The sequence below is a fragment of the Chiloscyllium punctatum genome, chromosome 42 (genome assembly GCF_047496795.1).
Source record: "Chiloscyllium punctatum isolate Juve2018m chromosome 42, sChiPun1.3, whole genome shotgun sequence".
Classification (NCBI taxonomy): domain Eukaryota; kingdom Metazoa; phylum Chordata; class Chondrichthyes; order Orectolobiformes; family Hemiscylliidae; genus Chiloscyllium; species Chiloscyllium punctatum.
The window spans coordinates 23,063,737-23,277,997 of NC_092780.1; the positions used below are offsets into that span (position 1 = coordinate 23,063,737).

General features: G+C 42.5%; 1 protein-coding gene and 1 pseudogene across 1 annotated transcript; one reads left to right on the plus strand and one right to left on the minus strand.

The window, feature by feature from the left end:
• The first annotated feature begins 41,005 nt into the window (after positions 1–41,005).
• Positions 41,006–96,663, plus strand: LOC140465827 (beta-1,4 N-acetylgalactosaminyltransferase 2-like). The gene is made up of 11 exons (XM_072561657.1): positions 41,006–41,165; positions 50,470–50,670; positions 54,595–54,723; positions 63,808–63,914; positions 64,005–64,042; positions 73,931–74,111; positions 76,609–76,695; positions 76,802–76,989; positions 84,200–84,340; positions 86,874–87,099; positions 93,086–96,663. Exons 1-11 carry the CDS (start codon positions 41,152–41,154, stop codon positions 93,295–93,297), a joined length of 1,524 nt encoding a protein of 507 aa, XP_072417758.1. The 5' UTR covers positions 41,006–41,151; the 3' UTR covers positions 93,298–96,663.
• Positions 96,664–101,678: 5,015 nt separating this feature from the next.
• LOC140465529 (beta-1,4 N-acetylgalactosaminyltransferase 2-like) lies at positions 101,679–165,094 on the minus strand (annotated as a pseudogene).
• Between the last annotated feature and the right edge of the window lie 49,167 nt (positions 165,095–214,261).

Here is a 214,261-nt window from a genome sequence, read left to right on the forward strand (position 1 = left end):
TCTATTGATTCAAATCACAACACATATATGCATTTATAATGGTCTGCTTCATTTGAAGGAATAATTTTTGATCATTGTAATTTTCTATTGTGCAAATTTTACATACTTAACAAAACCCCAATTAAAAAAAAAACCTGAGATATATTGTTCATGTAAGTCATGAGCTACTCTCTTAAATGCTATTGTACATCAACAACATTTTCTGCTAATCTCATTTGCCATTCCATTTCAGCTGACTTTGCCCTCATCCCTATGTAATTACCTTTATTTAAGTTGAGTACAGTTGTATATAACTTAGCTCGCTGAGCTTGAAGGTTTGTTTTCAGGTTTGTTTAGGTTCATTACCTAAAGAATCCATTAGGTACCACCAGCAAAACTAACGTCATTTACAAGATACCATGCAAGAACTGTAAAAAAAACTACAACGGGCAAACTAGCAGGAAACTTGCCACCAGGATACATAAACACAAACTAGCCACCAAAAGACATGACCCACTATCACTAGTTTCCCTACATACAGACAAAGAAGGACACCACTTTGATTGGGACAACACACACATCTTAGGACAGGCGAAACAAAGACATGCATGAGAATTCTTAGAGGCATGGCATTCTAACCAGAACTCCATCAATAAACGCATCAATTTAGATCCTGTCTACCTTCCCTTTGGATAAAAGAACAGGAAATGACATCACCCACCTTAAGAAACCATGACCTATAAATAGAGAGGTGGAGATTCTCATTGATGATGTTATCTAGTATGGTGATGAAATGTCCGAAAACAAACCTTCCAGCTCAGTGAGCTAACTTACATATTTAGATTAGATTAGATTACTTACAGTGTGGAAACAGGCCCTTCGGCCCAACAAGTCCACACCGCCCCGCCGAAGCGTAACCCACCCATACCCATACCCCTACATCTACAGCTACCCCTTACCTAACACTACGGGCAATTTAGCGTGGCCAATTCACCTGACCTGCACATCTTTGGACTGTGGGAGGAAACCGGAGCACCCGGAGGAAACCCACGCACACACGGGGAGAACGTGCAAACTCCACACAGTCAGTCGCCTGAGGCGGGAATTGAACCTGGGTCTCTGGCACTGTGAGGCAGCAGTGCTAACCACTGTGCCACCGTGCCGCCCATTCCATCAACCTGAGCTACAAATCTTCTCAAAAATCATTAGTACAGTTGTTTCTGATGGAAGTTCTCACTTTGTAACTGAACTTTGAAATCTAATATGTTCTGGTCACTGTTACCAGAAGATCTTTTGCTGTGATATCATTTATTAAAACTGTTTCATTACACATTACCAGTTCCAAAATACATTGATCTCTGGTTGAATCCACAACACATTGTTTTAGGAAACTCTCCTGAAGGCACTCTATGAATTTGTCCTTATGGTTACCACTGCCAATTTGATTTTTCCAATCTGCATAAAGATTGAAGTCATCCATGAATAATATGCTGCTTTTTTTACATGCTTTCATTATTTCCTGATTTATTTTTTGTCTTCTACTATTGCTGTTGATTGGGATGTCTTTTCAGCATCTGGTGCGCTATCAAATCTCAATTTGAAATGTTTCTGAGTTCTGCAGGACCCATGGCAAAACTGAGTGCAGCTGTCCAGCTTTGGAACCAGAAATGGTTTTATTTGATTTTGAAAAAAAATTACATTCAGAAAGATATTTTTCAGTCAAGGAGCTAAGAAGACTACAATATGAACAACATCAAAAAAAGGTAATTTATAAAAGACATTGTTTGTTTAAACAACTTTGTGTTTATTTGCATCACTTTCAGGACAAGAAGCAAGGCTCAGGAGGCAGTGCCATAAGAAAAGATCCCTACCTGAATGTAACCAAACTTATGCTGTTGAAAACATGCGTGTAGGAATGGGTGAAGGTGATTGCACCTTCTGTGCCAATGTGCATTAACTTTCAAAATAAAATCTCTGCAAACAAATGTTAACAAGGATGACCTTGGTAAAGAAAAGGTGCTTTGGAATTTTTATTTTCTGAAGAGAGTGTTGGGAGGTATATTTTTATCCTCTGGTCGCAGATTTATTTTTTGTTCATCTCCGTGTAACTTCTCAAACACTTCCATTGTATGTATAGTGTCATTCTGACTTCCAATGAAAAATTCCAGATTTCTAGTCGACATTTGATGATTGACAGTGATTATAGACAAAGGTAAGAAAAAGGGTGTGTTCAGAGTTTTATTGTTCTGAGATGAATTTGTTTTCTTTACAGAATTGAATCAATCATGAAGAATATAATCATAGCTGAGCCCAATTCTCCTCTAAGCTATCCAATCCAAGGAGTTGAGGTCATGCCCCTGTATTCTACTCTCACCCAAGGTTTTGTGTTTTAGTTTCATGTTTCAATCAACAGATTTAAAAAATACATTTTGATTTCTCACCACTTCAAAATTAATCTTTTAAAATCTACTTTGCTTTAGGTCTCAGGAAGAGAAAAGAATAGGGTACGTGAAATGACAGTGAACATGCAGAGAATTAATTTTGTTGACACAATTTAAGTGAGAATAGTACAGGTGGAATCTTCTGCCCCCTTTACCCAAAGTAAGACAGGCACGTTATGGAATAGGATAGTGGTGCAACAGACCCAGATACCTTCCTGCCCCCCACCTGAATTACATTCTGGACTGGAAGGTCCATGGTTGATGCACCCCACATCTGAGGCATTTAAGGGATCACTTCAGGCCTCATTCCACCGCTGCTGTGATTGACCCAGCTGCAGCTGAACCTGTTGCCATGTAGCGTCCATGACAGCTCAAACCCCATGCCCCTCCCCCACAAGGGAGTCCCCCCGCTCAAAGGTAATCACTGTCTGATTGATGGACTTGACATTAGACAGAGTTTGGGTGAGCAACCCTTTGCATTTCCTACGAATCCTCTTGCATTCCCAGAAGGAAAGCCAGTAAAAAACCTCCTGATGGCACGTAATTCTGTAACTCAGCTTGCTTACTTCAAAATGGAGCTTTCACAGAACCATTACTTTCTTTTCCAAGCGTTACTGGTTTTTAGGGGGCTTTCCCTTTGGGTTTCACACCCGCAACTCAAGATTGTTGAATCAAGACTATGGAACGCCATTACTCCCCCTTGCCCCCATCCTAGCCCATGTGTTGTTTTCTGTGTTCGGGATCACTTCATGATCCTGGGATTCCAGAGATTTCTGTGATAATCAATAGATGACATTTAGGCCATTTAATTGTGGATCTTGATTCATAATTCTAAGTGTCTTTATCCTAGGGCACGTTCCTCCAGTCGCCTTGTCACTGCTTAATAAGCTTGGAGTTCATTGGGCTTTCTCAAAAAAGGGGAGAATGGGCCTCTTGCTGGTTCTGCCCACACGCCCTGCCATGCCACAACAAGGTTCCACTTCATTTCTGCTTTATTACTGTGACAGACATAATGTGAAAAGGTTTGGAGAATTGACAGTATTTATAAGAATAAATTATTGATTTTTTTGTGCCAAGGTCGAACTGAAAGCCACACAAGGGCTTTTCAATGCAATTTTTGAAACTTCTGATGGCTTGTTAAATGGAGTAGGTAAAAATGAATTGACTAACAAGCCCAAGTTTGGAAATCATCAATAGATTACTCAAACATGTCACATACACAAGTACAAAGTACCAAATTGATGCTGTTGATTTAGGTAAGCATAATATATTTTTATTTTGTCTATAAAATATCTCTGAACCCAGAAACAATTTAAATCTCCTGGCAAATGCTGCCAAGTTTGGGGTACAAAGATAGAACTGGAGCACACTTTCTGAACGGTGGCTCTGTGGTTAGCACTGATTTCTCACAGTGCCAGGAACCCAAGTTTGATTCCAGCTTCGGGCAAATGTCTGTGTTTTTGGGCACAAAGATAGAACTGCAGTACAATTTCTGAATCAGCTTCCTGCCATAATTATTTTGACTTTCCATTGCAAATTTTGCTAATTTTGGAATGAGAGTAAAGGATGTCAGGAATGATGATAGATAAAGCTTAAGGAGATTCATTGGAGTGATTGTAACAAAGCTTAGCCAGGTGGAACTCATAGAGTATGAGTTCACTGACTGGGCTGTTAATCTGGTCCAGTCAGGGACTCCTGGCTGACAGATAAATAGAAACTGTTTTCTGTTTATTGTCAACTGTATTTTTTAATGTTTAATAAATTTAAAAAAAGTAAACTGGCCATAAACAGGTCCGGGCAGTGGGCCGTGGAGGGGGTCGTTAGGGCCAACTGCCTGCCCTTCTTTCGTGGTTACGTTAGAGCCCGGGTGTCCTTGGAGAAGGAGCATGCGGTGTCCACCAACACCCTGGAGTTGTTCAGGGAGAGGTGGGCGCCGCAGGGAGTGGAGTGCATTATTTCCCTCTCCAACTCTATTTTGATTTAGTCCCTACCCTCCCCTTCACTGTTTTGATCACACAGCACTGCTCTTTGATGTGAAGGGCAGTGCTTGTCACTGGCCACTTGAGTGTTTGCCTATCTTCCTGGTGGTGGAAATTGAATAAAGATTCGTGCACCTTGTGTCTTTCACTGTGTCTCACACCTGCACACACACACCATGGGTGCTGGGGAAAAAAATAAGCACTACTGCAGTTAGGCAGTAGTGTGGGGGTTAAGAAAAAAAGAAGAAAAAATAAAAAAAATAAAAAAAACAGGAATGTAAAAAAACATAAACATGGGACCTGCCCTTTGATGTGAAGGACAGTGCTTGTCACTGGCCACTCGGGTGTTAAAAAAAAATAGAAACTGTTTTCTGTTTATTGTCAACTGTATTTTTTAATGTTTAGATTAGTTTTTTTAAATTAGATTACTTTAGATTAGATTAATGGGCGGCACGGTGGCACAGTGGTTAGCACTGCTGCCTCACAGCGCCAGAGACCCGGGTTAAATTCCCGCCTCAGGCGACTGACTGTGTGGAGTTTGCGCGTTCTCCTCGTGTCTGCGTGGGTTTCCTCTGGGTGCTCCGGTTTCCTCCCACAGTCCAAAGATGTGCAGGTCAGGTGAATTGGCCATGCTAAATTGCCCGTAGTGTTAGGTAAGGGGTAGATATAGATGTAGGGGTATGGGTGGGTTACGCTTCGGCAGGGCGGTGTGGACTTGTTGGGCCGAAGGGCCTTTTTCCACACTGTAACTGTTTTCTGTTTATTGTCAACTGTATTTTTTAATGTTTAATAAATTAAAAAAAAGTAAACTGGCCATAAACAGGTCCGGGCAGTGGGCGGTAGGGGGGTCGTTAGGACCGACTGCCTGCCCTTCTTTCGTGATTATGTTAGAGCCCGGGTGTCTCTGGAAAAGGAGCACATGGTGTCCACCGACACCCTGGAGTTGTTCAGGGAGAGGTGGGCGCCGCAGAGAGTGGAGTGCATTATTTCCCCCTCCAACTCTATTTTGATTTAATCCCTGTCCTCCCCTTCATGTTTGATCACACAGCATTGCCCTTTTGTGAAGGGCAGTGCTTGTCACTGACCACTTGGGTGTTTTCGTATCTTCCTGATGGTGGAAATTGAATAAAGCTTCGTGCACCTTGAGTCTCTCACTGTGTCTCACACCTGCACACACACACACCATGGGTGCTGGGGAATAATAAGCACTACTGTAGTTAGGCGGGAGTGTGGGGGTTAAATAAAGACAAAAAGGAAAAAAAAAGAAAAAAACCAGGTATGTCAGGGTTCTGCTCACTCTGAGAGGTGGCTCTGAGGGAGCTGGATCAGTGTCAAGGACTATGCATGTGTAAATAAAAGGTGACTTGGTGATGGGATACTGGCCTCTGTGGAGTTATTTAATCCAGTTATTTCTTGAGTGTTGAAAAAAAAAGAAACTGCTTTCTGTTTATTGTCAACTGTATTTTTTAATGTTTAATAAAATTAAAAAAAAGTAAACTGGCCATAAACAGGTCTGGGCAGCGGGCCGTGGAGGGGGTCGTTAGGGCCGACTGCCTGCCCTTCTTCCGTGGTTACATTAGAGCCTGGGTGTCTCTGGAAAAGGAGCACATGGTGTCCACCGACACCCTGGAGTTGTTCAGGGAGAGGTGGGTGCCATGGGGATGGGAGTGCATTATCTCCCCCTCCAACTCTATTTTGATTTAATCCCTGCCCTCCCCTTCACTGTTTGATCACAGCATTGCCCTTTGACATGAAGGGCGCTGCTTGTCACTGGCCACCCGGGTGTTTCCTTTCTTCCTGGTGGTGGAAATTTGAATAAAGATTCGTGCACCTTGTGTCCTTCACTGTATTTCACACCTGCGCGCACACACACAACATGGGTGCTGGGGAAAAATAAGCAGTACCTCAGTTAGGCGGTAGTGTGGGGGTTTAAAAAAAAGAAAAAAAAAAGAAAATAACAGGATAAAAAAAAAGCTGTTTTCTGTTTATTGTCAACTGTACTTTTTAATGCCAGGCAATAATGTGGGACAAAAGAAAAAAAAACAAAAACAGGTCCAGGCAGCCGGCCGTGGAGGGGATTGTTAGGGTCGATTGCCTATCCCTCTTCTGTGGTTATATTAGAGCCCGGGTGTCCCTGGAAAAGGAACACACAGTGTCCACCAATACCCTCGAGCTGTTTGGGGAATGACAGGCACCTCAGGGAATGGAGTGTTTATTTCTCCCTCCAACTCTCTTTTGATTTAAACCTTGCCCTCCCCTTCACTTTTCTTTTGATCAGGCAGCATTGACCTTTGAAAGGGGCACTGCTTGTCACTGGCCACTTGGGTGTTTCCTTTCTTCCTGGTGGTGGAATAAAATAAAGATGTACACACTTGTTGTTCTTCACTGTGTCTGACACCTGTACACACACACACACACACACACACAAGGGTGCTGGAGAAAAATAAGCACTATTGCTGTCAGGCGGTAGTGTGGGGAAAATAAAAGAAGAAAAAACAAAAAAACAAAAAAAAGTAAACAAGCAGGAACGTCAAAGGTTCTGTTCACACAGAGCTGTCTGGACCACAGTCAGTGTGTTACTACTGTTGGTTTTCTATGAAGAAGGGTTTTCTTTGTCTCTCCTCCTTGTTTCAGGTAGACTTTTTTGATTTTTTTTGGTTTTCTTTATTGTTGCGGTTGTTTTTCTGGGTTTCTTTCTGTTTATTTCCTTTAATTTGAGCTGTGTTCGGCTGCACAGGCAGCTCCCACCACCACTGCTGCAGCAGCCTGGGCCTTGTCTACACCTCAGCGCTGCTACTGCTGCTGGGGATCCACTCAAACCTGGGACTGCTGCTGCTGTCTGGGCCACATATACACCCAGGCCTACCTCTACTAAAACTGCTGGGGACCACCTACACTTGGGACTGTTGCTGCCTGGGCCTGCCCCTACTGCTGCTATCTGGGCCCCACTGACACTCCGGACTGGTTGCTACTGCCTGGGTCTACAGACACCCTGGACTGTTGCTGCTGTCTGAGCTTGCCTCTACCTCTGCTGCCTGGGCGTGCCTTTGTTGCTGCTGCCTGGACCCCACCTAACTCAGGACTGCTGTTGTCTGGGCCTGCCGCCACTGCAACTGCCTGAGCCCCACCAACACCTGGGACTGTTGCTGCTGTTACTGCCTGGGCCTAAACCCTCTGCTATTGCCAAGGCCCACTAATACCCAGGACAGTTGCTGCACCATTCCTGGCTGCAAATACTTCCCTCTTCAGGCACCTAAATATACACCTGGGGGTTAAGGCCTATCCCCACCCAAACATGACCATAGAGACTTGCAGTAAGACCATGGCTAGCGAGGTCAGCTGCTAGCCATTTTCACTGCAACCCGAATGTATGGGAAGGCTGTATTTTTCCTGAGGACTGAGCAAGTGCTCCACCTGGTCGTGCAGGAGGGGCTCACTGTAGGTGGGACATTCCTCCCTGTTGACCCATTGGAGGTCATGGTCCAGAGGGTCGTGTTCTCCAATGTCCTGCCCTTCATTGCCAGCGAGCTCCTTCTCCCCCATCTCCACACCCTGGGGGAGATCCAGTCATGGGTCCAACTACTCCTGCTCAGTCTGAAGGACCCTGCCCTCAAGCACGTTTACTCCAGTTGGCGCTAGGTATTCATTTGCCTGGCCCGGGAGGAAGTCTCTGAGGTCTCCAGGAGGGCGTGGCTTACCGCATCTTCTGGGCAGCGGATGGTGTGCAGTGCCACTTGTACCACAAGGTGTGACTCATAAGAAAGAACTGCCCCTCCAGAAGGGAGCCCAGCCCACACCAGGAGTTGTAGGTGGCATCACTGCACTCGTTCCCCTTCCCCCTAAGACAACACCAAAGGCCCCATCAGCAGGGTCTAAGCCAGGGGCTACGAGTGCTTTGGTCTCTGGCAGGAAGGGTGAGCATCCAACTGGGCAGAAGGTGCTGAAGAAGACACAATATATTGAGCCTGCTCCTGTGGAAGTAACCCCATCCCCTACCTCGGAATCGGACCCTCGCCCTGGCCCACCCCAGCATGACATCACATCAGCATCACCCTGGTGTGGGAATCCTGAACCCCAGCCCCCCGATTCTGTTCCTGATCCCTGCCCCTTTGTGGCGACCCCTGTGGCATTTGTGACTGACCCTCGCCCTGCGACACCTGACCCCGGGATCCTTGAGGCTAAACCCTGCCCCTCTCCTCCAGGCCCTGGTTCTGATCCTGGGGGATCTGTTGCTACTGCTGCTGCCCTCCGTCCTGCAGTTGCTGTGTCTCTGGGCCTTGCCCCACCAACCATCACCTGACAGCCCAGGGGCGGGACAGGAAGTGACATGAATGGCTCTCCATGCCATCGCCACTCTCCCAGTTTTCCCCCAGGCAATCATATTCCGAGACAAGTTGGGGGGGAGGAGCCTCAGACCCCGTGACCAGGGCGATGGGGAGGGGAGAGTGTTCCCCATGGCCACTGTTACATCAGGGAAGAGGCGTTGTTCCCCCCCCCCCCCCCCCCCCCCCAAGGAGGGCAGGGCTTTTCTGTGGCACGCGAACGGTGCTACCCTTTCCCTGCATAGGTTCCCCTGCTGCTGCCATTCCCTGGAGCTGAGTCTGTGCCCCACGTAGGCTGTGGTGCAGGCTGTAATTATAATTTTAACACCATTGGGTCATCGAGTGGTGGAGGGGAAAAAGTTGTTATCCTCACTCCTTTCTCCCAGACTGTTTTTCCGGGCGCCTTGGTCCTGGGGGAGGACCTTATCTCCCGAGGAGCTGGGTGTCCTGGTGTCAGGAGAAGAGTGAGGCCCCAAGCTTCTGCTGCCTGACAACTGAACTTTGGGGCATTCTGGGAAGGGATGCACTGAGGAAGTTACCATCAGTGACCCTGAGGGTGGGATCACTGGGGGTTCGAGGCAGTGCCGGACCAGCCCCCACTCTCATGGTGAGGGAGAGGCTGGTGACCGAGGGGACATCCCAGATGAGGGTTCGGGCTTGTTGTGCACTGAGTACAACGTGGAGTCCGTCTGCAGCGAAGGTTTTGAGTCCCAGGTGACCCCACTGAGCTCCCCCTCTTCTCCCTCGAGGAATGCTGGGAATTTGTAGAGGAAACTCGAAGTCGCTGAATAGAGCCCAACTGGCACTTGACCACTGGAGCTCCTTCGAACCAGTGTACTGGTTGGTCCAGGCTGCTCGCAAACGAGCAAAAGCGTGTCAGGAACTTCCTGGCTGCACTCCTGGTGAGGGCGAGGGGTTTCTGCACCCCCTCCTTTGTCCTCCCAGTAACTGTATATGTAGGTTTATGGTAGTGGTTGCACAGTACTGCTGACATGAAGACCACTATAGCCAGCCTCAACATCAACAGCAGCAGGGAGTCACAGCGCAGATTCCAGACCTTCTCGATCCTTCGGGACAGGAGGTATGCGGTGTGCTTCCTGCAAGAAACCCACACCCGAGGAGCTGGAGCTGCAAGAAACCCGGAAGATGAAGCCACCTGGCTCCTGGAGTGGCAAGGAGGGGTCTACATGAGTCACCTCACCCGCAGATCTGGCGGGCTGGCTATCTTGCTGGCCCCACATTTTCTGTCAGAGATCTTGGGGGTCAAGGAGCCAGTGCCATTTGCTTCACCTGACAGTTCAGCGGTGGGAGGGGCGTGCGTGGTGCTTCACTTAGTGAACGTCTACACTCCCTTGGCTGGGCCAAGGCAAACATGCTTCGACGGAGAAGTGTCCACTCATCTCGCCTCCATCGACGAGAGCCTCGGGGAAGATTTTAACTGCATCCTCAAGGAAAGGGACCATGGCAGGCCCAGACTGGTTGGGCGTCGGGGAGGAGGTTGGGGGGCTTGATCAAGTCCTTCAAGCTGGTGGATGTCTGGCAGAATCTCCATCCCGACTCCATTGCCTTCACCTTCGTGAAGCCTGGGGTCGGAGCGTCCAGAATCGACCGCCTGTCCCTTTCGCGGGCATACGTCTCCTATTTTCTGATGGCCTCCATGCAGCAGATGTCGTGCACGGACCATCACCTGGTGTGGGCGGAACTCCTTCCGTTCGGCGCCAGGCTCGGCTCCATGTACTGGCACTTTAACAACCGGCTGCTGGAGAACGAGCGGTTCCAGGACTCGTTTTGTCGTTTCTGGGCCAGCTGGTGAAGGAAGTGGGGAAGCTTCCCCTCCCTGAGGCAATGGTGCGACATGGGCAAGGCTCATGTCCGCGTTTTCTGTCAGGAGTACGCGAAGGGGTCAACAAAGAGTTGGAAATCCAGGATCGAGGAGTTGGAGACGTAGATGCTCAACCTGGAGTCACGCCTCGGTCAGCCCGACGCGGACCCGGCCCTGCGCAGGGTGTACGAAGAGAAGAAGGCTGGACTCCGGCACCTGTAGCTCGTCTGGGTGCGCACATGAGGTCGTGGATCCAGCTCCTCCAGGAGGTGGACCGCGGCTCCCTCTTCTTCTACTCGCTAGAAAAAAGGCGTGGCACCCGTCAGCAGCTCTTTGTGCTGCTGGCCAACAACGGGTTCCTTGTCTCAGTTCTGGAGGGTAACAGGGCCCACGTCTGCTCCTATTACACAGCTCTGTTCTCTCTGGATACGTCCAGCGAGGATGCTCACACAGCTCTGTGGTAGGACCTGCCGCAGCTCAGCCCGGAGGACGCCGGAAGGCTCGACGCTCCTGTTACCTTAGAGGAGCTGACCAGCGCCCTCGACTGGCTCTCGAGGGGCAAGCCCCCGGGGCTGGACGGGCTGATTGTGGAGTTCTTCAAGGCGTCTGGGACGTCCTGGGGAGTGACTACGCACAGGTCCTGGGGGAGTGTTTAAATGCCGGACAGCTGCCCTTTTCTTGACGCAGGGTGGTCATTGTCATGCTGCCAAAGAAGCAGGACCTTCGTTCACTAAAGAACAGGCGTCCGGTCTCCCTCCTCAGCATGGATTACAAAATCTTCACCAGGGTGTCGTCTTCTCACCTGGCTTCCGTGCTGGCCCACATGATTCACCCGGACCAGTCCTACACAGTCCCGGGCTGGAGGATACACGACAACATCCACCTGGTCCGGGATCCGATCCATTTCTGTCGACGGGCTGGTCTGCCGAGCGCCTTCCAGTCTCTCGACCAGGAGAAGGTATGCGACAAGGTCGATCACAAGTTATCTGCTCGAGAATCTGTGGGCATTTGGGTTCGGGACGCGGTTCGTCGCCCAGATCTGACTTTTGTACGCCGCCCCTTCGCTTCGGGAGAGGAGTACGTCAAGGCTGCCCCCTGTTGGGCCAGCTGTATTCCCTGTGCGTGGAGCCTTTCCTGCACCTCTTACGGAGGAGGTTGTCGGGGCTGGTTCTGCACGGCGCGGGCACAGGGGGTGGTCCTCTCGGCCCACGCTGACGACATGCTCCTCACATTCACCGACCCGGCTGACCTGGGGAGGATGCGCGAGTCCCAGGCCGTGTACTCGGCACCTTCTTCTGCAAGATGAGCTAGGCCAAATGTTCCGGACTACTGGTCGGTCCATGGCGGGTGGACTCTCTGCCGGAGGAGTTACGGGGGTTCAGCTGGAGCACCACCCATCTCCTCTACCTGGGGGTCTACCTCAGCCCGGCTGAGGAATCCTGGCCGGCCAACTGGCAGGAGCTGGAGGCCAAAGTCTCGGCTCGCCTAGGCCGCTGGACAGGACTCTCCGAGTGCTATCTTACAGGAGTCAAGTGCTGGTCATAAACCAGCTGGTGGCCGCCATGCTGTGGTACCGGCTGGTCACTTTGGTCCCTCCTCCTGGCTTTGTCACTGACATCCAGAGAACATTGGTCGACTTCTTCTGGGACAAAAAGATGCACTGGGTCGCCGCGCAGGTCCTGAGTCTCCCTATTGAGGAGGGCGGTCAGTCGCTGGTGTGCGTCCGCACCCAGGTCACGACGTTCCGCCTTCAGACCTTGCGGCGATACCTTTACGTCGAGCCTCCTCCTAGGTGGTGCGCCCTGGTGACGTATTTTTCCGCCAGATGCGTAACCTCAACTACGACACGCAGCTCTTGTTCGTCGACCGTGACGGTTTGGAGGTCGCCCTCAGGACGCTGCCTATCTTTTACCAGAACCTGATCACTGTCTGGAACATGGTCGAATCGTGTCGCGCCTACCCTCCGGCTGGAGTAGCAGCTGTCGTCAGGGAGCCGTTACTCAGGAATCCGCACCTCTATACTCGCAGGTTCGAGTGGTTGTTGGAGGGGAGGGCCATGGCGGCGAGGGTGACCAGGTGACCAGGGTCGGGGACGTGCCTGGCTACCGGGGGCCTGGGCTGGATGCTGCCGCAGGACATAGTGAGCAGCGCAGCGTTGGATGTCCGGCAAGTGGCCACTACCATTTGAAGCCTTAAAACGGCAGTGCTCAGACCCGAAATAGTGCACCAGTTGGAGGATGCTCAGGAATCCCATCCCCGCTCACCCCAGCCCGGACGGAATTTCACATTGGCCTCAAGATCCCGTACTTCCTGCGGGAGCCTGTGCCCCACAACCTGAGCTGCCTTCGGAGTTTTTGTTTTGCCCCTTTTAGTGATGTGTTATGGTGAGCTCTGTACAGACTGCTGCTGCACACAATCCATCCCCTTTGCCTCATCCACCGCCATCACTGGGCAGTGGGGATCCCCAGTGGAGAGCTCTTTACGTGGGAGTCCTCCCCCTTTCTCTCGGGGATCTGGAGTGGAGGGTGCTGCACGCAGCAGTCCCCTGCGACCGCAGATTGCGGTGGTTCATGGACTCCCAGCCCAACTGCTTGTTCTGTGGCGCTGTGGAGTCCGTGGACCATGTATATATTGGGTGTGGGCGTTTGCACTCCCTTTTTGATTTTCTTAAAAACCTTCTCTGCTTTTGGTCGTACTTCAGTCCCACGCTCCTGATGTTCGGGCACCCAGACCGGAGGAGGGAGGGCAGGTCTGAAGACCTCCTTGTGGGTCTGCTTCTGGGCCTGGCCAAACTGGCCATAAACAGGTCCAGGCAGGGGGCCGTGGAGGGGGTCAGAGCCTGGGGTGTCCCTGGAAAAGGAGTACACGTTGTCTACCAACACCCTTGAGCAGTTCAGGGAGAGGTGGGCGCCGCAGGGAGTGGAGTGTATTATTTCCCCCTCCAACTCTATTTTGATTTAATCCCTCCTCTCCCCTTCACTGTTTAATCACACAGCATTGCCCTTTGATGTGAAGGGCACTGCTTGTCACTGGCCACTCGGGTGTTTCCTTTCTTCCTGGTTATGGAAATTGCATAAAGATTTGTTCACCTTGTGTCTCTCACTGTGTCTCCCACCTGCACACACACAACATGGGTGCTGGGGAAAAATAAGCACTACCGCAGTGAGGCAGTAGTCTGGGGATTTGAGGAAAAAAAAGAAGAAAAATCAATAAGCAGGAGTTTTAGAGGTTCCATTCACTCCAAGAGTTGGCTCTGAGGGATCTGGATCAGTGTCAGGGACCCTCCACATGGAAATAAAGGATAGGATACCAGTGTCTGTGGAGTTATTTCACACAATGTCTTATAGGAAATGGATTGATTTAGGAATTCTATTTCTAACACCTTTGAAAATGGTGAAAAGACACTTTCACAGTTTACAGCTGTTGGTTAGGCTGAAGTGGCAAGAAATGGGGGGAAAACTTTCAAAAAACAAGTCCGCTGGGTCAGATGGGATCTATCCTAGGATCCTCTGGGAAACAAGGGAAGAGATTGCTGAGCCTTTGGCATTGATCTTCAAATCATCATTGTCTGCAGGAATAGTGCCTGAGGACTGGAGGATAGCAAATGTGTTTCCCTTGTTCAAAAAGGGTAGTAGAGACAACCCTGGTAATTACAGACCAGTGAGTCTCACTTCAGTTGTTGGTAAAGTGTTGGAAAAGGTTATAAGAGATAGGATTTATAACCATCTAGAAAAGAATAATCTGATCAGGGACAGTCAGCACGGTTTTGTGAAGGGTAGGTCGTGCCTAACGAATCTTATTGACTTTTTTGACAAAGTGACCAAATAGGTAGATGAGAGTAAACCAGTTGATGTGGTGTATATGGATTTCAGCAAGGCGTTTGATAAGGTTCCCCACAGTAGGCTATTATACAAATGCGGAGGAATGGGATTGTGGGAGACATAGCAGTTTGGATCAGTAATTGGCTTGCTGAAAGAAAACAGAGGTTGTAGTTGATGGAACATGTTCATCTTGATGTCCAGTTACTAGCAGTGTATCGCAAGGGTCGGTGTTGGGTCCATTGCTGTTCATCATTTTTTATAAATGACCTGGGTGAGGGCTTAGAAGAGTGGGTTAGTAAATTTGCGGACGACACTAAGGTCGGTGGAGTTGTGGATAGTGATGAAGGATGTAGTAGGTTGCAGAGAGACATAGATAGGATGCAGAGCTGGGCTGAGAGGTGGCAAATGGAGTTTAATGTGGACAAGTGTGGGGTGATACTCTTTGGACAGAGTAATAGGAATGCAAAGTACTGGGCTAATGGTAAGATTCTTGGGAGTGCAGATGAGCAGAGAGAGCTCGGTGTCCATGTACACAGATCCCTGGAAGTTGCCACCCAGGTTGACAGGGTTGTTAAGAAGGCAAACAGTGTTTTGGCCTTTATTAATAGAGGGATTGAGTTCCAGAACCAGGAGGTTATGCTGCAGCTGTACAAAACTCTGGTACAGCCACACTTGGAGTATTGTGTACAGTTCTGGTCACCGCTTTATAAGAAGGATGTGGAAGCTTTGGAAAGGGTGCAGAGGAGATTTAGTAGGATGTTGCCTGGAATGGAAGGAATGTCTTATGAGGAAAGGCTGAGGGCCTTGAGGCTGTTCTCGTTAGAGAGAAGAAGATTGAGAGGTGACTTAATAGAGACTTACAACATAATCAGAGGGTTAGATAGGGTGGACAGGGAGAGCCTTTTTCCAAGTATGGGAACGGCAAACACGAGGGGACACAACTTTAAAGTGAGGGGCGATAGGTATAAGAAAGATGTCAGAGGTAGTTTCTTTACTCAGAGAGTAGTAAGGGTATAGAATGCTTTGCCTGCAATGATAGTCGATTCAGGAGAATCGACGTTTCGGGCATAAGCCCTTCTTCAGGAATGAGGAGGGTGTGCCAAGCAGGCTAAGATAAAAGGTAGGGAGGAGGGACTTGGGGGAGGGGTGTTGGGAATGCGATAGGTGGAAGGAGGTTAAGGTGAGGGTGATAGGCCAAAGAGGGGTTGAGGGCGGAGAGGTCGGGAAGAAGATTGCAGGTCAAGAAGGCGGTGCTGAGTCCGAGGGTTGGGACTGAGATAAGATGGGGGGAGGGGAAATGAGGAAGCTGGAGAAATCTGCATTCATCCCTTGTGGTTGGAGGGTTCCTAGGCGGAAGATGAGGCGCTCTTCCTCCAGGTGTTGTGTTGCCATGGTCTGGCGATGGAGGAGGCCAAGAACCTGCAGGTCCTTGGCGGAGTGGGAGGAACCTCAAGGACTGGGAATCTCCTGCTGCTGCAGCCTTCCTCCACCATCACTGTTGATTCTGCATGAGTTCTTTCAACTGTGAAGGAGGGCAACTCTATAAATGAGGGTGACATAGTGAGGACAGGCACAAGTGCTCCAGAAGGGGAATTTTTACAATCACCACCACCACTCTGGCTTCAATCAGGGATGGGAAATGTGATAGGGGTCATGGTAAAGCAGTAGGTCAAGGGCTGAATAGAAAAATAGGTGATATTAACCACTTGATAAAAATGGTGGATGGGAGTAAAGGGAGCCTGATGGACATAAACTCAGGCACTTCAACATTGACATCACTACCCTGCAGAATGCTCAAAGAGTAGGCAAAGGGCAGCTGAGGGAAGAAAGTATACCCTTATACCTTTTCTTGGACAGAAAAACTCAACGATCAACCCAAGACAGATAGATTTGGATTTGCTGTCAAGAACAAACTTGTCAGCCCAACTCCCAGATGACCCCGTTGGCATCAATGATCACCTCATGACTCACCATCTACAATCTGCCAAGAACCAACAGGCAATGGTTGTGAGTCCCTGTGCTCCAACCTTTAATGCTATAGATGAATCCAAAGAATAGGGTGTAGGCTTCCACCCTGGGCATCATACTCACCAGCATCCCCAAGGAAGATAGAATTATCCTCCTTTTTGGAGAAGTCAACACAAGGATTGGAAAGGATGCCCAACCATCAGAAAGGAGGAGGTTAGGAATTGCAATTCCAGTGGGATGATCCTGCTCATCAAGTGTGTGGAACACCAGCTGGTAGTCCCCATTACACCATTCCACCAAAAAGACAAGTTCAAGACTTCTTGGATGCATTCATGATCAAAGCACTGGCACATGATTGACGATGTAACTGTTTGATCTCCTGAGAAGAAGAGGAGTTCCCCTTGATTAAAGTGATGACCATGTATGTGATTGCTGGACAGACACCGGCTTATCTGGTCCTCAATGTCCATCAAGTGCCACCAGAATTAGCTGAAAATCACGAAACAGTTAAAAAAAAGGTCAACGTTGAGAAACTTCAAGAACTGAGCAGATTGGCAAACTTCCAACAATACTTTCACCAAAGTCTCCAAAATGTTCATTTAAAGGAGTGGAGGAAATCTGGAAAGAGCTGACGACATCTCATGCTGTGAGGACACCATTAATGACAAAACCAGGAAACACCAAGACTGGTTCAACAAGAATGATCACATCATCTAATCCTCATCAACAATGTGATGATACTACTGATCTGACAAGGCTAATCTCTCCTCAGTTTTCGGCTGAGAGGGTCATAAATGCAAAGGCTCTAATGTGTCTGGTTTGTGTGTGTTTTCAGGTCAATTTGATTATAACTAATAGATTCTGCCTCAGGAAAAAGACTTTCAGTTAAAATTGAAACGCTGTATAATGAAAGGGGAGTAGCCTGTTCTCCCAGTTCAGCTTGTCTCTGGTTTGTTTGGTTTTAGCAGTCAGGCTGTTTTTGACACCTGCTGGTCAAAGAAACAGCTCCATGCTGATCCTCTCTCTCTCTCTGACATCTCTCCTGTATGAACCTGTGTTTGATTTGACCTTTTTTTTGCCCATGGGATGTTTATGGGGATGTTGCCAGGATTTGGAACAGCATTATTAAGTTGCCATAGAATCAGTTGTGTTTTCAGATACATTATGTTATTCTATGTTCTGTTCTCTTTTGTTTGTGTATAAATAAATTCTGTTTTGTTTAAGCCTGAGTGCTTGGGACAGCTGCATCCCTCCCGGAATATCCACTCTACACCTGCTTAAAACAACTAGAAAAGTTAGGGTCTGGGCTACGCTTTTAAAATGTTTTGAGGGGGTTTGGCCTGGTCCATAACAGACTGGGGGCTCTTTGCAGGATTTGTTCTGTAGTTCCAATTTGGGATTAGGCTTATTAGACTCAAAGGCTGCAAGTGGTAGGTGTTAGTGTGGTTTGTTGTATTCAGTTAGATTAAACAGTGCTTACTGTAATAATGGCTCCTTCAGTCTCGAAGAGCTTTCTGGGGGGTGGAAGAAGGTGACCGAGGAAAAGCTGCTGGAAGTGTCAGGTAAACTGGAGTAGGAGCCACCTCGTTCTGTGAGGAAAAGAGAGATAATTATAGCAATTGTTAAGCATTTAAAATTTGCTGGAAACACCATCAGAATCTATAGGTGTGGTAGTGAGAACTCATGTGAAAGAGTGGAGAGTTAAAACAGATTACCAGCTGAAACAGCAAATGATTCTGAGTAGGTTCATAAATCAAAGTTTGGCTTCCAACATCAGTTTCAGTCCATGAAGGATAGGAATTGGGGGAAAGAGAAATCTTCAAGTGGAAAGGGAATGGTAGGTCTCAGTGAAGATTATAAGGACAACTTATAAAAGGAAAAAGGAAGGGGAAAAAGAAGTTTAAAAGTTCTGGTGTTTTCACTGCAATAAAGTAGGTCACTTGAAAATAGTGTTATTGGTTTAGAAAAAGCACTGGGACGCCAGATGAAGGAAAATAGGTTAGGTCAGTGAACTTTGTTGGAGTGGTAACAGAAAGCACAGTAGAGGCTAATAAGCTGCACCAGAATGCACAGCCTGGTCGGAGGGTGGTTAAGGAGGAAGTGCCAGATCTTCTTAAACCATATGCCTGCAAAGGTAAAGTTACTGGCATTGGTCTGGAGCATCAGGCAAAGGGGTTACAATATTAAGCGAAATGCGATTCTCTCAGTATTTGATGTTAAAAGTTGTGAGGTTATGTACCTTTGAAGGACAATTGCCAGAAAAGGTACTAATAACAGGGATTCGCGGTGAGGCCAAAGTGAGGACTGCAGATGCTGGAAATCAGAGTCTAGATTAGAGTGGTGCTGGAAAAGCAGAGCAGGTCAGGCAGCATCCGAGGAGCAGGAAAAGCGACATTTTGGGCAAAAGCCCTTCATCAGGAATTCCTGATGAAGGGCTTTTGCCCGAAACATCGATTTTCCTGTTCCATCAGGAATTCACAGTGAGACAAGCAGAGCTCAATTATGTAGAGTGAAGTTAGACTGTACAGTGAAGGATGGTGAAGTTATGGCTTTCCTCCACTTTTTTTGGAATTTTTCTGCATTTAAACAGTAGTGTATTATCATTCTTCCAACCAAAGTGATCTTACAGTTTCGTACACCAAACTCCATGTGGGATGTTTTGTCTACACAATCAACTTAGTTACAGAGGAACCTTGATTATCCAAATACCAATTGTCCGAAAATCGGATTATCTGAAGGAGATTTCGAGGTCCTGATAGAAACATTACATCAAAGACGTGTTTCCAACAGTGATCACATCTTTTGTTGACAGTGATTCAACAGGCACCATCTCCAAATGACTGACCTACCGCCCTTTCTCTCTCCTCACACGTTCACTGGAGTTCTACACAGGGGTGTCGCCTAAATCACCCTGTTTTTCCCAGATAATCTGACCAACATTGTTCTGTACAGGGCAGAGGTGGAACCTGTTACAAAATTGCAGTATGAAGGTTTGTGTGTGTGTGCGCGTGCTATTTGGAGACTTCGCCCACAAAGGCAGCAGCAGCAGCAGTCTTATTGTTGGTGTCCAGTCCAACTGCCCTGGAGAGCGATGGGGACATTGTTGGACGGGGATGGGAGGGTCGGTGGGGGCAGGATCAGTGTTGGACGGTTTGGGGTGGTGTCGGTGGGGGCGGGGTCAGTGTTGGACGGGGTCGGGGGGCTGTGTTGGACGGGGCTGGGGGCAGGGGGAGAGGTATTGGATGGGGTGGGGGGCGGGGTGTGGTGTCGGCAGAATATGTTGGATGCTTGAGGAGGCTGTGTTGGGGTTGGGGTCTTGCCTGCTGTCCTGCTGCAGTCTCCTGAATGGGGAGCAGTCTTTAAAAACTCCGAGCCCCACAGGAAAGGCATTTAATCGATTAACCGAACAGTCGGTTATCCGAATGAAATAGTGCCCGCCCATCTCGTTCGGATAATCGAGGTTCCCCTGTATATCATCCTGATGTCTTCATTTTTTCAATGTCTTCCATCTATTTTTGTATCATCAGCAAATTTAGACACATAATAATCTATTCGCTTCTCTAAGTCATTAATATACCTATCCCAGTGAGCAGATGGATAAATATGGCTCTAGAGATTGGCTAATGTAGTGGCATTATTTAATATTTGCTGTAATGAAAAGCCAGGGAACTTCAGACCAGTTAGCCTAACGTCAGTGGTGGGTAAGTTGATGGAGAGAATTCTGAGGGCTTACATGCATTTGGAAAGGCAAGGATTGATTAAGGATAGTCAACATGGCTTTGGTCATGGGAAATAGTGTCTCAATAACTTGATTAAGTTTTTTGAACAGGTGAGAAAGAAGATTGATGAAGGCAAAGTGGCAGACATTGTTTAATGGGAGTTCAGCAAGGTGTTCAACAAGGTTCGACAGGGTAAACTGATTAGTAAAGTTAAATCACATGGGATCCGGCAGAGCTAGCCAATTGGATAGAAAATCAGCTTGAAGGTACAGGAGGTAGAGGGTGGCTTTTTTGGATTGGTTGCCAGTGACCAGCGGTGTGCCCCAGGGATCAGTGCTGGGTCTGCTGCTTTTTGTCATGTACATCAATAATTTGATTTTGAATATCGGAGGGATGATTGGGAAGTTTGCTGGTGACACCAAAATAAGTGGTATAGTGGACAGTGAAGAAGATTATCTCAGAGTAAAATAGGACCTTGATCAGGTGGGCCAATGGACTGAGGAATGGCAGATGGTGTTCAGTTTAGATAAATATGAGACATTGTATTTTGGTAAGGGTAACCAGGACAGGAGTTATATAGTTAATGGGAGGGATCTGGGGAGAATTGCCAAACAAAGAAACCTAGGGGTGCAGGTACATAATGTGACACATAAAGTGGTTTTAAGTAATGCACTTGATTCCTTTTTTAATGAAGAAAAGTTGAGGCAGAAGTACCGAACAGCCTGCTAAATGCCAATAGAGTAAATAGCTTGCGAGACCTTGGGTTTTTTTTTAAGTTGGAAGAAGAGAAGCAGCCTGAATAGGTGGGGACAAGCTCCCATGAATGAAGGACTTTTAGTTTTAGCGTTCTGTGCTTGCTGTTGGAGTCATAAAGCTGGATGTGGAAGTTCTTATTCCTCTCTCTTTCACAACTAAAAAGTTGGGGTTCTCTTCCGGCTGCTGGAATTACACGTGACACAATCTGTTTTATTGAATTTGTCTTTTGTATTTATGAGGGTAAAAACAAGGACGCAGGCACTCTGTTTCTATTCCTGATGAAGTGCTTTTGCCCGAAACGTCGATTTTCCTGCTCACCGGATGCTGCCCTTTTGTATTTATGAGACAATGAACACCATTTTGAGTCTGTCCCTGATCAGATAGTATCTAACAACTGACAGCGGCATGCCGGCAAATATTTCCAGATGTAGGTGGAGAGCTAGACTAAGTCGTAAATGGAGAGTCAGCCATATCAGGGACAGAGAGAGAGTGAGAGTACGAGAGAGAAAGAGAGAGAGAGAGAGAGAGAGAAGCTGAATTACAATCGAAAGAGGAAGAAACAGAAGATGCTGAATGTATCCTGGAATGTTACTATCTTAAAAATAAAGTCTTGATGAAGAAATAGAGACCATCACATATTCAGGTGGATACACTTAACTTTAAAATTAAAAAAAAAATTAGGCGCTCGACTATATTCTTTATACATTTTGAGGGTGTTTGGTTTGGTCCATAACAATAATTTCTTGAAAATGGAGTTGCAGGTAAACAGGATATTGAAGAAGGCATTTGGTACGTTTTCCTTCATTGGTAACTATATTCAGTGTAAGAGTTGGGCTGTTATATTGTAGCTGTACAGGACAATGGTGAAGCCACATTTGGAATACTGCATACAATTCTGGTCACCATTCTATAGGAAGGATATTGTTAAACTTGAGAGGGTGCAGAAAAGATCTACAAAGATGTTGCCAGGATTGGAATGTTTGAGCTGCAGGTGAGACCGAATAGACTAGGGCATTTTTGCCCTGGAGTGGTGGAAGCTGAGGGGTGACCTGAAAGAAGTTTATAAAAACATGAGGGGCAGTCAAACTCTTTTACGAGGGTGGGGGAGTCTAAGACGAGAGGGCATAGATTGAAGGTAAGGGGAAACATTTAGAAAAGAAACACGAATGGCATCTTTTTCAGACAGAGGGTAATGTGTGTATGGAATGCCAGAGAAAGTGGTGGAGCCTGGTACAGTAACAGCATTTAAAAGGCATCTGGGTGGGTACATGAATCGGAAAGGTTTAGAGGGATTGAGGCCAAATGCTGGCAGAGAGGATGAGATCAGTTTGGAATATCTGGTTGAAACAGACCAAATGGACCAAAGGATCTGTTTCCGTGCTATATGAGTCTATGGCAAGTGCAGTCATACTTAAATATATTGAAGAGGCTTCAGGAGTTTCTTAAAAAGTACTATTCGTGTGTCTGGAGTGTTGCTTGCTTGGCCAGCATTTGTTGCCTTTCTTTAGTTGACCAGAGGATAGTTGAGAGTCAACTACATTGCTGTGAGTCTCAAGTCATATGCCAGACCAGGAAAGTATGGCAGATTTCCAATGTTATAGGATGTTACAGAACCAGATAGTTTTTATAACAGGTGACTTTAGTAACATGGTTGACTTTAGTAACATGGTGAACTTTACATTGCAGATTTTTGTTGAATTTGGATTCCAACATCTATCATGGTGGGATTTGAACCCATGCCCCAAGAACATTAGGGCGGCATGGTGGCTCAGTGGTTAGCACTGCTGCTTCACAGTGCCAGGGACCTGGGTTAAATTCCAACCTTGGGCGATGTCTGTGTGGCATTTGCATGTTCTCCCCGTGCCTGCATGGGTTTCCTCTGGGTGCTCTGGTTTCCTCTCAAAATCAAAAGGTTAGGTAAATTGGCCATGCTAAATTGCCGATAGTGTTCAGGGATGTGTACGTTAGGTGCATTACTTAGGAGTAAATACGGTGTAATAGGGTAAGGGAATGGGTCTGGGTCTTCAGAGGGTTGGTGTGGACTGTTTGGATTGAAGGGCCTGTTTCCATACTGTAGGGAGTCTATGAAACTCTATTAGTTTGGTGTTCAAAAATGCAAATCTCATGAAATTCCCATCAAGTGAACCCCCTTCTTCCCACCTTGTCTTTGTAGTGGGTTCAGGAATTGATAGAGTAAACTGGGCCTTTATTGCCTAGAATCTTGAAGAATGCAAGGTGGCCTCAATGAAATTTATGAAATTCTTATAGGGATCACAGAGTGGATACAGGTAACATATTTTCCCATATATTCGATAACCATTGTCTTGGAAATGGTGTTGGCTGTTTACTGGTGAGGTGAGGAGGAATCTATGAAACGTTTTGTTGAGAAGGTGGTGAATCTTTGGTATTCTTTACCACAGATTACAGTGCAAGGTCAATTATTAAGCATGTTCAAGACAGCAATCGATTTTTGGAGACATCTAACATAAACGGAAATGAACTGTGAACGGAAAGTGGCAAATGATGCAGATGATTATCCATGATCTAATTAGATAGCAGAGCAGCTCAATGGCTCAAACAGCCGCCTGCTTTCCCAATAGTTGAAACAGAAAATAATCAGATGGTAGATTTGACCAATTCCAAGGAGAATGATTCAGTATTATTTTTCTTTAGGGTTTCTGACTTCAATGTCGGCGAATGGGTCTGAGGCTCATGTTATATTTTCCCATGGACTATTTAAAAGCCAGTTTATTGGTGAAATAGGGGAGGATGTTTCAAAGTCACTGCAGTAAGAGGGAAAGAAAATGATAGCTGCAAGATATAGAAATCGTAGTAGGCCATTCAGTCAATCGCATCTCCTATCCATGCTTCTGATAGTCCTCCTCTAATCTAATCCCAACAACAGAAGTTAATAAGACCATAAGACCATAGGACAAGAAATCAGGCCATTCAGCTCATCACATTTGCTCCACCATTCAATCAAAGCTGATAGATTTTTCAATCCCATTTTCCCGTTTTCCCTCATCACCCTTGATCCCCTTGGTAATCATGAACTTATCTATCGCAATCATAAATATATTCAATGACCTGGTGCCCATAACCTTCTGTGGCAATGAATTCCACAGATTCACCACTCTCTGGCTGAAGAGGTTTCTCCTTATCTCTGTTCTAAAAGGGCCTTCCCTTTATTCTCAGACTGCGCCCACCGTCCTCATCTCTCCTGCCTGTGGAAACATCTTCCCAACAACCCCTCTGTCCAGGCCTTTCAGTGTTCTGTACATTTCAATCAAATCCCCCTCATCCTTCTAAACTCCATCGAGTATAGTCCCGGAGTCCTCAAATGTTCCTCATATTTTAAGCCTGTCATTCCCGGGATCATTCACATGAATCTCCTCTGGACCTGCTCCAGGGCCAATATATCCTCCCTGAGGCCCGGAGCCCAAAACTGCTCACAATACTCTAAATGTGTCCATATAAAGCCTCAGAAGTACATTCCTGCTTTTGTGTTTTCATCCTTGTGAGTTGAATGACAACGTTGTATTTACCTTCCTAACTACCAAGTCAACCTGCAAGTTTACCTTAAGGGAATACTGAACAATGACTCCAAAGTCCCTTTGTAGTCCAGAGTTATGAATTTTCTCCCCAGTTAGAAAATAGTCCATGCCTCTATTCTTCTTACCAAAATGCATGACCTCACACTTTTCCACATTGTATTTCATCTGCCATTTCTTATCCCACTCTCCTAACCTGTGTAAGTCTTTCTTCAGCCTCCCTGTCTCCACAATATTATCTGCCCCTCCACGTATCTTAGCATCATCTACAACCTGAGCCAGAATGCCATCAGTTCCTTCACCCAGATCGTTAATGTATGAAATGAAAAGTTGTGGTCCCAACACTGACCCTTGTAGAACACCACTAGTCACCATCTTCTATCCTTAAGAAGACCCTTTTATCCCAACTCTCTGCTTTCTGCCAGATAGCCAAACTTCTATTTATGTTAGTACTGGCCTCTAACATCATGGGCCCTTATCTTACTCAGCAGCCTCCTGTGTGGCACCTTATCAATGGCCTTTTGGAAGTCAAAATAGATAACATCCATTGGCTTTCCCTGGTCTAACCTGTTTGTTACCTCCTCAAAGAATTCTAACAGACTTATCAGGTATGACCTCCCCTTGATGAAACCATGCTGACATTACTTTATTTTACCACGTACTTCCAAGTATTCAGAAATCTCATCTTTCACAATGGGCTCCAAAATTTTACCAATGACTCAGATCAGGGTAATCAGCTTATAATTTCCCGTCTTTTGCCTTACTTCCTTCTTAATCAGGGGGTAACATTAGCAATTTTCCAGACATCTGGGACCTTCCCTGACTCCAGTGATACCAGAAAGATCACTACTAAAGCCTCCACTATCTCTTCAAATATCTCTTTCAGAACTCTAGGGTGTAGCCTATCTGGTCCAGGTGATTTGTCCACTTTCAAACCTTTCAGTTTTTCTAGCACCTTCATCTTGGTGATGACCATCTTACTCATTTCTGACCCCAAAATCTCTTGAATTTTTGGGACATCACTCATGTCTTCCACCATGAAGACTGACACCAAATACTCATTCAGTTCCTCAGCTATTTCTTTGTTCCCCATTACCAGTGCTCCAGCATCATTTTCCAGCAGCTCAATGTTCAGTTCTGCTTCACCTTTGCCCTTTATATGTCTAAAAATACTCTTGCAAACTTCTCAATATTACTGGCGATATTACCTTCATATTTAATGATCTCCCTCCTAATTTCTTGGTTTGTTGTCCTCTGTTGGTCTTTGAAGGCTTCCCAATCCTCTGGCTTTCCACTGCCTTTCACCAAATTATATGCTTTCTCTTTTGCTTTTATGCTGTTCCTGACTTCCCTGGTCAGCCATGGTTACCTCTTCCTCCCTTTGGTATGCTTTTTTTTGTGGATGAATTTTTGCTGTGTCTCCTGTATTACTCCCAGAAACTCCTGCTATTGCTGTTCCACTGTCCTTTCTGCTTGGCTCCTCACCCAGTCAATTTTGGTCAGCTCCTTCCACATGCCTCTGTAGTTCCTTTATTCAATTTTAATATAGTTACATCTGATTCCATCTTCTCTCCCTCAAGCTGTGGGTCACTGCCTCCTTCATGTGCCTTCACCAAAAGCTCCCATATTAAGCCTGTCTCATTGCACAGCACTAAATCCTGAATTGCCTCTTCCCTTGTGGGGTCTACCACAAGCTGCTCCAAAAAGCCATCTCATAGACATGAGTTAAGCTCACTAGCCTTAATTTACCTGTTTTTTGTCACTTTCTCTTTTTAAATAAGGATGTTGATTTGGCAGTCTTCCAATCAGCTTGCACTTTTCCAGAATCTAAAAGTCAGTGGAAGATACCAAAAATATAACCATTACCTTTGGAGCTACTTTCTTTAAAATCTAAGGATACAATCCATCAGGTCCACGTGACTTGTCAGCCTTTGCCTCCATTCGTTTCCCTGGTAAATTTTCCCCCAGTTGTTGTGTTTATTTTCTCTTTGGCCCCTCTTTAACCCCTTGATTATTTTGTATTTTGGGGATGTGTCCTCGTTGATGAGGACTGATTCAACTCTTCTGCCATTTCCTACCTTTGCTTATTATTTCCCTCGCCTCGTTCTCTAAGGCCCCTTTTTGCTGCCTCTGTCTTCCTTGTTTTAAATATATTTTCAAAGGAGCTCTTACCATCTGTTTCTATGTAGCGTGCTAGTTTGCCTTCATAGTTTACTTTCTCACTGCTGTTACTTTGGTCATCCATAGTTGGCTTTTAAATCTTTCCCAATTGTTTCCCACTGCTCTTTGCCACATCATATGTTTTCTCTTCCAGTTTGATAGTGTCCTGAATTTCCTCAGTAACAATGATCAGGTCATCACCCTCCTCAAATCCTTCTTCCCCAATTCAATATATCTTTGCTGCAAGTCATGAATTGTTCTCTTACATGTCCAAAGGTAATCAAGCACCTTTTCTGCTAACACCTATCCAAGTCCACTCCAGTCACCTCTGCTCACATTTACATGCAATTATCCTTATTTATGTTTTGCATAGCTGTTTCCAACCCGTTTCTCAACCTCATTATCAATCTATATGATAATTCAACCATACTATGGTTACTGGTCATAGGGGATCTTTTACTATGGGATAATTTATTAAATATGTCTCCTTACAGTTACTAGATACAGTAACTAGTTTGATCTCTTGATGCATCCACAACATATTATTTGAGGAAACTACCTGGAGTATACTTGATAAATTCTTTCTTTTGGCCACCTCTAACATCTTGATTTTCACAAACTATCTGAAGGTTAACATCACCCAAGATTAACCTTTTGAATATGTCCCCATTATCATCTTATTTATTCTCTATGCAGACAAACAGCTTCTGTCGGCGGGGGGTGGTGCAGGTCTACAGACTACTCCTACTAGTGTCTCCTTCCCTGGATTATTTGCTACCTCCATCCATTTGGATTCTGCATCATCTGGTCCATTATCATTTTTTGATAACATATTTTTCCATCTCTTACTGACAAAGTAACCCTGCCACCCTTCTGTTCCTAACAGTGCCTTTAACATCTATTTGTGCTGTTTATTCATGTATTTTGTTCTAAATCCTTTGCATATTTAAGTAAAGCACCATTAATTTTGCCTTCTTAATTTTTGTTCCAATTTGTTGTCCTTTTTTATGTTTGTAATGTCTGCTCCTTTCTGTCTCATTCGGTGTATCATTGTGAAAATAGTTGCCCTGTAATGCTGCCACATGCAATTTGTATTGAAAGCTTAAGTATTTCAGTGCCGTCTGAATCCTCATCTCCTCTAAACAAAAGTCAAAACAACAGCACTTTTGAAAGGGAGAGGAACAGACAATGGAAGCACATGGTGAGGTCAGTGCTGGAGAGCGAGATAGAAAGAAACCCACATTGCTAACTGACACAGCAGTCTACCTCACAGTTACTGCCTTTGCTGTTTGAATTCATGTATCGCTGGACAACGGGTGCGTCTGGGAAAATTAACAAACATGAAATTCACAACTGATCTTGGAGGAACCCGTTTGGGAGAGGCCACAGCAGATAAGTGGATATTTTAAGCGTGGCCTTATAGTAAGCCTGCAGTAGTGAGTAGATTAGATTAGATTCCCTACAGTGTGGAAACAGGCCCAACAAGTCCACACCAACCCTCTGAAACGCAACACACCCAACTCCCATTCCCCTACTAGTGCACCTAACACTATGTGTGTTATATACACTATGGGCAATTTAGCATGGCCAATTCACCTAACCTGCACATCTTTGTGACTATGGGAGGAAACCCATACAGACACAGGGAGAATGTCGCAGACAGTTGCCCAAGGCTGGAATTGAACCTGGGACCCTGGTGCTGTGAGGCAGCAGTGCTAACCACTGAGCCACCGTGGTTCTTTCTTGATTAAATGTTTTATTGAGATATGTCTCTTGATTAAACATAAAATATAAGCCGTAAGTATTAATTTAACCTGGAACAGTGTTTTGTAGTGGAATAAGACAGTGCTATTTTCTGGGTATGTAGATTGAAAGAAGCAAAAATGGCCTTCAGTAAAGTGATATGCTCTTCTTGTCAGATGTGGGAGTTTAGGGAGAGTTTACATGTTATGAGGATTATATCTGCAATAGATGCTGTTGGTTGCAAATCCTATTATGTCAAGTGGATCGGTTGGAGAGACAGTTAGAGGCAATGAGGAATTTACAAGAGCACGGGGATGTGATGGATGGCAGTTTTTGGAAGGGGGAAATGTCGCAGATACAGTCACATAGATGGGTTAACACTAGAAAGGTAAGAGAGATAGGCAGTTAATGCAAGAGTCTTCTGTGGCTATCCCCATTTCAAACAAGTATGCTGTTTTGGAAAATATAGGGGTGATGGATTGGTGTGTTGCTTCCCTGGTGCCAGGATCAAGGATGTCTCAGAGAGGATGCAGAATATTCTCAAGGGGGAGAGGGGCCAGCAGGAGGTCATTACACATTGGAACTATTAACATAGGAAGGGAAAAGGTTGAGGTTCCAAAGGGAGATTACAGAGATTTAGGCAGGAATTTAAAAAGGAGGTCCTCGAGAGTAGTAATATCTGGATTACTCCCAGTGCTATGAGCTAGTGAGGGCAGGAATAGGAGGATAGAGCAGATAAATGCATGACTGTGGAGCTGGTGTATGGGAGAAGGATTCACATATTTGGATCATTGGAAACTCTTTTGGAGTAGAAGTGACCTGTACAAGAAGGAAGGATTGCACCTAATTGGAAGAGAGCTAACATACTGGCAGGGAGATTTGCTGGAGCTACTTGGGAGGATTTAAACTAGTAAGGTGGGGGAGGGGGTACCCAGAGAGATAGTGAGGAAAGGGATCAATCTGAGACTGGTACAGGTGAGAACAAAGATGAGTCAAATAGTCAGGGCAGGCAGGGACAAAGCAGAGAACAAGGTAGGGCTGATAAATTAAACTGCATTTATTTCAATGCAAAGGCCTAACTGGGAAAGCAGATGAACTCAGGGCATGGTTAGGAACATGGAACTGGTATATCATAGCAATTACAGAAATGTGGCTCAGGGATGGACAGGACTGGCAGCTTAATGTTCCAGAATATAAATGCTATAGGAAGGACAGAAAGCGAGGCAAGAGAGGAGGGTGTGTGGTGTTTTTTGATAAGGGATAGCATTACAGCTGTGCTGAGGGGGGATATTCCTGGAAATACATCCAGGAAAATTATTTGGGTGGAACTGAGAAATAAAAAAGGGATAACCATCTTATTGGGATTGTAATATAGACCCCCTAACAGTCAGAGGGAAATTGAGAAACAAATTTGAAAGGAGATCTCAGTTGTCTGTAAGAATATTAGGATGGTTATGGTAGGGATTTTTAACTTTCCAAACATAGATTGTGACTGCCATAGGGTTAAAGGTTTAGATGGAGAGGAATTTGTTAAGTGTGTACTAGAAAACTTTCTGAGTCAGTATGTGGATGTAACTACTAGAGAAGGTACAAAACCTGATCTTTTCTTGGGGAAATAAGGCAGGGCAGGTGACTGAGGTATCAGTGGGGGAGCACTTTGGGGCCAGCAACCATAATTCTATTACTTTTGAAATAGTAATGGAAAAGGATAGACCAGATCTAAAAGTTGAAGTTCTAAATTGGAGAAAGGCCAATTTTGACCATATTAGGCAATAACTTTCAAAAGCTGATTGGGGGCAGATGTTCGCAGGTAAAGGGACGGCTGGAAAATGGGAAGCCTTCAGAAATGAGATAACGAGAGTCCAGAGAAATTTTATTCCTGTTAGGGTGAAAGGAAAGACTGGTAGGTATAGGGAATGCTGGATGATGAAAGAAATTGAGGGTTTGGTTAAGAAGAAGAAGAAGGAAGCATATGTCAGGTATAGGCAGGTTAGATCGAGTGAATCCTTAGAAGAGTATAAAGGCAGTAGGAGTATACTTAAGAGGGAAATCAGGAGGGCAAAAATGGAACATGAGATAGCTTTGGCAAATAGAGTTAAGGAGAATCCAGAGGATTTTTACAAATACATTAACGTCAAAGGGTAGCTAGGGAGAGAATAGGGCCCCTCAAAGATCAGCAAGGCGGCTGTTCTGTGAAACTACAGGAGATGAGTGAGATACTAAATGAGTATTTTGCATCAGTATTTACTGATGAAAGATATAGAATGTAGGGAAATAGATGGTAACACCTTGAAAAATGCACATATTTCAGAGGATGAAGTGCTGGATGTCTTGAAACGCGTAAAACTGGATAAATGCCCAGGATCTGATCAGGTGTATGCAAGAACTCTGTAGGAAGCTAGGTAAGAGATTGCTGGGCCTCTTACTGAGATATTTGTGTCATTGATAGTCACAGATGAGTTGCTGGAAGACTGGAGGTTGGCTAACATGGTGCCACTGTTTAAGAAAAATGGTAAAGACAAGCCAGGGAACTATAGACCAGTGAGCCTGATGTTGGTGGTGGGCAAGTTGTTGGAAGGAATCCTGAGGGACAGAATGTTCATGTATTTGGAAAGGCAAGGACTGCAAATTTGATTGAGTTTTTTGAAGAAGCAACAAAGAGGATTGATGAGGGCCGAGTGGCAGATGTGATTTGTATGGACCTCAGTCATGTGTTCGACAAAGTTCCCCATGGGAGACTGGTGAGCAAGGTTAGATCTCATGGAATACAGGGATAACTAACCATTTGGATACAGAACTGGTTCTGTGACCACAAGGATCGGTGCTGGGCTCTCTACTTTTTGTCATTTATATAAATAATTTGGATGTGAGCAAAGGAGGTATACTTAGTAAGTTTGCAGATGACACCAAAATTGGAGGTGTAGTGGACAACAAAGAAGGTTATCTCAGATTACAATGTGATCTTGATCAGATGGGCCAATGGGCTGAGAAGTGGCAAATGGAGTTTAATTTAGATAAATGTGACATACTAAATTTTAGGAAAGCGGCACGGTGGGCGGCACGGTGGCACAGTGGTTAGCACTGCTGCCTCACAGTGCCGGAGACCCGGGTTCAATTCCCGCCTCAGGCGACTGACTGTGTGGAGTTTGCACATTCTCCCCGTGTCTGTGTGGGTTTCCTCCGGGTGCTCCGGTTTCCTCCCACAGTCCAAAGATGTGCAGGTCAGGTGAATTGGCCATGCTAAATTGCCCGTAGTGTTAGGTAAGGGGTAGATGTAGGGGTATGGGTGGGTTATGCTTCGGCGGGGCGGTGTTGACTTGTTGGCCCAAAGGGCCTGTTTCCACACTGTAAGTAATCAAATTTTAGCAGGATTTATACTAATGGTAAGGTATTAGGGAGTGTTGCTAAACAAAAAAACCTAGAGTGCATTTCTGTTCGCTGAGTTGGGAATTTGTCTTGCAAACGTTTCGTCCCCTGTCTAGGTGACATCCTCAGTGCTTGGGAGCCTCCTGTGAAGCGCTTCTGTGCTGTTTCCTCCAGCATTTATAGTGGCCTGTCTCTGCCGCTTCCGGTTGTCAGTTCCAGCTGTCCGCTGTAGTGGCCGGTATATTGGGTCCAGGTCGATGTGTTTGTTGATAGAGTCTGTGGATGAGTGCCATGCCTCTAGGAATTCCCTGGCTGTTCTCTGTTTGGCTTGCCCTATAATGGTAGTGTTGTCCCAGTCGAATTCATGTTGCTTGTCATCTGCGTGTGTGGCTACCAAGGATAGTTGGTTGTGTCGTATCCTGGCTAGTTGGTGTTCATGGATACGGATCGTTAGCTGTCATCCTGTTTGTCCTATGTAGTGTTTTGTGCAGTCCTTGCATGGAATTTTGTACACTACATTGATTTTGCTCAAGTTGGGTATCGGGTCCTTCGTTCTGGTGAGTTGTTGTCTGAGCGTGGCTGTTGGTTTGTGTGCTGTTATTAGTCCTAGTGGTCGCAGTAGTCTGGCTGTCAGTTCTGAAATGCTCCTGATGTATGGTAGTGTGGCTAGTCCTTTGGGTTGCAGCATGTCCTCATTCCGTTGTCTTTCTCTTAGGCATCTGTTGATGAAATTGTGAGGGTATCTGTTTTTGGCGAATACCTTGTATAGATGTTCCTCTTCCTCTTTTTGCAGTTCTGCTGTGCTGCAGTGTGTTGTGGCCCTTTTGAATGGTGTCTTGATGCAACTTCATTTGTGTGTGTTGGGGTGGTTGCTTACATACTTTAGGACTTGGTCTGTGTGTGTGGCTTTCCTGTAAACCTTTGTGGTGAATTCTCCATTAGGTGTTCTCTGTCCCATCACATCTAGGAATGGGAGTTGGTTGTCCTTTTCTTCTTCTCTAGTGAATCAGATTCCTGTGAGTGTGGCGTTGATGATCTGGTGTGTGTTCTCTATTTCTGTGTTTTTAATTATTACAAAGATGTCATCAACATATCTGACCCAGAGTTTGGGTGAATTTGCGGTAAGACTGTTTGTTCTAACTTTTGCATTACTGCTTCTGCTATGAGTCCAGAAATAGGTGAGCCCATGGGTATTCCGTTGATTTGTTCATATATCTGGTTGTTGAATGTGAAGTGTGTTGTGAGGCACAAGTCCAGTAGTTTAAGTATGCCGTCTTTGTGATAGGTTCAACGTCTTGTTGTCTATTATGTCTGTCCAGCAGGTTGGCTATTGTTTCTCTGGCTAGGGTTTTGTCGATCGAGGTGAACAGTGCCGTTACATCAAATGAGACCATAGTTTCTTCCTTGTCTATGTGTATATATCTGATGATGTCCAAGAATTCCTGTGTTGATTGTATAGATTGTCTGGATCCGCTGATCAGGTGTTTCAGTTTCTGCTGTAGTTCTTTGGCCAGTTTGTGTGATGGTGTCCCTGGTAGTGATACTATGGGTCTGAGTGGGATGTCTGGTTTGTGCACTTTGGGTAGTCCATAGAATCTGGGGGTGTTGTTGCTTTCAGGTTTCATTCTTTGTAGGTCAGACCTGGTTATCTGTCCATTTTTTTGTAGATTCCTCAGTGTGTTGTTTATCCTATTGGTGAGCTGTGGGGTGGGGTCAAACTCCCTCTTTTGGTAGGTGTTGGTATGTGCAAGTAGTTGTTGCGCTTTCTGGATGTACTCTGCTTTGTCCAGGATGACCGTCATTCTGCCTTTGTCTGCTGGTAATATGATTATGTTCTTATAATTTCTTAGTGATTTTAGTGCTTCCCTCTCCTTGGTGTTGAAGTTATGTGTTTGTTTTTTTCATGTTATCAGAGGTACGATACTTTGTCTCAAAGTTTGTTGTGTCTCTTCTGTCAATCCATTGTTCCTGAGTGTGCATTCTAGTGCTGCTAGGAAGTCTGCTGTCTTGGCGTCCCTGTGATTGTAGTTGAGTCCCTTGGCCAGTATTGTTCTTTCAGTGTCTGTGAGCTGTCTGTGGGAGAGGTTTCTAACCCAGGTGTGTGTTGTGGTGTCCTCTTCTTTGTGTGTTAGTTTGGCCATTTTTTCTTTTAGTGCCGTTTTTTTGCGGTTTTTGTCCTGTTCTGTCTTATGGTGACGGCCTGTTCTATGGTACGGGTCCATTCCTGATTGGTGGTTTTTGAAATTAACGATTTTTGGCGCGCAATTTCTTGTCTGTATTTGTGAAGTCTGTTGTGAGCGTCTGCAATTATTACCTGGATCATCCTGAATCTTTCGGCATTCATGCAGGAACCGGAGTTGTTCGTATGTGGCGCTTAGGCGGTTGGTACAGGATTCCCATTTCCTGGCTTGTCTTAGCGTCTCTCGCCCGTAGGTGTTCAAAGGGATCCAGTCAATCTATACAATCAACACAGGAAATCTTGGACATCATCAGAAATATACACATACACAAGGAAGAAACTATGGTCTCATTCGATGTAACGGCACTGTTCACCTCGATCAACAAAACCCTAGCCAGAGAAACAATAGCCAACCTGACAAGAAATTGCGCGCCAAAAATCGTTAATTTCAAAAACCTCTCCCACAGACAGCTCACAGACACTGAAAGAACAATACTGGCCAAGGGACTCAACTACAACCACAGGGACGCCAAGACAGCAGACTTCCTAGCAGCACTAGAATGTACACTCGGGAACAATGGACTGACAGAAGAGACACAACAAACAGTGAGACAAAGTATCGTACCTCTGATAACAAGAAAAAGACAAACACATAACCTCAACACCAAGGAGAGGGAAGCACTAACATCACTAAGAAACGATAAGAACATAATCATACTACCAGTAGACAAAGGCAGAATGACGGTCATCCTGGACAAAGCAGAGTACATCCAGAAAGCGCAACAACTACTTGCAGATACCAACACCTACCAAAAGAGGGAGTTTGATCCCCACCCCACAGCTCACCAATAGGATAAACAACACACTGAGGAATCTACAAAAAAATGGACAGATAACCAGGTCTGACCTACAAAGAATGAAACCTGAAAGCAACAACACCCCCAGATTCTATGGACTACCCAAAGTGCACAAACCAGACATCCCACTCAGACCCATAGTAACACTACCAGGGACACCATCAGACCCATAGTAACACTACCAGGGACACCATCACACAAACTGGCCAAAGAACTACAGCAGAAACAGAAACACCTGATCAGCGGATCCAGACAATCTATACAATCAACACAGGAATTCTTGGACATCATCAGAAATATACACATAGACAAGGAAGAAACTATGGTCTCATTCGATGTAACGGCACTGTTCACCTCGATCAACAAAACCCTAGCCAGAGAAACAATAGCCAACCTGCTGGACAGACATAATAGACAACAAGACGTTGAACCTATTCAACAAAGACGGCATACTTAAACTACTGGACTTGTGCCTCACAACACACTTCACATTCAACAACCAGATATACGAACAAATCAACGGAACACCCATGGGCTCACCCATCTCTGGACTCATAGCAGAAGCAGTAATGCAAAAGTTAGAACAAACAGTCTTACCGCAAATTCAACCCAAACTCTGGGTCAGATATGTTGATGATTTCTTTGTAATAATTAAAAACACAGAAATAGAGAACACACACCAGATCATCAACGCCACACTCACAGGAATCCGATTCACTAGAGAAGAAGAAAAGGACAACCAACTCCCATTCCTAGATGTGATGGTACAGAGAACACCTAACGGAGAATTCACCACAAAGGATTAGAGGAAAGCCACACACTGACCAAGTCCTAAAGTATGTAAGCAACCACCCCAACACACACAAATGAAGTTGCATCAAGACACTATTCAAAAGGGCCACAACACACTGCAGCACACCAGAACTGCAAAAAGAGGAAGAGGAACACCTATACAAGGTATTCGCCAAAAACAGATACCCTCACAATTTCATCAACAGATGCCTAAGAGAAAGACAATGGAATGAGGACATGCCGCAACCCAAAGGACTAGCCACACTACCATACATCAGGAGCATTTCAGAACTGACAGCCAGACTACTGCGACCACTAGGACTAATAACAGCACACAAACCAACAGCCACTCTCAGACAACAACTCACCAGAACGAAGGACCCGATACCCAACATGAGCAAAATCAATGTAGTGTACAAAATTCCATGCAAGGACTGCACAAAACACTACATAGGACAAACAGGATGACAGCTAACGATCCGTATCCATGAACACCAACTAGCAATGAAACGACACGACCCCCTATCCTTGGTAGCCACACACGCAGATGACAAGCACCATGAATTCGACTGGGACAACACTACCATTATAGGGCAAGCCAAACAGAGAACAGCCAGGGAATTCCTAGAGGCATGGCACTCATCCACAGACTCTATCAACAAACACATCGACCTGGACCCAATATACCGGCCACTACAGCGGACAGCTGGAACTGACAACCGGAAGCGGCAGAGACAGGCCACTATAAATGCCGGAGGAAACATCACAGAAGCGCTTCACAGGAGGCTCCCAAGCACTGAGGATGTCACCTAGACAGGGGACGAAACGTTTGCAAGACAAATTCGCAGCTCGGCGAACAGAACCACAACAATAAGCACCCGAGCTACAAATCTTGTCCCAAACTTTGAACACCTACGGGCGAGAGACGCTAAGACAAGCTAGGAAATGGGAATCCTGTGCCAACCGCCTAAGCGCCACATACGAACAACTCCGGTTCCTGCATGAATGCCGAAAGAATCGAATCCTTCCACCATGTGTCAGATACAGACCACCAGTCCACAATCCACAAGCCAGGGACACAGCCAGGTAGAACGGATTCAGGATGATCCAGGTAATGATTACAGACGCTCACAACAGACTTCACAAATACAGACAAGAAATTGCGCGCCAAAAATCGTTAATTTCAAAAACCACCAATCAGGAATGGACCCGGACCAGAGAACAGGCTGTCACCATAGGACAGAACAGGACAACACAACGCAAAAAAACGGCACTAAAAGAAAAAATGGCCAAACTAACACACAAAGAAGAGGACACCACTACACACACCTGGGTTAGAAACCTCTCCCACAGACAGCTCACAGACACTGAAAGAACAATACTGGCCAAGGGACTCAACTACAATCACAGGGACGCCAAGACAGCAGACTTCCCAGCAGCACTAGAATGCACACTCGGGAACAATGGACTGACAGAAGAGACACAACAAACAGTGAGACAAAGTATCGTTCCTCTGATAACAAGAAAAAGACAAACACATAACCTCAACACCAAGGAGAGGGAAGCACTAAAATCACTAAGAAACGATAAGAACATAATCATATTACCAGCAGACAAAGGCAGAAGGACGGTCATCCTGGACAAAGCAGATTACATCCAGAAAGCGCAACAACTACTTGCAGATACCAACACCTACCAAAAGAGGGAGTTTGACCCCCACCCCACAGCTCACCAATAGGATAAACAACACACTGAGGAATCCACAAAAAAATGGACAGATAACCAGGTCTGACCTACAAAGAATGAAACCTGAAAGCAACAACACCCCCAGATTCTATGGACTACCCAAAGTGCACAAACCAGACATCCCACTCAGACCCATAGTAACACTACCAGGGACACCATCACACAAACTGGCCAAAGAACTACAGCAGAAACAGAAACACCTGATCAGCGGATCCAGACAATCTATACAATCAACACAGGAATTCTTGGACATCATCAGAAATATACACATAGACAAGGAAGAAACTATGGTCTCATTCGATGTAACGGCACTGTTCACCTCGATCAACAAAACACTAGCCAGAGAAACAAGAGCCAACCTGCTGGACAGATATAATAGACAACAGGACGTTGAACCTATCAACAAAGACGGCATACTTAAACTACTGGACTTGTGCCTCACAACACACTTCACATTCAACAACCAGATATATGAACAAATCAGCGGAATACCCATGGGCTCACCGATCTCTGGACTCATAGCAGAAGCAGTAATGCAAAAGTTAGAACAAACAGTCTTACCGCAAATTCAACCCAAACTCTGGGTCAGATATGTTGATGACATCTTTGTAATAATTAAAAACACAGAAATAGAGAACACACACCAGATCATCAACGCCACACTCACAGGAATCCGATTCACTAGAGAAGAAGAAAAGGACAACCAACTCCCATTCCTAGATGTGATGGTACAGAGAACACCTAATGGAGAATTCACCACAAAGGTTTACAGGAAAGCCACACACTGACCAAGTCCTAAACTATGAAAGCAACCACCCCAACACACACAAACGAAGTTGCATCAAGACACTATTCAAAAGGGCCACAACACACTGCAGCACACCAGAACTGCAAAAAGAGGAAGAGGAACATCTATACAAGGTATTCGCCAAAAACGGATACCCTCACAATTTCATCAACAGATGCCTAAGAGAAAGACAACGGAACGAGGACATGCTGCAACCCAAGGGACTAGCCACACTACCATACATCAGGAGCATTTCAGAACTGACAGCCAGACTACTGCGACCACTAGGACTAATAACAGCACACAAACCAACAGCCACTCTCAGACAACAACTCACCAGAACGAAGGACCCGATACCCAACATGAGCAAAATCAATGTAGTGTACAAAATCCCATGCAAGGACTGCACAAAACACTACATAGGACAAACAGGAAGACAGCTAACGATCCATATCCATGAACACCAACTAGCCAGGATACGACACAACCAACTATCCTTGGTAGCCACACACGCAGATGACAAGCACCATGAATTCGACTGGGACAACACTACCATTATAGGGCAAGCCAAACAGAGAACAGCCAGGGAATTCCTAGAGGTATGGCACTCATCCACAGACTCTATCAACAAACACATCGACCTGGACCCAATATACCGGCCACTACAGCGGACAGCTGGAACTGACAACCGGAAGCGGCAGAGACAGGCCACTATAAATGCCGGAGGAAACATCACAGAAGCGCTTCACAGGAGGCTCCCAAGCACTGAGGATGTCACCTAGACAGGGGACGAAACGTTTGCAAGACAAATTCCCAGCTCGGCGAACAGAACCACAACAACGAGCACTCGAGCTACAAATCTTCTCCCAAACTTTGAACCTAGAGTGCAGTTGCATAATTCCTTGAAAATGGATTCGCAGGTAGGCAGGATAGTGAAGAAGGCGTTTGGTATGCTTTCCTTTATTGGTCAGAGTATTGAGTACAGGAGTTGGGAGGTCAAGTCCTTTCCCTGGGTGGAGGGTTCCAGAACTAGAGGACATAGGTGTAGGGTGAGAGGGGCAACTTTTTCACACAGAGGGTGGTATGTGTATGGAATGAGTTGCCAGAGGAAGTGGTGGAGGTTAGTACAATTGCAACATTTGAAAGGTATCTGGATGGGTATGTGAACAGGAAGGGTTTAGAGGGATATGGGCCAGGTGCTGTCAGGTGGGACTAGATTGGGTTGGGAATCTGGTCGGCATGGACAGTTTGGACTGAAGGATCTGTTTCCATGCTTTCGACTCTATGACTTTAATTAGTTTAAAGCTCACTCTATCGACCTTGGTGTATGTCACATAAGGATGCTAGTCCCATCAAAGTTCAGGTGAAACCTGCATGAAGGGAATCATAGAATCTCTACAGAGAAGAGCAGGCCATTGAGCCCATCAAGTCCATACCAACCCTCTGAAGAACATCTAACCCAGATCCTGTCCGCCCATCATATTTCCTTAACCCAGCATTTCCCATGGCTTACCCACTTAGACTACCATCCCTGGACATTATGGAAAATTTAAATAGCCAAACCACCTAACCTCCTTCATCCCTTCCTTCCCAATACTGGTGCTAGTGTCCCTTGAACTGTAACTCAATTCTTCTACACCAACAGTTAAGCCACTCATTTAAGTCCTTGACTTTGTTTCACCTAAGTCAGTTTATATGAGGCTCAGGTCATAATCCTGAGACGATCACCATAGTTAACATATAGAAATTAGTGAGGTCAGAAATATAGAACATGCAGCAGTTGCAATAATGGTTGTCCAATCCTTCATCCAGCAAGGCACTAAATTCCACAATTAACATCCTAAAACCTTTCACCTTATGTTCTCTCTAGCATCCTTTAAGATGCTACATCTTTGACCAACCTTCTGGACATCAGCCTTAATATCTCTATTACTTTCAAACGGTCTTGGAAATCACCTTGAGATGGTCTATTATATTTAGGTCACTACATAAACACAACTCGTTGTTTTTGATATTGTTGGTGATTCTTTTCGAATCATCCATAAAGCCATGGTTTAATTGTGTTCTATCTGCTTTGTTAAAGACTAAACAGAAAGTTTTATTTCAAAATTGTGAAAAAAACCTTAAAAGCAATTCCAATGTAGTTTCTTTTTATCTCTTGGTGATTAATATATTTCATACAATAATACATTATTAAAACTTAAACACTAGCTTTGAATTTATGCAAATGAGGGGGTGGGATGGATGACATTTAACCAAATTATCTCCATGTTGCTTTGAAAACATATTATCTTTCAAGTCGCAAAGCTACTTGGGGCATTTCGAAGGAACATTATGAAACAAATTTAGAATTAATTCACTGAAGTAAACATTGGAAGTGTTTAAACGCTGCCTGCTCTTCTACATTGCACAGTCTGTTTCTTTTTGAATAGATGAGGAGGACAAAATATGACAAATTTCCCAAACAGTTCTTGATGTTTTAGTCTTTCAATAACAATTGACCTCTGTCAGGTGCAGCAATCAACCAGACAAATAGACAATGCTTCAAAAGGTGAGCATCTAACAAAGCAGAATAGGTGCCTCCAAATCAGAAGGTAATTTTGATGAGGCGTGTCATTCCACCAATTCACCCAATTAGAATGAGTCTGAATGACTCCCATTTTGGTCCTTAGTTGGAAACTACTTCCAGAATTAATCCAGGGATTTCTGCTTACAGTAATTGTTTGGGAAGTTCTTTGGACATGTTGATATCTCTCTCTGAGTTTCCTGATTGAAGTTTTCAAATTATATTTTACAAGGTTGAATAAGTGGCCTGTAATCTTCTCCCAGAGTTGTATTTCAAGTATTATTCTTGGTATGCTTCACAGGTAAATTATATTGGAAAATCCATTCCTAAAAATATTCATGCCCAATTAAAATTCTAGTTTGTCTGCATTCCTCATACCAACATTACGAAATGGGGTGTGGAGATACAAGTATCAAGACAAATTGAAATCCTTTACAGTGCAGGAGGTTAATTAGGATTGATCACATCCTCAACAAGTTTGCAAAAACATTATGAAGGAGAAATCTTGTTCACACAGAAAGGAGCATTAATCCAAGGACATTAATCCAAGGACATTATTCCAAGAGTTACCACACTTAATGAAGAACCCATGCCAACATGAGGAAAATGCAGTAAGTGTTATCATTTTGAGTGTAGCTTAATCTGGAAGGGTGCTGGAAGCAAATAATATATAACAACTTAGAGAAAAGCATGTAGTGAATACTTAAAGATGAAAACTATTCATGTTTTCATGGCTCTTTCAAAAATATTTGTACCTGTACAACAGGTTTTGGGGTTCACGGGAAAGTTCTTTCAAGGAAGCTATTTCCAAACCTAAATCAACCTTAAATATTGAACTCTTAAGATCTCAAGTAGTCCATGACTTGGAGATATAGAAATGCAAGTTTCTTGTTTGAAGGTAATTAATACAATTGCTACTGCTTACTTGTTCAAGCACATCCTGCAGATGCTTGTTGAAATACAGTGATATGTTAAAGAGAACATTATGATTTCAGATGGTGTATACTTACTTGTCTAATGAAGTAATGAATATTATAATTTTTGTGTTCCTTTGGTAACTTTATTCACTGTAATCCAGTGATATTCAACAATTTGCAAGAACATAGTGCCTTTAATTTAAAATAGTACTTCAAAGTGCTTTACAGAAACATAAGGAAGTTTAAATATCAAGATGTAACGATATGTGAAATCGAACTTCAGAACAATCTTTCAATACACAATTTGTGGAAAACTCTGGGACTTAAAAATAACTTAGTTGAAGGTTGGTAAACATCTTGTTAGAAGGCTTGGCATTGAAACCAAAAACAATTGAACGGGATGCCACAGGTTTTAGTTTTAAGACCACTATTAGATTCATTACAACCTAGATTTAGAAACTAAATATAACATTGGCAAAAGTACAAACTTATACCAAGCTCTGAGTATGAGTCACAAAATTCATTATTGGTTGAGTAAAATGTGGGCAATAAAGTGGGTAGTGAAATTGAAAGACCATGCTAATGGTAGGTTCCCTGGGCAGTGCTGTCGAACAGAGAGAGACTGAGGGGTCAGGTACATAATTCTTTGAAATTTGCTTCACAAGTTGACAGGGTGGTGAAGAAGGCATTTAGTATGTTTACCTTCATTGCTCAGGCCTTGGAGTACAAGAGTTGGGATATCATGTTGAGATTATGCAGGAGATTGGTGAGGCCTTTTCTGAAGTACTGTGTGCAGTTCTGGTTGCCCTATTATAGGAAGGATATTACTAAATTAGACAGGATTCAGAAAAGATTTATCAGAATGTTGCCGGGAATGAAGGGTCTGAGTTAGAAAAATAGGCTGGATAGGCTGAAACTTTTTTCACTGAAGCATAGGAAGTTGAGGGGTTTATAAAATCATGAGGGGCATCGAATAACAAGGGTCTTTTCCCTATGTTGGGGAAGTTCATAACTAGGGGACATATTTTTAAGATGAGGAGAGAAGATTTAAAAAAAAATGAGAGTCTTTTTTTTACACAGAGAGTGATTCATGTGTGGAATGAGTTGCCAGAGGAAGTGGTGAATGCAATATTTCAAAGACATTTGGATAAGTGCATGAATCGGAAATGATTGGAGATATATGGGTCAAATGCAGGCAAGTGGGGCTAGTTTAATTTGGGAACATGCCCAGGGTGGACTAGTATGAGCAAAAGGTCTGTTTCCGTGCTGTATAACTCTATGACTCTAAGAAGGATCAAACATCAATAGTCCTGAAGAAGGGGGGACTCAGCCAGAAGATAGTTGACTTGGAGGCAGAGGTGAACATGGAGCAAGTTGGGAGAATAGATTCCTAAGATATAGAGGCAAAATTAGGCCATTTGGTCCATCGAGTCTGCTCTGCCACACGATCATGGCTGATATGCTCCTCACTCCTATTTTTCCTGCCTTCTCTCCACATCCCTTCAATGCATTTCCAATTAAAATTTTGTCTAACTCCTTTTTAAATTGATTATATGTACTCAAATAATAGTTGATCTCATGCAGAGTAGAGAGAGAGTATATTTTATTTGTCATTTCTACCACATGCAACTGATAAAGTAAAAATGAGACAGCGTTCCTCCAGTACTGAGGGTGCAAAATGGACAGGACAAACTACACAAGTGTACATGGCATATAGTGCATAAGAAGTGCAAAACACACAAGTTACAATGTAATAGAAGAATGATGAATAATAGACATTTTTCTGGCAGCAATTTGAAGTTGTGCAAAGAATTTCAACTGGGAAAGTCCAATCATACTGTGTTAAGGAGCCCAATGGCTTGGGGGAAGAAACTGTTGCACAGTCTGGCCGTGAGAGACCGAATGGTCTGGTATCTTCTGGCAGATGGCAGGAGGGGGAAGAGTTTCAGTGAGGGGTGTATGGGGCCTTTTGGATGCAACAAGTGGTGTAAATGTCTGTAATGGAGGGAAGAAGACCCCGACAATCATCTCAGCTGTCCTCACTATCCGTTGTAGAGTGTTACGAACCGAGACAGTGCAATTACCGAACCAGGCAAGGATGCAGCAGCTTCGGGTACCCTTAATGAACCCTCTGTAGAATGTGGTGAGGATGGGGGGTGAGAAGTGGCCTTTCCTCAGCCTGCACAGAAAGTAGAGACACTGCTGGGCTTTCCTGGCTATGGAGCTGGTGTTGAGGATCCAGATGAGATTCTCTGCCAGGAGTAGGCCGAGAAAAAGTCAATGCCCTATTTTTGTCCAAATAACCTGGAATTTTCCATATATCTTGTGTAAAAGTCGATCTTAGTTCTTCACAGATAACAGATCAACATTTTTGAGTCAGTGTACCAGCCGTCAGATCCGGCTCCAGTCTGTTGGTTGTTCTGTTCTATTCCTGGTCTTCCAGTCCACTGGCTGTTGAGATTCGCTCCAGATTTTCAGTATTACCATAATTCATTATGTATTTTTCTTTATTTGTTTTAAGGTCAGTTGGGCTTCTGCTAATGATATGGTATGAATTTTGTTGGGCATGAATTTCAGCCCCTCAAAAATATTATTCATGTAATAGTTGACCCTATAAATTTAACCTTAACAAGTAGTCAAAACAATTCAACGATGACTGGAGTATGTACGGTACTCACTGTCCCAGAATCCACTGCACTTTGGGATAGCAAATTCCACAGACTGACGACCCTTTGGGAGAAGTCGTTTATCCTCAACTCTGTTTGAAATTTGTTAACTCTTATCTTAAGACTGTCATGCTTCGTCCAAGAATACCCCACAAGAGGAAGCATCTGCTCCACGTCGATACTCTCCACACCTTTTATCATCTTGAATGCTTCAATTTGATCACCCTTCATTCTTCTTCAGCATTTTGTTATCCCTGTCTACTTTTCACCCTTAGGATCTGTGCCAAACCATCTGTCTTTTGTCTAGCTTCATCATGAAAGAGTGTCTGTATATTTAGGGTTGTTAATCAGAGGTGGAAAGGAGACAGGAACTTGGTGAAATCATAATCACAGTTACTGAGTAAACTGGGAGCTGTGGGGTGACAAGTCGTCAAGTCCAGACAGACTTTCACTGGCTATTTTAAGACCCTAAGATAATGAGGTAATAAGGTCATTGGTGCTAATTTTCAAAGCTTTGCTTGATTCAGGAAAGATTCCATCAGATTGCTCTATTCAAGAAGAGAGGGAGGCAGAAAACAGGAAATTATGGGCCAGACAGCTTGATGTCCATTGGGGAGAAGTGCTAGGATCAATCAATAAAGAGATTTTAGCTGGAAGCAGGGTAATAGGGAGGAGTCAGGATGGGTTTGCGAAAGGGAAATCATGTTTCACAAATTGATTGGAGTTCTTTGGCGAAGAAACATTTGTACTGACTGAAAATGTGAAGAATGAAGGCCAGTTACATCCCCCACATACATGGAGCTGTTGGTAGAGATCTCCTACTGCTGATTGCAACATCTAAGGTTTGAAAAATACATTGTGGCACCGACAAACCAGGGACAGGAGGAAAACAGTTCCAAGTAATTGAGGTGAGGGGCCTCATCCCCTGAGCTGGTAGTTGAGAAGGTGGGTGTAAGGACCATTTGCAGAGTCCCTCTTCACATTGCACTGCATCAGTGGCCTCCCACCTCTCCATCACCAGCCCCCACCTTTTCCCCCTCTCATCAGTCACTTTGTTGACTGAGATTTTGAAGATTTAAGGATTGAGGATTTTTCAATCATTCTAAAACAGAATAAATGCTGCATTCTCTACAGGAGATCTGGGAATGGTTTGAGTAATACAAGTGACTGCATGTTTCCTCCACAAATCCAGTTCAAGCATATTTACTTTGTTCTACCTTACTCACTGTTTTTGTTGTTCTGTTTGATATCTGAAGCCTGCAAAATGTGAGGAACATTGCAATTTATCCCTGAGGTGCTAATTATGGTCAGGGTGTTGCTTTGCTGTTGATTTTAGTATCTAGCAGGCAGTTACTGGGAACTGGTGGGTCAATCCGCAGCCATCCAGCTTAAAATCCATACCAGATTGAGATGAAAGGTAAACAAGAGAGAACAAACTTCAAAAAGAAGATGCCCTATCTCCAATTTATTAAAGTTTAAGTGAAATATCTTCTGTACTGCTGATGGAGAGCGAGCAGAGGAGGGATTGGAGCCCACCCTCAGGGTTACATGACCTGCTGCTGAAGGCAAGCAGACAAGTCACTTCTACATTTGTCTGTAACGCTGATACTCTACACTGTTCCCTAAAACTGAATGACTACGAGAGAGTCTGCCTCCAGGCAGCGGAACTGGCACATGCTACCTGCTGGAGCTTACAGCCCGTCCAAAACATAATTACAGCTATCATCCCTTAATTGGCTTTGCTCCATGTGGAGACAATTAACTGTGTAAAGACGATGTCCTTTTATGCTCTTCTCTACTTCTTGTTCTGAATAAGATGAGGAAATGACTTTTAAAAGCTGAGAATTGTTGAAGGATTAAGCACTGTTATACAAGCAAGTAACCTGACACTCATTGTAAATGTTGTTTACAGAGCTTGTTCAAGCAGAGGTGGGTGTTTCCAGATGAGCTGGAGCCAAAGGGCTGTGTATAAATGGACATTCAAGTAGTGGATTAGTCTGTAGACTCATGACCATTTCTCAATGACAAAGACTTGCCTGTCTGTCAAATCTACATCAGTGGTTCTCAACCTTTTCAGTTTCAAGGCACACTTCGATTAGATTAGATTACTTACAGTGTGGAAACAGGCCCTTCGGCCCAACAAGTCCACACCGCCCCGCCGAAGCGTAACCCACCCATAACCCTACGTCTACATCTACATCTACATCTACCCCTTACCTAACACTACGGGCAATTTAACATGGCCAATTCACCTGACCTGCACATCTTTGGACTGTGGGAGGAAACCGGAGCACCCAGAGGAAACCCACGCAGACACAGGGAGAACGTGCAAACTCCACACAGTCAGTCACCTGAGGTGGGAATTGAACCCGGGTCTCTGGTGCTGTGAGGCAGCAGTGCTAACCACTGTGCCACCGTGCTGCCCAGATGGGACAAGCAATTTCACGGCACACCTACTTTTTGCAGCAGGACTGATTGCTTATAGATATCATACTTACTTGTATTTTCTATGGTTATGACCATACTGGAGAGGTTTGAAACATTGTGCATATAACAAGCTCAAGAAAGATCCAAAACTTCAAAGTTTCAAATCCACCAGAAACAAATACACCATCTTCGACTGCACACACTGACACATTTTTAAAATCTGTTCAACTCAATTATTCCGAACTATTCATGAAGAATGGATCAGAGTCAAATGCAAAGTAAATGATATTGCAATTTTCCATCTTCATGGGAGCTTAGTGGGCCTGCTAGTGAGCGCAGAGCCCTTTGACCTGGAGGGGAATCGATGACAGGGCCACCCATAAATCTTAATTCACTGACACTGGGGGAACAGTGGCTCAGGGGTTAGCAATGCTGCCTCACAATGCCGGAGGCCCAAGTTTAATTCCAGCCTTGGGTGATAGACTGTGTGCAGTTTGCACATTCTCCCCATGTCTGTGTGGGTTTCCTCTGGGTGTTCTGGTTTCTTCCCACAGTCCAAAGATGTACAGATTAGGTGGATTGACTGAGTGAAATTGTCCAGAGTTTCGAGGGATGTATGGGCCATGTGAGTTACAGGGATAGAGAGAAGGGTTGGGTTTGGGTGGAATGCTCTTTGGAGTATTGGTGTGGACTCAATGTTCCAAATAACCTCTTTCCACATTCTTGGGATTGTAATAGAAGTGTGCTATCCTGTTATTTTCATGTATGCTAGAGCTAAAAAGTGTAACTCTTACAGGTATGTTGTCGCAAACAGCAAGAGTACAGCAATAATGTGGTCAGAGATCACTGGATTTTCAGGGATTGTAGAGAGTTAAAACACAAACAATGACAGTGGTCCAAACATCAGCTTCATCGAGCAATCCATTGCTCTTTTCTTTTCCGTCAGTAAAAATGGTATCTTAACGTTTTTGGTATCATCGCATTATTTACCAATTTCTCTCTACAGATGAGACATTCAGGTAAGGGGCAGGCCGCATCTCCTGTCTGGGAAAATCTAAAGATTCCATTGCTTTTTATTGTAACGTTTCTGTCTCATTTTGTTTCTTTTGTTTCAGATTTTTTATGATTGAATTTGAAGAGGAATTACTCCTTTTGTCAAGAAACTTATCCATTTCTTCTTTGACTCTATTCTAAGACTTAGTGGCTTAACTAAATAAAATCCAACAATGTACACCTTAAATTTCAGGATAAACCGGAAACATGTCTAAGCAGGCAGGCCAGTTTAGGCGTTGTTCAATAATTGTGTGTGTGCCTCCTGATTGCACATGGCAGTTTTTCCTCATCCAGAAGATACGAGCCTTGATCATTGTGTCTAGTCAGACCAAATGTTTGGGCCTGAGCATGTGCAAGCAGACTGCTAAATGAACAACTTTCTCATCTTTTGTGCATGGTAAGGAATCTCCGTCCACATGCAGTATTGGAAATCTACAAGAAATGGTGTTGCTTTCCAAAAATACTGCGGCACATTTCTCAACCTGCCACCTCTAAGGTCCATGATTGGCTCCTAAGTAGTTGAACAGTATAAGGAGAAGCCATAATCTCCATAAACTCAGGAACAGTCAGGGAAAATGACTTTAAGCCTGAAGAAAAACAGTTTGTATTCCTTCAGCAGTTCCTATAATTAAAGATAATGATTAATTCAGAGTTAAATGTATCAATCAGCCAACCTGTGCTTTCTTCAAACAAGTAAAAGCACGTGGAGATGGAAGACTGTGAAGTAGCAATCTGATCAGCAAAGTGCTTATGAAGACAGCTGACTGAACTGCTTTCCCCAGTTTTCCCTTTCACCTATGTTTTTATTTCTGTCTTTATTTAGGTGTATGGGAGGAGTTTATAAGGAAGAAAGGTGTTTTATGATTAGATTAGATTCCCTACAGTGTGGAAACAGGCCCTTCAGTCCAACCAGTCCACACCGACCCTCTGAAGACCCAGACTCATTTACCCCTGACTAATGCACCTAACACTATGGGCAATTTAGCATGGCCAATTCACCTGACCTGCACATCTTTGGACTGTGGGAGGAAACCAGAGCACCCAGAGGAAACCCACGCAGACACAGGGAGAACATGCAAACTCCACACAGACAGTCACCTGAGGCTAGGATCGAACCTGGGACCCTGTTACTGTGAGGCAGCAGTGCTAACCACTGAGCCACCGTGCCACCCAATTATCTAGTAGAGTTATACGCCAATAAGTAATAATTCTTGTAAAGTTCAGAAATCAGGTCTTGGCACTTTCAGCAGAGGTCATATGACTGCAGCAAGTTAGAGTCCAAACAAGTCTAAAGTGGTTGTTCATGAGCAGAGTCAGCTTCTCACTGTGTGTGGACAGGCATCTCAGTCAACCCACATACACAAGCTCAGGGCGAAACACAGGCACATAGGCTGTCAGTGTTAATGTGAAGACATTCTCTGCAGTGTAGCCTACAGGTCAAGGCAATCAAATCTAAACCAGAAAGCATGGTTTCAGAATGGTTAGTTCAGGTTAAAGTCAGGAATGAAAAATGAAATAAGATTAGAAAAATGATGTCATCAAAAAAGGAGAGATGAACTGAACAATTGCAGCTTTCTGTAAAAGATTGATGTTTCTAACTTTGGCAATGATCAGTAAAATCTGGCGTGCTACTTCACATTTCTAAAAGAAAATTTATTGCTTTGCTGAGAAAGCCCTTGAGGATATTTGGTTAATGACAGCGCTCTTTTTAGATGATGGCTGCGTCCAAACGTCTCTAGAGAAACGAGGGAAGAAGCTCAGCAGGTCTGACCGGGTTTTTCCAGCACCTGTAAAATGCACAATTGGATGACATCAGAAAGAATTAGTGAAAATTTACTGTAACATTGACCAAGAAAATCATGGAAAAGGAACAGAGGCAAAATAAAAGTACCAATCAGTCCAGACCAACAAAAGCCAACAAGCATTGCTCATTCCCAAGAAATGGTGTTGCTTTCCAAAAATACTGCGGCACATTTCTCAACCTGCCACCTCTGAGGTCCATGATTGGCTCCGAAGTAGCTGAACAGTATAAGGAGAAGCCATAATCTCCATAAACTCAGGAACAGTCAGGGAAAATGACTTTAAGCCTGAAGAAAAACAGTTTGTATTCCTTCAGCAGTTGCTATAATTAAAGATAATGATTAATTCAGAGTTAAATGTATCAATCAGCCAACCTGTGCTTTCTGCAAACAAGTAAAAGCACGTGGAGATGGAAGACTGTGAAGTAGCAATCTGATCAGCAAAATGCTTATGAAGACAGCTGACTGAACTGCTTTCCCCAGTTTTCCCTTTCACCTATGTTTTTATTCCTGTCTTTATTTAGGTGTATGGGAGGAGTTTATAAGGAAGAAAAGTGTTTTATGATTAGATTAGATTCCCTACAGTGTGGAAACAAGCAAGTAACTAAAATCCTGAACAAGAACAGAATTTGCTGGAAAAGCTCAGCAGGTCTGGTTTACAGCTTCTGCAGTTCTTTCAGTTTTTAAAAAACATCCTGAGTTTTCTGAATAGATGACTCAAAAGATAATCGAGCAGAGACTCGTACTGATGGTAAAAAAGTTCTGTTTTGTTATGTCATTCAGTGATGCTGGTGTTAGTTTGATATTTCAGGCTGTTAATGTAACCAACTGAGGTGTGTACATTGTGACATCCCTCTCAAATCGTAATATGTATTTTAGTGATGCATTATATTAAGCTAAAAGCCTTGTTAATTTGGATAAATGAAAGCAAAGCAAATGGGAAATTTTCATTCGTACTTATCTATCTCACAATAATATATGATTTGTTCTAAAGTTTACCTGAACTGCTGATACAAATCTTTAAGACTTAACTTTGCCTATGCTTTTCAACAGGTACAGATCCTCCAATGCATCACTCTTCAGCCTATTGACTTTGCTGGTGGCATTTTTGCTCGCAACACTCTTCTTCACAAAATATATTAAGACATGCAATTTAAACACTGTTATGAAAATCAAGAAACAGATTGATAACTGGCATTTAAATCTTACACCACCAGAAAAGCTAACTTTTCTGTCTCCATATGGAGGAACTTGGTAAGCCATGTCAGATAATATTTCTACTTTAAAATAATTCGCATCCAGAACTGACTAAAAAATTTCATAATTCCGACATTTAATTATGTAAGACGCTTTTAATGTCCAAGATGCTTCCTTTACTGAGAACCGAAACTGTCAGCAATAGATTTAACATTATATAAATGATTTGGATGAGAATATAGGAGACATCGTTAGTAAGTTTGCAGATGACACCAAAATAGGCAGTATAGTGGACAGTGAAGAAGGTTATCTCAGAGCATAATGAGACTTTCATCAGATGGGCCAATAAGCCAAAGAGTTTAGTTTAAACAAATGTGAGGTGGTACATTTTAGTACGGCAAGCCGTGGCATGACGTACACGGTTAATGGTAGGGCCCTGGGGCATGTTGTGGAAGAAAGAGACCCAGAAGTACAGGTGCATATTTCCTTCAAAGTGGGGTTGCAGGTAGACAGGGTGGTGACGAATGCACTATGCACACATGCCTTCATTGGTCAGTCCATTGAGTATAGGAGCTGGGATGTCACTTTATGGCTGACATTGATGAGGCCGCTTCTAGAATACTGCATGCTATTCTGGTTGCCCTGCTACGGCAGGATATTGTTAAACTGGAAAGAGTGAAGAAAACATTCACAAGGATGCTGCCAGGACTGGAGGGTTTGAGCTATTGGAAGAGGCTGACGAGGCTGGGGATTTGTTTGCCTGGAGCATTGGAGGCTAAGGGGGTGACTTAATAAAGGTGCGTGTGTAGAATGAGATGCCAGAGGAAGTGGTAGAGATGGGTACAATTATAACATTTAGAAGGCAATTGAATGGGAATATGAATAGAAAGGGGTTAGAGGGATATCAGCCAAATGCTGACAAATGGAATGAGTTCAGATTCGGATATCTGGATGAGTCTGTTTCCGTGGTGTATGATTCCCTGATTCTCTGACAGTACTTTTCACATGCGGAGATCCACCCCATACCTTACACCACTCTGATGACCTCTTAATAGCGAAATGAAATTGGCATTGGAGACCCCTTGCTTCTTGCTGGATCCTATGTGAATGAATGTTGCGTACTCGGAGCTGCCATGATAACAACAGGAAAACATTCCAACTGCAGATCAATGTCTTTCTCAATACTGGCCTTAACTTTATCTGCTGATGTAGAGTCTTCTCTGGCAAGTTTGCTTAGATTTCCTAATTGGAAACCATTCCTCACCTTGATCATAATGCCAAGTTTTGTGTGGTCTTAGGGAAGCAATGCTGTGTATTACCATGAGCAAAAATGTTGATGGTTTGGCAGGGATAATTCAAAAGAGCAGGATCATTGTGACTGTCAGACTAATGTCTGATAGTGACTAGAAAGAGCCAGTAAATTACTCAAGAATCAACAGCTGATGATTAATTGCTTCAGAATAGTTGAAGACATAGATATTAATATTTCCAAATACAATGGTTCATTGACAGTAAACAATTGACAAAAAACAAGATCACGCATAAATATTGAATTTTGTTTAATCGAGGCAATGGATACTGCAGGATTATGGCTGACAAAATAAATTTTCTGATGTAGCTATCGGCAATTATTCAGCTGTTGTATTTGGAAACTTTCCCTACAATTACGAGAAGGTCCAAGTCATAAGCACCTTCCGCACATCAAGCTTGAAGAGTTTGAAACAATCAATATTTGATAGGTTTATGACACCAATCATTCAGTGAAGGATGAAAAATTTGAGATGCGATAGAGTGCCTTTATTTAAAAAAAAGGTTCACTCACTGGATGCAGACATTGCTTGTTAGGTACATCCCTGACTGTCATAGAGTCATAGAGATGTACAGCATGGAAACTGTCATTGTGAAAGTGGTGATGAGCCATCTCCTTGAACTGCTGTGGTCCATGGGATATAGCTGCACACGCTGTGCTGTTAGGAAATGGGTTCTTGGGTTTTCAACCAGTGACTGTGAATGAATGGTGATGTATCTCCATTTCAAGGGGGTGAATGTTTTGGAAAGAAATTGCAGGTCGTTGTGTTCCCAGGTTTTTCTGCCTCTATGCTTTTGGGTGGTAGAGATTAGAGATTTTTAAGATGCTGTCAAAGGAGCCTTTGAATCTTTTATGTACAATATTATTCTGCAGTGGTGGAGGAAATAAATGTTGAATTGGAGGACAGGGTGTCCATTATATTGTCTACTTTACCTGGATGCTGTCTAACTTCTTGAGTGTTATTGGACCTGTCGAATAATTATGTTTGAACAAATATTGTTGTTTTTGTTGCCACTAATCACCAGATAGCCCCAAGACAAAGTGAAGATAAAGTATGATTGATTGTAATGAACAACTTCAAAAAGAACCACACCCATTATCATTTACTGCTAGAGGTGGAAAATACAGGTGACAAACCAACCATGGTTAACCAAAGAAGTTATGAACCATACAATATTAAAAGAGAAACAAGAGGATTTGGAAAGTCTTTTTTTAAAAAAACAATAAAAGTTGACGGAAAAGAAAATAAAGAAGGAGAAAATAACTTTCAAGGGTAAACAAGCTTGTAGTGTGAAAAATGATAATAAGAACTTCTTTAAATATGGAAATAGAGAGAAGACAGACAACATGGGCCCCTTAAGGAATGAGGCGAGGGAAATATGATGTGGAGGAGTTGGTGTTGGACTGGGATGTACAAAGTTAAAACTCACACTGTACCAGGTTATAGTCCACCAGGTTTATATGGAAGCACTAGCTTTCAGAGCGCTGCCCCTTCATCAGGTGGTTCTGGAGCAGAACCATAAGACACAGAATATATAGCAAAAGATCACAGTGCCATGCAACTGAATTGATACTTTGAACATACCATTTACCTGAGGTTACCAATAGTTACAATTATAAAGTCATAGAGATGTACAGCACAAAAACAGATCCTTTGGTCCAATTCGTCCATGCCACCCAGATATCCTAATCTAATCTAGTCCCATTTGCCAGCAATTGGCCCATATTCCACTAAACCCTTCCTATTCATAAATCCATCCAGATACCTTGTAAATACTGTAATTGAACCAGCCTCCATCACTTTCTCTGGCAGCTCATTCATACACGCACCACCTCTGTGTGAAAACGTTGCCCCTTCAGTCCCTTTTATATCTTTCCTTTCTCACCCTGAAACAATGCCCTTGAGTTCTGGACTCCCCCACCCCAAGGAAAAGACATTGTCTGTTCATCCTATCCATGCCCCTCATAATTTTATAAACCTTTATATGGTCACTCCTCAGCCTCTGATGCTCCAGGGAAAACAGCCCCAGCCTATTCAGCCTCTCCAGGAAGCTCAAATCCTCCAACCCTGGCAACTTCCTTGTAAAACTTCTCTGAACCCTTTCAAGTTTTACAACATTCTTCCGATAGGAAGGAGATCAGAATTGCATGCAATATTCCAAGAGTTTCCTAATCAAAATCCTGTACAGCCGCTATACTCAAAGCTCTGACCGATAAAGGACAGCATACTAAATGCCGTCTTCACTATCCTATCCACCTGCAACTCTACTTTCAAGTAACTATGAGCCTGCACTCCAAGGTCCCATTGTTCAGCAACACTCCCGAGGACCTTACCATTAAGTGTATAAGTCACTCTGATTTGCTTTTCCAAAATGCAGCACGTTGTAATCTGAGGCAACCTTCTTTACTATCCACTACATCTCCAATTTTGGTGTCAACTGCAAACTTACTAACTATACCTCCTAAGTTCACATCCAAGTCATTTATATAAATGACAAAATTGAAGACAAATCATTTCCAAACTAGTTTAGCAGAAGTCATAGCAATGTTTGAGTAGATTCGGATTGGGTTATGATTATGATTGCGTTGAATAACATTATGATGAGTAGACACATGTATTCTTTATATTTTACTTGTCAATTTGGCTAATGTTACCTTTAACTCCTTTACAGGTCAAATGGCAAAAGTAATTGCGGTTGTAATATTGGGAAACCATTACCTTTAATAATCTCTTCCAATCCAAAAGATGTATCCGCAATCAAAATAAGAAGAAGATTGCAGTATGAACAACATAGAAAGCGGTAACTAAATTTGAAAGTATTGATATTTGAAGAACAACTCTCACAGATGGTATATAAATTTACGTTATTAGTTATCTTTGAAAACTTGCTTAGCAGAACCATGCAAATCTTTTTACATTGATTTGTATTTCTGTATTATGTAGACAATAAGGAAGAACCTAGTTTCATTTTTGCGTTCTGTGAGAGGTGATGCATGTCTGTAAATGTGTTTGCATGCACTGTAACTAAACGTTTCAAAAAATCTTGCGCTGAACAGTTCAGTGGTTTAGAAAACAAAGAATGCAAAAGAGAAACAAACTGGGCTGCTGCCGACCAACAAGGTGTCCTGTGACACAAGGAGGAAGGAACAAAACCCGTTCTTTTGAATATCCAGAAGTTAAAGAGCGGAAGGATGCCTTTCAGCAAGTGTCTGACAAAGGTCTCTACAAAAGCATGAGTTGATTTATGGGAACAGACTTCCATTGGCTGATCAAGATGTTTATGTAAAGGATATGTGATAGACAGAATACAGAAGAATTAGTTCAAGCAAGGGAAGAGATTAAAGTCATGCTTTACAATGTGTAATGACTGTCCAGTTCTGTATTTGTGATTGTGAACTGAAATGGGACAAGGACGGTTGTAGAAACCAAAAGAGTGGAAGGGATTGCTACACTTTTTAAGAGCAGGTTACTGATCCACTTTATCAGAGCTGTTTGTGCTGCTGTTTGTTCAAGCATTGGGGAAGTTTATTATGGATGTGCTGGAACCAGGGGCTGTGTTTGAAGGGTATTCAGCAGACAAATTGCTGATTGGTGTGTCAAGTAGTGATCAGGTGTTGATGACAACAGCTGTCAACAATAATATGCAGCTGGCTTCCAAGTGGTTAAAAAGCTTGTGGCTGTTCACAGTACTCCCAATGTGATCTCATCAGTACCGTGTATAGTTTCAGTAAGACTTCCCTGTTCTTCTACTCTAACCTTTGAAATAAGAGCCAACATTCCATTGTAACCTGCTGCACCGATGTGCTAACTTCCTACATTTTATGTCTCAGTACTCCCAAGTCCCATTGTGTTCCAGTTTTTCTCCATTCAAATAATGTTCTGTTCTTACGTTCTCCCTTCCAAAATGGAACAACTTCACATTTTCCACAATATTCTCTATTTGCCAACATTTTGTCCACTTGCTGAACTTGTTAATACCTCCCTGTGAACTGTTCGTATCTCTCTTGCAACTTGCCTTTCTATCTATTTTTGAATCATTTAAGCAGCAGTTCTAGGGGTACAATGTTGGGATTATATGCTGTGGTCTGTGCCAGTGCTAAGAACTGTAAGATAGTAAATGCATAGCTAAAGGGTTGGTGTAGAAGGGAGTATTTCAGGTGTGTGGATCATTGTCTCCTGGGCACATGGCCTGTACAATAAGGATGGGTTGTGCTGAGACTGGCAGAGTACCAATAAGCAGGCAGGGAAATTTGCTAATGCCACTCAGGAGAGTTCAGACTACTGTGGTGGGGGTGGGGAAGCCAGAGTAGCAGATTATCAAGTAAAATGATCAAAGAGTTGTCAGAGACTAAGGCTTGTAAGACCAAGAGGAAAAACAAGGCAGGAAACATGTTCTGAGATATATTTGTTTTAATGCAATCTCAGGCAGAAGAACTTAGAGCTTGGATTGATATGTATAACTATGATGTTGTAGCTAGTACAGAGATTTGATTGAGAGAGAGACAAAATGAGCAACTTGATTTAGATGTTCCAGGCATGATAGAGAGGGGTGCAAAAGAGGTGAGGGAGTTGTGTTAGTGATAAGGGAGACTGTCCCAGCTGTACTGAGAGAGTACACCTTGAAGGGCTCATCCAGTGAGGCCATATGGAGACAGCTCTGGAACAGGGACGGTGTAGTCACTTTGATGGGATTGTACTACACACTCCCCAACAGCCAGCGGGTGATTGAGGTATGGATATGCGAATAGATTATAGAAAAATGTGAAACTAATAGGGTTGCCATGGTGAGTGGTTTTAACTCCCACCTAGATTGACTGAAACTTATTTAGTGCCAGAGGTTTGGATCGAGTGGGGAGTTTGCTGGGTGTGGATGGTTTTTGGAATAATACGTAAGAGGATCATACTAGACTTGGTTTTGGAGAATGAACTTAGTCGGCAGATTGAAGTTACAGTGGGGAAGCATTTCAGTAACAGTGACACTAATTCTGTAAGTTTTAAGTTACTTATGGCTAAGTAGTTGTTGGTTGAAAGGTTTAAATTGGAGGATGGCTAACTATCGAAGTACTCGGCAAGAACTGGGAAATGTAGATTGGAGTGGCTATTTGAGGGGAAGTCCACATCTGGAATGTGGGAATCTTTGAAAAGATAGTTGATTGGGGTTCAGGACCAGCATGTTCCTGTGAAAATGAAAGATAACAATGAACTCGGAAACCTTGGGAAACACGAGAAATTGAGAGTTTAGTAGAAAGCAAAAGGAGACAAGCATAAGGTTTAGGAAACGGAAGACAGAAAGAACCGTGAAACAATAAAAAGACAACAGGAAGGATCCTATATGAGGAATGAGGAGGGCAAAAAGGTCCATGAAATAGCTTTGGAAAAGAGGATTAAGGAAAATCCCAAAACAATTTATACTCATCTGAGGAGCAAGAGGTAGCGAAGGAAAGGATAGATCCACTCAATGAAAGAGGGGGAAACTTATGCATGGAGCCAGAGAAACTGGTTGAGATCCTTAACAATGGTCCTTTGCATCGGTATTCACAAAGGAGAAGGATATGATGGATGGTGAGTCCCAGGAGGGTTATGTTGAAACTCTAGGACATGTGAATAAAAACAGGAAGAGGTATTGGGTGATTTTAAAAGCTTCATGTAGAAAGGACCTAATGGGATCTGTCCCAGAATGATGAAGGAAGTGAGGGTGGAAATTGCTGGAGCTTTGTATTAAATCATTGTATCTTCTTTAGTCACAGGGAATGTCCCAGAGAACTGGAGAGTACTAAACATGGTTTTACTGTTTAAGAGGAGCAACAGAGATTATCTGGGAAATTACAGGCAATGAGTTTGATGTCAGTGATAGGGAAATTATTGGAGAAGTTTCTTAGGAATGGATTTACTCACATTCGGAAAAATATGCACTCATTAGCAATAGGCACGAAGACTTTGTGTGGGAAGATCATGTCTCATGTTTTTTGAGGAAGCACAAAGATGATGGATGATGGTGAGGTAGTTGATGTTGTCCATGTGGACTTTCACAAGGCATTTGACAAGACCCCTTATGGCAGGCTGATAAAAAAGATAAAGTTACATGGGATCCATGGTCAGCTGGTAAAATAGATACAGAACTAGCTTAGTCATAGAGACAGAGAGTAGCAGCAGAAGGGTGTTTTTCAGATTTCTGTAACCAGTGGTGGATCAGTACTTGGACCCCTAATATTTGCTATTGACATAAAATAATTGGGAGGAGAATGTAGGTAGCCTGATTTGTAAATTTGCAGATGACACAAAGATTGTGGGCACTGTGGATAATGAGGAGGATTGCCAGAGGATACAGCTGGATGTAGATAAGCAGGAGACTTGGGCGTAAAACATGACAGATAGAGTTTAATCCAGACAAATGCGAGGCAATACATTTTCAGAGATCTAATGCAGGAGTAATGTATACAGTTGCATCCTCAGTAGAACCCGAAGTCGCATCAACATACAGGTCTAGGCAAACAGGTTCACAGTTCCCTGAAAGTGGCAGCACTAGTGGATAATATGATCAAGAAGGCAGATGGCATGATTGTCTTCATTGATCAGGGCATGGAATATAAAAATTAACAAGTCGTGTTATAGTGAAACAGAACTTTAGTTAGACTATAATTGGGACATTGTGTATAGTTGTAGTCACCACATTCTCAGAAGGAGGTTTTGGAGAGGGTCCAGAAATGATTGACTAAGACCTTGCCTGGTTAGGAGGGTATTAATCTGAGGAGAGATTGGACAAAACTTGGTTTGTTTTCACTTGAATGTCAAAAGATGAGGGGCAATCTGATAAAATCTGTTTAACTAGCTACTATGGATTTTAAATAGTTTTAAAATGAATTGCTTAACTGCACTCGTCAGCTTTAATAAATGGAGTAAGGTCAGATGAGGTAACACGTTTGAGAGGGCAGCTGTAAGATCCATTATCATATTCAAATGTAGAAAGAGAGGGGATTCAGGGAGGATCAAAGGCCAGTAGCACAGAGCGATCTCAGAATGAGGATGTTGGGTTTACATGGAAGTTGGAATCACCAAGTATGCAAAGTTAGCAAAGAAACTGAGAGAGAAAAGCGGTGAAGATATCCCAGTGAGAAATTTAGAGCATCACTTGGGTGATTCACAAAATACAATTGGCTGAATCTTACATTTTCTTGGCTAAGTGTCAACTTCGTTGAGTCTTTTGGAAAATCTTTTGACAAAAGTGAAATCAATATCATAAAATCCCTACAATGTGGAAGCAGGCCCTTTGGCCCATTGAGTCCACACTGACCCTCCGAAGAACATTCCACCCTGACACCCCATCCCTGTAACTTTGCATTTCCCATGGCTAATTCCCATGCATACTTCTAGACACTTGGGCAATTTAGCATGGACTGTGGGAGGAAATCAGGGCACCCAGAGAAAACCATACAGACACTGGAGAATGTGCAAACTTCACACAGGCAGTTGCCAGAGGGTGGAATTGAACCCATGTCCCTGGTGCTGTGAGGCAGCAGTGGTAACCACTGTACCACAAAATCGCTTGCTGCATCTGACCAGATATTCCTCATTAACTGCCTATCTCACCCCATGGCACCCTTCTTGTCCAGTTTGAGCCCCATCTTACCGCACACCATTCCTAGAACAACTCTCTTGAAACTCACTACATACCCACTGGAAACCTGCATCTTGCCACATATTGAAAAGGTATTTGTGCAACTGGATGAGCATGGGCATTCTGTACCTATCCTGTCCAGTGACAGCATTCATTCAAGAATATGTTGGAGAAGGGAAGAACGGTGTTTCAATTCTTCAACAGGATCTCACCATCATCTCACCTTGACAGTGTTACAGCTGGTTAAGAAAGTCACGCCAAGCCACTGGTAATGGGCACACTGTTGGAGATGAAACAACTACTCAGTCCCAGGCATGAGAGGACCCTGTGGCCTCAGCAATCAGGGGTTTCATTCACAGGTGAGAACAGGATCACCAGACAAGTGTGTGCAAGACACTGGCCTTCATGGCATTGAAGCTTCTGAAGAACAGCTTCCCTGTGGAGATTCAGCTTCTCAAGGTTGCAATTATTTGGTCTTCATGAGCCATGTTCTCAGGCTTCCTTGGTGATACACACAGACCCTGCCCTCCACTGTCCTATTGGTCAATAGTCAATGGTTCTCAGGACCAAAGGCATCGTGACAGGGGATGGTGAACTGAGTGAGCAAATGAGATGCCCTTTCCTCAGAAGAAGATGAGGAGATGCCAGGAGGCAGTCAGACCGAGGAGAATGCATATGCACAGACCCTTCAGAAGACTTATTCAGTTTAATTCAGAAATTGCTGACCCCTTCACCTCCACCCTGACTGCCTCCCTCCAACCTTTGGAAATTCAAGGTGAGCAGGATCCCCTGGCCTTTGACAAGAAGACCCTCTGCATGCCTGGACTGTTCAGTCACAAACACACTCAGGGTCACCCAATGGGCATCACTGCCAAACAGATACTCTATCCCTCTATTCCTCCATCTCACCTGTGGACCCTGGGATGGGACTGAGACACTAAGAAAGAAAACAATACAATTGAGAATATCTTAGTGGCACGGGTAGCGTTGCATTTTATAAATATCACTACTGCATGAATTTTTTTTATTGCAACCAATCTAATTGTTTCAGTCTCTCTTGTACCCTGAATGTGATGGTGTCAACATCCCCAGATCAATGTCTATGTTAAGACCCAGCTGCTGTAGTATTGAAGCAAGTTGGAAAAGGCCGATATTAAGCAATGGGGTCTGCTCCTACCATTGTCCCTTGTGGTCAAATATTGCCACTCTTTCCCTGACCTCGATGTTCAGAAGTGTTTGCACAAATGAGGTGCTCAGTGATGTGTGGGACAGGGATGTGCAGCGTACAGGGAGCCAATGCATTCAGACAGGAGGCCTACAGGTCTGCTTTCTTGACAGGGCATAGGTCTATGTGTAATGTTGCTGTTCTCTCAAGGACATCTCATGAGTGCGTCTGGGAGTCCCCCTCCCCTCCAGGTCAAACATCTTAAAATGCCAATTCCAGGTGTGCCTGTAGCCATTTTCTTTCTCATTGCATGCTTTCAGAGTGAGGCAATGTGATAGTGACACTCTTTGGTCAATGGTTTCCAGTTCCACATGTCCAGTTCCAGGCCCATTCTTTCCTAATGACTGTTCTCATGAACCCCACAGGCACCATACTTCCCCAGGTGCACTCCCAAATCCACCAACAAGAACCTGCCCAATTTTCTCCCCAGTCTCTGGCATATGTAGTGACCATGCCAGGTAAAATCATACAGTGTCCCCTCCTGAAGCCAGACTCCTGCCTATGGACAAACTACAGCACACCCCATTTCATGCTTTATTGTAACCTGCCTTTCCAAATTCTGTTGCTCCCTTCAGAACTGTCATTCCTCCTTTTCCCCTCAGCCTACAGTTTCCAGTCCCAGAAACACTTTCCTGAGCTTTGTTCCCATGGCAACATGGCTTCCTGCTGTGTGTGAACCAACCCTGTATCCAGGTACCCATTCTGTCGCCATGTCGAGAATTCTCATTATCTCGTTTGTTCACAAGGGTGGTAAGATGGGATGCTGAATAGTATTAATGCAAGATGTGGAATTAAAAAGGCCATTAACAAGCCATAATCCCCTTTCAGAGGCAACTCACTTTTCGTTAGCGAGAATCTCACCTCGCACCCAGAAATCAGTTAAAAAGTGTAGCGAATTGCTCCTGACATCAAGAGAGGCCTCATCTGATTCTGTCACAATTTTTAAAGAAACTTGAAAAACTGATTTGCCAGTTCAAAAACTCAGCAGCTGGGCCTTAATGCATAATCCATTGAACATTGTTGTCCAGATGACAAGAAATTTGAACACCAAGCCTCATTAAAATTTTTATGGTAACCAAAGTAAGCAAGTACCAGTTCTAGATTTTACAGGTAAAACTAGATTACTATCCCTTTGAGAGAAAGGCCAAATTTTAGAAAAAGAGCAAAGTTCTGCTGTCTCCAAAAGAAGTCTCATAGAAATACATTGCCATTCATAGAACTGGCATCACTATTTACTTTTAATGGGAAGTAATTCAGCTGTTATGATAACATCAAGGGAATTTATATTTGCCAGGAATTGGTGTTGGAGAGACTGTTAGATCTGAAGGTTGATAAATCCCCGGGGCCTGATGGTCTACATCCCAGGGTACTGAAGGAGGTGGCTCAAGAAATCGTGGATGCGTTGGTGATTATTTGCCAGAGTTCGATAGATTCGGGATCAGTTCCTGCGGATTGGAGGGTGGCTAATGTTGTACCACTTTTTAAGAAAGGTGGGAGAGAGAAAGCAGGAAATTATAGACCAGTTAGTCTGACCTCAGTTGTGGGAAAGATGCTGGAGTCTATTATAAAGGATGAAATTACGACACATCTGGATAGTAGTAACAGGATAGGTCAGAGTTAGTATGGATTTATAAAAGGGGAAATCATGCTTGTCTAATCTTCTGGAATTTTTTGAGGATGTAACTCTGAAGGTGGAGGAGGGAGATCCAGTAGATGTAGTTGTACTTGGACTTTCAGAAAGCTTTTGATAAAGTCCCGCATAGGAGGTTAGTGAGCAAAATTAGGGTGCATGGTATTGGGGGCAAAGTACTAACTTGGATTGAAAGTTGGTTGGCTGACAGGAAACAAAGTGTAGTGATAAACGGCTCCATTTCGGAATGGCAGGCAGTGACCAGTGGGTACCGCAGGGATCAGTGTTGGGACCACAGCTTTTTACAGTATATATTAATGATATAGAAGATGGTATTAGTAATAACATTAGCAAATTTGCTGATGATACTAAGCTGGGTGGCAGGGTGAAATGTGAGGAGGATGTTAGGCGATTACAGGGTGACCTGGACAGGTTAGGTGAGTGGTCAGATGCATAGCAGATGCAGTTTAATGTGGATAAATGTATGGTTATCTGCTTTGGTGGCAAGAACAGGAAGGCAGATTACTACCTAAATAGAATCAATTTAGGTAAAGGGGCAGTACAAAGAGATCTGGGTGTTCTTGTACATCAGTCAATGAAAGTAAGCATGCAGGTACAGCACGTAGTGAAGAAGGCTAATAGTACGCTGGCCTTCATAACAAGAGGGATTGAGTATAGAAGCAAAGAGGTTCTTCTGCAGTTGTACAGGTCCCTGGTGAGACCACACCTGGGGTATTGTGTGCAGTTCTGGTCTCCAAGTTTGAGGAAAGACATTCTGGCTATTGAGGGAGTGCAGCGTAGGTTCACGAGGTCAATTCCTGGAATGGCGGGACTACCTTACGCTGAAAGACTGGAGCGACAGGGCTTGTATACCCTTGAGTTTAGAAGACTGAGAGGGGATCTGATTGAGACATATAAAGGATTATTAAAGGATTGGACACTCTGGAGGCAGGAAACATGTTTCCACTGATGGGTGAGTGCCGAACCAGAGGACACAGCTTAAAAATACGGGGTAGACCATTTAGGACAGAGATGAGGAGAAACTTCTTCACTCAGAGATTGGTGGCTGTGTGGAATGCTCTGCCCCAGAGGGCAGTGGAGGCCCTGTCTCTGGATTCATTTAAGAAAGAGTTGGATAGAGCTCTCAAGGGTAGCAGAATCAAGGGTTATGGAGATAAGGCAGGAACATGATACTGATTAAGGATGATCAGCCATGATCATATTGAATGGTGGTGCAGGCTCGAAGGGCAGAATGGCCTACTCCTGCACCTATTGTCTATTGTCTATTTTGAATGTAATCCATTTTTAATTAGAGATTCAGATTAATCAGCAGACATTTAATTCAAATTTGTTGCAGATGAAATAAATTAGATTACATCTATGATATGGCACATAATTAAATCTTTCTCAACAGGACTGAGTCACCTTTGAGGAAGGTAATCATTGCTCAACCCAATTCCCCACTAAGCTATCCTATCCATGGAGTTGAAATAATGCCACTGCAGTCCATTGTCATTCCAGGTGAGAATATCAACTTAAGTTTCATGAAAGCAATGAATGTTATTCTTTTTTACTTTCCCATTTTGTATAAAACACAATCTCTTCTTTCAGGTTTGGGTGTGTTTGCATTTGGTAGACAGAACTATATGGTAGGTACATCTTTGTTTCTTCCAAGTTTTTGTTGATCTTAAACTATGCCTGGCAACAATTCCACTGGGGAGCAGGAGAGTCAATATTTGGAGCATAAGCTCGTCAGGAATGTGGGGGCTAGGGGGGCGGTGTTGTGGGGTGCTCAAGCAGACTGAGAGATAAATGGGAGGGGGGTGGGGCTAAGGGGGAAGTTAGCTGGAATGCAATAAGTAGATGAAGGTGGGGGTCGATAGTGATAGGCTGGAGTGGAGGACGGGGCGAATAGGTGGGAAGGAAGATGGACGGCTAGGACAGTTCAAGATGATGATGCTGAGTTGGAGGGTTGGATCTGGGATAAGGTGGGGAGAGGGGAGATGCCGAAACTGGTGAAATCGACATTGATCCCCTGTAGTTGGAGGGACCCAATGTGGAAGATGAGGCATTCTTCCTCCAGGGGTCAGGTGGTTAGGATTTGGCAGTCGAGGAGGCCCAGGACTTGCATGTGCTTGGGAGAGTCAGAGGGGGAGTTTAAGTGTTCTGCCACCGGGCGATGGGGTTGTTTAGATGTTCTCTGAAATGTTCTGCAAGTTGGCGTTTAGTATGTGTCCCAACTTGCGGAACTTTTCAGAGAACATCCCTGGGACACGCACTAAACAACCCCTCCGCCCAATGGCCAAACACTCCAACTCCCCCTCCCATTGAATTGGATTATGGCTTTTAACACTTTAACCCCACTCCTGTTCATCCAACATGATAAAGAAACCTAGCTTTGTGTGGTTAAAATGCACCCGTTTTAAGTAAAGAGCACACGCTTGTTTGATCTGCACCTGACCAACCTGGAGATAATATTAGCATTGACCATGTATCATGAAGATGAATTATATTCCATTCATTAGACTGTTTAGCTTTGAGAAGATGAGTTTCATAAAACTTTCAGTTCTGTGCTCTGGGGAATTGTAACTCCGAAAGACATGCAGTAACAGGTTTAAGCTTAGCATAGGTGACATAGAATGTAAAGTTGTCGATCAGATAGTGAGTAACTTTGAAGTATTTTTACTTCATAATTATTCTTAAAATTACATTGTTCTCTTTAACTCCATTGCTAGATACAATAGGTACGGTAAGTAATTTTGAGATTTAGCATGACCATCTTCCAGATTTAATTCAATACCTTGTGGTTCGGTTATTCTGGAGTTCCATTTTCCAAACCCCCTGAGTAAGTTTGCTGATGACAGAGAGGCAAGGTGATAAAGAAGATCGTGGGTTCCAGGAGGATAATACACAGATTATTCCGGTGGAATTTAATTCTGATCAGTATGACACGATGCAGTTTGGAAGAAGGATCAAGACAACAGAGTACTCAATTAACTGCAGGATACTTCTCATCTCAGAAGAATGGAAGGATTTTGGGATGCTTATCTACAGGTTTCTGAGGCAGCAGGACAAGTTAGCAGGGTAGTTAAGAAAGCATACAGATTACTCACGGCAGAGATTATAAAAGCAGGGAAGTCATGTTGGAGCTGTACAGGACTTTGGACAGTTCACTGTGTGCAATTCTTGTCACCACATTACAGGAAGGATGTGATTGCACTGGAGAGGGTGCAGAGGAGATTCATCAGGATGTTACCTGGATTGGGCAGTTTAGCTATTAAGAGAGGCTGATAGTTTTTTTTTGAGAGTAGAAGGCTGAGGGGGAGCTGATAGAGGTGTACAAGGTTTTAGGGGTCATGGACAGAAAGTAGCTGTTCCCCATCACTGAAGGATTAATAACAAGGGGACATAAATTTGTGGTGAAAGACTGGATCCATTGTTATCCTCATGTCCTCTGGTACAGCCTTTATGGCCAGAGAGGAATTAAAATTTGGGTCTGAGCCACTGTAACTTGCTGCATTGTCTCCCACAGCAACTCATCCAGAGTTTGAGGATATGTTCAGTTTTAAGCCTGACAAATCCTCCATTCCCTCCTCACTCCCGATATTGTCCAAGATTCTCACAGTCCCGGGTGTTGAATCCTGTAACTACATCTTGCTTCTCTAAAGTGTGAAGGATTCATTAAACACCCTTTCAATGTCCTCCAGCTCCACACACAGATCATCTATTTGCTCCCTCATGAGCTACACTCCTTCCCAGGTTATCTTATTCCTTTGTTACGGAACATCTCCCTTTATTCTTAATCTTACCCCCCAGTGTTTCTTCGGGCCCCCTCTTTCCTCTCCTAACTATTTTCTTCAGTTCCTCCTGAAACTTTCCATACTCTACTAATGCCTCCATTGATTTGCTCCCTTTGTACCTGCGAAAAGCCTCTCTTTTCCTTCTTATCCAGTGCTGAAAATTCCTTGATATCCAGGGTTCTCCTGGCTTGCTGCTCCTATAATTCACCCTCAAGGAAACATAGTGGGGCTTGTACTCTTGCCAATTCCAATGTGAAGCCTCACTCCTCCCCTTCCATTGCATACCGACCAAGAACTAACTGTTCTCACCTATTCCCATCTGGGTCAGAGCCCACCTATTTGAATAAAATCTGCCTTCTCACAATCAAACACCGAATTTTGCAGACCATCTTTTTCCTTTTCTGTGGCACATGTGAAACACATTGTTTTGTAGTCACAATCATTAAAATGCTCTCCCACTACCACCTCAAACACCTGTTTAGCTTCACTCCCCAGAACTAGAACCAGCACAGCACTGTCCCTTGTTAGACCTTTCAACTGTGCAAATCTCAAGGCTGTGCTCCCTAAATTCCATCAGCATGAGGACTTTGTGATGAGAGGGGAGAACATGCTGGAACTGGTTTACACAAACATCCCCAATGCATACAGGACAGAGCCCTAGTCCCACCTTCGCTCCTCAGGCGACAGCTCTGTTATGTTAATCCCAGCATTCAAACCACTCGTCAGACGTGTCAAACCGATTCTGAAGCAGGTGAAAACCTGGCTGGGTGGAGTTATTTCTTCTCTTCAGGACTGTTTTGGGTATACTGACTGGCATGTATTCAAGGAAGTGGCAACCGATAGAGATTCCATCAACCTTCAAGGAGTACACAGTGCCAGGGATTTGCTACATTAACAAGTGTATTGACAGCATCACTGTATCCAAGACCAACACTTCTCACCCCAACCAGAAGCAGTAGATGAGCACAAGGGTGTGTGTGCAGCTGAGGCCCCGTGACACTGCCTTCAGGGCCGATGACAAGGCGGCCTTAGCAACAGCGAGGGCCAACCTGACCCGGGCCATCAAAGAGGCAAAGAGAGCACACGCACAGAGAATACACAGCCCCTTTCAGGTCAGCGGTGACACACACAGCATTTGGAAGGGCATCCAGGCCATCACCAACCACAGAACAGCATCGCCTGCTTGTGTTGGTGATGCCTCCCTCCTGGATGAGTTGAACAGCTTTTATGCACCGTTTGAGGCACAAAATGACATGGCAGTGAGGGAGTCCATCCTCCTCCCCACCCCCAATGACCTGGTGCTGTGCCTTACCACGGCTGATGTGAGGAAAACCCTATGCAGAGTTGATCCACAGAAGGCTACTGGACCAGACAGCATCCCTGGCAGAGTACTCAGGGCATGCTCTGACGTTCTGGCGGATGTTCTCATGGACATCTTCAACATCTCCCTGAGCTGTGTCATAGTTCCAATATGCTTCAGGGCCTCTCCCATCCTCCCCATGCAGCAGGAGTCTTCAGCATCCTGTCTGAATGACTACTGCCCCATTGTGCTTACACCCATCATCATGAAATGCTTTGAGAGGCTTGTGATTAGGAATGTTAAGCCCCTGCTGCCCCCCTCACTGGACACCCTGCAGTTCACCTGTTGTCCCAACCGCTCAACATATGACGCCATTTCTACCACCCGCCATCTGGCCCTCACCCACCTGGAGAAGAAGGTCAGACCACTGTCCATAGACCAGTTCTACATTTAACACGATCATTCCTCAGCACATGATTGGAAAGCTGAGTCTGTTGGGCCTAAACATGTCCCTTTGTAACTGGATCCTGGACTTCCTGACTGGGAGACCTCAGTCAGTCAGGATTGGGACCAGCATCTCCAACAACACCACGCTGAGCATGGGGCCCCCCCGAGGGCTGTGTGCTCAGTTGACTGCTGTTCAGCCTGCTGAACACACGACTGTGCAGCGGTGCACTGGCTGAATCACATCATCAAGTTCGCTGGTGACACGACTGTAGTGAGTCCCATCAGCAGGATTGATGAGTCAGCATGCAGAGAGTAGGGTGCAGCAGCGAACGGACCAGTGCAGAGCCAACAATCTGTCTCTGAACATGGACAAAATGAAAGACATGGTGGTTGACTTCAGGAGGGTTGGAGTGATCACTCTCCGCTGGACATTGACGGCTCCCCCGAGGAGATCGTGAAGAGCACTAAATTTCTTGGCGTACACCTGACGGAGAATCTCACCTGGGCCCTCAACACCAGCTCCATAGCCAAGAAAGCCCAGCAGTGTCTCTACTTTCTGTGCAGGCTGAGGAAAGCCATCCCCCATCCTCACCACATTCTACAGAGGGTTCATTGAGAGTACCCTGAGCTGCTGCATCACTGTCTGGTTCAGGGATTGCGTGGTCTTGGATTGTAAGACACTACAACGGATAGTGAGGACAGCTGAGAAGATTGTTGGGGTCCTCTTCCCTCCATTACAGACATTTACACCACACACTGCAACCAAAAGGCTAAGAACATTGTGGAAGACCCCACCCACTCCTCACTCAAACTCTTCTCCCTCCTGCTATCTGGCAGAAGATTCCAGACCATTCGGTCTCTCACGGCCAGAATGTGCAACAGTTTCTTCCCCCAAGCCATCAGGCTCCTTAACAAAGTATGCTCAGACTCTTCCCCAACTGAAATTCTTTGCACAACTTCAAATTGGGCAACTGGGGTGGTACCAGGGGACTGGAGAGTAGCGAATGTTGTGCCCCTGTTCAAAAAAGGGAATAGGGATAACCCCGGGAATTACAGGCCAGTTAGTCTTACTTCTGTGGTAGGCAAAGTAATGGAAAGGGTACTGAGGGATAGGATTTACGAGTATCTGGAAAGACATTGCTTGATTAGGGACAGCCAGCACGGATTTGTGAAGGGTAGGTCTTGCCTTACAAGTCTTATTGAATTCTTCGAGGAGGTGACCAAGCATGTGGATGAGGGTAGAGCAGTGGATGTAGTGTACATGGATTTTAGTAAGGCATTTGATAAGGTTCCCCATGGTAGGCTTATGCGGAAAGTCAGGAGGCATGGGATAGAGGGAAATTTGGCCAATTGGATAGAAAACTGGCTAACCGGTCGAAGTCAGAGAGTGGTGGTAGATGGTAAATATTCAGCATGGAGTCCAGTTACAAGTGGAGTTCCGCAGGGATCAGTTCTGGGTCCTCTGCTGTTTGTAATTTTTATTAATGACTTAGAGGAGGGAGTCGAAGGGTGGGTCAGTAAATTTGCAGATGATACAAAGATAGGTGGAGTTGTGGACAGTGAGGAGGGCTGTTGTCGGCTGCAGAGGGACTTAGATATGATGCAGAGCTGGGCTGAGGAGTGGCAGATGGAGTTCAACCCTGCCAAGTGTGAGGTTGTCCATTTTGGAAGAACAAATAAGAATGCGGAATACAGGGTTAATGGTAGGGTCTTGGTCAGGTGGAGGAACAGAGGGATCTTGGGGTCTATGTACATAGATCTTTGAAGGTTGCCACTCAGGTGGATAGAGTTTGTAAGAAGGCCTATGGAGTATTATCGTTCATTAGCAGAGGGATTGAATTCAAGAGTCGTGAGGTGATGTTGCAGCTGTACAGGACTTTGGTTAGGCCATATTTGGAGTACTGTGTGCAGTTCTGGTCGCCTCACTTTAGGAAAGATGTGGAAGCTTTGGAGAGGGTGCAGAGAAGATTTACCAGGATGTTGCCTGGAATGGAGAGTAGGTCGTACGAGGATAGGTTGAGAGTTCTCGGCCTTTTCTCGTTGGAACGGCGAAGGATGAGGGGTGACTTGATCGAGGTTTATAAGATGATCAGAGGAATAGATAGAGTAGACAGTCAGAAACTTTTTCCCCGGGTACAACAGAGTGTTACAAGGGGACATAAATTTAAGGTGAAGGGTGGAAGGTATAGGGGAGATGTCAGGGGTGGGTTCTTTACCCAGAGAGTGGTGGGGGCATGGAATGCGCTGCCCGAGGGAGTGGTAGAGTCAGATTCATTGGCGACCTTTAAGCGGCATTTGGATAGGTACATGGATGGGTGCTTAATCTAGGATAGAAGTTCGGCTCAACATCGTGGGCCGAAGGGCCTGTTCTGTGCTGTATTGGTCTATGTTCTATGTTCTATGTTCTAAATTGCAGTGAGAAACATGTCTATTATTTATCATTCTTCTATTACACTATAGCTTGCGTATATTGCACGTCTTACACACCATATGCCATGTACGATTGTGTAGTTTGTGCTGTCTGTAAAGTACCCTTGGCACTGGAGGAACACTTGTTTTTACTGTATCAGTTGTGATTTTTTTTAGATTTCTTACAGTGTGGAAACAGGCCCTTCAGCCCAACAAGTCCACACCGACCCTCCGAAGAGCAACCCACCCAGACCCATTCCCCTACATTTACCCCTTCACCTAACACTATGGGCAATGTAGCACGGCCAATTCACCTAACTTGCACATTTTTGGACTGTGGGAGGAAACCGGAGCACCCGGAGGAAACGCACACAGACACGGGGAGAATGTGCAAACTCCACACAGTCAGTCGCCTGAGGTGGGAATTGTACCCTGGTGTCTGGTGCTGTGAAGTAGCGGTGCTAACCACTGTGGACCGTGCTGCCTGTAATATGTATATGGTAGAAATGGCAAATTAAAATGTATTCTATTCTTCTCTCTCTGCTCTACGTCATGATATTAAAAAGCTCTCTCTGCCCCCCAAAACCTTTTACAGTACCTGCTCCTCTATTGTGCATGGTCTGTACCAGGATGTATAATACAGTCCCAGCAGTGTGACTGCCCCCTTTTTATTCCTAAGGTGTACCCACAAAAGTTCATTTGAAGACCCTTTCAAGATATCATCCCTCCTTACTTTCATCACCGATTGCTTAATTATTAGTGCATTTAATAATAGTTAATAATAATTAATCCTCTCTCACACCCTCCACTATCTTGCCTGAAGATCTTATACTCTGGACTGTTGAATTGTTCAGTCCTGCTTCTCACTTAGTTATGTCTCTGTGATGGCAACAACATCACAATTCCACATGTCAGCACACGCCCAAACTCATTAGCCTTACTCTGAGCTTTAAAGTAAGGGACAATCCAGCTTTGCCTTTCTCACCTGAAAGGTAAAAACAATGACTGCAGATGCTGGAAACCAGAGTCTAGATTAGAATGGTGCTGGAAAAGCACAGCAGTTCAGGCAGCATCCAAGGAGCAAGAAAATCGACGTTTCAGGCAAAAGCCCTTCATCAGGAATACAAGCAGAGAGCCTGAAGGGTGGAGAGATAAATGAGAGGAGGGTGGGGGTGGGGAGAAAGTAGCATAGAGTACAATAGGTGAGTAGGGGAGGGGATGAAGGTGATAGGTCAGGGGGGAGGGGGTGGAATGGATAGGTGAAAAAGAAGATAGGTAGGTAGGACAAGTCATGGGGACAGTGCTGAGCTGGAAGTTTGGAACTGGGGTGAGGTGGGGGAAGGGGAAATGAGGAAACTGTTGAAATCCACATTGATGCCCTGGGTTTGAAGTATTCCGAGGCGGAAGATGAGGCGTTCTTCCTCCAGGCGTCTGGTGGTGAGGGAGCGGTGGTGAAGGAGGCCCAGGAACTCCATGTCCTCAGCAGAGTGGGAGAGTGGGAGGGGGAGTTGAAATGTTGGGCCACGGGGCGGTGTGGTTGATTGGTGCGGGTGTCCTAGAGATGTTTCCTGAAGTGCTCTGTTAGGAGGCATCCAGTCTCCCCAGTGTAGAGGAGACTGCATCGGGAGCAACGGATACAATAAATGATATTGGTGGATGTGCAAGTAAAATTTTGATGGATATGGAAGGCTCCTTTAGGGCCTTGGATGGAGGTGAGGGAGGAGGTGTGGGCACAGGTTTTGCAATTCCTGCGGTGGCAGGGGAAGGTGCCAGGATGGGACGGTGGGTTGTTGGGGGGCGTGGACCTGACCAGGTAGTCATGGAGGGAACGGTCTTTGTGAAAGGCGGAAAGGAGTGGGGAGGGAAATATATCCCTGGTGGTGGGGTCCGTTTGGAGGTGGCGGAAATGTTGGCGGATGATTTGGTTTATGTGAAGGTTGGTAGGGTGGAAGGTGAGAACCAGAGGTGTTCTGTCCTTGTTACAGTTGGAGGGGTGGGGTCTGAGGGTGGAGGTGCGGGATGTGGATGAGATGCATTGGAGGGCATCTTTAACCATGTGGGAAGGGAAATTGCGGTCTCTGAAGAAGGAGGCCATCTGGTGTATTCTGTGGTGGAACTGGTCCTCCTGGGAGCAGATATGGTGGAGGCAGAGGAATTGGGAATATGGGATGCATTTTTGCGGGAAGTAGGGCGGGATGAGGTGTAATCCAGGTAGCTGTGGGGGTCGGTGGGTTTGTAAAAAATGTCAGTGTCAAGTCGGTCATCATTAATGGTGATGGAGAGGTCCAGGAAGGGGAGGGAGGTGTCAGAGATGGTCCAGGTAAATTTAAGGTCAGGGTGGAATATATTGGTGAAATTGATGAATTGCTCAACCTCCTCACGGGAGCATGAGGTGGCGCCAATGCAGTCATCAATGTAGCGGAAGAAGAGGTGGGGAGTGGTGCCGGTGTAATTACGGAAGATGGACTGTTCTACGTAGCCAACAAAGAAACAGACGTAATTCAACTTGGGCTGATCTCTCTCTGCCTTGGTTCCTTTACTAAATTATGCTGTATCCCAATTGTACTAACACCCTGTGTTCTCAACCCCACCAAACCGGTTTAAATTCCTCCCATCAGCATTAGCAAACTCACCTGGAAGGATGCTGGTCCCACTCAGGTTCAGATGAAGATCATCCTGCTTATATGGGTGCCACCTTCCCCAGGAATGGTCCCAGTAATGTAGGAATCTAAATCTTCCCTCCTTCACCAGTTCTTGAGCTTTGCATTCATCTGCCTTATTTTCCTATTTTTGTATTTGCTGGCATGTGGCACTGGAGAAATCCAGAAGTTACAATGTTTAACATCCTGCTCCAGACTCCCAAATTCTTAATGCAAGACCTCATTCTTCATTCTATTAATATCTTTAGTACCAATGTGCACTATGTCCTCAGTCTTACGCCCAACAGGATGCCCTGCAGCTGCTCAGTGACATCCTTCACCCTGGCACTAGGGAGGGAGCATACCATGTTGGAGTCATGTCAGTAAGTACAGAAAATCCTATTAACAAATTTCCTATCACTATCACTCCTACTTTTTTCATCCTCCCCTCCTGGATAATCAGGATGCCATATTGTGCCAGAAGCTTGGCTGTGTCTGCACTCCCTTGATGAGCCAAGTCTCCTAAGAATTCCCAAAATGGAAAGCCAATATGTTGGCAGACCCCAGAGGACTCCTGCACGACTTGCCTGATTGTCTTTGATTGTCTGATGGCCACCCATTCCGTTCTTTCCTCCAATCCCATCAGCTGAGGTATGACCACCTTTCTAAATGTGCAATCCACATAACAATCAGCCTCACAGATGTGCCACATGGAAGCAGCCACTGCTCAAGCTCAGAAACACAGAGCTTATTTTCCTGCAGTTGGGAGGACTTCATTTTCATTATATTTCAGAGAGTAAATGGTGTAGTCCTTCACTCCACAGATATTAACTGTCACTAACTTTTTTAGATGTTGAATTGCACATGCATACAGCAACATTCTACGAAACTCACCACCATATTTCAATGCACAGGTTAATTATTCATTTTCTTGTTGTTTAGGTGAAACTAACAGCTACCCAAGGAGTATTTAACACAATTGCTGAGGTCCCAGATGGTGTATTGAAAGGTTTAGGTGACAAAACTTTAACAATAACAAGTCCAAGCTTAGAATTCATTAATGCTGTACTTAAATATATTATTTACACAAGTAAACAATATCACATCAGTACAACTGATATAGGTAAGTACAGCCTATAGTATTTTATTTGTTAATATAGTGTTAAACAAGCTTTGCAATTCTATCTGTATGTGAAATGAATCCTCTTTCTTGATAATTATTCCACGTTGTTCGTTCATGATGCAGGCATCAAAAAAAGTGATTCTTACAATTATTCTTGGATCATTATATCCTAAATTCAAACTGAATTCTTTTAGACTTGGCATTAAAACTTTTTATAGTTTTTGGCAGAGCAACTTATTTATACACTTGTTAAATGGTAAAAATAGCAAATCACCTCAGTTAGGTGTTTTTCAGTTAGAACTGACACAAATCCCGACTCTCATATCCTGCAGTTCTGTGGAGACTGTGTACCTCAGGACCAGTAATCCCAGAATACCAGTCTCATGTTCTGGGTGATTTAAGATCCACTTTTGCAGATCGTGAAATTTGAAATCAATAATAAAAACAACTGGAATAAAAAGCCAATTTAAAGGTGATCACATAACTTATATCTTTTATGGAGGAAGATCTGCTATCCTTAACTAGTCAACCTAATGCTATTCTGAATTAATCCTATCCAACCGTGCATGGTCCAAATCCTTCGATTCCCTGCCTGTTTTTCAGTCTGTCTAAATGGCCGAGTTTAAGATCGATACAACTCTCTAATTCTGGCTTCCTACATAACTCCAATGTTAATCCATATACAGTGAGGCTGGAGATCTGAAGTCAAAATGTAAAGTGCTGGAGAAATGCAGTGGGTCTGGCAGCACCTGCGGAGATAAAAATAGTTACCATTTCAAATCTGATGATTTCTTTGAAATTTCCAATATCAATCTCATTTATGGGTGTCTTCAACCAGTGGTGAGACCGTTTTTAAACTATTGTGTACGGTTCTGGTTGCCCTGCTACAAGAAGAAGGATGTTAAGCTGGAGAGCATACAGAAAAATGTACATGGATGTTGCTTCGATTGGATAGTTTGAGTTATAAGGAGAGGCTGGATAGCCTTGGATCTTTTTTGCCCTGGAACTTCGGAAGCTAAGGAGTGGCCTAACAGAGGTTTACAAAACCAAGAGGGGCATGAATAAGGTCATTGGACAAGGTTTTTTTTTAGGAGCAGGGGAGTCCAAAGCTATAGACATAGGTTTAAGTTGGAAAGGGAAATGTTTAAAAGGAATCTGAGGGGCAGATTTATCACACAGAGCGTGGTGTGTAAATGAAATGAGCTGCCAGAGGAAATGGTAGAAGCAGGCACAATTACAACATTTAAATGACATTTGGACAGGAACATGAATAGGAAAGGTTTGGAGGGATATGGATCAAATGTAGGCCAATGGGAATACTTCAGGTTAGGATACCTGGTCAGTGGGGACACGTTGGACCAAAGGCTCTGGTTCCATGTTGTCAGACAGTAAATTTGATTTGGAAGAACAATTCAATGATTTGGTATTATATGATACCATTCCTGATTTCTAAGCTATGCCGCCCATGTGCTGTAACTTCATCATTAACCGTTCCAAAGTGGACTGCAAGTATTGCACAAAAATCAGCTCCAGTTTATTTCAGATTATTTTCAAGGACCACCCAAAGTGTGGCTCAAGCTCGTCAAAGAATCAATCCATTTGGTCTATCATGGATTTTCTCAGCACTTTGACCTAATTACAATCTCCTGCCTTTCCTTATAACCTTGCCCATTTTCCATTGCCTTTCAGGCCACAAATACAGAATTATATCTCAAAACAAAACACAAAACCCACACTCAGTAGTATTCAGCACAGAATTCATCCTGGACCAATCCACTCATATAGAATCTTATAGGAAAATGTACAAATAATTCCGCAGACATAGCATTTACTGCAATACGTAAACATCAAGGTCAATGTAATCAGTGAATACTGATGTATGCCAATCTTCAGTCTGCACAGTCAATGAAATATCCACAGAACACAGGACTGCACTGATCAGGAAGGTAAAAGTGTCCTTTTCAAACTGGAAGACAGTTAAGTCGTTTAAGTCACTATCTCAGGACTGGAAGCCCATTGCTATTCCCACACACTGTACCAATGATTGAGAGGATTTAGTGTGTTTGCTAAACACGTCACTTCCATTGATGTTGCTTTGGGGGAGACATGAAGCAGAGACTTGATATTTCCCTGCAGATGAGTACTCAACCTCGAATGTAAAACTGAAGCTAAAATCATCCTGTTCCTTAATCTTGTGAAAGGAATTCAAAAGGAAGGTCAACAGAAACAAAATGTCTAAAAAAAACATTGATTTGACAACCCAGAAAAGACCAAGAGGTTAAATGGTTATGATGTTAACCACCTATTCTGTCATGGAATAACCAAACTTTTGGCACGAAAGTTTTAGTAATTGGTTTAACCTTAAGATATATCATTTGGAATAGACTGTTTTTTTGCGTTTCTTAAATATCTTGTGCTAAGTTTTTTACAATCAGTTTATATTTTATACATCTGAGAAAACTGTTTTGAACCTTATTTACATTTTCTCTGCACAAAGTGTCTTTTCAGTTTGAAGAACATGTTGCTGAATTTCCGATTATTATCAGGCAGCCCCCAATGCCACGGTTGTTTGATCCTGGACCAGGTAAACTTGGTTTCAATTTGGGTCAAAAAAACATTAGAGGTTTGATCAATATTTTCAAATAAAATTTGTTTCTCCAACTAACTTGGATTGTCTTCCCTTATTCCAGATAATGACATCAATTCCTTGGTAACCATAACAACAAAGACATTTTTAAGATATCATAAGCTTCGAATCTTGATAGACAGCATTCGGAACTTTTACCCAAACATGACGATAATCATTGCAGATGACAGTGAAGTTCCTGAAAAGATTGAAGGACCCCACATCGAACAATACATCATGCCATTCGCAAAAGTATAGTAAAGATTTCTGTATTCAATTTATACAGACTTCAAACAGAAGTTTGATTTGAAAGCAGAATTCAATGATTTAATATTATATGATGCCATTACCGAGTCCTCACTTTTGTTGCCCACATAGTGTAACGTCAACATTAACAAATAGTTGCAGTAAATCAACTCAGGTTTATGTGGGGTTATTATCAAATAGTATCCAAACTAAGGCTCAAGCCCCATCAGAGAATCAAGTCAGGTGGTCTATCATTTCTGCATGGGCGTTCTAGGCACTTTACCTTAATTCCAATCTCCTACCTTTCCCCATAGCCCTGAATATTTTCCTTTTCAAGTTAGAAATTAGTGCTCTCTAGACAATAGACAATAGACAATAGGTGCAGGAGTGGGCCATTCTGCCCCTCGAGCCTGCACCACCATTCAATATGATCATAGCTGATCATCCTTAACCAGTATTCTGTTCCTGCCTTATCTCCATAACCCTTGATTCCGCTATCCTTGAGAGCTCTATCCAACTCTTTCTTAAATGAATCCAGAGACTGGGCCTCTGCTACCCTCTGGGGCAGAGCATTCCACACAGCCACCACTCTCTTGGTGAAGAGGTTTCTCCTCATCTCTGTCCTAAATGGTCTACCCCATATCTTTAAGCTGTGTCCTCTGGTTCGGCACTCACCCATCAGCAGAAACATGTTTCCTGCCTCCAGAGTGTCCAATCCTTTAATAATCTTATATGTCTCAATCAGATCCCCTCTCAGGCTTCTAAACTCAAGGGTATACAAGCCCTGTCGCTCCAGTCTTTCAGTGTAAGGTAGTCCCGCCATTCCAGGAATTGACCTCGTGAACCAACGCTGCACTCCCTCAACAGCCAGAATGTCTTTCCTCAAATTTGGAGACCAGAAGTGCACACAATACCCCAGGTGTGGTCTCACCAGGGCCCTGTACAACTGCAGAAGAACCTCTTTGCTTCTATACTCAATCTCTCTTATTATGAAGGCCAGCATGCTATTAGCCTTCTTCACTACCTGCTGTACCTGCATGCTTACCTTCATTGACTGGTGTACAAGAACACCCAGATCTCTTTGTACTGCCCCTTTACCTAAATTGATTCTATTTATGTAGTAATCTGCCTTTCTGTTTATGCCACCAAATCAGATAACCATACATTTATCCACATTAAACTGCATCTGCCATGCATCTGATCACTCACCTAACCTGTCCAGGTCACCCTGTAATCTCCTAACATCCTCCTCACATTTCACCCTGCCACCCAGCTTAGTATCATCAGCAAATTTGCTAATGTTATTACTAATACCATCTTCTATATCATTAATATATATTGTGAAAAGCTGCGGTCCCAGCACTGATCCCTGTGGTACCCCACTGGTCACTGCCTGCCATTCTGAAATGGAGCTGTTTATCACTACTCTTTGTTTCCTGTCAGCCAACCAACTTTCAATCCAAGTTAGTACTTTGCCCCCAATACCATGCACCCTAATTTTGCTCACTAACCTCCTGTGTGGGACTTTATCAAAAGCTTTCTGAAAGTCCAGGTACAACTACATCTACTGGATCTCCCTCGTCCATCTTCAGAGTTACATCCTCAAAAAATTCCAGAAGATTAGACAAGCATGATTTCCCCTTTTATAAATCCATACTAACTCTGACCTATCCTGTTACTACTATCCAGATGTGTCATAATTTCATCCTTTATAATAGACTCCAGCATGTTTCCCACCACTGAGGTCAGACTAACTGGTCTATAATTTCCTGCTTTCTCTCTCCCACCTTTCTTAAAAAGTGGTACAACACTAGCCATCCTTCAATCCGCTGGAACTGATCCCGAATCTATCGAATTCTGGAAAATAATCATGAACGCATCCACGATTTCTCGAACCACCTCCTTCGGTACCCTGGGATGTAGACCATCAGGCCCTGGGGACTTATCAACCTTCAGACCTACCAGTCTCTCCAACACCAATTCCTGGCAAATATAAATTCCCTTAAATTCCGGTCCTTCAACTGTTACCTCAGTTGACACCAAACTTCCAGCCAATGCACAATAGATTCTAACTAATCACTGGGTTAAAAGCTCCTTCTCATCTCATAATTTTCTCAAGTATTTGCACTGGTTGGGAGCTCTAGAATTAGGGAGTACAATGAGACTTTGAGGAGCAGAGAAACAGGCTTGAACAGATCGAGATTGAGGAATTGATGTGTTGGAAATTTTGGCAATCATTAAAATTGATAAGTCCCCAAGGCCAGACCAGATTTATTCTCGGTTGCTCTGTGAAGCGAGAAAGGAGGTTGCTATGCTGCTGGTTAAGTTTTTTGCTTCATCTCTTTCCATGGGAGTTGTACCAGAGGATTGGAGGGAGGCGAATGTTGTTCCTCTTTTCAAGAAGGGGAATAGGGAAATCCCTGGCAATTACAGTTTTACGTCTGTGGTCAGCAAGATTTTGGAAAGAATTCTGAGGGATAGGATTTATGACTATTTGGAAAAGCATTGTGTGATTAAAGGCAGTCAGCATGGTTTTGTGAGGGGCAGGTCATGCCTTACAAATCTTCATGAGTTCTTTGAGGAGGTGATGAGACAGGTTGATGAAGGTCAAGCAGTGGATGTGGTGTATATGGACTTTAGCAAGGCATTTGATAAGTTTCCCCACGTTAGGCTCATTCCTAAAGTCAGGAGGTATGGGATACTGGGAGATTTGGCTGTCTGCATTCAGAGTTGGTTGGCTGATAGAAGGCAGAGAATGGTTGGAGATGGCAATTATTCTGCCTTGAGGTCAGTGGTGAGTGGTGTCCCACAGGGCTCTGTTCTTGGGCCTCTGTTCTTTGTTGTTTTTTAAATGAGTTGGATGAGGAGGTTGAGGTGTGGGTTAGTAAGTTTGTTGATGACACAAAGGCTGGAGATGCTGTTGATAGTATAAAGGGCTATTGCAGGCTGCAGCGCAACATTGACAGTATGCAGAGCTGGGCTGAGAAATGACAGATGGAGTTCAAGCTGGATAAATGTGAAGTGATGCATTTTGGAAGATCAAACTTGAATGCTGAATATAGGATTAAAGACAGGATTCTTGGCAGTGTGGAGGAACAGCAGGATCTTGGTGTTCAAGTGCATAGATCCTTCAAATTTGCCACCAAAGTGAATAAGGTTGCTAAGAAAAGATATGGTGGTTTGGCTTTCATTAACAGGGGGGTCGAGTTTAAAAGCCACAGCTCTACAAAACCCTGGTGAGGTTGACTGAGTGCCTACTTTCCTCGCTGGAGAGAAGGAGGAAGAGAGGTGACCTGCTCAAGGTGTACAAGGTAATGAGAGGCATGGATAAGAGTCGATAGCCAGAGACTTTTCCCCAGGGCAGGATTGACTGCCACTATGGGTCATAGTTTTGAGTGTTCGGAGGAAGATATAGAGGAGATTTCAGAGATAGGTTTTTTACGCAGAGAGTTGTGAGCACGTGGAATGCATTGCCAGTGGTAGTCTTGGAAGCAGAGTCATTAGGGACATTTAAGCGACTACTGGACATGCACATTGACAGCAGTGAATTGAGGGTTGTGTATGTTATTTTATTTTAGATTAGGCTTAATCCTCGGCACAACATCATGGGCTGAAGGATGTTTTATGTTCTATATTCTATAATCTGAGAATTAGGGCCAGACCATTCAGGAGAGATATTAAGAAGCACTTCCACACACAAAAGGTGGAAGATGTTTGGAACTCTTTTACACAAACAGTAGTGGATGCTGAATCCATCATTAATTTTAAATCTGAGACAGATAAATTTTTGTTAAACAAACGTATTAAGGGATATGGGCCAAAATTAGGTCTGCAGAGTTATGCCACAGATTAACTATGATCTCAATGAATGGCAGAACTGGTTTGATGGACTGGATGGTCCACTCCTGTTACAATTTTTTTGTATTCTTCTCTCACAAAACACTTGAAATTATGTCCTCTGGTTCTCGATCCCTTTATGAGCAGGAACAATTTCTCCCTACCTCCTCTACCACTGTCACCTTAAACCTTCCCTCAGATCTCCTTTTAGCCTTCTCCTCTTCAAGGAAAACAATCCTAATGTCTCTAATCTCTGCTCAATAACTGCAGTTGCTTATCTCTGACACCAATCTCATAAACCTCAGTCAAGCCAGATTTTCCATTTGTCCACTAAGAGCAGTATGATCCTGAGCCATCTTTGGTCCCAGGCTTAATACAATGAATCCAATAAGCTGCAAATCTCAAGTCAATGCCTTTTCCAGCTCACCTGATCTGGAGAGATGAGCACTTGGTCAGTTCACCAACTGAGTCAGCCAAGAGGTGATGCCAAGGGAACAGGAAGTGGGGTGTGATTCACATCAGAGTCCTGATTTTCTTGAGGTGCTCAGGTAAGTAAATGTGAAAAAAACTTCATCTTATATCACATGGAGCCTCAAGGTCTGATTCTCTCAACGTGAGCTGCTTTCAGTGCAAATCAATCTCGAATTGAGGATTCGAACAGCAAATGTGGATTCATATCGATATGTGCTCAGTAGCAAAGCAAATCCTTTGTCAGACTGTGTTCTAAAGTTACATGGTTGTGGATACTCTCACTTTGTTGCTGTTTATTCCTGTACAGTTTTCTTCTGAGTTCCCTATTGCTCTGGTGTACTCTGTTATCTTTCAGCACTATCAAGTGCTTAATCCAATTAACCCAATCAAACACTTTTTAAAATCTACGAGACAAATATATAATTCCTGTCTAACCCTTAAACTACATTCCCTCAATAGTCGTACAATACCAGTTGCATCTCTAGTCTCTCTTCCTCCCTGGAATCCAAAACTGGTTGTCTTTAATTTGATTCTGTGACATGTCCCCCATGCTCTTGGTCCTAACCTTATTATTGTTAGGTACAGAGTGTAAATAATACTTACCAGACTAGAGCTGGAATGGAATTGCCACTCAGTCCTTCTGAGTGCATGTCCTGCTCCAGCAGATGTCACAGTTTAGTGTTCTTGGCGAGGGACATCTTTCAGGGAATTGAAGAAAATGACAGCAAGGCCTGTCGATCCATGATGTCATCTTTCTCCTTTACCTCCTTGGTGGATCTTCACCTGCTCCATCTCCTTCTGGAGGCTGTGTGGCAGCCACTGGACATTGCTTTCCTTGTCATGCTTGCTGATGAAGTCACAGTCACCACCATCTTCTTCTGTTTTGTCTTCATAATTGAATGAAGTCATCTGACATTTAATTCTTATTTCAAAAAATATTGTGAGGGGTTTGCCACAAATAATGAAATTAATTCAATTTAAGACTACATGTGATCAAATTAAATGGGCAGTTTATTGATTTCCATAGTACCACTGGACACATGACAGGGAGATGAAGTGTAGCAGTGAACTCTGCAAGCTCTGCCTGATGGTATTTATCACATGGCAACCCGATTCCTCCAGGGTCCTTAATGGGGACAGGAGGTAGCAGGCAGGTCAGCAACGAGGTGCACATGTCCATCAGAATACTTTGCTCTGCGGTCCCATTCAGGACTTCATCTGCCACGTATGCAGTAGAACCTGACAATGACCTCACCCTGTGGCGAGCTGCCACATGAATGATCTTTTTCCCCTCACCCAGCAGCCTGCTCACTTCCTCCCCCCACAGCCCCCACCTCACATCACCCCCACTGAATGGAATTCTATAAAATCCTCTGAATTACATGCAGTCTCACAAACGGAGTAATTGTTTGTGTCTGATGAAGTGGTGAGATTAGGTGTTCAAAATCACGCTGTTCCTCTTACCATTAATCCTGGGACTCTGGTGGCTGGGCACTCAGTTCCTGGATGTTTGAAAAATGCATAATTAGAAGGGGAGGATTGATTTAGACAAAATGGGGCACAACATATGATGTCCAACGACGCACCATCAGCAATTAACTTGTCACATCAGATCTCAGCACCAAGATGAACCCGATGCTGAGAGCTGTATAAAGCATCCTTAATGTTCTCAGCAAAACCAAGTGACACAGGTTCTGTGATAGCTTGTCACAATGGTAAGAGCCACAATATCTGTCAGGAAATGCAGGTGTACTTACTTCAAGCCATTTCAGCTCTCCACCATTCTCTGGTCTGCTGCAACATCCTGCCATAAGAAAGGCAAAATGTCAGATGTTGTGCACCACTGTGTTTGTGAGGTTAGCCTGCCATTGTTATATAGCTGGAGGCAATCATTGGTGGGTGCACAGTGGGAACATCAGGAGGAATGTGCGTTGGAGTACCTGTATTTTCAACATGAGTTCTGACTAATGGGGAATTCTGCTGTGTAAGTATTAGGGACTTGATGATTTGATTGGTGCTTTGTCAGTGATGTAGTGGGAAAGAAATGGTCCAAAAAGATACATTCACTGACATTGAGCACCCACATGAGTTCATTAAGGTTCTTGTGACACTGCTCCTTGGTCCTCAAGATTAAATGGCAACAACCGACATCTGCCAATGTCCTGCCCTTTCTGAGGGTGGTCTTTGAGGACATCCTTTACCCAGGACACAATGGCATGCCTCCTGCTGACCACAGATACAATCAATACCTCAAGCACCAGATGTTCCTTCTGCATTTTTCTTCATTTTTCCATGTTTTAAATCATAGCATTGTTGTTTAGTGCCATTTCCCCTTAAAAGGGTCAAACAATCTTTAATAACACGTGACTGACGGTAACACGTAATGTTAACTCAATATCCCCCAGCCCTTGCTTATTGCAGAGGCAGCCAATCACACGGCAGATATTGAGTCCTACACTACATCGTAATTGGGTGTCCATCTATAATGAAACCAGTGCGACTATGTGTCCAGTTGTAACCCAGCACCTAAGCCAATTTTTAGGCCAGTTCTGCAGGTACTGGCAAATTGTGTCTTTACTCTGATATTTCTCTGAGATAGTTCCCTCATTGTAAAACTCAACAATTCTCCAAAAGACAAACTCTCGGTCACTGTCCACTGGTATGCATTCAAATTTTGGACAGGATCCTTCCAACATTGGACAATTTACAAGTCATTTAACTGAATTAGAAAAGTAGGAGAGAATGAGGGTGGAAGTAAATGTTGGAAAATAGATGAACTCCATGTCTATTGTTCAGACCACTTTAAGCTAGATACTTCTTGTAACATAATTGCGGCTAACCCAATTTCAAAGAAACAATTTCTCCTCATTTATTGAACCTGAAACTCTTGCCATTTTATTCTGCACAGGGATGGTTTGCTGGAAGAAACTTGGCAGCTTCTCAGGTCACAACTAAATACTTTCTTTGGGTGGATGAAGATTTTTTATTCACAAAACAGACAAAAGTGGAAAAGTTGGTGGAAGTATTAGAAAACACAAACTTGGACATGGTAAGAATGGAACTGGATAGAAAGTGGAACAATGTTTCACAAATACTTCAACCTGATGACATTTCATTTTTATGTTTCAAGAAATGAATTTTAATTTGCATATAAAATATTGTGATTGATGTTTTGTTCATATCTATACACACAAGTAAGTTTGACAGCAAGTAGCCTGTCATTCAACGAGAAAAATAACTCCCATCTTGCAGTTAGAGAATTGGAGGACATTTAAGAAACCCATCTTTCCAAGCTCTTAACTCATAAAGGTTAACAGAGGGAAGGAGAAAGGAAGGAAGAAAGTGAGGGAGAGGTGCAGAGATATTGGAAATAAGAAAAGGAGGGTGAAAGGAACAAAGAAATATCTGCCATTCAGAAAGTGTTAGAGTGTATTGCAAAGTGTATAACAGCAGAGCATTTACAAATACATAATATAACCAAACAGGATCAGCATGACTTCATGGAAGGGAAATCATCCCCGACAAATTCATTTTAATTCTTTGAGAAAGTAACAAGCAGCATTGATAATGGGGAACCAGTAAATGTAATTTATTGAGATTTCCAAATGGCGTCTGGGAAGGTAACACGCAGACTACATCATTAGATAAGTGCCCCTGGTGTTGGGAGTTGTGTATTAACATGGATAAAGGCTTTGCTGGTATATAGAAGACAGAGTTGGGATAAAGGGGGCACTTTCAGGATGGTTACCTATAACTGGTGGAGTGCTACAGGAATCAGTACTAGGGCCACAATAATTTAGAATATATTTTAAGAATATATATTAATAACTAGGATAATGGAAATAGATGTACTGTTACCAAATTTGCAAATTATATAAAATAGATATGAAGATAAGTAGAGAGCATAACACAAGAAGTTTATAGTGATTACAGATAGATGGAGTGGATGGGGAAACTTGCCAGATGGAATATTTTGAGGGAAATGTGAGCTAATGCACTTTGGAAGGAAAATTACAAGAGTTGAGTAGTATTTAATTAGGAAAAGACTGCAGAAAGCTGCACCACAGAAGGATTTGGGAATCTTCATGCATGCGTCACAAATAGCTGACAATAAAATTCAATAAGTAATCGAGAGGGCAAATGGAATGTTGCCTTTTTAATTCAAAAGGAAGGGATTAGAAAAATAGGGAGGTCTTGATAAAAATATACAAGACACCAGCCAGACCACAACTGGAATACCGTGAATGGATTTGGTTCCTTTATAGAAGGAAAGATGAAGTGTCATTGGAGGCAATCCAGAGAAAGTTCACTCGGTTGATTACAGGCATGGAGGGAAGGTCTTATGGAGCAAGGTTAAGTAGATGGTGCTGGCACACATCAGAGTTTAGGAGAGATAATCTTATTAAAACATAGTATTCTTAGGGGGTGTAACAGGGTAAATGGAAAGACATTTCTTCCTCTTGTGGGAGAGTCTGGGACCAGAAGGTGTAATCTCAGACTAAAGTGTCATCCATTAAGTCCAATGATAAAAAGGATTTTTTTCAAAACGCAGTGAATCTATTAAATTCTTTGCCTCAGAGGGCTGTCAAGGCTGGACCATAAATTATATTCAAAACCGATGTACTAAATTTTAATCAGAAAAGGAATCAAGTGTTATGGCGATAAGGCAGGAAAATGGCATTGAGGATTATCAGATCAACCACGATCTCATCAAATGATAAGGCAGACCTGATGGGCTGAATGGTCCATTCTGCTCCTATGTCTTCTGGTGTAAACATCTTAGAAAAGAAGGGAGAGAAGGCAGGGATATGGGAAGGAAGGAAGGAAGGAAGGAAGGGAGGAAATAAGGAAAAGAAGGAAGGGGCCAAGTCAGCAAGGAAGGGAGGCATGGTGGCCCACTGGTTAGCACTGCTGCCTCACAGCACCAGGGACCTGGGTTCAATTCCAGTCTCAGGCGATTGTCTATGTGGAGCGTGCACGTTCTCCATATATCTGCATGGGTCTGCTCAGGGTGATCCAGTTTCCTCCTGCAGAGTTTGGATGTGCAGGTTGAATGGATTGGCCATGCTATATTGCACATAGTATCCAGGGATGTTAAGGTGGATGAGCCATGGGAAATTCAGGGTAGGGGGTGATTCTGGTTGGGATACTCTTAAGTGGGTTAGTGTGGACTCAATGGGTCGAATAGCCTACTTCCACACTGTAGGTATTCTACAACTCTCGTAAGGGAGGAAGGAAGGATATTTCACACATATTTGGTTCTTTGACTGTGATCACGTGATGGAAATATCAACCCCAGCTTCCGAAAGTGAGTATCAGGAACCAAGTGGGGTCATGAGCTGAACATTTGGTGTCCTGGACCCTCATGAAGTAATGGATTGTCTCCCTCTTCCATGGTTCTCCAGTTCTCAGCAAGAGGATTGCTCGAAGACTCACAACAATTATATAGCCTTGAAGTGGGCTTACAACAGGAAACACTGAGGAAGCACTGACAAGGAGATCTTGTGGTAATAGAATGAAAAATCATTGAGAAAAGAAACTATATTCCATTTCTCTAATTGGATGTAATATAATCTTTACAGGTTGGTGGCTCAGTAAACGGTAATCGTTTCCACTTTAGGCTGTGGTATGAATATGGAAATCCTGATGACGGAGAATGCTTGTTCTCAAAGGGTGGGGGCTTTCATCCCTTGGATGGGTTTCCAAACTGTGTGATAACCAGTGGAGTGGTCAATTTCTTTCTGGCCAGGACATCCAAGATATTGAGTGTTGGATTTGATCCTCGATTAGCCAGGGTAGCTCATTCAGGTAAGTGAGCCATTAAGTTGTGCTGCTCTTCCATCGCTATGCTCATTAGAGTTGGTGATAATCAACTTTTATTCTGATTTGTTTGTTTTCATGTTTCAGTAACTCCCTTAAGGAGCCAAAAAGTACCATGAACATGGGTCAGGCGTTTGTGACAAAGTGGGGTGGGATCCAAGGACTGTGGGCACAAAGCATCCTTCCACCAGCTGCCCTGTCCATTCTCAGCACTGTGCCAGGCTGTGTCTAGAATGGAAGTGATCAATTAAAGCTCCTCTCCTGAACTGACTGGAAATTTCCAGTCAGCACATTGACCCGACAGTGGCCAAAACACGGCCAGAGAAAGGGAGCATCCAGATAGTGACAGGCCAAAGTCTAACCTTCCAGATCGCTTTAATCCCAAGCCTCCTTCACAAACCATCACTACCAATGATGAAGAATGACCAGAGTTACAGCTGCATTCCACCCTCAAAAGGTTTCTCCTTGGCAAAGATGTGACTTCGAGTCATAGAGATGTATAGCACGAAAACAGACCCTTTAATCCAACCTGACCAAGTGGACTAGATTTGGAAATTAATCTCATCCCATTTGCCAGCATTTGGCCCATATCCCTCTAAACCCTTCCTATTCATATACCCACCCAGATGCCTCCCCTCCCTCCTCTGGCAGCTTATTCCATGTATGCACCACCCTCTGCATGAAGAAGTTGCCCCTCTGGTCCCTTTGGAATCTTAGCCCTCTCACCATAAACCTGTGCCCTCTGGTTTTAGATTCCCCTCACCTGGGAAAATGACCATAGCTTTGCACTCTATACATGCCCCTTCGTGATTTTCTAAACCTCTATGAAGTTACCCCTCAGCCCCCTACACTCCAAGGAAAATAGCCCCAAACTATTCAGCCTCTCACTATTGTTGAAACCTTCCAACCCTGGAAACAGCCTCATAAGTCTTTTCTTAACCTTTTCAAGTTTCCCAATATCTTTCCTGTAGCAGAGAGACTAAAATTAAATGCAGTACTTCAAAAGTGGCCAATCCAATGTCCTATACAGCTGCAACATGACCTCCCAACCCCTATACTCAATGCATTGAGCAATGTATGCAAGAACACCAAACATTCTCTTCAATACTCTGTCCAGCTGTGACTCCAGTTTCAAGGAACTATGAACCTGCACTTAAAGGTCTTTTGTTGGCAACACTCCCAGGACCTTAACATTAAGTATATAAGTTCTGCATTAGTTTGCCCTATCAAAATGCAGCACCTCACATTTACCTAAATTAACCTCCACCTGCCACTCCTTGACCCATCATCCCATCTAAACAAGGTCCTGATATACTCTGAGGTAATCCTCTTCACTGTCCACTACACTACAAATTTTGGTGTCATCTGCAAACTTTTCAACAGTACTTCCTGTATTCACATCCAAATCATTTATATCAATGACAAAAAGCAGTTGATTTGATTTGATTTATTATTGCCACATATTGAGATACAGTGAAAAGTATTGTCGTGCATAATATCCAGACAAATCATAGCTTACATAAGTATATCAGGGCAATCGCACAGAATGCAGATCATAGTTTGTTACAGCTGCAGAGAAAGTACAGAGAATGGTTAACCTGACCATATGAGATGTCAGTTTGTAAGTCTGATAATTGCCGGAAAGAAGCTGCTCACGGATCTGTTGGTACTGTTTTCAAATTTTTTCTCTTCTACCTTTGGAAGAGGGTGGGAGAGAGTATAACCAGAGGGGGAAGAGTCTTTGATTGTGTTGGTGGCTTTCCTGAAACAGTGGGAAGTGTAGACAGAGTAAATGGAGGGAAAGTAGGTCTGCATGATGGTTTGGGCTGCATTCACTAATTTCTGTAATTTCTTGTCATCTTGGGCAAAGCAGTGCCATACTAAGCTATGATGTATCCAGATGGGATTATTTCAATGGTACACCCTCTGCAAACTGGTAAGGGGTTATTGTGGACATGCTGAATTTCCTTAGCCTTCTGAGGAAGTAGGGTGTTGGTGTGCTGTCGTTACTGTAGCATTGATCTGGATGGGCCAGGACTGATTGCTGGTGATATTTACTCCCAGGAACTTGAAGCTGTCAACCACCTCCACCTCAGCACCATGGGTACAGATAGGGGACTGTCCTCCACACTGTTTGCTGAAGTCGATGGCCATCTCCTTCATTTTGCTGACATTGAGAGAGTGATTGTAGTCTTTACACCATGTCACGAAGCTATCTTTTTTCATGTACTCTACCTTGTTGCTGTAATCAGCAAACTTGAAAAGCTGAATTTGACCGAACAGTCATGAGTGTATAATGAGTATAATACAGGACTGAGTGTGCAACTTTGCACCAATGTTGAGGGTTATCGTGGAGGAGGTCTTATCACCTATCCTCATTGATTGCTGTCTGTGGGTCGGGAAGTCAAGGATCCAGTTGGAGAGGGGGGAGCAGAGTCTGAGGTTTTGGAGTTTGGAGATGAGTTTGGTTGAAATTATGATACAGAAAGTGATTCATCAGCTGTGGATGTTTTTACTTCCTTACAGTTTACAACAGTATTCTTTCACTGCACAACTCCCACATATTGGCCCTTCAGTAATACCAACTGTCCTTATTATGACAGAGATTTCACCCTGAACAAAGAACAACGGAAATTACAGCACAAGAACGGGCCCTTTGGCCTCCAAGCCTGCGTCAATCCAGATCCAATATCTAAACCTGTCACCTATTTTCCAAGGATCTGTATCCCTCTGCTCCTTGCCCATTCATGTATCTTTTCCCTTTTCACTTTGAACTCGTGACCCCGAGTAATTGAGACCCGACTCTGGGAAAAAGCTTCTTGCTATCCACCCTGTCTATACCTCTCATGACTTTGTAGACCTCAATCAGGTGCCCCCTCAACCTTCATCTTTCTAATGAAAACAATCCTCATCTACTCATCCTCTCATCATAGCTAGCACCCTCCATACCAGGCAACATCCTAATGAACCTCCTCTGCATCCTCTACAGAGCATCCACATCCTTTTGGTAATGTGGAGACCAGAACTGTATGCAGTATTCTAAATGTGGCCGAACCAAAGTCTTATACAACAGTAGCATGACCTGCCAACTCTTGTACCTAATACCCCGTCTAATGAAGGAAAGCATGTTGTATGCCTTCTTGGCCACTCTATCGACCTGCGTTGTAACTTTCAGGGAACAATGGTCCTGCACACCCAGCTCTCTCTCTCTCTCTACATCAATTTTCCCCATGACCTTTCCATTTACTGTGTGGTTCACCCTTGAATTGGTTCTTCAAAAATGCATCACCTTGCATTTGCCCAGATTGAACTCCATCTGCTATTTCTCTGCCCTACTCACCAATCTATCTCTAGTCTGTTGTATTTGCTGACAGTCCCATTCACGATCTGCTACTCCACCAACATTAGTGTTATCTGCAAAAATGCTAATCAGACCACCTATACCTTCCTCCAGATCAGTTATTTATATCACAAACAGCAGTGGCCCCAACACGGATCCCTGTGGAACACCATTGTCACAGTTTTCCAATTTGAGAAACTCCCTTCCCCCACTACTCTCTGTCTCCTGTTGCCCAGCCAATTCTTTACCCATCCAGCTAGTCCATCTACTGGTCCCCATGCGACTTCACTTTCTCCATCAGCCTCCCATGGGAAACTTCATCAAATGCCTTACTGAGGTCCACGTATATGATATCTACAGCCCTTCCCTCATCAATCAATTACAGCACAAGAACAGGCCCTTCAGCCCTCCCAGCCTGTGCCAGTCCAGATCCTCTACCTAAACCTGTCACCTATTTTCCAAGGATCTGCTCCCTGCCCATTCATGTACCTGTCTAGATACATCTTAAATGACGCTTTCGTCCCCGTCTCTACCACCTCCTCTTGCAAAGTGTTCCAGGCACCCATCACTCTCTGCATAAAGACATATCTTCCTTAAACTTTTCCCCTCTCACTTTCAACTCGTGACCCCTAGTAATTTACACCCCATTCTGGGAAGAAGCTTCTTGCTATTTGCCCTGCCTTTACCTCTCATGACTTTGTAGACCTCAACATTCATCTTTCTACTGAAAATAATCCTAGTCTACCCAACCTCTCTTCATAGTTAGAGCTCTCCATCCCAGGCAACATCCTGGTGAACCTCCACTGCGCCCTCTCCAGAGCATCCACATCCTTTTGGAAATGTGGTGAACAGAACTGTATGCGGTATTCCAAATATGGCTGAACGAAACTGTTATGCAACTGTAATGTGACATGCCAACTCTTGTATCAATACACTGTCCGATGAAGGAAAGCATGTCGTATGCCTTTTTAACCACTCTATTAACCTGCGTTGCCACTGTCAGTGAACAATGGACATGAACACCCGGATCTCTCTCTACATCAATTTTCCCCATGACATTTTCATTTACTGTATAGTTCACTCTTGAATTAGATCACCTTGCATTTGCCCGGATTTAACTCCATCTGCCATTCCTACGTCCAACTCTCCAATCTATCTATATTCTGGTATACTATCTGACAGTCCCGTTCACGATCTGCTACTCCACCAATCTTAGTGTTACCTGCAAACATGCTAATCAGACCACCTATACCTTCCTCCAGATCATTTATGTGTATCACAAACAGCAGTGGTCCCAGCATGGAACCTTGTGGAACACCACTGCTACCGTTGTCCATTTTGAGAAACTGCCTTCTACCACTACTCTCTGTCTCCTGCTGCCCGTCAGTTCATTATCAATCCATGGAGAATGCATTTGCTGAATTATATTTGCAGATAACTCTATTTTGCACAAAAATTACACAATCTCCAGGCAGTCCCTGCAGGCAGTCAATCCATGCAATATTTTATAAAGCTGGAAATTGATGCTAAACCTGTAAAAAGCATTAGTTCAGCCCACCCCAGCTTGGTACCAGGGATTTGAAAAGATTTGAACTTATTGGAGAGAATAAAAATAAAGAAGTTTTCTTTATTCCCTTGTGGGATAGCAAGACCAGCATTTATTGGCTGTCCCTTGTTGCTCTTGAGAAGGTGGTGGTCTGCTGTATTTGGAAAAGATTGGGAATTTGCAAAGCAACATGTCAGGCAGTCTGGATGGGATATATCTTGGCTTATTGTGCAAAGTAAGGGTAGAAATTCTAATGACTTGGGCAAAATCTTCCAATCCTCCTTCAAGATATGGGTGATTCCAGAGGTCTTGCTGAGTGCAGATATCACAGCCCTATTTGAAAAAGGGGAAGGAATGTCAACCTTCACCCTCATGATCCTGGTTGGAACATGTTTAAAGACAATAATCTAGTGCAAGACTATTTACATTTGGAAAAGTATGGGTTAGTAAATGGAAGTCAGCACCGTACAGTGCACGGGTTGGGTTACGAGTATACAGAGCTTACTGAAGAGCAGGAGGTCACTTCATTTCCACCTGGACTCATCCATGATCACAGTCAAACCCCTGCCCTGAACTCCTCCAGTTACCTCTTCTCAGTGAGTGCTCAGAGTGTTCTCGCTGACCCTACCAGGAATTTCCCACTTCCAATAAAGGAGAGTTGGTGGATCCCATCCAGTGTTAAAGAAGATTTTGCAAACTTTTCTGTAAATGAGTGCCTGCCGTACAGATACGTCTGGTCTCCACAATTCTGCCTCTTGAGGCTCACATGCACCACTGGTACATTCTCAGTCCCCCACCTCCAGCATCACATTTTAAAATTGGGAACAAAATCTCAGAATACAGAAGGTCTTGTGGATCACAGCCAAAGTCAACGAAGTTGGTTTGACATTTTTTTTGAGGATTGGAGTTTATTAAACACAACTTTCCCAGGGAACATTTAATGGATGGTGAAGATCTTGTCATGGTGTAAATATTTCTGTGTTGTGTTTTGTGTTTGATACATTAAATAGCATTTATCATTCTGTGCTATTCTATCATTATGTTTGATTTTTCCACACCAATGTTTTCACAACTAAAATCTTTCCTAGAGTTTTTCATTGACGGACTCGGCAGACTGCTCGTGGGATCGTGTAATGATGTCATCGTTGGCCATCAGACGCACCAGCGTTCAAAAAATGACACACAGAAAGCAGTTGAAGAAAAATATGCAAGGTTTCGACGGCCTTCTGCGCATGAAACAAATTATAAACTTGCACTGCATTATTTCAAAAACCACTTAAAATGTTACACCAAGATTTAACCTCAGGTTTCTAATCAACACTGACAACATCAAGTTCTATCCCATTGCTTTCTCTTTCGGCCTCTCCACTCCCTCGGTGTTGTCAGGCTGTTTCTGTGACACTGCTTCTGGATGCAGTGAATTTTCCTGCAATTCAACATTTCTTCTTACTTGTTCCTGGAATGTGGGCACGAATAGAAAGGCCGCTAGTTTTTGACCATCACTAATTGTTCTTAAGAAGGTAGTGGCGAGGCACCTTCCTGTACAGAACATTGGTTAGACTATTTTTGGAACATTGTGTACAATTCTGGGTCTCCCTCCTACTGGAAGGATGTTGCAAACTTGAAAGAGTTCAGAAAAGATCTATCAGGGTGTTGCCAGGGTTGGACGATTTGAGCTATAGGGAAAGGCTGAATAGGTTGGGGCTGATTTCCCTGGAGGCTGAGGGGTGACCTTATAGAGGTTTATAAAACTATGAGGGGCATGGATAGAGTAAATAGACAAGGTATTTTCCCTGGGATGGGGGAGTCCAGAACTAGAGGACATAGGTTTAGGTGAGTGGGGAAGATTTACAAGGGACTTAAGGGGCAATTTCTTCACATATCGTGCGTGTATGGAATGAGCTGCCAGAGAAGTGGTGGAGTTTGATACAATTACAGCTTTTAAATGGCATCTGGATGAATACATGAACAGGAAGGGTTTAGAGAGATATGGGCCAAGTGTCAACAAATGGGACCAGATTAGTTTAGGGCATCGGGTCAGCTTGGACGAGTTGGACTGAAGGGTGTGTTTCTGTGCAGTGCATCTCTATGTCTCTATGGCAAACATCATCTCTCAACTGTAAATTCCTCCATCACCATGTCATCCAAACTGTTCAGAACCTTTGTGTCCTATTTGACCAACAGCTGAGCTTCCAGGAACATATCCAGTTCCTGCAACAGTAGTGGACCCGCTGATATTAAGGGCATTTAAATGGGCATTGGACATACATATGGATAATAATGGAACAGTGTAGGTTAGATGGGCATCAGATTAATTTCACAGGCTGGGGCATTGCCGAAGGGCCTGTACTGTGCTGTAATGTTCTATGCTGCATGTTCTATATCCTATCAATGACCATAATGACCTAGTTCTGCTGGATACTTTTGCTAACTCCGGCTTTGATTGTTCAAGTACTCTCCAGACTGCTTTCCCAGCTTCCACCTTCCATAAATGTGAATTTATTCAGAATTCTTTCGGCCTTATTGTGACAGGCTCATGTCCTGTTTATTCAGAATCCCATGTCCACACACCCTCAATGGCAGCTGATTCATCAATTCCTTCATTTTAAAATTCTCAACCCTGTTTCAAAATCACTTCATATTCTCACTCATTACTATCTCTGTGACCTCCTCAGGCTTGAAATCCCGCTAAGTATTCTGATTTCCTCCAAGTCTGTCCTCTTATGCATTCCCAGTTTCTTTATTTTGTGCTGGCAAATATCCTTCAACTTTCTTTCACAATAAACTCAAATGTCTCTTTAAATCGCCCCTTGAAATCTGAGAAGTTACCTTCCATTATTTACACAAAGTGATATTTTGTTTGTTGATGTTCTGATGAGGTGCCCTGGAACATTTCATTATGTCGGGAGCTACATAAATGAAGATTGTTGATGCTATCTGATTGTAATTCTTTGAAGCACTTTGGGCCATCTCACTATCCTAAAGGTGTATGTTACTTTTTTTTATAATTAATTGTCTTTGCAATTCATGACACAAATATACTTTGTTTTGATGTGCACAGTGAATACTGCAGTTAAGAAGGAACTCTTGCATTTTTTCCAAAATTCCCTGTGCCCTCAGAATCCACTGCATAGGTCAAGACCCAGGCAAATCACTCCATAATTCCATGGCATCAAAGGCTCACCATGTACACAACTCAACTGGCAATTACTCTTGGATGAACACAAATTGCAAATGTAAACATGTCATTTTCCATGGAGACAAGTTCAGCCAAGTTGAGTAATGTTTACATCTCATGTTCACATAGAAGAATTTTCCATCAGAATCAATGCAATGGACCAATAGGAGTTCTTATTGATATTTTCTTTGCTACAAAGGAATATCTCTCAATGTTAACACCTGAAAATAGCACGGGATGGTGCAGATAGATGAAAAGAAGATTGAGATATTGAGAACTTCAAATCTACTGGATTGTATACCTCTCAATGTTGGTTTTTACTAAAGACATTGTGAATTCCCTTGTTAGAAGTTGTGCTTGGTAGTATAGAACATCAGTACTGATGAAAATAAGACAAGTTGTTGAAGCTTTTCACCTCAGGTTTATCAAAACAGACTTCTAAGAACACTGAGGCATAATGTAAGACATTTAGAACACTGAATCATTGATTGGGAAGGAGAAAATAATACATTAAGAATTTGGCTGGTCACTTCATGTGTAGCTAGAGCATAATGACAATTGTGAAGATTTCCTCTATTTGTTACTTCTAGTGAGATTGTTGAGAGAGAACCAGGAACATTCTTAGTTTCTGGTTTGAAGATGAAGACTCCAACTCAGCAGATGAAATGATATGGTTATGGATTAATAATTCTAATATATAAAAAAAGCTTGTGGAGTTTAGAAGTTGAGTGGTCATGACAAAACTGAAACTGAGCTTCAATGATAAGATCATTCTGTTCCAAGACGCACATGACACCACTGTCAACAATACCTTCCACCACTTCAATGATGATCAAAAGTAGAATGACCATGCAATACTTGATTTGTACTGCTTTTGTCGACGACACAGATGTGGGCAATTTTCAACATTTTTAAGCCAGTGTTTTAACTGTACTAAAACAGCATGGTTTGGGATGCATTCAGTACTTGAAGCCAAGTCTTCAGTGCAGTTTTGGGCCTGTTGAAAGGTATTTGCAGTAGCCAGTACCTCCAGCTGTTCTTTGATATCATGTGGAGTGAATCAAATTGGTTGAAGACTAGTATCTTTGTTGCTGGAGAGCTCAGGAGGAAGCCAAATGAGATCATCCATTCAGCACTTCTGGCTGAAGATGGAGGCACATGCTTTAGCTTTGTTTTTTGCGCTGATGTGCTAGGTTCCTCCATCTTTGGGAATGATGACATTTACACACCATTAATAACTGGGTTTAAAATCTTGTCTCAGTAGTGGTGACCAGGAAGCTATTGTCAACCAAAATTTCTTTCTTTAGTCTGTCTGGAAATCATTCTCAGTAAACATTAACCAATTACTGCACATAGATCAAACAATAATTTATCATGCTCTATTTCTAGTAATATAAATACTGGGGTATCAATTATAACATTTATTAAATTTTAATGTCCTGATTTACTATGATGTTTAGAATGATCTGGTTTACATGAAACTTATATTTGCACAATATTAAAATGTTGAAAACATGTTCTTTCAAATAAAGTGTTTTCTTGATCAACATGAAGACATGATGTAATTTATGAAATTATAGTTGTTGATATGAGAAGATTGATATTGTTTCTTGAGTAGCTTTCTCCATCAGAAGACACAACAGAAACAAGTTTTCATCAACTGACCGAAAATATCACTCTCAATTAACGGAGTTCATTCTAAAAAGAAATTAAGTGTCAATTTTTGAGGTTTAATGAGCATCACGTAATATTTTGAACCTATTATTAGAGGCGCATAAACCCATAATTTTCTTGAATACCGTTTTTGTGAGCATGGTTCTAATATTGTTTCTGTCACTTGAATCAAATTAAATCAAAGCAAATATGAAGGAAGCAAAAATGTCTGATTTGCTGGGCTGACTCACCGTCCTGTTTGTTTTAAGACTTGACCATACTCTTCTTACATTGCAGAATAAAGGAAACACAGAACTGTTACGGTTCAAAGGGTGACCGTTTGATCCATTGTGCCAACACCAACTCTTCAAACAGGCATAATTTATCTACTGCCAAACTCCTGCTTTGTTCACATACCCTTGCACATAAAATCTATCCAAGAAAATCTTCCAGTGCCTTCTTGAATGCCCCAGTTGAACCTGCTTCCACCACATTTCCAAACCCTGACTATTTGCTACATGAAGAGCCTTTCTTTATATCACCCTTACCTCTTTTGGGCATCACTTTATATCTATGCCCTCTCAGTCTTTTTCAAGTGGGAATCCCTTCTCCTTATCTAATCTACCCAGCTGCTCATGGTGTGAAAATCTCTTGTCAATTTCCTCTCTGCCTTCTTTTCTCCAAAATGTACAGTCCTAACTTCTTCAATCTATCCTCATAAGTGAATTTTCTGAGTCTTGGGACCATTCTTGTAAATTGCTCTGCACTCCCTTCAATGCAAACCTTTTCTATAACGTGGCATCCACAACGGTACACAGTACTACAATTGAACATCTAGTATTCTCCACCCCAGAGAGTTGTGGAGATGAGATCACTGAAAGTAATTAAAGTGAAGATGTTTGAGGATTTTTAAAGTAGATATAATTTTGATATGTTGAGGAGTTGGGGGTTATGATGAGTTGGCGTGAAAGTGGATTTGAGGCCTGGGATAGATCATCTATGCTGAAAAATGTGCTGCTGGAAAAGCACAGCAGGTCAGGCAGCATCCATGGTGCAAGAGAATTGACGTTTCAGGCATAAGGCCTTCTTCAGGATTATGATTTTCTCATAGATCATCTATGACCTTGCTGAATGGCCGGACAGGCTTGAGAGTCTGAATTGCTGGCTCCTTCTCCTATTTTTCATGCTCTGATGTTCTTATGACATATGGCTAACCTCATAGAGCTTATGGGACAAATGGGATCCAATTGAGCCAAGAATTCCCAGGGGATCCTGGAATGCAGCAACTAAATTGATTATGGTAGTGAGGAAACCATTAAGATTTATGTTGGTTTTATTCAGACCAATATTGAAATTTACATTGAAACATTCACTGCTGAGTCTAATATCACATTTTGCCTTTTATTATAATAACCACTGTTTAAAAATTGTTTGAAACCTAAATTTAAATGAAGCTTCAGATCTTTTAGAATACTTCTCTCAGCTTAACATCACCTGGCTCTTCTTCTGGTGTTGCAGCTGGTGCCTTGGTCCCTCTTGGTGGTAAAGATTCCACAGAATCACTCTGTGCAGATAATGGTCTCAATGCAGAAAGTTAGAGTGAATCTGGAGCTATGGAAGGAGAGGACGTTAGGCTGCCCATTTCCTCCTTTTGGTTGAATCTAACAACAGTCTCAATTCTTTGAGGATATTTTGAAATAAAGAAATTGTGCTGAGTGATCAATCAGTTTGTGAATAAATGCTTGAGACAGTACTGAGTTTTTTGACTTTATAGATAAGCTAAAACAATAGAATAGTTGGAAATACAAATATCTCCCTAACTTCTCTGAAATGCACAAATACTCATTTTATTCACTTGTGTCTACTTGAAAAGCTCTCTGTCCTGACATGAAATTTCATTCCTCTTCCTTTGATTCTGAATATTCCTTTCTAAACTTTTTCACAAAATTGACATTTTTAGTCAATTAGTTACAACTAAAAATTTCGTGCTTTGTGGAACTGATTTATATAAAGGATTTTGAGATGGGTGAATAGTGAATTGCAAGAATGATGCTGAGTGACCTCAGATGGGCACTGACAAGTTGGCTAAATGGCAGAAACCTGGCAGCTGAAAATCAATGCAGAGAAACATGAGGTATTGCGTTTTGGCAGAAGGAACACAAAGGGCAATATAAGCTCAATGATACAACTTTGACAGGAGTACAGGAGCAGAGGGCACTTGGGATTCACATGTATGATTCTTCAGAATATGGCCAAGCAAGTTGAAACAATTGCTAAGAAGGCTTTCAGGATCCTTCAGACTGGAGGTCTGTGACCAGTGGAGTGCCACAAGGATTGGTACTGGTTCAACTGCTTTTCGTCATTTATATAAATGATTTGGATGTGAGCATAAGATGTATAGTTAGTAAGTTTGCAGATGACACCAAAATTGGAGGTGTAGTGGACAGCGAAGGTTACCTCAGATTACAACGGGATCTTGATCAGATGGACCAATGGGCTGAGAAGTGACAGATGGAGTTTAATTGAGATAAATGTGAGGTGCTGCATTCTGGGAAAGCAATTCTTAGCATGACTTATACACTTAATAGTAAACTCCTAGGGAGTGCAGGTTCATAGCTCCTTGAAAGTGGAGTCACAGGTAGATAGGATAGTGAAGAAGGCGTTTAGTATGCTTTCCTTTATTGGTCAGAGTATTGAGTACAGGAGTTAGGAGGTCATGTTGGGCTGTACAGGACATTGGTTAGGCCACTGTTGAAATATTGTGTGCAATTCTGGCTTCCATCCTATTGGAAAGATGTTGTGAAACTTGAAAGGGTTCAGAAAAGATTTATAAGGATGTTGCCAGGGTTGGAGGATTTGAGCTATAGGGAGAGGTTGAATAAGCTGGGGTAGTTTTCCTTGGAACGTCGGAGGCTAAGGGGTGACCTTATAGCGGTTTACAAAACCATTATGGGCATGGTTTATATTCTATTCATATTTTTCCCTGGGGTGGGGGAGTCCAGAACTAGAGAGCATAGGTTTAGGATTAGAGGGGAAAGATATAAAAGGTACGTAAGGGGTAACTTTTTCACACAGAGGGTGGTATGTGTATCGAATGAGCTGCCAGTGGAAGTGGTAGACACTGGTGCAATTGCAACATTTAAGTGGCATTTGGATAGGTATATGAATAGGAAGGGTTTGGAGAAATATGGGCCGGGTGCTGACAAGAGGGACTCGATTGGGTTGAGATATTTGGTCTGAAAAATGTGTTGCTTGAAAAGCGCAGCAGGTCAAGTAGCATCCAAGGAGCAGGAGAATCGAGGTTTCGAGCATAACCCCTTCTTCAGGAAGAAGTGTTTATGCCCGAAACGTCGATTCTCCTGCTCCTTGGATGCTGCCTGACCAGCTGCGCTTTTCCAGCAACACATTTTTCAGCTCTGATCTCCAGCATCTGCAGTCCTCACTTTCTCCTAGTTGAGATATCTGGTCGGCAGGGACAAGTTGGGCTGAAGGATCTGTTTCCGTGCTGTACATCTCTATGCGTCTATGACTCTACTAAAACTTCCACTACCTTTTCAGCTATGTCATTTAGAACTATAGGGTGCAGCCTATCTGATATATAAACAGTATTTTATCAATGACAACAAAACATCAAGTCTGCTTAAACAAGGTGGTCTGAGAGAGGAAGAGAAGGAACAACATTAAATCCTTCCCTGGTAAAGATTGATTAGGATCGTTACGCCACAGAAAGGTTGACTGGCTGAATTGTAAGGGGAAGAGTACACAGTAGCTATAGGATACTGTCAGTAGCAAGCTATACACAAATAATGTATGGGAGTAATAATTGAGTAAGATGGTTCACATCAGAGTGAGATTTCTTGAATGATATGCTGCAAAAAATGAGGTCAGAAGTACAAATGTAGAAATTATAGGAGCCCAGCAGTCAGAGCTAGAGGCTGTGGAAATCTCCAGGACATTTGTTAACCAACAAGATTATTGCAATTAAATGAAGGAAAGCAAATGTCATCTGGAAAGCTTTTTTTCCTTTATTTATTCTTGGGATGAGGCCATCACTGGCTAGGCCAGTATTTATTGCTTATCCCTAATTACCTAGAAGGCAGTTAAGTGTTAACCACATTCCTGTCAGCTCAGTCATATGGAGTGAATGTCAATGCTAAGATAGATCCACAACAGCCGTGTACATTCCTGTGTGTCAGGCGTCACATACAGGCTGGACTTGCTGCGAATGACAATTTCCAGCTTGTGCAAACTGGAGGAATAACATCTCATCTTCAGACTAGGCCCTTTAGAGCCTTCTGGACTTAATATTGAATTCAACACCTTCAGATTGTGAACCAACTCCCAATTCTTCTCGTTCTTTTACCTCGTTACATTCTGTTATTATTTCCTCTCTTCCCATCCCAGTGGGGCTGACAGTTCTTCCAAGTCTGGCAGTTAGACACACCATTGTTCTCACATTTTGATTACTTTATCTGAACCATCAACATCTTTTCTCCACCAGCACCCTACACCCACCATCTCCACCAGGAACCCCCACCCAATTTAATGCAAAAATGCTGTGCCCTCCACACTTCACTTCAGCTCTTGTGAAGAATCATCTGGACTCAAAATATTAACTTGCTCTCTCTCCAGGATGCTGTCTGACCCGCTGTGGTCTTCAGCATTTGTTGTTTTTAGTATAGATTCCAGCATCTGCAGCAATTGGCTCCTAAACCTACTGAAGGCTTGGACAATAGTCCAGTCCAAACATTGATGTCACACCACACCCAAACTAATATTCTGTTGGCAAAAACATCAAGTGAATCCAGAAGCAGTGATGGAGATATGGTGGAATGAGACCAAGACAAATGTCACTTTGATAAAACAGCCAAGCAGCTGAAAAAAACACATAAAACAATCAGAGCTAAGCACTGTCAAAGTGGAAATGTTCTTGATGTTCCAATTCAGCCCAAGTGAGAAATTAAGAACTCTGCTCAGCACCGTCAGCTCAGTCATATGGAGTGAATGTCAATGCTGAGGTAGATCCACACAGCTGCATGCATGCATGTACTTGTAGAGAAGCTGCTCAAATAAAAATAAAATGCTGCAGATACTGGAAATTTGAAATAAAGAAATGAAGGAGAATCATTGGGCCTTATGACAGCCTTGGTTCAAACATGACAAAAGAGCTGAATACCAGAGGTGAGGTGAGGGTGACAGCCCTTGACATCAAGGTTGTATTCGACCAAGATTAGTATCAAAAAACCTGAGCTAACCTGAATCAATGGGTACCAGGCGAAACCTCTCCGGTGGTTACAGTTATATCTGACACATAGGAAGATGGTTGTGGTTGTTGGAGGTCAAAGCTCTCAGCTGCAGGAGTTCCTCAGGGTAGTGTCCTAGGCTCAACCATCTTCAGATGCTTCATCAATGACTTCCCTCCATCAAAAGGTCAGAAGTTGGATTGTTCGTCCATGATTGCACAATGTTTAGCACCATTCACAACTCCTTAGACACTGAAGCACTCTGTGTCCAAATGCAACAAGATTTGGATAATATCCAGGCTTGGGCTGACAACTGGCAAGTAACATTCGTGCTGCACAAATGCCAGGTTATGACCATCACCAATAAGAGACGATCTAACCATGGTCTTGACATTCAATACCATCACTGAATCCACTGATATCCAAATCCTGGGGGTTACCATTTACCAGAAATGCAACTGGACTCTCCATATAAATGTAGTGGCACGAGCAGGTCAGGCACTTGGAATACTGTGGCAGGTAACTCACCTCCTACAAGGCGTAAGCGAGGAGTGTGATGGAATATTCCCCACTTGCCTGGATGAACACAGACTCAACAATGCTCATGAGGCTGAACACCATCCAGGACAAAGCAGCCAGCTTGACTAACAGTGCATCCACATGCATCTACTCTGTCCACCACCAACACGAATGTAGAGCAGTGTGTACCGTCTGCAAGATGTACTGAAGAAATCCATCAAAATCCTCACACCACACTTTCCAACCCCATGACCACTTCCATCTAGAAGAACAAGGGCAGCAGATTTATGGGAACACCATCACCACTTTCAAGTTCCTCTCCAAGCCACTCACCATCCTGACTTGGAACTCTTTCACAGTTACTTCATTGTGGCTGGGCCAAGATCCTCGAATTCCCTCCCTAATGGCATTGTGGGTCAACCCAGAGCAGGTAGACTGCAGTGGTTCCAGAAGGCAGCTCACAACCACCTTCTCAAGGGGCAACTATGGATGGACAATAAATGCTGGCCAAAGAGTGATACCCACATCCTACAGAAATGAATAAATGAATATTAAAAATGAATAAATAACTCAAAATGTTAACTCTGTTTCTCTTGCCACAGATGCTTCTCCAGCATTTTCTGCTTATTTTTTATGTCAGAGGAGTTGATTCTCTGAGCTTGTCTAACATGTTCTATTTATATTTTATATCAGGGCAGTTATTCTTGCCATGTTTCCCCAGCACTCTGTTTACATTTTTGATTAGAGAACCTGTTTTTTCACTGTAGACAGCAGATCAGGTAAAAGTGATCTCATGACCAGCACAAAGTAACCATCAGTTCCAGCAATTTACCATTCCTGAAATGGATCAGGAATAACAGTTACCACATCAACACCTGTCGCTACTGGATCAATACGCCTGAGTAAGAGATGAGGAGATATCAATTGAGCCATCAACAGAAAGGTGCATAGGTACAATTAGGAGACACCCACAATTTAAAAGCAAGTTATACAGAGTGACTAACAAGTATCACAGACTAGATTTAAACATTGTTCTATTAACGAATGGCCATTTTCTTTCTAATTTTGCATCCTGGCGACTGAGTCAAAGAATGGTAGAGCTGTAGGCAGCTGTCGAACTCGTCCATGTTTAGCGCTTTAAAATAAGAACGTAAGAACATAAGAACTAGGAGCAAGAGTATTCAGAATAGTCTGGTACCACTGCGTATTTCATTCCCAGTCATGACATTCTGCAACCATATTTCCATGATGGCTATCAAATCATATTCATTCATGAAGGGCAGCACAGTGGTGAGCACTGCTGCCTCACAGTGCCAGAGTGCCAGGTTCAATTCCTGACTCAGGCAACTGTCTGTGTGGAGTTTGCACATTCTCCCCATGTCTGCGTGGGTTTTCTCCGGATGCTCCGGTTTCCTCCCACAGTCCAAAAATGTGCAGGTTTGGTGAATTGGCCATGCTAAGTTGCCCCTAGTGTTAGGTGAAGGGGTAAAAGTAGGGGAATGAGTCTGGGTGGGTTGGTCTTTGGAGGATCGGTGTGGACTTGTTGGGCTGAAGGGCCTGTTTCCACACTGTAGGGAATCTAATCTAATCATGAAGCTTTGTGCCATTAACTCATCAACTTTGTTACAAATGCTATGAGCATTCAGGGTAAAGTGCCTTTATGCTAGCTTTCGTACCTCCATGATTCACAATGTCTCTAATATTCCTGAGTTATCCTTCATTTTTGCTTCTTTCATAGTCTACCTTGAACTTAAACCCTCTTGCATACATGCTAACCTGCTGCTTACCTTTGCATTTTTCACCATACCTCCTGCTGCTTTCCCTTTCCCTTCCTCCTGACTCACAAGTTTAAAGTCCGAGTGACTATGCTATTTATCTTTTTCGCGAGAACATTGGTTCCAGATCAGTTCAGGTGGAGACCATCCCATTGGTACAGATCCCATCAGTCCCAAAACTGATGCCAATGCCCCATTAAATAGAAACCCTCTTTCCCATACCATACCCTTAGCCATGTGTTTACTTCCCGAATTTTCTTGCCCCAGGCCAATTTCTACATGGCTTGGGTAGTAATCCACAGATTATGACACTTGAGAACATGTTTCTTAATTTTTTTCCTAGTGTTTGATAATCCCCAAACAGGTCCTCCATCCTACCCTTGCCAAGGTTGTTAGTCCCAATGTGGACCACAACAACTGGATCCTCCCCTCCCACTCCAATATCCTTTCAAGCCGGTCAGAGATGTCCTGCACCCTGGCACCGGGCAGGCAACACATGTTAAGTCACATGTAGGACCCCCAAGGAAGGATGGCAGTTTTCCTCTCTGAAGGATGTCAGTGAATGAGATGGATTTTTCCAAAAATCAGCAGTGGTTACATGGTAATCATTAGACTCTTAATTCCAGATCCTTGCTTGAATTCAAATTCCACTATACGCTGTGGCTGGATTCAAATTTGCATCTCCAGACCAGCAGGCATTAGAAAAAAGGGAAATAGATCACACACACACACACACACACACACACGTCCTTGCGCAAAATAATGTGTCGCCCTGGACACACAGTCATGGAGTTTTGGGTATTCTCTCCCACTGCTTAACTAGGGCAACACTGGAGATGCAATGCAGAATGGTGTTCTCTTTAAAACTACAAACTACAAACTACAAACACCGACTTCCACAGTTTCCTTGGTGCAAAGCAGTAACTTTTCCTATTTTTCAATCCATCATCCAAAAGGTAAAACTGGTCTTTCCAAAATCAGCACAGTGAGGAAGACATACTCTATAGTCCAGAAGCCAAAGACTGTGGGCTAAATTGCACACACCTGCATCTATAGTTAACAAATACAGAATGTAGAACATTTAAATAAATAGCCCCCCATTATGCATACAGAATAGAGCTTTCTTATCATACACTATCATTAATTGCCATAATTCAAAAGGCTTCACCATTCTGAAAATGTTTGCAATCATTAAGAGTAAAACATAATTGCAGTGGTAAATGTTATCCACAAAATTTGGTTTGACAATCATAACAATACTTTGCCCAATTTGAAAATACAGATCAAAAAAGAATGGATTCTGCTAATGATGGGTGGGAAAAATGGAAAGAATGTATGTTAGATATCTTTGAATTAGATCTGTTGAGAATTGAAACCTGAGTTTAACCTAAACAGATCAAAGTCTCATGTGTTTCCTGTTTTCCAAAGTTTCACAAGAAGGTCCCGTTTGAATTTGTTCCAAAATGGTTCAGATTATCGAGCTTGCTACAAAAAGCTCGACAGACGCACATGCTCATGTATTGTTAATGGAATTATTGACACAGTCTGATGTAACATGACAATGCACAGTCATACAGTAATTGAGATTGTTTGCAGTTTTATTAACTAAATATAGGATTGCCTTCTGAATGTGGATTAAATCAGTGAATGTTCAAAGCAACTTTCAAAAATAACACTTGACCAATGCAAGGATATTGAGGTTCATATGTGGAGGTTGCAGTATAGATGCCATGTTGATTTCCACTAGAACAACAGATCTGAAAGGTGGAATTGTTTTCCTGTGTATGACAAAGTGAACATCAAGTATTTCACAATAGACTACCATGAATTGTTGCTCCCAATTAAATATAATCATCTCTTCTCTTTCCCAAAACACCTATAAGACATGGAGTGCATATTTCTAATTAGGTAGTCAAAGGAAAATCATTAAATGAAAATACTCTATTCTTTGAACAGTGAAGTACATGTTCAAAAATGGAAGGCTCATACCTGTAAATACTTCCCCTTGTCTCAGATGAGCTTTCTGGATGACTTCCCTGTGAATCAGTTTTTGTTTTTTTGGGAAATTTAATTGCACAATGAATGAGTACCTTTTTTTAATGACAGCTTTAAGTTTCTTTTAGTGTTAAATGAAAAGACAGTTTCAAAAAAAATCAAAATTAGAAACTCCTTGAATGTCTATTTTATAACTGATTCATTTCTATAGTTGTTGAGGGTGGAATTATTAACTCATGAATGGAGAATCCCAGAGACTTTCAGAGATTCATTCAAACGAAACTGCACATTTTATGCTAGTTTTGGAGTTTTGAGCTTCTATCTTACTTCATACGTGCTCTGAAATGTGAAACTCAATTGTTTGATTCAGTTCAAACTGTAAACCACTGAAATTAATTTTATACTATGACACAATTGCAAGATGATGCCATCCTCCTCAACAATTATGTGCTGATTCTTTCCTGAATGCTTGGATCTGTATTTTCTGTGCTCTGCTAATTCCATGCCACAGTTTTATTCAATGGCACAGTGCCCACTGTGAGGGTGAAATTATTTCAAATGAACCACAAGTGGGACTCGGGTATATTTGACCACCATGTTGATAGTGCCATCTAATGATGTGTGGTGAGAATCAGGAGAATCAAATGAGGTAGGAACAGATTACAGTAGATTGGGGTGACTGGCAGTAGTGACAGGAGGAAGCAGGAGGTGAGAATGTGAGCAAAGTGAGGTTGAGGGTTTGAACATGTAAATGGGCAAAAAGATGCTGATAAAGAGAGGAAGGAATAAGGAAAAATAAAACCATCATTGGGAATAAAAAGTCCCATCTGCCGGTGAATGAAGTACAAATGAATCAAAGAGGATGTACTGCAGATGTTTGATGCTTGCTTTATTTCCCTGGTCTGGTCACATCATGGAAATATTTACAGGCACTATATCCACAACCTGGTGGTGACATGCCTGCTACTTGCCTCCTCTGTCACCATTAGCCACACGTTCGTTCTCACAACAGCAGGATTTGTCCATTGCTACTAAAACCAAAGACCTCCCCCTTGCCACTTGCTACACCCTATAGGGCATTCACAAAAGAGTCCATGAACCTGGACACCCATTTGCACTGCTTATAGTCATCCTGATCTTCTGACTTCCAAATATCACCAATGAACTGTGTCTTTAATTATTCAAAGCTGTTACAGCATAACACCTGGGATTGTACACACCAAGTGGAATCAGGAGCGGGCAAGTAAAATAATAAAGGGCTGCGTGCTAATGTTCAAATCTATGTCCCCACCCTGTTATTGCTTCAACTCTCCCAGTTGCTGTCCAATGACAGATTGATGTGCAAGCCATTGCACAACATTTGAGATTTTCAAAAGAGAGATTCTTATCCAGTGAGACATGCATTCATATATGCACAATAATCAGAATGACAGAGCAATGGGGAATATTCAGTGAGGAAATAGATCACTTGTGTTCAGTGGGAAGGTCAGCAGTGGATCGGCTTCATTGAAAGTTCAAATCAAGTTACATTTTAATTTTATTCTGCTTTGTTGATCTTTTCTTTTGCATTGCTCATGTAAAAAACAGAAGCCCTTCCTGTTAACAGCAACTTGATTCTCGTCAGAGGCATAAGTATGCCTTTTTCCATTTCATTTTTTGCTAATAATGAACGTGATCTAAAATGTTGTTTAAAAAATAGTTTTCTTTTATCCAAGATCTGTTAAAGTAATTCATTTGGAATCAGTCATCCAAAACACTGGAATTTGACTTTTTGAAGAGATGTAATAAAACTCTATTCTTACCTTCTCAATACAGAATTGGGGTTCTGATATTTTCATTGATTAAACGCAACCAGTTCTGCAATTCGATATTGTAAGAATCATGACTATTTTCGTGTGGGGAGAAACAGGCAATAGAAAAATTGCTGCTACCTGAAGCACATAAATACTCATATAACTCAATATAAGAATGTCAACTTCCAAATGCAATTTTTTTTTGTCAGCTAATATAACTGGAAAGAAAACTGGAAAGAAAACTGGAAGACAGTTGAATGTATAATTCTTGCTATTCGGTTATACAGTACGGGTTTCTCAAGTCCTCCTGCGTCTCTACAATGGTGAATAGAGATTACAGGCTAATTTAAGAGTGCCTACTGGACAGGATCAAAATTAAGCATCCAGGAACAAGTCTTAAGCAGTTTCTTTGTAGTTTGTTTTTTTCCGTGTGATCTGCCAGTTACTTTGTTAATAATAATTGGAAAATTTTGTTTAAGTTAGAAATTAGGAGCCAAGATATGTTATTTGTAAAGTCTGGCTAGGAACAATTGAGAAATGTTGGTGGTCATTGACTATTTTAATATCTCTGTGTGATGAAGCCAGTGATAGGGATAAGGAGGTTGACTTGTTTTGGTTTGCTCTCCCTGTGTCATAAATTGTGTAGGGCTGCCATTGGCTTCCCTGCGAAAGGCTGCTGAACTACACAGGTGCTGTGTTATTGAGTCTGACAGATGTGTTAGTACAGCGATGGCTTTGTGTAGGGGGATCTCAGCGAAGTCTGAGAAGCTGTAAAGCACGCCAAAGAAGGCTGTGTACAACTCATAGTTACACAACTGAATTACACTTGTTCTGCTTAGTTCGGGTCTCAGGGAAGCGCTCAACTGGTTGAATGACCTTCCAATTCGGCACCACCCTCTTGAACTGCCCTACCTGTCCATCTTCCTTTCCACCCATCCAATCCACTCTCCCCTCCAACCTAGCACCATCACTCCCCGACCTGCATCTTCCTATTGCTTTCTCAGCTATCTTCTCCCCTGCCCCACCCCATCCACCCATTTATCACTCAGTCCCCAACACCCCATTCCTGATGAAGGGCTTATGTGCAGAACAATGATTCTCCTGTTCCTTGGATGCTGCCTGGCCTGCTGCGCTTTTTAGCACCACACATTTCCACTCTGGTCTCCAGCATCTGCAGTCCTCATTTTCTCCTTTCATGAAACCATGCTGAATTGAGCTTTGTTCTTCCAAATGTTCAGTTATCTCCAACTTTAAGATTGACTCTTCAGTTATCTCTTCCTTTATGATAGTTTTAAGCTAGTTTGCTGTCGGTATGGGGCTTTGGGGTACAGAGTAAATGTAAAATCAGGAGCCAAGTCCAATCAGATATCAAAGGAATGCTAGGAGAGTGTGTTATGGATCAGGCCAGACCCCCTCAAAATGTTTCGAGAAGGTAACCCAGACCCTAAACTTTCTGGTTCTTTTGAGCAGCTCTAAGATGGATATTCCAGGAGTGATACAGCTGGTCAAACCACTCAGTTTTAAACAAAACACAACTTATTTACAAACTACCAAATGAAACACAAGCAAATGAAAATGTAGTTTAGAAGAACTTAACCTATCTCAAATCCCAAGTGAATGGTAACAAGAGCTGTTTGCATGACTGAGTATTACAAAGTATTACTAACCAACTTCTGAATTATCATTTAGCCGACTCTTCATTTTCCCACACCTCCCTGGCTATTGTGTACAATGCTTTCTAAAATAGTTTCAAGAATTTTGCAACCACTGTTTTATCTGATCCATGCATTCATTGATTACTCAGTGCATGAAGAATTTGTTGCAGCGTCAAAGAGATTTTTTTTCCATTTGGATCAATATCTGTAATCCTCCTTATATAGTGATTAGACAATATTGTTTCTTGGCTGACATGGAGGCAATGAAGTGAAATTGTACATAATTTAAAATGGGAATCAAGTGAATATATCTCACACATACTCGCATTGATAACAAGACATTTATTCAGCAACACAAGAGATGAAGAATTGTGTAAGCATAAGGTCACCTTGTACTTCATACAAATGGAGAATTGCTTAAACAAACAAAAATCACAAAAAAATTATGTGAATCCAAGCCCAGTTCAAGAATCAGGGTCTTATAAGGCTGTTTCTGGCCTCTTGCATTGATCTGTCCTGCTGTCCTGGACAGCCCTCTCTGTTAACAATTGACTGTCTTTATTAGATTAGATTAGATTTCTTACAGTGTGGAAACAGGCCCTTTGGCCCAACAAGTCCACACCGCCCCGCTGAAGCGCAAACCGCCCATACCCATACATCTACCCCTTACCTAACACTACGGGCAATTTAGCATGGCCAATTCACCTGACCTGCACATCTTTGGACTGTGGGAGGAAACCGGAGCACCCGGAGGAAACCCACGCAAACACAGGGAGAATGTGCAAACTCCACACAGTCAGTTGCCTGAGGCGGGAATTGAACTCTTATCCTCAGAAGATTGCTGTCAATCCATCATTTTGTCTGCATTCAGGACATTTCCTGTTCATTGGCTCCAGTTTCAGGATTGAGCATGTCAAAGGGGCACCTTGTACGGCCATTAATGCAAACACTCATAGAGTGGCCCAGATCCTTGTCTTCAGGAGGCCAGAGATGAGTTTCACTGTGACCCTGGTTGAAGTGTTGCTTCCAGTGTTGATTCGTTGTTCTGAATCAGTTTGAGAATTTTGCAAATGTGTCATCGGCCCTGTCTGGAGGTAGTACACTGATCACTCAGAAGCCTTTTCTGTATGGAACCTGGAAGGAGGCAAGAAATCATGAACATTCCAATATGTGAGAGTTAGGGCAACTCCCAATATATAATCACATGGACCTCCAAAATCTGGAATAGATGATCACAAATTATTTGAAAATTAAAGAAGTCAAAGCTTTCTATTTTCACAATCATGACAGAGTGGTGAAGAGATGCTGTCAAAGCAACATGAATGAAATTTATAACACCCTGCACATGGAGGAAGCCAGCAATGGTGGAAAATCCCAATGCCCCAACTGCTTGACTCTCATCAAGGGGGACGTACATGAATACACGAGAATGTGGCATCAGTAACATCCTGGATGTATTTATGGATGGAGAATTTAAAGAGACCACAAAGATTGCTATTCCCAGAAACAATTTGCTGGCATAAATGATCAGGACTGATAAGAGTTTGATCACCACCAGGATGGGATTTCTACCTTTTCCTTGTGAGTGCAAGTCTTCCTCCAGAAGATAAAACATTCAGAGAAAATGGGGTGGGCCATCACCTACACAGTCTTTTACAGAGTTGAAAACAATAAGAGAGCTGCATAAATCCTGGGTCTCATCATTCACATCCATCCCCTTGGTGGATCCCATCAGACCGCTATTCAGGCTGAAGGAAAATGATCATACTGCAATGATTTACGTTTCTCCCTCTAGAGACTGTGTGATAATTACTGTTTTTGCTGGATTTGCTGAAGATATTCTGCACAATGACAGCCAGATCCCTTTGCACTGATGCACTTTGAATCTAATTCCCATTTAAATAATATTTGCCCTTCTGTTTTTCCAGCTAAAGAGGATAACCTCGTCCTTATAAAACTCCATCTGCCAGACTATAGACCATTCCACTTGACTATCAATATCCACCTGTAAACTTTTTTACCTCCCAATCACAATTTGCTTTCCTACCCATTTTAGTATGATCCACAAATTTTGTTATGTTAACTCTGTCCCTTCTTATAGATCATTTATATAGATTATAAATAGTTGAGGATCGGGAAATGAATGCTACGGCACCTCGCTAGTTACTGTTCACCATCCGGAGAAGATCCCATTTATGCAAACCCTTTGCTTTCTGTCAATCAACCAAACTTCTTTTCAACTAATCCTCTGCAATCTAGACTTCTGGATTAGTATTTTATGTGTCACCTTGTCAAATGTCTTCTGGAAGCCTAGATATACTGCATCCACCAGATCCCCAGCATTCACCTTGCTACTCAAATCCTCAAAGAACTCCATCAAGTTTGTCAAGCATGACCTGCCTTTCATGAAACGATTCCTGAAGAAGGGCTTATGCCCGAAATATCGATTCTCCTGCTCCTTGGATGCTGCCTGGCCTGCTGCGCTTTTTAGCACCACACATTTCCACTCTGGTCTCCAGCATCTGCAGTCCTCATTTTCTCCTTTCATGAAACCATGCTGAATTGAGCTTTGTTTTTCCAAATGTTCAGTTATCTCCAACTTTAGGATTGACTCTTCAGTTATCTCTTCCTTTATGATAGTTTTAAGCTAGTTTGCTGTCGGTATGGGGCTTTGGGGTACAGAGTAAATGTAAAAATCAGGAGCCAAGTCCAATCAGATATCAAAGGAATGCTAGGAGAGTGTGTTATTGATCAGACCAGACCCCCTCAAAATGTTTCGAGAAGGTAACCCAGACCCTAAACTTTCTGGTTCTTTTGAGCAGCTCTAAGATGGATATTCCAGGAGTGATGCAGCTGGTCAAACCACTCAGTTTTAAACAAAACACAACTTATTTACAAACTACCAAATGAAACACAAGCAAATGAAAATGTAGTTTAGAAGAACTTAACCTATCTCAAATCCCAAGTGACTCTGTCACAAAGTAATGATGCTGCTCCACTTTCCTGCAATATGCCCATAAACACTGACTTGGCAAAAACAGTAAAATCAAACAGAGGTTCTTAAAGCAGAGATATCAGGGAGACAATCAGTCAGAAAACCTCTGTTGGATCAGGGCATCCTTTTCCCTGCAGCTTTCTTTGACCAGCAGCTTCAAACTAAACCAAACTAGAAAAAAATAACCTTGAGCTGGGAGAATTGGACTCTCTCCTTTCATTGTACAACTGTTTAAAAAAAAGGTCTGTTTAAAGACCTCCTCTGATTGTTGGTTTAGGGAGTATTATTAAAATAGCCAGTTCAGAAATACCCACACCTCTGCCTTTACAACCCCTCTTGAGAAAACCAAGAGCAAAATAACTTTGTTAAGGGGGCAGCATCATCACAAATGTAGGAGGCACAGAAGACATGAGCAAGACAAGACACATGAGTGGTGTAGAAATCTAAACTGTATTCATATTAGTGCAAGGAATTTGACTGGTCAGTAGATGAACGTACAGCATTGTCCAGCACATGGGACATGATATTTTTGCAGTCACTCAGACAAAATTGAAGGAAGGATGATTACCTTGCCGGGACTTTACTACAGGTCTCTGAACAGTAAGAGTGATAGAGGAGCAGATATGTAAGGAAATCACGGAAGGGTGTGAGAGAAACAGTAGTATACTTACAGGAGATATTAACTTTGCTAACAGTAAATGCGATCATCTTAGTGTGAAAGGTTTAGACAGGGGGAGTTTTTATTTATGCATACATGGGAGCTTTTTTTGTTCCAGTACAGTCAGTCCTACGAGAGATGGGGAAGTGAGAGACCTAATCTGAGGGCATACAGCCAGTCATGTGAATGTAGTTTCAATGGGTCAGCATTTTTGGGATATTGACCAAAACTCCCTCAATTTCAAAGTTATGATGGAAAGGGATAAGAATAGTGCAGAATTTAAGTCTCTAAATTGGGAGAAGGCTATTTTAATATCATTTGTCAGGATCCGGCAAGCATAGAGCGGTAACAGTTACTTGCAGGTACGTCTACATTTGGAAAATGGGAGTAGTATTGTGAGCATTCAGGACCAGCTTCCTTCTGTAAGTGTGAATGGCAATGGAAGCAAATCCAGGGTACCCTGGATGCCAAGGGATATTGAGAGAATAGTAAAGGAAAAGAACAAATCATATGTCAGGTACAGCACATTAAAACAGGGGAGGCCATTCAGAAGTGTAGAAAGTGTAGAAGGGGTGCTTAAAAAGAAATTAGGAGGGCAAATAAATCTTTGTCAGATTGGATAAAGGAAATCTGAAAGGCTTTTTCTAAGTATATTGAAAGTAAGAGGATTGTCAGGAAAGAGTGGGTGCTACTCAAGATAAAAGGGGCCATTGGATTTAGATAAGGTCTTAAATGAATATTTTTAATCCATGCCCACAGGAGAGAAAGATGTTGTAGCTGGAGATTTCAATTGGTATGGTGTTCTTCTAGAGCACATGAAGACTAATAAGGAACATCTACGAGATGTCTTAGCAGGCATGAAGGTGCAAAAAGCCCCTGAGATGTCTCCCAGGTTGCAATGGAAGGCAAGGGAGTAAACTGCTGGGGCTTGGTGACTGGAGGATAGCTAATGTCAAGAAGATCAGCAGCGATATGCAGGTAATTACAGACCAGTTAGTCTGATGTCAGTGGTCAGGAAATTATTGGAAAAAATTCGGAAGGATAGAATTTATCTTTCTTGGAAAAGTTGGGATTGATCAGGGATAGTTGGCATGAATTTGTTAGAGCGAGACCCTGTCTGACTAATTTAGCTGAGATTTTTGAAAAGGTGACAATGCACATTGATGAGGGTTGTGCAGTTGATGTGGTTTGTATGGCCTTCTGTAAAGTCTTTGATAAGGTCCCACGTGGAAGGTTGATCAAAAAGATAAGAGCCAATGGGATCCAAGGCAAGTTGGCAAACAGGATCCAAAACGGGCTTACAAATACAAGGCCAAAGAAGATGGTGGAAGTTGATTTTGTAACTGAAATCAGGTGACAAATGATATACCTTGCTGTTTATTATGTACATTAATAACTTGTATGTATACTAGGTTTGCAGACGATATGAAAATTGGGATTGCACGTTGATAATAAGGAAGATTGTTTCAAGCTAAATACTGACATTGATCAGCTGATAAATTGGACAGAGCAATGGCAAATGGAATTTATTCCCAATAAGCATGAGGTGATGTATTTTGGGAAGTCTAATTAAGGGAGGGAGATACACAGAGAACGGTGGAGTACTAAGGAACAAAGGGACCTTGGTATTCAAGTTCATAGATCCAAGAAGGTGTCAGCACATGTCAACAGAGTGGTGAGGAAGGCACAGGGGATGCTTGTCTTCATTAGCAGAGGCAGAGAATATTGGAGCAAGGAAATCTTGTTACAATTTTATAAAACATTGGTTAATCCACAGATGGAACACTGTGTGCAGTTCTGGTTGCCACACTCTAGGAAGGAGATGATTGTCCTGGAGACAGTGCAGAGGAGACATTACCTAAGATGAAAACTCTCAGTGACGAGGAGAGACTGGGTTGGCTGGGCTTGTTTTCCTTGGAGCACAGGAGGCTGAGGGGATCTAGTTGATGTAACAACATTATGAGAGCCATAGACTGTGTTGACCATGAGAATCCTTTCCCCATGGCAGACCAGAGGGCATAGGTTAAGAAGAGGATTATGTGGTTTAGAGGAGATCTGAGAAATTTTGTTTTACTTGGAGCATGGTAGATATATGGCATGTGCTGCCTGAGAGGATGGTGGAGACAGTTGCTCTCGCAACACTGAAGAAGCATCTGGATCAGCACTTAAAATGCCAGGGTTTCATAAGCTATGGACCAAGTGCAGGTAAAAGGGACGTAACTTGGTGTTTGTTGCTCAGCATAGCCATGATGGGCTGAAGAACCTGTTTCTCAGCAATATGACAATGACTCTCTATGATTCTAATTATGGATGGACAATAAATATTGCTCTAGCCAGCTGTGACCACACCCTTAAAATAATGAAACTAAGTGAAAGGGATAGTTGACCACTTAGAGTTGGCACTCCATCGGAAATCTAGGAAAAACAAAATTAGAGACAAAATATCTAGTGCTGGAATCTGAAGATAGTGAAACAGATAAATTCAAATTGGAACAGCAATGACTAGATTACAGTGTGGAAACAGGCCCTTAGGCCCAACAAGTCCACACCGAAGAGCGACCCATACACCTAACACTACAGGCAATTTAGCATGGCCGGTTCACCTAACCTGCACATCTCTGGACTGTGGGAGGAAACCGGAATAAACCCACGCAGACACGGGGAGAATGTGCAAACGCCACACAGACAGTTGCCTGAGGCAGGAATTAAACCCAGGTCTCTGGTGCTGTGAGGCAGCAGTGCTAACCACTGTGCCACCAGGCCACCCACCATAATGAACACAAGAATTAGAGGAAGGAAAAGAAAAATTCAGGATCAACAAAGTAAGAGATGGGGGAAAAAGAAAAACAAAAGGAGTTTCCAAGAAAGGGTAATGGAAAAAGGGAATTCCATGAAAAGGAACATGAAAAAGAAAAGGAGTTCATTTTGCAACAATTCAAGCTGAGAAAGGAAATAGAAGGACACTGTCTTGAGCGAACTGCACCCAACTTAGATCTAAGAATTAAAGTATTCAGATTTGTCATTTCAATCCCTGAGTTTGATGAGGAGGAGGTGGATAGCTTGTTTATCTCGACTGAAAATTCACACAGCAACTAGAGTGGCATATTAAGCAATGCACACTGCTATTACTAGAGGAAAGTGGCACTAACTACTCTGAGTGACACACTTGCAAATGGATTATTTTAAGTGTGTACCAGTTGGGGCCAGGCATGTATGTGCAAAACATCCCCATCCTAAAGAAACAGCCTGACCAGATATTCCTGGAATTTGAACAGTTTAAGCAGCTTGGCCTTGATCAGTGGCTATTGTATGGACTAGACTCACCCTCTCAACATACATTAAGAAGGTAGTTCCAGACCGTATCTTTGTTTTCTTTAAAAGGTAAATGTCAGGAGCTGTGTGTCTGATGCAATTCAATTGGTCAAACTACTTGATGTTAAGCAAAACACAATTTATTCAAACACTGTAGATGATCTACAAAAAGAAGCACTTGGAATAACTTAACTCTACCGGAAAACTTAACTAAATAATGGATTACTACTAAATAGTAATTGTTCCCATAAACATAAAGGCAAGTCCAGAAAAACAGAATTGCCTCACATGTAACTACCATAGCACACAGAGAATCCCCAGCTTTTGGCTGTATCCAAGAAAGGGGGAGAAAACATTCCACCTCTTCAAGACCCCAACAGCAACAGCTGAAAGATAAACTTAAAATTCCTGGTTCTGTTGGTGGGAACATGACCATACACATTCAAGTTGCTTCTTTTGTCCCAACTTGTTCAAAACACAGCCAAGGCTTCACAAATATCTTCTCATTGGTTGCTCGGCATCAGTTCCCCAATCTCTCACTAAAAGAAAACCGGACAAACCAGATCTCTGAAAGCTAGATTATCATCACATTATGTGCACTTAAGATTGAGGTCACCCGTGAAAAGCATTGTGTGGTAATTCCCCTCGAGGGATTCAAAAACTTCAAAAAAATCAAAATACTTCATTAAAATATTCAAAAAGTTTAAAGAAAAACTTCAAAAAAATTCAGTAACTTCAAACTTAAAAAACTTAATACCCTGACAAATCTAGGTGGATGTTGAGGAACAGTGAGTAACAGGACCCATACAAGCAGCAATTCTGGCTGACAACAAGAACAACTCATCGAACAATAAACTCAGGCATGCTGTCACAGATCAGAGTGATGTGCTGACGAGGTAAATATCTCTCAGACAATCTGGGGAGGAAAGAGAATCCAGGTCGAGCAAGCAGAAATTTCTTCGATGGTAAAAAGAAGAGATCTGATTCGGAGATCTGTGGGAAACCATCACAGGGGCTTCCACTGTGGAGAAACAGGTCAAGGAAAATCATTACTCTGGCCTTCCCCAGAAATTTAAGTTGCAAGGTCTGTGTCTGAGGCATTAAATGTGGTCAGTGTCTGTTCAGGTGTGACTGTTGATGAAAATAGCCATCAGGAGTTTGAATCAAATGAAATGGTGACCATTGGCCCCTTTAACAAACTTTGCTACTGAGGAAAGTAAGGGAGTTTCCACCTGGATTCAAATTGTATTCCAAGATGTTAATGAAAGATCTCATGTGATATATTAGAAGTGGCACTGGTCAAAGTTTACTGAAAGAGTGGACTTATTACAGGTCTGGGATTAGTCCAAAACTTACTGATGCCAAGGACAGAAATGCACTGGAGAGTAATTTAAGAGTGGCAAAATATTATCCTCTCAAGTAAAAATCTGCAGGTGAGAACAAGTGAAGGGAAGAGGTTGAAGGCAATAATGAGCACACATGAGCTTTGGTTGGAGATGCTGTGCATTCCTCCAGATGGCTGAGACTGCACTGAACGAGGTGGACTGTTTGGACCGGGCTGGAATGATGCGGTATTGTGGTCTCCACTGTTGAGCCTGGGAGAAGTGGACCTGCTGTGTCTGCACCAGGACTTCCAGATCCCAGCCTGGAAAGGCAGTTTCCCCATGTCCAGGCATATGGGCTGACAGTGCTTATCCTGGTGCACAACAGCCTTTTAAAGATGGCATTGGAGACAGGGATGTTGATTTATTTCGGGATACCCTGGCCGCAGTAATTTCAAATAAATTGAGTCAGAGAATGGGGATGGAATGAGATGAGAGGAGCTCTACAGGGGTGACGAGAGTAGTTCATGAGGTGGGTCTGGTAAGATGCAGTGAGAAACTCCATGAGGTCTCACAAAGAGAAACCCTCTGTGAAAACGACAATAAAAACAACACTCAGCCACAAACATGGAAGTTCAGTGCAAGACCAGCTGAGAGAGGATGAACAAGTTAGAAAGTCTGCCCTGGAAATATCATATTGCATTAAGTTCTGGAGGCAAAGGGACATTCTTCTTAGGGAGTTCTCACCAAGCAGACCTTGTAGGCAAGCGGTCTAACTGGGCTGTGCCCAATGAGCAGTCTTCATCAAGCAGTGCTCCTAAGGAAATGGAAGACAAATGAAGAAGAGCAGGAAGACCTGGGGAAGAGTGCCCGAACACCAACAACTAGAGAGTAGGATGGGTTCTCCACACTGCCTCCCCACATTAGTGAGACCAATCGGTTCTCCAATTACCTTTCTGTCTTCTGATATCAGTGAACTATCCCCAATTGTTATGCTTTTTAATCTAACTAACTAATGTATCATATATGACCTGCTGCTTCTTAGCAACCTCAATAAATTATCAGAAAATTGCTACAAATAATCAACTGTCTTTATTAGGTAACTGCGATCACAAATCCATTAAAATCAACATATTTTCATATTGGGGTAGTGTTTTGATAATGCTAACCATGGACACTCAATATTCAAATTTATCACCTGATTTAACCCCTGATATCTTCATGAACAAAAGTGATTTTTGATGAAGTCAAAAGCAGAACAAAAATGACTACTATGATTCCCTGATGACAGATTGAGACAAACTTTGTGAAATCAGTGTGAGAAAGGCAACATTCATTAGCACTGAAATTGTCATTTTAACCAAAAACAATTGATGCTGACAATTAGGTTGGTGTCAAGGAATTTGAATGTCTAGTTTATTTTGTGTTTCCATTGATATCAGGAGATGTAACGTTGTTTGCAGAGTACAGAGGAACCTCGATTACCTGAATGACACGGGCGGGGAGTATTTTGTTCAAATAATTGAATGTTCGGATAATCAAATGCTGGACAACACAGTTTAGCCAAGCATCGGGACCTTGCAATCCTGCTGGATATTCCAAATTTGCATAATCAAATGCTGGATAATCAAGGTTCCTCGTTATTCAGCTTTGAAAGACAAACCAGCTGGACTTACATTGTGTTCTATCGGCCGAGGTCAAAACTAAGTTTTCACTCAGGAAAAGGATAATACTGTAGAGGAGAAGAATTAGATATGAGATATTAGACTAGAAAGGATTGAGGTTCTTAAAGGTGAGGTGTTACCAATTCTAGAAGAAGTGTAAGTAGGCAAGTCCCCTGGGCCAGATGGGATTTATCCGAGAATTCTCTGGGAAGTTCGGGAGGAGAAGGTGGAACCTTTGGCTTTGATCTTTGAGTCGTCATTATCTACAAGTTTAGTACCAGAGGACTGGAAGATTGCAAATGCTGTGCCCTTGTTCAAAAAGGACTGCAGAGTCAACCCAGGTAATGATAGACCAGTGAGCTTTACGTTTGTTGTAGGAAAAGTTTTGGAAAGGATTATAGGAGACAGGATTTGTAATCATCTAGCAAGCGACAATTTGATTTCAGATAGTCAACATAGCTTTGCCAAGGGCAGGTCATGTCTCACAAACTTAATTGAGTTTTTTGAGAATGTGACCAAGCATGTGGAAGAGGGTAGGGCAGTTGATGTGGTTTACATGGACTTCAGTAAAGCCTTTGATAAGGTTCCACATGGTAGGCTGTTGGAGAAAATACACGGGCATGGGATTGAGGGACATTTAGCAGTTTGGATTAGAAACTGGCTTTCTGTAAGAAGGTAGTGAGTGGTGGTTGATGGAAAATATTCAGCCTGGAGTCCTGTTACTAGTGGGGTGCCACAAGGATCTGTTTTCAGACCACTGCTGATTGTCATTTTTATAAATGACTTAGACACAGACATAGGTGGATGGGTTAGTAAGTTTGCAGATAACACTGAAGTTGGTAGAGTAGTGGACAGTATGGAAAAATGTTGCAGGTTGCAGGGGGACTTGGATAAACTGCAGAATTGGGCTGAGAGGTGGCAAATGGAGTTCAATGCAACTAAATATGAGGTGATACTCATTGGGAAGAATAACAGGAAGGCAGAATACTGGGTCAGTGGAAAGATTCTCGATAGTGTGGGTGTGTAGAGGGATCTTGGAGTCCATGTACATAGATCCCTGAAAGTTGCCACCCAGGTGGATAGTGTTGTTAAGAAGGCATACGGTGTGTTAGGTTTCATTGGTAGAGGGATTGAGTTCCAGAACTGCAATATCATGCTGCAACTATACAAAACGCTATTGCAGCCACACTTGGAATATTGTGTACAGTTCTGGTCGTCCCATTACAGGGAGGACATGGAAGCATTGTAAAAGGTGCAGAGGAGATTTACCAGGATGTTGCCTGATCTGGAGGGAAGGTCTTATGAGGAAAGGCTGACAGTCTTGAGTCTGTTATCATTGGAAAGAAGAAGGCTAAGAGGGAATTTGATAGAGACATACAAGATGATCAGAGGATTAGATGGGGTAGACAGTAAAAGCCTTTTTTCTAGGATGATGAGGTCAACTTGTACGAGGGGGCATAACTACAAATTGAGGGGTGATAGATTTAAGACAGATGTCAGAGGCAGGTTTATAACTCAGAGAGTGGTAAGGGCATGGAATTATAGTTAACTCAGCCACATTAGGGAGATTTAAACAATCCTTGGATAAGCATATGGATGATGATAGGATAGAGTAGGGTAGGGGTATGAGATTAAGTGAGTTCACAGGTCGGTGCAACATCGAGGGCCAAAGGGCCTGTTCTACGCTGTATTGTTCTATGTTCTATGTCTTAAATTGGAAATTTGATTTAAATTGCAAATGACTTCACTTTTCTGCATTAATCACCGTTGAATGGTTAGACATAAGCAAAACAGACCTCTTCCTTTAATGCTGTCTCATTCTTGACAGAAGGATGAAGCTTTTCTTTGTGTTTTTAATTCAGTTAAAAATCACACAATACCAGATTATAGTCCAACAGGCTTATTTCAACAGGCTTTCAGAACGCTGTTCCTTCATCAGGTAGTTATTGGGGCACGATCATAGGACACAGAATTTATAGCAAAAGATCATAGAATCATTCAACTGATGTGATGTGTTGAACAAACCAAGATTGCTGTTAAGTCATTATTCACTTAAATGGGGTTGTAGGTTTTGCTTTAGTAATATGTAAATCCCAGAGCTTCTTTCAAGTCACAGTCCCAAGATAACTTTAGGTTTTATAAAAAAAGGTAACATCTTAGTTCAGATAATGCATTAAAAGTGTGAGGTTAGAGTCTATCTGTATTCCAACCTTGAGTCAGACCCATTCTATTTCCAAAGTAGGAATTCATAATCTGTCACATGGGCAGACTGCCTATAGATTGCCTGCTTTTTGAACAAAATAGAACATATCTGCAAGTACAAATCTGCAAATGCAAATTCACTCCATAGACCTATATGCATGTGTGCGTGTATGTGAGTGAGAGAGAGAGAGTGCGAGAGTGCGTGTGCGTGTGCACGAGTGTGATGAATGAGGACGTCCTTCAGCACCTTCAGGTGTCCGTCACATTCTCCCTCATCTAAGCTGATCCTTTGTATGCATTGGACTTGTCTGTCAGGGATGGCTGTTTTATTATATTTAGGGTGGAAGCGGGAGAAGTGTAGCATTGTGAGATTATCCATGGGTTTGTGGTCGAGTGAGGTACTGAGTGCCTGTCCTTGATGGAGGTACGTGCGTCCAATAATGAATTAGATTGAATTGAATTTATTGTCACGTGTACCGAGGCAATGTGAAAAGCTTTATCTTGTGAGCAATACAGGCAGATCACATAGTTGAATAGGATGGATAAGTAAATAATAGGTAAACGGCGGTAAAAACAAAAACATAGGTACAGGTGAATGCTAAGAGTTTGTGAGTCCATTCAGTATTCTAACAACAGTAGGCTAAAAACTGTTTCAAAACTGGCTGGTGCATGTGGTCAGGCTTCTGTATCTTCTCCCCAATGCTAGAGGTTGTAGAAAGGCGTTGCCAGGGTGGGATGGATCTTTGAGAATGTTGGCGGTCTTTCCTTGACAGCGGGCCTGGTAGATGGATTCTATAGATGGGAGGTTGGCCTTTGTGATTGTCTGGGCCAAGTTCACCACTCTCTGTAATCGTCTCCGATCTTGAATGATACAGTTGCCATACTGGGTAGTGATACATCCAGGCAGAATGCTCTCGATGGCACACCTATAAAGGTTGGCAAGGGGTATTTGCACTCATGCCAAATTTTCTCAGCTGCCTGAGGAAGAAGTGACACTGTTGGGTCTTTGTAACCAGTGCGTTCACATGAAGTGTCCAAGAAAGCTTGTTGTGGATAACCACTCCCAGGAGCTTGACCCTCTCTATTCGTTCCACCTCTGTGCTGTTAATGTGTAGAGGGACATGAGTGACATCCCACCGAAAGTCAATAATGATACAGATTCTAAAGAGTAGTCCATGGTAAATCTGATGATGGGATGAAACTTGTTGATATCCCTATGTAGCTGTTTCAGTGATGCCTCACTCTGGGTCCAGAGGAAGAGAATGTTGTCAAATGTCTGGTATAGAGTGTTAGTTGGAGGTCCTGTGCAGCAAAGAAGTCTTATTCGAACATGTGAATGAAATGTTGGCATATTGGGGTGCAGATTTTGTTTCATGGCTGTTCTGTGTGTCTGGATGAAGAACTGGTTGTCAAAGGTGAAGATGTTGTGGTCAAGAAGGAAGCGAATGAGTTATAGGATGATGCTTAGACATTGGCTGGTGTTGGTGTTGAGTGCTGAGGGGGTTGCAGCGATGCTGTCATTGTGGGGGATGCTGGTGTAGAGTACCAAAGCGTCCATTGTGACAAGGAATGTTCATGGTTCAACTGGTCTGTGGATGCTGAGTTTCTGTAAGTAATCTGTAGTGTCACTACAGAAGTTTGGGGTCCCCTGTACAATGGGTTTCAAAATGCTTTTGACATAGCCAGAGAGGTTGTCACACAGGGTCCCATTGCCTGATACGATGGGACGTCCAGGTGTGTTGGCTTTGTGTAACTTTGGAAGGCAGTAGAAGTCCCCTACATGAGAAGTACATGGGATGAGAGTGCATAGGGAACTCTGAACAACTGGATCAAAAGTCTTGATCAATCTGTTTAATTCATGGGTGTGCTGTTTAGTCAGATCAGCTGGTAGTTGCCTGTAGTGTTCCTAGTTGTTCAGTTGTCGGTACACTTCCTTGCAGTAGCCCATTCTATTCTGAATGATGATGGCTTCTCCTTTATCAGCTGATTTGATGATAATGTTGCGATTGGTTCTGAGAGCATGGATAGTGTTGCTTTGTGATCGTATGATGTTGTGCTCAACCGTGTGGCTGATGAATCTGCTATTTACACATTTCCTGACGGCTTGAGTCGACATGCCAAGCCAAGGGCAGCGGCCCTCCAGAGGGGTCCAAATCAACTCCTTCTTTGGTCACTCCACTATGGGTCTCTCTGACAACTGTTGCGGTTCGTCAGTTGTCTCATCTGGCTTGCTGCTGACATCTTGGAAGAATTCCCAGTGTCTCATGCGTTTGATGAATTCCTCTGTGCCTGCTGCAGGATCAATGGGGTGCACACAATCTGTAGGCTGACAGTCCATGTGGCATTCTATCAATTCCTAGTTTGGAAATAGAAACAATTGAAACCTGCATCTCCATTCTCAGTGATTAAACACTTAACAGCAATCTAGGATCGTTCAATACATCGCCTCCCCACTCCCATCAGCATTCTGCAGAGACCAGTCCCTTCACAACTCCCTCGATAGATCTACCCTCCCCCCACCAAACCACCTTCCACTCCTGGCACCTTCCCTTGCTGCTGCAAGAGGTGTAAAACCTGCGCCAACACCTCCTCTCTCACCTCCATCGGAAACCCCAAGGTCTCCTTCCACATCCAGCAGAGATTTTCCTGCACCTCCAAACACCTCATCTGCACGGACCATTGTTCTTGATGTGGTTCTCCTCTACACTGGGGAGACAGGACGCCAATTCGCAGAATATTTCAGGGAACATCTCTGGTACACGTGCACCAAACAACCCCATCGTTCTGTGGCCGACCACTTCAACTCCCCCTCCCACTCCACCAAGGCCATGCAAGTCCTAGGCCTCCTCCACCTCCAATCCAAGCCACCATCCAATCCAGGAAACCTGAAGGAAGAATGCCTCAGCTTCTGCCTTGGGACCCTCCAACCATACGGCATCAATGTTAATTTCACCAGTTTCCTCATATCCCCTCCCCTCACCTCATCCAAGATCCAACCCTCAAACTTGGAAACATGCCCCTCGACATCGCATCAGTTGTATGACACTTCAATCTTTTGCTATAAATTATGTATCCTATGGTCTGCCCCACTAGCGACCTCACAAAGAAGTAGTGCTCTGAAAGTGTATACTTCCAAATAAACCTGTTGGACTGTAACCTGCTGTTGTGTGATTTTTAACTTTGTAAACCTCAGTCCAACAGTCAATCATTACAAATCAGCCCGAGTAATGTCTGGGACGCAAACATAATCACAGGCCACCTCTCAGTGTCACCTACACTCCACAATTGCACATTTATATGCTGTATGAGGGCCTAAAATTGCTTTTCAAACAGATTCAACTGTAAATATTATTGTTGAATGATCATGTTACTAAGGAGCCATTTTGTTTCTGATTTCCCTCACATTGGCCCATTGGGATTGTGCAGGTGACTGACCTCTGGTAGTCCTCTGACTAGCGTAGGTTTCTTCCTCAGCCTGCTGCAAGAGACAATTCAGTGATATGTTCATCAGACAGTGCTCTTGGTTAGCTCTGATCTCGCCATGCGAGTGTCAGTATTTGAGCCAGTGTAGGATGCAGGAAACAGCCTTGTCAGGGCTTGCTCTGAATGATCTGCGGCTTCTTTCTCGCAGGTGGAGGATGTAGTGGCAACTGGAGGGACTGGTCTCCTCTGGGATGGTGTTGCTAGGATGTCTGTGATGCATGTAGAAGACAAAAGAAGAAATGAGTTGAGTGACAGATGCAGAGGCTTCAGCATGTTGAGAAAACACTCACAGTGGTGGTAATAGGACAGCAGCAGAGCACTTCACAATGAATCTTGGTTGGCAGACAATGGAGATCTTGGCATCACTGCATCAATGGTCTGCACCCTCTCCTGCAAATGCATGGGATTTTCTCCTGTGCGAATGAATGTCAGGCACCACATCACCCAATTCTGCCTCCTCTGTCCCACTGAGAGCTGTTTTTTGCCATTAGAAGCAAGATCGGACACTGATTGAAATAAAAGTGGCTTTGGTGCAGATGGGGGAAATGTGAGTTGTTGTGAGTGAATGAGTAGGAAGTGCAGAGGACATGAGGGGTATTCGTTTTTTGGGATTGATGATGGTGAAAGCATTGAGGAAAAACGTTGCACACAATAATGAGAATGTTAAGACATGAACCTTAGTGGGAATTGGGTACAATGGCAGAGTTAGATTGAGTTTGGGGAAGCAGAGGGAAGATGGTTGCACATTCCCATGCAGATGGTGGAAGGTCATTAACCTTCTTCCTGCACTTCTCTGGACCCTGGAAATTACACCAATCCTGAATGAAACATCAGACCAGGCTGGCAAAGTCTGGTGTGTGGTCTTCCCTGATGGTCCTAAAGAAAGAGGACAACAATAGATTCCATCACCCCATCTACCAGGACCTCCAACTTGGGTGCCTATTTATCTCTATTGGCTATCTCCTTTGCACATCTACACACACACACAAACTGTCATTGACAATTCCTAGCTTACAGCATTTGAACTGACGTGTGACTCAGGTTTAATTATTGTGCCAGTGGTGTAAATCCCGAAAGGTGTCCAGCACTGATCAGCATTGCTGAGCATGAGATAGCATGAATGTGGCACCGTGGAAGTTCGGGGCATATTGAAGAATAATTTTCTGAAAGGGTATTGGAAGCAGGTGTCAAAACCACTTCCAGAAAGACATTAGGTAAATACTTGAAGAGGAAATGTATTCAGGACTGTGGGGATAAAAATCAATGCATGTAGTTAATTGGGATTTCCAGGCAGAAAAATAGAAGAATCTTCACCCCTTTACGCAAGCAGATTTAACAGTAACCTTCAGAACCGGTTTGGACCAGTACAGCACCGGTACCACAGATAAAATTTACAAAGTTATGTATAAACACAATGTGCCTTTGATGCCAAACCCATCTTAAACCTGAACTCGAAGGAAAGCCATATCAAAGACCAGTCGTGAATGCAGACTGCGTTGACTAATCATGTTTGGACTGAGTAAACATGTGATGAAAATGTTAGCAGCAGTCCTGACATTCCTTTCATCCATGTAACCTGATGGCAGTGCACTCCCACAATGAATTGTAAATGTAAGAATTTAAGAATTGTTTTTTGTACCAATAGACAGGAATGTCAAGAGAAGACAAGCATTTGGAACACTTTGAGGCTAATTGCCTCCTTACCTGAACTGCTAGTGTGGGAACCTTTGCACGGTCACTCCCTTTCTCCTCCCATTCATCTCGTTAGACTCCTGAGTGCTTTAAGATCTTGTGGTCTTAAGGGTCTCAGCGCGGTAAGCTCCTTTCGAACTGTGTTAATGCTGCACCCTCTCCAGAAGAAGTATGTTATCACACACAGCATGTAGAAGATAGAACATTTTCAGATGTACTTCAGACCAATTTAAAAGGTTTTTTAGTTGGTATTCACACAACTGCAGTCTACAGGAACCAGCTCAATTGCTTGAACATGACATGACACCAGCAACAGACAGGGTGGGCATGGAGTGGCTGGTAGAAAGATACTCTTAGAGGGTCTTGCTTCCTGCCTGGAATTATCAGCAACCACAGTGTGCAATGTGAAGGATCTTCACCCCCACTGCCAGGTACAGCCAGGTACTTCAACCAAGGATAACATAAAAGTGATTTTGTCGTAGACTTTTAAAAAAGCTTACCCGTGTGAAGAGAACACATAACCACATTTCCTTCACCAATCACAGTAGCACTAGGCTTGATCTTCCCTGAGGGCTTCTGAACCACAGGAAATGGTTCAATCCCGGGTCAGAAACCAGGAGCAGGTACTGACAGAAGGGAAATAGGGGTGACAATGCTTCAAATGAAGTAGCCCTCTCTCCCAATTTCTTTTTAAAGTCTAAATAAATGAAACCAAACAAAGACATCCAAAATGGGATAAGCCAAACTATTAACAGATAATGCAAGTTTAAACATTTTTGATATATATGGTAAATTACAATCCCATTCATCCTAACATCATTCCTTTACACTATGTCGAGGAGAGTGAGTTCCTTCTCTGTCACGTCCAGTGGGTTAATTTGAACTGTAACTTCAATTCTGATAACCTCTTCCTTTGAATTTTCATATAATTGAGCTTTGATGTTCTCAGTTTCAAATAACGTATTCAGGATTTTAACCAAGCACATCTGGTCTAGAACTTTCAAGTCAAACTCATTATATTAAGATCACCTTTTTATTAACAGTTCTATAATATTCCCTTTCTTCAGGAGCAAATTTAGGCAGCTAGCTTCAGCCAAGACTTTTGTAGAACTTCCCAACTTTTGTCAAGGTCTGATCACTTCTGCTCAGCCAAGACCAATTTCCAGAAACCACCAACATAGAATGTAGAACATAGAAAATTATAGTGCAGTGTAGGCCCTTCGGCCCTCGATGTTGCACCAACCTGTGGAACCAATCTGAAGCCCATCTAAACTACACGTTTCTATTACCATCTATATGTTTATCCAATGAGCATTTAAATGTCCTTGAAGTTAGTGAGTCTACGATTATTGTAGGCAGGGCGTTCCCTGTCCCTACTACTCTCTGAATAAAGAAACTACTTCTGACCCCTCATTCCAGCAATCATCATCCAAGGAAAAAGGCTCCTACTGTCCACGCTATCTAATCTTCTGATCATCTTAAATGTCTCTATTAATTCACCTTTCAACCTTCTTTCTAATGAAAACAGCCTGAAGTCCCTCAGACTATCTCTCCATACCAGGCAACATCCTGGTAAATCTCCTGTGCACCCTTTCCAATGCTTCCAAATGGAGATCATGATTATTACATTCGGTTTTAAAATCTTCACTGTGTAAGCAAAATCTTACTACGTCCCAGGAAGTCAGTCTCATTATGTGTTTTAAAAGAAATTAAGTCAGGACACCAATCCCTGTACGTTTCAGCATTGAACTTACATTCAACACGTTGAATACTCGGACAATTCAATCAAGGGTTGCAGAAGTGAATCAGCAACAAACATCAAAGCAGTTGATTATCCCTTTGAACGGTGCTGGTGCATTGAACTGTTAGTTTGTTGAAATGAAAGCTCGATATACAACAGGAATACTGAACACCTGCAGTTTGTGTACATACCACACAGTCAAGGCTACACATTTGGTTTTTACAATAAAACAAAAGTGTATTGCACTAAAGAAACAGAAATGAGACAAGTAAGTTATCTACACAACATTGTTTGAAAACTTTCAAAAATGCAGCAAAACAAAATCAACTCTAGCATTTAACAATTCATCAAAATCTATAAACTTTTGCTCCTGTACAATGTGTCAGGTTGACTTTACTGCTTCTTCTCAGTTCCAATTGAATGAACTAGGAAAGCTTTCCCCTTGACCACTCACACAACTATGATCTCAGACTTACTCAACTTTGAACAACCAATGCAGACTTCTAACCAACTCCTCCTCATCCAAAAGTTTTACAATTCTACACTCTTTTGTCAAACTAATTTATTTCTTTAACAGCTCTGAACAATCTTCCTTTTCTTGGAAGGACTACACATATTTGCTTTCATTCAGGTCTCTTTCAGACTAAGTAAGAAGAAAGCTGTTCATCTTACCTTCTGCGAAGAGTTTAATGGTTTCTTTCTCTGATAATAAAGCCCTGCCTCTGTTGAAAATAAACGAGTTTCCACTCACAAGCCAAGATATGCATTTTAGTTTGAATTCATGGCTCTGGAAACACTGCCCAAGTTAATTTTTAATCCCCTTCACAAAAATAAAACTAGCTCTCATATGTCACTATTTTAAAATCCAAACTCATAAGAATTGATATCATACGAATAAATCACACATCTTTCATCAGACAATGTATCACTTCCAATCCAATGTGCTCCAAGTGTGTTTATTAACCTCATGTGAGGGGCTTATCAAAATCTAGAAACACTACATTTGTCCTTACCTATGCTACAAGTGGCACCCTCTAAAAACTGCATCAGATTTGTCAAATATGATTTCAGTTTCATAAACATTTAATTGTTATTCTGCCTCCAATCTTACCACTATTTTCTAAATCCAATTAGCTCAAGTGCTCTTATGACTCAGTGATAATGTCTCTATCTCTGAGCTAAGACATCTCGGTTCCAGGTGTGTCATAACACATTTGAGCAAGTTGATTAAAATAAATTAAAAAGGTCTTGTTGTGCAGTGACTGTGTACTTGCCTCTGAGCCAGGCACCTGGGATTAAGTCCTACCTGTTCCAGAGCTATACTGTAACAGATTTGAACTGGTTATTTAAAAATACTCACAGTTATCTCATACTTTATAACAGATTCTAACACACCACTGATATCAAACTAACAGATGAGTAGTTGTCCACTTTCTTTCTCCCTCCCTTCTTAAATGGAGACAAGGACACTACATACCCTTCTTTACAGACCGCAAGAGGTTTCAGAATCTATAGATATTTGAAAGATGAGCTCCACTGCGCAACTTACCTCCATAGTCATCTTCTTCGTCATCTGGGAAATAATTCATCTGACCCAGACAATTTGTTAAACTTCATCCCAACTGATTTTGCAGATACTACATTTTCATTCATTTAATTTCTTTTCGTTTCTCATTTTCACAAAGTCATACGTTCCCGAGTTTTTCTGGGAAATTTTCAGTACCTTCATCTGTGAAGACAGTTAGAACATAGAACATAGAACAATACAGCACAGAGCAGGCCCTTTGGCCCACGATGTTGTGCCAAACATTTGTCCCAGCTTAAGCACCTATCCATGTACCTATCCAATTGCCGCTTAAAGGTCACCAATGATTCTGACTCTGCCACTCCCACAGGCAGCGCACTCCATGCCCCCACCACACTCTGGGTAAAGTACCTACCCCTGACATCCCCCCTATACCTTCCACCCTTCACCTTAAATTTATGTCTCCTTGTACCCTTCCCCTCTGTTGTACCCGGGTAAAAAGTCTCTGACTGTCTACTCTATCTATTCCCCTGATCATCTTATAAACCTCTATCAAGTCACCCCTCATCCTTGGCTGTTCCAATGAGAAAAGGCCTAGCACTTTCAACCTATCCTCGTACAACCTATTCTCCATTCCAGGCAACATCCTGGTAATTCTCCTCTGCACCCACTCCAAAGCTTCCATATTTTTCCTAAAGTGAGGCGACCAGAACTGCACACAGTACTCCAAATGTGGCCTTACCAAGGTCCTGTACAGCAGCAACATCACCTCACGACTCTTGAATTCAAGCCCTTTGCTAATGAATGATAATACACATAGACCTTCTTACAAGCTCTATCCACCTGAGTGACAACTTTCAAAGAGCTATGAACATAGACCCCAAGATCCCTCTGCTCCTCCACCTTACTAAGAACACTACCATTAATCCTGTATTCCGCATTCTTATTTGTCCTTCCAAAATGGACAACCTCACACTTGACAGGGTTGAACTCCATCTGCCAATCCTCAGCCCAGCTCTGCATCATATCTAAGTCCCTTTGCAGCTGACAACAGCCCTCCTCACTATCCACAGCTCCACCAATCTTCGTATCGCCTCCAAATTTACTGACCCACCCTTCGACTCCCTCTTCCAAGTCATTAATAAAAATTACAAACAGCAGAGAACCCAGAACTGATCCCTGCGGAACTCCACTTGTAACTGGGCTCCAGGCTGAATATTTACCATCTACCACCACTCTCTGACTTTGACCGGTTAGCCAGTTCTCTATCCAACTGGCCAAATTTCCCACTATCCCATGCCTCCTGACTTTCCACATAAGCCTACCATGGGGAACCTTATCAAATGCCTTACTAAAATCCATGTACACTACATCCACTGCCCTACCCTCATCCACATGCTTGGTCACCTCCTCAAAGAATTCAATAAAACTTTTAAGGCAAGACCTACCCCTCACAAATCCGTGCTGGCTGTCCCTAATCAAGCAGTGACAGATACAAAGTAATGTTTAGTTTCTCTACCACTTCCCAATTCTAGTTTATAAATATGCCCATCTCCATCTATAATGTCACCCACTTACCTTAGCTAAAGAGACTTTAACCAGCCAACTTTACACTTCACCCTAGTTTGCATTCATATTAGCCTTTTATTTTATTTATCATTCTCTTGGACATCTTTTTCTGGATTTTAAATTGATCCCAGTCCTCAGGTTTATCACTTGATCTGGCAACTTTATAAGCTATTCCTTTTAACTTTTTGTAACCATGATTGATTCACATTTCCTGAGATTTTGCATCTTAGAGGGATACATTCTTGCTTATTATGGACTGTATAATAACTATTTAAACACTAGCCTTTGGTTATCACTATCAAATCTTTGAATGTATTTTCCCAATCCAAGTTGGTCTCTATATTTTCATAGAGTCATGGTGTCATACAGCACGGAAACAGACCCTTCGGGCCAATCAGTCCATGCCGAACATAGTCCTAACTAAACTTGCCCCACTTGCCTCCTCTTGTTCATATCCTTGTAAACCTTGCCTATTCGTGTATTATCTTAATGTCTTTTAAATTTTGTAACTGTGCCCACATCCACCACTTTCTCAGGAAGATCATTCCACATGCAAACCACCCTCTGTGTAAAACATTTGCCCCTCATATCTTTTTTAAATCTCTCCACTCTCACCTTAAAACTGTGCCTCCCGGTCTTGAAATCCCTCATTTGAGGGAAAAGACAGCTACCATTGACCTTATCTATACACCTCATGATTATATAAACTTCTGTAAGATCACCTCTCAACCTTCTACATTCCAGTGAAAAAAGTCCCAACCTAGCAAGCCTTTCTTTATCACTTAACTCTTCCATACTCGGCAACATCCTGGTAAATCTCTTTTGAGCCCTCTCCACCTTAATAATATCCTTCTTATAACAGGGTGACCAGAACTGGACACAGTATTCCAGAAGATGCCTCACCAATGTCCTGTCCAACCTCAACTTGACTTCCCAACACCTAGGACTGAGCAAGGAAGGCAAATGTCCTAAACATCTTTTTAACAACCCTGTCCATATGTAAGGCAAACTTCAAAGAATAATGTGCCTGAACCCCTATGCCCCTCTGCTCTACAACACTATCCAATATTTCCTTTTGCTCAGATTTGAGACGTTAGTTTCAGGATGAACTAGGTTATATTCAAGCTTAATAAAAACTTTGGTCATATATTGGTCAAATATTTACCAAAGGCTTCTTTATTGATAGATCATGGACTCCCCACAGTGTAGAAACAGGCCATTTGGCTCATCGAATCCACAGCAACCCTTCAAAGAGCATCCCACCTCGACCCATGCCCCCTTACCCTATCCCTGTAACCCATGGCTAATCCACCTAGCTCACACATCCCTGGACACTCTGGGCAATTTAGGATGGCCAGTCCACCTAATCTGCACATATTTGGACTGTGGGAAGAAACCAGAGCATCCAAAGCAAACCCACGCAAACACAGGAAGAATGTGCAAACTCCACACAGCTAGTCATCCAAGGGTGGAATTGAACCCGAGCTCCTGGTGCTGTAAGGTAGTAGTGCTAACCACTGAGTTGCTATGCCACCCCAGAGTAATTGTGTAATCTCATTTCATTATGAAAGTCTAACATAGCCCAATCCCTAGTTAGTTCTTCAACACACTGCTTCACAAACACATTTCATACATATTCCAGGAATTCAGTCTCCATAATGTTAGTGCTGGTTAGATTTGTCCAGTTTTTATGTAAATGGAAGTTGCCTATTATTAATGTATCAGCTACACTATACATATATCTAATCTTCTGCATCATCCCCAACGTTATCATTATTATCTGGAATCTTATCAATAGTTCTCCCAAATAATCCACCCAAACTGATTCTACACTGAAATGCTTTGAAATACTATTCTTTCTCACTGGTCTCATCCCATATTAAGTGTGCTGCTCATCCTCCTTTTCCTTTAAGTCTATATTTTCAAATGATAAATATCCTTGAATTTTCATGACCCAGTCTTCATCACCCTGTAACCATGATTTGCTGTTGGCAATTAAATCACACTGATTTATCTTCATTTGTGCCTTCAAATCTTTTACTTTCTGATAAGTACTGCATGCATTCCAATATAGCGTCCTTAACTTTGTTTTGTTTTAGCATGAATATGTATTCTGATCCTGTTTGACTTTGTTTTCTAATTTTGCTCATGACTGTCCAAGGTTTGGATCCCTCCAATCTGAATTTCCTATTTGCCTAACAGTCTAATTTGAACCACTCCCACCATTAATCACAGGCGTTAGTCTCTGTGCTGTTAAGGTGTAATTCATCCATCTTGTACAGATCTTATCTACTTTAGTATTGCTTGTAATGTCTCGCAGTCAGTATGTCAGTATACCTTGAACAGACATGCTCATGTTATCATCAATATAGCATGTGGCCTGAGGGTATTCAGGTCTCATATTTCATCTTTGCTTGCAGCACTTGAAGCATGCAATGCTACTGAAAACATACTGTTTAATTCCTTTCTGTTGTAATGTGATAGTTAATGTTGGCTGATACTTACATGCTTGAAGAACGTAATAATTGCATATAATAATTAGCTGTAATGTTTTCTTAGGATTCTTCAATATTGCAATATGGGCACTTAGTTTCTGATATGATAAGGGGTAACATCAGCATTGCCACATTAGGAGGCACATCAAGAACTCCCATATATGTTGAACTGTCAGCCATTTGTTCATTTGCTCAATCCTCTTATTCCTATGCTCACTTGCACATAACGTGAAATTGACTGCTATGAGTTCTTATTTTTTATTTTTTTTCTACTCCCATAAAATCTACATTCACAGCCATTAGTTCCAGTGTGGATCACAAATTCTTGTTGTTCACAACAGCAGGACAAGAAAGGAAGAGGGAGAAAATAAATATATATGACATAAAAGCATATGAAAGGTAAAATTGTTAGTAATAGATTGTTGGAATGATCTGGGATAAAGAATTCAAATTGTGGAATGAGAAAGCATAGCAGAAATGTTAAACAGTTTGTTAGTGAAAAAGATGCAGAGGTGGGAATGTAAGAGAAAGATATGCTGCTCTTTTTCTGTGACAGGCAATTGTCTGAACAATTGTTACCCCTTAGAAAAGTGTTGATTAAATATTAGTTTTAGCTATTGTACTAACCAAAGGAAATCCAAGCTCCAGGAGCTTCTCCAATATTGTCTAGTTGGATATGACTGCACTTGGCTGTCTACATTCTCATCCATCAACCACAGTTGCAGGATGATCTGCATTGGTTTCACTTCCCATTCACAAACAATTACCTCTAGTCTGACCCTAGGATTTATCCTGGCTCATTGACATTTCACATTTACATACTACTTTTCAGAGACACCATCCAATATAGCATTGCTTTCCAGCTGTATGCTGATAACACCCAGCTGTACTTCAGCGGTACCCTCTGCCAATGCCTTTCCTGGGTGTAAGCTACTGGTTTTCTTGTATTGATTCAGCAGACATTTCCATCAAAACCTTCCTTTTATCCCTCATCAAAAAACATAAGTTTCTAGCTACTGACCTGATCCTTCTTCTCATCAATTGTGTGAGCCAATCCACACTTTTCACAACTTTGGTGATGTTTTTTGAAATAATTGACCATGAAATGGACTTCACTATACATCCATTCTATTATTAAGACTGATTTTTCCTCTCTCAATGATTTTGCCTGCCTTCACCATTGCCTCAGCTCATCAACTTGTGAAATCCTCATTCACATCTTTGCTACTTACATATTCAAACATGCCTTGGGCAACCTCTCATATTCTCACCCCAAACTGGGTGTGTGTTCTAAACATTGATGTTCCTGTCCTCACTTTGAGATGCATCACTCAACACCCTGTACACATTGATGTACTTTGGTATAGGTTACGCAAGATTTCAATTTTAATATTCCCATTCTTATTTTAACATCTGTCCATTGCCCCACCTTATCTAATGGTACAGCTACTACCAGTCCCAAATATCCACATTAATCTAATACTGGCCACTTCAGCATTCTTGACCTTAATTACTCCTGTGGTGTTCAATTATTCAATGTTTAATTGCAAGTTTATTACTTTTGATACACCCTGTGCCCTGCAAACTGGGACACTGGGAAAAGGGAGCAAAGCTGTAGAAACATCTAGAAGCTAGAATGTGAATCATGAAAGTAGAAATTTTAAAAGACTAAATAGGACCTGTTACATCTGTAGAAACTTGTGTCATCTCTGCATAAATTAGAGATTTAAAACGCACAAACAGCTCCAACACTGGTTGACTTTCCTTCATTGCAATTCCCTTCTTAAACCTTTCTACTAATTTTCTTCTGTCCTTTATGCCATGACTTGAAAATTACTTCTTTGTCCAATTTTTTGGTCTTCAGCTGGAATATCTCCTTTGCTTTATAATGACCTCATGAAGCACCTTAAAGTTGTTTACTACATTAACCGCTCTATAGAAACACAATTTCATCTTGCTGTGACATTGTCGTTGATAACAATGAAGTGAATCTATAGGAAAATTTCATGAAGCAATGCTCTGATTGTATTCTATGTATCTAGTAAAGATAAGGCTGGGAGCTTTTAGTTTGGTTTTGGGTTCAATCTTTTGTTCAGTTTACAGAATATGTGCTATAAATGCCAAGGTGGCTGGCAAAGATAGGCACCAGTGTAGAATAAATTCTACCTGTCTAAACACAGAGTCATAGAGATGTACAGCACATAAACCGACCCTTTGATTCAACTCATCCATGCCAACTATTTCTCCAAATTTAATCTACTTCTATCTGCCAGCATTTAGCCCTCTAAACCCTTCCTATTCGTATACCCATCCAGATGCCTTTCAAGTGTTGTAATTGTACAGCTTCCACAACTTCCACTGGCAGCTCATTTCATACATGCACCATCCTCTGCATGAAAATATTGCCCCTTAGGTCCCTTTTAAATCTTCCCCCTCTTATGTTATGACCTCGAGTTTTGGGCTCCTATACCCTGTGGAAAAAACCTTGACTATTCATCCTAGCCATGCCCTTCATGATTGTATAACTTCTATAAGGTCACCACTCAGCTTCTGACACTCTAGGGAAAACAGCCCCAGCCTATTCAACCTCTCACTATCGCTCAGACCCTCCAACTCTGGCAACATCCTTGTAAATCTTTTTTGAACCCTTTGAACAGCATCCTTCCTATAGCAAGGAGACCAGAATTGAATGCTGTATTTGAAAAGTGACTGAACCAACATCCTGTACAGCTACAACATGACATTCCAAGTCCTATCATTATTAGCTATTAATGCCAAATGATGATTATATCACTATTGTTCCTATTGGAATACTCATGCCAATATTTCCACAGTTTAATGGAACATGATCCCTCCACAGGAGATACAAGGAATTCTGAGGTTTGTTTCACTGTGGCAACTGACCGCATTGCGATGTGGCTGACAGATAATTGTTCTTGCAGCTCTTATATTTGAGGGAATTTCACAAATTACATAGATGCAAATGTAACCAAAGAAGACATAAATCAGTGAGATATCTGACTTCTGTTAGGGACCAAACCAGACCCCTCACAACAGTTTAAGACAGTAGTGGAGACCCTGACTTTTTTTTATTTTAAAAGTAGATGTGAAGTGCTTGTTCCAGATGTGATGTAACTGGTTCAACTACTTGACATTAAGCAAATGCAATTTATTTAAACACTCTTGTTAACATGCAAACAAAAGAAAGAGGAATTTAGAAAAACTTACTAGTGGAAAACTTAAGCGACTAATAGATTCAGTACCAATTACTAATTAACTGCTCCAATATTGTAACATTATATAAACACAACCCTTGGCAAAATGGTATATTCAGACACAGATTCTTACATGCAGTTTCCCAATACAGGAGGGAACAACAGCAAGAGGGATTTCAGGGAAAGACACAGTTAGGAATCATTTACTGAAGATTTTTTGAAACCAACTTTTCTGGGACCAAAACAGCTTCTCACTGCCACAGCTAAGAAAAAACTAGAAAGCTTGATCTGGGGAACTGGTCACTCCCCTATCATTATTAAACTTTTTTTTTTAAAAAAGCCTAAAGCCCTACTAAATGATTGATTTAGACTAGCTTCCGTAGCTACTTCACCACCACTGCCTTTACAACCCCTCTTCAAAAGAAACCTAGGGCAAAATAACCACTTTCAAGTGAAAGCATTGTCACACTTCCCACTTGCTGAGAAATGCCATGAGGAATATTTGATTAATCACAAGCAACATGTGTCTCAGTTCTAGGGAACAAACTTTAAATGTGAAAGTAAAATGGACAGCGTTTAATAAATGGAAAATAAAATGGATGATACTGGAAAAAAGTGAATTTTTAGCAGTGTGTTGACTAAGAAAAAGATGAAACAGGAATATAGGCAAAATAAAATACCAATTAGTCTAGACCTGCAAAAGCCAACAAGTAGTAGTCATTCCTAAACAGATATATAATATCCGAGTTTTCTAAGTAGCTGACTCAAAACATAATCTACCAAAGACCTTTACCTATTATACAAATATTATGGTTACTTTAAACTGAGCTGCAGTATTCATTATGCTTTATCCAAATGTAATGTACATCTTGTGCCATGAATTGCAAAGACAATTAATCATTAAAAAAAAACTTGCATCTTCAGGATAGTGAGATGGCCCAAAGTGCTTCAAAGAATTACAATCAAATACAACCATTTATGTAGCTCCTTTCATAATGAAATGCTCCAGGGCACTCATCAGAACTTCAACAAACAAAATATCACTTCGTGTAAATAATGGAAGGTAACTTCTCAGATTTTAAGGAGTGATTCAAAGAGATTTAAAGAGTATTTGAACAATCAAAGCCGGTGTTAGCAAAAGTGTTCAGCAGCTGAAGAAGGGACTAAGAAGAAACTAAGTTGTTGTGGTCATTGATAGGATGTAGAACATAGAACGTTACAGCACAGTACAGGCCCTTCGGCCCTGCCCCAGCCTGTGAAATTAATCTGATGCCCATCTAACCTACACTGTTCCATTATTATCATATGTATGTCCAATGCCCATTTAAATGCCCTTAATATCAGCGAGTCCACTACTGTTGCAGGAACTGGATATGTTCCTGGAAGCTCAGTTGCTGGTCAAATAGGACACAAAGGTTCTGAGCAGTTTGGATGACATGGTGATGGAAGAATTTACAGTTGAGAGATGACATTCGTCGCAGAGACATATAGATGTACTGCACGGAAACACACCCTTCGGTCCCATTTGTTGAAACTTGGCCCATATCCCTCTAAACCTTCCTGTTCATATACTCATCCAGATTCCTTTAAAAAACTCTCATTGTATCAGTCTCCACCACTTCCTCTGTTCCATACTTACACTACCCTTTGCATGAATAAATTGTCCCTTAGGTCCCTTGTAAATCTTTCCTCACTCACCCTAAACCTATGCCCTCTAGCTCTGGATTCCCCCTTCCCAAGGGAAAATATCTGGTGTATTTACCCAATCCATGTCCCTCATTATGTTATAAACCTCTATAAGGTCACCCCTCAGCTTCCAACATTTCAGAGTAATCAGCCCCAATCTATTTCGTCTTTCCCTATAGCTCAAATCCTCCAACCCTGGCAACACCCTGGTAAGTCTTTTCTGATCCCTTTCAAGTTTCACAACATCCTTCCAGTTGGAGGGAGACCAGAATTACACACAATATTCCAAAAATGATCTAACCAACAGTCACAACATGACCTCTCAACTCCTGACCCAATCCTCTGACCAATAAAGGAAAGCGTACCAAACACCTTCTTCACTATCCTATCTACCTGGGAGAAAAAGAAAATAGCTTCCGTCTTCCACATGCTGGGTTCCAATGTTTACCAAATAGACTGCAGCAGCACATGAAGGTGCCTCACCACTACCTTCTTAAGAACAATTAGTGATGGTCAAAAGCTAATGCCTTTCTATTGATGCTCACGTTCCAAGAACAAATAAGAAGAAATGTTGAATTGCAGGAAAATTCACTGCATCCAGAAACAGTGTCACAGAAACAGCTCGACAACACCGAGGGAGTGGAGAGGCCAAAAGAGATAGTGATAGGATAGAGTTTGATGTTGTCAGTGCTGATTAGAAACCTGAGGTTAAATCTGGTGTAACATTTTAAGTGGTTTTTGAAATAATGTAGTGAAAGTTTGTAATTTGTTTCATGCGTAGTGGGCTGTCAAAACTTTGCACACTTTTGTTCAATTGCGTTCAGTGTGGCATTGTTTGTACTTTGGCACGCCTGATGGCCAATGATGACATCATTACACGATCCCACGAGCAGTCTGCCGAGTCCGTCAATGAAAAACTCTAGGAAAGATTTTAGTTGTGAAAACATTGGTGTGGAAAAATCAAACATAATGATAGAATAGCACAGAATGATAAATGCTATTTAATGTATCAAACACAAAACACAACACAGAAATATTCACACCATGACAAGATCTTCTCCATCCATTAAATGTTCCCTGGGAAAGTTTAATAAACTCCAATCCTCAAAAAAAATGTCAAACCAACTTCGTTGACTTTGGCTGTGATCCACAAGACCTTCTGTATTCTGAGATTTTGTTCCCAATTTTAAAATGTGATGCTGGAGGTGGGGGACTGAGAATGTACCAGTGGTGCATGTGAGCCTCAAGAGGCAGAATTGTGGAGACCAGACGTATCTGTACGGCAGGCACTCATTTACAGAAAGGTTTGCAAAATCCTCTTTAACACTTGATGGGATCCACCAACTCTCCTTTATTGGAAGTGGGAAATTCCTGGTAGGGTCAGCGAGAACACTCTGAGCACTCACTGAGAAGAGGTGACTGGAGGAGTTCAGGGCAGGGGTTTGACTGTGATCATGGATGAGTCCAGGTGGAAATGAAGTGCCCTCCTGCTCTTCAGTAAGCTCTGTATACTCGTAACCCAACCCGTGCACTGTACGGTGCTGACTTCCATTTACGAGCCCATACGTTTCCAAATGTGAATAGTCTTGCACTAGATTATTGTCTTTAAACATGCTCCAACCAGGATCATGAGGGTGAAGGTTGACATTCTTTCCCCTTTTGCAAACAGGGCTATGACATCTGCAATCAGCGAGACCTCTGGAATCACCCATATCTTGAAGGAGGATTGGAAGATGTTGCCCAAGTCATTTGGAATTTTTACCCTTACTTTGGACAATAAGCCAAGATGTATCCCATCCAGACTGCCTGACATGTTGCTTTGCAAATTCCCAATCTTGTCAAAATACAGCGGACCACCACCTTCTCAAGGGCAACAAGGGACAGCCAATAAATGCTGGTCTTGCTATCCCACAAGGGAATAAAGAAAACTTCTTTATTTTTATTCTCTCCAATACATTCAAATCCTTTCAAAGGTACTAAGCTGGGGTGGGCTGACCTAATGCTTTTTACAGGTTTAGCATCAATATCCAGCTTTTCTCAGTCCAAACCTCACTTTATAAACTTAAATATTTGCTCCTGTCATAGCTCCCATGGTCTTATCTCTCAATAATATGGACCCAGGAGCATTATAGGCCCTCAATTATTCCTGAATTCTTTCTAACTGAGGGGTTTTGGCCCCTTTACTACAACATTCCTTTCTACTTCTCTGATCATTTCTACATTCACCTCTTTTTGAAAGTTATTATTGAATCTGCTTTCATTACATATTCAGGCATGCAATTCCAGATCATAGAAATTCACACTTAAAATTATAATTTCCACATCTCTGCTGTGGTTCTTGTAGTGTAATACATGAAGCTGAAGTATGCAGAATGCTATTGAAACAGTGTACATCATTTTTGGAAGTGATATGAAGTCACATGATCTTGCTGTCTGTTGTGGAACTTATCGAACCAATGGCAGAGTGAAGCCACAATAAGATGTTTCTTGACAAAGTTTATGATTTCTTTACCTTGGCTTTCTCTCTAAATATTGTGTGGTTGCGTGATTCCTGAAGAAGGGCTCATGCTCGAAACGTCGATTCTCCTGCTCCTTGGATGCTGCCTGACCTGCTGCGTTTTTCTAGCAACACATTTTCAGCTCTGATCTCCAGCATCTGCAGTCCTCACTTTCTCCTCCTTTCTCTCTAAATATTCAATATTAGCACAATCATGCAATGACAGATAAATCAATTGCTTAATATTTTGGCAGATTGAATTGTCTGTCTCAAAAAATGGATCTTCTGATGGTGTTGAGTTCAGTTGTGGGACCTACCCTTGCAATGCAATTCAATAATAACCTGAATTAATCTTTGTAACATAAAGTGCTGGAGAAACTCAGCAAGTCAAGCAACATCTGAAAATAATAGCCATGATGTTGGTGTTGGTGTTGTACTGGGGTGGAAAAAGTTAAAAATCACATAACACCAGGTTATCGTCCAACAGGTTTATTTGAAAGCACTAGCTTTTGGAGCACTGCTCATTTATCAGGTAGCTGTGGAAAAAGATCATAACACACAGAATTTATCGCAAAAGATTAGTGTCATGCCACTGAAATACTATATTGAACAAACCTAACTTGCTGTTAAATCTTTCATTTTTTTAGAATGGGTTGCAGATTTCGGTTCATTAATACATAAATCGCAGAGCTTTTAATTCACATTCTTGAGATAACTTGATGTTTTATAAAAAAAGGTGACATCAGCTCAGAAAATGCACTAAAGGTGTGAGGTTAGAGACTGTCTGTATCCCAATGTTGAGTGAGACTGGTTCTATTTCCAAAGTACAAATTTATAAAATATTACATGGATTGGCTGCCTGCAGGGACTGCCTGGAGATTGTGTGATTCTTGTGCAAAATAGAATGTATGTGCAAATATAATACAGCAAATGCAAATACACCCCATAGACTTATATGTGTGTCTCTGTGCATGAAAGAGAGAGAGACAGTGTGCATGTGAGTGTGTGCGTATGAGTGTACATGCATGTGAGAGAGTGCGTGTTTGCATGTGTGCATGCTTGGTAAAGTGTGTATGTGAATGTGATGGAATATAAGCCTGTAAGAGGATGTGTACGTGGGTGTGAGTGTGTGGGGTATATCTGTGTGTGTTTGTATTACAGAGAGAGCGTGTGCATGCGAGAGGGTCTGCTTGAATGTGTGTGTGTGTGTGTGTATGCAGAGTGAAGTGGGGTCATCTGTAGTGTGACATGAACCCAAGGTCCCAGTTGAGGCCATCCTCATAGGTTCCAATCTTGGCTGTCAGCCTCTGCTTGATTACTCTGCGTTGTTTGCGTTGTTGCAAATCCCGAGCTCTGGCATCCTCAAAGACGGAGAATGCATTTGCTGAATTATATTTGCAGATACGTTCTATTTTGCTCAAAAAACACACAATCTGCAGGCAGTCCCTGCAGGCAATCACTCCCTGTAACGTTTTCTAATTTCTTACTTTGGAAATAGAACCAGTCTTACTCAAGACTGGGATGCAGACAGAACTCTAACCTCACACCTTTAATGCATTTTCTGAACTGAGATGTCACCTTTTTTTTATAAAACCTTCAGTTATGTCAAGAATGCAACTTAAAATAAATTCTGGGATTTACATATTAATGAACCAAAACCTCCAACCCATTCAAAAAGCTGAAAGACTTAACAGCAATCTAGTTTTGTTCAATACGCCATTTCAGTTGCATGACACTGAAATCTTTTGCTATAAATTCTTATGTGTCTTATAATCCTGTTCCACAGCTACCTGATGAATGAGCAGTGCTCTGAAAGCTCGTGTAGCAGGGTAGTAGGGATAATCCAGGTAATTATAGACCGGTGAGCCTGGCGTCAGTGGTAGGGAAGCTGCTGGAGCAGGTACTGAGGGGTAGGATCTATTCCCATTTGGAAGAAAATGGGTTTATCAGTGATAGACAACATGGTTTTGAGCAGGGAAAGCTATGTCTTACCAACTTAATCAAATTCTTTGAGGAAGTGACAAAGTTGATCGATGAGGGAAGGTCTGTAGATGTCATATACATGGACCGTAGTAAGGCATTTGATGAAGTTCCCCATAGGAGGCTGATGGAGAAAGTGAAGTCGCATGGGGTCCAGTGGATGGACTAGCTGGATGGGTAAAGAATTGGCTGGGCAACAGGAGACAGAGAGTAGTGGTGGAAGGGAGTTTCTCAAAATGGAAAACTGTGACAATGGTGTTCCACAGGGATCCGTGTTGGGACCACAGGTATACATAACTGATCTGGAGGAAGGTATAGGTGGTCTGATTAGCATTTTTGCAGATAACACTAATGTTGGTGGAGTAGCAGATCGTGAATGGGACTGTCAGCAAATACAACAGACTAGAGATAGATTGGTGAGTGGGGCAGAGAAATAGCAGATGGAGTTCAATCTGGGCAAATGCAAGGTGATGCATTTTTGAAGAACCAATTCAAGGGTGAACCACACAGTAAATGGAAAGGTCATGGGGAAAATTTATGTAGAGAGAGAGAGTTGGGTGTGCAGGACCATTGTTCCCTGGAGGTTACAAGGCAGGTCGATAGAGTGGCCAAGAAGGCATACAGCATGCTTTCCTTCATTGGACGGGGTATTAGGTGCAAGAGTTGGCAGGTCATGCTACAGTTGTATAAGACTTTGGTTTGGCCACATTTAGAATACTGCATACAGTTCTGGTCTCCACATTACCAAAAGGATGTGGATGCTCTGTAGAGGATGCAGAGGAGGTTCATTAGGATGTTGCCTGGTATGGAGGGTGCTAGCTATGAAGAGTGGTTGACTAGATTAGGATTGTTTTCATTAGAAAGATGAAGGTTGAGGGGACACCTGATTGAGGTCTAAAAAATCATGAGAGGTATAGACAGGGTGGATAGCAAGAAGCTTTTTCCCAGAGTTGGGTCTCAATTACTAGGAGTCACGTGTTCAAAGTGAGAGGGAATAAATTTAAGGGAGACATGTGTGGAAGGTTCTTTACTCAAGGGTGGTGGGTGCCTGGAACACATTGCCAGAGGAGGTGGTAAAGGCAGGCAAGACAGCATTATTTAAGATGTATCAAGACAGATACATGAATGGACAGGGAACAGATCCTTGCAAAATAGGTGACAGGTTTAGATATTGGATCTGGATTGGCGCAGGCTTGGAGGCCGAAGGGCCCGTTCTTGTGCTGTAATTTTCGTTGTTCTTTGTTCAGGGTGAACTCTCTGTCATAATAATGGTATTATTGAAGGGCCAATATGTGGGAGTTGTGCAGTGAAAGAATATTGATGTAAACTGTAAGGAAGTAAAAACTTCCACAGCTGATGAATCACCTTCAGTATCATAATTTCAACCAAACTCATCTCCAAACTCCAAAACCTCAGACTCTGCTCCCACCTCTCCAACTGGATCCTCGACTTCCCGACCCACAGACAGCAATCAATGAGGATAGGTGATAAGACCTCCTCCACGATAACCCTCAACATTGGTGCAAAGCTGCATACTCAGTCCTATATTATACTCATTATACACTCATGACTGTTCGGCCAAATTCAGCTTTAACTTCATTTTCAAGTTTGAGTACAGGAAAAAAGATAGACAGCTTAGTGACATGGTGTAAAGACAACAATCACTCTCTCAATGTCAGCAAAATGAAGGAGATGGCCATCGACTTCAGGAAACAGTGTGGAGGACAGTCCCCTATCTGTACTCATGGTGCTGAGGTGGAGGTGGTTGACAGCTTCAAGTTCCTGGGAGTAAATATCACCAGCAATCAGTCCTGGCCCATCCAGATCAATGTTACAGTAACGACAGCACACCAACACCCTACTTCCTCAGAAGGCTAAGGAAATTCAGCATGTCCACAATAACCCCTTACCAGTTTGTAGAGGGTGTACCATTGAAATAATCCCATCTGTATACATCACAGCTTAGTATGGCACTGCTTTGCCCAAGATGACAAGAAATTACAGAAATTAGTGAATGCAGCCCAAACCATCATGCAGACCTACTTTCCCTCCATTTGCTCTATCTACACTTCCCACTGCTTCAGGAAAGCCACCAACACAATCAAAGACTCTTCCCCCTCCAGTTATACTCTCTCCCACCCTCTTCCAAGGGTAGAACAGAAAAAAAAATTGAAAACGGTACCAACAGATTCATGAGCAGCTTCTTCCCGGCAATTATCAGACTTACAAACTGACCTCTCATATGGTCGGGTTAACCATTCTCTGTACCTTCTCTGCAGCTGTTACACACTATGTTCTGCATTCTGTTATATAATGCTGATGTACTTATGTAAGTTATGTTTTGTCTGGCTAATATGCACAATACCTTTCATTGTGTCTCTATACTGTGACAATAATAAATCAGATCAAATCAACTGCTTTTTGTCATTGATGTAAATGATTTGGATGTAAATACAGGAAGTATAGAACATAGAACATTAATCGCAGTACAGGCCCTTCAGCCCCTGATGTTGTGCCACCCTGTCAAACCAATCCAAAGCCCGTCTAACCTACACTATTACATTCTTGTCCATATGCCTATTCAATGATTATTTAAATGCCCTTAAAGTGGGTGAGTCTATGACTGTTGCAGGCAGTGCATTCACCCCTCAATTTAAAGCTATGTCCCCTCGTGCTAGCCATTGCCATCTGAGGAAAAATGCTCTCCCTGTCCACCCAATCTAACCCTCTGATTATCTTATATGTCTCAATTAAGTCACCTCTCAGCCTTCTTCTCTCTAATGAAAACAACCTCAAGTCTGTCAGCCTTTCCTCACAAGATCTTCTCTCCATGCCAGGTAGCATTCTAGTAAATCTCCTCTGAACCCTTTCCAAAGCTTCCACATCCTTCCTATAACGCGATGACCAGAACTATATGCAACACTCAAAGTGCAGATGCACCAGAATTTTATACAGCTGCAGTATGACCTCAGGGTTCTGAAACGCAATCCCTCTCCCAATAAAAGCTAACACACCGTATGCCTTCTTAACAACACTATCAAGCTGTGCAGCAACTTTCAAGGACCTGGACCCTGAGATCTCTCTGCCCATCTACACTAGCACGAATCTTACCATTCACCCAGTACTCTGCATTCCTGTTACTCCTTCCAAAGTGAATCACCTCACACTTTTCTATATTAAACTCCATTTGCCATCTCTCAGTCTAGCTCTGCAGCTTATCTATGTCTCTCTGTGACCTACAACATCCTTAGTCACTATCCACAAATCTACTGACCTTAATGACATCTGCAAATTTATTAACCCATCCTTCTATGCCCTAATCCTGGTCATTTAAAACAATGACAAACAGCAGTGGACCCAAAACCGATTCTCTGTCTTCTTTCAGCTGGCCAAATTCTTGTTCAAGCTGCTAAATCATCCTCAATTCCATGCCTCCGTATTTATGGTTAATTAGTTTGCAGATGACACCAAAATCTGCAGTGTAGCGGACAGCAAAGAGAGTTACCTTAGAGTACATCAGGACCTGGTTCAGATGGGCTGATGGGTCAAGGAGTGACAGATGGAATTTAATTTAGGTAAATGTGGGGTGCTGCATTTTGATAGGGCAAACTAATGCAGAGCTTATGCACTTAATGTTAAGGTCCTGGGAGTGTTGCCAAACAAAAGACCTTGAAGTGCAGGTTCATAGTTCCTTGAAACTGGAGTCTCAGCTGGATAGAGTATTGAACAGGATAGCTGAAAATGTGTTGCTGGAAAAGCGCAGGAGGTCAGGCAGCATCTAAGGAGCAGGAGAATCGACGTTTCGGGCATGAGCCCTTCTTCAGGAATGAGGAAAGTCATCCCTTTCCTCATTCCTGAAGAAGGGCTCATGCCCGAAATGTCGATTCTCCTGCTCCTTAGATGCTGCCTGACCTGCTGCGTTTTTCCAGCAACACATTTTCAGCTCGGATCTCCAGCATCTGTAGTCCTCACTTTCTCCTCAAAGATTTTAACCTACTGCGAATCCTCTTGCAAGGATGCCTTCCTTGAAGAAGCTCTCTTCCTCCCTCTACAAGGATTTCAGTGAGTCCCTATCTCACTGCACACCCCAGGTCATCTCCTCTGCACAGAAGCTCTTCAGCCACGTTCTCAAACTTTCCTCATTCCTGAAGAAGGGCTCATGCCCGAAACGTTGATTCTCCTGTTCCTTAGATGCTGCCTGACCCGCTGCGCTTTTCCAGCAACACATTTTCGGCTCTGATCTCCAGCATCTGCAGTCCTCACTTTCTCCTATTGAAGAGGATATTTGATATACTTTCATATATTGGTCAATGTATTGAGTATAGGGTTTGGGAGGTCATGTTGCAGCTGTATGGGACATTGGATTGGCCACTTTTGAAGTACTGCATTCAATTTTAGTCTCCCTGCTACAGGAAAGATATTGTGAAACTTGAAAAGGTTAAGAAAAAATTTACGAGGCTGTTGCCAGGGTTGGAGGGTTTCAGCAATAGTGAGAGGCTGAATAGTTTGGGGCTATTTTCACTGGAGCATCGGAGGCTAAGTGGTGACTACATAGAGGTTTAGAAAATCACGAAGGGCATGTATAGGGTACATAACCAAGGTCATGTTCCCAGGGTAGGAGAATTTAAAACCAGAGGAGAAAGTGAGGACTGCAGATGCTGGAGATCAGAGCTGAAAAATGTGTTGCTGGAAAAGCGCAGCAGGTCAGGCAGCATCAAAGGAGCAGGAGAATCGCGTTTCGGGCATAAACCCAGAAAGAAGGGCTTATGCCTGAAACGTGGATTCTCCTGCTCCTTTGATGCTGCCTGACCTGCTGCGCTTTTCCAGCAACACATTTCTAAAACCAGAGGGCATAGGTTTAAGGTGAGAGGGGAAAGATTCAAAAAGGACCAGAGGGGCAACTTCTTCATGCAGAGGGTGGTGCATACATGGAATAAGCTGCCAGAGGAGGGAGGGGAGGCTGGTACAATTACAGCATTTAAAAGGCATATGGGTGAGTTGAGAGGGATATGGGTCAAATACTGGCAAATGGGACTAGATGAATTTAGGAAATCTAGTTCATTTGTTCAGGTTGGGTCTGAAGGGTCTGTTTTCGTGCTATACATCTCTATGATTCTAAATCACACCTTTGTCAAGGAGAAACCTTTTGAGGGTGGAATGCAGCTGTAACTCTGGTCATTCTTCATCATTGGCAGTGATGGTGTGTGGAGGAGGCTTGGGATTAAAGCGATCTGGAAGGTTAGACCTTGGCCTGTCACTATCTGGATGCTCCCTTTCTCTGGCCCTGTTTTGGCCACTGTCGGGTCAATGTGCTGACTGGAAATTTTCAGTCAGTTCAGGAGAGGAGATTTAATTGGTTCACTTCCATTCTAGACACAGCCTGTGACGGTGCTGAGAATGGACAGGGCAGCTGGTGGAAGGATGCTTTGTGCCCATTCTCCATGGATCCCACCCCAATTTGTCACAAATGCCTGACCATGTGCATGGTACATTTTGACTGCCTAAGGTTGTTACTGAAACATGAAAACAAACAAATCAGAATAAAACTTAATGATCATCCACCCTGCTGGTGTCAGAGACAGAGGAACAGCACAACTTAATGGCTCACTTACCTGGATGAGCTACCCTGGCCAATCGAGGGTCAAATCCAACACTCAATATCTTTGATGTCCTGGCCAGAAAGAAATTGACTACCCCACTGGTTATCACACAGTTTGGAAACCCATCCAAGGGATGAAAGCCCCCACCCTTTGAGAACAAGCATTCTCCGTCATCAGGATTTCCATATTCATACCACAGCCTAAAGTGGAAACGATTACCGTTTACTGAGCCACCAACCTGTAAAGATTATATTACATCCAATTAGAGAAATGGAATATAGTTTCTTTTCACAATGATTTTTCATTCTATTATTACAAGAACTCCTTGTCAGTGCTTCCTCAGTGTTTCCTGCTGTAAGCCCACTTCAAGGCTATATAATTGTTGTGAGTCTTTGAGCAATCCTCTTGCTGAGAACTGGAAAACCATGGAAGAGGGAGACAATCCATTACTTCATGAGGGTCCAGGACACCAAATGTTCAGCTCATGACCCCACTTGGCATCCTGATACTTACTTTAGGAAGCTGGCGTCAATATTTGCATCACGTGATCACATTCAAAGAACCAAATATGTGTAAAATATCCTTCCTTCCTCCCTTACGAGAGTTGTAGAATACCTACAGTGTGGAAGTAGGCCATTCAACTCATTGAGTCCACACTAACCCACTTAAGAGCATCCCAACCAGAATCACCCCCTACCTCGAATTTCCCATGGCTCATCCACTTTAACATCCATGCTATGTGTAATATAGCATGGCCAATCCACTCAACCTGCACATCCAAACTGTGCAGGAGGAAACCAGATCACCCTGAGCAGACCCATGCAGATATAGGGAGAATTTGCACACTCCACATAGACAATCGCCTGAAACTGGAATTGAACTCAGGTCTCTGGCGCTGTGAGGCAGCAGTGCTAATCAGTGAGCCACCATGCCTCCCTTCCTTGCTGACTTGGCCTCTTCTTTCTTATCCTTACTTCCTCCATTCCTTCATTCTTACTTTCCTATATCCTTCCCTTCTCTCCCGTCCTTTCTCAGACTTTTACACCAGAAGACATAGGAGCAGAATGGACCATTCAGCCCATCAGGTCTGCCTTATCATTTGATGAGATCATGGTTGATCTGATAATCCTCAATGCCATTTTCCTGCCTTATCGCCATAACACTTGATTCCTTTTCTGATTAAAATTTAGTACATCGGTTTTGAATATAATTTATGGTCCAGCCTTGACAGCCCTCTGAGGCAAAGAATTTAATAGATTCACTGCGTTTTGAAAAAAATCCTTTTTATCATTGGACTTAATGGATGACCCTTTACTCTGAAATTACACCTCCTGGTCCCAGACTCTCCCACAAGAGGAAGAAATGTCGTTCCATTTACCCTGTTAACCCTCCTAAGAATACTATGTTTTAATAAGATTATCTCTCATTCTCCTAAACTCTGATGTGTGCCAGCACAATCTACTTAACCTTGCTCCATAAGACCTTCCCTCCAGGCCTGGAATCAACCGAGTGAACTTTCTCTGGATTGCCCCCAATGACACTTCATCTTTCCTTCTATAAAGGGACCAAATCCATTCACGGTATTCCAGGTGTGGTCTGGTTGGTGTCTTGTATATTTTTACTAAGACCTCCCTATTTTTATAATCCCTTCCTTTTGAATTAAAAAGGCAACATTCCATTTGCCCTCTCGATTACTTATTGAATTTTATTGTCAGCTATTTGTGACTCATGCATGAAGATTCCCAAATCCTTCTGTGGTGCAGCTTTCTGCAGTCTTTTCCCAAATAACACTCAACTCTTGTAATCTTCCTTCCAAAGTGCTTTAGCTCACATTTCCCTCATTATATTCCATCTGACAAGTTGCCCCCACCCGCTCCATCTGTCTGTAATCACTATAAACTTCTTGTGTTATGCTCTTTAGTTGACTTCACCTCTACTTTTGTGTCATCTGCAAATTTGGTCACAGTACATCCATTTCCATTATCCTAGTTATTAATATATATTCTTAAAATATATTCTGAATTATTGTGGCCCTAGTACTGATTCCTGTAGCACTCCACTAGTTATAGGTTACCATCCTGAAAGTGCCCCCTTTATCCCAACTCTGTCTTCTCTCTACCAGCAAAACCTTTATCCATGTTAATACACTACTGCCAACACCATGGGCACTTACCTAATGATGTCATCTGCGTGTTACCTTCTCAGATGCCATTTGGAAATCTAAATATATTACATTTACTGGTTCCCCATTATCAATGCTGCTTGTTACTTTCTCAAAGAATTGGAATGAATTTGTCGGGGATGATTTCCCTTCCATGAAGTCATGCTGATCCTGTTTGGTTATATTATGTATTTGTAAATGCTCTGCTGTTATACCCTTTGCAATACACTCTAACACTTTCTGAATGGCAGATATTTCTTTGATCCTTTCACCCTCCTTTTCTTATTTCCAACATCTCTGCATCTCTCCCTCACTTTCTTCCTTCCTTTCTCCCTCCCTCTGTTAACCATTATGAGTTAAGAGCTTGGAAAGATGGGTTTCTTAAATGTCCTCCAATTCTCTAACTGCAAGGTGGGAGTTATTTTTCTCGTTGAAAGACAGGCTACCTGCTGTCAAACTTACTTGTGTGTATAGATATGAACAAAACATCAATCACAATATTTTATATGCAAATTAAAATTCATTTCTTGAAACATAAAAATGAAATGTCATCAGGTTGAAGTATTTGTGAAACATTGTTCCACTTTCTATCCAGTTCCATTCTTACCACACCCAAGTTTGTGTTTGCTAATACTTCCACCAGCTTTTCCACTTTTGTCTGTTTTGTGAATAAAAGATCTTCATCCACCCAAAGAAGGTATTCAGTTGTGACCTGAGAAGTTGCCAAGTTTCTTCCAGCAAAACATCCCTGTGCAGAATAAAATGGCAAGAGTTTCAGGTTCAATAAATGAGGAGAAATTGTTTCTTTGAAATTGGGTTAGCCACAATTATGTTACAAGAAGTATCTAGCTTAAAGTGTTATGAACAATAGACATGGAGTTCATTTATTTTTCAACATTTACTTCCACCACATCCCCTCCTACTTTTTCAATTCACCTAAATGACTTATAAATTGTCCAGTGTTGGAAGGATCCTGTATAAAATTTGAATGGCATACCAGTGGACAGCGACCAAGAGTTGCAGTCTTTTGGAGAATTGTACAGTTTTACAATGAGGGAACTATCTCCGAGAAATCCCAGAGAAAAGACACAATTAGCCAATACCTGCAGAACTAGCCTAAAAATTAGCTTACAAGTGCTAGGGTTACCAGTGGACATATGGTCCCACTGGTTTCATTATAGATGGACATAAGGGTGTTGGTGACACCCAATTACGATGTAGTGTAGGGCTCAATATCTGCTGTGTGATTGGCTGCCTCTACAATATGCAAGGGCTGGGGGATATTGAGTGAACCCTACATGTTACAGTCAGCCACAAGTTATTAAAGAATTTTTGACCCTTTAAGGGGAAATGGCACTAAACAACAATGTTATGCTTTAAAACATGGAAAAGTGAAGACAGATGCAGAAGGTATGTCTGGTGCTTGAGGTATTGATTGCATCTGTGGTCAATAGGAGGCATGCCATTGTGTCCTGGGTAAAGGATGCCTTCAAGACCCACCCTCAGAAAGGGCAAGTGAGACATTGGCAGATGTCAGTTGTTGCCATTTAATGTTGAGGACCAAGGAGCAGTGTCAGAAGAACCTTAATGAACTCATGTGGGTGCTCAATGTCAGTGAATGTATCTTTTTGGACCATCTCTTTCCCACTACATCACTGACAAAGCACCAATCAAATCATCAAGTCCCTAATACTTAGCCAGCAGAATTCCCCATTAGTCAGAACTCATGACATAATTACAAGCACTCCAACTCACACTCCTCCTGATGTTCCCACTGTGCACCCACCAATGATTGCCTCCAGCTATATAACAATGGCAGGCTAACCTCACAAACACAGTGGTGCACAACATCTGACATTTTGCCTTTCTTATGGCAGGATATTGCAGCAGACCAGAGAATGGTGGAGAGCTGAAATGGTTTGAAGTAAGTACACCTGCATTTCCTGACAGATAGGCCTTGTTGTTATTTTCTTCAATTCCCTGAAAGATGTCCCTCGCCAACAACACTAAGCTGTGACATCTGCTGGAGCAGGACTTGCACTCAAAAGGACTGAGTGGCAATTCCATCCCAGTAGCTCTAGTCTGGTAAGTATTATTCACACTCTGTACCTAATATTAATAAAATTAGGACCAAGAGCATGGGTGAGATATCACAGAATCAAATTAAAGACAACCAGTTTTGGATTCCAGGGAGGAAGAGAGACAAGAGATGCAACTGGTATTGTACAATTATTGAGGGGATGTAGCTTAGGGTTACACAGGAATTATATATTTTTCTTGTAGATTTTTAAAAAAACATTTGATTGGGTTAATTGGATTAAGCTCTTGACAGTGCTGAAAAATAACAGAGTACACCAGGGCAATAGACAACTCAAAAAAAAAGCTGTACAGGAATAAACAGGAACAGTGAGAGTAGAAACAACCATGTAACTTTGGAACACAAGTCTGACAAAGGATTTGCTTTACCTCTCAGCATATATCAATATAAATCCATATTTGCTGTTTGACTCGTCAATTCAAGACTGATTTACACCGAAAGCAGCTCACGTTGAGAGAATCAGACCTTGAGGCTCCATGTGATATAAGATGAAGTTTTTTCACATTTACTTACCTGAGCATCTCAAGAAAACCAGGACTCTGATGTGAATCACACCCTACTTCCTGCTCCCTTGGCATCACCTGTTGGCTGACTCAGTTGGTGAACTGACCAAGTGCTCATCTCTCCAGATCAGGTGAGCTGGAAAAGGCATTGACTTGAGATTTGCAGCTTATTGGATTCATTGTATTAAGCCTGGGACCAAAGATTGCTCAGGATCATACTGCTCTTAGTGGACAAATAGAAAATCTGGCTTGACTGAGGTTTATGAGATTGGTGTCAGAGATAAGCAACTGCAGTTATTGAGCAGAGATTGGAGACATTAGGATTGTTTTCCTTGAAGAGGAGAAGGCTAAGAGGAGATCTGAGGGAAGGTTTAAGGTGACAGTGGTAGAGGAGGTAGGGAGAAATTGTTCCTGCTCATAAAGGGATCGAGAACCAGAGGCCCGATTTCAAGTGTTTTGTGAGAGAAGAACATAGGAACATAGGGACAGGAGTGGACCATTGGATCCCTCAAACCAGTTCTGCCATTCAATGAGATCATGGTTAAATTGTGGCATAACTCTGCAGACCTACCTTGGGTCCATGTCCTTTAACACCTTTGTTTAATAAAAAAAAATATCTATTTTAGATTTAAAATTAATGACTGGTTCAGCATCCATTACTGTTTGTGTTAAAGAGTTCCAAACATCTTCTACCCTTTGTGTGTGGAAGTGTTTTTTTTAATATCTCTCCTGAATGGTCTGGCCTTAATTCTCAGATTGTAGAGCTTAGAAAAGTACAGCACAGTACAGGCTCTTTGGCCCACAATGTTGTGCCGAAGATTAATCGTCATCTAAAATTAAGTAACTTGACCTACACTCACCTCAATTCTCGGTCCATGTGCATGCCCAGCAGTCGCTTAAATGTCCCTCATAACTCTGTTTCCACCATAAGTGCTCACAACGCTCTGCGTAAAGAACCTACCCCTGATGTCTCCTCTGTACATTCTTCCTAACACCTTAAAACTATGACCCCTCCTGCCCTGAGGAAAGGTCTCTGGCTATTGACTCTATCCATGCCTCTCCTTACCTTGTACACCTTGATCAGGTCACCTCTCTTCCTCCTTCTCTCCAGACAGAAAAGTCCAAGCTCAGTCAACCTCTCCTCGTAAGACATGCCCTCCAGTCCAGGTAGCATCCTGGTAAGCCTCTTTTGCATTCTCTCCAAAACCTCCACATCTTTTCTATAATAAGGCGACCAGAACTAGACACAATATTCCAAGTGTGGACTCACCAAGGCTTTGTAGAGTGACAGCAAAATCTTGCGGCTCTTAAACTTGATCCCCCTGTTAATAAACGTCAAAACACCATATGCTTTCTTAATAACCCTATCCACTTGAGTGGCGACTTTGAGGGATCTATGCACTTGAACACCAAGATCCCGTTGTTCCTCCATACTGCCAAGAATCCAGTCTTTAATCCTATATTCAGCATTTAAGTTTGATGTTCCAAAATGCATCTCTTTTCATTTATCTAGGTTGAACACCATCTGCCATTCCTCAGCCCAGCTCTGAATGCTGTCAATGTCGTGCTGCAGTCTGCAATAGCCCTCGATACTATCAACCTCTCAACCTCCTCATCCAAGTCATTTATAAAAACTACAAAGTGCAGAGGCCCAAGAACAGGGATGGCAGGACACCACTCACCACTGACCTCCAGGCAGAATACTCGCCATCTACAACCAGTCTCTGCCTTCTGTCAGCCAACAAACTCTGAATCCAGACAGCCAAATACCCCTAAAATCCCATACCTCCTGCCTTTATGAATGAGCCTACTGTGGGGAACCTTATCAAATGCCTTGCTGAAGTCCATGTGCACCATATCCACTGCTCAACCTGAATCAATCTGTCTTGTCACCTCCTCAAAGAGCTCAATAAGATTTATGAAGCATGACCTGCCCCTCACAGAGCTATGCTGACTGCCTTTAGTCATGCTATGCTTTTCCAAATAGTCATAAATCCTATCCCTCAGAATTCTTTCCAAAATCTTGCTGACCACAGACATAAGACTGACTGGTCTATAATTGACAATGATTTCCCTTTTCCCTTTCTTGAAAAGAGGAACAACATTCGCCTCCCTCCAATCCTCCGGTACGACTCCCATGGAGACTGAGGAAGCAAAGACCTCCGCCAGCAGCTTAGCAACCTGCTTTCTCACTTCCTGGAGCAACCTACAATAACTTTGGATGGGCCCTGGGGACTTATCAAACTTAATGTTTGTCAAATTTTCCAGCACATCAACTTCCTCAGTCTCAATCTGTTCAAGCCTGTTTCCCTGCTCCTCAAAGCTCTCATTGTACTCCCTAATTCTAGAGCTCCCAACCAATGCAAATGGAGTCATAGAGTCATAGAGATGTACAGCATGGAAACAGACCCTTCGGTCCAACCTGTCCATGCCAACCAGATATCCCAACCCAATCTAGTCCCACCTGCCAGCACCCGGCCCATATCCCTCCAAACCCTTCCTATTCATATACCCATCCAAATGCCTCTTAAATGTTGCAATTGTACCAGCCTCCACCACATCCTCTGGCAGGTAATTCCATACACGTATCACCCTCTGTGTGAAAACATTGCCCCTTAGGTCTCTTTTATATCTTTCCCCTCTCATCCTAAACCTATGCCATCTAGTTCTGGACTCCCCGACCCCAGGGAAAAGACTTTGTCTATTTACCCTATGAATGCCCCTCATAATTTTGTAAACCTCTATAAGGTAACCCCTCAGCCTCCGATGCTTCAGGGAAAACAGCCCCAGCCTGTTCAGCCTCTCCCTGTAGCTCAGATCCTCCAACCCTGGCAACATCCTTGTAAATCTTTTCTGAACCCTTTCAGGTTTCACAACATCTTTCTGACAGGAAGGAGACCAGAATTGCACGCAATATTCCAACAGTGGCCTAACCAGTGTCCTGTACAGCCGCAACATGACCTCCCAACTCCTGTACTCAATACTCTGACCAAGAAAGGAAAGCATACCAAACACCTTCTTCACTATCCTATCTACCTGCGACTCTACTTTCAAGGATCTATGAACCTGCACTCCAAGGTCTCTTTGTTCAGCAACACTCCCTAGGACCTTACCATTAAGTGTATAAGTCCTGCTAAGATTTGCTTTCCCAAAATGCAGCACCTCGCATTTATCTGAATTAAACTCCATCTGCCACTTCTCAGCCCATTGGCCCATCTGGTCCAGATCCTGTTGTAATCTGAGGTGATCCTCTTCACTGTCCACTACACCTCCAATTTTGGTGTCACCTGCAAACTTACTAACTGTACCTCTTATGCTCGCATCCAAATATTTTATGTAAATGACAAAAAGTAGAGGACCCAGCCAACCTTCAGTCTTCCAGCACCTCACCTGTGACTATCGATGATACAAATATGTCAGCAAGAGGCCCAGCAATCACTTCTCTAGCTTCCCACAGAGTTCTCAGGTACACCTGATCAGGTCCTGGGGATTTATCCACCTTTAACCATTTCAAGACATCCAGCACTTCCTCCTCTGTAATCTGGACATTTTGCAAGATGTCACCATCTATTTCCCTCCAGTCTATATCTTCCATATCCTTTTCCACAATAAATACTGATGCAAAATATTCAAAATATTCAGTTAGTATCTCAAAATACTTTAGAAAATTATGAGATGAGAAGAAGATTTTAACCCAGTGATTAGTTAGAATCTATTGTGCATTGCCTGGAAGTTTGGTGTCAACTGAGACATTCAAGAGAGCACTAGTTTAGAACTTGAAAAGGAAAATGTTCAGAGCTATGGGGAAAGGCAGGAGATTGGAATTAAGGTAAAATGCTTAGAAAGCCGATACAGAAATGATAGGCCAAATGTGTTGATTCTCTGATGGGGCTTGAGCTTTAATTTGGGTACTCCTTGAAAATAACCCCACATAAACCTGAGCTGGTTATTCTGCAACTTTTTGTTAATGTTGACGTTACAGTACATGGGCAGAAAAAGCGAGAACTCAGTAATGACATCATATAATAACAAATCATTAAATTCTGTTTTCAAATCAAACTTCTGTTTCAAGTCTGTATAAATTGAATACAGAAATCTTTACTGTACTTTTGCGAATGGCATGAAGTATTGTTTGATGTGGGGTCATTCAATTTTTTCAGGAACTTCACAGTTGTCTGCAATGATTATCGTCATGTTTGGGTAAAATCTCCGAATGCTGTCTATCAAGATTCGAAGCTTATGATATTTTAAAAATGTCTTTGTTTTAATGGTTACCAAGGAATTGATGTCATTATCTGGAATAAGGAAAGATAATCCAAGTTAGTTGGAGAAACAAATTGTATTTGAAAATATTGATCAAATCTCTAATTTTTTTTTTACCCAAATTGAAACCAAGTTTACCTGGTCCAGGATCAAACAACCGTGGCATTGGGGGCTGCCTGATAATAATCGGAAATTCAGCAAATTCTGTTCTTCAAACTGAAAAGACACTTTGTGCAGAGAAAATGTAAATAAGGTTCAAAACAGTAGATTTTCTGAATTGCAGATGTATAAAATATGAACTGATTGTAACAAACTTAGCACAAGATACTTAAGGAACACAAAAAGCAGTCTATTCAAAATGATATATCTTAAACTTGAACCCATATTACAAATATCCTATTGAAATGTTAGTTATTTCATGACAGTACAGGTGGATAACATCATAACCATTTAACCTCTTGGTCTTTTCTGGGTTGTCAAATCAATGTTTTTTTTAGTCATTTTGTTTCTGTTGACCCTCCTTTTGAATTCCTTTCACAAGATTAAGGAACAGGATGATTTTAGCTTCAATTTTACATTCAAGGTTGAGTACTCATCTGCAGGGAAATATCAAGTCTCTGCTTCATGTCTCCCCCAAAGCAACATCAATGGAAGTGACGTGTTTAGCAACCACACTAAATCCTCTCAATCATTGGTATAGTGTGTGGGAATAGCAATGGACTTGGGATAGTGACTTAAACGACTTAACTGACTTGCAGTCTTCCAGTTTGAAAAGTACACTTTTACCTTCCTGATTGGTGCAGTCCTGTGTTTTGTGGATATTTCATTGACTGTGCAGACTGAAGATTGGCATACATCAGTATTCACTGATTACACTGACCTTGATGTTCAGGTATTGCAGTAAATGCTATATCTGCAGAATTATTTGTACAAATTCCTATAAGATTCTATATGAGTGGATTGGTCCAGGATGAATTCTGTGCTGAATACTACTGAGTGTGGGTTTTGTGTTTTGTTTTGAGATATAATTCTGTATTTGTGGCCTGAAAGGCAGTGGAAAATGGGCAAGGTTATAAGGAAAGGCAGGAGATTGTAATTAGGTCAAAGTGCTGAGAAAACCCATGATAGACCAAATGGATTGATTCTTTGACGAGCTTGAGCCACAGTTTGGGTGGTCCTTGAAAATAATCTGAAATAAACTGGAGCTGATTTTTGTGCAATACTTGCAGTCCACTTTGGAACGGTTAATGATGAAGTTACAGTACATGGGCGGCATAGCTTAGAAATCAGGAATGGTATCATATAATATCAAATCATTGAATTGTTCTTCCAAATCAAATTTACAGTCTGACAACATGGAACCAGAGCCTTTGGTCCAACGTGTCCCCACTGACCAGGTATCCTAACCTGAAGTATTCCCATTGGCCTACATTTGATCCATATCCCTCCAAACCTTTCCTATTCATGTTCCTGTCCAAATGTCATTTAAATGTTGTAATTGTACCTGCTTCTACCATTTCCTCTGGCAGCTCATTTCATTTACACACCACGCTCTGTGTGATAAATCTGCCCCTCAGATTCCTTTGAAATATTTCCCCACCCAACTGCCTATGGTTTTGGACTCCCCTACCCCTAGAAAAAAAATCTTGTCCAAGAACCCTATTCATGCCCCTCTTGGTTTTGTAAACCTCTGTTAGGTCACCCCTTAGCTTCCAAAGTTCCAGGGAAAAAAAGATCCAAGGCTATCCAGCTTCTCCTTGTCACTCAAACCATCCAGTCCCAGCAACATCTGTGTAAATTTTCCTCTATGCTCTCCAGCTTAACATAATCCTTCTGGCTGCAGGGCAACCAGAACCATACACAATAGTTTAAAAGTGGTCTCACCCCTGGTTGAAGGCACCCATAAATGTGATTAATGTTGGGAATTTGAAAGAAATCATTGGATTTGAAATGGTAACTATTTCTGTCTCCACAGGTGCTGCCAGAGCCATTGCATTTCTCCAGCACTTTCCATTTTGACTTCAGATCTCCAGCCTCATTGTATATGGATTAACATTGGAGTTATGTAGGAAGCCAGAATTAGAGAGTTGCATCGATCTTAAACTAGGCCATTTAGACAGACTGAAAAACAGGCAGGGAATCGAGGGATTTGGACCAAGTACGGTTGGATAGTGTTAATTCAGAATAGCATTATGTTGACAAAGACATCTGGCTACAAAACCTGTTTCTGTGTTGTACTACTGTATGTTCAATGAATACTGGAGAGTAAGAGATTACAAAGATAAGCATGAAGCTTGGTGAACAAGTTAGAGTTTGTGGAGCAGAGTTTTACATGAGGTCAATTTTCGAAGAGTAGAAGGTGGGAGTCTGACCAGGAGTGCATTGATGGCTAAGTCTCGATGAAGTGATATATAGCTTTTAATTCTCATTCAAAAGAAACTTAGATCACAACATTTCCTTAAATATTCCCTTCTGCTAAATTCAAGTCAGTCAATCCCACAAGTATTTAGTATTGGGTCTGTGAGATTTACATTACCATCTCACGAAATACGTGCCAATCAGTTTAAGCAAAACAATCCTGAAGAGCAGAAATAACTCCACCCAGCCAGGTTTTCACCTGCTTCAGAACCGGTTTGACACGTCTGACGAGTGGTTTGAATGCTGGGATTAGCATAACAGAGCTCTCGCCTGAGGAGCGAAGGTGTGACTGTGGCTCTGCTCTGGATACGTTGGGGATGTTTGTGTAAACCAGTTCCAGCATGTTCTCCCCTCTCATTGCAAAGTCCCCATGCTGATGGAATTTAGGGAGCACAGCCTTGAGATTCGCACAGTTGAAAGGTTTTTATTAATTTCAAAAATATACTTTATTCATAAAATACTTTGATGATCTATACAACTGGACATGCCATACATATGTAAACATTCCATTTCTTTGCATACCAAAACAGAGTAATCATTCCTATTTACAGATCTGTACGATTACATTTTTAGCTGAGGCGTCAGCAGAGCCCAAATGACTGCGTGGGCCCCCTGTTCTTCTTAGGCAGGCAGATGTTACATGGTGGTCTTTCCCCACCGCGCCTTGGCGGCAGTTGCCCCAAGCTTCAGCGCGTCCCTCAACACGTAGTCCTGGACCTTGGAATGTGCCAGTCTGCAACACTCAGTTGGGGTCAACTCCTTCAGCTGGAAGATCAACAGGTTTCAGACCGCCCAGAGAGCGTCCTTCACCGAGTTGATGATCCTCCAGGAACAGTTGATATTCATCTCGGTCTGCGTCCCAGGAAACAGGCCGTAGGGCACGGAGTCCCGCATCACGGCGCTGCTTGGGACGAACCTCAATAAACCCCACTGCATTCCTCTCCAGACTTCTTCTGCGAAGGCACATTCCAGAAGGAGGTGTGTGACAGTCTCCGCCCCCCTGCAGCTGCTTCGAGGGCAGCTTGTGGTGCGGCTGAGAGTCTGGGAGTGCATAAAGGATCTCACAGGCAGAGCCCTTCTCACCACCAGCCAAGCCATTGTTTGGTGCTTGTTGGAAAGTTCTGGCGATTAGGCATTCTGCCAAATGGCTTTGACAGTCTGCTCAGGGAACCGCTCGATAGGATCTGCCCTCTCCTTTTCCCGAAGGGTCTCGAAAATACTATGTGCTGACCACTTCCTGATGGACTTGTGGTCAAAGGTGTTTTTCTTCGTAAACTTCTCCACGAAGGACAGGTGATACGGAACGGTCCAACTACTTGGAGCGTTCCACGGCAGCGAGGCCAGGCCCATCCTTCACAACACCAGGGACAGGTAGAACCTCAGTACGTAGTGACACTTGGTGTTTGCGTACCGGGGATCCACGCACAGCTTGATGCAACCACACACAAAGGTGGCCATCAGGGTGAGGGTGGCATTGGGTGTATTTTTTCCCCCGTTGCCCAGATTTTGGACGGCGAGTCCCTTCGGACCCGGTCCATCTTTGACCTCCATATAAACTGGAAGATGGCCTAGGTGACTGCAGCGGCGCAGGTTCTGGGACTAGGCCAGACCTGTGCCACGTATAATAGCAATGACAGTGCCTCACACCTGATGACCAGGTTTTTTCCCGCAATGGAGAGTGACCATAACTTCCATCTGCCCAGTTTCTGCCTCACTTTGCTGATATGCTCCTCCCAAGACTTGGCGCACGCCCCAGCCCCCCCGAACCAAATACTGGATTAGTGGTGCTGGAAGAGCACAGCAGTTCAGGCAGCATCCAAGGAGCAGCGAAATCAACGTTTCGGGCAAAAGCCCTTCATCAGGATTCATCAGGATTCATCATTCCTGATGAAGGGCTTTTGCCCGAAACATCGATTTCGCTGCTCCTTGGATGCTGCCTGAACTGCTGTGCTCTTCCAGCACCACTAATCCAGTATTTGGTTTTCAGCATCTGCAGTTATTGTTTTTACCCCCGAACCAAATACCCAGCACCTTCAGGTGGTTGGTCCTGATGGTGAAGGGGATCGAGGATTGGTCGGCCCAGTTCCCGAAGAGCATGGCCTCGCTCTTGCCTCGGTTTACCTTGGCCCCCGAGGCCCATTCGAACTGGTCACATATGCACATGAGTCTGCGCACGGACAGCGGATCCGAGCAGAAAACGGTGATGTTATCCATGTACAGGGAGGTCTTAACCTGCAGGCCCCCGCTGCCAGGAATAGTCACCCCTCTCAGGCTCGCATCCTTCCTGATGGACTCAGCAAATGGCTCTATGCAGCACACAAACAAGGCAGGAGAGAGAGGGCAGCCCTGCCTGACTCCAGATCTGACTGGGAAGCTATCTGATTCCCACCCATTGATTGAGACTGCACTGACAATGTTGGTGAAGAGCAGTCTGATCCAATTGCAGATTCCCTCCCCAAAGCCCATTTTGGAGAGAACATCTCTCATATACCTGTGTCATATCCTGTCAAAGGCTTTCTCCTGGTCCAGGCTGATCAGGCAGGTGTCCAACCGTCTGTCCTGCACATAGGCGATCGTATCCCTGAGGAGTGCGAGACTCTCAGCAATCTTCCTGCCCGGTACAGCACAGGTTTGGTCGGGGTGAATCACCGACCCCAGAGCAGACCTGACCCAGTTGGCGATTACCTTTGACAGAATTTTGTAATCCGCATTCAACAGTGAGATTGGTCTCCAATTTTTGAGTTTCTCCCTCTCCCCCTTCCGCTTGTAGATGAGGGTGATGATGCCTTTCCTCATGGATTCACTCATGGTACCTGCCCAAAGCATACTGACATACACCTCCAGCAGGTCCTGGCCAATCAAGTCCCTCAGAGCGGAATAGAGCTCGACCGGTAAGCCGTCGCTTCCGGGAGTTTTATTCTTTTCGAAGGACTCGAGGGCCTTGGTCAGCTCGTCCAGAGATAGCAGCTAGTCCAGCTTCTCGCGTGTTCTGTCATCTAAGACCTCCGTGATATAGGACAGGAATGACTGGGAGGCCACACTGTCGGTCGGCTTCGCGTCATACAGACTGGCATAGAAGGATTTGCTGATCCTCATGACGTCAGCCTGAGATGACGTTATCGAGCCATCTTCTTCCTTCAGGCTGCTGAGCACGGAGCTCTCTTTGTGCACCTTCTGGAAGATGAAACGTGAGCACGTCTCATCCTGCTCCACCGAACGGACCCTGTACCGGAAGGTTATCTTGGAGGCCTCCAAGGCAAAGAGCGAGGCTTGCTGGCCCTTCACCTCCTTGAGGTCCTCCGTTACATCCACCCCCATCGTTTGCAGCAGGAGCAGGTTCTGCATACTTCCCCGGTTTTCCCCGCCTCTCTCTCGCCCCCTGAACACCTTTGAGGATGAAGAACCTCTTGATGTTCCCTTTTACCGTTTCCCACCAGTCCGCTGGTAACTCAAAGAGGAGCTTCACGGTTCTCCAACCTGCGTAGTCACTCTTGAGCTCCTCAATGTTTCCCGGGGTCAACAGCTTTGTGTTCAGCTTCCACGTTCCCTTACCCGCCCACTGCTCATCCTGTAGGTGACAGTTGGCCAGCAGGAGGCAGTGTTCAGAGAAGAACACCAGCTTGACATTGGTGGATCTGACTGAGAGCGTTTGGGACACAAGCAGGTAATCGATCCTTGAGCGGATAGACCCATCTGCCTGTGACCAGGTGTATCTACGCTGCGCTTTGTCTGCAGGGGTGCTGAAGACGTCGTGCAGCTTGGCATCTTTTACCGTGTCCATCAGGACTCTGGACGTGATGTCCAGTTTACTGTCCCCCCCGCCAGATCGTCCATCTGCATCAATGATACAGTTGAAGTCTCCGGCCAGAATGACCGGCCTGGACGTAGCCAGCAACAGTGGAAGCTGCTGCAGGACGGCCAACCGTTCACATTAATCAGTCTCAGGGGAGCTTTCCTGTCCATGACATCCGTGCCGAGGAGGCGCCCGCCCACCACCTCCTTAACTTCGGAGATGGTGAAGTTGCCTCCTCGCAACAGGATACCCAGGCTGGAAGCGCGGCTATCGTTGCTCCCCGACCAAACTGACGGCCCATAGGCCCACAAGCTCGACCATCTCCTGTAGCTACTGAGGTGCGGTATCCCATACTCCTGCAGAAACAGGATGTCGGCTTTAACGTTGTCCAGGAAGGCCGTCGTAGAACCACATCGCGTAGCCGATTTGATGCTACGCACATTGATGCTGGCAATTTTTAACTCCATTTTAACAGTTTACGAGGTTAACAGTTTCCATTTGCTGCTGGTCTTGCCGCTCTGGGGTAGCTGTGTGCATCCCAGATTCGCACAGTTGAAAGGTCTAACAAGGGACAGTGCTGTGCTGGTCCTAATTCTGGGGAGTGAAGCTAAACAGGTGTTTGAGGTGGTAGTGGGAGAGCATTTTAGTGATTGTGACTACAAAACAATGTGTTTCACATGTGCCACAGAAAAGGAAAAAGATGTTCTGCAAAATTCGGTGTTTGATTGTGCGAAGGCAGATTTTATTCAAATAGGTGGGCACTGACCCAAATGGGAATAGGTGAGAACAGTTAGTTCTTGGTCGGCATGCAATGGAAGGGGAGGAGTGAGGCTTCACATTGGAATTGGCAAGAGTACAAGCCCCACTATGTTTCCTTGAGGGTGAATTATAGGAGCAGCAAGCCAGGAGAACCCTGGATATCAAGGAATTTTCAGCACTGGATAAGAAGGAAAAGAGAGGCTTTTCGCAGGTACAAAGGGAGCAAATCAATGGAAGCATTAGTAGAGTATGGAAAGTTTCAGGAAGAACTGAAGAAAATAGTTAGGAGAGGAAAGGGGGCCTGAAGAAACACTGGGGGTAAGATTAAGAATAAAGGGAGATGTTCCGTAACAAAGGAATAAGATAACCTGGGAAGGAGTGTAGCTCATGATGGAGCAAATAGATGATCTGTGTGTGGAGCTGGAGGACATTGAAAGGGTGTTTAATGAATCCTTCACACTTTAGAGAAGCAAGATGTAGTTACAGGATTCAACACCCGGGACTGTGAGAATCTTGGACAATATCGGGAGTGAGGAGGGAATGGAGGATTTGTCAGGCTTAAAACTGAACATATCCCCAAATTCTGGATGAATTGCTGTGGGAGACAATGCAGCAAGTTACAGTGGCTCGGACCCAAATTTTAATTCCTCTCTGGCCATAAAGGCTGTACCAGAGGACATGAGGATAACAATGGATCCAGTCTTTCACCACAAATTTATGTCCCCTTGTTATTAATCCTTCAGTGATGGGGAACAGCTACTTTCTGTCTATGCCCCCTAAAATCTTGTACACCTCTATCAATTCCCCCTCAGCCTTCTACACTCAAAAGAAAATAACTATTAGCCTCTCTTAATAGCTAAACTGCTCAATCCTGATAAATCTCCTCTGCACCCTCTCCAGTGCAAACACATCCTTCCTGTAGTGTGGTGACAAGAACTGCACATAGTACTCCAGTTGTGAACTGACCAAAGTCTTGTACAGCTCCAACATGACATCCCTGCTTCCCTGCAGTGTGGTGGGATTGTTTAGTGTGTGTCCCCCAGAGATGTTCTCTTAAACGTTCCGCAACTTGGGACACAATGCACTAAACATCAACTTGTGGAGCATTTCAGAGAACATCTCTGGGATACATGCACTAAACAAACCCATTGCCCGGTGGCCCAACGCTTCAGCTCCACCTCTGACTCTCTCAAAGGCATGCAAGTCCTGGGCCTCCTCTACTGCCAATTCCTAACCAACTGGCTTCTGAAGGAAGAACACCTTATCTCCCACATTGGGACCCTCCAACTACACAGGATCAATGTCGATTTCATCAGTTTCATCATCCCTGCTCCTCCCACCTTATCCCAGATCCAAACCTCCAACTCGGCACTGACCTCTTGAACTGTCCCACCTGTCCATCTTTCCTCCCACTTATCCGTTCAATCCTCCACTCCAACCTATCACTATCACCTCCCAATTACACCTACTAATTGCACGCCAACTAACTTCTCCCCAGCCCCAACCACGCATTCCCCCACCCCATTTATCTCTCAGCCCCCTTGGGCAGCAGTCCCACCTCATATTCCTGATGACGAGCTTATGCTCCAAACGTTGACTCTCCTGCTCCCCAGTGGAATTATTGCCAGGCATAGTTTAAGATCAACAAAAACTTGGAAGAAACAGAGATGTACCTAGTGTATAGTTCTCTCTACTAAATGCAAACACACCCAAACCTGAAAGAAGAGATTGTGTTTTATCCAAAATGGGAAAGTAAAAATGAATAATGTTCATTGCTTTCCTGGAATTTCAGTTGTTATTCTCACCTGGAATGACAATGGATTGCAGTGGCATTACTTCAACTCCATGGATAGGATAGCTTAGTGGGGAATTGGGTTGTGCTGTGATTATCTTCTTCAAAGGTGACTCAATCCTGTTTCAAAAGATTTAGTTATATGCCATATAATAAATGTAATCTAATTTATTTCATCTGCAACAAACTTGAATTAAACGTCACTACATTTTCCTCCCAATTATTTTATGTCAATAACAAAGAATAGGGGTCCAAGTACTGATCCCTGTGGAATACCACTGGTTACAGATCTCCAATCTGAAAAACACCCTTCTGCTGCTACACTCTGTCTCGATGACTAAGTCAGTTCTGTATCTATCTCACTAGCTGACCATGAATCCCATGTAACTTCACTTTTTGTATCAGCTTGCGATGCGGGATCTTGTCAAATGTCTTGCAAAACTCCACATGGACAACATCAACCACCTAGCCATCATCCATTATCTTTGTGCTTCCTCAAAAGACTTGAGACAAGATCTTCCCGCACAACGCCTTTGTGCTAATTGCTAATGAGTGCATAAATTTTCCGAATGTGAGATAATCCATTCCTAAGAAACTTTTCCAATAATTTCCCTACCACGGATATAAGGCTCATTGCCTTTCATTTCCAGATAATCCCTGTTGCCCCACTTAAACAACAAAACAATGTTTACTATTCTCCTGTTCTCTGGGGCCTTCCTTGTGAATAAAGAAGATGCAGCGATTTAATACAAAGTTCCAGCAATTTCCACCCTCGCTTCCTTCATCATTCTGGGACAGATCCCATTGGGTCCTTTCTACACGAGTGCTTTTAAAATCACCCAACACCTCCTCCTGTTTTGTTAACATGCCCGAGAATATCAACATAACCCACTCACCATCCATCATGTACTTCTCCTTTGTGAATACCGATGCAAAGGACCTTTGTTAAGGATCTCAACCAGTTTCTCTGGCTCCATGCATAAGGTTCCTCCTCTTTCATTGAGTGGATCTATCCTTTCCTTTGCTACCTCTTGCTCCTTAGATGAGTATAAACTGCCTTGGAATTAGTGTCACTGTTACTTAAATGCTTCCCCACTGAAACTTTGATCTGCTGGCTAAGTTCATTCTCCAAAACCACATCTAGTGTGGTCCTTTTCCAAATAGTTGAATGTTTACATATTGTTGCAAAAACCATCCAAGCCGAACAAACTCCCCACCCTGATTCAAGTCTCTGGCACTAAATGAGATTCAGTCAATCTAGATGGAAGTTAAAACCACCCACCATAGCAACCCTATTGGTTTCACATTTTTCTATAATCTATTCACATATCCATGCCTCAATCACCTGCTGGCTGTTGGGAAGTGTGTAATACAATCCCAGCAAAGTGACTACACCCTCCTTGTTCCTGAGCTGTCCCCATATGGCCTCACTGGATGAGCCCTTCAAGATGTATTCTCTCAGTACAGCTGTGACAGTCTCCGTTATGACTAACACGACTCCCTCACCTCTTTTGCACCCCTCTCTATCATGCCTGAAACATCTAAATCAAGTTGCCAGTCTTGTCCCTCTTTCAATTAAAGCTCTGTAATAGCTACAACAAATTAGTTATACAAACTAATCCAATCTCTAAATTCTGCCTGAGCTCACATTAAAACATATTTATCTCAGAACGTGCTGTCTGCCTGTTTTACTTCTTAGCGTCAGAGAGTCACAGACATGTACAGCACGGAAACCAACTCTTCAGTCCAACTTGTCCTACCCAGACAATCCTACCCAATCTAGTGTTCCCTGCCAGCACCCGGCCCATATCCCTCCAAACCCTTCCAGTTCATGCACCCAGCCAGATGCCTCTTAAATGTTGCAATTGTACCAGCCTCCACCACATCCTCTGGTAGCTCATTCCATATGCGCACCACCCTCTGAGTGACAAAGTTGCCCCTTAGGTCCCTTTTGTATCTTTCCCCTCTCATCCTAACCTATGCCCTCTTGTTCTGGACTCCCCCAACCCAGGGAAGAGACTTTGTCTATTTATCCTATCCATGCCCCTCAGGATTTTATAAATCTCCATAAGGTCACCCCTCAGCCTCTGACGCTCCAGGGAAAACATCCCCAGCCTATTCAAACTCTTCCTACAGCTCAAATTCTCCAACACTGGCAACATCCCTGTAAATCTTTTCTGAACCTTTCCAGTTTCACAACATCTTTCCGAAAGGTTGGAGACCAGAATTGCACGCAATATCCCAACAGTGGCCGAACCAATGTCCTGTGCAGCCTCAACATGACCTCCCAACTCCTGTATTCAATACTTTGACCAATAAAGGAAAGCATAACAAACCCCTTCTTCACTATCCTATCTTGCTGTGACTCTACTTTCAAGGAGCAATGAACCTGCACTCCAAGGTCTCTGTTCAGCAACACTCCTTTGGAACTTATCAAACTCCTTCTTCACTATCCTATCTACCTGCAACTCTACTTTCAAGGAACTATGAACCTGCACTCCAAGGTCTCTTTGTTCAGCAACACTCCCTAGGACCTTGCCATTCAGTGTATAAGTCTTGCTCTTACAGGCCTTAGTCTCTGACATCTCTTTGATTATTTTACTTGATGACCTGCTACTCTGGCTTCCCACCCCCACCATGGTAGTCTGAACTCTCCTCAGTGGTATTAGCAAATTTTCCTGCCTGATTATTGGTACTCTGACAGTTTCGGCACAACCCATCCTTATTGTACAGGCCATGTGCCCAGGAGACAATGATCCACACACCTGAAGTACTCCCTCCTAACCAACCCTTTAGCTATATATTTACTATCTTACAGTTATTAGCACTGGCACATAGCACAGCATATAATCCCGATATTGTACCCCTAAAACTGCTGCTTAAATGACTCAAAAATGGGTAGAAAGGCAAGTTGCAAGAGAGATAGAGGGAGGTATTAACAAGTTCAATAAGTGGACAAAATGTTGGCAAATAGTGTGGGAAAATGTGAAGTTGTGCCATTTTGGAAGGGAGAACGAAAGAACAGAATATTATTTAAATGCAGAAAAACTGCAATACAAAGGGACTTGGGAGTACTGAGACATGAAATGTAGGAAGTGAGCACACAGGTGCAGCAGTTTACAATGGAATGTTGGCTCTTATTTCAAAGGGTTAGAGTAGAAGAATAGGGAAGTCTTACTGAAACTGTACACAGTACTAATGAGATCACATTGGGAGTACTGTGAGCAGCCACAAGCTTTTTAACCACTTGGAAGCCAACTACATATTATTGTTGACAGATAGAAAGCTGTTGTCATCAACACCTGATCACTACTTGACACACCAATCAGCAATTTGTCTGCTGAATACCCTTCAAACACAGCCCCTGGTTCCAGCTTATCCATAATAAACTTCCCCAATGCTTGAACAAACAGCAGTGTAATCAGCTCTGATAAAGTGGATCAGTAACCTGCTCTTAAAAAGTGCAGCAATCCCTTCCACTCTTCTAGGTTTCTACAACCGTCCTTGTCCCATTTGAGTTCACAATCACAAATACAGAACAGGACAGTCATTACACATTGTAAATCATGAATTTATCTCTTCCCTTGCTTGAACTAATTCCTCTGCATTGTGTCTATAACATATCCTTTACATAAACATCTTGATCAGCCAATGGAAGTCTGTTCCCATAAATCAACTCATGCTTTTGTAGAGACCTTTGTCGGTCACTCACTGAAAGACATCCTTCCGCTCGTTGACTTCTGGATATTCAAAAGAACGGGTTTTGTTCCTTCCTCCTTGTTGGTAGGCAACAGCCAAGTTTGCTCCTCTTTTGGATTCTTTGTTTTCTAAACCACTGAACTGTTCAGCGCAAGATTTTTTGAAATGTTTAGTTACAGTGCATGCAAACACATTTACAGACATGCATCACCTCTCACAGAACGCAAAATGAAATTAGGTTCTTCCTTATTGTCTACATAATACAGAAATACAAATCAACGTTGAAGTTATGCATATTTCTGTTAAGCAAGTTTTTAAATAAAACTAATATCATAAATTTATATACCATCTGTGAGAGTTGTTCTTCAAATATCAGTACGTTCAAAATTAGTTACCTCTTTCTATGCTGTTCATATTGTAATCTTCTTATTTTGATTGCTGATACATCTTTCGGATTGGAAGAGATTATTAAAGGTAATGGTTTCCCAATATTACAACTGCAATTAAGTTTGCTATTTAACCTGTAAAGGAATTAAAGTTACCATTAGTCAAAGTGACAAGTCAAATATAAAGAATACATGTGTCTACTCATCATAATCTTGTGCAGTGCAGTCATAATCATAACGCAAGCCTGAATCATAAGACCGATCCACTTAAACATTGCTTTGACCTCTGCTAAACTAGTTTGAAAATGTTTTGTCTTCAACTTTGTCATTTATATAACTGATTTGGTTGTGAACTTAGGAGGCATAGTTGGTAAGTTTTCAGATGACGCTGAAAATGTGTTGCTGGAAAAGCGCAGCAGGTCTTGACCTGCTGAGCTTTTCCAGCAACACATTTTCAGCTCTGATCTCCAGCACCTGCAGTCCTCACTTTCTCCTAGAAGTTTTCAGATGACATCAAAATTGGAGATGTACTGGACAGTGAAGAAGGTTCCCTCAGATTACAATAGCATCTTGATCAGATGGGCCAATAGACTGAGGAGTTTTAAAGGAGTTTAATTTAGATAAATGTGAGGTGCTGCTTTTTGGAAAAGCAAATCAGAGCAGGAATTATACACTTCACGGTAAGGTCCTCGAGAGTGTTGCTGAACAATCAGACCTTGCAGTGTAAGTTCAGTGTTCCTTGAAAGTAGAGTTTCAGAAGATAGGATAGTGAAGAGGCATTTGGTATGTGTCCTTCATTAGTCAGAGCTTTGACTGTAGCAGTTGAGAGGTCATGTTGTGGCTGTGCAGGACATTGGTTAGGCCGCTTTTGGAATATCGTGTGCAATTCGGGTTTCCTTCATATTGCAAGGATGTTGTGAAACTTGAAAAAGTTCAGAAAAGATTTACAAGGATATTGCTAGGGTTGGAGAATTTGAGCTATGGGGAGAGGCTGAATAGGTTGGGGCTGTTTTCCCTGGATAATCAGAGGCTGAGGGGTGACATTATAGAGGTTTATAAAATTAGGAGGGGCATGGATAGAATGAACAGAAAATGTCATTTCCCTGGGGTGGGGAGTCCAAAACTCGAGGCCATAGTTTCAGGGAGAGAGAGGAAAGATAAAAAAGGGGCCTAAGGGGCAGCTTTTTCACACAGAGGATGGTGCGTGTATGGAATGGGCTGCCAGAGAAAGTGGTGGACGCTGTTTAAAAAGCATTTAAAAGGAAGCTGGATGGTTGTATGAATAGGAAGGGTTGGGCGGGATATGGGCCAAGTGCTGGCAAATAGGACTAGATTAGGTTAGGATATCTGAGCGACATGAACGAATTGGACCGAAGGGTCTGTTTCTGTGCTGTACAGCTCTGTGACCTTATAATTGTAACTATTAGGTAAATGGTTTGGGTTCTTTCACAGTGACACAATTTACTCTCTATTTCATTATGTTGTCTGTTTTGAACTTTTTGATCAGTTTATGCATTGAAAGCACTTTTGTTGGTAAAGTGGACAAAGGGACACTGAATTTGGCTCGTGGTCCAACTCAATTTTAATAACAAAATATTCCTTTTTAAAAACACTGTGCAAGCTTTTCCCGAATTCCCATTAAATTTACTCTCTTATCAAGTTCTATCCACTCGAGAAAGGGATGTTGTCCACAATGATCCATGTGTTTGAGCTTGGAATCTCCTTCCTCTCCAACAGGGCTTGCTCTCTTCTGCTAAGGTGAGCCAATAGGTCAGGGAGGATCTTGCTCTGGGTCATTGTCAGTTGCCACATGGCCTTCCACCACGAATCTAGCTGCAAATCTTTGCAGGGTGGGGGTGTGGAAAGGGGGGTGGATGCAGTGTCCAGGAATCTGTGTTTTTATGCCTTCATTGACCTTTCTGAATGTTCTGTGACCTTTGTCCGTGGGGTCATGTGTGGGGCTCAAAGTATCCAATAGCACTCGCACACTTCACTGTTGCCATGCCAGGGAGGCATGAAGCACATGTCCTCAGCCACTGGCTGGAAATCAAGGTGCCTGAAAGAACTCTAATAGACAACCCACAGACTGGTGGTTGTTACGGTTTCTCCATGAACCATTGTGTTCTGTCTGACTTTGGTTTCCAATGAGGCCAATTTTCTGTCAGACCTGACTTTTCCACCTCTGGGTCAAATTAGAATGTGTAATTTTGGGCCCGTGGTTGTATGACCACAATTGTGGACCCTAAGTTCTTAGATAGACAAGTGTGCGTTTGGTGGTGGAAAAGCACAGCAGCTTAAGCAGCATCCAAAACATAGATTTCCCTGCTCCTCGGATGCTGCCTGACCTGCTGTGCTTTTCCAGCACCACCCTAATCTTGACTCTAATCTCCAGCATCTGCAGTACCCACTTTCACCAAGTGTGTGAGATTGAGCCACACAAGTAATGATAGAATCGTAGACACAAGCAAGAGCTTTTATTTGTTACCTTTGTTAATTGTCTATTGACCATCATTTTTAATATCAGGAATATCGATATTTCAATAAAGTTCAGCAACAGCAGGAACACATGCCTCCATTCCCTGGGACATGGTGCGCTGTTGACAGGGATGAACTGTGCCATATTCAGGAGATATATGGATGCACATATTTGCTTCTCTTTGTGTGTTTGAAGATGTTGATTACATACAATCCTACTGTCACACACCAACTAGCTGTTATGAGGTCAAGATTGCAAACTTGTGCAATAATTGAATTGGAATGATTTGCATTATTTGATCATTAAAAAAAAAGGCAAAAAATCCAGCAGTGGCATCATTTAAACTCTGAATCCAAGGAAGGAAATTTTGTTCTTGAAATATTTCAATTGCAAAGCAGCTATCAGTAACTTGCAGTGTTGTTGGAAAAGTTTCAGTGAGCTCCTAACTTGGCAGAAAATATCACCTCAATCCAATAGGATGACAGAGGTGCAAGGAATCTGGGGTGCAGTTGTGAGGGCAGCATTGGTAGTGACTCTGGTTCAGCAACATGACAGGAGCTTGCAGCAAAGGCTGTGGAGATGGTGAGCTTTGTGTTACACCTTTGGTCATTTGAATGTGGAATTTTCATGTGTTCTTGATAGTGTCAGAAGTTGTCTGGCAAGAACAGCCAATGCACCTAACATTTGACTGTGCATGGCACTTTAGTGTTCTCCTTATGTTTCCCAATTGCAGAATTTATCTTGTGATATCTTCTGAGATGACCATTATAAGACTCGAGGGAATGGAATCAAAGTAGTCTGTTCAGCCTGTTGAGTCTGCTCCACCATTCAATGAGGTCATGACTGATCTGCAAATCTCCAGTTCTACTTTCCTGACCTTTCCCCTAACTCTTGATTCACTTTCTGTTAATGGCCTCCTTATCCCAAAGCAATCTTGTCTGTTTGACAATCCTCTATCTATACTACCTCCAATTCCATCGGTTTATTTCTGATTAGCCCAACATGAGGCATCTTATCTACTGCCTTGGAAAAATCCAAATAAGTTACATCCATTGCCTTCTTTTTATCTATTCTGTTATGTTACTTCCTCAGAGTATTCTAATAAATTTGTCAGACATGATTTCTCCTTCGTTGAACCATACTGAGTTAGTTTTAATTATGATATGTTTTTCAAAAAGCTCTGTTTTGACATCCTTTATAATAGATATTAATAATTTCCCAGGGCCAGAAGTGAAAATACCTTACCTAGAATTGCCTATTGTTTTGTCTCTTTTGTTCTCTTTTGCACTAATGGTGTAATACTGGTAATTTTCCAAACCTTTGGGACTGTTTCCAAATCTAAAGATTCCCTTGTCTGTTTAGCTACTTAGTTTGATATCTTAGGATAACAATCATGAAGATCAGAGGACCTTTCAACTATTAGCCTCATTAGTATTCACATTACCTTTTAATTAGTGATTGTTATTATTTCCTCCCCTTCTTTTGTCACCTCAGTATTTAATATTTTAGGAATGTTATTGGTGTTTTGTTTCAGAAACAAAGTACTTATTTATCTCCTTTGCTTTATCCTGGTCCCACATCGTTATTTCCTCAGCTAAAAATCACACAACACCAGCTTATTGTCAGCAGTTTATTTGGAGGCATGAGGTTTTGGAACACTGCTCCTTCATCAAGGTAGTTATGGAGCAAGACCAAAAGATACAGAATTTCTGCCATAAGGCTCAAGGCTCCTCGGTACCCAGGAGGATGGCCTCAACCGGGACCTTGGGTTCATGTCACAACACAGGTGACCCCACTGCACTGTACACACTCTCACTTACACACACACTCTTTTGCATACTTGCCTGCTCATGCAGATAATCATCCATACACATGCTCGCTCATACACACACACACACGTGCACCCCCAACACTCACACCTGCGAACACACCCACTCACAGGCCTATAATCCATACACTTTACCAAACTTCTACACCTGCAAACACACACTCTCACACGCACTCATACTCACACACACAAACACACACTCACATGCACATGCTCACTTACTCTCTATCTCTTACGCATATAAGTATATTTGTATTTGCAGAATTGTATTTGCAGATACATTCTATTTTGCCTAAAAAATGCACAATCTGCTGGCAGTCAATGCAGGCAATCAATCCATGTAATAATTTATAAATTTCACTTTGGAAATAGAACCAATCTCACCCAAGATTGGGATGCAGACAGACTCTAACCTCATACCTTTAATGCACTTTCTGTGCTGAGAGGTTACCCATTTTTATAAAACCTTAAGTTATCTCAAGAATGCGACTTAAAAGATGTTCTGAGATTTACATATTCATGAACCAAAACCTGTAACTCATTCTAAAAGATGGCAGACTTAACAACAATCTTGGTTTGTTCATTGTATCAATTCAGTTGCATGACACTGTCACCTTTTGCAATAAACTCTGTGTCTTATGGTCCTGCTCCAGAACCACCTGATGAAGGAGTCGTGCTCTGAAAGCTAGTGCTTCCATTTCAACCTGGTGGACCATAACCTGGTACAGTGTGAGTTTTAACTTTGCATATCCCAGTCCAACACTGAGTACTCCACGTCATATTTCCCTCGCCTCATTCCTTAAGGGGTCCATATGCTGTCTTCCTATTTCCACATTTAAAGACGTTCTTATTATCATTTTTCACACTACAAGTTTGATTACCCTTGAAGGTTATTTTCTCCTTCTTTATTTTCTTTTCCTTCAACTTTGTTGATTTTTTTCAACAAGATTTTACCAATCCTCTTGTTTCTCTTTTAATTTTATGTTGCCTGTAACTTCTTTGGTTAACCATGGTTGGTTTGTCACCTGTATTTCCCAGCTCTGGCAGTAAATGATAATGGGTGTGGTTCTTTTTGAAGTTGTTCATTACAATCGATCATACTTTATCTTCGCTTTGTCTTGGGGGTATCTGGAGATTAGTGGCAACAAAATCAACAATATTTGTTCAAACGTAATTATTTGACAGGTCCAACAACACTCATGAAGTTAGACAGCATCCAGGATAAAGTAGGCAACATGATGGACACCCTGTCCTCCAATTCGACATTTATTTCCTCCGCCACTGCAGCGTGATAGTGCACATAAAAGATTCAAAGGCTCCTTTGACAGCATCTTAAAGATCTCTGATTTCTACCACACAAAAGCACAGAGGCAGCAAAACATGGGAACACCACTACCTGCAAGTTCTTTCCAAGACGTTCACCCCCTTGATTTGGAAATATATCACTATTCATTCACGGTCACCGGTTCAAAACCCAAGATCCCATTTCATAACAGCACAGTGTATGCAGCTATACTCCATGGATCACATCAGTTCAAGGATGCAGCTTATCACCACTTTCACAATGACAGACAGGGATGTGCTGAACAAGCAATGCCTGCATCCAATGACTTAACTTTTCTTAAAAATAAAGGCATTCTATCGCATTTCAAATTTCTCATCCTTCACTGAATGAATGAAAATGATTAGCATCATAAACCTATCAATTTTCTCCCCTACAGTGTGAATACAGGCCCTTCAGCCCAACAAGTCCACACTGACCCTCCGAAGAGTAACCCACACAGACCCATTCCCCAACCCTATTATGTTTTATCCCTGACTAATGCACCTCACCTACACATCCCTGAACCCAGCAAAACATAAAACATATTGATTGTTTCAAACTCTTGAAGTTTGATGCGAGGAAGATGCTTCTGACTTGGACTTCCTAGTAGTTGTAGAGAAATTTTCCAAATATTACAGCAGAATAATTGTTGATAGCTATATCAGGTAAGTTTATTTTGTCAGCCAAAATCCCTCATTGTCCATTGCCTCAGTTAAACAAAATTCAATATTTATGTGTGTCTTCAGCTATTCTGAAGCAGTTAATTATCAGTTGTTGATTCTTGAGTAATTTACCGGCCCTTTCCAGTCACTATCAGATATCAGTTTGACAGTCATAATGATCCTGTTCTTTTGAACTATTTTTCCTCTCTATTCCTTGCCAAACCATCAACATTTTTGCTCATGGTAATATGTAGCATTGCTTCCTAAAGACTACACGAACCTTGGCATTATGATCAAGGTGAGGAATGGTTTTTATTTCAGATATCTAACCAAAATTGCCAGCTAAGACAAAGTTAAGGCCAGTATTGAGAAAGACATTGGTTTGCAGTTGGAATGTTTTCCTGTTGTTGTCATGGCAGATCCGAGTATGCAACATTTGTTCAAATAGAATCCAGCAAAAAGTGTGGGTTCTCCAAAGCCAATTTCATTCAGGTATTAAGAGGTGAGCAGATTGGTGTATGGGGATGGATCTCTGCATGTGAAAAGTACTGTTCGAGTCAGAGAATCAGAGAATCATACAGTACGGAAACAGACCCTTTGGCCCGACTCATCCAGCTATCCTAAACTGAACTTGTTCCATTTGTCAGCATTTGGATGATATCCCTCTAAACATTTCCATTCAATTGCCTTTTAAATGTTATAATTGTACCAACCTCTACCACTTCCTCTGGCATCTCATTCTACACACGGAGCTTTATTGGGTCACCCCCTTCGCCTCCAATGCTCCAGGCAAACAAATCCCCAGCCTCGTCAGCCTCTTCCAATAGCTCAAACCCTCCAGTCCTGGCAGCATCCTTGTGAATGTTTTCTGCACTCTTTCCAGTTTAACAATATCCTGCTGGTAGCAGGGCAACCAGAATAGCATACAGTATTCTAGAAGTTGCCTCATCAATGTCAGCCATAAAGTGACATCCCAGCTCCTATACTCAATGGACTGACCAATGAAGGCATGTGTGCATAGTGCATTCGTCACCACCTTGTCTACCTGCAACCCCACTTTGAAGGAAATATGCACCTGTACTTCTGGGTCTCTTTCTTCCACAACACGCCCCAGGGCCCTACCATTAACCATGTACGTCATGCCACGGCTTGCCGTACTAAAATGTACCACCTCACATTTGTTTAAACTAAACTCTTTGGCTTATTGGCCGATCTGATGAAAGTCTCGTTATGCTCTGAGATCACCTTCTTCACTGTCCACTATACTGCCTATTTTGGTGTCATCTGCAAACTAAATAACCATGCCTTCTATATTCTCATCCAAATCATTTGTATAATGTTAAATCTATTGCTGACAGTTTCTGTTCTCAGTAAAGGAAGCATCTTGGACATTAAAATGTCAGAATTATGAATCATAGAGTCATAGAGATGTACAGCATGGAAACAGACCCTTCGGTCCAACCCGTCCATGCCGGCCAGATATCCCAACCCAATCTAGTCCCACCTGCCAGCACCTGGCCCATATCCCTCCAAACCCTTCCTCCCATAATCCAAAAATGTGCAGGTCAGGTTAGTTGGCCATGCTAAATTGCTCACTAGTGTTAGTGTTAGGGGGGGAAATGGTTCTGAGTGGGTTACTCTTCAGAGGGTCAGCGTGGACGTTTGGCTGAAGGGCTTTCTTCCACACTGTAAGCAATCTAAAAAAAAAGTATTAACCAATATTTCCCATTTGCTTTGCTTTCATTTATCCAAATTAACAGTGCTTTTAGCTTAATATAGTACATCACTAAAATACATATTACTGTTTGAGAGGGATGTCACAATGTACACACCTCAGTTAGTTTCATTAACAGCCTGAAATACCAACCTAACATCAGCATCACTGAATGACTTAACGAAACAGAACATGTTTACCATCAGTACAAGTCTCTGCTCGATTATCTTTTGAGTCAGCTGTTCAGAAAACTCGGGATTTTACTGAAAAACTGGAAGGATCGCAGAAGGTGTAAACCAGAAATAAAAACAGAAGGTGCTGGAAAAACTCTGCCAGACCTACTGAGCTTCTTCCCTCGTTTCTCTAGAGACGTTTGGGACGCACCCATCATCTAAAAAGAGCGCTGTCATTAACCAAATATCCTCAAGGGCTTTCTCAGCAAAGCAATAAATTTTCTTTTAGAAATGTGAAGTAGCACGCCAGATTTTACTGATCATTGCCAAACTTAGAAACATCAATCTTTTACAGAAAGCTGCAATTGTTCAGTTCATCTCTCCCTTTTTGATGACATAATTTTTCTAATCTTATTTCATTTTTCATTAACAAAGAACATAGAAAAATACAGTGCAGTACAGCCCCTTTGCCCCTCGATGTTGCGCCGATCCAAGCCCACCTAACCTACACAAGCCCACTATCCTCCATATGCCTATCCAATGCCCGTTTAAATGCCCATAAAGAGGGAGAGTCCACCACTGCTACTGGCAGGGCATTCCATGAACTCACGACTCGCTGAGTAAAGAACCTACCCCTAACATCTGTCCTATACCTACCACCCCTTAATTTAAAGCATTCCTGACTTTAACCTGAACTAACCATTCTGAAACCATGCTTTCTGGTTTAGATTTGATTGCTTTGACCTGTAGGCTACACTGCAGAGAATGACTTCACATTAACACTGACAGCCTATGTGCCTGTGTTTCGCCCTGAGCTTGTGTATGTGGGTTGACTGAGATGCCTGTCCACACACAGTGAGAAGCTGACTCTGTTCATGAACAACCACTTTAGACTTGCTTGGATAAGTGCAAAAAATAATCTGAAACCAAAGGCAAAAAATGAGACAGAGACGTTACAATAAAAAGCAATGGGACCTTTTGATTTTCCCAGACAGGAGATGTGGCTTGCCCCTTAGCTGAACGTCTCACCTGTAGAGAGAAATTGGTAAATAATGCGATGGTACCAAATACGTTACCTTTTTGACTGATGGAAAAGAAAAGAGGATATGCAGAGCAACAAATGGATTACACAATGAAGCTGATGTTTGGACTGGTGTCATTGTTTGTGTTTTAACTCTCTACAGTCTCTGACCACATTATTGCTGTACTCTTGCTCTTTGAGACAACATACCGATAAGAGCTAGCAGTTTTCAACCCTAGCATTACATGAAAAACAACAGGATGGCACACTTCTAATGCAATCCCGAGAGTGTGGAAAGAGGTTATTTGGCACACTGAGTCCACATCAATATTCCAAAGAATATTCCACCAAAACTCAACCCTTCTCTCTATCCCCGTAAACCCACTTTTACCACAGCTAACTCACATAGTCATATATCACTCAAAACTCTGGACAATTTCACTTAGTTAATCCACTTAACCTGTACATCTTTGGACTGTGGGAAGAAACCGGAACACCCAGAGGAAACCCACACAGACATGGGGAAAATGTGCAAACTCCACACAGTCTATCACCCAAGGCTGGAATTAAACTTGGGCCTCCAGCATTGTGAGGCAGCATTGCTAACCCCTGAGCCACTGTTCCCCCGGTGTCAGTGAATTAAGATTTACGGGTGGCCCTGTCATCGATTCCCCTCCAGGTCAAAGGGCTCTGCGCTCACTAGCAGGCCCACTAAGCTCCCATGAAGATGTAAAATTGCAATATCATTTACTTTGCATTTGACTCTGATCCATTCTTCATGAATAGTTTGAAATAATTGAGTTGAACAGATTTTAAAAATGTGTCAGTGTATGCAGTCGAAGATGGTGTATTTGTTTCTGGTGGATTTGAAACTTTGAAGTTTTGGATCTTTCTTGAGCTTGTTATATGTACAATGTTTCAAACCTCTCCAGGATGTCATAAGCATAGAATATGCTTGATTTGGAGACACCGGTGTTGGACTGGGGTGTACAAAGTTAAAAATCACACAACACCAGGTTATAGTCCAACAGGTTTCATTGGAAACACTAGTTTTTGGAGCGCTGCTCCTTCATCAGATGGTTGTGGAGGACACGGTTGTAAGACACAGAATTTACAGCAAAAGTTTACAGTCTGATGTAACTGAAATTATACACTTCTTTCTTATGTAAATCACAAAATGTTTTTAAGAAGTTACATTCTCAGGTTAACTTTAACAATTGGTGTCAGCCAGATAAGATGTTGAAGGTGTTAGTCCCCTGTATTCCCTGTCTGTGCCATAATGTTTAGACTGATTCTGATGTAAAAAGTGAGTTAACAGAGTCTTACATGGATTCATGCAGTTTTTGAGCAAAGTACAATATAACTCTGCAAGTACAAAATGTATATGTGTACGTGTGCATGTGGGTTTTGTGTGTATGTGTGTCTGTCTGTCTGTCGGGGGTAGGGGGTTGTGAGTGTGAGAGAGAGTGTATAAATGTGTATGTGAGCGTAAAGTGTCTAAGTCTGTGAGAGGATGCATATGTGTGTGTGGCAGTGTGCATCTGTAGGAGTGTGCGTGTGTATGGGGTGGGGGGTTATGAGTGTCTGTAAGAGAGTGTATATGTGTGTGAGTGTAAAGTGGTCTAAGTCTGTGAGAGGATACATGTGTGAGTGTAGGAGTGTGTGTGTCTGTAGGAGTATGTGTGAGTGTCTGTGTGTGTGTCTGTATATACATATGTCTGTGTGTATAGAAGTGTGTGTATATAGTGCAATGGTGGTCACCTGTAATGTGACATGAACCCAAGGTCCCGGTTGAAGCCCTCCCTATGGGTACAGAATTTAGCCATCAGTCTCTGCTTGGCCACTTTTCGTTGCTGCCTGTCCCGAAGTCTGCCTTGGAGGATGGTCACCCGAAGGTTCAAGGTCGAATGTCCTGGACCACTGAAGTGTTCCCCAACTGGGAGGGAACTCTCCTGTCTGTTGATTGTTGTGCAGTGCCCATTCATCCATTGTCGTAGCCTTTGCTCGGTTTCACCGACGTATCATGCTTCAGGGCATCCTTGCCTGCAACGTATGAGATAGACAACGTTGGCTGAGTCACATGAGTACCTGCTATGTACATGGTGGGACATGTCCCCATGTGTATTAGTGGTATCCATGTCCACACTCTGACACGTCTTAAGGCGCCTGCCATGACAGGGTTGTATGGAGTTGTCCTGAAAGCCAGGCAGCTTGCTACAAACAATGATCTGTTTGAGGTTTGGCGGTTGTTTAAAGGTGAGCCGTGGAGGCGTGGGGAAGGTCTTGGCAAGGTGCTCATCCTCATTGATAATGTGTTGCCGGTCATGAAGAACATGGGGTAGTTTTTTTGCTCCTGGGAAGTACTGAACAATGAAGGGTACCCTGTCAGTTGCAGCAGGTGTCTGTCTCCTGAGCAGGTCGTTATGGTTTCTTGCTGTGGCATGTCAGAACTGGCAGTCGATGAGCTGAGCATCGTACACCATTTTTATGAGGGCATCCCTGAGTACTTCCAGGTGCCCATCACATTCCTCCTCATATGAGCAGATCCGGTGTACACGTAGGGATTGTCCATAGAGGATGGCTATTTTAATATGTTTTGAGTGGAAGCTGGAGAAGTGCAGCACTGTGAGGTTGTCGGTGGGTTGACGGTAGAGTGTGGTGCTGAGGTGTCCATCCTTGATGGAGATTCATGTATCCAAGAATGAGACTGATAGTAGAGAGTAGTCCATGGTGAGTTTGATGGTGGGATGAAACTTGTTGATATCACTGTGTAGTTTTATCCTTTGGACTCGCCATGAGTCCAGAGGAAGAAAATGTCATCAATGTACCTGGTGTACAATTCTAAAAATTCTGTGTCTTACAATTGTGTCCTCCACAACCACCTGAAGAAGGAGCGTTGCTCCGAAAGCTAGTGCTTCCAATTAAACCTGTTGGACTATAACCTGGTGTTGTGTGATTTTTAACTATACAAAATGCAAGTAAGTGTGATGTTTAGAAGCAATAAGTCCTGCTGAAATATCTAGGTGTGCCATGGAACTGTTTGTCTCATCGAAGTGTGCCTTGAAACTGAAACGGTTGAGAACCACTGATGTAGATTTGACAGGCAGGCAAGTCTTTGTCATTGAGAAATGGTCACGAGTCTACAGACTAATCCACTACTTGAATGTCCGATTATACACAGCCCTTTGGCTCCAGCTCATCTGGAAACACCCACTTCTGCTTGAACAAGCTCTGTAAACAACATTTACAATGAGTGTCAGGTTACTTGCTTGTATAACAGTGCTTAATCCTTCAACAATTCTCAGCTTTTAAAAGTCATTTCCTCATCTTATTCAGAACAAGAAGTAGAGAAAAGCATAAAAGGACATCGTCCTTACACAGTTAATTGTCTCCACATGGAGCAAGGCCAATTAAAGGATGATAGCTGTAATTATGTTTTGGACGGGCTGTAAGCTCCAGCAGGTAGCATGTGCCAGTTCCGCTGCCTGGAGGCAGACTCTCTCGTAGTCATTCAGTTTTAGGGAACAGTGTAGAGTATCAGCATTACAGACAAACGTAGAAGTGACTTGTCTGCTTGCCTTCAGCAGCAGGTCATGTTACCCTGTGGGTGGGCTCCAATCCCTCCTCTGCTCGCTCTCCATCAGCAGTACAGAAGATATTTCACTTAAACTTTAATAAATTGGAGATAGGGCATCTTCTTTTTGAAGTTTCCTCTCTCTTGCTTACCTTTCATCTCATCCTGCTATGGATTTTAAGCTGGGTGGCTGGTGATTGACCCACCAGTTCCCAGTAACTGCCTGCTAGATACTAAAATCAACAGCAAAACAACACCCTGACCATAATTAGCACCTCAGGGATAAATTGCAATGTTCCTCACGTTTTGCAGGCTTCAGATATCAAACAGAACAACAAAAACAGTGAGTAAGGTAGAACAAAGTAAATATGCTTGAACTGGATTTGTGGAGGAAACATGCAGTCACTTGTATTACTCAAACCATTCCCAAATCTCCTGTAGAGAATGCAGCATTTATTCTGTTTTAGAATGATTGAAAAATCCTCAATCCTTAAATCTTCAAAATCTCAGTCACCAAAGAGACTGATGAGAGGGGAAAAGATGGGGGTTGGCAATGGAGAGGTGGGGACCACTGATGCAGTGCAATGTGAAGAGGAACACTGCAATGGTCCTCACACCCATCTTCTCAACTACCAGCTCAGGGGCTGAGGCCCTTCGCCTCAAATTACTCGGAACTGTTTTCCTCCTGTCCCTGGTTTATCGGTGCCACAATGTATTTTTCAAACCTTAGATGTTGCAATCAGCAGTAGGAGATCTCTACCAACAGCTCCATGCATGTGGGGGATGTAACTGGCCTTCATTCTTCACATTTTCAGTCAGTACAAATGTTCCTTTTTCAAAGAACTCTAATCAATTTGTTAAACATGATTTCCCTTTTGCAAACCCATCCTGACCCCTCCCTATTACCCTGCTTCCAGTTATTATCTCTTTATTGATCGATCCTATCATCCTCTCCCCGATGGATATCAAGCTGTCTGGCCAATAGTTTCCTGTTTTCTGCATCCCTCCCTTATTGAATAAGGGAGCAATCTGATGGAATCTTTCTCTGAATTCAGCAAAGCTTTGAAAATTAACACCAGTAACCCTATTACCTCATTATCTTAGGGTCTTAAAAGAGCTGGTTAAAGTCTATCTGAACCTGAGGACTTGTCACCCCATAGCTCCATCAGTTTGCTCAGTAACTGTGATTATGACTTCACAAGTTTCTGTCTCTTTTCCACCTCTGATTAACAACCCCAAATATACAGACACTCTTTCATGATGAAGCCAGCCAAAAGACAGATGGTTTGGCACAGATCTTAAGGGTGAAAAATAAACAGACAGGGATAACAAAATGCTGAAGAAGAATGAGGGGAGATCAAATTGAAGCATTCAAGATGATAAAAGGTGTGGACAGTATCGACGTGGAGCAGATGCTTCCTCTTGTGGGGTATTCTTGGACGAGACATCCTAGTTTTCGGATAAGGGGTAACAAATTTAAAACAGAGTTGTTGAGAAACCACTCCTCCCAAAGGGTTGTGAATCTGTGGAATTCGCTATCCCAAAGTGTGGTGATGCTGGGATACTGGGTATATTTAAGAAGGAGTTAGACAGATTTTTAATTGGTAATGGGATGAAAGGAAAGGGAGAGAAGGCTGGAAAATGGGGGTAAGGAGCATACCAGCCATGATCGAATGGCAGAGCAAACTCAAAGGGCTGAATGGCCTAATTCTGTTTCTGTATCTTATGAACTTATTATCCCAACTTGTTCTATGTTCACCTCTGCCTCCAAGTCAACGGTCTTCTGGCTGAGTTTCAGTTGGTTTAGCATTAACACAGGCACATTGCCTTTGTACAAGCATGCATTTAAATTTTATCTGTGCTTGCGATTCTCTTCTGAGGGTTGCTGCTAAATCTGCTTACACATGCTTTCTGGAAATCCATTCCAGATCTTAACCACTCGCTGTTTTGAAGCTGGTTCTCCTCATCTCCTCTCTGTCTCAATTTCCAATTGGCATGTTCCTGGCATTGGGAACAACTTATCCATTTGACTCTAGCAAAACCCGACATAAATTTGAAAAAACGTTCCAAAATTTCCCCTTTAATTTTCTCCGCTTATCAGGTGACAAGGAATAAAATTCCCTTATGTTGCCTGAATATTGCTGAGAAACTGATTTTCAACAGTAAAAAAGTGGATCTCTTCTCCTTCTCCTATCTATAATTGCCTCAGGGAAAGCATGGAAATAAATAGTAAAAACAGTCATGTGTAACAAAGCAAAGATTAACGCCTCAATTAAACCAAAGAAATGTGAATCAAAAATAAAAACAGAAATTACTCAGAAATTACTCAACAGGTCTGGCAGTATCTGTGGAGAGAAAGCAGAGTTAACCTTTTGGGTCAAGACCCCTTCTTCAGAACTGTTTGATGCCTCATGTTTGGTCCTTCTTAGAATCATAAAGTCAGAGTGACAGAGATGTACAGCATGGAAACAGACCCTTCGGTCCAACCTGTCCATGCCGACCAGATATCCCAACCCAATCTAGACCCACCTGCCAGCACCCACCCCATATCCCCCCCAAACCCTTCCTATTTATATAACCATCCAGATGCCTTTTAAATGTTGAAATTGTACCAGCCTCCACCACTTCCTCTAGCAGCTCATTTCAAACACGTACCACCCTCTGCATGAAAAAGTTGCCCCTTGCGGCTCTTTTATATTTTTCCCCTCTCACCCTAAAACTATGCCCTCTAGTTCTGGACTCCCCCACCCCAGGGAAAAGACTTTGTTCATTTATCCTATCCACGCCCCTCATGATTTTATAAAACTCCATAAGGTCAGCCCTCAACCTTCGATGCTCCAGCGAAAACAGCCCCAGCCTATTCAACCTTTCCCGATAGCTCAAATCCTCCAATCTTTTCTGAACCCGTTCAAGTTTCACAACATCTTTCTGATAGGAAGGAGACCAGAATTGCACGCAATATTCCAATAGTGGCTTAATCAATGTCCTGTACAGCCACAACATGACCTCCCAACTCCTGTACTCAATACTCTGACCAATAAAGGAAAGCATGCCAAATGTCTTCTTCACTTTCCTATCTACCTGCGACTCCTCTTCCAAGGAGCTATGAACCTGCACTCCAAGGTCTCTTTGTTTAGCAACACTTCCTAGGACCTTGCCATTAAGTGTATAAGTCCTGCTAAGATTTGCTTTCCCAAAATGCAGCACCTTGCATTTATCTAAATTAAACTCCATCTGCTACTTCTCAGCCCATTAGCCCGTCTGATCAAAATCCTGTTGTAATCTGAGGTAAACTGCTTCACTGTCCACTACACCTCCAATTTTGGAATCATCTGCAAACTTACTAACTATAGCTCTAATGCTCACATCCAAACCATTTATATAAACAATGAAAAGTAGTGGACCCAGCACCAATCCTTTCCCGAGAGTTATACTGCAAGGAAACAGACGTTTCATTCCAACTAGTCCATGCTGATCATGTTCCCAAACTAAACTAGCCCCACTTGCATGCACTTGGCCCATATCCCTCCAATCCTTTCCTATTCATGCACTTATCCAACTGTCTTTTAAATATTGCATCCACCACTTCCTCTGGCAACTCATTCCACACACGAATCACTCTCTGTAAAAAAAGATGACCTTCATGTTTTATTTTAATCTTTCTCTCCTCACCTTAAAAATATCGCCCCAGTTATGAGCTTCCCCAACATAGGGAAAAGACTCTTGAGATTCAATGCCCCTCATGGTTTTATAAACCCTTCAAAGTCTAATGTTCCAGTGAAAGAAGTCCCAGCCTATCCATCCTATTTTTCTAACACAGTCCCTCCATTCCCAGCAACATCCTGATAAATCTTTTCTGAATCCTCTCCAATTTAATAATATCCTTCCTATAACAGGGCAAGGAAAATTGTACACAGTTCTCAAGAAAAGGCCTCACCAATCTCCCGTACAATCTCAACATGGTATCCCAACTCCTGTACTCCAAGGCCTGAGCAATGTAGATAAACATGCTAAAACCTTCTTCACAACTTGTGACGCGCATTTCAAAGAATCATATACCTGACCCCTAGGGTCTCTCTGTTCGACATCACTGCCCAGGGAACCTACCATTAGCATGGTCTTTCAATTTCACCAACCGTTTCTTTGCCCACATTTCACAAAACCAATTATGAATTTTGTAACTCATACTCAAAGCTTGGTATAAATTTATACATTTGCTCACTTTATATTTGGTTGCAAAATCTAAGTCATCGATTGTAATGAATTTAACAGTGGTCTCAAAATGAAGACCTGAGGCACCCCCTTCTACTGTTTTTGGTTTCAATGCAAGCCTTCTAACAAGGTGTTTATCAACCTTCGCTTCGTTATTTTTAATTCCCAGAGTTTGCAACAAATTGTGGATTGAAAAATTGTTATGAAGTTTGATTTCACATACCGTTACATATTGATATTTAAACTTCCTTATGTTTCTGTAAAGCACTTTGAAGTACTATTTTAAATTAAAGGCACTATGTTCTTGCAAATTGTTGAATATCACTGGAATACAGTGAATAAAATTACCAAAGGAACACAAAGATTATAATATTCATTACTTCATTAGACAAGTAAGTATACACCATCTGAAATCATAATGTTCTCTTTAACATATCACTGTATTCCAACAAGCATCTGCAGGATGTGCTTGAACAAGTAAGCAGTAGCAATTGTATTAATTACCTTCAAACAAGAAACTTGCATTTCTATATCTCCAAGTCATGGACTACTTGAGATCTTATGAGTTCAATATTTAAGGTTGATTTAGGTTTGGAAATTGCTTCCTTGAAAGAACTTTCCCGTGAACCCCAAAGCCTGTTATCAGGCATAAATATTTTTGAAAGAGCCATGAAAACATGAATAATTTTACTCTCTAGGTATTCACTCCATACTTTTCTCTAAGTTGTTATATATTATTTTCTTCCAGCGGCCTTTCAGAAAAAAATACTCTCGAAATGATAATACTTACCACATTTTCATCATGTTGACATTGATTCTTTTACCAGGTCTGTTAACTCTGTGTCCTTGGATTAATGCTCCTCTCTGTGTGAACAAGGTTTCTCCTTAATCATATTTTAGCAAACTTGTTAAGGATGTGACCAATCCGAATCAACCTCCTGCACTGTCAAGGATTTTAACTTGACGCTTTGCATTTCTACACCCCAATTCATTAAGATTATGAGGAATGCAGTGAAGCTAATTTTAATTGGTTATGAATATTTATAGGAATGTACTTACCAACGTAAATAACCATATCTGTGAAATAAATCTATCTTGTAAAATATAAATTGAGAATCTATTTCAGGAAACTCAGATAGAGATATCAACATGTTGATAGGCTTCCCAAACATTTCATTCAGAGATTTCTGCTTTCAGTAATTTTGAAATAGTTGCCAACTAAGGACAATGTTATGAAGTTAAAGGCGGCTACTGTATCTTTAAGAGATTGTGAATGCTGTTTTGCACTGAGAGCTTATAAGCACCTGTCATATGATGAGCTAGCAGTCTCAGAGTGCACTGGAAAATTGAAAAAATGTAACCTTTGGCTGTGAAACAGATACCTTATGTTTTGGTTGCTATTTTGACAACAATTCGAATTTAACCATTCAGTTTAAATTATACCCCAGGATTCTAAAACCCAATCGATTTTGAATTTATTCCTTTTGTCAACCATGAATCAATGAGACCATCTGATGTGAGGGGTACAAAGAAGCAGGTATTTTGAAAGTTAGACAGAGTAACCATTGAGAGAGAGACTGTCATTCAAAACATTCTCTCCCAAAGATTGTTTTTGCATGAAATATCTTTGCAGTAAAAGACAGAAGGCAGTACAGGGAAACCTTCAGCCAGAGGAAGACAGACACCAACGATGACAGACGCTGTGTGGTTTTGAACTTAAATTGATGTAATTATAGTCATGGTTTGTTTTGTAACAGTGTGTTGTTATAAAGTGGGAGGCAGATAACAAACATTTAAGAGAAAGGAGGCTTCGAGTTGTAAGTAGTTGTTGTTTAATGTTCACTTTTCGAGTTAAGGAATAAATTGAGATTATTTTCTTTAAATCATGATATTTGGAATTTCTCTGTCACTCAGACTTTAACAGATTATGGGGCGAGGTGAGCTTTTCTGGGTGTTTGGTTTAATTAACGGAAGAGTTAACCGCTGTGTCGTAACAACAGGTATGGAAGTCATTCAGATTCATTCTAATTGGGTGAATTGGTTGAATGACACCCTTCATTATAATTACCTTCTGATTTTAAGGCACTTATTCTGCACTTATTGTGAGATGCTTACTTTTTGAAGCATCTTTGTCTGGTTGATTGCTTTACCTGACAGATAAATTGTTATTGAAAGGCTAAACGATCAAGAACTGTATCGCAAATCTATTATATTTTGTCCTCCCGCTCTATCTAAAAAGAAACAGCCCATGCAATGTAGAAGAACAGGCAACATTTAATTATTTTTTTTTCACAGATTTGAAATAAATAAGGCTGATGTCCAGAACATTGGTCAAAGATGTAGCATCTTAAAGGATGCTAGAGAGAACATAAGGCGAAAGGTTTTAGGATGTTATTTGTGGAAAATAGTACCTTGCTGAATGAAGAATTGGACAACCATTATTGCAACTGCTGCATGTTCTATATTTCTGATATCATTAATTTCTATATGTTCACCATGATGATAGTCTCAGGATTATGACCTGAGCTTCATATAAACTGACTTAGTTTAAATAAAATCAACAATTTAAATGAGTGGCTTAACTGTTGGTGTAGGAGAATTGAGTTACAGTCGGTCAGGCAGCATCCGAGGAGAGGAGAGTAGACGTTTCGGGCATAAGCCCTTTGCCAGGCAGGATGCTGCTTGAACTGCTGTGCTTTTCCATCACCACACTCTTTGACTCTGATCTCCAGCATCTGAGTCGCTCCTTATTTCCACTCGTGTCTTGGGATGTAGAGGCTAAGTGGGTTAGCTATGGGAAATGCAGGATATCACGAATAGGGTGGGTGTGTCAGTGGCGGGAGTAGGGGGTGGGGTTGGGGTTGGGGGGGAGTTGATATGGGTAGGGTGTTCTCCGTAAGGTCGGTATCGACTTGATGAGCTGAATGGCCTGTTTTCACTCTGTAGGGATTCTATGATCCCCATCATGCAGGTTTCACTTGAACTTTGCTGGAACTAGCATCCTGATGTAACAAGTGCCAAGTGAGCTTTAAACTAATGAGAGGAGAGCAGGATTTAGGAGGGGCTGAAGTACTTAAGCTTTCATTACAAAATGCATGTGGCAGCATTACAGGGCAACTATTTTCACAAAGATATACAGAATGAGACAGAAAGGGACAGACATTACAAACATAAAAAAAGGACAGCAACTGGGAACAAAAATTTTAAAAAAGGCGAACTTAAGAGTGCTTTACTTAAACAGGCAAAGGATTTAGAACAAAATAAATGAATTTACAGCCCAATTAGATGTTGAAGGTCCTGTTAGGAATGGAAGGGTGGTAGGGTTACTTTGTCAGTAAGACATGAAAAAAATATGTTATCAAAAAATAATAATGGACCCGATGATGTGGAATCCATGTGGGTGGAGGTAGCAAGTAGCTGTGGGAAGGAGACACTAGTAGGAGTTGTCTGATAGTGGAGGCTTTAGTAATGATCTTTCTGGTATCATTGGAGCCAGGAAGGTCTAAGATGTCTAGAAAATTGCTAATGTTACCTCCGATTCAGTAGAGAGTAAGGCAAAAGACAGGAAATTATAGGCTGATTAGCCTGACCTCAGTCATTGGCAAGATTTTGGAGTCTATAGTGAAGGACAAGATTTCTGAATACTTGGAAGTGTATGGTAAAATAGGGCAATGTCACCATGGATTCATCAAGGGGAGTTCATGCCTGACAAATCCGCTAGAATTCTTTGAGGATGTAACTAGAAGGTTAGACCACGGAAAGCCAATGAATGTTATCTGTTTAGACTTCCAAAAAGTCTTTGATAAGGTGCCGCACAGCAGGCTGCTGAGTAAGATAAGGGCCCATGGTATTACAGGCCAGTACTAACATGGATAGAGGCTTGGCTGTCAGGCAGAAAGCAGAGAGTGGGATAAAGGGGTCCTTCTCAGGATAGAAGATGGTGAGAAGTCATGTTGCACAAGGGTCAGTGTTGGGACCACAACTTTTCATTTTATATATTAATGACCTGAATGAAGGAACTGAGGGCATTCTGGCTAGGTTTGCAGATGATGCAAAGATAGGTGGAAGGGTAGGTAATAATGAGGAGCAGGAAAGCTGCAGAAAGATATAGACAGTTGAGGAGAGTGGGATAAGAAGTGGCAGATGAAATACAGTGTGGGAAAGTGTGAGGTCATGCACTTTGGTTGAAAGATTAGAGGCATGGACTACATTCTAAGTGGGGAGAAAATTTTGACTCTAAATTATGAAGCGACTTGGGAGTCCTGATTCAGTATTCTCTTAAGGTAAACTTGTCGGTAGAGTTGGTAGTTAGGAAGGCAAATCCAATTTGAAATTTGAATTCAACAAAAATCCGCAATGTAAAGTTCACCTAATGTCAACCGAACGCCACCTTGGTAAAATACTTTGAATATTTACCTTATCCGTGCCCCTTATGATTTTATAAGCCTCTATAAGGTCTCCCCTCAGCTTCCACCACTGCAGGGTAAAAACACCCTAGTATAATCAGCTTCTCGCTGAAGCTCAAACTCTCCAATCCTGGCAACATCCTTGTGAATCTTTCCTGCACCCTCTCAAGTTTAACGAGAGTTGTATGCAAGATTCCAAACGTGGCTTCACTATTCTCCTGTACGGCTACAATATGACGGCCCAACTCTTACACTTAACAACCTCATCAATGAAGGAAAGAGTGCCAAATGTTTTCTTTAATCCACTGTTTACCTGCAACTCCACTTTCAAGGAACTATTATTATGGACCAAACACCCTCAAAATATATAAAGAAGATAGTCTAGACCCCTAACTTTGTTTTTATTTTAAAATTAAGCGTACCTGCTTGATTATGTGATAGTCTCTGTTCCTTCATTAAGACTTTGTTTAAAGATATTAACATTCCAGGATACTTCTTCTGTGATGCTTTTTAATGCAATTACTTGGTTTTTTTCCCTCCTTCTATTGGAATTTAGCTAATTTCTCCGAACTAAAACAATCCACTTTGTCCTCTACCTGTTCTTGTTTTTTTTTTCTCAAACATTTGATCAAACATAGTTTTGAATTACTGAATTTCAAATTCCTTATCTTTATTCTTTGATTTCTGTTCCTGTTTCCAACTGTGGCTTTGTGATCTTGTTACTACAGAGTCAGGAAAAATCCCAGAATATACTTAGATTCACAGCACAGTAACAGACCCTTCGGTCCAACTCGTCTATGCTGACCAGATATCCTAATCTTATCCAGTCCCATTTACCAGCACTTGGCCCATATCCCTCTAAACCATACCAATTCATATACCCATCCAGATGCCTTCAAAATGCTATAATTGTACCAGCCTTCACCACTTCCTCTGGCAGCTCCTTCCATATACGTACAACCCTCTGTGTGAAAATGTTGCCCCTTCGGTCTCTTTTACATCTTTCCCCTCTCACCCTAAACCTATGCGCTCTAGCTCTGGACACCCCCAACCCAAGGAAAGATTTTAGTCTATTTATCCTATCCATGCCCCACATGATTTTATAAACCTCTATAAGGTCACTCCTCAGCCTCCAAACCTCCAGGGAAAACAGCTCCAGCCTATTCAGCCTCTATTTTATATTTCCAGAACATCTGAGTCACCTGATTTTCCACTGGCTTTTCAATCACAGCAGAGATCTGTGATCCACCTATGTAATTACGAGGGGCAAATTGTGTTTATGGAACTGAGGATTTTTCTGTTATTCTTACCACTTCAACACTTTTCATCAGTTTCTCCAACCACACCTTATATAATGGAACACTGCTCTTCTCATAGTGAATTCCACCTTTTCAGGCAATACTTATTCTGAATTGCATATCTCTTCATCTCTCACCGTCAAATATTTATTGGCTCCTGTGTGTCTTCAATTTGAATGTCTTTACCTGCTCCTCCTGATATATAGGAGTAAACCTTACCTGTGCAAGCAAATTCTTTAAAGAGATCTTCTCAAGCAACCTCTGACCTGGATGTACATTCTGGTGCAGCTTTTTAGTTTCCACTGAGCTTTCCTTTACCAATTCAACAAAGCTCGCTGGCTTAAGCTGTTTTCCCACATCCATCTTCCCAGTGCTTCCTCTAAACTAACAATACTGTGACTTCTCATGGCCTACTTTATTGCAGTGAAAACACCTGAGCATTTTTACTTCTCTTTCCCCCTCATAACTTGTTTTTTTTGTCCAGTGGGAAACCATGTTTACTATCTTCAGTGAGGTCTCCTTTTCTGTTACCACCTGAGGATTTCCCTTTTCCCCAATTTCTATCCTTCACAGTCTGAAACTGATGTTGGAAGGCAAACTTTGATTTATGAACCAACTCATTATGAACCTGCCATTTTCGCTGCTAATCTAGATATAGACAAAATATAAATAAAAGGATGTCTATTGGTATTTACTTTATTGGTATTGAGCAGACTGCTCACTACCTCTGTCTCAACATTTCTTCTTTTAAAAAAGGACAAAATACACCTCTTAAAGCCAGAGGACCATCACATTATGTACCTGCACCCCGCGGTTTCTTTGGTAGGTAATCCTTCCCAGGTTTCTACCATTAACTGCAAAGCTCTTGTCCTGGTTAACCTTACTAAAATTCAATGCCTCATAAATTAAACTCCATCTGTCATTCCTTGGTCCATTAACCCACCTGATTGAGGTCCTATTTTACTCTGATAATCTTTTCACTGACTACTACACCACCTATTTTGGTGTCACCTGCAAACTTACTAATCATTCCTCTGATGTTCACAGCCAAATTATTGATGTAAATGACAAAACAAAAGTGGACCCAACACTGATCCCTGGAGCAAACCATGGTCACTAGCATCCAGTCCAAAGAACAGCCATCTACCAACACTATCTGTCGTCCACCTTCAAGCTGATTTTCTACACAATTGGCTAGCTCCTCCAGATCTAAGCTTACTAACCATTTAACCCTGTGGGACCATGTTGAAGGCCTTGCTGAACTTTCATTATGTCATAAAGCTGGTCCCTTTTTTCTAAAGGCAGTTCCTTTTCTCAAGGATACTTTGTCCTTGATGTTTTTCACAGGGATCATAAATGGGCCAGGCTCCAATTAGACTAGTTTGGTACAGAGATGAAAAGGATTTTGAAAGGCCTTTTGTTTTTATGTGAACAGATGAGACTTCAGGCCAAAGTGGTCATGTTCTAGAAGTGACCTGTATAATGATAGGGGAGTGGTCAGCTCTCTAGCTGAGCAGTTCAGTCCAGAACTGGTTGGGAGTTCAGCAGTGGACTGTGTAAAAAAGCTCTCTGTCTCTGTATTTCTATCCTTTTAACTTCAACCTGTAAGCATCTGTTCATTTTTTTTACTGTGTTTTAAGGGAATTTACTTATTGGGACTGTTGTGTATATACAGAACAGCATAATTGAGTCTAATTTGGATAGACTGAGTTCTGTAGGGGTTCTTTATTCTGTTCTTTGTGCTTCATTGTGTAATTTTTGTGAATAAATTTCTGTCTGTTTTAAAATCTAGTAGTCAACCTAGCTAACGCAACTCATGTAATTCGGGTAATTACCGATGCAAATTGCAAAGTCATGGTCTGGGTTGCCTGCTCAAGAATGTTTTGAGTGGTCTGGCCTAGTTCATAACACATTAGACAATGTCTACCACTTTGTCTTCATTAATCTTCTTTGTCACCTGTTCAAAAAACTCAATGAGGTTAGTGAGACACAATTTCCTGTACACGTTATTTTAACTCTCCCTAACCAATCCTTGCCTTTCCAAATGCGTGTAAATCCTGCCCCTCAAAATCCCCTCCATCAACTTACCCACCACTGACGCCAGGCTCACTGGTCTATAGTTCCCTGGCTTACCATTGCAGCAAACGTTAGATAATGGCACTACATTAGTCAACCTCCAGTCCCATATATATATATCTATCTGCTCATTGGGATAAAAGTATATTGATGACTTGGAGAAGCGAACAGAGTATAGTATATCTAAATTTGCTGATGATACAAAAATAGATGGAAGGCAATGATGTAATGAATACATTAGGATATTGCAAGGAGATGTAAATAAGTTGAATGTGTGGACAAAGCATCACAGATGAAGTTTTGTGTATGAAACTGTGAGATCACATTGGTTGGAAGAACACTATTATTTAAATGAAGAGAAACTGCAAAACAAAGTGCAGGGAAGTGCGATCTCGCTATTTTTGTGCATGAGGCATAAATAGTTGGCACACAGTTCCAGCAGGTAATTAACAAGGCAAATTAAATTCTGACCTTTATTGCTTGTGAGTGAAAGTTTTAAAACCACGGAAATCTTGATACAACTGGTCACACCTGGAGTACAGTGTACAGTTTTGTCCCTGCTTTTAAGAAAGAACATTTTGTTATTGGATATTATTCAAAAGAGATTCACTAGGGCGACTCTTGGAATGAAGAGGGTGATTTTTGAGAACAGCTAAGTAGGTTTGATCACTATTCATTGAAGTGATTGGGGGATGTGATTGTATTGTAACATACAAAATTCTGAAGAGGCTTAAAAAGGATGATGTTGAGAAGACATTTCCACTCTCAACTTCAAATCTTGAACACGGTCATAATTATGGAATAGGGAGACGGAATGTTCTGAACATGGAATGTGCAGAAATGATTAATCTCCATAAATGGTAAGTGATGTCTGCAATTACGTCTGATCAAATGCTACAAAAACGATTCATAGTAACTTCAGGAAAGCAGCAGATGCACAAACAACAGAACTTCTGGACCTTAGGAGAATCTTAAAAAAGCTTAACACTGAATATCAGATAGAGTAGATATATTGGATGCATTATCATTATTAAACAAGAGTTCCAGAAGTTTGATTACTTAAAAGAGGCTGTTGAACTAAACGTTCAGCTCTAAACACTATAAAGCCTTGGTGATTCCGAAAGAAGTAATGGATGGAGAGAAGAGGGTGAGATGATGTGATATGGGGTCTCTCCATTTATGACTTAGATCGGCTCTCCACCTAGGTCTGCAAATAGTTGCCGGCGTACTGCAGTCAGTTGTTAGACACTATCTGATCAGGGACAGACTCAAAATTGTGCTCATTGTGTCAAAGCTTGTTGTGTTGTTAAATCATTGTTGTGTTGCTAACGGACAACAGGAAATTATGTGACCTGCCCGATGGAGTGTGAGTAGATATGATGCTGTATTTGTCTAATGAAGGTGGATATAAAGACTCTCCCATTGCTGTGATTGTTACATTTGGTCTGTCTCATATGTTATTAAACATCTTTATTCATTCCTAGTCAATACACAGATTCAGGTGTCTACCTGGTGTAGAATAGACATGATAGTTTGCTATAATGTTGTTGGTTTTATGCCTATTTGCACTTGAGAATGATTTGTTGCAATATAACAAATTTGTGTGCATGGCCAAAGTGAACAAATCTTCTCAGGTGCTTCTTCAATACTGTCCAGCATTACTGGATGATGATCCTTGAAACTCTTGCAGTTGCTTATCTTTGACTTTTACCAGTTGGAACTGGTCCTGGCCAAAGTGATCTGTCCAAAACGTCTGAGAACTTCATAGTCTATAAAGCATAAATGCCTAAATCAAAAGAAATATCTTGGTGTTTGTCTGGGTTGGGTAATCTGCTTCAGCACGTCAAATGTTATCATTCTGCTTTTTTCTTTACATCAAAGTCTTGTCCTAAGATCGTGACATGTGGATGCTGTAAACGTGGTTGTGGAATTACTAGCAGTGTGCAGCATATAATTTCTAATGGTTTAAGGTTTGTTTCAAAGTTAAAATTTCTTGGTAAATAAATTGTGAAATGACATGATGTTAAATATCAGTGGTGATGTCTTTTGCTCTATGATGAATAGTTGGATTGTGCAGATGTAAGGGTTTTCAAACCAAAGGCAATAGATTTCTCATCTTGCTAAAGACATAAGACCATAAGACCATAAGACATAGGAGTGGAAGTAAGGCCATTCGGCCCATCGAGTCCACTCCACCATTTAATCATGGCTGAAGGGCATTTCAATTTCACTTACCAGCATTCTCCCCATAGCACTTAATTTCTTGTGACATCAAGAATTTATCAATCTCGGCCTTGAAGCCAGTTAGCGTCACAGCCTCCACTGCACTCCGTGGCAATGAATTCCACAGGCCTACCACTCTCTGGCTGAAGAAATGCCTCCGCATTTCTGCTTTGAATTTATCCCCTCTATGCCCATGGGTCCTAGTCTCCTCATCTAACGGAAACAATTTCTTAGCGTCCCCCCTTTCCAAGCCATGTATTATCTTGTAAGTTTCTATTAGATCTCCCCTTAACCTTCTAAACTCCAATGAATACAATCCCAGGATCCTCAGCTGTTCCTCATATGTTAGACCTGCCATTCCAGGGATAATCCGTGTGAATCTCCACTGGACACGCTCCAGTGCCAGTATATCCCTCCTGAAGTATGGGGCCCAAAACTGGACACAGTACGCCAAATGGGGCCTAACCAGAGCTTTATAAAGGCTCAGTAGCACATCGCTGCTTTTATATTCCAACCCTCTTGAGATAAATGACAACATTGCATTCGCTTTCTTAATCATGGATTCAACCTGCATGTTTACCTTTAGAGAATCCTTGACTAGCACTCCCAGAACCCTTTGTACATTGGCTTTATGAATTTTCTCACCATTTAGAAAGTAGTCCATGCTTGTATTCTTTTTTCCGAAGTGCAAGATCTCACATTTACTCATGGTGAATTTCATCAGTCATTTCCTGGACCACTCTCCCAAACTGTCTAGATCCTTCTGCAGCCTCCCCACTTCCTCAGTACTACCTGCCTGTCCACCTAACTTTGTATCATCGGCAAACTTCGCTAGAATGCCCCCAGCCCCTTCATCCAGATCATTAATATATAACGTGAACAGCTGCGGCCCCAACACTGTACCCTATGGGACACCGCTTGTCACCGGCTGCCATTCCGAAAAGAATCTTTTATCCCAACTCTCTGCCTTCTGTCAGACAGCCAATCCTCAATCCATCCCAGTAGCTCACCTCGAACACCATGGGCCCTCACCTTACTCAGCAGCCTCCCGTGTGGCACCTTATCAAAGGCCTTTTGGAAGTCTAGATAGACCACATCCACTGGGTTTCCCTGGTCTAACCTAGGTGCACCTAGATCTTTTTGAGATGCATGCAATTTGAGAAATATGATTTTTCAGATATAACATCACAGGAGGCAGCACTCTGCTGTCACAATCTGCTTAAGTGAATCAAAGGCTGTCTTTCTCCACATATTGGAAAGCACAGCAAGAAGAAACTTAATAATCAAAGGCCACATCAGAGTTGCTCCTTATCATGCAGCAACTGCATTTGTTTAAAATTTTCAATTTTCGCAGTATCTGGAAAGAGTCCATGGCTGGAGGAAATGGAGCCAAAACAATTAGTCAGGCTGATGTTGACCTACCATTTTTATCTGTTAAAACTTATCTTTGCCATCCCACTGTTGGCATCAGAGGCAAAGGCTGTGGTCATGCTCTTACACCTGATCACAATATCATCAGGTCGGAAAACATTCTCAGTAATCATGGCCATGTGCTTCTTCACTAACTGAGAGCCCAGTGATAATCATCAGAGACTGGATGCTGAATCACCTTCCATACCAAACAATTTATCAAACCTATCAGGAGCGATAACAATGGATTTTTACTGGTATACAGTAATTATAAAACTAATAATTCCAATTAAGAGACTTCAAGTACTAAATCAAAGTGATGGCATATTCATGAGATTTACAAGTAGTTATGAAAATGAAAAAGTACAAAATTAAAATAGTACAATCCCCCCAATGGCATGATTGCAGATTTTATTTAAGCTCTGTCTCTATTTTGCAAATCACAGTGGACTCTCCCATTCTGGAGTCTTTACTGGAGTCTCATTCTGGAGTTTGTAATGGATGATTAATTGAGCATCAGTTGCACTTCTGGGGTATATTCTCTGTGAAGAGTATTTCGTAGCTAACACCAATTTCACACAAAGGCACTCACAGCAGAGGTAGAGGTCAAATGACTATGGTAAGCCATCCATAGGTGCATCTGCAGCTGAGTCATTGCCTATCCATGTCACATTTCATTGTAAAGCACTGACACGTCTGGTCGTGTGTGATAAAGGTTCATTGAATATTATTATTGTTTGAGAGGGTACGTATTAAAGTGGAAAAATAAAATATAGCTTTAAATTGGAATTGTACTTTTGTGTGTTAAGAATAGGAAAATGTGACTTTTAGTTTAACTTTAGGTTTCTTCTTAAGTGGTACTTCTACATAATTCAGTTATGGGATGTAGGCTGGACCTGCATTTTTTGCCCATTCCTACTTTCTCTTGAGAAGGTATTGGTGTGTTTGTCAACACCGAATGGACCATTGCAGACTGCAATGTTGTTTAACTCCAGGATTTTGAGCCAGTGACACTGAAAGAACAAAGATATGTTTCCAAGTCAGGTTGGCAGTAGCTAGGAGAGGAGTTTGCAGTTGGTTGTGTCCTCATGTATCTGCTGTCCCTTGTCCCTGCAGATGTTAGTTGTCATCGGTTTGGAAGGAGTTGCATAAGGAGCCAATGTGAATTACTGCAGAGGTCCTTTTTGCTGATATTTGATTGAGACCATGTTCAGGACCAGGCCAGATCCTCTCAAATCATTTCAAGAAAGTAGCCTGGACCCTAACTTTGCTGGTTGTTTGAAGCAGGTGTAGGTGGATATTCCAGTGTGATACAGTTAGCTTAACTACTTAGTTTCAAACAAAACAGAATGTATTTCCAAGAAAGTTGAATGAAACACAAACAAAAGAGAACAGAATACAGAATAACTTCACCTATCCCAAAACCCAACAGATTATCCCAACTTAATGATGTTGTTCCCAATACTTGCAATAATCCTCATAAACACTCCTTTGCCAAAAAGAGGAAAAATCCAACACAGGTTCTTACAGGAGAGATATCAGCGAGAGGGAGGATCAGCATAGACCTGCTTCTTTGGGTCCAGCAGCTTCACAACTGACTGTTTGCTAAAACCAAACCAAACACAAACCAAACCCAGTGAAAAGCTGAACTGGGAGAACTGGCTACTCCCCTTTAATTGTATAAGTGTTTTTTTTACAAACTTAAAAGCCTCTTCAAGTAGATCAACCCAAGACATTTTGGAACCTGCTTCTTTACCACCTCCTGGAAAAAAACGGATAACATAACTTTGTTAAAGGACATCACCATACCTTTCCCCTCTTAAAAAAAGACCATTAATATCTAAAGATGGCTTCATTTTAAAATCCCTTAATCCTAAACTGTTAGTACACGACAACATCCATATACATCACATTGACAATAACCATGCAAACATGCACTGCTACACTCTCGGTCTGTTTTACTGCTGCCACTGAGCGCCTCCATTTCTCATTCAAGTCTCGACAACGTGTCAGCAATCACATTTTCTCATTCTGCCGCATGCACAACTTTCAAATTGAATGGCTCTAACAACAAGCTCCATCTAAACAGTCTGGCATTTTTGTCCTTAAATTTTTTCACAAACTTCAATCGGTTATGATCACTGCTAATGATTGCCCTCAGATACTTTACTGGTAACATTAAGATCGAAATGTTGTAATGCCAGCACAAAGCTCAAAGTCTTCTTCTCAATGTCAAATATTTCTGCTGATGAATGTTCGATTTCTTGATGGGTCTTTCTATTTTCTTGTTGTCCTCTTGTAAGAGTGCAGCACCGACGTCCACATCACTCGCGTTGATAGCCATCTTGAATGGCTTTGCGTAATTTGGAATGGCTAATACTGGGGCAGAGTTTAACACAGCTTTCTAACTGTTAAATGTCTTCTGACAGTCCACTGTCCACTGAAACTTCTTGCCCTTCTTTAGCACTTCAGTGAGTGGAGCAGCCGCACTGCTAAAACGGGCGGCACGGTGGCTCAGTGGTTAGTACTGTTACCTTATAGCACCAGGGATCTGAGTTCACTTCCATCCTTGGGCCACAGTGTGGAGTTTGCACACTCTCCCTGTGTCTGTGTGCTTGGTTTCCTCTCAGAATCCAAACTTGTGCAGATTGGGTGAATTGGCCATACTAAATTGCCCATAGTGTTAGGTGCATTAGTTAGGGGAGTTACTGTTCGGAGGGTCGGTGTGGACTTGTTGGGTTGAATGATCTGTTTCACACTGTAGGGAATCTAATCTAAAATTTGATACAAATGTTAGATAGAATCCACTCAATCCCAGGAATTGTGATACTGCCCTTTTTGTCGATAATATGGGAAACCCCCTTATTACTTTTGTTTTTGCATCCCATGGGGCCATTTGTCCATGTCCAATAGTGTGGCTCAGGAAGGTGACTTAGGCTTTGGCAAATTCACTTTTAGTCAGGTTTATCAACAAGCCTGTCTCCTGAAGATGATTGAATAAGTCTGATAAATGTTGCAAATGTTCATTCCATGTGAGACTAAAAATGATCTGTCATCAATAGAAACTACACAATTGGCTCATCCGGAAATGACCTTTTTGGCTAGTCTCTGAAATATGGCTGGCACGTTTTTCATATCAAACGACAAAACGTTCAACTAATACAATCCATTCAGTGTTATGAAAGCCCAAATTGTTTTTGCTCTTTCTGACAAAGGTACCTGGCAATATCCTCTGAGCAAGTCCAACTTAGAAATATAAGTTGCTTGCCCCACCTTTTCAACACAGTCTTCCAAATGCGGATTCGGATATGAATCAGACTTTGTGAAGGCATTGACTTTGTGATAGTCCATGCATAACCATTGGGTACCATGTGGCTTTTGGCACCATTGGTCAGCTCCAGTCATTGTAACTCACTTTGATTAAGTTGTCTTGGAGCCTGTGTTCAATTGTGTTTTGAACTTGTGTCAATTTTAGTGGCTGAAGGACCTGAACTGAAGGGAATTTATATTAGGCAGGAAATGGTGTTGGAGAGACTGTTAGGTCTGAAGGCTGATAAGTCCCCGGGACCTGATGATCTGTACCCCAGAGTACTGAAAGAGGTGACTCTAGAAATCGTGGATGCATTGGTGATCATTTTCCAAAGTTCTATAGATTCAGGATCAGTTCCTATGGATTGGAGGATGGCTAATGTTGTCCCACTTTTTAAGAAAGAAGGGAGAGAGAAAACAGAGAATTATAGACCAGTTAGTCTGACCTCAGTGGTGGGAAAATTGCTGGAGCCAATTATAAAGGATGAAATTACGACACATCTGGATAGCAGTAACAGGATAGGTCAGAGTCAGCATGGATTTATGAAGGGGAAATCATGCTTGACTAATCTTCTGGAATGTTTTGATGATGTAACTCAGAAGATGGACAAGAGAGATCCAGTGGATGTAGTATACCTGGACTTTCAGAAAGCCTTTGATAAAGTCCCACATAGGAGGTTAGTGAGCGTATGGTATTAGGGGCAAAATACTGACATGGATTGAAAATTGGTTGGCTGACAGGAAACAAAGAGTAGTGATACACAACTTTCTTTCGGAATGGCAGGCGGTGACCAGTGGTGTACCACAGGGATCAGTGCTGGGACCGCAGCTTTTTACAATGTACATTAATGATATAGATGAGGTATTAAAAGTAATATTAGCAAATTTGCTGATGACACAAAGCTGGATGGCAGGGTGAAATGTGAGGAGGATGTTAGAAGACAGAGTGACCTGGACAGTTTAGGTGAGTGGACGGACACATGGTAGATGCAGTTTAATGTGGATAAATGTGTGGTAATCCACTTTGGTGGCAAGAACAGGAAGGCAGATTACTACCTAAATGGAGTCAAGTTAGGTAAAGGGGCAGTACAACGAGATCTGGGTGTTCTTGTACAGCAGTTAATGAAAGCAAGCATGCAGGTACAGCAGGTAGTGAAGAAAGCTAATAGCATGCTGGCTGTCATAACAAGAGGAATTGAGTATAGAAGCAAAGAGACCCTTCTGCAGCTGTGCAGGGCCCTGGTGAGACCGCACCCAGAATATTGTGCACAGTTTTGATCTCCAAGTTTGAGGAAAGACATTCTGGCTATTGAGGGAGTGCAGCGTAGGTTCACGAGGTCAATTCCTGGAATGGTGGGATTATCTTATGCTGAAAGATTGGAGCAAATGGACTTGTATACGCTTGAGATTAGAAGGCTGGAAGGGGATCTGATTGAGACGTATAAAATTATTAAAGGATTGGATATTCTGGAGGCAGGAAACATGTTTCCACTGATGGGTGAGTCCTGAACCAGAGGACACAGTTTAAAAATAAGGGGTAGATCACTTAGAACAGAATTGAAGCGAAACTTCTTCACCCAGAGAGTGGTGGGTATATGGAATGCTCTGCCCCAGAAGGCTGTGGAGGCCAAGTCTCTGGATACTTTCAAGAAAGAGTTCTATAGAGCTCTTAAAGATAGTGGAATCAAAGGTTATGGGGATAAGGCAGGAACAGGATACTGATTGAGGATGATCAGCCATGATCATAATGAATGGTGGTGCTGGCTCGAAGGGCAGAATGGCCTACTCCTACACCTATTGTCTATTGTCTATTTAGAGGATTATACGTCTGATTAAGGATATTACTCAATCAGAACAGCATCTCCTATATCTATATCATCCACAATTAGGTTCGTACTTCCCAGCTTATATCCACATATCTTCACATGTGATTGTAATAACTCTTTAAGGTAACTTCAATATGCCTTTGGAAGGTAACTCAATAATTTATCCCAATTATTGATAACTTCCTCACCATCCAATTTAATTGGAGGAATAGCTATTTCAGAATCCTCTGAACACAGTTCTTCCCTCTGTGTTGCAACCAATAACACAGTCTCCTTTGGCTTTCCTTCCCTGTTAACATACCTTTTGAACATATTCATATGACACAGTCTGTGATTTCTTTCTGTCTGGAGTTCTTATCAAATAGTTCACCTCACCCAAGCTCATTTTGACTTGATAAGGTCCACTAAACCTTGCTTTTAACGGTTCACCTATCACTAACACCTTATCTCCAATAACAAAATGATAAGTTTCTGATTTTTTTGTCTGCTTCCTGTTTCATTGCATATACTGTGATACTTTTAATTGCTGTCTAGTCATCTCCTCTGCTCAATTTAATCATTCCCTAAAATTTGACACATTGTCCAAATACGTGGTCTCTGAATTCCATCTTATCAATTTTTCCTTACTCAATTTTGGTGGTCTTCTCACTTGATGCCAAATAACTAATTCAAATGGACTGAATTTGGACAATTTATTTGGGGCATCTCTGATCACAACAAGTACACACGGAATTCTTTTATGTCAATCATCTGGATAGTCATACAGCCATAAAGTCAGAGAGATGTACAGCATGGAAACAGACCCTTCGGTCCAACCCATCCATGCCGACCAGATATCCCAACCCAAACTAGTCCCACCTGCCAGCACCCTGCCCATATCCCTCCAAACTCTTCCTATTCATATACTCATTCAAATGCCTTTTAAATGTTGCAATTGTACCAGCTTCCACCACATCCTTTGGCAGCTCATTCTGTACACGTACCACCCTCTGCGTGAAAAGGTTGCCCCTTAGGACTCTTTTATATCTTACCCCTCTCACCCTAAATCTATGCCCTCTAGTTCGGGACTCCCCGACCCCAAGGAAACGACTTTGTCTATTTATCCTATCCATGCCCCTCATAATTTTGTAAAACTCAATAAGATCACCCTTTAGCCTCCGATGCTCTAAGGAAAACAGTCCCAGCCTGTTCAGCCTCTCCCTATAGCTCAAATCCTCCAACCTTGGCAACATTCTTGCAAATCTTTTCTGAACCATTTCAAGTTTCACAACATCTTTCGGATAGGAAGGAGACCAGAATTGCATGCAATATTCCAACAGTGGCCTAACCAATGTCCTGTATAGCTACAACATAACCTCCTAACTCCTGTATTCAATACTCTAACCAATGTAGGAAAGCATACCAAACGCCTTCTTCACTATCCTATCTACCTGAAACTCTACTTTCAAGGAGCTATGAACCTGCACTCCAAGGTGTCTTTGTTCAGCAACACTGCCTAGGACCTTACCTTTACGAGTAAAAGTCCTGCTAAGATTTGCTTTCCCAAAATGCAGCATCTCGCATTTATCTGAATTAAACTCCATCTGCCACTTCTCAGTCCATTGGCCCATCTGATCAAGATCCTGTTGTAATCTGAGGTAATCTTCTTTGCTGTCTATTATACCTCCAATTTTGGTGTCATCTGCAAACTTACTAACTGTACCTCTTATGCTCGCATCCAAATCATTTCTATAAATGAAGAAAAGCAGAGAACCCAGCACTGATCCTTGTGGCACTCCACTGGTCACAGGCCTCCATTCTGGAAAAACAACCTTCAACAACCACCCTCTGTCTTCAACCTTTGAGCCAGTTCTCTATCCAAATGGCTAGTTCTCCCTGTATTCTGTGAGATCTAATCTTGCTAATCAGAGGGGAACCTTGTTGAATGCCTTACTGAAGTCCATATAGATCACAATTACCACTCTGCCCTCATCAATCTTCTTTGTTACTTCTTCAAAAAACTCAATCAAGTTTGTGAGACATGATTTCCCATGCTCAAAGTCATGTTGACTATCCCTAATCAGTCCTTGCCTTTCCAAATACATGTACATCCTGTCCCTCAGGATTCCCTTCAACAACTTGTCCATGACCAACGTCAGGCATACCGGTCGATAGTTCTCTGGTTTGTCCTTATCAACCTTCTTAAACAGTGGCACCACGTTAGCCAACCTCCAGTCTTCCGGCACCTCACTTGTGACTATCGATGGTACAAATATCTCAGCAGGAGGTCCAGCAATCACTTCCCTACCTTCCCACAAAGTTCTAGGGTACACCTGATCAGGTCCTGGGGATTTATCCATCTTCATGCGTTTCCTCCTCTGTAATATGGAAATTTTTCAAGCTGTCACCATCTATTTCACTACATTCTATATCTTCCATGTCCTTTTCCACAGTAAATACTAATGCAAAATACTCATTTAGTATCTCCCCCATTTTCTCTGGCTCCTTGCTCATCTTTGAGGGGCCCTATTCGCTCCCTAATTTGTCCTTAATGTATTTGTAAAAACCCTTTGGATTCTCCTTAATTCTATTTGCCAAAGCTATCTCATGTCCCCTTTTAGCCCTCTTGGTTTCCCTCTTCAGTATGCTCTTACTGTCTTTATACTCTTCTAAGGATTCACTCGATCTATACTGTCTATACCCGGTATATGCTTCTTTCTTTTTCTTAACCAAGCCCTCAATTTCTTTAGTCATCAAGCATTCCCTATACCTACAGTCTTTCCTTTCACCCTAACAGGAACATACTTTCTCTGGATTCTTGTTAGCTCATTTCTAAAGACTTCCCAATTTCCAGCTGTCCCTTTACCTGCGAACCTTTGCCCCCAATCAGCTTTTGAAAGTTCTTGCTCAATACCGTCAAACTTGGCCTTTCTCCAATTTAGAACTTCAACTTTTTGATCTGGTCTATCCTTTTATATCAGTATTTTAAAACTAATAGAATTATGGTCACTGGCCCCAAAGCTCTCCCCCACTGACACCTCAGTCACCTGCCCTGTCTTATTTCCCAAGAGTAGGCCAAGTTTTGTATCTTCTCTAAGCCTGCAACATGGTCGTTAATGTCTGATGCCACCTTTCTACTGCTCCCTGCGACTCTGCATGGTATGCAGTAAACTTGAATTGTTTTATTGCTAAGCTATCCATAATGTCCTTGAATAACTTTGGTGTGAAGTTTGATCCCTGATCTGATTGTATCCCTGTTATTGGTCTGTATCTAGTGAAAAATTTGAATAATCCTCTACAATCCTTTTAGCTGTGATATTGCATAATAGAATGGCTTCTGGAAATTTAGTGGTTGATATTCATTAACTTTCAATGAATGACATTTGGGTGTAACAGGGAGAGGTGTAAAAGAGGAATTGGTGTTGCAATATTAATCAAGTATTGTTATAGTATTTATCAAGTACTGCATATAGGAGGGATAAAATCTTTGGTGGTTCCATTATACAGGCTATATGGGTTGAACATAAGAACAAAAAGGGTGCAATGACATTTTTCAGAATGTACTATAGATCCCCAAACAATAAAGAAAAGGTAAAAGGGCAGATACTTAGGTAAATTTCAGAGAAGTGTTAAAAAAGAGGATGATAATAGTAAAGACTTTCACCTTTCCCAATATTAATTGGGATATTCAGGAATTCTTAAAACAAATCCAGGAAAGCTTTCTATACCAGCACGCAGAATGTCCTCCAAAGGTGGGAACAGTACTGGACCTAATTGTATAGAACTAAACCAGCAACTGGTAAAGTGTCCTTTGGGGAGCATTTTGGTGATAGTGTCCATAGCTGAAAATGTGTTGCTGGAAAAGCGCAGCAGGTCAGGCAGCATCCAAGGAGCAGGAGAATTGACATTTCTCCTGTTCCTTGGATGCTGCCTGACCTGCTGCGCTTTTCCAGCAACACATTTTCAGCTCTGATCTCCAGCATCTGCAGTCCTCACTTTCTCCTGATAGTGTCCATAACTCATTCAAATTGAAGGTAGTCATGGCAAGAGGCAAAGCTGGACCAAAAAAACCCATAAGTACACAAGGGTGGGGGTGGGGTTGAATTTAATATGATAAAACAGGATCAGACCAAGGTAGACTGCGAGGAGCTTCTGATGGGAAAATCTACATCAGAGCAAAGGGAGTCTTTCAAAAAGTGAGAGTGCATCACATTCCTGCAACGGTGAAGGTTTGAACTAATAGGTATGGAGAACCTTCGATGTGGAGGAATGCACCGTATTAATGGGTAAGACAAATGAGTGAAAGCTTTCATGAGCCATCAAGGGGTTAAGACACCAGACATCATTGGCCAAATTTACTGTGGAGAATGATATGAAATTTGGAAAACTTGGGGAAATAAACAGTGATATCTTAAAAAATGTCCATATTCCAGAGAAGGAGCTGTTGAATGTCTTAAAATGCAGGGGGAAAAATCCACAGGACCTGATTGGGTGTATGTCTTTTGGGAAGCTAGGGAAGAGATTGCTGGGCCCCTTGATGGGATACTTGTAACACCAATAGCCACAAGTGAGGTGTCAGAAGATTAGAGGTTGGCTAATGTGGTACCATTATTTAAGAAATGTGGCAAGGAAAAGTCAGGGAACTATGGATCAAAGGACCTGACGTCGGTCGTGGGCAAGTTGTTGAAGGAGATTAGATTAGATTAGATTACTTACAGTGTGGAAACAGGCCCTTCGGCCCAACAAGTCCACACCGCCCCGCCGAAGCGCAACCCACCCATACCCCTACATCTACCCCTTACCTAACACTACGGCCAATTTAACATGGCCAATTCACCTGACCTGCACATCTTTGGACTGTGGGAGGAAACTGGAGCACCCGGAGGAAACCCACGCAGACACGGGGAGAACATGCAAACTCCACACAGTCAGTCGCCTGAGGCGGGAATTGAACCCAGGTCTCTGGTGCTGTGAGGCAGCAGTGCTAACCACTGTGCCACCGTGCCGCTTAAATTCTGAGGGAAAGGCAAGGACTGATTTAGGAGAGTCAATATGGCTTAGTTTATTGTGTCTCACGAACTTGACTGAGGTTTTTGAAGGAGTGACGAAAAAGATTGCTGATGGCTGAGCGATAAATGTTGTCTATATGGACTGCAGCAAGACTTTTGACAAGGTTCCACATGATAGACTGGTCAGCAATGTTAGATCACATGGATTCCAGGAATAGCTAACCAATTGGATACAAAATTGTCTTAAGGTAGGAGACAGAGAGTTGTTTTTCAGTCTGGAGGCCTGTCACCAGCAGTGTACTGCAAGGATTGGTGTTGGGTCCACTGCTTTTTTGTCATTTAAATTAATGATTTGGATGTGAATAGAGAAGGTATACTCAGTAAATTACAGATGGTACCAAAATTGGTGGTGTCTTGGACAGTGAAGAAGGTCAGAACATAGAACCTTACAGTCATTACAACATCTGGGCATTGAACCAAAGGGCTGAAGAGTGGCAGATGGAGTTTAATGTAGACAAATGTGAGGTCTTGCATTTTGGAAAGGCAAATCAAGGGGAGTTTTATTCAATAAATGATAGGATCTTGGAGAGTGTTGCCGAACAAAGGGGCATGGGATGTATGTGCATACTTCCTTGAAAATGGAATCAAAGGTAGACAGTGTGGTGAGGAAGGTATTTGACACACTTGCCTTTATTGGTCAGTGCATTCAGTGTAGGAGCTGTGACATCAAGTTGCAGTTGTCCAGGACATTGGTGAGGCAACTTGTAGAATACTGTGTTCAATTCTGATTTCCCTGATATAGGAAGGACATTATTAAACTTGAAAGGGTTCAGAAAAGATTTACAAAGATGTTGCTGGGATGGAGGGTTTGAAATTTGGGGAGAAACTGAATAGACTGGAGCTATTTCCCTGGAGAGTTGGAGGTTGATGGGTGACCTTTTCGAGATTCATAAAATCATGTGGGGCATGGATAGTGTGAATTACCAAGGACTTTTTGTACAGGGTAGGGGATTCCAAAAATAGAGGGCATACTTTTAAGGTGAGAGGGGAAGTATTTAAAATGGACCTGAGGGGCAACTTTTTCACACTGAAGGTGGTGCATGTATGGAATGAGCTGCCAGAGGAAGTGGTGGAGGCATGTACAATTACAGCATTTAAAAGGCATCTGGATAGGTGTATGAATAGAAAGCATTTACAGGGATATGGGCCAAATGCTGGCAAATGGAAGTAGATCAGTTTACGATATCTAGTCAGCATGGACATATTAGACAAAGGTCTGTTTGCATGCTGCACATCTCTATGACTGTATGACTATGATTTGAATCATCAATACCGACAGGTGAGATACCAGAAAACTGGAGGTTGGCTAACACGGTTCCACTATTTAAGAAAGGTAGTAAGGAAAAGCCATGGAACTATTGACTGGTGAAATTGGTAGTGGGCAAGCTGTTAGAGGGACTCCTGAGGGATAGGATTAATATGCATTTGGAAAGGCAAGGACTGATTAGGGATAGTCAACATGGCTTTGTGCATGGGAAATTGTGTCTCATTAACTAAATTAAATTTTTTGAAGAAGTAACAAAGAGGATAAATGAGGACAGAGCGGTGGACATGATCTCTACGGCATTTGACAAAGTTCCTTATAGTAGAATAGTTAGCAATGTTAGATCCCATGGAATAGAAGGAGAGCGAGCCATTTGGATACAGAACGGGCTCGAAGGTAGAAGGCATAGGGTATGGCAGAGAGTTGTTTTTCAGACTGGAGGCTGTGACCAGCAATGTGCCACAAGGATCGGTGCTGGGTCCACTGCTTTTTGTCATTTGTATAAATGATTTCGATGTGAACATAGGAGGTTTGGTTAGTAGGTTTGCAGATGACACCAAAATTAGAGGTGCAGTAGACAGTGAAAAATGTTGCCTCAGAGTACAATGGGATCTTAATCAGATGGTCCAACAGGCTGAGAAGTGGCAGAGAGGGTTTAATTGAGATAAATGTCAGGTGTCACATTTTGGAAAGGCAAATCAGGGCAGGACTTATACACTTAATGGTAAAATCCTGCACAGTGTTGCTGTACAAAGAGACCTTGGAGTGCAGGTTCACAACTTCCTGAAAGCAGAGTCATAGGTGGATAGAACAGTAAAGAAGATATTTAGTACACTCGCCTTAATTAACCAGAGCATTGAGTATAGGAGTTGGGAGGTCATGTCGCGAATGTACAGGATATTGGTTAGGCCACTTTTGTGGACCAATTCTGTGCAATTCAGATCTCCCTTCTACAGGAAGGATGTTGTGAAACTTGAAAGGGTTCAGAAAAGATTTCCAAGGATGTTGTCAGCATTCGAGGGTTTGAGCAATAGGGAACGGCTGAGTATGGTGCGGCTATTTTCTCTGGAGCATCAGAGGCTGTGGGTTGACCTTATATAGAGTTTTATAAAATTATGAGGGACTTGGATAGGGTGAGTAGTTGATGTCTTTTCCCCAGGATGGAAAAATTAGAGAGCATAGATTTAAGATGAGAGGGGAACGATTTAAAAGGGACTTGAGGGACAATATTTTCATGCAGAGGATGGCACGTGTATGGAATGACTTGCCAGAGGAAGTGGTGGAGGATAGTACAATTAGAATATTTAAAAGGCACTTGGATGCTTACACGAATAGGAAGGGTTTAGAATGATGTGCACCAAATGCTGGAAAATGGGGCTAGAGTTATTTGCGATACCTGGTCGGCGTGAATGATTTGAACCGAAGGGTCTGTTTCTGTGCTGTACATCTCTATGACTCTATGACTAAGAGTATAAAAAGTGCTGGGAGTTGTGAAAAGAAAATAGGGAAAGTGAAGAGGTGACTTGCTAAAACAGTGGTAAATAAAATAAAGGAAAGTTCAAATATATTTCTTAAGTAAATTAGGGACAAACGATAAACAAGCAAACAGCAATCATGAATGAGCTAATTAGTTAATGAGACACTAACAATCAGGAGATACTGAGAACTGCAGATCCTGGACAATCAGAGTCAATAAAGTATGGCACTTGAAAAAGCACAGTGGGTCAGGCAGCAACCCGGGAGCAGGAGAGTCAACATTTCCAGCAGGACCCTTCATGACCTGCTGTGCTTTTTCCTGCACCACGCAATCAGAAAGTTCGCAAATGATATGAAAAATGTCATATGGTAAACAGTGAAGAAGAAAGCCTTAGACTACAGGACAATAAGGTAGGCAGAAAGGTGATAAATGGAATTATATCCAGAAAAGTGTGAGGCGATATATTTTGGGTGGACTAAAAAGACAAGGCAGTGCACAATGAATGGTAGGACTCTTGGAAGTACAAAGGATCAGAGGGACCTTGATGTGCATGTCCATAGATCCCTAAAGGTAACAGGTCAGTGGATAAGGTGATTAAGGCATATGGAATACTTGCCTTTACTAGTCAAGCCATTGCATACCAAAGCAGGGAGGTTGAGATGAGCTGTAGAAAACATTAATTAGGCTACAGCTAGAGCACTGTATTTTGCTTTGGTTGCCACACTACAAGGAGGAAGTGACTACTCCACAGAAGGTGGGGAGGAGATTCACCAGGAGGTTCCCTGAACTGTAATGATTCAGCATTGAAAAGTGAGTAAATAGGCTGGAGTTGTTTTCCTTAGAGCAGAGAAGGCTGAGGAGAATCTTTATTAAGGCGAGCAGCACAGATAGGATTGATAAGAATAAAATTGCCCCTTATGAAAAGGCTTTAATACATAGTATTAAGGTAGAGGACAAGAGGTTTAGAAGGTATTCTGTTTCTTACCAATAAAGTCGTGGGTATGTGGAACTTACTGCCCGAAAGGGTAGTAGAGGTGGGAGCAATCACGATATTGAAGAAATATTTTGATCAGTACTTGAAATGTTATTGCTTACAATGCTACAAGCCAAGCGCTGAAAAATGCGTCGAGAGTAGATAGGTGCTTGGTGACTGATATGGACATGATGGGCTGAAGATCCTCTTTCCATGCTGTAAAACACAGACTCTATGACATTTGAATGCTCATTAATATTGGCTGCTGTCAACCTAAGGAGATAGTTTTTGTAAATTTGATAAAATGTGTTGCTGTGGCATCTTATGACTGCTCAAATAAGGATCAAAATGAATATAGACATGTAGATAATTATATTCATTCAAATCACAACATGTATTTGCATTGATCATGAAAATACTTTATTTGTAATAATAGATTTTCAACATTTTAATTTAGTATTGCACAGATTCAAATTTCACAACATCAATTTTTTAAAGAGTAGTAAATTGAGAAAGCAAAATGAATGATAAAAATAATTTGTATCTTTAGGAGAGACATTCCAAAGTGCTTCAAAGAACCACAATCGGGTATAATTAATAATCTTCAATTTTTAGCAACATATACAATAAAAGGTCCCAGGCACTTCATAC

Coding starts and splice junctions, on each gene's coding strand:
- LOC140465827 (XM_072561657.1), top strand. Junction 63,915..64,004: donor GCAGTCCATTGTCATTCCAG/GTGAGAATATCA, acceptor CTCTTCTTTCAG/GTTTGGGTGTGTTTGCATTT. Junction 84,341..86,873: donor AAAACACAAACTTGGACATG/GTAAGAATGGAA, acceptor TAATCTTTACAG/GTTGGTGGCTCAGTAAACGG.